This window comes from Helicoverpa zea, chromosome 13 (assembly GCF_022581195.2).
Source record: "Helicoverpa zea isolate HzStark_Cry1AcR chromosome 13, ilHelZeax1.1, whole genome shotgun sequence".
Taxonomy (NCBI): Eukaryota; Metazoa; Arthropoda; class Insecta; order Lepidoptera; family Noctuidae; genus Helicoverpa; species Helicoverpa zea.
The window spans coordinates 4682635-4970992 of record NC_061464.1 but is presented as its reverse complement, the minus strand read 5'-3'; the positions used below and the strand labels follow the sequence as shown (position 1 = coordinate 4970992).

General features: G+C 35.3%; 4 protein-coding genes, 2 non-coding genes and 1 pseudogene across 6 annotated transcripts; 4 read left to right on the top strand and 3 right to left on the bottom strand.

The window, feature by feature from the left end:
• Positions 1-20570: 20570 nt before the first annotated feature.
• On the bottom strand, positions 20571-21530 carry LOC124635852 (succinate dehydrogenase [ubiquinone] iron-sulfur subunit-like). The gene has a single exon (XM_047171799.1). The coding sequence runs from the start codon at positions 21528-21530 to the stop codon at positions 20571-20573; it is 960 nt and encodes a 319-aa protein (XP_047027755.1).
• Positions 21531-118995: 97465 nt separating this feature from the next.
• Trnar-acg lies at positions 118996-119068 on the bottom strand. The gene has a single exon. It is a non-coding gene; the product is annotated as a tRNA-Arg (tRNA).
• A 4826-nt stretch (positions 119069-123894) lies between these two features.
• Positions 123895-123967, top strand: Trnar-acg. Its single transcript has one exon. It is a non-coding gene; the product is annotated as a tRNA-Arg (tRNA).
• Positions 123968-172927: 48960 nt separating this feature from the next.
• Positions 172928-176987, top strand: LOC124636032 (annotated as a pseudogene).
• A 4885-nt stretch (positions 176988-181872) lies between these two features.
• Positions 181873-288009, top strand: LOC124635532 (head-specific guanylate cyclase). The gene is made up of 15 exons (XM_047171436.1): positions 181873-182073; positions 210196-210461; positions 231836-231909; positions 234886-234968; positions 238263-238423; positions 239375-239586; positions 240652-240833; positions 249592-249770; positions 269385-269564; positions 270999-271137; positions 276380-276546; positions 278391-278534; positions 280084-280238; positions 282431-282572; positions 283567-288009. Exons 2-15 carry the CDS (start codon positions 210267-210269, stop codon positions 283669-283671), a joined length of 2118 nt encoding a protein of 705 aa, XP_047027392.1. The 5' UTR covers positions 181873-182073; positions 210196-210266; the 3' UTR covers positions 283672-288009.
• Positions 242014-244591, top strand: LOC124635533 (putative nuclease HARBI1). The gene is made up of 2 exons (XM_047171437.1): positions 242014-242604; positions 243460-244591. The coding sequence occupies exons 1-2, from the start codon at positions 242149-242151 to the stop codon at positions 244234-244236; spliced, it is 1233 nt and encodes a 410-aa protein (XP_047027393.1). The 5' UTR covers positions 242014-242148; the 3' UTR covers positions 244237-244591.
• Positions 242629-245034, bottom strand: LOC124635534. Its single transcript, XM_047171438.1, has 3 exons — positions 244593-245034; positions 244305-244461; positions 242629-243336 (listed from the first exon to the last, which is right to left on the bottom strand). Exons 1-3 carry the CDS (start codon positions 244787-244789, stop codon positions 242713-242715), a joined length of 978 nt encoding a protein of 325 aa, XP_047027394.1. The 5' UTR covers positions 244790-245034; the 3' UTR covers positions 242629-242712.
• Positions 288010-288358: the final 349 nt, after the last annotated feature.

The window sequence follows — 288358 nt, the reverse complement described above, 5'->3', positions numbered from 1 at the left end:
CTGAAATAATTCTGGTTTAACAATTTAACAAAGCATAGCCTGCCTGACACTGAAAAAAATAAAAATACATATTTGTTTTTGACATTGTCCGCTAAAAAACGTTCTGGAAATTGCCCAACAAATTCATGCCAACTTTTTTCAAATAAAAAATTAAATTATAAATCTTAATAACACCTGTTTATTGGACCGTCCTTATTGCCCATGTTTCAATGAATGCGAATTAAAATATTTCGCCCTCTGCATCTTTTCCTTGAACCTGTGATAAAAATAAAACCTTATTAAAACTTGTGTTCAGAATTGACGAAATATTTAAAGCCTTGTTGGTAGTGTATTTTTAGCACAAATATTAAAAGAAAAACTAACAAATATTAAAAATTTTAATCTCTGGAATTTGTTTCTAAGTAGACGCTTTAAAATAGCTCTAATCTGTGTCTAGACTTAAATACTTAGTTCAACAAAAGCAGGAATAATAATTATTATTCCTCAAATAACTTATACAATGTCGTCGAAAGTACTTATGATTATTTTTAAACGGTTTTATTTAGCTCGACCCGCACGCTAGTTGTTTGTTTGGGTCAAAATTAGAAATTGAAATTTAAGTACCTTCCTGTTTTCAGATTGATCTGAAATTTGGTACACACCTTTTTATCACAATATACATACAAGAGATTTGGCTAATGGCTGTTAAACTCATTGCTGTTTTTTTTGTGATACTTAATGCGATTATCTTTATATACCTAAGGGAATATTCTTCTTTCGCCCAGATATAGGTTCCAAGAATCATTTGTAACAGATCATAAGTCAGAAAAACATCATCATCATCATCAGCCTATCGCAGTCCACTGCTGGACATAGGCCATAGGCGATTTTATTTAATTTACAACGGCCTGTTAGCCATTGATATTTATCGTATAGGAATACATTTCATGTTTCATAAATCCGTTACGACGTTAGTAATTTTAATATTGACGTAATATTGATAGGTAATTCACCCGTGCGGCGTGCCCGAATTTTATAACACGTTTTTATTCTCAAAACATAACTATCCTTGAAAAACAAGTTTCTTCCTAAAAGTAGTAAATAATCTGTCAGAAAACAGTCTAATGCGACCAATGCTATCCTAGTTAAGTTTTAAAAGTAGGTACACTAAAAAGAAACCTGATGCAAACTGTCTACTTACCAAAATAACTCATTTCAACGTAGGTCTCTCTATTTTCACAACACAATACACACACGAACTATGTTATTTCCAAATGATACACACACTATTAAATTCAATTAAATAATTCAACGAACAAATTGTCAATGATATTATCTAAAACAAAATAAGAACAATAAGAGTGAATTTGTCTGATTTGTTTGTTTACAATTTTACATATTTGAGAGCTCTAAGCGCTGTCACTCGCGCGTAGACAGATATAGCTACTCTACTCTTGACGCGTTCTTTCTCGTTCACTCGCGAGTTTTGATTGTCTGGAAGCCGCTCCGTGAGCCGGCTTACCGCTCGCCCATATTTTGCGAACATCGCGCGGCGCGGCGTGGATGACGTCACGCAAGCGTAGTTTTGTATGGAGGAGGAAGCCGAGACGCTTACCGGCTTGTTTAGCAGGAGCAAAATGTTCCAAGTAATTTATAGACAATTTTTTTTATGGTGGTAGGCGTTTTGTTATACCTACATATTTAAATTGTGTGGTTTAAATGATTATATTACTTATACCTATACCTATATTAAAACTTATACCTATGCTTCTTTCTTGAAATTCGAAAGGGAAGCCGATGGGAATCGGCTTATTAGGACGCCTCGCCACTGCTATGTCGATGACCTTGGTTCTCTGACGGATTACCTCATTTCTGATGCGATCCCTCAGAAAAATGCCGAGCATAGCCCTTTCCATAGCCCGCTGAGCGACTTTAAACTTGTGAACCAGCCGTACCGACAGTGTCCACGTTTCGGCTCCGTAAGTCATGACAGGTAGGACGCACTGATTGAAGACTTTTGTCTTTAGGCACTGTGGGATCGACGATGTTAGGACTCGACGTAGCTTCCCAAATGCAGCCCAACCCAACTGAATTCTCCTATTCACCTCGTCCTCAAAGTTGTTTCTACCTAACTGCAATGTCTGCCCGAGGTATACATATTTCCGAACAACTTCGAGAACGGCGCCGTGTATCGCAATCGGTTCTGGTAGAACATGTTCATTGAACATGACCTTGGTTTTGTCCAAGTTCATCCGTAGGCCGATGCGTAGAGAAGAAAGAAAAACATGCTAGTAAAAAATCTGTTTATTCTTCATTTTATTGTGAACTTACAAACAGACATACCTAACCACGGACTTTGTTTTACATATAATATCGACTGCAAGCAAGCAATACCTCCTATCTGACATTTTTGTTTCAAAAAACAAAAATGTTGTATCTACCATAAACTACCTTTAGATTCAAAATAAAAACAAACTTTATTAATCAATACTATGCTTAGAAAAAGAAAACTTGGATTTTCAGTATCTCATTATACCTTCCTCGGAATAAGGATTTTATTAAGTTTTATTGTTCCCCTTTAAAATCCACCCGGAGTCAGATAGGAGGTATTGCTTGCTTGCAGTCGATATGTCATTTGTTACCACGTGTCAGCTGCAGTACATACTATGTATAGAGTATAAACTTTGATTTGACGTGCGTCTACCACCCACGTACCAACTTAGTACTAAAGTTTCACAGCCTTAATGAAATAATTGCTTGAATACATTTTAAAAGGCTTCACGCCGGATAATCACTAATTAACCTATGGAATTATCGTGTTATTTTTAACTTGGATCTTGTTACTACATCATTTTCCATCATACCACACCTACACCCAAGAGATTGGAGGTAATTAGGATTAATCGTTTTCTTTTTTGGGGTTGCGCATCTCTAGAGGAATAAAAGAATCCTTATAGGAACACTTCGTTATCCGTTTGTCTGTCAAGACCTTTTTAATGTCTCATTTCCCACAAATTTTCGAAAAGGAACTAAAGCGACAATAACGCAGAGGACTTTACACTGACGTAAAATAATAAAATTGATTAGAAGAAAGATCGAATAGTACAAGTACTTAATATTTTGTATCCATTGTACCTCCCTACGGAACCCTGAAGACAGCAAGTCCACCTCGCACTTTCATTAACTTTCGCCGTAATACCAACATAGTCATGGATATACTTGATTGGATAGCTGAATAATTGATCATGCTACGCAGGTGATCAGGGCCCTGTAATCAATGAAGGACCCACTTGTCTCGAGAACGTGCCTACGTTCTTTTTTGTGGTCACCATAGTTCCGTATGTTGCAAATTATTTTTGATCATGACTGCCTAAGGCGTAAGGTAAGAAAGTCTTGTAAGTAAATCTTGTAAGTTAGCCTTCCTCTGTGTGACAATTCACATAGTTTGCCTCGTTGGTCTAGTGGTCGCAAGCGCGGCTGCTGTGCTCGAGGTCTCGGGTTCGATTCCCAGGTCGGGCCGAAATCGCTTTGTGGGTTTTCTTAAACTTTCACAAAGCAGCCCGTAGTCTGGAAGTTGGTGATTGATTCACCCGTGCATCGGAGAGCACGTAAATGTCGGTCCTGCGCCTGATCTCTTTCCGGTCGTGTCGGATTGCCGTCCCATCGGGTTATGAGAGTGAAGGAATAGGGAGTGCACCTGTGTCTGCGCAAATGCTCGTGCACTATAATATGTCCTGCGCAGCTGGCTGATCTCCTTAAGTGAGAACAGCCACCGTGGCCGAAAACGGCCGTGGACGCCATTATTATTAGTTTGCCTTTACTCTGTTTCACAAATATTCAGTACAATGTTAGTTCATTGCCTCATTTCGTCTGTCACGTATCTCGATGTGTGTACTATCCATAGATTTAGGATTCCGCTACCTTGATAGATTGGCAATGTGTGACAGATAACTTATATATATGTGATTCGTGTTAACACGTTAAGGGCATGTATTGGCCCTGTAGGTATCAAGCGCAAATGTCAACTACAAAACTCGCGATATTTTGAAAACAAATTGTGATGAAAACCAAGAAACACTGATTTCAAAGTTGAGGAAAACAGCATTTTATTACACATGAAAAAGTCATTCAACCCATGTATTTCAGTTTTGGCTATCACTAAAATCACTCGTATGCCAATCTATGTACAGTTCTATATCTATGGTTCTGTCAGAGATTTCTCTAGGGACGGGCCACTGCGTGACTGTCTAGTCATTCATAGTGATGAGCTAGTACTTCTGAGAGTTAAGTTTTCAACAACTATGTTACTTGCGGGTTTCTTTGCTAAACTAACGTGCTAACGTTAATGTCTCATTCTTTTTAAGAAGATTTTGGGAAAAAAATCCCTAAATACAGTAGACTTAAAATATAGGTACACTAAAAATGTATCAATTACACCCGCAAAAAAGCGAAACCTGAATTGCACTTTGTTTTATAAATATATTGTTTCATGAAAGTTTTATTGGTTGAAAATGATACCTGTATTGTTCAGCGGAAGCAACCTATCCTATCAAATATTTAAAATCGGGAATTTGAAAACTACTATAGCGCATATAAAAAGTTGTCCCTATTGCTGTTTTTCTTAAAAATAAGTACTTACATTGTGAAGAGATAGGTATGTGAAAGTATTATGAAACGTATAATGTATTAAGAAACATTTTCACGATGAATTTCAAACAACAATTTCTTTCAAAATAAAATATAAGCAGGTGAATGGCTAAGTTGTTACATTAAAAAATATAAGTATGTTATATTGAAATTTAGTAAACATAACTCTTTTACTTTTAGCAAATAAACGAACATTATGCCTTTTCATTCCTTCCAAAAAAGGCATAGCCTACATGAAAAATAAGTACCATCATTCGATTAGCCCAGAAACTAGGTTAATAAGTTTCCATCGTCACTACATCATTTATATCCATTCCTGTGTAATAAATGGCAAGCTCGGCCTTGATACGTATCTCTAAGAGAAAATTGAAACGGATGTTAATGATAATGATTTTAGGCTCTGTTTTAATATTAATTAGCGACCCAACCCGGTTTTGTATGGGTATTTTATACTTCCTAAGCTTTCCTCTTGAGTCTTTCTATATGTATATTGGTACAACTTGAAATCCATTCAGTAATGTTGCATTTTCACAAACGAACAGACATATGCAGCAATGTTTCATATTATGAAGTGATAAATTAATATTTTAATAGTTTTCGCCGGTGGTTTCACTCTCGTACCAGAACAACTTTACGCACCTGGATAAAGCCTTAGCCTTTCTTATGGCTTCACTAAAGTACCTTGTGTGATTAGCGCGGTCAAACCAACAAATGAACTCTAGCTGTACCTACAATATTACTATAAATACACAGATTTAAACAGCAAAACCTGTAGAAGCCTTATTGACACACCGCATTTTTAACCCTCTGTCGACAACAAAATTAAAAACAGTATCGTGTCACAGCATTTTCAGTATTTTCGGATTGCCGGTATCCATTGGCTTAACATACCCGTCTAACTGGCAGTGTAGGTTTCATCAATTCCAATTTGAGGCGTCGACTTTTTTTAACCGACCGTCGGAGGGTTAAAATGTTTTCATTCAGGTTATTGGAGAGCCGAAAATGGGCCGATGTGTCGTCATATCGTTGGATACAATGTCGGGCAAATAAAATTGACCCGTCCATGTGTTCTGTGAATCAATTTGGGTAAGGATTACCTTTATGATATTTTGTGAGTTTTGGTGTAGATAATGAAGTGTAGTGTTTATCTGTTCAATGCTAATGTTAAAAAGCTGAAGTTTGTATGTTTGGACAGGACATGCTAATTAATTACTGAGAAATATTTCAGTAATTGATCAATAGCGTCTATAGAAGAACTGAAAAAAAAACTTTGTCATTTGTTTTACGTTTGTAAAGCAGTGTCTATGATTAACTGGAAATAAAGGCCTTTTAATTTTATTTTATCTTGAGAAAACCTATAGCACAGATTACTAAATAGCTATTTTTATCTAGGTCCTGGAAATAGTTCTCGCAGGCCGCAGGTGAAACTGCGAGAAACTGCTAGTTAAGTAATATTATAATGATTCAAGTTTAAGCGCTTTGTGCTTGTGTTTGTATGTGGCGGCCATCTTGTCATGACTGTCAAGTTGGAGTAATTAGGGTTACATTAGGATTTAGATGTTTGTGAATTCGTAAAGCAATTAAGTTGTGGTTGGGTAAGCAGGTTTTGGTTAAAATTAAATATTTATTATATAAATTGGGTTTAAAGTCACCTATGACCGCATGCCAAAGGCGAGATATGGTAAGTAACTTATTTTGTTTTTACCACCTTTTGTGTTAACCATATTTCTGTGAATGGGTACAGGTTTTCATTTCATTTCGTTTATTTTGGTGTGTATGTCTAATAAAGTTTTTTTTTTATGTTTTTAGGTGATCGAGTTGTTAATTGTCCGTATGTAGGTATGATTAGGTAGGTATGTATTGTATGATTAAGATCGAACTCTGTCAGGCTTTCACACCAAAACTACAGAAAGAAACATAATATTTTTTGTCCGGTTGCGGGAAGTAGTTCCTTAGAGACGAGGGTGGAACAGCTAGTTCGTAAATTGTCGAAACGGCATAAGTGATTCACATACAGACTGCTTCTTCAATATAAAATTAATGAAAACGTCACGAAATCAAAACAAGACTTATTCCAAAGCTTGACCATAAAGAAGATTACACACTGACCTAATTTACGCAAGTGAAGAAATCATATCGCAGTTTGTGATCTACAAACACGTTGAGTTTATCCGGGCTGACAGGTCGCTATCAATAAATCCGGATCAGGGCGGTGATGCGTGAAACTGCGACCCTTATCAAGTGTAAACTGATCCTTATGTACTTACTTGTGTGTATGTATTTTGCGTTATGTGTTCGGATGGTCAGCTTAAAGGTTTTTGATGGGCTTTAAAGCGTGATCAGAAATATTGGTGTATTTATTTTTCATTATAGGAAAAAATAAACGAAAAAAATGTAAAAAAAAGTCGACAAAATAACCGAAGATGTAGATGTATTTTTTTAAATTCCTATTTCGACATTACAGATGGGTCAATAAAATTGATATCAAATTAAACAAACATAAATAAAATTTAATATGTTCTAAATGTGTAGAAGATTGGCACACAGATAGGAGTCTAAAGCCTGAGAAAGGCTACTTTTTCCGCGTACAGAAAGTAGTTCCCTCAGAATGCGGTTGGAATCGAGGGTAACAGCTATAGTTTGAGTCTCAAAATACAGACAAGAAGTTGGTATGTAAGTTTGCATTGAGATGGATAGTGTAAAGTTTTGGTTTCCTAATCAACTAAAAGCACAATGTTTCTACTCTGTATACACTTTAAGAGGTACGAAATATATCCGAGTTATAGAGGAGGTATTATTGTAGTTCTCCCCAAACGAGTATAGGATACTGAAGTTACTCAATTGATACTTCGCGCACTTGATCGTACAAATGTAGTCTTGTCAAGAAGCTTTGCTTGTCCGAAGTTAGCTACTAAAGACTTCAAGACAGTCAAACAACTTTGGACCAATATACATATATATATATATAATATATATACCCATTGGCTTACATAAGCTGCGCAAAGTTATTCAAGCACTGTCCTAATTCCTATTCAATTTCACCTAAAAATCACAGCACAAACGTTTATGCTCGTAAGTTCAAACGGTTTGTTCTTTTACAACTTAGAAGGCTATTTAAATTTTCATCTCGTCCGTCCAAGAAAGGCATTCAGCTAGTATTTCTGCCGTTGTGTCGGGACGAGTCAAGTCCCAAGAGATGTTTTGGGAAACAGATATGGGATTATGGGATTTGCATGCAACTGCTGAAATGGCATTGGACTGACTAGATCAGCGGTTCCCGAATTCTTTTGGCTTCGGAACCCTTTTCGTTTCACCATTTTTCGGCGGAACCTTAGCTTAAGTAAGAAGTAAACTAAAGACGTAAATACACTTAGGTACGTCTCGTAGCGTGTGGTAGCGCACCAAATGGTTATATGGTTAGAGACATATTCAGTATACTCAGGCGTAGCATGGCTATCTGCCACACGGGCCAGAAAACAATTTAGCCGCTCTTGACTTTGTGCATTATGTGAATAGTTTTCAGTTTAAAAACTGACAAAGTAAACGCAAAAAGAAATAGATTGGGTTTGTACAGGTGCGAGGCGAGCGAGCGCGATTTTTTTAACTAAAAGAAGAAGCTCCAAACACCCGCTAGCATTGAAAGACATACAGTGGTAGCCAACATCGCGAGCGAAGCGAGCGCGAATTTTTTTTAGTTTTAGTATCTACACAAAATAAACAAAACCACTGTAAATTAATAAGGTCTCAAAAAGTATAATATCCACACAAAAAAGCAAATGCAAATGAATAAAAAGCAGAAGAAAGCGCTATTGCTTTTTCTGAACCAGAGGAATAAAAAATAAGCATCAAAAGAAACCTCGACGGAAAAGCGCGAAATTTTTTCGGTGTTGGATACCTGAGCTATTAAACGAACATAAAAGCATCACAGGCAATATGGAGTCGCGAGCGAAGCGAGCGCGAAATTTTCGGATTCGCAGAGGTGCAAAAATTGGAAATAATGACACTTTTTGATTCATGGTAAAAATAGCCACTGGAAATACTCGTATGCCGTGTCATTTCACGTCCTGTCAAATGTATGAAAACGTATAATCCTGGCAATGAGATAAGTCCAAAAAATGCGGTGATTTTTGGCCGACTCGCTACCTATTTTTGCCGATTGCCGAAGACCTGGAGTTATTAAGTTAATCTACAATTTGTAAAAAACGGAATTAAATTATCTGCTGCTGTGGCCTTCCCCCGCCACTTGTCGTGAACTCGTACTTACAGTCCCGAGTGGTACCCACCTACATGGTGCCTAAATGGAATTTTGGAATGCATATTTAAAACAATTTGATTGAAAATGAATAATAATGTAATATTATCAAAAGTGAAACAATTTACCATATGGAAATCTTGAATTTTTCACGGAACCCCTGAGGGCCTGTCACGGAACCCCAGGGTTCCGCGGAACCCCATTTGGGAACCGCTGGACTAGATGACTGCAGATATTGATTTCGAAAATAATGGAGATGAAGGTCAGATTATGGTTGGATTATTTTTATGATAAAAATTTATCGGCAATTATATTTTCGTCAATTTTTGTGACTTTTTTATCATCGTCCTCCTGCCCTTATACCAATTTTATTTGGAGTTTTCTTCTTGCATACTCTTCCATCTGCCGTGATCTTACAGGGAACATTCTCTGTAGTCATATCACTTCCACATAAATGACGAATTTACACCCTTTCTAGAGATGTGGCATCACTGCCTAACGTCTTTTCTACTTATATAAGTTGAACTTCAAGTAAGTGTTTTCAATATGGCATGATGGGAATCCTGTAGCAAGAAAAAAATCGGTCAGAGACCCTTGATTCTAGCCAATACTACCTTTATATCTCCTTGCAGGAGTCTAGTACAAATTGCTACTTTATACTATATATTGACTACGTGAGCCGAAACTCTATGGTTACAGTAAATAGCACACATCACATAAACTTGTAGTTAGTCGGTGTCAGCACACGAGTGAGAAAAGACTCCTCAAATCTGATTGATGATGAGAGGATGAAATATGTAGTACTATTTGCCTAAGGCCATCTAGACTCCGTAATATTAAAATTAAAATATTGTGCAAATAAAGTTATTAAAAATCATTGTGAAATCTTCAATATTGAATCTATATGGTCAATTAATTTTCTCTTCGTGTAGTTTTCCCCTTTAGTAGAACGGCTTTAATAATCAGTAGGTATTCATATTAATTTTCTTTATTTTTCTGTTCTATAATACAGTATGAGGTGGAAATATTAGTAAAAGTATGTAGTTACAATTATGTAGGTACCTTGATGGTTACTGGGTAGTGCTTAGCAAGAAGGTAATCTGGTCTCCATTTCCACAATTACTAGTCGTTTCCTCATTATTGGATGAAACTTTAGGTGGTGAATATTTAAAAAAAAATACTACCTATCATAATTTCGATAATTACATATTTAAATTTTATTTCGGTATTTAATTTCGGTAATGAGCCAAAAAGAGGCGCGAAATTCCTTCCGCAAGAATTCCTAAACAACTATGTTTCGGGTATCTCTTTAAGGTAAACCCTGCCATTGAGAATGTGGAACTACCCTGAAGGGATTAAACCCATTTAAACCCGAAAAAGCTTAACATTTTACAACGTATCCAGTTTAAATTATTAATTTATTTCGGTTGAAATAACAACGTATTTACTCGCGTAATCTTAACAAGTAATGTTCTGCCCACATAGTCAGCTAAATTGAATTTTCTTAATATGTATGTCAGCAATAGTCCGAAGCTAAAAATAGTAAGTGCAATATTTGAGTTACAATTGGTACTTACTAGTATTTTTTTAATATTGATATTTTACACTACATAGGAAATATTTAAGTTTACTTACTCCAAATTAACAAAATAAAATCACCTATTATTTATCACTGAATAGATAAAGTGGACTACGAAGTAAGATGCTGCCAATAAAAAAGAAAAAATACAGTAGCCACTTCAATAAGAGTTCAGCATAAATCAGGATTGAAGTTACCAGAGTTAAGTAATAAATAAGTAATAACGAACAAGTTAGAGATACGCCTCACTATAACACCAACAATAAGTTAAGTACAGAAGGTATGCACTGAAACTGCCCAGGCTTTTACTTACTAGGTATAAGTATTGGTATCGGCTTCCAGTCAATCCGAAAAGTAAGAGTCCTATGTACTAAGATATTCTATTCAATCATGAAATCGTTATATAGCTATACTAAGTGTCGCATGTAGTACACATTGGACACAAAAATGGAAAAACATATGGATCAAGCTTTACCATACGTTTATTTAAGCTCTTTTGTGACCATGGAAAGTTTTAGCATCCCTTACGGTAGACTTCAATATCCTATCTATTTGTTGAATTGCCTACTGGAGATAGGAACTTGTGATTAGCCTCGTGCAAGTAAAGAAGGATACATACTTATGTGTCGTGGCATGTCGTGGCGCACCAGAAGCATATCGGTTCCATATATTTAATATGGTTGGAGACATATCTGCATGCCGTGTCATGTTGCATCACGCAATATTAAATGTATGAAATCCATATGCTTCTGCTGCGTCACGACACGCGACGACACACAAGTATGTTTTCGCCTTAATGCCAAAATCAACAAATAAATAGATACCTAGGATATTGAAACAGAATTTACCTTCTAACGTTACTTATTTTGCAGCAATACTTTCAAAGATGTCTATTGAAACAAAAGTTACGGGTGAGAGACGGTTCAGTGGTTTTTATTAGTTTCCGAGTCGTGAGCACCTGTTCGCTTTGAGTAGCTATTTCAACTGTTAATATTGGATCTAAATTGTAATTGGCTGTACACAAATTATAGATGAATCCTTTAACAATTCTGTATTTTTAGGAGAAGGCGTTCGTGACATCGAATGTAGTGCTTATTTTATAAATGCGCTTTCAAGCTAAAACTGCTTTAGTAGGTGCACAGATAGTCTAAAACCTGAGAGATCTGACATAATCTACTTTTAACCTAAACCAGAGGCGGCGACTATAGGCAGAACGTGGAGCGAAATAAAGCGCGAAGCTCAAGACCGAACGCGATGGCGGAGCACTGTGGATGCCCTCTGCCCCATCTAGGGGACATAGGACTCTAAGTCAAGTCAACCTAAACCTGCGGTATTGCAGCATCTGGGTGAAAACATGGGGAACCGTTATCAAAATAATTAATTGCAGTTGTCACACTAGATTTTTTACTAAACGATTAAAGTTTTCATGAACCAGAATTGGCCGCGGCAACCAATGCTAAGCTGCTTTATTAAGTTAACCCAAACCATAAAGATACCTCCCGACGCGTTCCCTTCAAGTAAAAGTCCAAAATTGAAACATGAATTCTCAGAACCCCCATAAGCTGACCATCAAAGGAAAACTCCATAATTATGTACTTCCTTACTCTATATTAAAGAAAAATAGGCAGTAAACTCGCGTCTATGAATAAAATAAACATCTATCCTGTCTCATATTATTACCACAGAGTAAAGTAAAATGAGTGGAGATCCCATAATGCAGGTAGGTCAGGCGTCTTCTTCTGGGTCAAATTCGTACGGTGGGCATGACCAAAACGATCAGTTACGAGTGAAATGACGAGGCGTTCGGGTTCTTTGAGGCACCTGTTGACGATTTTTGGTATTACAAAAAATGATCAGGTCCAAAGAATGCGTATAAGGACGAAAACAGTAACGTTCCTCGTCCCCCGCTAACTAACGTGCTAGTTTCTCAGGCGATGTTACGATTTTAAGTTATGACGCTAGTCATTTTGTTCTCCATGCATATTACTTATTCTTTGCATGCAGAACAAAAATGCATTATACAGAGCGGAGATATTTTCTAAGGGAGATCTTGACCTATTTGCCTTTGTCCACTGGCTTTTATTCTGAGCATTTCTTTATGTATTATCATATTGTGTATGTAATGTAGTATGTAAATCGTATGTATTATGTTTCTATGAGGCTGTTTTTAGATGATTATGACGATGATACGTAAATAATAAATAGAATTGTTGTGTGTGTTAGAAAGCGGAAATCTCAGCAACTATTGGATCGATTTGAAATGTTCTTTCAGTGAAAGATAGCTCATTTATCGAGGAAGGATATAAGAAGAAAAGTAGGTATATCTGGGTTCGCAGAGTTTTTACGAGACGCGGGTAAATCGCTGGAAGCTGTAATAGCAACGTTTGAGCATATTCAAATGTTGTTCTTGCTTCCCCAATTAGATAAATTTATATAGTTTTACTTAGTTCCATTCCGTGGTTACAATAATGTCCACAGAATCACGTAGTAATGTTCGTTTAACAAGTAATTCAAAGTTGTCAACAGATGGCGCCACCATTAGGCGGTAAAATGACGCCATTTTGAAACATTGTGCCAGATGATACTAATTTGATAATTGAAACAGATATCGAAGCAGTAATTAATGTAGGGTTATTGAACTTAGGTCTTAGTGTTATTTATTAGTCGATCGCTCTTTTGCTTATTTTGATAATGATGAATGTTTGTTTTTAAATTGTAACAAGTTTTATAAAAAACGTAGGATCGCCAGCTTTATGAGGCCTGTTTATAAAATTTCATGCATGGGCACGCGTTGCAATATCTACTAGATAAAATATAGCTTGTCACCAGGAAATAATGTAGGCATTAAAATATTTTTTCAAAACAGTTCAGTAGTTTAGGAGCTTTTAGGGAACAAACAAAAAAATGTGTTCAGAAATTAGTTCAAGAGAATCAAGATCGATCACCTATTGAAATCGTCATTATGTCATTATGTATATCGAATTTCTTGGTCGCCAACGAACGATTACCTATAGTATAGTAATTTGCAAATGACAGCAAACTTTTTTAGGTCAGGTGTTTATAAACGCGCGAAGACTTCAGTAAATTACAGTAACTTGGCTACACAGTAACTGCTGTTTTTCCCCCATTATATTATGCAAAAAAAAACATTTACTTTTAAACAGTTTTTTTACTGTATAAAGGGAGGTCGCGAAACTTGCACTTGCAATGTTTTGCTTTTAGAGCAAAAAAGCAGATAAGAAAAAAGAGAAAAAACACCACAAAAAGCAAAAAGGTTAAGATATTATTTTTTAAGGAAGGAAATTTTATTTTTTCGCAGATAAAATGAAATTCACAATCTGTGTCGTTTGAAGTCCACGAATTTTAATTTAGAAAAGCGTATTTCAGTTCACGCGAAAGCTTTTCAAATTAAAGTTATTAATGTTTTAAGTACATACCTATTCCCAAAAGAAATAAGTGTGACACTTTTAATGGAAAATTTCTAAGCCAGATTTTTTATAATGGTTTTAAGATACGACCGTTAAATATTACAGAAATATATGTGGCTTTGTATATACTATCTATTTTTTTTGCGATTATTTAACTGTCTTTTCTGTATCGCGGGCAACGAAGAAGTAATTCAGAAGACGTAATTCTGATGTTTTATGTTTACGATTACTAATTACAAATTATTACTATGATTACATAATTTATTTTATTTGGCAAAGCTTTTCGGTGTTCCCAAACACAAACATTACAAGCACCGTTACATAAGCAAAACTCCTATCTAAGTCAAACCAACGAAACCTAAATCCAGACATGACTAATAGTTCGGTCTGAATCCCGCGCCATCTTAAGTCGTCCGCCATTTTATTGCTTAAGAAAATAATTTTAAACCATCGTTAGATTGATAATTAACCTTGCAGGGTGAAATCACCCACGGAACCCACCTTTCGTTTCAGGTTAACGGTAGATTAATTAGGGTCGAGTCAAAATTTCATAAATCATTCGGCCGACTGGTGTTCGATTTATGAAGGGAGCTTTGCAGCCGTCCCTTTATTCTATCTATCCGTGGATTTGATTACTAAAGATAGAGTTTTGACATTAGCCCCATCCAAGTTATGTTGAATTCCTATCTCTGGTAAACAAAAACAAAAGATAGAATATTGGGAACAGAGGTTAGTCTTAATACATTAGCTTCTACTACTAGTTTTTATTTGTTTAATGAAATATAGTTGATATGATTGATTGTATAGAGGAGCGCAATTTCTGGGTGCAACTAAGTTTCGATTCCTGGATGATTCAATATTAGTGCCATATTTTATTTTTAGGAATCGATTCACAAAATTGGTAAGAGCTGAGATTCTTACCTCCGTCATCTTCCTGTCGAAGTACCAGTCCATCCGAATGTAGATGTGTATGTACTGATTTACACGGAGTTTATCTAATCTAATCAATACGGATACCTGAGCAGCCCGAATATTTTGGTAAGACTGGTTGTCAGAACATACGTAGGTAAAAAATATTTTTATCCAACCATTCATTACTTCCCAAGACAAGAAAAAAAAACAATAACAATTATCCCAATTAATTTCCAAAAACAAAATATTTCCAACAGGTTTCCATACATATAAATCTCATTACGAACAACTGGGGTCCAATGTCATTTATTAGGGCGGTAATCCAATAGCAGCTATTAATATATCGCTAGCAATAATTGGAGATACGACACAGGCCGCAATGAAGACTGATGTGAAAGGCGACATCGATCACCCGAGAGCTTTCTTTGTCGTTTCAGGGACGTTAAGACAGGTGAATTGTAGAAGGTTCAGTTAACAATATACCTATTTAGATCGGTGAAACTACTAATTAATTAACGCACACTGCACTCACCAACACGCATGCTCAACGCTTTGAGTATGGGCTAATACTTGGGCTTCACCAGCTTGGGGGAGGCAGCAGTCCTTCAGTGGATGTTTTTAGGCTGTAAGCAGTAAAGGTTGGTTTACCAACACTGGTTTTAGCTACATTTCCTCAAAATCGTCTCAGCCATTTTTTAAAAGACCAGTCCATTTGGAACTTCTGTATTTACCCTGTACTACCACAGTATGCCTCAAGGATGTCTTGCACGTCTTGCGAGAGAATTCTCGGGGGCAAACAATTTCGTTTAGTGTACGTATACTCACCTAATCTGTTACGTGCCTTATCCAGGAGATAACTGGTTGTCGGCGTGTTACTTGCTAATAAAGACGAGTTAGTATAACTGGTAACTGTGGTTATGTCGTGAAATGTGGGTAGAATAAGCTGGTTGGTTAAGTCTGTGTGATTTGTTTTTGTGGATTTATTTATTTGTTGTATTATTAGGGGCTAAAACTTTTAATACTTTTTTAGTTGTATTTTTTGAAGTAGCTTAATTTATAGTGTGTAAACAGTGTGACATATTACTCTTACTACTGTCTCTGACTGTCCGCATGTCTGCCATTAAAACTTAAGGAAAATATATAAAAGTACTCTAAGAGAGGTCTGCCTAAAGGTAGAATTCCGTGGATCGCGGCTGCGACAGCCGCGCGCGGCCTACGACAGTCGTCGGCTGCGCGCGACAATAGTCAACATATGAAAATGTATGTCTTGATTTAGTCGATTTTGATCGTCCGTTCCCTCTAGTCGAAGTGCTAATTGATATCCTTGAAGAAGAGGAGGATGACGTGCTGCTGTGGCTGTATAATGTAAATAGATTACCAATCGACACTATCTTTAAAAAGTAGAAATGAAGAAGGATACTACCAAATACTGATTCAAAAGCATTTGTATTGTAATGAAAACAAAAGGAAGTTTTGCCGACATTCTGGTTTTACTAAGATTGTTGTTTTACTAAGATGTTATTAAGGGCAAGACCATGTTGAGATGCGAACGGCCGCGAGCGGCTCACGAAATTCGTCGGCCGCCCGCGACTGTCGCGGACCTAGGCAGCGGTGCCATACATTTTCATATGTTGACTATTGCCGCGCGCGGCCGACGACTGTCGTAGGCCGCGCGCGGCTGTCGCAGCCGCGATCCACGGAATTCTACCTTAATTTTTATGCTTGGGTGTTTAGCTTTTCTCAAACATCTTCTTGTCATCCAAAAGTCGTGGTGGCCTAGTGGGTAAAGAACCAACTTCTCGAGTATGAGGGTGTGGGTTCGATTCCAGGTCAGGCAAGTACCAATGCAACTTTTCTAAGTTTGTATGTATTTTCTAAGTAATCTTAGACACCAATGGCTTATAAAAAAAGGTGAAGGAAAATATCTTGAGTAAACCTGGACTATATAGTCTGAAATCACCAACCCGCATTGAGCAAGCATGGTGATTAATGCTCAATCCTCCTCCGTGGGAGAGGAGGCCTGTGCCCAACAGTAGGACGATAAAAAGGCTGTAACAGTAACAACAGTATCCAAAAGTATCTACCAGGTTTCGACTAAGTGTCTATTGCATGTTTATCACTCAAATAAAACCTAGTATTTAGTGCATACCTGGATAAAAACATGACTTATTTGTTTCAAATCCTGAATCCAAAAATTTTTTTGAGCTCAAACAAAAAAATACAAACTGCAAAATATACGGTTTTCTAAAATTTTCAGTGCACCAGTCCGAATTAAGAGGTAACTTAATAACTTCAAATTGGATTTTAAAATATACAGTCCCAGTTTTGGACCCTGAAAGCTGAAATTAACACGGGTATGAAAGTTTTCGTCACACAATGTAAACCATAAACCGCATTAGTCGAAATTGTAAATAAAATTTTGTGAAATTCGTGCAGAATATTAAGTGGCCCAGTTAAAATTTATTTTCGTAGTATTTTAGTGGAGTAGCTTGCTGGATTATTTATTTAAGGAACTTGCTGTTATTCTTTGTTGTTTTCAAAATGAGGTTTGTGAAACATATATTTAGTTTTAATTGTAATTTCTGTATCAAATTATGTAAATGTCGTAGTTCATCGTCGTCGTTTCCCTATTTATTATTAACATAGGCTATATTTTATCCCGGTACGTGAATATGATCTCAAAGCGCGAGTGCGATCGCGAGGAGCAGCAAGTTTGCTTCAAAAAAATACTAGTATGTAGGTACAATAATTTTTAATTGTTACTAAATAACAGTAACAAACGAGATGTATAAATTGTGATCAATACGTAGATTTACCAAAACATCCAGGATTTAGGATTACCTCAGATCGACACGTAAGACTGGTACAAAAACAACTTCATTTCTAAAGTCTAAAGGTCGTAACTACGAGAATTATTGAGCTTAGAAACTCATCTCTAATGTTATGGGAATAGAGTTGAAATTCGTTTGTAAGTATGATTTTCAGTTGAAGTTTGTGGCGTCATGTAGCATCAATACATCAGTTTGTATGATTTATCGTGCTGATCTTGATTGATGGGTTCCTCGATATGAGATGTTCGACTCGTCCTCCCAAGGTCAAGGTTGCTAACCAGGAAAAATGGCTGGAAAATAGTGGTGTTGGAGCAGTCTTTGTAAGTAAATTAGAGGTCATGGCACATATGAACGGTACGGTACGGCACACACGGTATGCCTTTCTATATTGACGTTATGTTTTATATTCCTTCCATGATATTATGAAGGTCGAAGCCCGAAGCCAAAGTAGGGCCTGGGCGCAGCAACGCAAATTCAGTGCAGACGTGTTGTCTGTCGATTTGCTTACTATACAGAGATATTTTTTGTAGGCAAATTAAAATAGGTTATTGAAATCAGCCGAGTCTGCGTTTCCACAAGAGATGTGCGAGGTTGCGTAGCGTGTTTGTAAAGATCCAATAGAATTGCTTCATTTACTTTGCCTCGGACAGCACAGCTCTGGTCGAAACGCAGCCTGAGGCTATTTAACTGATACATCTGATCTGTCCGCCTCATTGGTCTAGTGGTCGTAAGCGCGGCTGCTGTACTCGAGGTCTCGGGTTCGATTCCCGGGTCGGGCCGAAATCGCTTTGTGGGTTTTCTTAAACTAACTGCCTCGTTGGTCTAGCTGTCACAAGTGCGGCTGCTGAGCACGAGGTCTCGGGTTCGATTTCCGAGTCGGGCCGAAATCGCTTTGTGGGTTTTAGAAGACTTTCACAAAGCAGCCCGGAGCCTGGAAGCTGGTGATTGATACACCCGTGCATCGGAGAGCACGTAAATGTCGGTCCTGCGCCTGATCTCTCTCCGGTCGTGTCGGATTACCGTCCCATCGGGCTATGAGAGTTAAGGAACAGTGAGTGCACCTGTGTCTGCGCAAATGCTCGTGCACTATAATATGTCCTGCGCAGCTGGCTGATCTCCTTAAATGAGAACAGCCGCCGTGGCAGAAATCGGCCGTGGACGCCATTATTATTATTAAACTTTCACAAAGTAGCCCGTAGCACATAAATGTCGGTCCTGCGCCTGATCTCTTTCCGTTCGTGTCGGATTGCCGTCCCATCGGGCTATGAGAGTGAAGGAATAGGGAGTGCACCTGTGTCTGCGCAAATGTTCGTGCACTATAATATGTCCTGCGCAGCGATTATTCCCCATGTCCACCACTTGTCTGGCCACCACTGGGGGACAGCGAGACAACTTTAAAACATTATTCTCGCTGTCCACCACTGGGGGACAGCGTCACAACTTTGTAAATTATTTCCATTCGCCACCACTGGTGGACAGCGACACGAATTTTTTAACATTCCCTATGGCCGCCGTAGGGGATAAAGGCACCATTCTTTTGATCCAATTCCCACTGGCCATCAATGTAAATTATTTTATCTAGAGACCATTTGGTTTTTATGCTGAAATTAGTTCCACTGAACTAATGGGACATTTTGTTCTACTATACAGAAGAAGTACAGTCAACGGCCTGGGTGACATCTCGCCGGGTCCGTGGTTATTTGTAGTTGTGATTTTTTTCAGAGCTCAAAATCGATAGCAGTCAGAATAACTTAGATTTTTTTTCATAACTTTCATCAAGAATCAACTGATTTTCTTTACAAAAGTACTAGGAGAGCAGAAATGAAAAGGATAAAAATTTTACACTCAAGTGTATGCCTGATAGCACTATTCAACGATGAAGGTTTGTAGCTGACCTGATGACGGAGACCAGAGAAGGTCGAGGGAACTCGACAACTGAATACGTAAACTACCTCGTGTTTGGGCTTATACTATTCGTATTGACGAGACCTTTGCACTAATGCGGATAGTGACAACAACGCTTATCACTGAAAAGTCGTGGCGAAATAAACTTAGGTACATCCATTAGACACCGACTTCTAGGCCGATGCACCTAAAAATTGTTATTTTTTTTTCTTTTTTGTGTTTTTGGAAGTCGGTTCTTTTTTTTGTAAAAAGTTTTTTTTAATACTTAAGTGAAACATTTAATAAAAGTTAATTGAAAAATATGACTATTATTTACCTACCATATAATTTAGAAATATTTAATAGTTTAGCTTTTTGGTTAGTTTAACTCACTAGTTCCTTTTCATTTCTGCTCTCCTAGTACTTTTGTAAAGAAAATCAGTTGATTCTTGATGAAAGTTATGAAAAAAAATCTAAGTTATTCTGACTGCTATCGATTTTGAGCTCTGAAAAAAATCACAACTACAAATAACCACGGACCCGGCGAGATGTCACCCAGGCCGTCGACTGTACTTCTTCTGTATAGTAGAACAAAATGTACCATTAGTTCAGTGGAACTAATTTCAGCATAAAAACCAAATGGTCTCTAGATAAAATAATTTACATTGATGGCCAGTGGGAATTGGATCAAAAGAATGGTGCCTTTATCCCCTACGGCGGCCATAGGGAATGTTAAAAAATCCGTGTCGCTGTCCACCAGTGGTGGCGAATGGAAATAATTTACAAAGTTGTGACGCTGTCCCCCAGTGGTGGACAGCGAGAATAATGTTTTAAAGTTGTCTCGCTGTCCCCCAGTGGTGGCCAGACAAGTGGTGGACATTGGGAATAATCGCCTGCGCAGCTGGCTGATCTCCTTAAATGAGAACAGCCGCCGTGGCCGAAATCAGCCGTGGACGCCATTATTATTATTGTAACTGATCTGGGATGAAAAAATACATACAAACACAATCATTATCAAAGTATATTAGCAAACAAAAAATATATAAATAAAACATGTTCTATGCTTTGCCTCTCGATCTGAGACAAGCCTCCAATCCCCCACCGCCGCCGCCGCTGCTTAACTTCAGTGGGTCCATTTCTGGCGGTGGCTTCTTGTCCAGGCCACTTATGAGTCTCTTCAGCCTCGCTATGGCCAGTCCTGGGTTCAGGCCCTTGGGACATGCAAGTGCACAGTTCAAGATGGTATGACAGCGGAAAGCTTTAAAGTCGTCGCGCAGATCGAATAGTCTTTGCGCTGAGTCCTCGTCTCTTGAGTCTATCACCCATCTATACGCGTGCAGCAACGATGCCGGGCCCAGGAACCGCCTCCCGTTCCACCAGTAGCTAGGACACGATGTAGCACAACAGGCGCACAGCACACACTCGTACAGCCCGACGAATTTGTTCCAGTCGTTCTCGCTCTGAGCAAACTGAATAGACCCTAGTGCTTTCGGCCCAGTCTTCCTGATGAGGTACGGTCTGATGGAGTTGTATTGCGCGAGGAAGTGAGTCATATCTACGACGAGATCCCTGAGCACGTACATGTGTGGCAACGGATGCACGGTGACGGTCTTAGCTTGCGGGATGGCGGTGATGCATGCCAGGCAGTTGTGGCCTTGCAGGCAGATCGCGCAGGACCCGCAGATACCTTCCCGGCAGGATCGTCTGAACGAGAGCGTTGGGTCCATGTCCTTTATCTTTATCAAGGCGTCAAGAACCATCGGACCGCACTTAGTTACGTCCAGCTCGAAACTCTGCATCTTCGGTACCTCCTTAGTTTGTATTCCTCCATAGCGATAAATTTTGAATACTCTTCGGGGTCCCACTGACTTCTTAGCAGCTGCATAGTTTCTGCGTGGTACCTGATAATTTGGTACGGCAGCTGCTGGGGATAAAAGATTTGTCGTACTTGATCTTATGATGTGTTGAAAACATAGTTTATAATAGAAAATCTCATTGAAAATAGCAGAATTAGCCATAAAAATTTATTTTTGTGAAATTCCGGATAAATTATAGAACAAACAAACGTCAAAACGGTGAAAATATTTGTTTCGTAGCTATTCAAAGGTGGAAAACTCGTTTTTAAATTGTTTTCGGACAGAACTATATTTTGAAATGTGCGTAACCTTTTTGGTATAAAATATAATAGCTAAGGTGAAACCTTTTTAGTCATTTAAGAAAATACTTCAGAAGACAACTCCTTACAAGAATAACATAAAAATACATATCCCAAAGAGAACAGCGTACCTAAAAAAGGGTTAACAAAAATAAAGCCATGACCATGCGAGGCACAGAAATAGAAACAAAGTAAAGAGTTTAGGCCGCGTGACGTCACATCCCATTGTCCGGCAGCGCTCGGCAATACCTGCGCTAACAATATTCGCGTATCAACAGCCTTGTCTGCAGTAGGGAGGCCAAGCGTTGGACATTTTAGGACACTACTGTAACTTTATTTATCGACTACTTTCATTTTTATTGTTTTTTTATTACTTTGGTTTGGAAAAAGGTAGGTAAGAATATAATATAAAAAATAATAAAATAAAATAATTACAGTCTTTCAATATGTATCTGTATACATTACAGTGCGTGAAAGATAAAATGTTCAAATGATTAGGTAACAAGGTACATATTTCGTGCTAAGAAAAGTTTTTCCCACTTTTCGTCGTCATTATCCGGATATCCGGGAAAAAAAAATCCAAAAAGTATCACCTTCAAAGATCAGTCAGTTTCTGAATTATTAATGTTAAAAGAAAATTCCTAGTAATAAAACATACTTATTTATACAACCATTAAATTCAATACCATTACAAATCCGTTTGAAACGATTTCTTCTTTTTTAATTAAAAAAGTTAATTAACTTTCATAAAAGCATTCTGGAGACATTCAATTTAGGCCACGGTCAACGGGGCTTTAGGCAGATTGGGCTATTTCAGTTTTTTTTGGTAAAAAATTGGTAATTTCGTACCCTTTGACGTCGTTCAATTTTGTCGAGGAAATCGGGTTACTATGTTATGTAAACAGCCGTAATGAATTTTCTGTTCGATTTTTTAAAGCGATTCAGGTATTAATAATGAGGTTGAAAAATATAGACTCAAATGGTTTGATTCGTTTGTGAACAGAGACAAACATTCATGCAATTTTGTTTTTTGTTGTTGGATAACCTAAGCAATCATGTTTATTATTTTATCATCAGTTTGGACTATAAGCTATAATCTTTTGGTCTCAATGATAAGTCGTTTTTAAAGATGTTATTGTTACGTATTTGAAAATAAATATAGGTTTATCAATTAACCATAAATTGTGATTTAACAACTAGTCAAAAGAAAAACTGGGAATATTTTTTACAAAATGACAGATTAAAATGTTTTATCCTAAAATACTTTCAAATTTATAGTCACCCTACATTTCACAATACGAAGCTCACCGTCTTTGGAGACATTTTTACAATGCATCTTCTGTATGTTACGTACGTGCAATTCAAAGAAAGTTTTACTACACTAGACGCTTTTCCATATAAAGTTATGGATTTTATACCAAGCGTAAGAGTATGTTAAGAGAATAAATATTTTTGAAATAACAACTTTTATTGATAGATTACTGCTAGATTTTTTTTTAGGTCATTACTTGCTGCCCCCAGGTAAACAGTTTGAGTGAAACTAAAATAAGATTCCATAAAAATATTACCTACCCATTTAAGTTAAACGTCCTCCTTTTTAGGAAGTCAGTCAAAAATGAAAAAAATATGGTGTCCATATTTTGCCTAAACTTCTCAGTCTATATTACTTATTCCCTAATTTAATGAAGGCTTCAAAACTACTGCATCGAGTGGAAAAATTCTTTCACTGTTTCTTTATCACGTACATTACATCCCCGAGTAGCTTAGGCTTTGCATATTTTGTCCGGGTTAATAAACAAGTTGCCCCTTAACGCGAATGAAACAGCTAGTACTATTTAAAGCTTTACCTAGCATTTCAGTCTAATTTGCAAGAGCACTAACAAGCTTTGAAACCTATATGACGTAAGCAAGATTTGCGAGCGAACGGAGCGGTAATACAGAGAGCAGACGTGAACCGTGAATGTGCTCACTTCGCTCTTCATACGGAAAATGATCGGCGTTAAATTGTACGTGTTAATATCAAGGTGCAGAGTAAATATAGGTTCCTACGTATTTGTATTATGAGAATGTTTGGAGCTGTATTTCGTTTGTACGTCATGCACATGCAAGACCAGAGGTTTCGCTTGCAGCCCAAGATGACAATGAAGCGCATCCGGATAAAAAGAAGCCTCTTTGATAAAAAGACTATTTAGCACTGAAAGAAAGGACTCTCACTTGGACATTGTCCTTTTCAAACCAATAATAATAATTTAATTTTTCGGACTTGGCACAAATGTTATATATGTTACAAACTGAATCTTACCTACATACAACTGCGCCTGTCGCCCGCTGATCACGCCCCGGGACGGGAAGTACATAAGGGGAGTACATAATAAAGTATATAAGGAAGTACATAACGAAGTAGATAAGGAAGTACATAAGGAAGTACATAAGGAAGTGCATAAGGAGGTACATAAGGGGAGTATATAAGGAAGTTTATTAGCAAGTAGTTAATACATAGGGAAATAAATCCCCTTATGAACTTCCATATGTACTCCCCTTATGTTCTCCTTTTATACATATACTCCCCTTATAAACTCACCGTGTTTCCTTATATACTTTACTAGCTTCCGCCAGCGGCTTCGCCCGCGTGGTGTGTTGATAAAAAGTAGCCTAAGTGTCAATCCAGGGTATCACCTATCTACATACCAAATTTCAACCAAATCGGTCTAGCCATTTTTGCGTGATTGATTAACAAACATACATCCATACATTCTCACAAACTTTTACATTTATAATATAAGTAGGATTATGTACTTCCTTATATTATCCCCTTATTAATTTCCATATGTACTACCCTTATGTACTTCCATAAAGAACCTGGATTATAAATACCAATCCGATATTAGAAAATATAATAATAAATTAGTTAATTACAAACACTACTAATAAACGTCTGTAACAAAAGCCCAATCACAAATTAACTCTGTTAAGTTCTCAATTATTTGGTCCTTAGTTCCGAACGCTTCACTCACTTTCACCGACATTGATTAGACATAAAACAATAGAAATTTAATAGCTCTGGATATTTCTCATTATTAGTCAAATAGCATTTCATTATTGACTGGCTTAGGTATTTGCTCTGAGTATAAAACATAGCTTATAAGCACTATAGTATATTTATAAATGCGCTATTGGTCCTAGTGATCGCAGGGTCGACTGCCGAGCTCAATGTCCCGGGTTCAATTCTTGGGTAAGGCCGAAATCGCTCGGGGCTGTGGAATTGTTCGAAGCTGCGGGGTTGTTCGAAAGAGTTACCGCGGCCCTGGTACGTAAAATACGACGAAGAACGAAGGTTTTTAGTCAGTATGAGTCTGACACTCCCTCACCGCCGGTAACCCACAGCGGGAGGGGTCATTTGATGATTTTGAAGTCGTTAAAAAAAGGCCCAGGAGCACATAAGAACCTAACGACCCGAATGCTACTCAGTAGCAGTCGTTGACACAATTCCACCTAAGAGTCCGTCAGGATTTGAGAAAACTCTGACACTGGGGGTTGTGGGTGATTAGACCTGTAGATTGTAGACTCACTTAAGAAGATAAGAAAGTCCTGTAAGAAACAATAACAATATGTGCTATTCCTGACTGTAATTATTAATTAAAGGATTAAAGGCATACTTGAGGACAAAGCTTTTTAATTGCTGGAAGTTAAAGTATCAAATAGGTAATTATTTCAATTTCCGTTTCACGTTCCTGTGGATTGTGATGTTAAATGCTTTATGGCCGTATTATGAGGAAACATTTAATATAGATAGCCGCCATTTTAGATTATAAAGATAAAGAGATTTTTAGTTTCAGTGTTAGGTAGCCCGTTCATTGAAGAAGACTATAGCCTACTTTTATCCCTATAGTATAGTTTTGGGTGAAACCACTGGCAGAAGGTACTTATATGAAAAACTTGCTGTTTTCCCACGGTTTCACATGCGTTCCGGGGTAACTTCTTATTAGGGGAAAGTCTAGCTTCTTAAAAATGAAAACACTTTCCATTCGGTTTAGTACCTGTTTTCGGAGCCTGGGTACAAACATAAATCCTCTTATTGTATTGGTAGAGACAAAATTGAAATTATTTAGGTACTGAACATTATCCAGAATAAGACTCCCTAACTCATTATGTCTCTCAAACATTTAATAATATGAGTTTAATTTATAATTGCGAACAGAATGAAGTTTTCTCTTTGATTCTTGTTGGAAAGCTATTTGCATTCGCTTGCTTGTTTACTTTACAATTCTGAAGAATATAAGGCGATGACGTCACTTGTATGTAGATTCTAAGGACCAAAAATTGGAAGGTACGATAAATTGGTAGGTCTCAGCTGTCTCTTGATGTTTGGCAGTCGTTTCGGGTAGTCAAAAGCCAGAGCCTGGCAGCCAGTATTACCAGGTCACCCATTTAAAACACCGTTATTCAGCTGCATCTGGTGTGACTGGAAACCGACCATAAGGTGGAAAAAATCCAGGTACAGAACCAGAAATAAAAATGTTGATATCTACTAAAATAGCCGTTGGTTGTAAGGTCATATTGTCTTAAGGTAGTAGGTATATTTTCCCAGTGTAGTTCCATGAACCGATGTAGTTGAAATTTATCGCTATAGGTTCAAGATTGACCACAAAAGTAGCAGCTGGTCAAATAAAGAGCCCGAAGTTATTGTGCTTTTGACTTTAGCTTAAAATCACATCAAAGTGGAAGCAATTTGCCCAGTTAAGGCATAATATAAGATTGGTAATCTCAGACACTAGGTCCTGCTTATTATATTTCCAGCTCTAAACAGACATCAAGAAACGACAAACATTGACTCCAACTTAATGAAACTTAGTAAACAGGGCGAAGAAAAGCAAGAAGTAAAAATATCTTCGAGATCAGTAGACAGTATTAATTTCAAGCTAAAGTTTCTGAAGCAGTTAGCAAACGGTAAACAAGTTAAATCGTTTAAAGTTCACTTCGGTATAGCGTCTTGTTGCCGTTCCAATTAATATTTAGATGCAGGGTTGCTGCGACTGCATTTCTGTGTTTTAGGTTGTTAGAAACTAGGGCTTTGCTCTGGTTTTGCTTGGGTAAATTAAGTATAAAAATTCTCCTCATTAATTCCTCTGCCTATTGGTGTAAATTGAGTGAAAATAAGCTGAGTCATTTTTGTGTTAATCGACGTGGTGGGAGACTTTGTTTTATAAGAAGTTTAAGTTCCTAGAGATAATATTTTTAAGTAAGAGTTAGTCACGGCTAGCCTTATGTGTGTAAAAACATTTATTTTCGGTACTTAATATACTCTTTATTTCCCTTCTTGCTTAGCTTCTTTGCATGCACATCTTTCAATGCACCCTACTCTGCTTTATCTAGTGTCTATTTTTATTTATGCAAGCTTCAGGTTCTGTAGTTATTTACCCGATAGTCTTAAACGCATCAAAATCAGCGAACCATACCCATATTGGCTTGCTCGTTCATTAACATATGCCCATGTTCAAACCATCAAACCAACAGTTAGTAAACAATACAGCTACATGAGTATATTATTCTAGCGTGTGCCCAAGCTTATGAATGCTTGATACTTGCCACGCCAAGCGTAATGTACTGTCGTGCACATATTGGCAATTCTACGACCACACAATTGCTGTGCTGGTTTCCAACGTCACATACTGTATGCTTGTTGTATGGCAGTGTACTTCGTTAAAGTAAATTAATTTTGAATTTTATTTATTTATAGGTAGTGTAAATCATGCTATGTATTATAAGATTTTTAATTTTCAAAATGATGATTTTTTCTTTTATTTTTTAGGGCTTCGAAACTTTTGAACCGATTTGATAAAGTATTTTTCTGTTATGGAGTTGGCACATAGAGTGACATAGGCAATAATTTTATGCAGGTGTGCGAAAAAGTTTCTTCGAATCTCGAGAGAAACTGCAAGAAAAAGCTAGTGCATAATATACTGGTACCTATGTTTACCTAACCCTTGAGAAAACAAACCTGTATAATGTTATGATATTACTATATTAATGTTTGCTTAGGTTTGTGATCATAGCTGCTTATGCCAAGTAGCCAAGATATTATACCTGAAAGTACTATAGAGTTTGTATACCAATGGTTTGTTATGCCCATTGACATATATTCTAGCGATAGACAAGAACATCCATACAAATAATTTACCCGCTATGTCGTCTGTTGACATTTCGTTGACGTATTGTGACATGTAGTCATCCTCATTGATGTTAATTGCAGAAGTGTCGCTCGTATTTTGCCTACATTTTTCATTACTCAAAAAGTTTATATCTAAGTGAATTCAAAATCATGTAATATATCAGAAAGTTTATTTATATCTAATTGAATGCAAAATCATGTAATATATTAAAACCAGGAACTTATTTTTAGGGTTTTTAATATTAATTACGATGTTTTTTTTCTTAAGAGGGCTATCACAAATTTTCGCGAATTTAATTATTTTTTCTTGAAAGTAAGAACATACCATGACAAAGTGAAGTCTGTTTTCATTGACATTTTACCTACTGCTAGTTTTATGGCACATCTGTTTCTGCACGATTTTCTTAATCCATAATTCAAGATGGCGGGCGGGAACAAATTAATGCATATTTGTAAAATTGAATTGTAAATGAAAAGTATGATATACAAGCGTTGTAATAGCATGAACAGCGTGTAATTTTATTAACTTGACTCTCGAATAGTTTATATGTGTAAGTTTATACCTTGATATGTATTTTCTATTTTATAATTGTAGTTTCATAGACATCCATCTGACGCAGGTGTCAAAATCGCTCTGATTTGCCATTTTGGGCACTGCATAGTCTGCAGTGCAGTTCAGTGTGGTAAGCTTTTTGTTCGGAACGTTCTATCTAGTACGTAGTACATATATATCGATGGTTATGCCAACCTGTGCCAACCTTCTTGCAAATTACTGGCCGTACAATATTTTTTGAATAAAGAATGACAGAGCTTGTGTGGCTGACAGCAAACAAGATTGCGCACGCTAGAAATATATATTTACGAAATTGAACTCTATTCCAACGCAATAATGTACTAAATTTGTTGCATAATACACAGAGGCAAATCCGAGCCGAGAGGGATAGTTAGAACGGAGGCCGTTTGTCTCTTTCTAACACCTTGCCAGCATAAAAAAATGTTGTGATCAACAGTTTTGTCTTCCCAAAAAAACAATTGAATCACATATATTTTTATCTTATTTTAACAATTGTAAGTCAACAAATTAATAAAAATCGCATTAATTTATTATACGAATAAATTATTTATATAAATTATTATTCTTAAAACATAAACAACATATTTTTTTTTCTAGCGGTAACCCTGAACATTCTTGGCGCGTAATCAGCATTTAAAATTTTGTTTATATTTTTTGTATTAAATCAATTTAAACTATTTAAATGGTGAAAAAGTGTTGCGTTTATACTTGCAAAAGTGAATCCTATGGTGGTTGCAATATATCGTTCCACAGGTTAGCTAATAATAACATTTTCGTAAACCAAACAACTAGGGTGCCCATGAATTCTTGTAATGAGTGAAAATATGGGTGATGAATTTTAAAACTGTTGTACTATTGTTATAGCTTCCCAAAAAATGTAGAAAGGCGACATAAATGGCTCAGCAGTCTATATATGAAGTAGAAATACAAAAAAAAACAGTCTTCACTTCGAATCTTCCTGCTTTTATACTGCTAATTCCCGCTAATTATTAAAAGCCTTTATAAGTATCTTAAGGTCACAAACTGCGTAAGTTAAAACTTCAATACCAATCTGCGTTTAATAATCTTAGCAAATTCGGATTTGTCTCACATAGCTTAATCTCATAGTCACCCTATTAGAAAGGGACAGACAGCCTCCGTACTAACTGTTTCACTCGGCTCGTTTTTTGGGTTTATATGCGCAGTCCTGTTTACTAATATTATGTCTATGCTGACAGCTGAACTAACGAAGACTACCATTTTGAAATGTCATTATAAATGTTACCAATTTAGTGTAGCTTCCTAAATTTCAAGGAAAATAGAACTAAACATGAATAAAATGAGTGACTAGCTGTTTCCGCGGATTTACCCGCGTCCCTCGAAAACTACTTACCGTTCCGCATAAAATAGGATGAAAAAAAATATGCCTATGTCATCCGGGGATAGCGTAGTTTCCCCGCACAATACAGTAAAATATTTTTGAAAATCATTCTAGTAGCCATTTAAGTCATTCACATTCGTATTCATAATATTAGCAAAACTTTTGCAGCTACAAAACATTCTAACCCAACTCTGCGCAGCCCTACTAACGAGAGAGCCCCAAGCCACCATTACATCAGTAATGACCAATTGAAAGTCGAAATTTCAAAGTACCCCCAGACCCTCAGTCACTAAATGCAGCTGCAAGAAATCGTTTAAGAAGTCCAATCACGAAATATTCGAAAACTTCACTTGGAACCTTCGGAGTTATTTAGTTAGTAAGACTATTTCGTTTGCGAGTGCTTACAACTTTGTCGGAAAATTTGCAGATTTTAAGACAGTTTATGCTTCTATAGTTCTATCAGTAATGAAACTGCTATGTAGACGAGCCATTATTAACTCTTTTTATATATACGAATATATAAAGAGGAAAGATTGGATCGTTTGTTTGAATCAAATAGGCTCCGAAACTGCTGAACTGCTTGCTGAACATGAGCTATTTTTTATTCGACACGAGAAGAAGTTTCCCCAGGACGCTGGTGACACCGCGTGGAACAGCTAGTAATACATAAGTATATGGACTATTTGCTTCTGAAATAACCATAATCACGGCACTAATGATTACTGAGACAAAAGAGTCACTATCACATCATTTGTATTAATAAAGCTAAATGTGACTCATATGTTAAGATCATTTGTATCAGCTGGGTACCTATTCTTGATGAGAGAAAGATTGTGGGATAATTATCATACGGCATAACGTAAATAATACGCAATTATTAATTACTATTTAATCATTAGTCTCCTGGCTTTATCCCAATGTTATTTAGTGTAGGCGCAACATGTTTTCTCTTTCTTTATTCTTCTATTCTAAGCAAAAAAAGACCTATTCTATTCTATTCTTCTGTCTGCCGGCATCTCACAGGTAACATTATTTCTATCCATATCCACTTTCCCACAATCCATCCATCGTTTCTTCACTCGTGTACTATAATAACTTTTTTCAAAACAATACAAAACCGACTCGCAATAATATATTTCAAACTTTTTCCAAAGTCTGACAAATACTACGCTGAAAACCGCATCAAAATCGGTTCAGCCAAATGAGAGATAATTGCGCACAAAATTACATAGCAACTTTTATTGAAGTCGATAAAAATAAGGTCTTCTACCGTCAACAATTATCATTTAGTTCCCACATCAACAAGTTTTTTTGCTAAGACCACATTTCCTTCAGCTTTCAAACTGAACTTTGTACCTATCAAGGGACATATTAATCGTGGTACATTTACCGTGACCCTTCAACAGTTGTGTCGAAACCAGGTTACCAATAGAATAGAAGGTACTGCAAAAAGTCTTCAGAGAGAGATACGAACAGTCTCATGGGTGTCCTTCGGTCCTTAATTTCCATAATATGGCGTTAATGACGTCATCAACATGGCCGTTTTGGTGGAGCGTGATAATGTCTTTACAAAGGAAGATAATAATCCCAACTAGCACACTGGTGGAAATAGCAGCCTATTTTGCAACTGTTAGCTGTACAGTAGTGCTTTAGGGGTTCCGAAAGTAACTTTAAGTTCTACTATTGCTTCCGTAGCTGCTCATAGCTGTAAATATCACTCAGCAGAAACTGAACCAAATGTCACTCTAGGTTTTACAAGTGATCATTCTACAACCCATTTGCAGCCTACATCTTTAAAAGAGAGTTCAAATAATTATGTTAAAGGTTAAAGCTGCTAAAAAGTTTCTATTGCCGCTGATGTACGCGTTAGAACTGCATAAAGACTCTAATTGTAGACTTTTTAACGGAACTGTATAAAAGATATATTTATCACTTTTCTGCCACTAAAGGTTCCATTGCAGAAGTGATTTGTTCTTTTGTGCAGGCTTAAGTAGGAATTTGAACCTCTGTTCTACTTATAGCCACATTAAGGCTCCACAATAGAAGCAGGAGGTTAATAGACATTGCCTGCTCATTTGGATACATTGTTATTTTATTCACAAACACAAGCAAGGGTCCCGTAGATTTTGTTTTCTCAATTACTGATAACGAATCAGTTACAGAGGAAAAATAATGTTTGTTTTGAAGTAAAAAAACTTATAACAGAAAATATGTATTTATTCAAGAATATAAAAAAAATCAGTAGCTCCATTTATTTACTCTCAAGTATAGTGAAACACTCCGTTTTTCCCATTAAGATGGACAGATGCAAAGTTCTTGTTTATTTTGTTGTGCATTATAAGTTTGAATTATTTTGAACGGTACTCTGAAAACAAGGTAACACATAGTAATTAAGTGTTAAACAATTAACAATAATATATCATCGTATTATAGAGTTTCCAACAACTTCTACGGATCTCTAAACAAGTAGCCATTAATAGTGTGGTTTGATATCTGCAGTATCACAGTGCAGACTTGAACTGCAATACTAGTACAGATATTACTTGGACCTTCAGAAGAGTGAAACTTAGCGCTATGACGCGCAGAGAGGAGTTTTTAAGGTTGAAGTTGCAACTTAAAGCTGCTTTCAATGGACGCCATGTTTACAAGATAATTATTTATTAGTAATCGAGAAATTAATAGGTTTTTATCGCATTTGTAGTAAAATGTATCTAAATATCGAACAAGCAACTTACTAAAAACGAATGTAGTCCAGTATGTAATTTCAATATCGTGTAGGTATGTGATACAAAAATATTTATATAATAATAATTTATATATTTTACGATATTCTGAGGTAATTATTGAGGTGCGTTAAAAATACTTCAACAATATCAACTATATTCACGATAAACTGATCTGCGTTTGTAGCTACTTACCATATAATACAAAATATAGCTCAAAAACACTTACCTTCACTTAATATTTATTTGTATTCAGTAATGTCTGACTCACGAACAACAAATCCAAACTAATATTATAAATGCGAAAGTAACTCTGTCTGTCTTTCTGTCTGTCTGTCTGTCTTTTCTTCACGCCTAAACTACTGAACCGATTTGTGTGAAATTTGGTACAGACATAGTTTGAAACTTGAGAAAGGACATAGGATAGTTTTTATTACAAAAAATAAAAATAAAAAATAAAATTTACTACGGACATACAGTGCCATCTATTAGTCAAATGTCGAGCTGGTCCTATGCTCCGTAGATAGATGGCGTTAATCGCGCAATGGTGTCATTGGACGTGTTCGGTTCATGTTATTGTTTTAATTCATCCTGCGGGAGCGGGAACTTCTCAAAAATCCCGCGAAATCGGGAACTATGTGGGTAAAACCAAAAATCTGCCGGAAGTCACTATTCCACGCGAACGAAGTCGCGGGCAAAAGCTAGTATATTTTATAAATGAGAGACAAGATGAACGATCAGTGAAGTTTTCGTCATTCAGCTAAATTTGTCATTCATTCAATCATCGCCATAAGAGCTTTAGTATGGTGTTAATTATTAGTTGCCGCTCCTGTATCGCTTTTATGCCTCTAATATGAAGTTCTAATGGAACTATAGACTGCAAAAAGTTGTGCCCCTTTGGCTGCAAAGCTGCTGCATAAGGTCTGTAGAAAAGCTCTGGCGCTTAAGCTTGGCACCTTTATAATAGTAATAATCGGATTGGCTCTAAAGCTCTTAAGCAACAGTTTTGTGCTACTTGGGAATGCTTTAGAACCAGAAGTAGTTTTAAGAAAAGTGATAATCTGCCTAGCCTTTTCCTATCTACAACAACGTTAACTTTCAGTTTATCCGGATGCGGTCGAGCATTGGTGTATTATATGGTGTGACTGCCTATCTGATCTCCTGACCTCCTAACAAAGGGAGCAAAAGTTACTCTTAAATAAGTCTGGTTATCAGACTTTATGGTTTGTGACTACCCGTTACTACAGTCACAGACAGCTGCCTGGGCCCACAGTTTAACGAACTTTCCAAAACGTATAGGAACTCTCAATGACGTGGATAGCCACCCATCCAAGAACCTACCACGTTGAGCATTAAGCATTAAGCTTCGAACTTTTCGTATTAACTTGTCTTGTATGTAAATCCGATACCAATCCGATAATCGTGCATTACTTACTTAGGTATACTTAGGTAATACTATTCAGACCACGTATGCAATATAATGCAGGCGTTTGAAATTTTATGGAAATGCTCTAGTGTTATCGTAATTGTTATTGTAACTGCTTCCAACGAGGGCTTGGTGTGTGGCGGCTTATATTAGTAGTAGACATGGAGAACAAAATAACGAGCGGAGGTGCCATAACGGAAAATGTCCTAATGGACACACCCAGAGACATTTAATGGTTACTTAAGCCATTCCTTTCTGCAGAATTTCTATGAGAATCTGTCACTAAGGAGTGACTTGAGTACTTAATTAATAATGGTCTCTGCACACAGCGGGCGCGGCGCGGCGGGACGGGACGGCGACGCGACACAATGTACTAGATCGTCGCGTCGCGTCGCGCCGAGCGGGACGGCTCTGTGTGGCGGCCTCCGTAATATCTAGTACATTACAACTGCTCAGCGTCACGTCGCCGTCCCGTCCCGCCGCGCCGCGCCCGCTGTGTGCAGAGACCTTAAATGTCTCTGAGTGCGTGGGTAAGAGAGTTCGGGAAACGAGGAACGTTATGTCTCTGCTCTTATATGCCTTCTTTGGAACCCGTCCCCTTTTTGTAATACCAAAAATCGTTGACAGATCACAGATCCCTGATATGTCACTCGTAACCGATCACTTTTTTTACACCCGTCGTACGTATTTTACTTGAAAGAAGGTACTTGACCTACCTGCCTTATGGCATCTCCACACATCCCTTACTCCGTGGTAGTAAAGTAGGTTATTACAGAAAGCATTACATAATACCTGTAGTTGATCAGATACAAGCATGAATATTTTTGATAGCACAATATGTATTTGTGTATTGGTACTTATAAGTTAAGAAATAAGACTCCATTCCTGGACCTAAAATATTTAATTTTCTTTCGGTAGAAAAAGTTTATGAAATTATTCTGAAATTGCGTTGCTATGTAAAATAGTCTAGGCGCCCAGTCAAACAAAACTTTATACATTGAAATTAACTATATAACTTATGTGACATAATGTGTCTCGTATCTTTTGTCAATATTTTAGTACGAGTATATTAGGAAAGTATCAAAGTTCTTATATCGTAGTGGAACTTATATTGCTGTTAACCCTATTCTAGATTTAATCGTAATCACTTTTATTTTCACGATTTCACTCATATCTACTCTATTCGATTATACGGTAGAATGTGAATAACTTTGTAACAGAAATATGAATATATTTTGCATACCTATATTTATTGTAGGTGCTATTGGGAAAAGGGCAACGCTCGCGAAGTGTTGTACATATTTCTTCACATTTATACATTTCTTGGTATTCAGTACCTGAATGTAAAATAAGTACTCAATTCTGTTTTTCGTTTATTTAATGTCAGAGATTTTTTCTAGTGTTATTTGTCATTTAAAATACATCTCCCTTAACTCATGTTTTATGCAAAGAAAGATAATTTCGACGAAATAACAATTTATCTACCAAAACTTTATCAATTCAAAATATCTTTTGTTTTCAATGCAAATGCAGATGAATGGGACGGGTGAATATAATCGCGTTTCTCACAGAGTTTAAGTATATAGAATACGAGGAAATCCACTTACATGCACCGCTGTTCTTCCATACCTAATCCCGCTTTTAAAATGGCATGTCATACGTATAGACTGGCGCCGTGCCTACATTCTATGTAGAGGAATTTTCTAGATGTTTTTGTTGTGTTTTCTTTGAAAAACCGAAACACGTTTTTTTATGTCATGGTTAGTATTTATATGTATTTGTACACATTATCTCCGTAATTAATAAATACGGATTATGTAAAGTTATTTCAAGTTTAAATCTATGGAATTGTATGATTATTCCTGACTTTAGTCCGTGACAAAAGGCCCTATTGGTTTACTTTGCAAGGTTATCATAGAGTGATTCTATAATATTATATGGAACAAATACGTACTACTACCGTACTGCTCGTTTAACTCCTATATATACTCAAAAAGCGATAGACTCAAAAACTACTAGATCACGAATTTATGAGGAAGGTGTAATTGATTAAAAGTCTAATCTAATGAGAGCATGGAGTCAAACTCAAACTCAAACTCAAACTCAAATTTTTTTATTTCAAATAGGCCTATTAAAGCTCTTTCGAAACGTCAAAGTTAGGTGCACGGTTCCAAAGAGTTGGTCTCATGGAGAAGAACCGGCAAGAAACTCCATGGACACTCTTTTTAAAAGAAATAAAAATAATTACAAACATACAGTTTTCTATCTAGTCCTGAGAATGTTATACAATACAAATTGAGCTAAAAATGTACTAATAAATTATACAAAATAAATTTAGTGCAATTTTTACTAGAAAAATAATTTATACAATTCCAAGAAAAGATATGTATACTAGGTAAACAAGTTTTCAAACAGATACTTCAATTAGTGGTCCTTTTGGCTGGTCAGGGCGGCGGCAGTCCCGTGCCCGTGGTCGCCGGGGAAGCCACATGTGCAGAGAAAAAGAAAAAACAATATTAATTTAACGCCAGGCATCACTGTCATTAATGTAATCCTGGATTTTATAATACGCCTTTTTAATCAAAATGTTTTTAACTACATTCTTAAACTTTTTATCAGTGAGATCAAGGATACATTTAGGTAGCTTGTTATAAAAACGTACACAATTCCCTAAGAACGACTTATTTGTTTTTGTTAGCCTAAACTTGGGAACCACTAATTTATGTTTGTTACGTGTATTTATCTGGTGAATGTCGCTTTTAACTGTGAAATTATGGAGGTTTTTACGAACAAACATAATATTTTCAAAAATATACAAGGAAGGTAATGTGAGAATATTAATTTCCTTAAAGAATTCTCTTAGAGATTCGCGAGAGCCCATGCCGTAGATCGCTCGGATCGCCCTTTTTTGCAGAACAAAAATTGATTGGACATCAGCCGCTGCCCCCCATAGCAATATGCCATATGACATCACGCAATGGAAATAGGCGAAGTATACAAGCCTGGCCGTAGCTATATCGGTCAGTTGTCTTATTTTTCTGACTGCAAAAGCAGCAGAACCAAGTCGCCCTGATAGGGAGGATATATGGGGACCCCATTGCAATTTACTGTCAATGGTAATGCCCAGAAATACTGTACTGTTAATTAAGTCTAATTTGCTCTTTTCGAGCATTATATTAGTTTCAACCGCGGTGACGTTAGGCAAACAGAACTTAAGACATTTAGTCTTGGAAGCGTTTAATAATAAATTGTTGGCTGCGAACCATTTGGAGAGAATTTCTAGGCTTTCATTAATGTGACTAACATTGGGGTTCTTACGCTTAACTTTAAAAACAAGGGAAGTGTCATCCGCAAACAAAATAACATCCGAAATATCAGACAACACAAATGGAAGGTCATTTATATAAGCTAGGAACAGAAATGGACCCAGTATAGAGCCTTGAGGCACGCCCATTTTTACAACTGTCCCCGAAGATGTTGAGCCGCAGACATCCACTTTTTGCTGTCTGTTGGATAAATAAGACCGGACAAGTTCAAGAGATTTTCCACGAATACCGTAGTGTCTCAGCTTAGAAATGAGTGTATCGTGGTGCACACAATCAAACGCCTTGGAGAGATCACAGAATATACCGACGGCATCCTGCGAACTCTCCCAGGCTTCCAAAATTTGAGTAACTAACCGCGCACTTGCGTCCGTAGTGGACCTACCCTTTGTAAAGCCGAATTGACGGTCGTGCAGTATATCATTTAAGTTGAAATGGTTTAACATCTGATCAAGCATGATCCTTTCGAATATTTTACTTAGAGCCGGGAGAATAGAAATGGGTCTGTAGTTTGACGGATTTTTCTTACAACCTGACTTAAATATTGGAATGACCTTACTGTGTTTCATCAAATCAGGAAAGGTGCCTTCATCTATACATGAGTTAAAGATTTGACTGAGTATTGGTGCAATATTGTCAATCACGGAGCTCAGGGCTTTAACAGAGATGCCCCATAAGTCTTCCGTTTTTTTCTATTACGAGTCTTTTGATATTACGAGGTCCAACTCGACATTTGTAGACAAAAACTGACATATAATCCCATTGATAGTATTAGAACAAATACTGAATGGAATGGAAGAGATCCGTATGATTAACCGTGACATCATGACGTCATATCACGCTGTCCTACGTGAAAATGAAAGAGAGAATATCTGAAGAGCCAAAACGAATGAATTGATTGCAATGTGGAGATAAATAGTCTAGAGCCTGACTGAGGACACAGGCTACCTTCTGTCCGGGTGCGGGAATAAGATCTCTCGGGACGCGATTGAAACTGTGAGAAACAGCGAATGCTGTCCAATTGACCATCATAGACTGTCTGATAAGTAAGTTTTAACTGTAAAAGTGTCACAAAGAGCAACACAAAATCACTTATGTTTCGCGTTTATAAGTAAATCGTTTTACTGGTTTTTCATTTACCTATATTAACATAGAACGAGGAAACTTTTACCTAATTTGTTGGTTATCTTATATTATAAACTAGCTTCTGCCAGCGACTTCGTCCGAGTAAGAGTCGGACTTTGTGCAAAGAGAGGAAGAATAAACACCAGCCCCTCCAATTATCTAAATCTATGCGTACTGATGCGTACCTACTACTACTTTAAGAAATAAAATGTAAACTATTAATATTTTGTATTTGAACACTGCCAAAATAACTAATAGGTAGATATTTTTTACATAATTTTATGAAGAACATTTCCGTCATACATGGTTTCTGTGTAGCTGTAACCATTAGGGCAGCACACGCGACGGAAGCTTAAAAAATGGAGTAACTTCTCCAGTTTTCCCAACATTTACCTTCACTGCTCTGCTTCTTTTGATCGTAGCGTGATGAAAAGTATCCTATAACCTGCCCAGGAGTATGAAGAATCATTGTACTAAGTTTCGTTGAAATCCGTCAAGTAGTTTTTGTTTCCATAACGAACATACAGACAGACAGACAGACAGACAAAAATTTTACTGATTGCATTTTTGGCATCAGTATCGATCACTAATCACCCCCTGATAGTTATTTTGGAAATATATTCAATGTACAGAATTGACCTCTCTACAGATTTATTATAAGTATCTAACCTAACTCGTAGTAACTGCCTCGTTGGTCTAGTTGTCGCAAGTGTGGCTGCTGAGCACGAGGTCTCGGGTTCGATTCCCGAGTCGGGCCGAAATCGCTTTGTGGGTTTTAGTAGACTTTCACAAAGCAGCCCGAAGCCTGGAAGTTGGTGATTGATTCACCCGTGCATCGGAGAGCACGTCAATGTCGGTCCTGCGCCTGATCTCTTTCCGGTCGTGTCGGATTGCCGTCCCATCGGGCTATGAGAGTGAAGGAATAGTGAGTGCTCCTGTGTCTGCGTAAATGCTTGTGCACTATAATATGTCCTGCGCAGTTAGCTAATCTCCTTACATGAGAACAGCCGCCGTAGCCGATAATCGGCTAGGAGGACATCATCATCATCATTATAAGTATAGATGTGAAAGTTTGTGAGAATGTATGGATGTATGTTTGTTATTCAATCACGCAAAAACGGCTGGACCGAATTGATTGAAATTTGGTATGTAGATAGGTGATACCCTGGATTAATATATAGGCTACTTTTTATCAACACACCACGCGGGCGAAGCCGCTGGCGAAAGCTAGTATTTAATATTTCATAATTATTTCCCTGTAACCAGAACATGCAAATGTCTTACGCATCGAACCACATTTTCACATCATTACTTTGTCACGTAGGACAGCGAAGTAGGACGTCGCTATATTTTCGCGTCACCTAAGTGAGACATTACAAATTACGTTCGGCGCCATTTATTTGGCTTGGGAAAGCCAAAATGGCCGTTTTATGTATTTTATTTATAAACGGTAAGAGTTATTTATTGCGTCTGTGATGCTGAGGAAGATAGGACACGACTTTTACTGCCTAGCAGCTTTATTTTGTGCTTAACTACAGCGGTTTTGGTAATTGAACTCGACAGTCAATTTTAGGTTATTTTTTTGGTAGGTATCGTATCACCGAATTGTTTACTTACTACTTTCTTGACAATAAATTGATATGACAATAAATTGTGTGTTCTTTCAACTACCAAAACGCCATTTTTTGTATTTAGCTATAGGGCTTAATATATTGGCTTATGTGAATGTTTTGGTATTTTGAAATTTTGAATAATAAGAAACTCAATTACAGTTCTGCTATTCGAGAATATTTAAACATACTCGTAATTTCTGCCGTCCAACAATAAATCTAATTTTAATATGCCAAGAGTTGAATAAGAAATGGAAAGTCTGTATCCCTGAACAATTAAATTTTCGGGAAAAATGTATTTCGAATTTTTATACTAAGTCTATGCGAGTATGAAAAAAGTGACTATGGGTGTTATTGATAATATTTACAATGCGAGTATAAAAAGATAAAAATGGGTGTTATTGATACCTATTTCTAGAAAATACTGTTCTGTACCTCTCTCTACATTGGTCAAATTGTTGTGGAATTTTAAACAGAGATTATCCACCATAAAAAAGTATGTATAAAAATATATAAATGTTCCGTGGATTACTTTATAAAAGTAACGTTCTACAATCTTACAATTAAGCCGCACAATTAGCATTTAATATTCTTTTTGATGTAAGTCTGATCCTTCGTCAACAGTGGGTTGAACTCTCCCCCACGCGGCTACGGAGTTTAGAAATAATCCATACGGCTATATAAAAATGGCCAAGTGCGAGTTGGATTATCGCAATGAAGGTATCTCATACAATCATATAAGATATCATTGATTTATCTATTGTATCTACTCGTTGTATTATAATTTAAAAAAATTAAATTGGACTAGATATTTTAGAAAAACAAAAGAATACCTACCTACCCTACAAACAACAAAACAACAACTAGTATGAAGTAATAGAATACCTACAGAGGAAACATGTTTTTTGGTTTCTGAAAAATTATTTATCTTTTGGGCACCTGGACTGTCCCCGAGTAACGTAGGCCATAGTTTGTCCGGGTGAGTGAAGAAGTCGCCCTGAGATTCAGTTGGAATCGCGGGGAGACAGCTGCTAAAAAATAAATACGGTCGCTACCGGAACTCTAAAAAATACATCAAATCCAACAAATCTGGTTCTATTTTTAGGTTGTTAATAGGCTTACTCCATTTCAGTGGCTACTCAATGGGCTCAGACTCTCAATGGCGCAGAGAGTAAGATTGACAAATAGTATTACAATCTATCATGAAGTGAAGTCAGAGGTACAAAGAAGCTTTTAAACTTTGAACTGTGACCAGGCGTTTGACCGAAAGTGCTTGCTAGTTTGGTCAGCGGAATATATTTTAAATTGTGGTTTGGAGGTAAACCGATATTTACGACTATAGTGCTATACCTATAGGGATAAAACAATCATCTGACCTAGATGCTCTGTGGCCAATGATGATGATGGTTATTTAACTGGCCCATATTGAAGGTATGTATTTAAAGTAATTTGTAGGAACACATTTAACATTGTGTACTTTTACAGCTCCTACGTTCATAGTTTTTCTATGCGCCTCCATACTTTAAAAAAACCTTCCCGAGGTTCAGGTATCATAATTAAGTAGGCAGTAGTCAATTATTTCTCCCCGACACTGTCTGCAATCTGTATTCATACGCTCGGTGCGTTGTGTGAAATCGCTTTAATCCTAAACTTTATGGGAAATGGGCCCTATAACAATAGGCATGATGACAAATTTTTAAATTCCTTTGTATGATGTAGGTATACGTCTATTTTATATGAAAAATTATTAATTTTAAGGAAATGCGGAGTTTTTTTATCAAATAATTGCATTTTTCTCTGTCCACTTTGAATCCGGCGCGAAAACGCTTGTCAGTGTCATGTCGTCACTTGTGACGTCACGACTGAAATTACAAGACGCAAGTAAACAACGCTCGTGCAATAATTAAGTTTTTTGTGTTTTTAAATATGAATTCGAAAGGGCATAGGTGTTGTGGGGTCCCCCAGTGTAAGAACACATCCAAAACAACTCCTGATAAGTTATTTGTGTACGTTCCTCACAATAAAAAAATACGAAACAAGTGGCTTAAACTTGCAAGGCGAGATTCAAAAGCAATATTGCCCAGGGTACAACTTTATTTTTGTGAAGATCACTTTGATGTAAGTTATTACATAGTTCTCTAGATTCTAGCATAGTTTATAATGTAAATAACTATTTCGAGGTTAGGTTTCATCTCATTGTTTTTTAATTAAACTAGTATACTTACATGGAATTTTTAACATTTCTAAATTCAGCTGAACAAAAATCTTTATTTGATGCCAAAAACTTTCCCAGCATTATGATATCAATTCTAGGCAAATTAGCGCTGTTTGCCTTGATAAATCCGAGCTCCATAACTCGTGTTATAAACAATTAATTAATTAAAAACAAAGATCGCAGTGGAAGTTCACAATAACGAAATGTGACGTTCGCGCGAGTTGTTTTGAGAGATGACGTCACGAGCTCTGATTGGTGTTCAAGATATCATGGCGGATTGCCTTATTTCGTAATTTTATTTTATAAAAATACATATTAATCACATTATTAATAAAGAAAACAATGCGCGTTTTATATTCCAAGCTTCAAGTTTAATTTAATAAATATATTATTTTAATGATTTTTGATTACTGTCATCATGCCTATTTTCTAAGAAGAGAGATAAGCAATAAATCCGAATTTTATCAGAACTCAAGCCATATTTTGGTATGAAGTCCCAAGTTAGTCGTTGCAATGGTCACATCGGTTGTTCAAATCCAAAGTTCTGACATCGGAACTTATTTATTAGTTATCTCAACGCCTTTTTCGTTCTCAATCCAGGAAAACCAATATACGAAGTATTCTTATAAATACTTAGAGAAAGAGATCAGAAGGAGGAATTATGTATGAGATAGTTGGCAACTTTCTGTTTCTGTTTATTCGGTATATTTTATCTGTATAAGAAATAAACTGTAGGAAAGTCAATGAAAGGAAAATATAAGGATCGACGGAGTTAAACGAATTGACCTCTAAGGAAGCTATGAATTCCAGGGAATTTAAATATTATTCATCTATCTATAATATGATATAGATTCCAGCTAGGGTATACTTTTATCCGTGTGCGCGAAGTACTTCCCTCAGAATGCAGGGAACAGTGGGGAACAGCTACTTAATAATATAAGTTATGGAAGGGTAAACTTGAATAAAGCAAAACAAATATATTGTTCTAAAATTTAACTGACTAAAAATAGCCCTGCAGAGCTTCCAATTTAAAAATTAAAACAAAGGAAATTAGGTCCATATTCCAGCTTTTTCTCTGAAATATTTATTTGCGCGTTTGCTACCTCCTTTGTTATTGCAGTAGGTAATATCAAGCTTGAGCTCAAAAACTGATTGATTTATTGTTATTTTTCTTGCTCATATGACGGTAGAATAGAAATAAATATCTTCTAGTATCAAGTTTTGTAATTTGATTTTATGTCGCAAATTATAAAGCAATGGAAAAATCAATTGTCTCGCACAAATCTGCGCTCCGACATACGACGGGTTAAGCACCTTTGTGTCACTGACAATTCTTGTCTTGCACTTTCATTTAAACCAGACAACATGATATGATAATATAGGCATTCGTGGAGACCATTCTTATATCACCAAAGACATTGACAAACTAACACACGAATACAAAAAAAAAAACAAAAAAAAAAAACACAGGTACAAAACAAATAACTCAGTCTACAGAATTCATTGCGTTTCACGAGACAATTTCTATTCGAAGGTTCTAGCAAAACCTTCAGTGGCCACAGATACACACTTTGTTAGAGTACCTACACCGTAGATATACGGGCCCATGAATTTTATGTAGTGTTAAGAATTGAAGGTACTTGAATAGGATACTTGTCAACCCACGCTAGTTCTTCGTACTCGATACGGGTGAAACAAGGTTGTAGGAGTCACTGGATATGAAATAAATGGAAATTGTTTCGACCGTGTTACGGTTATGAATATTTGATATTTTAATTAATATCAGTTATTACATGACAACTGGTGAAACCAACAGAAATCTCATTAAATAGTTACATGTCTGTCAATTTCTCTTTTATCAAAAGCGCATATTCAAAAGTGATTGTTTTTGCGTTAACATTGAAAAAGAGGAAAAATATAAATATTTTCTTAAGTTTCACTTTTCAAGCGATCTGGTTTCTTATCCGGTGTTAATAAATCTAAGAGGACCGACACTTTCATTCATGAAAGTAAATTGCTATCACCTTTATTTCATTTATTTCATTCTGTTGAGATAGTTCATGTCTACACAGTAACTTGAAGCTCAATGGATCTTGGACAAAAAGTGATTCTTTTAGTTTGACGAGCAGCTACCCCTATTTTCTTATTGGAAAATAATTGATGAAAAACAAGACTTTAAAACATTATCATCATCATTATCATCAGCCCTTTTTTATCGTCATCTTCAAGGCACAGGCCTCTTCTTACAAGGAAAAGAAATGAGTGTTAATCACCATGTTTAAACTGTCAATTACAGATTTTAAAGTTTAGGTTTCTTCAAGATGTTTTATTTCACCTATCAGTTACTGATGTCCAAGATACATTTAGAAAGTACATAAGGAAAATTAACTCTTAAGCCATATTATGCACACTTACTATATGAAGCTTTGTTTAACTGATTAAAATTTACTAGACTATCTTGATCAAAACTAAGTCTACAGGAGATTATACGAAATCGAAAGGCAATAAATAAGTTTATCTTCCCAGTCTATCTTGGTAACACAGAATTCGCGATCACTCTAAATGCATTTCCCCGGCCTCGCTAGTTGCTAGAACATTAATAAAACATCGACACTACTTCTTCAAGTAGGAATAAACTTGTGAAATATCTCGAATATGCAAAACTAGCACGCTTCATTGGCGACTACAAACTTTAAAGTTCAAGTTTCTTCAAGATGTTTTCTTTCACCTTCATTCAGTCCACTCATTGATAAAATTAGTCATTAATATCCAAGAAACAATTTGAAAGATTGTATAGATAGTAAAGGCCCTAAGCTATACTGCATGCTCACCTACTATGTGAAGCTTAGCTTAGCTGACCTCCATGTTAATCACAACCTACGGCAGTTCCCAATATCTGTGGTTTTGATTACTAGAGATACGATTTTAGTAAGCAAATTAACAGATAGATAAAATATTAAAAGGCAATAAATAAGTATATCTACCCAGTCTATCTTCGTAACACAGAAGTCGCGATCACTCTAAATGCATTTCCCGTTCGCTAGTTGCTAGAACATTAATAAAACATCGACACTACTTCTTTAAGTTCGAATAAACTTGTGAAATATTTCGAACATGCAAAACTCGAAGCACAATTTATATATTCTCTTTGGACTTAAAAGTGCTCGTAAAACGATTTTCGGTCTACTTTTCTACTTTTCGTTTTTTTCTGGTTATTAAGTTTTTAAAAGGAAATATTTACACACAGTATGTACATTATTCCGTGGAATACCTATATTTAGGTATATTGCAGGCTGGGTTTAGTTGTGATACTACTTTACTGCAATAGCAATTGTTACCAAATAAAAATTCACATAGGTTACCATATCCTTATAGAAAAACTGTGCTGTATCTTAATGTAAACAACATATCAGAGAAGTCTTGACAATATTCCTAGGCATTTTAATCCATAGATTACTATGGCAAATAAAAATTACTTTTCACAGCTTTCCATCAATTTCATCTCAAGTGTAACATGTCTTCGCGACGATAAATAATCTGTGTGAATAGCAGGAACACACATCACACACATGGAAGCTTTTGTGAGTGTGTGGGTGTGCGTAGGACGTGTGTAGGCGTTGAAAGACGTAAGTCAAATGGTGAACAAACGTATACGTTTTTACTTTTACAATGTGCTGACGTAAAGTGAATTGAACTGAAAACCCTTTTCGTTTTGTTTTAATGTAATTTTGGTTTTCAAATAATTTTATCCCTACTTTGTTATTCAATTCTAAATATCATGGATTTTCATTTTCCTCATGGTGGGTATAAAACGCTAACATCTACACTTACTTTCAGTAATCTGTATTTATACTACCTCTATAAAGCTGAAGAGTTTGTTAGTTCGATAGCTTGAACGCACCAATTTCAGGATCTTCTGGTCTGATTTCAAAAATTCTTTCAATGTGAGTAGTCCTCAAGGCACATGGGTGAAACCGTTAGCGGGTGATAGTTTTACATTTTGTGATATGAAGACTAATCTGAATCATTTTCAACCTTTTTTCCTAGTAGAGTATTCCTCCAATGAATTTAAAGAAAAATTATAAATCCTTAATTAAAATTATTAATCGCCTTATTTAAAAATATACCTCAAGAATATAGGCGTAATATCAGAAATGATTAAAAGTAAATATTATCGAGTTAAACAGAGTGGTTGAGTTCGAAAATGTTAATTAAATTAATGGCGAACTTTCAATTTAATAGAAAACTAAGAAACAAAGTTTGCGAAGTAAAATATAATTTTAGAAGAGGTTACTTATTTAGGTTTTAATCATATTTCCTTTCATTTAGTTTAGTTTTTCAAATTCGTTTAGTTTTAGTTGAAAATTATTGAATTATCGGGGAAAATAAATAATAAATGTGTATAGATGTCTACATAAGAAAGGGGTAAATCCTCTTATTGTTTTTTTGAACACTGTAGAAATATCTAAAATAATTTACTGTCAGTTTTGCTAGTCAACTATCCAAAACTACTCAACTGATTTGAATGAATATTGGTACACCTGCTGGTGACTTCAAAAAGAACAAAGGCTTCTTTTATCCCATTGCGGGAAGGAGTTCCTTCGGAGCGCATGGAAAGCTAATATTGAAATTATAGCTTATTTTAAACATAATGGTAGATACATTTTTATTTTTCAGTAATTTTAGCTCTGTATTTAAACACAATTGGCCTTACTACAAAAACTTAACGCCTGTTTTACACCTGTCTAAAAAAATTGTGGCTCCAATTGTGACGTTTAAAAGTTTTTGTGGTAAGATGGAATGAGTGCTACAAAAGGACAAAAACGGAACTTAAGCAAAAACCCCGTTTATCTGAAAAATAATCGCTTATTTCATTGCCAGACATCGTGGCCTTTCTATAAAAATATCTAGCCATTTCTCAACGGCCTGCATTCCTTTATGCAACCGACGTCCAAGGAAGACAGAGGGTCTTCCACTGACCTACTGACACCCATTTGTTAATATTAACGCTCTATATTAAAATGAATGAACTTGGGTTAAATTGTGAGGAAAAGTTTTTAATATAGAGACTGGTTTATGGAGTGAGGGTTGTTTTAGTATTTTTGTCGTAAATGTAATATATGGAAATAGTTTTTTTTTGGGGACCGAAGTAATATTGACGAAATAAAAAAAAGTTTTCACAGATTTACAGACACACAATTCAGAAGAAAGATAATCTGCGTAAAATTTACGCAGATTATCTTTCTAGGGTTAAGTTCGAATAAACTTGTGAAATATTTCGAACATGCAAAACTCGAAGCACAATTTATATATTCTCTTTGGACTTAAAAGTGCTCGTAAAACGATTTTCGGTCTACTTTTCTACTTTTCGTTTTTTTCTGGTTATTAAGTTTTTAAAAGGAAATATTTACACACAGTATGTACATTATTCCGTAGAATACCTATATTTAGGTATATTGCAGGCTGGGTTTAGTTGTGATACTACTTTACTGCAATAGCAATTGTTACCAAATAAAAATTCACATAGGTTACCATATCCTTATAGAAAAACTGTGCTGTATCTTAATGTAAACAACATATCAGAGAAGTCTTGACAATATTCCTAGGCATTTTAATCCATAGATTACCATGACAAATAAAAATTACTTTTCACAGCTTTCCATCAATTTCATCTCAAGTGTAACATGTCTTCGCGACGATAAATAATCTGTGTGAATAGCAGGAACACACATCACACACATGGAAGCTTTTGTGAGTGTGTGGGTGTGCGTAGGATGTGTGTAGGCGTTAAAAGACGTAAGTCAAATGGTAAACAAACGTATACGTTTTTACTTTTACAATGTGCTGACGTAAAGTGAATTGAACTGAAAACCCTTTTCGTTTTGTTTTAATGTAATTTTGGTTTTCAAATAATTTTATCCCTACTTTGTTATTCAATTCTAAATATCATGGATTTTCATTTTCCTCATGGTGGGTATAAAACGCTAACATCTACACTTACTTTCAGTAATCTGTATTTATACTACCTCTATAAAGCTGAAGAGTTTGTTAGTTCGATAGCTTGAACGCACCAATTTCAGGATCTTCTGGTCTGATTTCAAAAATTCTTTCAATGTGAGTAGTCCTCAAGGCACATGGGTGAAACCGTTAGCGGGTGATAGTTTTACATTTTGTGATATGAAGACTAATCTGAATCATTTTCAACCTTTTTTCCTAGTAGAGTATTCCTCCAATGAATTTAAAGAAAAATTATAAATCCTTCATTAAAATTATTAAACGCCTTATTTAAAAATAAACCTCAAGAATATAGGCGTAATATCAGAAATGATTAAAAGTAAATATTATCAAGTTAAACAGAGTGGTTGAGTTCGAAAATGTTAATTAAATTAATGGCGAACTTTCAATTTAATAGAAAACTAAGAAACAAAGTTTGCGAAGTAAAATATAATTTTAGAAGAGGTTACTTATTTAGGTTTTAATCATATTTCCTTTCATTTAGTTTAGTTTTTCAAATTCGTTTAGTTTTAGTTGAAAATTATTGAATTATCGGGGAAAATAAATAATAAATGTGTATAGATGTCTATATAAGAAAGGGGTAAATCCTCTTATTGTTTTTTTGAACACTGTAGAAATATCTAAAATAATTTACTGTCAGTTTTGTTAGTCAACTATCCAAAACTACTCAACTGATTTGAATGAATATTGGTACACCTGCTGGTGACTTCAAAAAGAACAAAGGCTTCTTTTATCCCATTGCGGGAAGGAGTTCCTTCGGAGCGCATGGAAAGCTAATATTGAAATTATAGCTTATTTTAAACATAATGGTAGATACATTTTTATTTTTCAGTAATTTTAGCTCTGTATTTAAACACAATTGGCCTTACTACAAAAACTTAAACACCTGTTTTACACCTGTCTAAAAAAATTGAGGCTCCAAAATGAACCATATGTCAACGTCATAATTTGTCATTTTTTTAGACAAGGCTTAAACTGACGTTTAAAAGTTTTTGTGGTAAGATGGAATGAGTGCTACAAAAGGACAAAAACGGAACTTAAGCAAAAACCCCGTTTATCTGAAAAATAATCGCTTATTTCATTGCCAGACATCGTGGCCTTTCTATAAAAATATCTAGCCATTTCTCAACGGCCTGCATTCCTTTATGCAACCGACGTCCAAGGAAGACAGAGGGTCTTCCACTGACCTACTGACACCCATTTGTTAATATTAACGCTCTATATTAAAATGAATGAACTTGGGTTAAATTGTGAGGAAAAGTTTTTAATATAGAGACTGGTTTATGGAGTGAGGGTTGTTTTAGTATTTTTGTCGTAAATGTAATATATGGAAATAGTTTTTTTTTGGGGACCGAAGTAATATTGGCGAAATAAAAAAAAGTTTTCACAGATTTACAGACACACAATTCAGCACAATAATAAATGAAAAATCTCAATTTCTTTTGGATTTTAAATAAAATATTCAAGCTTAGATTCTCAAAACAAACTCAGGTTTAACAACAGTCAGCCATTAAAATCGTGTTAACAAAGAGATTACCACATCAACTTGATAAAACCTCTTTAGAAGAATAAAAAGCAACCGACGAAAATCACAGATTGTAAATCTAAGGCCGGCTACAAATGTTGGTGACAAACATGCTCAATAAAGTTTGGAATAATCGCAAACATTGTTGGAGTAACCTGCTCAAGTTGGTCATGGTGGCCAACATCCAATGTTGGAACCAACACGCCTTAACAGATTTCACGAAACAGAAAGGAAACGTTAATAGGATGGGAAAACGCGAATTAGTCAAAGAGAATTTAATCTATTATATTGCCACCCTCAAAACTCGAGACAGTGCGGGTACTTTTAATTTCATCATCTTGTGAAACGGTCCAAATGAATTATTCAGTGAAGTCACGATTTGGATGTAACGCGTAAGGAATTCTTAGGAAACGTTGTCTCTGAATATTTTGGTTTTGTATTCTCGAAATTGTAGAAAAAACGCTGCTTTGATCTTTGTGATAATCCTTGTTATTGCGAAAGTAGCTCTGCTTGTTTATCTGTATGTATACAAATAGTCCAGTCCAGAGCCTGTGAACGGTCACAGGCTACTTTTTAGACTTCCCAAAAAGGATAAAGGTTCTCAATTTGACGGAATTTTTTTATCAATCAATTAATTGCGTTGACTTTGCAACTCGACCTTCTAATAGGAAAAGCCACTCCAAAGTCTCCACCCCAAATTGCGCCTTAACCTTTGTAAAAGAAAAGATTTTTATCTCATCAATTACCCCTAATCAGCATTCCATTGGCGACGTATTTAGCTTCCGAAATCCATTCTTGCATACCATTAGGCATTACACCCCATTTCTTACCATTTCCTCTCCGTCCCATTTTAAGGCCGTCCTATTTCGAAGCCGTCCTATTTGAAGTCCAATATCGTGCACATCTTTGAAGTCGTTTTATCAAAAGCTATTGTCTTGGCCTCGCCGCGGCACTAATTGGAGTTTTCAGGCCCATTCTGTGAAGCGTCGCTGGCTTTAGTTATGGATTTTGTATTGTGTCATAATTTTCTAGCGGATTACTTGTTCCGCGCGGAAAAATTACGGTCAATTGTCTTATATTTGTTTGAATTAATAATATGATTTATTTGTGGATAATAAGTTTGTATATTAATCTTATCCTTCCGCTAATGAAATATTGTCTTATCGTAAGTCCCATCAAGATTTATCAAAGGCCTTTGGCACTATTGCAACTATTGCTCGACTGCAAAAAAGAATGGAACAGTTAAATTAATGGGGCCATACCTAATTCATACTTACACCAGACCGCATATTAGACTAACGGCCAACTGTCGGTCTGTAAACATCTATGGCCTTACTACAAAAACTTAAACGGCTGTTTTACACCTGTCTAAAAAAATTGTGGCTCCAAAATGAACCTTATGTCAACGTCATAATTTGACATTTTTTTAGACAAGGCTTAAACTGACGTTAAAAAGTTTTTGTGGTAAGACGGCCAAAGTTTTACTTTGCAGGCAATTGAGAGTCCTATATTTTTCATTAATCGGCTGATACCTGATCGTTGTACACCATCATGATCAAAAGCCCAATCCAACTATTGACCGACCCAAAGCGTGCTCTGCAGTCAGCAGACAGCAGAACAATGTTGGCACCCGTTCCATCACTGCCAAAAAATAACAATCCTTCTATCACCCGAATGAAAAAAACCCTCGAACAATAGTTCACAATGCCATTCAGGTTTACGTAGTGGTTTCAGTAGAAATAGCGTGAAATTAGTCAGTGTCGTAACGTCGCGCACAAAATGCAATATAATCACGGAGTCAGGAAAGATGAGCGGAGATACCATAGTGCAGATAGGTCAGGCGCCTTCTTCTAGGTCAAATAAGTACGCTGGGTATGACCAAAAATGAGTCATTGGTGTCCAAGATATACTTAAAAAGTACAGTAAACTTAGAAAAGTTTCATTGCCTGACCTGGAATCGAACCCACGCTCTCATACTTGAGAGGTTAGCTCTTTACCCACTAGACCACCACGACTTTTTTGAGACATTTGTCTATACATATTTGGTATTGCAAAAATGGTGGGGGTCCAAAAAGGCGTAAAAGGGCGGAAACAGTAACGTTCCTCGTCCTTCGAACACCCGCATTTCGGCTAGCTACTTTCTTAGGTTATTCGTTATGGCACCTCCGCTATTCATTTTGTTCTCCATGCAATATAACGTTAAAAGCTTGGAGGTGCAGCCGCGTATATCATTGTCTGTGGGGACGCGGGACTTAATGAGGACGCCGAATGGAGGACACTCCTCAAATGTTGTGGAGTGCTGCATTTTTATAGAGGTTTTTTGATGGTGTTAATTTTTGCAGTTTGCTCTGGCCTTTTGGTACAAAATTAGCCTAGAATCCTACTAGATAAATGAGTTATACAACACTGAAATAGTTTTAAAAACAGCCCATTTGCTGCTAAAATTGAACTGTTGAACGAACTCTTTAACTTTTTTTATATATTTGCCTCAAATTGGACGATTTCTATGCTATTTCAGAGTAACAAGGCATAGCCTGAAGTAGAATACGGTCTATACATACTCAACAAATACAGTACTTTGAATAGCCTGACATTTCTCAGTTCCTCAAATTCCTAGCTTCCTTAAAACTCCTTTGACAGTCATCTCAAAGATGGCCGCAAGGGTTGAATACGGAATGCACTCAGTCGTAAGATTTGCATGCCAAAGTCTTGCAGGTGTGGAGGTATGAGAGCAGAGAGTAAAGCTCATCATACCTCGCACTAAAGGGAGGATCTTCCGACCGGACAGGTGATATTGTCCGGCGGGCTACTGCCCGACAGTTGTTGTCGGGGTGATCTACGCGTATTAATGTGCGTGCGAACACTGCATGTGCGATGCAGGATTCTTGTCTGAGAGTTGCGTCGGCGACTGTGTAGATGGCGGTGTTAACAGTTGTAGTGCCGCTACATCACTCCCCTCCGGAGACCGGAGGTCGATGGTACAAGTTCTTGAAGTGCTAGCTAGTCTTGTTGCCAATGCGTTGCCGCGGGGTTCTCGGTGAGTCGGAACTGGCTGCTACGGCGGTGCTGCGAATCCCAGTGAGTCGGGACCGGCGCTGCGAGAGTTGCACAGCGCCGCGCTAGTGGCTAGCGACTGCTTCGAGAAGGGAGATACTCGGCCGGCCGAAGTGCAGTGAGCTGGAGCCTAGGTCGCTGGATGTGGCTGAGGGTGCTGACCAGGTATGTGCGTCCGCAACATGCTGGTGGCCAGGGATACCCATTTGAAGCTGGCTGGCTGAAGGACTCGTCGCTCGAGAGCTTGAGGAAGGTTTTGCTGATGACGTCACGTAGCTCGAAAGTTGCGTGTTCATATCACGTCGGGGTCACCACTGTGGAGGTATGAGAGCAGAGAGTAAAGCTCATCATACCTCGCACTAAAGGGAGGATCCTCCGCCCGGACAGGTGATATTGTCCGGCGGGCTACTGCCCGACAGTTGTTGTCGGGGTGATCTACGCGTATTAATGTGCGCGCGAACACTGCATGTGCGATGCAGGATTCTTGTCTGAGAGTTGCGTCGGCGACTGTGTAGATGGCGGTGTTAACAGTTGTAGTGCCGCTACACAGGTATCAGTGGTTCTGTAGCAAGCTTTATCTTACAAAGTTGTGGCTGAGGAGGTATTGATTCAATTGATGTTTGTATTTGTAAGAAAATGTCTTGTTGAAACGACATCCTCAAATATCTTAACAATTTCCGTTTCAATAATTGCAACATAGAAAAATACTATTGAATGACCAGGAAGCACCTTATCAGTGACATAATGCTCAGAACCTTTTCTTCCTCAAAACCAACGTTTCCACTCCACTAATTATTGACATTATCTCAAAAATAACAATAGTGACAAGAAATACCCAAAGTCTCTTATTACCGTAAACTAACAATAGTGACAAATAACTACCTAAAATATCGAACCCTATTACGGGACCTTTAAAATCTTAAACGAACTTCCAACAAAGGGAGGGTCAGCTAATGACCAATTTCCTGGCAGTATGTATGTCACCAAGTTGTCCAATATCCGTAGGTGCATTCAACGTTGCTCGCCTTTTTAAAGTGTCAATTGTATGAGAAGGTCGCCCTATTCACGTGAGGATCGAAGCAGAAAGTTTCTACGTGACTTAAGACGGATTTATTGGCATCGGGCATTTTAATAGTGTTTTGGATCAATATATCTGTGATATCTTCCCAACTAAATTGGGATCGGCTGCCATTCTGACTGGATGCAGCTGAGTACTTTTGTTTTTCATAGAGCGACTGCATATCTGACCTCATCAACTCAGTTTCCTCATCAACCCAATACTCTTTGATAAGACTGATTGTCCGACTTTCTTGCTTTTGAATGCCCGTAACTACTGTCAAAATAGAAGCCGGGGCTCACTAATATTACGAGCCTTTCGAAACACGTGATTAATTGTGTTTTGGATACAGTTATTTGAAAACCTGTTATATGAGTTGTGGGCTATTCTGTGTTGGTGTTATGGACCGTATCAGTTATATTAGGCTCTGTTTATATTCATTTCTTTTGGAAGTTGTATTGAATTAACAATTACGTTGAATAAATAAACTTTCGCATTCCAGGTTCAAAAGGCAAATATCTAGCTTTTCAATAGAGAATTAGTATCGAATGTATTCAAGACTGAAATCATTTACATTCTTTTGTATCATTAGCTTGTGCTAGGCTGTGACAAACACGAATTCAATAAGAAACATATCTTAGCTAATATAAAATTTACTCTTTTTGACTCACAAAATTTCAAAATTATTTTCTGTTTGATAAACCCGAGACAATGAAATTTTATGACTCTGAACCTTATTATAATAAACTTTGAAATGATAAAATCACCATCAAACTCGGTCCAGTGGTTTCTAAGATTATTCTTAGTAGATAGGGAGGGAAGTTTGACCGTCAATTTCACACTTAATCTGTGTTAGATAGTATAAAAAAATTAAGCATAATAAAGCATGAATAATATGAACTTCAACATTAAAAAAGGCGATTTCATTTTAGGACATCCGGGATAACCCTGCTTTTAAGGTTAAGCTACACGTTTCAAAAATATAATTCGAGTTTTCTATTGTTTTTCTACGGTCTGAGTGCTGATTCTGAGTTTTGTAAGTTTACGCGCTCGATACGTAATTATAACTTGGCTGAAGTAAAGAGTCGTATGCTACATCACATGATTAGAATATAGCGCGTTCATTCATTTTTCCGGATAATGACGTTTACAATTTCGCAAGTGAGCGCTTTTATAATACCACCAAGTGTTGATGTCAGCTTTTATTAAATAAATAGTTCTAAAATTAATGCTACGTCATTAAGTTGTATGATAATTTACGCATCGAGAAAGTTAACTTGCAAAACTCGCACTAGGCACTCAGGTCAACCGTTAGTCATTTGTTATGGGAGCACCAATTCACGGATTCAAAACAGTACTATCTTGAAGCATTACTACCGTAATACAGTCACGCACACAACTCACACAGCTATCGAAGTTCCGATTTCTATTATTTGGTTTATAAGATCGTTAATGAACGAAGTTTCTATGTTCACTAAAGCAAGGATTACGGGGAACTTTCATAACTCGCTTTGTTATTGTTATTAATCTATTGTTCAATGTTCAAGGTTTGATCCAAGTATTTGTTCGATTAATCTTAAGTTTATGTGTGTAAGAATATTATGTTAGGACTTTATATTTTGATTAAATTATAATGTTGCTTAATGTAAGGTTATGAAATAACTGTGTTCATAACTTGCCAAATATACCTGGTTGTCTAATGACGAGATTGCTTCAATATTCCCACACATATCATATATGTTCGCGAATAAAAATGTGTATCATGTCAATTTTATATTACTTAAGAGTGCTGTTAAAAAGCCACATTTCTCTGAAAATAAACATATTGATAAACGACAAAGACACGAAGCAAAACCTACAAGAAAATACTTCTAAGTCTTCTTTTACATACTATCTGCTATGCAGCCGTATCGTTGCCAAGTCAGTCTCTCAGGTGCATAGCAATCACAGTTCATGTGCAAGAAATAAATTGGATGCTTACGCTAGTGTTCTGCAGTGATCGCGAAGAATCTTTTTAAATTATCGATAAGTCTGTTGTAAGGCGGTTTTATTGCTAGTGGTAGATGTTTATTAGTTTTAGGTCAAGACTGTATTAAAGCGAAGCGGAGAAGTTTTTAAATAACCAATGGGATTTTTCCGCTTTTAGGTGGGTGGAGCCAACATATTTGAACAACAAAATTATTTTGGTTGGTTTTGAGCTTTCTCCGCTCCGCTCTGCTTTGGTGGAGTCTGGACCATAAATGGTATTTTAAGAGCCCTGTTGTTTCAAACCATAAAATAATTACTCGTTCAGTATTCGTAATTGTTCACTGTAAAGCAGCGATTTGATCTTGCCGCTAAAATCTGAAAGTGTCTTGTTTGAGAAACAGGTAAAAAAGGTAATTTTATATTCATTTCAACGCTACAAACCATAGCATAATTCCACCTAAACATCAAACTACATGAATCAAGTTCCCACATTACACCCCTAATCCAATTCCAATTATAACAAACAGTCTCAACATTGCACACTCTCATAAAACTACAACGTATAAATAAAATTTACAGGAAACTCAATCCGATACGCATTTCACGGTTCGCCAAGCACTCGGTTATATTTTAACAGGATAATCCGGGCCCGTTGGACCAGAAGTTACTGCAAGAATATTTCTTATCCGGCACGGTAGGATCCGTCCCGATGGGATTAAGCGGGATTAGAAACATATTGGTGCAGAAAGGCCTATAAAATCAAAACATGTGTGATGTGGTTGCTTGAAATGAGGAAACAATAACCCTTGTTTTGAATTTATGACGGTAACATTTTAACAGCATTTTATTTTTTCCAGATTTTTTAAATTTACAATGATCCTTCCAATCCTTTGTTTAGCAATAGAATTATACTGACTTTCAAAGCCCAATGTCAAAATAGTCAAATGTATCTAACTCCGATTATTAAATAGTTACTACGTAACTTTATGTTCTACTTAAAAATATTTATATCCTATAATGTAGGTAAGTGTGACCCAGATAGATTTATGTTTGAACACACTCTAAAATTTGATGGCATTTCAGTATGCGGCAGTAACAATTTAACATAAGATAATCGTCTGCATCTGTGTCAACCGTGCCCAGAAGACGATTTGGTTAAAACTTATTCCGTATGTTCAAGTTTAAAACCATACGCGAGTTATGTTGCCTCTTCATTGTAACTTTGTAATGAAATAAGTTCTGCAGAAAGCATAAGATATTGTGTTCCTGGTGATGTTGCAATAAAAGGTTTTTTATTCGATGATACTTTTGCCTAACTAGCCTTCGTCCACGGTTTTATCAGTTTTCCATGGGAAATACTTCGTGGACACTAATAAATAGCCTTTCACGCTAGACGGGAAATCAAAAATATTTTTTTTAATCTGACTAGTTGTTCCAGAGATTAGCCCGGTGAAACAAACAAACAAACTCAGGCTCTTTAATATTAATGTAGACTATACAAGCTCTTAAAAATATAATGAAAAATACAAACCTGGGTACATTCACTTGTGACGAAATAAGTTTTCCGAGCGTAGGATAACATAATGTTGAAATGTACCTTTTTGCGGATTTAATATTAGCGAAACCCTTATTTTCGTTATCTTGTACAAAAGTTTTGATAGGATAAATGTATTATGTCTGTCTATTGTCTAATAGGCTTTGTCTGCGGTTTTATTTATTTTTAGGTACATTTTCTGAAACTGGGTTCTGTTTTGTTAATAATTGAACGGTTTTATATACATGTATAATTTTTATACGATTACAGAAGCACTCTGAATTTTTATAATGTACAAAAAAACTATGGGAGAAAGCCTTGATAAGATTCATCGTTTATTTTAAAGAAACACTTTTAACTAATTACTTTTTTGGTAAATTCTATGTTTTTTAGGCTAGCAACACAAAATTTTTCCGTATCTGAAACTGGAAAGTCATTTGTTTTGCTTATGGCAGAGTTATTTACGAAATCTTAGAGCTCTGAATTTTGACGTGGTGTTAAAAATTGCAATCTCATTTAATTTCGTTCGATAGCGATTGCTGTGTAACTTAATAGGTAATCCACCTTATTATAAAAGTGGTCTTATAACGGGACTTCTTCTCTGTCGATTCGCTCTTGGCAGAGCGGTCGTGGTCACGTTGAGCCGTCCACATTAGAGGCGGACACAGATTTTTTCACGATCTCCCGCCATCTCTCTCTGTTAGCAGACTCTCTGGCGCAGTCTGACACGCAGCTACCCACTGCGGATTTCACCTGATCGGTCCAGCGCATAGGTGATCGGCCGCGCGATCTGGTGCCCTCCACTTTTCCCTGTACAGTTCTAGTCGCTCTATAGAGTTGTTATCGCGTCTAGAGACATGGCCAAAGTATTGTAGTATGCGCGTCTGTACGATGTCTGTACTTATAACGGTACTCGGTTTAAATTAAACATCAAATGAACAAAGTTAATGGACTATAACTAGTACTTTTAAACCACGTTTTATAATGAGATTTTGTAATGGTGTAATACCCAACAAACAAAAAATCCTCTCATAGTGGCTAAAAATGCCAAAAATAAATTTCTTATAAGAGCCGTATTAACGCTAATAAGGGTGCGTTTGGGCACAAATTACAAGAACAATAACCTCAAACCCCCCTTATATTTGCTTTATTGTCAGCTTATTTTTCTTATATATACTTTATTATAGCAAGCGATAAGGGAGTCAAACTAATAAAAGCTAAAGGATTTGCTCTTAAAAAGCCAACCAACCTTATACATGTTTTATAATGGCGAGCAACAAGGGGGTAAAACTTATAGCAGCAAGACAAATTCTATTTTAAAGCTATTCGCCTTAAAATCAGTGTTTGGATTCTGCAACAAGTGTTTTGTTGAGTGATTTTTCACAGTTTGGCAGCGTCAACGAATATTTTAAAGAAAACAAGAACCATGATTAATTTCATTTATTTTTCTTAGTGTACCTGAATCCGAGAGTATATTGTGCTTGTTTATTGAGAAAACTTTGTGGGAATTCAAACGTATGATAAAATGTGGTACAAAAAGTGTAATTATATCAACGCGCCCTTGAATTTGAGTAGTTTTGACGTAAAAATGGGAATAATTATTACGGCATGTTTTTTATAACGCTTTTACAAGGGTAATATCATTCTCACAACGTCTATTAGAAGTCTATAAGGTTATAAGCTCTGTAATGGCAACATTTATTCCATCTGCTATCGCCATTTTATCTACCGTTAGGGTTCCTTTCATCATTCCGTAGCTGTATTAATATTAGCTATATTACATTTTAGGTATTATCACAAATTGTTCACAATGGTCGTATTTACGGAGATTTCACTGTTCAAAACAAGAGATGGCCATGGAATTTGACACATTTTATCGTACGAAGAAAATGTTTTCATTGCAAATATCAGACTTTGTCAAACATACCTTCACACTAAACTTTGTGATTGGTCGTGAAAAAATAGAAGTTTTGCTACTATTCACCTTCTTGTTTTGTCAAAATTGTAAAGAGTATTTGATTTATGATCTTTATTGAAGATGAATGTGAAAATTGTAATCCATAATTTTATTACACATTTCTCAGTAGTAATAAAAAATTTCAATACCAAGCAATGGAAAATAATTATTACTAGGTAAATGTAAATAAATAGATATTTTAATAAATAGATTAATAAATAGATTGTAATATTTTTAATAGATCACTCAAAGCCATTGTGAAATATTATTTTTTACTGCCCAGTTTTTGACATCACCACCGATATCCATCGTATTCAACTCAAATTTAGTTGAAAATGTATGTCTTCTTCACTACCACTACCGTTATATTCTTCTTGATTGGTTTCCTGTACTTCATTGTCATCTTCCATATAATCATTGACGGAACCCTCAAGTGATTTGTTGGCATCGGGTTGTCATTTTGTAGTATTATTCTCGAAGCAGTAGAAGTGGTATAAGAATATTTTAATATGACCATCTAGAGAATAAGACCTTTTTAATGACTATGTAAGAGATTATGGATTGCGTTCATTCTTGTAAAGACCATATAAAATGCAGAATATTGTTTGTTGGGTAGACATCTTATGAAATTCTCCTATGAGTTTAAAAGTATCATAGTTAGCTTATGCATTACTATTATAAGAACAGTTAGCCAAATGAAAAGCTTTTATAAGGTTTTGAATATTATAAGGCTTAAAAGCATTGTAAATGCGCTTATGAGAATAACACATTTTCAATCCTTATTATAATCATGTAATTTGGACTTGTTATGGTTAACCCAACCAAATTATAAGAGTAAAGGTAATATTAGCCAAATCTTCTTATATTGTGCCATAATAAGGAACATTGACATAATGAAAGCGATTTTAAAGCAACTATAAGAAATTAGACCTTAAACATATAATTTTATAAGAGTAGTTTGTTTGTTGGGTAGTGTATATTTATATTTATTTTCTCACAGATGTATGATGATAGATTTAAAATTTTGTTAGATTTTAAATCTAAACATAACAAAATCTGTGTTAACAATCCTTTCGATTGCTTTAGAGTTAAAAAATTGAAAACTGCGCAATTTCTGCCAACCATCGCGTTTCGATTGACACTCCAATTGTCATTGAATGGGACTTGTTCAGTTCGTGTCAGCTTTTATAATAGCTTTATTGAATAGTCGGTTAAATCCATTCATTGTAAAATAGATAGCGCACTCCTAAAACCATTTTATCGAGAGATTATTGAAATTGTCAACGGTTTGAGTGGCATCCTTGTACCAAATACTGTGAAAGAGATGGATTTAAAATAATATTGAGTAACATACAGTTGTAAAAATTGGAAATCAGCAGTTCAGATTCAGAAATTCTTGTTCACAGTTAAAAACTACAAGGCTATTTACAAGCAAAGCAAAATATCATCAACATCATGAGCCTTTTTATCGTCCCACTGCTGGGCACAGGCCTCATCTCACTTGGAGAATGTTTGAGCGTTAGTCACCACGCCTTCTCAATAGGCTTTAGCGATTTTACTTAATCTTAAACTTATTAATTAAGCTATGTTCATTAAATTACCCTTGACATTTTGTCACTCTTGCGACAACTGAACTAGAAAAGAAAACAAGCAAACAAAGTACCACTTTATCTGAAGTGTACCTCATAACGAAACTAACCGCACTGCGTAAGCCATTTACTCTTATTTATCTGTTCAATTAACCCCATGAATATGGCTTTAAGTAAATAGAATAGGCCATGGCAAACAAAAGACGAGCGGACATATCATTGTGGAAAATCGTTTAAAGAAAGCAACGTCGCCAAAATACGTGTGTTCGGGGGACAAGGGACGTTTTGGCTCCGTCCTATGCCTTCTGTAAAACTAGAAATCTTCAGTATATACATATGTGTCAAGGAATAAGAACGCCTCGTTAGTCCACTAGTTACTGATAGTATTGGTCATCCCCATCGTAAGTATTTGACCTAGAAGGTACTAGACCTACCTGCCTTATGACATCTCCGCTCGTCTTTCCTTCCTCCGTAGAATAGGCTAAGCCACTGTGTTACTTGACTTGTATTTGTAGTGGTAGGAACTTAAATTAGAAGATTCTTGCGCTCTAACAAATAAGGGTCATTCATTTTTCGTTGTTTACCAGTTACCTACATACAGCGCTTTTACACTGGCGGGTTTTCCGTGCGTGGCAAAACTGATCTTATTCGCACTCAAAACTTTTTCGCGTGTTTTAAATGTGTTTTATATTTGTAATGGTACTTGTCAATTTATTTGATACGGTCTTACACTTTCGGCAAGCCCATAGAAACTGAACGGAAAATCATCTAGTGCGAAAGTACTTACATTCTTTTGTTTTTCTTATATTGAGGGAGCAAAACCCTTCGTACGGTATGTTTTTTTTGTTATGTTTAAAAATCTTCAGTTCCTTATAATTTATGATTTAGTCCAAAACGCTGATGGTATCATTTAACGAGTTTTTAAGAAGCTTCTCGTAATGAACAAGTAATTAAGTGTGACATTTATAAATGAGTGCATGCAAATTCATAATTTTGTTAGTAGATTTGAATAATGACTCTAATGTCTAGTAAACATTTTCGTTGTTATTTTTAGTACGAGAAAATTCAGATCAATTTAATATTGCAAAAACGTGTTGTAATAATATACAAGTCAATAAAATGATTATGCACGCTTCTAAATTTACTTGAAAAATATATGGGGCCATTATTCTATTTAATTCGATTTTGGTACTGTTCAGAATGAATATAGTTACTTACGTATAGAACCCTTAGTGGTGGGATTGACTCGCATTTGTCCGGGTTTTTAATAGAAGTGAAAATCGAGTGAAACCGTAGCAAATCCTTAGTATATACCAAATCTTCATCCATCGTTTAATGGCCCCTTTAGGCACCTGAAACGTTTGCCTCAAGTGCCCTAGGATAGCTAATTAGAGCTTACGTGCCTGAGATTGGCAGGCAGCCCGAATATTATGATAACGTGGTTACTAAATCACCTGTCTCTCGTGGGAACTACTTCGTGCATCTGGATAAATCATAACGGGCCAGTAATACCTGATAAGAGTGAATGCAAGAAAATAAAGAAACGAACTCTTCAGCTTTATAATATTAGTCGATGTCGTTATTTAATAAAATATTTTGAATCGAACGGTGAAACTTAAATATTGTAAAAGTAAAGATGGAATTTTCAATTTGTTTGTAGTGTCAAGTTAAGCAGCGGTGTACCTATATAGAAAATCCTCACTAACATTGTAAATGCAAAAGGCCGTTTGTTTCTTTGCAATATTTTCAAACAGATGAAATAATGCATCATGAAGATAGGGAAAGGAGCTAGGCTACATTTTCAGAAAGAGTTTTTTCGAAAGCGTTACCGCGGTCCTGGTACATAAAAGGCTTACGACGACAGTATGAGTCTGACACTTCCTCGCCGCTGCTAATCCACAGCGGAAGGGGTCATTTCATGATTTTTGACGTCGCGGCGTCGTTAAAAAAGAAAGGACGTATTTACATGATTAGATATGCATAGATACAAAGATATGGACAAATTCTAGTATCCAAATCATAAATGTATGTCAATCAGAATATTTCATACAGGCGTCAAACAATCTCAGACATTTGTTTTCTGTTAACAATACACAGAAATAGAGGCAACCCAACACGTGCCGATGTAAAGTTCATTGACCCCAATCTCAAACGTCAAATATAATGGTTTATATGTCAGTTTGTTATTTGTGGTGACGCCTTTATAATGATGTAGGCTTTGAAATTCACACCTGAGAACATAATTAAAAGTTATCGATTGAGTCGAACGGTTGTATGTTATCGACTTTATGAAGTGTATTGGGGAGGTGGTATTATTTTATTTATATATTGTTCGAAAAGAGAAATGAATATTTGCTTGTTCGATCAATCAGTGTAACATGTGATGTGACGCCACCTTATTGTTGAACTTGGTTATAAAATATAGCTTTAAACGCTAGGTTAAGCTAGGTTAACATTTTTCAAGATGATGGTTTCAAACCATCATCGTTAGCATTATAAACCTAGCACTAAAGCAGGTACTTTTTGAAATCACTTTTTTAATAAGGACTATCTGGAAACAGCTTTTGCAGAACAATTTTATGCATAACAGAAATCAGAAAATATCCAAAATTCCAAGCACGTGTTTCCCGCAATACAGAGATGATTAATGAAACAATCGTCTTTATTATCTCGAAATTAATTCAAGGACAAAGATAAAATATCTTAAACAAAAGCTTAATAAGTACCGTAAATGCATTAGCGTGTTGAGCGGGACCATGGAGAACAAAATGACGAGCAGAGATGTCATAATGGAAAATCACGTTGGGGTTTCGGGGGACGAGGGACTTCGCGAGGGGCTATGCTCTCAGACGCCTTTTTTGGAACCCGAATCAAGAACAATCTTTGACAGAATGATGTCTCAAGGGACCCAAAAGCCCCATTTGTTTATTAGTAACTGATCGTGTTGGTCATTCCCACCGTACGTACTTGACTTACAAGAAGGCCTGACCTGCGTGTCTTATGGCATCTCCGCTCATATTTCCTTCCTTCGTCATCAAGAGCAATCTTTGACAGATGTTTTAAATAACCTGAACACCTCGATAGATGACAGATCGCTTTGGTAACGCCTACCGCACGTTTATTTCACTCGCTAATTCATTGTTTTATTCGTTCCCACTGTACGTAACTGACCTGAAGGCCTGACCTACCTGCCTTGTGGCATCTCTGCTCTTTCCTTCATCCGTGACCGGGACTAATCATAGACCTATTGTCATGAGTTGAACGAGGCTTGTTATGCATGCTATCTTGAAGCTAATTTGCATGTACAAAGCTTTGTCTTATGAGATAGGATATTCAATTGAAATTAGGTAAATGCGGTTTTATTCATGTTTTCGTTGATAGGGAATTATGTTATTTATTTTATTTTGTGGGAATTTGTTTTTCAACAATGTGCGTATAGTTTATGCTATTATTTTTTGGGTAGTAATTAAACGAGTGACTGTAAATTACACTTTTAAGTGTCAAAATTAATTAATTTGGGTTATATAATTACTAAGTGAGCGACTGACTGCAAGTGACGAAAAATCAACAGAATAGTATCTTACAAACATTAATTTGAGTTACTTAAAATACAAAATGAGCAGCTCCATAATATTTGAGCGACTTAATATTTGTTTGAGTGTCAACGTTACGTCCTGCATTTTTTTCAATATTTGGCAAATGTATTTTTTATACTGAGCGGCATTTTATCTTAAATGAAGTGTTTCGAATACAAAATGTGTGAAATAAATTACATTAGACACATTTCCTAGGAAATCTATACATTTCCTAAATAGTAATCGGAAATGTATAATTAAGATATCAAGGGGTAAGCGGGGGATAGCGGAGCGAGGGAAGGGGATTGAAGCGAAGCATGCAAGCAGGCATGCAGCATGGAAGCACAATGCAACATGCAGCAAGCATGGCTACTGTCACGGCTCTGGCGCTGCGGGGCTCCGGCGGTCCCATGCGAGCTTATCGTCGCAGATGCCTAGCCGGCCGGCCAGCAAGCCGAAGCTGCAGGAAGCCTCGCCCTTCCGCGCCTACGCGGTTTTGAATTGCACTCTAGGGTTAGGGCAAACAAGACTACGTGGAGTCGGTTTTGCAGCGATTCGTTTTCAAAATTCTGCCATCTTAAAATAGAATATCAGGAACCAATAATCATTAATGAAGCAGCTCACAAAACTTTGCTCAAAGTGAACTTTTTAGTAGTACGTTATGTATAACCTCACTTATAAAAATCGATTCTACCTTAATATTGAAGTGGAAGTCGCTCGGATAAAATTTTCATATATGAAATGGATTTATCACAATTCACTTTTTGTAAGCTCGTTCTGGATTTTAATATTAATCAATGTTCGTTGTTAGTTAGTTTAGTTAATTTTTACGCTTACTCAAATTCATACCGCTCAAGTTATTAATACAGTATGTCATCATCAGTCGCAAAGCGTTTTTTTAATCGCTCGTTTTATTATTCCCCTTATTTTTTGTTGAAACGGAATTTAACGTGAATGATTTAATGCATAAATAGACAACCGTAATTAATTATTCTTTTGTTTTCACGATAAAGTAAGAATTGTAAGTAATAAATTGGGTAATTGACAAAAAGATTTTTGGTCCTATCAAATGACCCCTCCCGCTGTGGGTTAGCAGCGGTGAGGGAGTGTCAGACTCTTACTGACTAAAAACCGTCGTGTTCCGTCATAGGCCTTTTATGTACCAGGGCCGCGGTATCTCTTTCGAACAACCCGCAGCCCCGGCAGGCCTTGGCCCTGCTGGGTCCCGCTGGGGTTGCTGACATCTCTTTGAGGAGCGCGTGGAACAACGCGCGCCGTCGACACGGGTCTGTCGTCTAAGTAGACAGAGGGACGATGAGCCACCCGAACTCACCGCCCACAGGCCCACGCCTACGGTGGCCAGGAGTCATCTCGCGACACCCGGCGCCCATGGTGTCTACCTGGTCCAGCGCGGCGGCCGGGATGAGAGGTGCGAACTCTCTGGCGTTCCGCCTCCTCCTTCTCGAGCATGACCGCTTAGCAGAAGGAGGCGACGGCATCACATTCCCTCTCGCCCCGGACCATGGCCTGAACCAGGGCCGGACGCGAGAGGTCGCCGCCGCCCAAAGCCTCGACGAGGACCCGGCGGTGCCCTTCCCATGCGGGGCACACCTGGACTGTGTGGTCCACCGTGTCCTCGGGGCTGTCCGCACAATGGTGACACCCGGGCGCCTCCTCACGACCGATGCGGTGCAGGTACCTCCCGAAACAACCGTGTCCGGTGAGGACCTGCGTCATGCGGTACGTGAGGGCGCCGTGACTCCTCCCGAGCCACTCCTCAAAGAGGGGACTTATCGCCACGATGGTGGCGTGCCCTGCACTGGGTTGCGACAGTCGCTCCCTCCAGGCCACCATGAGATTGCGCCGGAGCTCCGCCCGCTGCGCGACAACTTGCCGCGGCAACGGGGTTTCCCCCCGGCGCTGAGCCTCCTCGCGCCAGTCGTACAGGCGCAAGAAGACCCTAGCCTCCAGATCCCACGGTGGCAGTCCAGCAAGTAGGCCATCTGCTTCGCGGGAGATCGTGCGGTACCCCCGGATTAGCCTAATGGCTATCACCCTTTGGGGCACGTTCAGGTAGTGTACAGCCCGCGGCCGTACCGAACGTGCCCATACCGGGGCCCCGTAAAGGGCCATGGACCGCATGACCCCCGCGTAGAGTTTACGGCAGGGGGCGTTTGGGCCTCCCAGGTTGGGCAGGAGCCGCTTGAATGCAGTACCTGCCTTCTCCAGTTTGGGGCCCAAACGTTGGAAATGCTCGACGAAGTTCCACCGGCCGTCGAGGACGAGTCCCAGGTATTTCATCGCCCTCTCGACGCCGATGGTAACCCCCCCCCCCCACCGTGACTTGGGAGCCTGAAGGTGGCGCGTTCCGAAGCCCATGAAAGCACATGGCCTCGGATTTGTGCAAGGCCACCTCCAGGCCCAGCAGCTGGATCCTCTCGATGACTGTCGCAACCCCGCGCGTCATTATGTCGGCCGCCTCCTGGTGCGACCTCCCTTTTGGTCCTAACATACCTACTGCGATAAATATATGAAAGAAAACAACGATTCTTCCTCTACTTTCAATTGTATAATATTACAAAACGAAAGGAATCCAAGTTCGGTGTAACGAGGTTTATGAAAATTTTTTATTAGTGGTTTTCTTTCATAGACACACTGGCTTAAACACAATACGAAATATGTAACTGTGTTTCCATGCAGTATTCATGTTTGTCTAGTAAAACTTCCTGTACTTCCAAGTTGAGAGGTTTCCTACAGTTACATGATTAAATTTGTTACTTATAATTAAATTTGTTCGCTATCATAAGTTTTCTTACACTTGGTTTGTTGCCAAGTAAACGGTACTGAGTGAAGTTCTTGTTATTATATTACTGAAATATTTTAATAACATCTGTTATTCTGATGGTTTGATGAAGACCTGCCTTTTGCGGTGTTTTAATAGTTTTGGTATTCGTTTTATTCTAGTTTGTAGATTTTTAGTAATAGAAAGTAATTTTAAGTTTGTAAATATAGGTTGTCATTGCTATATTTTTGTACTGTCTATATTTTTCTATGGCTATGGTTTGTATGGATATTTCATATTAAATTATTTTAATGTTTTTACTGTAATTCGTGCTCTAAATAGCTGTAATTCATCAATAATGTTGTTGTTGGCATTTGTTTTGTTTTGGATGTTCATAATGTTATACTTATTTCAATTATTTAACTTAAGCCGAATAACATAAATCTGTACATACTTATCAATTAATTGCGTTGACATTGATATAGATGATGACAAAAAAACTTCGATCAACAAAAATGTCAAACTTGATAAACAATTTCAAACAAAAAAATAATAAAGCCATCAAACCCGAAGCCATCACTCCGAACATTGTCAAGTATTTATGATCAACAGACAAGTTATCATTTTTTCAGATCAAAACTTTGCCATCTACGTGTATTGGCAAAATATCAAGGGCGGAGTTTCGACAACTTATAACGCACCTCAACCGAAATATGTATTCCTTCAATCAAGACACCACCATTCTAAAATCCACTCTCTCTTTTAAGAAATGAGGTTGAAAGTCGTTTGGCTGAAAATACTGAATGGCAATGAACGTTTGTTCTACAATAGCCTAGTTTGGAATATTGCCAAGGAGAACATGAAAAATTCAGTCTACAATATTGTAGTTCCAGCCGGTCTAGATAGAGGAAATATTTTGTTGTTATCAGACGACTGTGCTGGTATTGGTCATGAATAAAATCACACTTTCTTTTCGTATTGATTGGATGCGTTTCTAAATTCAATATGGCTGATAGCTAGTGAATTTAATTAAGTTTCATGCGATGTTTATATGAATAAATGTTTCTAGTTATATCTTGAACGATGTTTTAAAGGTTCAGCTTTTATGAATTGAAGGATCGATAATAATGATACCTCTATTAAATGAATGAGTGAATGTCACTCCTATTTCAAATTACGATCACTGTTTTTTTTTATATCTACAATCATAACTTAGGTATCAGTATCATCTCAGCCATAGGACGTCCACTGCTGAACAAAGGCCTCCCCCTTTGATCTCCACAGATACCTGTTGGAGGCGACCTGCATCCAGCGTCTTCCGGCGACCTTTATAAGGTCGTCTGTCCACCTCGTTGGTGGACGTCCTCCAACTTAGGTATGGGGTATAATAATGCTCAAAGAAATTCATAAATCATAAAAAAAATATAGCATAATTTCGCTATATCATGCGAGATTATTTGTGTTTTAATGTATCTGATAAAATATTTATCATATTTATAAAAAAAAAAATTGAATCACCATCAATTTACAAAACAAAATGACGCCAAAAAATACAATACCTACGGCTCATAAAAACCATTTGGTCAACAATACTACCAATAAATATCCCTGTAAAATTACATTTATTGTTTGTAAATGCTTATTTTACTAAGAAGAAACCTTATTGATACACATATCTACTACATCTTACAAAATAACGAAAGCGTCGACGAAGCGCAAAATTGCCCGACGTTCACAGCCTAGAAAATTTATAGCTTTGAACTAAGCGGCTCTAGTATTCTAGACAATTTTATAGCGTGACCTAGTAAGTCTTTTTGTATATCTAGATTACTTTTTAGCGGAGGAAAATCTTGGTACAGGGCGATTAAAGATACCTGAAGAAGGTTTTTTATAATATCGGTTGGAGGAAGTTTCTTCGTTTTTCTTTTTTTAGTTTTATTTACTAGAAAATTAGACTTGATAAGCGTGACAATTTCTACCCTAAACATTATAAAATGAACTCATCTGCTGCCAGTCTGTCTGTTTGTCTAAGATACATCCAAAATTATTGCATAAATTTTCATGCGTTTTCTAAATTTTTCGTAATTTGAACTTTTATTAGTGACTATCTATGTATTTAGCACGGAGGAACAAAGAAAGTTGTTTAAATATCTGTGCTGTTACACGATAGTTTTATAAGATCTGAGGTTCTAAAACTTTTATTTTTAAAAATATTCTGTTAACTTTATAGCAAAACGTTACTCTAAAATCGAAGATAACAGGTGTGAACCTCTCTAAGTATTTACGAAACACTATCCTTAATTACACCCATAAATAACGAAAAAACCTGCAAAAATACAACTATAACTTACAAAACACAATCTAGGAAGATTACATTTTAAAATTACCTAATATACTTTGTAGAAAAAGGCGTTTTTTCTTTCATAAATGGTATAACCGGGTAATAAGTGGAAGCAGGGCATTATAACGAAGTTATGCGCAGACCCGGGTACTTTTACCCTTATTTGTTTACGCGGGCCATTTTGAGAGAATATTTTGTTTTTTTTGGTCATGTTTGACTTTAGTTTTGCTAAGAGCACAATACAAACTTTTGCTGGCCGATAGTTTGTTCGGGCTTGTAAATCAGTGTGAAGACGAATGGTGGTACGTATATTAGCAAGATCAGGTACATCAAATGACTGTCGTAGGCCTTTTATGTACCAGGGCCGTGGTAACTCTTTCGAACAAGCTCGCAGCCCCGGCACGAAAAGAAGCCTACACATTTCTCTGATATACAAACCCTAAGCAACCGTGAAACATGGTAAATTAGTAAACAAACATTGGTACCTTAAATCCTTTATTTATTAATTAATTCATAACCGAGCATGATTAATGACTGAGTTATACAACTGACAAGACAATTACAGTGAGCTCGTGATTACTGCCGAGGGATTTGTGTACAGATTAAGATAATTAGCCAATTGCTAATTGTTTTATAAATAATGCTGCCTGTTTAATTTAGGTTGGCTTTGTTTGGGACTTAGAAAGGTTTGTTTCATTTTATTATCGTTAAGGAAACATTGACTTATGTATGTATACAACCTGTTTTCTGTGGTTTCTGTGTGTCACAGTGAAACACTTTCCAGCCTATAGTCAGCTCTAAGGTAAGGTGTTTTTCATCTCGTCTCAATCCATCCTAAGGTTGTCTGGCAGCGGTCGCTCTTAGCGATAAGACCGCCCATTCTGTCATCTATTTTTATTAGTTTGAAGATAACAAATGTAAAAATTGGTGTATCTGATAAAGTATATCTATTTATCTAAAGTATCCATATCCATCTATCCATCCCAGTCCAGTCGTTATACAGCGAAAGCGTTTTACACTTGCAAATACTAACAGTCTTAAAATGAAATGCATAAACTCGATATATACCCTCTCGAAAATGCTGTATCAACGTATATAAACTTTATACATCAAGTATGGAGACGGGATCTCATTCTCAAATGCTCTCACGTATCATTCCTTATGTTGGTTCATTCGGAACGGGTACCTATGGGTTCTACGTGATGAAACCCTTTTATTTCGTAAGATGGTTAAATCGAGTAACAATCGATCTTGAAATAGACGTAGGTAATATAAAATTAATCATTAATCTGAAAAAACCTAGCCTTTTCAACTATGTTGGGGTAGGCTTCCAGTCGAACCAGATGCAGCCGAGTACCTGTGTTTTACAAGGAGCTACTGCCTATCTGGCCTCCACAACCAAGTTACCAGGACAACCCGATACCCCTTGGTAAGACTGGTTGTCAGATTTTCTGGTTGCTGACTTCTCAATCAATGATATCAATAGCTAAAAATATTCTTTCAGCCGCGAAAAATCGTCTGATGTTATAATGATATGTTTTTTCCAATTAGGTTTAGATGAAAGTCTAAGTTATTAACTGCAATAAGTACATACTTATTTTCTTATAACTCTAAAGTAAGATTATCTAAGGATAAAGTTAGTATACATGGAAGGTTCTTTTATAAAACTTAGAACGCCCATTTCCTTTGTATCTGTATCAAATTATTCCACTTCAGTGAATTTCCATTTTTCTCTTTATACTTTTATTTGAATATTATTTTCAAACACCTTCCGTACCTTTTTAGAATATAACGAAATAATGCAAAGTGTGTTTGTTTGGAGTATTGTTTTACCAGTTTGAAGAAATAAAAATATAATAAGAAGAAATAATAACTTTTGTACAGACGTTCGTACCTACTTATAACAGATATTTTTACATAGAATGTAGATATGTGTTTCTGTCGTCCTTCGTTATTGGTAAGCCCTCCAAAACGTATTGTAACATCTATAATTAAGAACGTTGATTTACAAAGTGTATATCAATGATAGAGATGTTAATTCAATGTTTTTTTTTATAGAAAATACATTTTAATAACAAAAAAGCAAACACCTTTTACCACCTTTTCATGAAACAATTTTGAACAAGTTGCTCCCAACAATTAACCTAATAGGTACTTCTCTAAAACTAAAACTACTTTTTCTTCTCTAAAACATTTACAGGCAAATCCACGTATCTAACCTAGTACAATCTAACAATCTTCGTTCACCAGACGAGACACAAAGGCAAAGCTGCAGAAGCTCACAATTGCCCCGTGCCCACTGTCCATTGCCATTAGCATATGAACAGCGCTCCACACAAATCCTGTCGCATTACACACGAATGCTATGAAAAATGTGAGCGAAACTTTTGTGGATGGGTGTTGCGAATTGATGTGGGAATAAAAATATGTACTTGGGTGTTTATTATTTTCGTTAAAATATAATTTAAAATTCAGTTTAAAAATTGCTAACTAAGGAGGTGTTTTATGAACGACTAGCCTTCGTCAGCAGATTCATCCACGTTTCACAGAACTACCTACTTTGTAAACCCAGATCAGAAGTAGTCTATAGCCTTCCTCCATAGATAGAGCTATCAGATACTGAAAGATGTTTTTAAAATTGGACGACCTCGATGGCGCAATGGCCACCATGCCGGACTGCCGAACCTGTTCGATTCTCGGTTCGGTCGACATTTGTGTGATGAGCATGCTTGTTGACCGTGGTCTGGGTGTTAATGGTTAAACTGAACAGAACCCATAAACAGAACACATTAAGATTTTCCCATACATTCAAAATTAGGTAAGTACTTTACGCTGATAAGCACATACATCTACATAAATGTATAAAGTTGCCATATACCAAAACCGCACGGCACCATGTTGTTAATAATGAGTATCATAAATTCCTAATTTTCGAACATCGTAGCAACAACAATTCATAAATATTTTGACCACAGCCCACCGCGGTTACCCCTGGCCATCAAAACATTATTTAAAGATACAAAAAGGTTGCCAGTGTAATTAATAATCCCTTGATTCAAGCGTGATACTGGTAAAAAATGTTTTCGCTTTCCCCTTTTTTATTTACATTGTAATAAATATTATTTATGGCTGTAAGGTTTTTGTTTTATAAATTCTGAGAATCGTACAGCGTGAAATTTTGTTAATTAATAAATGGATGCTTAAGTTTTACGCCTCTGAAAATAAACAAGGGTGATTAATTAAATGTTTCTTGTAATTTAAAAGAAAACAGTGGTTTTTTCTTTAGGTTCTGCAATTTCACCGAATCTTCGAAGATGACTCATAATCTTAATAGGAATGACAGCTTATCAACCACTCCTATTTAATTGTACAAAGCAGCTTTGTTGTATACAGAAATACAAAAACAATTTTACAAGTAACTGACAAGATAAACAATATAACAGTTGCCAAAGTAAGCTGGCCATTGCTATCCACGATCATTTACAACGCAAAAGATATCAATCCCCAGTCTCATTTCCCGAAATAAAACCTCACCCAAATATCGGAAATCATTTAGCATATCCCTATTCTGTAGTCTTACGATTCGTCAAAACAGACAATTTGTGCTCAATCGTATGACGATCCCTCCTGACTGACAAACATCAATCAAGCGAGAGACATAATCCAGAAGATTTCCGGACATTGCCGAAGATATCCGGAGATTGACGAAGATATCCGGAGATTCCCGAATGGTTCCGTGCAATAAACGAGAACTTTCTGGAATAAAACCTGGATAAACAGCGACTACGTCATGCACAAAATTCATTTCGTCGTTTTGAGGATGAAACGAGATGGCATAAGGATTTGTACACAGTTTCAATGCGAAACACGTTTTATTTTGATGTTTGAAACGGAGCTTATTTGAGTTTTGTGTATGTTGTTTACCTACGTTATATGCTGTACGAAAATATTATACTATATTTGTCTATCTATAAAGACGAATAAGTAACGTTATATACGGAGAAAAAAAAGCTTTTGTTTGTTTGTAATAGATGAACTCAAAAACTAGATACTGGACCGATTCAAAAAATTCTTTAGGCTATATTTTATCCTGGTATGGGCAGTAGATTCCGGCACGCAGGAGAAACCGCGGAAAAACGTCTAGTTTACCTATATAAAAACAAACGACAACAGGAACGAAAATTAAAATGTCCAACCATATTAAATTGTCGTTTATTTAAAACACCGTTTCCCGTACAAAACACTTGCAGTTGTCTTCGGTCTACCCACTTTCCTTGTAACAAAGAGCGTGAAACCTGAAACTTTACCTTTTATTTCAGTAAATACGGGCATTCAGTTACAGGGGTACTCATTCGTTGGTTGTGTAAACAGTGCCTAAGGCTAGAGACCTTTATCTGTCTGACCCGATTACACGGATCCTTCGTGAACGAAATACTGAAATGGGGGAAATAATCATGTATAGATAGAAGCAAAATAATTTTTAAATAGATTTAAATAAATATGGAGTAGTAAAATCAGCGCAATTATCGCTTTCAAAAAGAAATTTTGCAGTTAATTATTTACATAGAAATTGAATAGTTGAGGGCAATAAATTTTGGCAAGCATTGCCGCATTAAAATACTTTTTACTTGTGTTATTTTACCCCTTTTGAAGTGTAACTAAAAATTGATATCCTGGTACTATTCATTTAGGAAAATTCTGAATAAAATGAAAAAGATTTTCTTGCAGCAGACAAAATTATTTTGTTCCTCTTACTTCTTCATGCTGATATGTTGTTCCTTGATAATGAACCGTTATACTGCCTCGTAAATTAATAAGTGGCCAGTATATCTTTATTAGTTGTGCAGTTTAAGATAAACATTTCTATATACATACGTACTTAAATAACAGTAAAATAGTGCGTGTGAATTGACGGTTCATCATGAATGAGATTTTTATCCCCGACGCAAAAATAGAGGTGTGTGTGTGTTTGTTTGTGGTACTGTAGTTCCTAAATGTATGATCTGATTTGGCTGTCGTTGCCTTGTTTGAACGCTGGTTTTTTAGCGGTTGTTTTTAGATATAATTTAAAGAAATCCACACAGCCGTTTTAAAGCTATCAGCTATTTTGTCAACAGTGGTATAATAATTAATTCAGTCACTAAATTAGGCACATAATTATTTTGGATATCATCTGTATAATGAATTATTTTTCTTCATAATAACAATACTTATATAAACATTAGTATATAAACTACCTCTAATAATAACGTACACACAGGTTTTCATCCCGGTACAACTTCAGGTGGATCTCCATCCATTTACAGAGATTGCCTGCAACAAATACGTGAGTAAATAAACAATCTACTGATTGGGAACAATTTATTACGCAGATCACTGATCCAAGAAGATTGATAAATGATATAAATGTCATTCACGTTGATTGCATTTTATTATTCTCTATGTTTTTGCAGGAAGCCATCGGAATATTGTAGCTTTTCCTTTTTGGTCAAATACTTCGTCGATTACTTCTAAACTAGCAAGTAGCTACTCATAAGTCATCATCATCACGGTGATTCAATAAGCCACTCGTTTCGAGCGTGCACAATATACTTTCATTCATGCACTAGCTTCTGCAAGCGGTTTCACCCGCGTGGGAACCTCTGCACGAATCCGGATGAAAAGTAGTTTGTAGCCTTCTTCGGGATATGGGTTATCTAACACTGAAAGATTTTTTCTAATCGGTCTAGTAGTTCCGGAGATTAGCGCGCTCAAGCAAACAAAATTCTTTAGCTTCATAATATTAGTATAGATTTTGATTATTGCGCAGTCACTAACAGCTAAATTCAGAGCGGCAAAGTTATTTAACGAGTGCTGTAAGTGTGCATCAGCAGATATTTATTTTACAGGGACAAAGCTTGCATCACTTAAGACTAACCTAAAATAGACTGAATCAATGTTATTGCACGGAAATCAAGCTATCAATCACAAAAGAATTTTCGTAGCCCGTAATTTCTGTCCACGCAACCAATCCGAAGTGGCCATGTCAAAAAAATTCAATGGCGGGACAGTTATTTTTTGACATGGGTTACGGCTGCCAGTTATGGGCGTCCAGGCAAGGGTTGACGTCCGAAAGTAGATTAGATTGACTGGCATTTTGGAAGCTACTGCCAGATTCCTTGCATTCCCAGCCTGTGTTACTTTCGAGCCTTTTTATGTCTTTTGTTTTGTGTGTAATGACAGAATTCCACTTTGATTGTTGCAATTTCACGAACACTGAACAGACTTGTTTGAGGTAACTAGGTCCCATAGATCACATACATACATACAACACACATGCGCGCTATAAACTAATAGATACTTTAAAAAATAATACTTTAAAAAACTAAAAAACACGCTAAAGAAAGCGTGGAGAGTTTTGTCCAAATAGAGTAAAGATTACATAATATCTGGACACCTCTTTCACACACGGTCGGTTAGCCCCATGGTAAGTTATTAATTTACTTGTGTTATGGGTGCTAACACAACTGATAAACTACATATAGCTACATATATACACATATTTATAAATACATATTGTAACACCCAGACCACGGCCAACAAGCATGCTCACCACACAAATGTCGACCGAACCGGGAATCGAACCCGGGACCTCAGGTACGGCAGTCCGGCATGGTGACCATTGCGCCATCGAGGTCGTCAATAATGTGTTTTAAAAATAGAAAAAAGAACAAAAATACAAAAAAAAAAAATTTGATGTATTTGATTTTTTGTACAATGAACTTCTAACAAGTAATAAGAGTACGTGGCTAAGTTATAGCCCCAGAGGTCGATCGATCATAAGGTTTGTTACGTGAACATCGTTAGTTAGTCATCACGGGTAGACAGAAGCCAGAAAGTTTTAAGACCAGTCTTGCCAAGTAGTATTGGTGTCCCCGGGAAACGGGATTGAGGAGATCAGATAGGCTAGGCAGTCACTACATGTAAAGCACTGGTACCCAGATGCATTCGGTTAGACTGGATATCAACCCCAAGATATTAATTAATTGGGTTAAGCAGATGATGATTTTTTTGTTACAGATACAATATCCCGTAGCTTCCTCTCAAAAAACACTGCAGCGTTCTACATCAGCCATGCTACAAAAATGTTCTAATTCAAGCCACGTATGTATAACTGGATTCCGTACTGGCGCTATACACGACCCGGGATTGAATCCCGATTGTATCGACAGCGGATAAGCCTCTACTCGATACTTTTATGATGTCGCGGTATGAGAGATTGGAGATCAATGTTGTGGTAGACTTTTTATTTATAGGTTATTTTTATACCTAGTTTTGTAGTCTTCATTTATGCAATAAATTGGTAAAGTTAGTTTGTGGCGTTGCTGCGGATGATGTGTATATCTGAATCTGATAAAGTGGTTTTGAAAATTCCTTTGCCAATACATGCCAGCCACCTTCTTTTGTAGTTCCATTAGCAAAATTATGTCCGGCTAGTGAGAAGAATAGTTTTATAATTACCTATTTAGGTGATTCAAATATTAGGCACGACTGCCATAAAGGGAAGTTTGTATCAATGTCTTTGCTATAAAAATGTAATAAAAAAACAATGCTAGTCTGCTTCGCGAGGTTTACTCAGATATTCTACTCTAGTAATAACCGTGAAATTAGAAACTAAAAACTTCGTGAAAGATAAAATAAATAGCATGCGACCACCTGGAGTAGTTTCCCAAGTTACATGTTGTTTTAAATATGTATTGTAGATATTATTTTTTATTTAGAAACAAACTTTTGTCGTTATTTTTTTGCACTTAGGTTGTATAAATGAACCGTACGAGAATGGTACTTGTAGAGCATATAATTAGGTATTATTAATTCTGGGTGTTCCTATATTATTTTATCAATTTATTCTATCCTACAGTGACCATAGACGTATGAGTTGCGTACGTCAGTCTTTCTGTTCGGAGGTGAACCTTTAAGGCCCACGTTCCAATAAAGCGGAGAGGAAATAATAACTTTTAAATAACCAATAGAATTTCTTTATTCAGATATCTCACCTCCACTTACTCACTGGTATCCACTGACGGAAGAAATTCTAGGTACTAGTGGTTATCTAAAATTTTCTTCACTCCGATCTATTTTAACATCGTTTGGGCCAAAACACAACTTTACCGATACAAATCTTCTATCACCGCTGTCACCGCTGTCGCCGCTGCCTTGCACCGCTCCCAAAACTGTGAACATCTGCTTTTATCGCGTCTTGTCCCGCCTAAACCTTTCTCCAAAAGCTCTTGACCCACCCAATGTCCCATAAATTGAGTAAACTTTTATCTTAACTTTGGTACTGTGGTTGTGGTTTTTATACATTTTCGTGCCGCCACGAGATCTACAATAATTTTAATGAAAAAGTTTGTCTTGGACTGGCTGGAAGGAATGCTCACTTGAATTTGGAATTGTTTTAAGCTGTGACTTAGTTTTTGAGTTTCAGTTGTTTTGTTATATTTAAGATTAGTTTTAAAATAAGAATTAAGTGGAACAGAGTAATAAGGTGTCGATCCATGTATCGATCATTGTAACCTGTTGCAATATTTTTTGTATTCGGTGGATTTCCGTAACCAATTTATACGTCAATTTGATTTTTGATACTACCTCCACATAAATTGTGTTCTATTTCAAAGAGTTATCGCCAAATAACAGATGGATCGGTTACAGAAATCCACAGACTTTCAACTGATTACAAAGTACAAAGATAACAAATAAAGTAATAGGTTCATCTCGAAAAACATTAATTTCTAGACTGCAATAAAAAGCTAGGTACAGAAACAAAAGAATAAACCACACAACAATAAAATCTAGTTTTTCATAAAGCCTGCTACATAAAGCGTCAATAAAAATAAAACTCAGCAAAAATAAAATCATAGACGAGACATAATTTTTTCTATTTTGTAACATTCGGGATTTTCGCATCCCTCAGCCGTTTTGACAAAGGAGGTTAGCAATATATTTTGACGTTACATTTCAGATTTCACGCGAATTGCCCACTGTCCCGGTTATTCTGCTCGATCGAACCAGCTGTCCTTTTAGTCATAAGTCTGTATTATTTTGTTTTGTCTTTGTCTTAGTTAGGAATAGAATGGATGGATTTAGAATGTGAATTAGTCCCTTTTCTATGGTTCTTTCTGATAGTTATTTAAACCTAAATACTTTTATATATAAATAGATAAAGAAAGTTTGAATATCAAGTTTCTGGTCATCTGAGGCAGGACGAAATATTATTTGTATCTTAGTATTTATTTTAGGTATTTTTAGGACTTTATGTATCATTACTAATCTTAGTTTCAATATACCAAATAATACATTTACCACTTAGTTCTCAAAGATTCTTATGACGAATCTTGCTGAACTTCATGCTTTCAACTTTCTGCATCGAGTGTGGTTAGATTGTCACAGTATTAAAAAAGGTTTACTTTTAGCAAAGGTTTTTAAAGTTCTCACCCATTACTAATAAGTGGACACATACAATGTTAAGTTTTGCATAAAAAAATGTCGTGACACTCCACACGATCCCTTTACCTCCCACGAGCGTACATACCTCAAAGACAGAAATGGCCTCCATACCTACAGTACACGTCAGTAAGATATATTTCCCCAATTTCAATTCCATACCCATTCAGGACACGGAAAATAAAACCCCAATAAGTAGCAATGTCGGAACCTACTTTTATGTTTCTCCTTGTTTACGTTCAGTCATATGGAAGACGTAAAAGGTCTTAAAATGTCGAATGTGTTTCGGCAGGATGCCAGGACATGCGATTTATGAGTTTCAGTTTAGTTTTGTTGCTACCTTGTTGCTACCGAGTAAAATGATTGTGGAGTTTGTCAGTTGGAGGCATTTTCTATTTAGGTGTGTTATTACATGTTTTATTGGTGTAAGTTGATCTGGAGAGAGAAAAAAAGTATATTTGAGATTTTTGTGAACTTGTGTTATGTACCGCATCTTAAGTGAAACTTTCCGTTAAATAGAACTAGAAGACGTTTATTTGCAAAGAATGTAGAATGTATTTTGAAAAAGAAGGTCGTTCTTTCCCAGGTTCTATTCTACCTCTTTTGAAAATTCTACAAAAGCTTTGCAGCGGTTTTAGTGTAAAACCTATTGAATTTGCATGAGGTTTTCACCAACAGATATTTTGGGAATATTATTTATATCCACCCACACCCGTGGCTGGTCACTAGTCGATATTGAAATATGGTGTCCTTTGGGATTAAATTTTATTACCTCGTAAATATTTCAGACAGATCCATGAAGCTCGGAGTAGTACCGGATAAAAACTTATGTCTGGATCCATAAAAATATTTGTACCAGGTACAGTAAACTGCACATTAGTGGTAACTGTCATGCACCTTAACTCTATAGTAATAAGAACGATTTTCCTAGAAAACTGTTACCACTGACCTGAATGGACTATATTTTTTTATGTATTAACTTGTACCCTGAAATAGTTTTTGACAAAGAATGTTCCCTTTGACAAAAACTGAAAAGCGTAAAACACCACATTGTTTCAAGTACCCTGGGAAATGCAACATTTATTTTAAAAACGTACATTTTACTAGAAGTGCTTATTACAACAATACATTATTTCCTCTGCGAGTTAAAGCTCTTTCTTCTTTGCTCGTCTCTGGAGGTTATACTGACAGCTGTGTAACGACTTGCTTCATGTATGTAGGTTATAAGTTATTTGTAAAGTTTTCACTTGTTATTTCAACACTCGCTTTCTCAAATGTGTGACCGTGATCCACTTAATTTATATTTTTACTTAATATTATAGCAAATGAATTTATTTGCTTGAATAGATTGCGATAATCTCTGGAACCACGGGTCCGGCTGGAACAAATATTTCAGTGTTAAGGCTCTTTGCCCATATTATGGATCAACTATTGCAGCTAGCTGCGGCAACTAGCTGTTTACATATACCTAATTTCAATTCCATACAAATCCGATACAAAGTCGCTCAACGAGCTATGGAGAGGGCTATGCTCGGTGTTTCTCTACGTGATCGAATCCGAAACGAGGAGATCCGTAGACGAACCAAAGTCACCGATATAGCCCACAGGATTAGCAAGTTGAAGTGGCAATGGGCTGGCCATATTGCTCGCAGAGCAAATGGCCGATGGGGCCGAAAAGTGCTGGAGTGGAGACCACGGACTAGCAAGCGCAGCGTAGGACGTCCATTAACAAGGTGGACAGACGACCTTATAAAGGTCGCCGGAAGGCGCTGGATGCAGGTCGCCTCCAACAGGTACCTGTGGAGATCTAAGGGGGAGGCCTATGTTCAGCAGTGGACGTCCTATGGCTGAGATGATGATGATGATGATGATGATGATGACAAATTCGAGTTTCAAGTATTTCTTTAGAATAATTAATAATACATTATAATTCTAACAATATTCAAGTTCGATTTATAAACAAAATGATCTTAATATAGGGAAATATTAAAACTAAGTATCAAAATATTCATCCGCATCGCTGTCAGCTGGGATCGTGCCCAAAAGGCTGGCTGCATTGCCACGCTGGATGGCAATGCATATCCTTTGACCGAAGTATAGGCCAGCCCTTTGGTCACGAGTGGACTCCACTAATCGCTTACTAATTTCTCGAAAGAGTCTGTGGGCACTTGGGCCCCATGGTCCCAGGGTTTCAACCCCAAACGGCTCAAAAATGCAATTGCCGGTGAGGTTTACATATTTGTGCCGCTTGAGGTTTTCCGCGGCTGCAGCAGCTGCACCGACACAGCTCGCCGTACTGGGAAGGTGGGAAGGTGCAAGGGTGTCGACGCAGGTTGCGTCCCACACCAAAGACCTTCCCATCTTCCAAGGCATTATAGACATCCCGTCTGGTCTCTTGTCATCGTCGCGTGCCAAGCCTCTGGGTTCTAAAATGGCTGGCACTCCGGCGGTGACAAGAGCACGACGGATAATGTCATTTATTCTGGCATGTCGTGCCAGTTTCAAGTTGATGTTCAACAGTTTTTGGTTGCTGTAATCGATGACTAAGCTTGTTTTTAATTGCCGCAACTATCAACTGTTTAATATTTCTCAATTTTATTGTTGGTTTCCTCACTTTTTATTAATCTAGAATTCAAGATATTTCGATGGTGAAACATACAGACAATTTTATGAAGGCCTGATCCAGTTCCTTTAATTCCGCAAATTCTATAATGAAATTGGCACATTGTTCAGGTATAAGCGCTTGAACAGCCAATAAATAGTTCCCAAGTGTACTTAATATTCGCCACGCGAGAACACCAATGTGCTTCACATAATTTCATTCATTCGATAGGTATTCCAATAAATATGATTGGCAGGATAAAGACGTTGATACATTGGAGAATTCAGTGGAAGTTAGTATTATTTTAACGTTAGGAATGTATCAGATATGTATATATTACCTGCTTATAATCTTAATACCTAGTTTCCATCAGCAGTTTCAGGACGCCGTTCGTGGGAATTGTTTCAGAATACAATAATATGGAATAGAGTAGAGTGGAATAGAGAGATAGACAGAGTACATAATAAAGTAATATTTTTTTTTGGACGAGTATCAGGATTGGCTAACTTAATGTAGTCACAAAAAATTTAAGCCAATTTTCAAAGGATATGTTCATAAAATGTAGGTATGAAAACCCACTTCAATAACGTACTTAAAGGTATATGTTTACATTCAACTACACAATAGCCATAAGTACGCTAATAAAAAATTCCATCCATGCACGTATGTCCCGGTAAACTCTAAGACCTCACGTGCCAATTGTCCCATTGTCAAGTCAGGCACGTTTGGGCAAGATTCGGGGCCGGCCGGGCAAGATTGGGGTCGGCCGGGCAAGAGTCGCGTTTCAGTCCTCATTACTGAAACTTGACCCCATAATTGTAAACTAACCTTAATAGTAAATATTAGATTTCCGTGATATAGACGTGACGCCCAATTGGGTTACGGGCGATGATTAAATATTGAATGAAGACGTGCTTGTAAATGGTAATTAGTTCGATAAATACCGGGAACAGGGTTAAATATCGGTTCTTGCAACTATGAGAAAACTTTGGTCGGTTAAGAAAACTTTCTTTAAAATTCGTCGGAATCTTGTATACTTTGTCCTTTTTTTGGATTTGTATTATAATTAAAAATACATTTCAGAGCAATACATCGACAAGCTTTTAATAGTAGGTATGTAGTATCGTAGCCTATACGGCTTCTTCGACGAATAAGATTTTTCTTGAGATTAGCCCACAAATAAACAACAAAACAAAAACAACCGCTCTATAATATCATTAGCTATAAACAAGAAAATTAAATCAAACTATTTCAAGAACACTTCCGAAAAAATATTGCAAACGTTTACAACTTAGGTACTTTACAACTTACTTGCGTACTTAACAAAACACACAAACTTACAACAAAACTGAATATCAGATGTTCACTACAGAAACAGGTTATTACGTCAGTTTGAACCAAGTTTATAAACTTCGCGAGGTTCAGTCTAACTTGTCTGAACTAACCGTAATAGGTGTATAATTGAACCTAACTAAGATTTAACGAGGTAATACCGAGAGTACATCTGAAACTTTAACAATAGGAGAATGAAAGGGAGTAGTTAAATGCCTATATTTATTATTTTTCTGTAGTAGACAGAAGATAGAAAGTCATAAACATTCTTACCAAAGGATATCAGTTTACACGGATTCAAGAGGTCAGATTCGTATGCTCAACCTTTGCCCAACTATTTTGAGGCCCTCTTTAAGACTATAACCGGATGCATCTGATTACCAGCGTTTTACATGGAGCGATTGCCTGTATGACCTCCTCAACTCAGTTACCCGAGCAATCTGATAACACTTGACAGACGGGCCGTCAGATTTTCTGACTTCTAACTCTCGACTGCTAAGTTGTGGAAATTACAGCTGGACTCAAGAATATATCGTGTCTTCCAAAAAACAGAAGAATCTGTCATTTCAAGGTAGTCATCCATCCATCCACAGGCCGACCACGCTACGCTTTGCTTTCCCCTTATGATCGATCGATTAGTGTGTCTGTTACTACGAGCTCCACTTTCTATGTAGAAACACCCTAACTATAAATTAACACCTTCAGCCTAACTATCAGTACAAATTAATTGAATTGTCAGTGTAGTCTACATGTGATTAATTACACGAGATTGTACGTACACTGGCTGGCATTAATAATGGATCATTATTGCGAACTAGAACGTTATGCGTATCGTGTTACACTTGGTTGCAGTAAATATGGGGCAAATGGAGATGGAGAACTACTTTGTTCATATAATATGAATGCATTCATCGATCCTGTGATAGATTGTGTTGGATATTTTTTTTTTATAAAATTTTCAATTTCTAAATCATGATTATGAGTTTGATATGTTCATAGTTCAGATTTCAAAAAAATAGGTTTGTAAAAATACACTCATAAAGCGGGAACAAAATAATGTTCATCATTTAAAAATAGTTAATAGAATTGACAACTTTTTCATTCTTCTTTCGGTTAAGATACGTGATTTTACATGGAAATGTTCAATAATCAAAACCTTATTTTACTTTGTTTCCCCACAATCCGCTTTTCGCTTATAATCCTTTCTCTTTAATAAGCGTTTTGCGTGGACATATCGATATAGAAACATGATTGCCCTCATTCATTAAGAAGTGTCATTTAAAACTAATGTAAAGTAAGCCAGGACAACATCTTTATTTATTATGCGACTGGTTTTCTGAGGTTTAACTGTTAGCCGGAGGATTCTATTAAAAGTAGCGTATAATCATTTCTAAGCCAGCGTGGCCGGCTGGCACTACTTTCCACATCCGATTAAAAAGTAAATCAGTTCAGTACTTTTAGCATGAAAACCGACCAGATAGAAAGAAAGGCTGAGCTTTCGCGTTTGCAAATATTAGTACTTGGATTTATTTTAAGTTTTTTTCTAAAAGCAATTTCTTCCCCTATCTTCATATCAGATGAAGTCATCAAAACTTTTACGTGAGATCACATTCCCTATCAAACGAAATTGATATTCGGTACGTACCATATTGCTGCGAAAATGCAGTCTCAACGAATTCTTAGAAATCTTTTGAAAGATTACCACTTAGCTCAATGTTCTGTATTTTATCGACACCTGAAATATCTTGCAGGTTTACATAATATATGAACGTGACTCTCAAATGAAAGGTTGGAAGGTTGACTTGACTCAATTCTTGGGCTTTTTTCAGCAGCAAAATAAATCGTAATAATGGCGTCCAGACTGATTGTCGGCCTTTTTCGTAAGGAGTCTGGCTTATGGGTGAATTTCAACAGGTCCAATAAAATCTTCATTTCCGTGGATTTTTTATTCTTCAACTTTAGAACAAGAAAAAATAGTGTTTACTCAAGTTTTTGATAAGATTATTATTCTTACTTAATATCTAGTAGATAGCTTAAAAAATTAACGAGATATACAAGATTAAAATTTTCATGCCACGGCGATGAAACATGCATGCACGGCAATGAAACATGCGTCCATGGCAATGAAAGAACTTTTCACGTCGTTTTTTTTCAGACAATCTTTTTCTTTCCTTTCTCTCCTCTTCCGATAGTTTCGGTTTAGGTATCTTGGCTTTCTAGAAAGAATCAATCCATTATGTTTATAATTAGACTGTAGTATATGTGAGTGAGTGAGTGTGTGTGCGTGTGTATGTGGAGGTGCGTACGTGTGTGTGTTTGTGTCAGTCCGTGCGCATGTGTGAGATGGTGTGTGTGCGTGTTTGAATGTCTATCGTGTGATGGAGTGTCAAATGACAGAGAGAGTGAAGTGTTGTGCGTGTAAGTTTATCATTTTGTGACGTGAACGTGGAAATATCTTTTTGTAGTTGACTGTAAAGTACAAATTGTTTTTTTTCTTAATCATGCCGTGGCGATGAAAACATAAGTCACGGCAATGAAACGAAATTGTTTTACAAGGCATGGCAATGAAAATTTTTTCATTGCCGTGTATTTTTTTTTCATTGACATAGCAAATTTTGACCACGGAAACCACGGCGATGAGAGCAGGGCGATGAATATCAAGGCAAAAACATCAAAAAACCAAAAATCTGTTAATAATTCACTGTAATTAACACTTCACAAATAAACATAAGATAAATGGCATTGTACTGAATGATCAATTAAGAGGACAAACTTATTCAAACAGAAGTTAGACCTATCCACGGCGATGAAAGAAAAAATGTCCAGTAGTAAAAAAATGGAATACTTACATTTATAGCTCGAAAACGCAGACACGTGCACACGTCATTCCACGTGGAACACTTGACATCCACTAATATGCAACATTTAGCGCACAGCGGGAGTTTAAATATTTGAACAAATGTATTCCGTAACAATACTTTAACTATTCACGAATCAAATAAAAGTAGGTTTTAATATAAATAACTAATACATTTTCATCAATAAGGTCTAGTACACATGAAGGTGACGTGTGGACAAACACGGCAATGAAAGATTTTGAGGTTTAACTTTTTTTTTTGGAGAACCAATTAATCCTATTAACAAAATATTTAGTGCTACACATAGATTACTATTTCGCCTACTTGGAAAAAAATATAAGAATATTATAGCAATGATTTTTAGTACCGATTTCATCGATGCCACGCAATTTTTGGTCCCGGGAAATTCACCCTTATCGTTTTCGTTCTGACAAGGAAATTGAATCTGGGACCCCACGCACAGTATTCGCACTATGCGACTACTTAACCAACGAGGCAGCTGTTTTCAATTGTGTAATAAATAGGTTTGTAAGTATGAAACTGAAACAGAATAAAAAAAATACACATTCTACAATATTAATGTGACCTTTTATTATACTGAGATTAAAGTTACATATTTTATTTCAATACTCTTTGATCTAAAGAAATATTAAATCATAAAATCAAAATTGCTTTTCTGCGGCTTTGGGACTTTTATGCTTTACTTTTTTTTATGATTTTCAACCTCTTTTTGAAAATTGTAGCGTAGGCTTTTTTGTGATTTTAAGATATTTTTACAGTAAAGAGGAAATTCATGGGGAGGGGAAGAATGGGGATATAAGTCACGCTTGAGAAGGAAAACGCGGGATAAAAAAGAAATTGCCTTATAAGAAAATTTCAGGATACATTGTTACCTTTTTATACTTTATCCTTTTCACACATACAATATTGGCATGTATCAAAATGGGGTTCTTTATCTTTTTTCGTTTAAAAATATTGCTAAGTTGTGTTTGAGTTTCAAAGCTCTTGCTTAAATACCTATGGAACCTATTTATCTTGACCAATTTTGCACGGGCAAATAGAGACAACTTAATGATAGCAACTAATTACAAAACTAATAATATTTTTAGTATAATTTTACCTTGTTATGGAATGAAGAATATTAATATTGCAACAACCTGGGAGTTTTAAGTCAAGATTAAATAGATTCCTTAAAGACAAGCGTGCTAGACTTTTGAACAAATCATTGCTTTACTTTTTATCACAAATATATCACAGTTGTCAAACGCGTGCTTATCATAAATTAAAAACATTAATTCACCTACTTCGGAATAAAAAAGTATTCTTATCAAATATTTTTTCAAGATAAATACGCTTTTCATCCTTTATCCTAATAACTCCGACCCATTTAACGCGTTTTCATTAATTGAACAAAAGATCAAATATTTCACAAACTACAAAGATATCTTTTGATTTTATGTTCCTTTGAAGTTTTTCCTTTACTCAGCGGTTCTATTTTATTTACTGGTATTATCCTAACATGAATTAAGGCGATCATATTGACTGTTTGTTTGTCATATCAAAACTAAAATATACCTAGTGCAGTAATCACTTTGGGAACTACCCCGTACTAAAACATTGAAATACGTAAATATTCGTCCAAACAAAATTGGTCCTTAATCCTGTAACATTATAGTCTAAATTAGAATAAAAATATTTACAGTAAGGAGCAGACAGCATGTTTTGAAAACACATGATTGATGAATATGGGTGCAAGTTTGATGGGAAACCTTATGTTATGATAAAATATTAATAATGGACTTTGTGAAAACAAAAATTTGTGGAACGAAGAGAGTAACTTTCCATTATGTTGATTAAATAAAATGGTGATGTAACTTACGATTATTGTTCATATATTTTGTCGTACATTAAATAAGGCTAATCCGTCAATAAACATTTATTTATTTTAAGAACAAAATAATACTGATAAATATTGATTTACACCATGAGCTTTCCCACACATTTACAAGAAATCGGCAGTTATATTAGCTGGCACAATTATGGTTTTAAACTAATAAAACATTAAATATTTTTTTAATGTAGGTACACTAATAATTTACACTTCGTCACAGTACAAAATTCACACTCATAACATCCCTATATCCAAATTCCAATACAGTCCAAAATACCGCATTAAATCGATTAGTTACAATATGCGAATAGCTCGATACAAAATCGATTAGCTGCAATTTTATAACCCTGTTTCAGCGAGATAACAGATTTTACAATGTATTTTGTTAAACTTATTTTAATTAATAGCTAATTGGGACACATGTTGGGACAGAAAGTTAACTACAATAACTGATCTAACTATAACGTTTTAAACTCCCAGATATTTTTTATGGAATCCATAGTAATGAAGATAATTACTGTATGGATGACAGATACCAGTTTTATTTATTTACGTACGTTTTATAGACCTATGCCTGACAAATAAGAAAAAGTATTTTTGATACCCTTTTGAATACTGTTTCAAAGTAATCAATATATCATTAATATTTATTTGCATTGTAGGCAATTAACAAGCATGTCAATAATTAAATGGGGCAATAAATTTTGCTTTCTCAATTTTATCCAGTTCTATAATTCACGAATGATCACAATTTTTATACCCGGTCTAGTGAAGGTCGAGTCTCTAATTTAATAACTGAGAGCTCCGATTAATCGGGACAACACTTGCCTATCTTTGTTTTAAGTTTGTTAATGTCCAGAGTCTCCAAAAAAAATGGCTCCTAACAATACGTAGACACGATTTCGAAGGAGTATTAATCCGATGTGTCAGATACACCGGTGTTTGCAAGTTCAGCAACCAATGCAAACAATATGCAAATGTGAATCTGTGTGCACAGTCACGCATTGCAATGTCCATGACAATGTTACTCTAGTTGCGAGAGGTGAGGCATGCTACGTCGAGGCACGCTGTCGTTGAGGCACGCTTGCGTCGAGGCAAACTAGACTCAGGCACGTGTGATGAGACGCATAGTCTATGAATATCTCTGCACGTAGACAATGATGGCCTTACTACAAAAACTTTAACCACTGTTTAACACTTGTCTAAAAAAATGTGGCTCCAAAATGAACCATATGTCAACGTCATAATTTGACATTTTTTTAGACAGGTCTTAAAGTGACGTTAAAAAGTTTTTGTGGTAAGACGGTGAGCGTCTATCCGCCATGAGTGAGTGGAGTTCAAATTAGGTTAGATAAGGAGATTCAAAGGTTTTGAAAATGATTTGTTTTGAAAGTATTTTGTGTGTTAATTTTAGTCTTAGTTAAGAGCTTTAGTGTTATGTTTATTTTTTCATAGTGTATCTTTAAATATTAATTTGTGAAAATATATTATTTTCGAACGAGAATTCAGAAACAGTTTAAAAATTGATGAGTGCAATGTAATGCCTGAGGGATACCGCGGTTACTTACACCTATTCTTGATGCTGTTTAACTATTTCTTTAACTTTTAAAAGTATTCTTTAAAAAAAGAAGTGACTGATAAGCTGTGCTTGAAATTAAGTAATTAATTAAAAATACTTCACGGCTCGGTTAAAGTTAATGAGTAATAAGAATAAACCGTTTTAATTCGCTTTCTTCTAAAAATAAAAAAAGGCCTTAGGGGTAGGTAATAATTTACGGCAAATATTTCAACGTGTACCCGCTTTATTTCATATCTCGATCAAACGTCAGACTCGTAGAAACCTATCTAAATGAATCCTTTGTATTAAGCTTAGTTGAATGTAAAGCCTTTATTCACATTTGCATAAGGTTCAATTTAGCGTAAAAAATAAATGCCTATGTTTTATATAGTAGGTAATGATATAAGAAATATTTTCTCTTTGTTATTCCTTTTTATTTTTCTTTTGAAATAATGAGATGAAATACGCAGATGAACGAAACTATGGAGATTATCGTTTTGGCCACCCCAAGATTTTTATACCAGTTTTTTCCTCTTCAAAAGTTTATAAATATAAGGTTTAAAAAAAAACATGATTGTATATGATAAAATAATACTCGATTAAAGATTTCTGTGGCTTTAAAGTGAATAATAGTGTTCGAGTGATCCCAGACTCCGTTATATCGAGTCGTAAAAGTTTCTATCGAATTTTATATTTTCTTTAGAAAACATTTCAATTTCTGAAACCTTTGAATCTTTATTGATCAAAAATAAGTGATTGCAATTTTATGAGTTTTGCAATCACACAGTACTGTATCTATCTGAAATAGTGAAACAAAAGATGGCGAATTCCACAACTTTAACCGAACGTTTAAAAGTCAATGCGCTCACTTTTTAAAATAGCCAAGCTCAAAATAGAACCACTTGACTTAAATAAAATAAAATAAAAATAGCCTCTATTCAACCACAAAAACATGCTCACAACATTACAATTGTATTCTAATCAGTATTTATTTCCTGCCAACTTCATTAGTTTAATTTCGTATATTTATCTATATATATATATATATTTCATTTGTTTATTTATTCATTTTAGATATTATCCCTAACTAATCTTTTGTGGAAGTCGCCTCTTTGGCGTAGGCCTCCCCCAGCTTCCTCCATTCGTCTCTATGTCGTGCTTCGACTTACCACTTGACTTAGCTAGAATTAATTATTTTCAAAAGTTAGAGCTATCTTCCACTTTCTAATAGCACCTATGTCAGGAATGACTATTCTATTCAACTCTCATATAATAACCGACAGCCACTAATTTATTCAGGTCCCATACCACATTAAACACCTATAGATCCCTGAAATAAATGACGACCAATAAAAGAGGAAGGGTTTTACCAAAAGATCGGCACTCAAGGGTCAACCTTCGACTTTCAAAGCCGTTGGAAGCCGCTCAGAATACAAATAGGCTTCTCAAAAACATTTTTGTGGGAAAATATGGTCTTGAGATAGTGTAATGTTTCATTGACAAGAGTATTCTTTATGATTTTTTCTTGAAGTGCGTTGGCTTTGTTATTTACGAGGTACTTACTCCTTTTAATTTATTTTTCGTACTTAAATAGAGTTGTGTTGAAGGCTTTATGAATTACATTATACAGGTATAAAATACTAACTGATAATGGATTAGGAAAAAAAGTATGTAACTTATCTGATTAAAAAAGACGACGAGCATTTTTTTAAATACAGAGAAAAACAGGCAACAACCTCTGTGCAGCCTTCTAAGAAATCGATAAAACTTCGTTAAATCTTTATATTACAAATGCGAAAGTAACAGAAATACATCAAATATAGCTGTTACGTTCATATATGTCTGTTTGATTTTTACACCAAGACCACTGAACCTATTAAACTCAAACTCAAAAATATTTATTCAAATTATTCTGATAAATCAGCACTTTTCCAACGTCAAACAAAAGACGGCCACCAAAACGCCTCCCCCCCCAACTCTCAGCTTCCTATGTGTTTAAAATTATAATAAAAAAGTCTAAAGGAGAAAGACCATACTGCACGTTTTGATATTCCTTGGGAACGCGGATGAACAGGGAACAGCTAGTAATATAATATGAAATGTCGATAAAAACAAGAAGGCGGTTGAAAACTAATAAAACTGCATTACAAAACAACCGCAGTCTCTTTGAAGAGAGTCTTCCCTTTGACTGTTGACTTGCATATAATGCAATTTGTGCAGCCCGCCATGAGATGCGCCGAGGCTTTTAATTATTTATCGTAAGCAATATAGACTGAGGACTCGGAAGATATTGTAGGGTTATTATTATTGTTTTGTTGGTTGACTAGTGATATGTCCTGGCTCTGATGTACCGAAATTATATTTACATATGCATATTTCATCGCCTTTTCCCAACTATGTAGGGGTCGACTTCCAGTCTAACAGGATTCGGCTGAGTAGGTAGGTGTTTTACAAGGAGCGACTGCCTATCTGACCTCCTCAATCCAGTAACCCGGGCAACCCAATACTGTTTGTTTAGACTGGTGTCAGAGTTACTGGCTTCTGACTATCCGTAACGACTGCCAAGGATGTTCAATGACAGCCGGGAGCTACAGTTTCACGTGCCATCCGGAACATAACCATTGATGTCCAAGATATTTATACTTAGAAGGTACATACAAACTTAGAAAAGTTAACAAACATACACACATATATTTTAACAAATTCTTACCAATAATATAATAAGTAGATAAATAAGGAAGAACTTACATACGTATTATAAGATTATGAGATAAATAATAACATCGACCATGGTCGTAGTCAATATGTTATTCAATAGTCGGATATTGCTTGTTCAGATAATAATGAGCTTTTGTCTATTGGCCATGTCTTTATTGGATAGTTTTATTATATCTTTACCTGATTACTGGATCAAAATTGGTCATGATTTTGTTTTATTATTATTTCTTTTGTTTTTACGAAACGTTGTGAAAGACTTACAGCCAGTTTCTTCATCAAAAGTAAAAGTTAAAGTAATGTCTAAAGTAAAAGTAATGGTCAAATTCGTTTTTTCAAGGCTAGAGTAACAGCAAAACTAATAGAAAAATTGAATTTGACCGTTACTTTTACTTTAGAAGAAACTGGCCGTTAAAGTCAGATTTTGTATGTCTGACACGAAACTAATTTAAATGATATCTGATATGTAGCTGAACTAGAGACTTTTTTTTTCGACCCCTCCCGCTGTGGGTTAGCAGCGGTGAGGGAGTGTCAGACTCTTACTGACTAAAAACCGTCGTGTTCCGTCGTAGGCCTTTTATGTACCAGGGCCTAGAGAAAAAGAAAGTACATAATTATGCTATTTTTTAACCGTTTGCGGGAAGCATTTCTATCCAGATGCCGATGGAGCCGCCAAAAACAGCTAGTAATTAAAATCTTGGTAACTATTCTACTATTCATTGTATTACCAAGAACAATGAAAATGAATGAAGCCAACCCCGTGTTGCGTGCGAGTGCTAATATTCAAAACAGGGTAAATGACAAAGAATTCAATTTTGGGCGCGTGTAGAACTAAATTGGACATTTAGAGGGCTTGTCCTGCGCTGCAGTTAGTTACCGCGTTGTTGCTGTGAACAGTGGCGGAATATGAAGTTATTCTAGTAATATTGGAAATATGGAAGTTTGTGGGTTTGGTTGTTTGTTCCTTAATTCGCTGTAAAGGGTGTACGGATGTTTAATCTTGGAAGCAATATACTTTATAGACATCAGAATAAAAGGAAGCCAGTGAAAACGTGAGATAGTTTAGGTAGTAATAAGCTGAGTAATAAAAAAAACCCTCAGTAAAGAACCTAAGTGAACATATAATAGAAAACTGATAATTGAATAAGCTGGTTGATTAATATTTTTCTTTAAGCTCGGACGTCATCAAAATGTATTGAGCGTAGAAGTTTTTAAAGAAACAATATAAGTTGATATAACTTTCATAGCGTCAGTGCATTAAAATATCACATTCACATTGTGTTTATTGCGTATAAATAAATATCCTTCGATAAAAAAAAACACACACACAAAAGGTAAAAATAAACCTTATAAAAAATTTACGTTTTATTTTGGGTTACCTTATCCTCATTTTCATAGTACGTTCCCAAATTCATTATGCAGTAGGTTTGAACCTGCATCCAAATGGTTCAATGTCATTTCATTTCATTTATGAAACAACATTTGGTCTGTTTTGTATTTCAATTAGAATTTTGTTTTCATATTCAATTTTGTTCAGGCCACTTTGCAAATTAGCAGCGTTTTACCTGAAATAAAACGCATATTAAATACTTACCTTATTTGAAGCTTACTAGTTTGAGATAGGCACCTACGTGTTTTCCGCTTTTATCTCTGTCCTTTTCTACCCCATATCTTGCATCTCTCTCGCACACCGACCAGTTTCACTCCCCACCAGGCAGGAGGCGACGAGTGTTCTCGGCGGCCACAGTTCGTCATTGAGTCGAAAACACCAGGCAGAAATTAAAATGTAAGCTTCAAATAAGGTAAGTATTTAATATGCGTTTTATTTCAGGTAAAACGCTGCTATTAAATTCTTGACCGTTATTTGAAGCTTACTAGTTTGAGACGTGTTTGTTATCGCCTGGTGGAAGTGGACGCCAATGTGAGCAAAAGCACAATGAAATTGTGTATGTAAATAGGTACTTAGGTACACGAGTAATCACATGTAAGTATGTGTATTGCGTCCTGGAATACTAATGTAATCAAAGTTAACTGGTACTGGTACTCAGCTACATCCTGTTAGACGGGAAGCCGACCCCAACATAGTTGGGAAAGGGGCTCGAAGGATGAGTAATAAAAATTAAAAGAGAGATGCAAGAACAAAAGCAAAAATTGATTTCATTTTCTAATAGTAATTAACAAAAACATTGCGATACTTCTTAATAACAATAGTAACAAAAATATAGACATTAATCAGCTGGATTAATTAAATAATCGAGATAACTTGCTACTTCTATTTAGTGGGTATCTTTCCCTTCTGTAAAAATGGGCAAATGTATTGCCTGATCGCCAATTACCCTTTGCTAATATATCGTCCAAAGGTATATTGTCAACACAGATTTTGACGCTACCGCCGAGTGGAAGCTTCCTGGGGTTGTAGTTATTCCTGCCTCTTTTAACAATGTCTTAATCCACCCGCATCATCGTTCGGGTGCCTGCCTTTGGTTGGCCTCTAACGGATATAAATAAATTTAAGGAATTAGCCGATGTCCGTCTATCTTCTAACAAGGCTTTAGTCTTTCTGACCCAATACACTGGACTTAGATTTATATTTTCCTGATTATCCATCAAACAACAACCCGACTGCCTATGACTAGAACTGTCGGTCTTAGAGCCAAAGACTGGCCATAAGATTAAATTATCTTTGTTGTTTTTGAAATGTTCTGGGTCTATTGCAAGCAAGGAAAGATCATGGACTCGCCTTTCCGAAACAAGCTAGCAAAAGAAAGAGCAGCAGTGTGCCTGGAAGTTGCAAATGGATTGGATGGAGTGGTTTACTGCACTTAAGTAGGTTACCAATTGGTCAATATTCCAGATGGACGGCTTCCCGGGGAACAGGTTTGCTCAGCGCTATTGATTTTAAAATGTGTCCGACTAGAACGTGTGAACCTAGCTCTAGAGTGGTTTCTGCATTGCATAGTGTAGCTATAACTGACTTGTGTAATAAAATAGTATTGTATGCTAGTTTATTTACTATGTGTAAGTCCGCTAAAAGTTGGGTAAGTATAGGTCCAAATAGGGATTCAAGGATTCATAGGATCCAATTTCATACTTTTCGCCCCAATTTAACCATCGACTCCAAGCTGATTGATAAGTGTTGCGTGTGGATTGAAGAAGACTTCAGTCGGAGAGACTCCTTGTCCCTCCCCCCCCCCCCATTTCCCTGACCTTGGCAGGGGGTATCCCCGTTGCTGTGTCTATCGGTTTCTGCTCGAGGTTCATCAGTGTGTAGGGTACTGCTAATGATCGGAACTTCAAATCTGCTCGCCAAAATACCTGGTGCCACCGAAGGAACTACTATGAGATTAACTCCCGTTCCTGAATTGAGATGACTGAGGACCTACGGTATAAGGTAAGGTGGCGGTAATACCCATGCTAGCGGGTAAGTCAAAACTTGAGAAAAATGCATCGTGGAACCCCGCTTTCGGGTCCTTCAGATCTAGGGGCACGTAGTACACAACTATGTGTCCCTGGGCTCGCTTCGAGGCAAATAGGTCCACTGCTGATACAAGATGCCACTCCGGTGGAGGTTTGTGTCGGGAGAGATGGTCTGCCTGACTGTTGAATGGGGCTGGTATATGATTCACGACGTGATAGATTTGATACAGCTCAAGATAACTGAATACTCTGTACGTCAAGTTCGGTAGGCTCCTTGATCGGGTGCCACCTTGATTTCTTAGATATGACACCACAGTCCCATTTCTGCATTGAAAAATGGCTGTTGATCTCTTTAGCAACTTGCCGTGATTTTTCAGTTAATACTGCAAGCATCTCTTTCAGATCGCAGTGAAAGCCTTTTTCTCTCTCGTTCCATGAACCCATTACGGGAGTTCCGTTCAGTTGTGCCCCCATCCTACATCGGAGGCGTCCGTGGTTATAAGGTGACAGGGAAGTGGCGAATGAATATCCAAGGTTTGGTGGCAGCTGACCAGCCACCACTTTAGATCTGCTAAGGTATCTGCTGGTAGGTTCAACATTGCTATACTCCATTCACCGAGCCGTGAGCCCACAATGTAACCAAAGAATGACACTTTTTCAAAATGGTGGGTATAACCCGACCGATGACAAAAACGTCACATTTTTATGTAAAATGTTCTTAGTATCTGTGGTCTTCAATTAAGTAGGGTTCTATGTATGACAGTCAAAACTTCTAGGTTCATTTTACATGTAAACGATTTACTACATATTTCATTAAAATTAAGAAAATAATTTACGGCATTTATTATACATATTTGATTTCAATTAAGTTTGAAAAGATTGCATAAGTTCCACAGACATCGTTCTAAAATATCATTTCTAATGTTGTCAGTATATTACTTTCGTAGCTATTTTTATAAAATATGATCATTACTTCAATCGTGACTTATAAGAACCCTTTTTATGGTTTGTTCACCGTTTGGCTCACGGTTCCATGAATAGGGTAGGTATAGATTGCTGTTCAACACTGCATTGAGGAAAGTGAGGAGAGCCCGGTAATGCAGTCTGCCGTATGGAACAACGAAAACTTGCGAAGTTTAAAAGTCCTATCAAGCTATGCAGGTCTTCTAAGTTTGTCGTGCTGTTTGTCACGTAGTGCGTTTTGTCATTATCTTGTTGATAATGCTTGCGATTTATTCACTTGCCATCCAAAACATGGTGCAAATGATCCCAAAGTAGGCAAATATATCTTGGTGAGCCACCAAAAAATCGAGATACACAATTATAAGTAACCCTTGAGTTTTCAAAGTTTGAGCCACCCAAATTGGTCACTGTGGCGAAGGTCTTGGGTGCCGTGCTTAAGCCAAATGGTAGGCACGTAATCTGAAGCAGTCTTCTTCTGTATACTAGTCGAAGAACATATCTGTGACCTTCGGCTACCGGAAGGTAGAAGTAAGCCTGGGCGAGATCCACTTGCACAGCCATTCGTCTTTCTGAAGAAACTCTAGCACCCGAAAAACATTTATTAAACTGAAGGGTTCCGTAATTATGAACTTGTTGAGAACCTTGAGATTGAGTATTGGACGGTTCTTTCCGTCGCCTTCTGGGCACAAGAAACATATTGGAAAGAAAGCTGGCAGAATTTGCAGCTATCAATAGAACTTTTTGTTTTATCATTTGGGATATGACGACATCCATCTCTTTGGACTCTCTGGTCAAATCTGGCATTATCTATCAAAGGTGGCTTTTGGCCAATGGTATGCGATACCCAGTTATTATTTTTAACAAGAAAGGCGGAGCTCCCATTTCTTTCCATTGGTCTTGATATAATGTTAGGCAACCCGCCTGGAAAGTCATAACTTACGTGCCTTGTTGGACGCATCAAAGTCCGCCTGCGGTCCTGGACGCTTTCTGTTTCCTCTGTTGGACATGGTTCCTATTGTAATTTACTCGTGATATCCCAAGGGAGCTTTTAGAGTTTTGCGTCACACGCCATTCAGCGTGAGTGTGATTACCATTTCCCTTCGAGGGAAGGTTATAATGGCGACTCTTCGAAAGTCGATCCAAAAAGCCACCCTGCGAGGGTAGATTGCAATGATGGTACGACCCGCAACATGCATGATTGGTACCCTGCGAGGGTCCGTGATAATGAGCCGACCCCTGCGGGGGATGGCTAGTATACTTACTGGTCCCTGCTTTGTAATGATGCTGCTACTCGCAACATGCAAGATTGGTACCCTGCGCGGGTCCGTGATAATGAACCGACCCCTGCGGGGGGTGGCTAGTATACTTACTGGTCCCTGCTTTGTAATGATGCTGCGACTCGCAAAATGCAAGATTGGTACCCTGCGCGGGTCCGTGATAATGAACCGACCCCTGCGGGGGGTGGCTAGTATACTTACTGGCAGTCCTAGGCGGAGCGTACCAAGTCTTTCAAGGCCGAAAACCATCACACGCCGTGATAATGAGCCGACCCCTACGGGGGGTGGCTAACAGACTTACTGGCAGTCCGAGGGGAGCGTACCAAGTCTTTCAAGGCCGAAAACCATCACACGCCGTGATAATGAGCTGACCCCCATGGGGGGTGGCTAACAGACTTACTGGCAGTCCGAGGGGAGCGTACCAAGTCTTTCAAGGCCGAAAAGCTTTCTTGACACCACCAGCCCTCTTCAAGTGCGGTAGTGACCAGTCCGAACTAAGGAGATGCTGGTTGGACCGCACCTCACACCATTCTTTTTTGTCAAAAAGTTGAACGCCTTGCAGGATTGAACTAGGGCCACAGGTGCCTTAGGAACTTCGGGCTTGCTTTCTTTTCCATAGTCACGTGCACGGGCTGTGGTAGCTTTATTATTTACCGCATCCGTATTTGCTTTATAAGTCACTCATTCTGAAAACAAATTACTGAAAAAAAAGTACACGGAAGAAACTCGTGACAAAAAAGGGGTAGATGTACAAAATATTAACACTTGATTTCGCAAAATCGAATATCGAACGGTAAAACCGTTAACAAGTTGTATAAAATATTATAAACTCACCTGTGTTCTGCGAGAGCACTGAGTTTATTTTTCAACGAAATACTACAGCGGTTGGTTAGACCAACCTTCTCGGGCGGAAAACAAGACGCCAATGACGAACTGTGGCCGCCGAGAACACTCGTCGCCTCCTGCCTGGTGGGGAGTGAAACTGGTCGGTGTGCGAGAGAGATGCAAGATATGGGGTAGAAAAGGACAGAGATAAAAGCGGAAAACACGTAGGTGCCTATCTCAAACTAGTAAGCTTCAAATAACGGTCAAGAATTTAATAAATAATTTTATTGGTAAATGAATACTGAATGAATTGGACTTTTTAAAATTGTTTTTGTGTTGTTTTTTTTAGGTTTAAAAGAGTATATATTTAGAATCGAAGAGGAAAATTATGGAAAAAATATTTATGTATATGCTTTTATGTGTGAACAATATTTTAGAGGCAATATGTGCAGAGGACATTGTAAATTGCCAAACCGTCGATAGTTTGGTCGGGCTCATAAATCAGTATGGAGATTTATAGCAGTGCATTACAAAGATCAAGTATCCGTTCGGTATCAGAGTGAAAAATAAAAGAAAATTAGATCGTAAGATACGATGTTATAGAATGTATTTAATTTAATTATTCTTTACTAATTTATATTTTTTTGGTTTCTACTTTTGTAGCCCAAAGGCTCCGAAACGACTGAAACGATTTGAAAAATCGTTCACTGTTAGAAAGTCACACTGTTCCCTCCTTAGTAACATGGTCTATATTTTATCAGCGTGATGGCACTAGCCCCCACGGAACGCGAGTAAAACCGCGAGAAAACAGCTAGCAGTAGATAAACATTCTTATTAAGTACTGCTACAAAACATTTGCCTTTTTTCAATGCCTTGTATCTATATATATACATATATATAGTATATTTGTAGGTACATATATAAGACGTAACCTTGAATGGTCCGAACAAATATGAGAAGATTTACAAATAAAGATTTATGGGCCTCACATCCCATTATGGACAGTCGTCCTTATAAAGATAGATTACCCTCTGTATGGAACTTCGAACAAAAACTACCATTAGTGAGCAAATAGAGGAGATTTAAGCCAAAAGCTATATTATTTATTTTGTTTAGAATTCGTCAATTGAAAAATGTATGTTGGTGCTTAGTAGTTACTGAATAATAACGTACCCAAGAAAATAACAAATGTTGTCTTTTTTCCTTAAGTAGTAGTTTCAGAAAACATAATTATTATTTTTGATGTAAAATAGCTTTAGGCATTATATCGGGTGTGTCGTTCACAATCACATTAAATGAAATGCGTTAATATACTGGTTAATATATGTCGATTAATACAAACAAAAAAGAAAAATACGTAAAAATAAAAAAATGATGTTTTTCAAACAAAGTAAATGTGTGAAAATTAGAACACCATATAAAAGCCAGTCATTACAAACAACTGAAATTCTCCCTTGAAAACTGACATCTGTCAACAGGTCAAAACATTCGATTCTCCTAACTTTATCTCTGCTTTACACATGATGTTGTAAATTATAAAAACGAAAAATGACTCCTGTGGTTAAACCACTGAATGGATTAGGTTATTTTTTTTTACAATTCGTCATAGAATATCATAAAGTATATGCGATAGGATTTAATGTGATTGTGAACGACACACCCGATATAGTGCCAACAACTTGGGGTCGGCTTCCAGTCTAACCGAACGTAGCTGAGTACCAGTGGTTTACAAGGAGCGACTGCCCTATCTGACCACCACAACCAACCCAATACCCTTGGTTAGACTGGTGTCAGACTTACTGCCAAGGATGTTCAATAACAGCCGGGACCTACAAGTTTAACGTGCCATCTGAGTCATTGGTGCCTAAGATTTACTTAGAAAGTACATACTTACAAACTTAGAAAAGTTGCATTGGTACTTGCCTGACCTGGAATCGAACCCGCGCCCTCATACTCGAGAGGCTTTTTGCTCACTAGGCCACCACGACTTCATAGTGCCAACGAGTTTGCTATGAGTAAAACTTAAGTCGGATTTTGTTTTGAAGATACAACGAGAATATAAAAGATTCAACGCGTATTGTTTCTAAGAAATTAATTTGAAACCTTTCAATTTAATTGAATAATTTAAAAGGTTCTTATATAAATATTTAGAGCCAGAGCATTATGCAGAGCTTTGCTTGAATCTGATCAAATAAATATTAATAATATGATAATTATTTATTTATTTAAATCAACAATATCTCTGGGCTTTGCTTTTGGAATTTCATATTACTGTATAAAGGCAGGATATAAAGTTTATTCAGAGATTTATTGGTAAAATAATGCGACTTATTCCGGTATACAACGAACCTGAGATTTAAAAGCTAAACAGGTACCTTTCTGTTTTTCTTTTACTAATACGTTATATTGGAAATACCTACTGATCAAACTATTTTATACAGTTTTTTCGCATTTAACATTACACGTTGTAAATTGATATATTTTATGTATTTATTTAATCTCCAAGCATTATATTAGCTTCCCCATACGATCTTTTACATAATAAGTTTGAACATGCTTACAATACAATACCAATACTACGGTTAGACGCCGCCTGAATACCAAATAAACGATATTATACTTTATGTGAACAACCCTCTCTGCGATATGGTTAACCTATTTATGGCTTAAACCTAAAAACAAAGTTCTTACGACTACATGGAAAACGCAATATCAAAACAAATGGTAGCTATATTTTGTTTTATCTGTGTATTTGGAATAAACTTTTTGTGAAAACAAATGAGGATAGGCGATACGATTAAATAATGGTCGTGGCGGCCTAGTGGGTAAAGAACCAATCTTTCTAGTATGAGTGTCTGGGTTTGATTCCATTGATGAGGCGTTTTTAGTTTGTATGTACTTTTTAAGTATATATATCTTGGACACCAATTACTGAGAAAAAAGTAGAAGTAAAACTGAAATCTCCAACTCGAATTGAGCAAGTGGAGAGGACACCTGCGTGCAATAATGCGACGATAAAAAAATGCTGACGATGATGATAAATGGTCATTAATAGTATTTACTAACCTAAGTAATTTTATAAATAAGGCCGTAAATACATACGAAGATAGAGTCGAAACAGGAGAGTCCATCTCCTGTTTCGACTCTACACTATGGTCGACTGTGCTGAGTTAAACCAAAGAGCGCACGACAGGCAGTACAATTTTTAATCGACTGAGTTTCACTCAAGAGGTAAAATCCGCCAGTCTGTCTGTCCCTCCCTTTATGACAAATGGCTATCAATCTCAAGTTGATTGTGACTTCACTCGGATTAATCCGTCTAAGAATACTCGCACACTGCAAACTTTAAGTCCGCCGATATTTTGGTCAGGCTCATAAATCAGTATGAAGATGACTGGTAGTGACGAGTAGACGGTAGTAGTAGGGATAAGGTATTTAGCCGGTATTAGAAAGACTACTTTACAGATAACACGATTTTCTAATAATTTTTTTTTTTTACGAAAATCGATTTTTTATTCATAGTAGGCTGACAAACAACACTTCGAACGTCAGGATTACATGAGACAGCCACTAAAACGCCCACCCTTCACCACTTCCTATGTGTTATTACTGAGAAGACGTGGCGCAACAAACTCCCCAGCATCCATTGGGCCAACGATCGGCCGGACGAAATGGCGCAACAAACTCCCCAGCAACGGTCGGCCGACTTTTTAGTCTGCAGTATGCAGATACTCTAACTGAATAATTGGACGACTCGAAGATAACTTTAGTCGTTTTGTATCCCCTGGTTCGTGAGAATAACTTCAAAGTACTAACAGATGAATAATTCAACTATTTGATTTGTTTGACAAGAAATCATTTTTGTTATTACGATTGAGTGATATGATTTTGCGATTTTCGTTTAGTTCGCTCATTGATATTATAAGGATAATTGGCCTATTTTGAAAGTTAGGCAGTATTTCATCACGGGAATCATTGATTAAATCGAAAACACGTTAAAGTTTTACATAATTTTGGGGTTCATATTAATATCGAATAGTCCTGTCATAATCTCCGAATACTATTTTGGCCAATCTTTTTTCATTTATAGTATTTCAAACGATATATTTTCAGTTATAAAACAAATTGCACTTTCATACCCAAACAATACGCTGCAACAAAACCGCTCCAAAATTCTATTTCCTATATAAAAACTAATAAACATGATACATCGTAAACAGAATTCGAGCCATATTGTCAGCGAAACGTGAATTATTTAGCTCCCTGGCCGGTACAAAATTGACATCGCTGTGGCAGGTAAAATATTCAGGCTTGGCCATCTATGGAACCCGCCAATATAAAGGCGTGCCCACTATAAGTTGAATAATGTAGCAGTACTGAAAATCTTCTCTGTAATGGTAGGAAAAAACGGTAAAAAAATAGAGGAAAAGGTATAATTTTTAGGCTGTTTTGTTTTGAAAGTGCGGAGTCGTGTTACTTTTTATAAGTGAGGAATGTTGCAGTAAGTGATTTGATAAATAAGTGTGCTGTTTTAGGGTGAATAAATTGATACAATCTATGAATGTAATTGCGTACCTACATAGGTACCAAAATCCATAAAGTTCTTTGTAAATGCTAAGCAGTAATTTGAGCAAGCTCATTATACAAACTTATCTACAAAAACTTATCAAAACAATTTTTTTTCCAAGGTCGTTAAACTAAATATTTTGTCTCTGATATTTTTTGCGAACGTTACCTAGAGATGCCTATAAGAATTTAGTCCAGCGTTGTTTGTCCCCAAAATTATTTGCACTGCCATTTATTTGGGCCGAGTGCCGAATAGGGAATTTTCGGCTTTCCCGTAATGGTCTCGGCCGAACCTATGAAGGAATGAAAATAAATGCCCTCCGCTAGGAATTTTGTAAACCGAGATGTTTATGTTGTTCAATATTTATGTTATGGTTTTTACTTCTTTGCGGAATCATATTTTTTTGTTGTTGGCACAGTTATTTTTATTGGGAAACGAAACGTTAATTTTTAGGGCTTTTTATGAACAATTGGTCTGTAATATTTACAGCTTTTCGAATGCTACGTGGTAGTGTAAAAATGTGATTAAAAGTTATCTCTAGGCATGGAATAGTTTTTGGGTTAGAATACGAAATTTTTTTTAAAATTAGGTCTTCATATAGTAAATAAAGAATGTATCTAAGATAACAATATATTTCAACAACATTTTCAACTATACAAATTCAAAAGAACGTAGCAACTTTTTACTCTTGATATAACATTTTTCATTTGGGACCGACTTGCCAAAAAGGCCAAATATTATTTCGCAGGACATCATGTTAGCATCTAAAATTCTATATTTCAGCACTTCTTCTCGGGTTTCTGTTGGTAAATTCCCAAAACATAACTACCTAGTGTTTAATTTACCGCTTGACGAGGTGAAAATTCAAAATTTTGCGGGTTCCTGAAGTGAAAATGTGGCATTAAATATTTACCACCTAATGTTATACATTTGCTAAAAATAAATGTTGAGAAGTTAATTCTTTTGACAATTTTGATGTTTTGTGAAAATTTTCATTATGCTGTTGGGGTAACAGATATAAGCAGCTAGGATCGTTTATATTTGGGGCCTTTCATTTTTTAGAGAAAATGGGATAAAATATTTTGGGCCAACACTTTTTCTGAATTAGATATTTTATGCTGAAAAAGGTGTCGCTCAATTTCTGTTATTTCTCACTGTCTAGAATACCTACATGGTTTTTGAAGCATATACTGAGAGTACTACTTTCTGAAATTAAATACCTACGTAAGAACAAACCCATTAAATATGAAGTGCCAGATTTACGTACATAAAAAAAAAACAAATTGAACAGCAAAACTGAATCCTAATACAATTTCGCAAATAAAAAAAATAATAGCTCTCCACAGATCAAACAATACAAAACTCAAGACTTTCCTATTACATATACTTGAGTAGAAATCGTTCGACAAAGCCTCAAAGAAATTGTTTTCTGAACAATCTAAGGGCTCGAGAGAAAACTTGTATTTTCCTCAATAAACTCGAAGGCGTTACGAAAACTGTCAAAATTCTAATAACGCGACGGGTGTTTCCTTCATGAAGGTTGAACGCTTTCACGACTGAGTGACTGAAAAACGAAGTTAGTTTTTTCAGTAATACAATCGACCCTCTATTTACGAAGGAATGGACCGCGGATTCCGAACGTTTTTGATGTATATTGTAGACTGATTTGATTTCAAATTTATTTATGAAAGATGCTTTCTTGATGGAAGAATTGTAGAACATTGTAGAACTTGGCGGTCACTGGTAATATTGAATTACAATAAAATAGAGTAAGAATACTATAAGGTTCATGAAACTGCTTCAAGTAGATGGTAACTAAATTGGAAATGCTTTCAATAATCTGGTTTTTTAAAAGGTAAATACAGGCTATGGAAAAGACAAAGTAGTGTATTTTAAGGACTATTTAGATCTTTATTCATATTTGATTAATTACAACGGCATAAAATTAATGCATAATTTGATGCCGTTGATTAGTATATTTATAAGATAAGTATTAGTTTTATAACCGACTATAATTATGCGTTTTTGTACAAGTGTGTAGGTTTTCAGTAAACGTGGTTAAGAATGAATCGATATTAAACGTACATACAAAATATACACATTGAAAATCTACTGACTGATACGAGCTTTCATATTAGATCCAATGAAGTGTACGTGTAATCAAGTGTATGTTTGTGATTAAAAATATTTTCGCCAAACAATCGCCACCGGAGTCATTGAACCGGTTTCGTTCAAAATGATTCAATCGGATTTCAACGAAAAATCGATTTTTGAAAAAAGTAACTTTTAGAGCAAACGGTTGCGGTTAATTATTTCGAGATTAGTTCCGTTTCGTTAAACAGAATGTTGTATTTTCGGAAAGTTTGTAATTGATTTCACTGAAACTGTTTAAAAGTTGGCGATTTTTTGTATGTCGATTTGTTACTGTGGAGTTACTCGTTAAGAGTTCCATTTTAAGTTTGTTTTCATAGTTTTAGCGAATTTTTCCGTTGGCCAGTTTATAAAAAGTATTGAATCAGAAGATTTGAAACTAAATTGTATTTATTTTGCAAATAGGTTGAAATCAACTGTTTTACTCGTCAAACTTTAAAAGCGAGATGAAGTCAGTTTTTCCTAACTAACATAGACATTTACGTACAATCAATTCATAAATAGAATTGATTTATACTCATCATTAGTTTAGTAAATCTTAAAAGAAATAAGTACTTCCTGCCCATTAATTTTCATACCAAACGATCTGAAGGCTGAATTTCAGCTGAAAGACTACACGCTTGACTGAGTCTAACTACATTACGTGACCTACTTAGATAACTCTGAGGTAATTAGCTAGACAAAGACATCTTTCCACTATTCTGGTAGTCATTAGATCTTTTGATATACCTACTTAATATTACGAGAGACTTCAACAATATGCTCTTTTATGATTTCAGCGGTTTTACCCAGGTCCTGTGGGAGCTACTACGTGCATTCCGATAAAAAGTAGTCTTCGTCGATTTATGGGCTATCTAATGCTGAAAGGTCTTTTCAAATTGGGCCAGTAAAAATAAACTTATTTATACATACATTGTATATTGGTCAAAAATTAAGCAGTGCCATCCAACGTGGCAATGCTGCCAGCCTCTTGGGTACACTCCCAGTGGGCAGCGATGAGGAGTTTTTTGATGCCATTTTATAATTGTTTTTAATTGGGCCTTGAGATAGTGAATTCGTACAAATAGGCTCTTCAGCTTTATATTATTATAGTATGGATATAGATTACAGAAAAATGTTTTACTATAGACTGTCATTGAAGGCTGTCTTCTAGGCTTATAGGCTGTCATTGAACATCCTTGGCAGTCGTTACGGGTAGTCAGAAGCCAGTAAGTCTGACACCAGTCTAACCAAGGGGTATCGGGTTGCCCGGGTAACTGGGTTGAGGAGGTCAGATAGGCAGTCGCTTCTTGTAAAGCACTGGTACTCAGCTGAATCCGGTTAGACTGGAAGCCGACTCCAACATGATTGGGAAAAGGCTCGGAGGATGATGAGGATGATGATGTTTTACTATAGACACGTTAATAATTAATTTGTTCAGGGGTAAGTTCGATACATAGAAAGAGCTCTAGTATATGGTTTGCCATTGAAAAGAAAATACAATTACATACATTTGTTACTGAATACTTACACTTTTAAAGGGTCAATAGTTACAAAATCATTTCTGCCTATGTATTTTGGAAATATAGTCGTGTTATTATGCTATGTTACTAAGATTGAACCGCTCTATAAGCCTTGTCGGTTTTTCTTTAAGTTTGTAGAGACAAAACGTGATAGTGCATAATATTAGCGGATATATCTCCGGTATGTAGGGCGAGATAAAGTGGGGACCAAAACAAAATGGTGGATAGTGTTTATCTAGTGTTTTTTAACCAGTGGAATTTTAAGAAATAGTTCTTTTTTGTTTTCTTAACGTATACCTAGTACTTTCAAAAACAAGATTTAACTTGAGCATAAAGTAAGATAAAAATAAATGACCTATAGGTTCTCGTTAGTCTGATGACATGCATATTTTGACACGTACTCAGAAAATCAGACTTTTTCAAATAGTCAAATTCGGCACAAAAAAAAAAAACAAACAGCAGAACTCAACAAAACTGCGCATGTTGGCACCCAATCTTTGGTTAGACCATATATTTTAATACAAGCGGTCATGTGTCTCTCAAGAAACTTACAACTTTGTATCCCAGTCCCTGGGGGCTAGAATAGGGCTGTCCAAACTATTCATTCATCCTTTGAACTGTTAGACATACGTAGCTTTAATAGGTATGTATATGGAAGAACTCGTTCTTGATAATCAACCAAACTTTTCGTGAACAGGTTATAATTTTATGACGGGATTTGATTTTCTTGATAAAACTTCTCTAATTTTAAGCGATTAGACGTTTGTTACCATTATTTGGTATCTCAAGAAAAATACAAAAGTACTTTTATACTCGAATCAAATTTTAGAAATTTTGGATGAGCATTCGGCATTCACCTATAGAACTTACCACCAGAAGATATGACAAATTGCTTAACAATAATAAAGCTGCATTCTTATTTCAATAAAATTCCATTTTGGTATTTATGAAAACGTCGTTCACTTCAACAAATGCTCGTTCCATTGATTTGTGTCGTGATAACCCTACTCGCGTGAGTCGGACTATAAGACTTGATACGCCTGGATGACGGAAAGGCAGAGCCAATGAGTGATAAGGGTAGGATAAAAAATAGTTACAAGTTGGAATAAGTTCAGCGCTGGAATAAGTTTAAATTATTTTTTTAATGTGTATTTTTTGTTTTCTTGTTTTTTTTGGCTATCTTTGGGATTTTTCTGACGCAAAAACTTACCCAAAAAAACCTGATGATTGTTTATGTTATCACATTATTTTTGCAATTCAATCCCTAGTGATTTTGTATTCTAATCTAACTGTAACTGAGATTGATTAAATTTAGAACACAAAAACAAAAATATAATGAAAATAAGTTATCACTGGTGGGAATAATAAGGATTTTTACGAATTTAGATTTCTCGAAATTGACAATAGCCAGTTCCATATATTTCATGCTATTATTGAGCAACGAATGAATGAAAAAACATAATACCTAATACATTGTATTCCTTCATTCATACGTTATATCAGAATTCGTTCCTATTGTACTCGTATCATTCTTCAGTCTCTATCCATTCATCTTATTTTTGGTACCTACGATCTTCAAGTCGACAACAAGCCCTTAAGGAATATTTTCTAATATTATTGTTAGTAAGATAGTGTTTTATTTGATTACACCAACACGGTAGAATGGTTAACCGATTAAGATGCCTTAATTAGGGAGATAATTTATGCTAGATTTCTTTCGTGTAGGATTTTTTTACAATAAAATAAAACTGACTTCAATACTAACCTAAAACTTTCCAATACTGTACTAAGACTGCATCAAAATCGGTTTCTAAAAATGTGAGATAATCGTGCAACAACAAACACACATACAGGGCAAACCGAGAACCTAGTTTTTTTAGGTCAAATAAGTTTCTCACACTGCAGGTGTAATAACCACACTTTAATAAAACGTTATATAATTATGAGTTTGTTGTTATTACCAAAATAATTCTTATAGTAATTGATTTGATACTTACAATAAAAGCAAAGCTTAGGAATAATAAAATATGCCAATATTGTCGTTCAATATTTTTTACACGAATTTGTATCAACATAACAATAGGACGAATCGCGAAAATTAATATTGACATAATTCTATCAAACGAAAATTGATAAATGTAATCAAAGTCACATTGTAGAGAAATTGAATATTTTCATTTATTATTCAGAGCTTTCAATCAAAATATTTATTTGTCGATTTGAGTTCTATGATAAATAGGTGCTTAGGGGAAATATTTAAAATTGGCCGGTGTTCAATACTTAGTAATAAAATAAAATAATAAATAAAATGTTTTTTATTCATCTCCACAAATTACATATTATGCATGAGGACAATCTTAAGTGAAATATACAAGTTGACAGTTGTGAGATCTATGTAATTTGTGGGAGATCTGGAGTCTAAACTAAGCCAAGGCCTGTACTATAGGGCACGCCACCATCGTGGCGGTAAGTCCCCTCTTTGAGGAGTGGCTTGGGAGGAGTCACGGCGCCCTCACGTACCGCATGACGCAGGTCCTCACCGGACACGGTTGTTTCGGGAGGTACCTGCACCGCATCGGTCGTGAGGAGGCGCCCGGGTGTCACCATTGTGCGGACAGCCCCGAGGACACGGTGGACCACACAGTCCAGGTGTGCCCCGCATGGGAAGGGCACCGTCGGGTCCTCGTCGAGGCTTTGGGCGGCGGCGACCTCTCGCGTCCGGCCCTGGTTCAGGCCATGGTCCGGGGCGAGAGGGAATGGGATGCCGTCGCCTCCTTCTGCGAAGCGGTCATGCTCGAGAAGGAGGAGGCGGAACGCCAGAGAGTTCGCACCTCTCATCCCGGCCACCGCGCTGGACCAGGTAGACACCATGGGCGCCGGGTGTCGCGAGATGACTCCCGGCCACCGTAGGCTTGGGTCTGTGGGCGGTGAGTTCGGGTGGCTCATCGTCCCTCTGTCTTTCTAGACGACAGACCCGTGTCGACGGCGCGCGTTGTTCCACGCGCTCCTCAAAGAGATGTCAGCAACCCCAGCGGGGCCCAGCAGGGCCAAGGCCTGCCGGGGCTGCGGGTTGAGCGAAAGAGATACCGCGGCCCTGGTACATAAAAGGTCTATGACGGAACACGACGATTTTAGTCAGTAAGAGTCTGACACTCCCTCACCGCTGCTAACCCACAGCGGGAGGGGTCATTTGATGATTTTACGTCGCTAAAAAAAAAAAAAAAGGCCTGTACTATAGAACTCCAGGCCCCCATGACATAATAGTTTATGCTAATTATAAGTCAACGGGTAGGTACATGTTAAATGTGTATGTGTGTGTGTATATGAGGATGTGTGTGTGTATGTGAGGGTGTGTATGTGTATGTGTGTGTTTGAGGGTGTGTGTGTGTATGTGTGTTTGTGAATGGGTCAATATACGTGCTATGCATGCTATTATTACTGCTACTATTTAATATGAATAAGAGTTCTATAAGGATAATGTTTCTCGTTTCTAGTTTCATACCTATACTTTTACATGAAAAAGCTGACGAGTTTGTACGTTGGTTTGTTTGAATGCGCAATTCTTAGAAACGCCTATTCCGATTTGAAAAACTCGGTGAGTGTTACATAGCCCGTTTAACAATATGTGTAATAACCACCGGCTTCTTTTTATACGTGTGCGTGAACTCGTTATAAGGGTGAAACCGCTGGCAGAAGCTAGTCAGAAATAAATCTTTGTTTGGCTCTGTCATAGATATCTAAAGCCTATTTTTTCGCATGCCAGCGCCTTTTGTCGTTTTGAGTCAATAGGCAAAGAATTTCTGTTTGTTATAGTTTTTGCCTCAAGCTATAAATATTAGAAGAATTTTCTAGTTGTATGAGTACCTGGGATTTTACTTTAGGGAAAATCTACAATACTGTAAAGGTGAAGAATTTGAGCGCATCAATCTTAGGTACTGGTCGCTATCTAAAATTAAGTTTACTTACAGGTTGTTCCCTGAAGTATATTATGTTTCAAATGGAATATAGCCATAGATGTTCTATTGTATTTGCTAACTTTAGAACTTAAAAATCTTAGCTATTCTTTTTACTAATCCATTATATTAATATCATGAACCGTGATAGTTACAGACAGACAGCTAAGTCTTATAAGGTCCCGTTTTTCTCTTTGGTTTCGAACTCAAGAAAATAACAGTCACTTCCTAAAAATTGATATAAGTATTTAACGTGATTTAACCTTACACAAAATGTAATCATGGATGTTTAGCAGATAATCGGACAGATATAGACGCTGAATACTCAAGTCCTCTGCAGTCTAATCAACGGAAACGTAACCAAAATGTAATAATTCAAAGCGAACCCAAATCAAAAAGCGGGCGCAGATATCAAAGGAAAATTCGTTTGAGAAACAAAACAGCTAAATCTCGTAAAGGCGAGATGAAACCGGGATGCAAATACGAACATAAATAGCTATGAATTTATACCAGGATCGGATGTGGCACACTGATGGGTAATCGCCTTAAGACTTGCAGACTGTAGACTAAACCGTCGACCGGCAGTTGGCACGATGATTAAAATAAATATTTTTTTAGAAAATCATGTACTCAATCAAAGGTTTTAGTCGGTGTGCTACTGGCTATATACATTACCTGATCGTTGGTAAATACGTTAGGCCCGCCGCTGATTGCAATTTTTCCTCACTGTGACTTATTGTCACTGTCACCCACGATGCGCTTATTGAATCTGTTCTTGGGTAACAAATCGCGTTCATTTTTGTAATGTCTGCTTGGAACGCACGGTGCCGGCTGAGTGACGAAAACTCACCAGTGAGCGGACTCCCATTGTAATGTACAGGGCGAGTGACAGTCACGTCACTCCGGTATCGCCTGCTGCTGCAACTATTTGTCACCGTATTATCACGTCACCTTAATGAGCGCACTCAGTATAGTTTTCATTGCACTTGACTAAGTGACGAAAAGTCACGTTGACAAATGATTGCAATCAGCGGCGGGCCTAATATCGTTCATCTTCATACTGATTTATGCGCCCAAACAAACTATCGGCCGACTAAAAGTTTGCAGTGTGTGGATACTCTTGAACAACATTGACGGAGATAGCCGAACGTTGTCGATGGTTTCCGAGTCTTGATTAAACTTTGTTCCGTAATTTGAGGACAGATGTTTTGGTTAATGGAGGTTTCTGAATTATGGAAGTGATGAGTTTAATGCAAGTGTAGTGTTATCAATTAATACATGTATGAATTTATGTTTGTTGCTATTTAGTTACAGTTCAAAATTAAAGTTAACTAGCCGTTTTCCCGCGGTTTTACCCGCGCCCCGTGGTAACTACTGCCCGTACCGGGATAAAATATAGCCTATGTTACTCGTGGATAATGTAGCTTTCGAATGGTGAAAGAATTTTTAGAAACGGTCCAGTAGTTTTTGAGCCTATTCATTACAACCAAACAAACAAACAAAGTTTTCCTCTTAATAATATTAGTATAGATTGATTACAGCACGCTAAATTGGCCTTATCAAAATCAATCTAAAAACAATCGGGGCTCATTTTATAATAGGTTTTGTTTAACTTTGATAAACATTAAAAACATTTCCAACACTATCAATATCTTACTCTCTGTCCATTAATAAATTAAGCCACTCACTGCACTGAAAGTTTTAAAAACAGAAACTTTTCACTTATTTAAATTATCAAACTTATTAGACTACTGCCAGCCGACTCCTACCCTCCGCTGGCCTAAATAACTGTATAATTACGCCATCTTGATTAAGCACCGACTTAAGGCTCGCACTCCTCTGCCCAGCAAGGATATATACGGTGTGCTGTGCAAGAAGCTATGTTGTTTTAGCTTGGGGGACAAAGATGAAAAGTCATTTAATCAACACTACGGCGGTGTTCTCATATGTGAAGATCAACCAGCTGCGCAGGACATATTATAGTGCACGAGCAATTGCACTCACTATTCCTTCTCTCTCATAGCCCGATGGGACGGCAATTCGACACCACTGGAGAGAGATCAGGTGCAGGACTGACATTAACGTGCTCTCCGATGCACAGAAGTGCCAATGCCAATGATGTGACATTAATATAATTGTATTGGTAGTTTAAAAAACATCTCTTTTTCGCTCATCCGTGGAGTCCCGGCCTTAGGAACCCTTGCCTTCTTATCTTAGATCTAGGCTCTTGGAATCTATTCTAAGATCTAAAGCCTAAGTTAATGTTAAAGGCCAAACTATCAGTGAAGACTGTACGGCTACCAAGGCATTGATTAAAATGTCTAATTAGTATAAAAGTTTTTACATGCGATACCACGCTTTTAGGGTAACTTGTCTAAGGTATAAGTATATATTATATGAAGTCGTTTCTTGTAGTCAGAGAGTCTGACAGCCAGTTTTGCTTGAGAAATGGGTAGTTGAGATCAGATAGGCAGTCGTTTCATGGAAAACACTGGTACTTAGCTGCATTCTGTTAGACTGGAAGCCAACCCCAACGTAGTTGGGAAAAGTCTAGTCATATGATAATGTCTCAGGTCGGCATTAGAAAATCCTATTAGTTTCTTCAAACTATAAATTACCCGCTATCCTCTTCTTTCCTTATATTTATGTAGTAGACCTGCCTCCAAAAATATTTACGAACCCATAAAAAAACTTGCAATAAACTGTACAAAAAACCCTTTTTTGTACAAACCAGCTTAGAGCCATGCCTTAGCATCGGCGGCTCCCATTATTTGGGATTAGGGCCGAACCTCTGAAATCTCTTTCGAATGGTACACAAGATAAGCGGCAATTTATTAGCTTTTGAGCCGGAGGCGAATTTTACTCCTTCGGTGAAAACTTTGATGAATCATCCTGTTCGCTGTCAAGAGATTATGGTTTAAGTGGTAAACATATTTCCACAAAAACCTCATCTGCTTGACTTTTTCCTAGCTATGTCGTCTTTCAGTCTTACCGAATGCAGCTGAGCACCAGTGTATTATAGAGGTAAGGAGCGACTACCTATCTGACCTCATTAATCTATTTACCTTTAGTAAGACTGTTTGTCGGACTTTTTCGCTTCTGACTATCTGTAACAACTGTCAAGGATGTTTAAATGACAGTCGAGACCCACCAATTTAACGTGTCTTTTGAAACAAATAACATAAAATAGTAGCATAAAAATTTCATTTCCTTAAATAAAACAAGTTATATAATAATATGAATATTGTATGACATTGTAATGTCAAAAAACGTATTCTTACAAAGAAAAGAAAATCAAGAATACATTATTGGCTATATTATAATGCTAACGTTTCTGTCAATGTTATTATATTCGCGTGATCGATTCTACCCATTTGCGTATTCCTTTAATAATTCATTGATGTACTTATTTCGTATCTTGGGAAACGAACAAAGGTATTGAACCCGTATATTTTTATGTTGAATTGCAAAAAATATTATATTTATGTGCCTAGTAAATAATATAACATGATCTTTGTTTTTCCGCAATGGATCTACTATCTATTTAATGATGATGTCAGCAAATCTTAAAATATTTATTATAAAGAAGCTTTGAGACTTCTCAAAACAATGTCTATGCGACACAACTTTCCATACATCTCTCAATCAACTGGACATGTCATTGCCGTGCCTTCCCTCGATGACCAAAGGCTCGAGCGCGGAGATACTCGTAAATAAATGTGTCCGTCAGTTTCATTCTAGTGGGTGTTTTGTGTGCTAGTGCAATAATAGCATCGAAAATGCATGACTTTCGCTTTTTTTTTCGCCTCACCCCGTAAATTGGCTTTTTCGCATGGCGGTTCCAGCACGTTGTATGCTCTAAGCAGCAACCACAACAGCACGAAAACTAAGTTACAATATGAAATAACGTTAAACCGTTATACGTTATCCGGGTTTATTGAATAACGTGTGTTGTTTTTGACCGTTACCGAGCATTTTGCTAGCTAACCACATTATGGGACATGACTGGCCCGCTTTCTGAGTTGTGCTGCGTTTACTTCGCTCTTGAGGAGAGTGAGAATAGTCAGTATGACATGCTTTGAATTAAATAGTTTATTGAAAGATTAGCTGTTTTTTCGCGGTTTTACTTCACGTTTCTTGGTAGCTACTACACTTATCTACCTGGATAAGATATAGGTATCTAATATTAGTTGAGGATAATATAGCTTCCCAAGAGCGAAATATTTTTTTGAATCATTTCACCAATTTCGGAGCTTTCAGGTTACAAACAAAAAACTAAAAAATGTTTCTTCTTTATTGTATTTTAGAATAATAATAACAATTAACTTCATTTATTCAAGTAACAAGACTCACTAAGATAAAGCACTTTGTAAGTCAATATTAACAGAAAATAACTAAGTAATTATTTAATCTGAATGAATGATATTATTTATTAATACTTAATTAAGATTTTACTGTGGACTAAGTGAGCACAATTTTGTATTTCAGACAAAATTGAAGTTTGCATAAATTAACCCTCCTTTTTGTATTTGATGTAATAATCTTAAGATAATACTTCCATTACGTTTTTACAGAAATTGAACTTCGAATTTTTTAAAGAGAGTGTTCACTTACACAATTAAACTTAAGTAGAGTAAAAGCCTTACAAAAATAAATTCCTCATTTAAATAAAATATGTACTTGTTATATAAATAATTATTCTATTTACATTTGTGACAAAATGATTAATAGATTGCTGGCATGACATTCATTATTGTGCTCGAAATAAATAATGTTGCTAGCACAAAAAAAATGGTTGACGAGTAACTGGAACAAAAGCCAAGGATTCATACGAAGAGGCCGTATATTTACTATGACTGTAATTATGACTTGCGAATTTATAACGATACTGAAACGATATTAAAACGATTATTTTTTCGGCTTTTATTTTTTAAATATTGGTAAGTTTTACTTGTTTATCTACGAAAAGGTACTAATAATATAAGCTGAATAATAGATTTACTTGTTTTAATGCGACCACTGGACCGATTTAAAAATTCTATCAGTATTAAATAGTTCGATAATTCCTAGCTTTTTATTCGGGTACGCAGAACACCTCAAAGAATGCGACTGAAACAGCGTGAAAATCAAGTTTACAACATACAGAAAAATGCATCAATATATTTAATTCTGGTTATAATTACTGATCTTTATTTGTCTGTCGTTTGTATTTTGATATTGAATTATAAATATGTAATTCAAAAGCGAATTGGACAACTAATAATGGAATGAGCGTTACTTAAATATTATTCTGCGGTTTAAATGCTAATATATGCGGTTTGCATTAGCCGTTAATTAGTTTTATTTCGTAATGAGCTATCAATTATATGGAATAACGTTCATTTGTGAAAACTGTTTGGTTTATTAAGTTGAAAATGTAAATATCAAAATGTTACGATTTTCTACAAATTAGGTATTGCATTTACACAGGGCTATAAAAATGTATTGCTTTCCTATAGATTTTTTTTCGATTGTGTATAAAATGTTATTTCTTAACCCGCAAGCAGCTGACCAGATTTTGGTGAAAATTGTACTTGTATAGATTTTGTTTATAATTGTCGCTTCTACATCAGAATTACAACATAAATGGGCCATGCATTATATTCGGTTGCAGGAAGAAGTTACCTCGAGAAGCGTTGGCGAAAGCTAACGATATTTATTTTATGCAATGTATCGTTTGTCCGCATTTCCCGTATTATCGTCATTAACAGTGATGACTCCTCAACATTGTCTCAAGCGGCCGGAGCAGGCTGCTATGATTAATGGCTTCTTGGAGACACGTGTTCCCTAACACTCGATCTTATGTATAAATATAATTATACCGAGTATATTATTTATAGTTTCCATAGAATAATAAATAGATTTATTATGTTTCATAACAAAACATGTTTTGCCTAGAAACCTACTTCAGCTTCACAACTTTTTGTATTGGAAATGACTACAAACAAACTGACTAAAACATCGATCCTTATAAACTTCCTTATGAGAATGGACGAAAAAAAATCTCAGAAACCGTGCTCGTTTCTAATGAAGTAAAATTTTATTTATATAACTCATTTTCAACAAACAACGACAAATATTACTTATGTAATGGAATATGTCACACCTATAAGGGTTTAATCACTCGAGAAAATATTACCTCTTCTTACATAAGAACGAAAATAGCCAAATGGTAATAGTTCCATTTATAACCCTTATGGGCACCTGACGACAATACAAGCCTGTAATTTCAGACACTGAAATAATATGAAAGAAAAATAAACATTTGTCTTACATGTATTTATTTATGTGATTTAATAGAAGCAGGTGTGTTGTATGCTTCTAATATTGAATGGATTATTATCGGTTTTATGTATGTCTTCTGAAAATGAGAAGGGTTTAGCCCTATTTTCGGTTCATTAGTTCGTGAAGTTTAAGACATTGAAGCGATTTGTTAACTGTAAAATAGTACTTTACATAGGCGCAATATTACGCTTGCATTTATTTTTGACGTGCATCTTTTTGTTACTAAATGATGACTTTATACGTTGTAGTTTCAAATAAAAAAAATCAATATACTCAAAATATGACTGAAATACTAAAATCTAAATCGTATAGGCATTTGCAGGTTTCATCTAATATCCGTTTTAAAAAAGATCCGTTTTGAAAAACACCGATTTTCTACGGTCGATTACATTAAATCGATTTGGGTCAAATGATGAGCAGTAATTCGATGAGAGAAATTGTGTTCCAGATAACATTTTGACATTGAGAGAATTTGACATAATTTTTGTGTACATTGGAGACAAAAATATAAACGTTGATTTTAGGGAACTTCAAGCCCTCCAAACTCCAAGTCTTGTGAAAGTTTCTTAACGAAAATCAAAAGTGATTTCAGCCTAATCCGGGAATCGAAATCGAAACACCTGTACATTGTGCATGGCACGATGGTTTTCACGACCACTCTGTCAACGGGATAGACTAGACAATATAATATGCAAATATAGAGTAGTCAATTTTATACGAGTAATACTAACTCTGTATCTAATAGATAGTCTATGGTTCCAACATAAACATGCCTACATAGCAACGTCCCCATATCTTCCCACAAAAATATCCTTACCCAATCTCCCTATAACATTAACGTCAGCACACGCTTGCAAATCTATGCTGTGAGATAAAAACAAAGATCGTAGTTACATTTCTTTGGACTACGCAACTTGATTTATGGTCGTACGCCCAGCCTCTTTCTTATAACGTGTCCTGGTTTTTGTGGCTACCAGTGTAGCGCTTGGTAGGACGCCTTGACAGTAATTTGGAACACCCTTATCAGTTTATTACCTTCACAAGTTGGAAATAAAGCTTTTTTTGTGTTTTGATTTTGGCATTGATTAGAACTTACCCTAATTAATGGTGTCTTAAAATTAGCTGCTGCAGCGTTGCAATCGGTAGATTCGTCAGTATATTATATTTCACGATAGACTCTGAGGACAAAGTAACGCTGTTAATGTTCACTGTCATTTTTTTTTTGAAAAATCATAAAAAGAGAATCTAAGAAATCATTGCCGTTTTTATTAAGTTCTAACTCAAAGTTTTTTGAAGAAAGTGATAACTCTTACTGTAATTTGTTAGAAATCGCCTTTATGATAAATGTTTTTGATGTTTTATATCAAAATAATAAAAAAAATGCCTCTTCAATCAAATCTCTATTTTGACGGATATCGAATTATAGGTACTTAAATTATTTTTCACATAAGGTAAAAATACTCAGCCAACTTAAATTTTCAGCCCTTCAAAACCTACTAAGGAATGTTGACATTTCTTTAATATGTACAAGTACCATATAAATAATCATTTATTACATTATATGGTACATGTAGAACGTCGTAATGGTTTTATTGTCGATTCTAACCCTTGGATTGATGCTAAGTTGGTACATAAAAAGTTATGACAGTAAAATGGGGGTTTATGGTACAAAAATGAATGTTTTATTTTTTATGGCTATGTTTTTTGAGAGATTCCACTTGACATAGGAAGGGATATTCTAAAATAAGAGAAAATCAATAATACACACAAAGTATTTTTTTACTTTACTACACTATTTTTAAATTAAACTCTTTAAACTATACTTTTTTTAAATTATACCTAAACACTTATAAATAATTCTATGTATTGCACAATAAATATTGATTTAGTTTTGACCTCCAAGAAACACTATTCATATTACTCAATGACATTTCAAGAAAAAATAGTAAATAAATATAGAAGAAATAGTAGAAAATAAAAATATGATGCGACCCTGCCAGGATTCGAACCTGGAATCTTCTGATCCGTAGTCAGACGCGTTATCCATTGCGCCACAGGGCCCTGTGAGTTCCACTCCAAAACGTTGGATTTATCCCTTGAAAAATATTTTTTTCTTAAAACAGTTGAACATAGTAAATACTTATAAAATAATTATTTTGGATAAACTAGGCTTGATGTTAAATAAAAAGCCTATTTATTTGAGCAGTAAAAATTAATGATTTGTCTTAATCTGTCCCACTTTTGACAATGTCTTGACCTAGTAATCTTACCTAACAATATCGATGGATAAATGAGATAAAATAAGGAACGTTATTAAAAAAGTTTTATTGGAGCAAGCCCCTTAAGGTACAACGTACAAAATTTGTACGTACTTACATTAAATTTCCTTTAGTCCCAAAATATGGACAAGGTTTTTCATCAAAGTTCGAGAAAGTTCGCTCCGAGTTCCTGTATGTTTACAAGTTGTTGTGTTTTTTTTAGGGGAAAGATAATTCTTGTGATGATTTTTAAAAGATTTTGTTTGTTATCATTTTTGGATTACTTATTTGAAAATTGTCCTTAAGCAATCTGTTATTAGTATTTATACGGATTCCATCATAATTATAACATTTCTCAATATTATTGTTTTTTTCATAAAACTCGACATGAATTCTGTGCTTAGGATCTAAAAACAAAATATGTTATATGTAATAACAATTAGCAACAAAACAAAATATGTTATGTTATAAAAAATATTTTTACTTCATCCACAAATGGCCACTTATGCTCATGACATCGCGCAGTTTTAAGAATTACTATCCCTAAGCTAAACAAATCGTTTCTTGTAATCAGGCATTAGCAGTTCTGCTCATTGCCATTTCATTAACTGAGGCTTAAGTTTGTCCGATATTTTAAAAGAAATGTATACTCTGACGTGTAAATTCACAGTAAACAGTTGTTTTAAGATAAACGCACCTTTCATTTTTTCAGTAAACTTGTACTAATATAGCTTAACGCCCGAGTTAACCGACAGCATAAAAGTCGGTTTTCTTTAACCACCTGCTCAAAAGGAGTTTTCACATCCAATTTTCAAAGTGAACAGTTGTTTTAAGATAAACGCACGTTTATTTTGTCAGTGAAGTTTCGCCCTATAAGCAAAACGAAAAAAAATACCTTAATAAATTATACCTCTCTTACATTCCCCTAAATCCTAAAACAATAATCACCAGAACCACACATGACATTTGTATACCCGGGTGTTATCTACAGGCATTGTTTTAAATCGGGTATAATATCCGGGGCTGACCTGCTAGAGCTGTGATAGCTTACAAATCTAATTCCGGGTATCGCGGGGTCACCGCTGCACACGGTGACTGTCGAGCTAGGGATGGGACATGTACGACGGGATGGAGTATTATTTTACGGGGTTTATAACTTTTGTTTTTTTTTTGGTGGAATCACATTCGAAAAATCAACGTTAGGTAAGTGTTTTGTTTTTAATGATATGGTATGGTATGGTAAGTGTTTTGTTTGGTTTTATGTTATCTGAAGGTATTATTTTAAACCGGGTATAATATCCGAGGCTGACCTGGTAGAGCTGTGATAGCTTACAAATCTAAGGCCCGGTATCCACCAAAGCGGAGAGGAGACGAGAGGAGATGTGTTTGAATAAACCAATCCGATTTCGTTATTTCCACATCTCTTCTCCGCTTAGCTTTGGTGGAAATAGGTCAAGCGGAGAGGAGAGGAGATGTCTCATTTTTATAAAGAATTTTGTGCTGCGAGCGAGCAAGCGGCGTGGCAAAGCGGAGAAGTGTCTAGTCGGGCGGCCGGGCTGCGCTGACCCCGCTGCCTTCTCCGCGCGCCTCGCCCGTCCCGAAACGTCATTCAATTGACTGGCTGCTTTCTTAGACAGAGCTACACACAGCTCACATCTCTGCTACACACAGCTCACATCTCCTTTCTGCAACGCATCTCTTCTCCGCTTTGGTGGAAATAACCTGCCAGCTTCGCGGCACATGTCCTCTCGTCTCCCCTCCTCTCCGCTTTGGTGGATACCGGGCCTAATTCCGGGTATCGCGGGGTCACCGCTGCACACGGTGACTGTCGAGATAGAGATGGGACATGTACGACGGGATGAGGTATTATTTTGCGGGATTTATGACTTTTGCATTTTTGGTGGAATCACATTCTAAAATAAGTCGTAAGGTATGTAAGCGTTATAGTGACATTTTCTTTTTGATGAATGTTTGGATTTATGATATTGTTTTAACCGGCATTTTTATAAGTAGGTATATTGTTATGGAATTTTTGATAGTACTTTTGTTAAAATCGAGATGCAGGTACTTAATCTAAAGTTGGACGGTATCCATGCATGGTGTTGTGCTAACAAAATAATGCTTAACGCTACTAAATGTCAACATATTCGATTCACAAGGAAGAGAAAGGTGCTGGAGTCTGGTTACTACATCAATACCGAAAGGATTGCTGTAGTTAGCCAACTTCGTGACCTGGGAGTGATTCTCGACTCTACGTTAAGTTTTGTTCCACATTGCGATAACATTACTCAAAAAGCTGCTAAAATGTTAGGTTTTATCAGGCGCAACACGAAGGACTTTAAACACATGACCTCCAAAATTGTGCTTTATAACGCTTTTGTACGTAGTGTACTCGAGTTTGGAAGTGTCATATGGAATCCTTATTACATGGTTCATTCCGATCGCATCGAGTCTATACAAAGATCTTTTACGCGTCAACTTGCTTTTTTTGCTACTGGCATCAGCTCAAGGTGCTCGTATGACGAAAGACTCCGTTTTTTCCGTATATCAAGCTTGCGCCTACGCCGACGCATGATAGACTTGATGTGCTTGCAGAGCATTGTCAGCGGTGCCTTCAAAGCTGATGGATTACTTGAGCGCATTGAAATAAACGTACCTAAACTTAATGCTCGGAGGAAAAACTTGACATTTTTCAAAGTCCCTCGATGTAGAACAAATTTGGGCATGAATTCTCCCATAGCAAGATTAACGTCAACATACAATAAATGGTGCAAACTTTATGACTTGGATATCTTTCACGACCATCCTTCACGTTTTAGATCAAAGATCATAAACGAAGGAAAAACAGAAGCGGTAGTACAAACCAATGTAGGGGTCAATGTGTAGGTCACTATAGTTAATATAATTAAGGAAATTAAGTGCCATAAATATTGTGTAAATTGTAGTTGTTTTTGTGTTTCTTTATATTTTTGTAACGTGAAAACTGTATTTTTCTTCTAGTTTGTTTTGAATGTTGTGCACGTCTGTAATTGTCGTAAACACTTGCTATATGTCTCTGTTTCGTGTCTTTTATAAATGTTTGTGTTTATGATGTTGATGTGCCTTAATACTAAATAAAATAAATAAATAAATAAAGGTTTTAAGTCTTTTCTGTCATAAAAAAAATCCCTTGGACAGTTGTATGCATGGTTTTCCTAAAACTATGAATGTGTTTTTAGAGATCTAAACCAAGTTTTATTTTGGTCGATATCCAAAAATACGGACCTTATTTTTTCATCCTACAATATAAAAGCCAAATACACCAATGAAAGAAGTATCACAAAATCAAATCAATTTATTGTCATTGTAACTTCGCAACAGTACTAACAAAGCCCTTTGAATTCTGCTGACTCCTTAACAAAAAGGAGGATGATCAATAGAACTGATGAAAAAGACGATCGAGTACCTCGCTATTTGATCAGGGAAAACCTTCTTCTATAAAAAAGCTATAAAGTTCGTTGATTAGGAAATTCACAGGTTTTAAGTGCTGAAAATTTTGTGAGAAAATCTGATTTATTGCGATATGTGTAAAGTCTTAATCATATAGAAATTTCGCTTTCAGATTCGGGCTTGTACTGTGAAAACCACATATTTATGATACACACACATAGGTATATAGGTACGATAGTTGTCATAACCAAAACAGCTACTTTGAAGACGACTTTGTAAATTAAAAAAATACTTTCTATCCTTGCCTAACTGCAGCTTAAGTGGCCCAAAACGTCAGTTTTCTTAAAACCACTGTTTGCTTCGAATTTTTCTTTCACTGTTAGGCAGCTTCACTATCAACGTTCAATTATCAAAGTTCAAAAACAGTTATTTTTAAGAAAACAATTTCTTTGAGAAAACGGCCGTTTATGCAATCGGTGAGTTTGGGCCTAACTCTATGAAACATTCCTTAGAAAAACGGGGCTATATCATACAAATTCGCAGTAAATACACCATAGACCCGCGTTAACCACAGGGACTCGAACCTTCTCGAGCATCATACCGCTGCGGTCGGAAACCACAGCAGCACGATGCAGTCTTGTCAATTATGTGTCCGCTCGTCACTGTCACATGGCTATAAATAGATGATTGTCAGACTGTGTTGTAGAGTGATAGATATGCAAATCAGTGAAATGCTTACTTTAAAGTAGGACTAGGTACTGATGTGAGCTTGTTTGGTATTTTATCCGATAGTAGCCGAATAAGGCGTAGGAAATTTGGTACGGGTATAGCAAAAGAAAGGAGATTTGTTCGGGAGTTGAATTAGGAAATATCAGAACTTGAATATAACCGCGGATTGGCTACCTACCTTATCACGAAATTTAATTCTTGATTTTGTGTAGCACAATCAGAATTTAAAAGAAAAATTATGAGTAGGTAGAATGTAGAATCAGAATTAATAAAAGAGAGAACTGTTATTTATGAATGTTTTTCATTAAAGTAATTGCTTGTTTCCTAGCTAATGAATGCACTGGCAAGATGCTAGCTGTTCTAAAGCAGAGTGGTTATTTGGAAACGAGCCAGAAACAGCTTTCGGAAAACAAAAAGAAAAAAAATATGGATACTGTGATTCTAGTGTGGTTTTAGGTTTGATAAAGAATAGGCCCTGTGGCGCAATGGATAACGCGTCTGACTACGGATCAGAAGATTCCAGGTTCGAATCCTGGCAGGGTCGCACGGATATGATGTTTTTGTAGAAGTTTGACTTTTTAGGTTAGGCATCGATTTACTTGGTGGCTAAATTATGAAGGTGACACAGTAGTTGGTTTAAATCTAGAATTAAGCTCTGACAAGACTAGGTTACCAGGCGGTACAAGACATGTTTGACCGTTATTTTACTTCAAAACACCTTCAATAAATATCGATGTATTTAGCAAAATGTAATAAAATGTCACATCCCTATTATGTCACGTCTCGGGGCTGCAGTCTGAAATGCGCCTCCCTGAAGCCTCCACCGGGATTTGGTAGTTTTATTTATTTTGCTATCATATCCCAACGGCAAAGTGTGCCTTTGTTTTGATACAACTTACATATTTGGATTACCGTATGCTCGTTTTACTTTGTATTTAGGAAAATACGATGCATTTTTCTGTGGTAAAATAGGATAAAATTGTTGGTTTCAGCGAAATACATATGTTACAAGCTGAACCAGTCTAATGGGATGAATGGATGAAAAGAATATCCGGAGTTTAAGAAAGATAACAAAAATACTTTGAGGTAAATTATAAGAATCATAAAATCACCCCTCATGGTAGCTTAGGTAAAAAAAATCATTTTGTATTTATAATTTTCCGCTCCACTCGAAGTTCACCCTGAAGAGTACCAGATATTTAATGACCCTACTGTGTATATTTAATACTTATTATCTGAAGAAATTAATGTTAGTTGAATTGTGATTATTCAAACTTAGCAAACACTACACCCAACATTTGGTAATCAAAAAACAAATATTCAAGTTGAGAGTCTTCTTCTTTTTGGGAAGTCGGTTGAAAAAAAAATGAACTACTATATAATGAGCAATTTTTTTACATGTGAAATCATCAAATGACTCCTCCCGCTGTGGGTCAGCAGCGTAAGTGTCAGACTCTTACTGACTAAAACCCATCATGTTCCTTCTTAAGCCCTTTATGTACTAGGGCCGCGGTAACTTTTTCCAACAATCCCGCAGCCCTAACAATGGGGCCTAACATACACATTAATTCACCCCACAAGCTGGTTCCGTATATAATATGTTTGTAACGAGCGTTTGCTCGTATCTTTAATCCATCACAGTCGGGAACAGTGACGGAGTATACCCACTTAAGTAGAGGTCTTTAAGCTAGCGATTTTTGCTAACAAGGGTTGAAACGGGTTGTTAGGAATAAAAACAATGATTTGAAAAAAACTTTTATAGAGTAATGAATACCTAACGAGCTTCACGGGCAACCGGTTTTCTTTCTCAGGTTTCACTCCGAACATTCTGTTTACCTATTTTAATCGGTCCAGTAGTTTTGGCGTGAATGCCAGACAGACAGATAAATTTCACTGAAAATCGTCGCAAAATCGGATTTAGGTAAAAAAGTAAGGTGGATTCATAAATAACCCTAAAGTACCTATAAAATAATACATGATCCACGTTTATCATTTAATATGCTTTTTGCTAAGTTAACTAATTAATACATATAGATACAATGAAATCAAATGTTAACTAGGTTGCTGTAACTAGGTTATTTAAGAGTTAAAGAGATAACATTTCGATTCCGCTGACTTTATAACCCAACAGGAATCTCGGGCTTTTACATTCACAGTTGAAATCACACTACACGATATGTCTACAAATCTAGTCTAGTTGTCAATCAACGTGCGTGACTGTAGTGTTAGTAATTGACATTATAGATTGTTTTTAATAAATCCTTAAAATTACCAACAGTGCCAACCAGCGAATTTTCCGTTTAGTTTTTTCCACATCGCTCATTGGTGTAGGTGGCAAATAATTGATAACTACCGTTGCAAAAAATCGAGAAAATGAGTCGCTCATATACGGTCCATTTCGTGTCAAAAATCTGCTAGTGTGAAAGTGCTGTAGTTAATATAATATAAATGATGATCATCTTATAGCCCTTTTCAATAAATAGGCGTGTCTAGTAATGTCCAGTATTTCCTGTAATTGGCGTGGTCAAACAAACTCTTCAGCTTTATAATGTTACTATAGAAGATATATTACACTCATAACTCTTAGCATCCATTAATAATATTTTCCTTGTCAAGGGGCGGGGTCAGATCACGTTAATCTCGAATCGCAGTAAGTATATAAAATTGTTTTATTCTATAAACCAGCTTTAGCTCGAAGCTATGAAAGTCGATGTGTTCTGGGAAAAACTTATTGGTACCGTAAACTTGTGGAAGTAGTCTTTAGAAATAGTGCCTCGTCCTTTTCTGGGTTTATTGTAATTTTTACCTAGAAATGTGGCAAGTTTTAATTAGTTTACTTACATAATTCTAACCACTTCACTGTTCACGATAAAGATACGATAGTTACAGTTACAATTAATTTGAAAGTTAATAACGCCTATGTATCATCTATGGCTCATCGAATGTAGATGTTACCTATATTATCACAAAGATAAATAGTTATTCGACTTAAAGCGCTTATATAAGCAAGTTATGAAAAAAAACAGCCTTTGTGAACGTAACAGTGTGAATATTTTTTGCAGAATTTAGCCCTAGCAACTAACATACCAACATGCTTCTACTTGAGTTAACATAACCTTTACAAAATTCCCTAACGATGCAGCATAGCTTTGTGAGTCCAAGATTGCATGTGCCTTTGATCTGCATGCAATGCGATGCACCTTGCAACCACGAGATTGGACTTGTCCAGTCACTCGGAAGATGGGCTGAAGTAATCATGCTTGTGGTGGATTCCTCTTATAGTTGAATGTTATTTCAGTTGGCCGTATGGTAGTAGTACCTAAGATTTGGGGCTACAGAAATCTTAATGCACGGAGCTGATATTGTTAGCAGGTAGATAGGCATGCTAAATGGGAAGACAGTAAGTTTTTTCCATAGCTAACAGATATAAAGAGTTTCTCTGAAGCATAGATGATCTGAAGGAAATAGTGAAGTTACTTGAAAACCATTTGTACACACGAGAACGTCTGAAATAAACAAACTATACATAAGTTTTGAATGATTCTTGATAGAGGACAAGAGATCAATAATTATTATGATGGAGTCGTACACTATTCATTAGTTGGAACTCTATAAATGTTTAGTATCGTATTTTAGTCATACAACTGCAGTAAAACTTCATACAAAAACAATAAAGTGCTAACATCCAGTTTCATAGTGAAATCAACCATGTTCCCACATTACAACTTACTTCCAAACAGTTGTATTTACAACTGTACACCACTGCATTATTACTCTAACCCTCTTCAGACAACGGCCTGAGTTCACAAACAAGATAACAAACTGGTTAACTGAAAACTGCCGTTTATCATGAGCGCAAATTCAGCATCGAATCATTTACATTCGTCTCCTAACAGCGCTTTCATACTTTTTGTCGCGCCTAGCAAAATTGAGCGTATAAATGGTAAAACACATCACGAGCAGCAAACATCTGTCGTTTAATATAATATTTAACGTCATCTTTCATACTGATAGTTGCAAATTATTGTTTTCTCGTACACAGTGCCAGTACAAACAGGAGAAAGAACAGAAAAACGCTCGGAAAAACCCCTTGTGCGAAAGCGCTGCCGAAGATTACCAAATTGGGTTTTAACAAGGAGTGGGTGGTATTTATAAATATCGCATGTTAATTGTTTAATAAGGGACCTACGCAAAACATAATTGGATCATACGGTCCCTTTTCATATGAGGATTTTTTTTTTCGTTTAACGTTTGGTTACCTAACCATCTGTTGGTGAACTCGTACTTACTATTACGACAACTTGCAACAATTTGAAGCAATTCTGCGCCGCACAAAGCACTTTACAACGGGAACTGTATAACTAAAGTTGGTCATGTTAGTTTGCCGAGTAAACTGGATCGGTGTAAGTCAAGTGGCAAACTGTAGACGACATATGGACAATATATGTACTTGAAAGTACCTACTATCGCTATGAAATACTTTTGTTATGAGAAGTCTGAAATCGAGACTATAATCGTATGTTATGTTACAGGTAGGATTTTCTAGAGATTTTTTAGTATTATTTTTTGGAGATAGTAGGCACCTAAACATTTTTTGCCGTAATTTGATTAAAGAATGGCCTCCCAGACTATCTTACTAAAACAGGATGCCAGGTCCCAAGTGTAATAAAAAGGTTTCAATCATAATTTTTTAAGGTCTAACAAGGCTAATTTCGGCATTAATCATTGTTCTCAGTGATCAATTTGAATAATGACACTTTTCACAAAAAGTTCAATGATAAATGTTTTAATGTCAGCGGTCCAGCTTACAGAAAGGTTATTTAATGCCCTCAGGACATATTTAGTCTTAGTTCTAAAGTAATTCCCAGACGACAACGAAAAAATGCTTTTTCACAAAACTTTTTAAGATAACTTATTTACCTAATGGATTCCTAATGTCTACAGTTTAGGGGTCAAATTTAACTTGCAAAGTACTTCTTATACATAAATTAGATTTTTACGACTACGTTTGAGCCTATCTCGCATATCTTGATGTAAACTGTTATAGTTGTAGCATCTAATTTTAACGAATATTTTGTTTGTTCGTTTTTATTTTTGCTGATTTCTGTAGAGTCGTTTTTACTCCAATAAGCTGCAGTGCTTAATTCTTAAGGGGTTGTGCATGAATTTAATTTTATACTCTAGTTTCGTGCACGTTATTTTAGATGCATTGGTTAAGTAACGTCAAAGTAGGTATTAATTAAAATCTTGGCTGATTATTAGAAAATACCTTCAACGTTACAGGTAAGTACTGGCTATTTTTTGTGTTGGTTTAAGGTAAAGATGTTACTAGAAAGCTACATCTCCAAGCCGCGCGTCTGACGTATGTGGTTGCAACCAGTCGTATGCAGCTCAGGCAGAATAAGGAAATGTATTGCACTATTTCCAAGACATGGAACAAACATAGGCCCGATTTAAGTCGTCACGTCATACACTCCTCACATTTCTTTAACTGCGTGCAACCGCAGTTTTTCCAGGTGCCTTGAAAATGCACCTTTAATTATAATGAAGACGGCTTGTGTTCTCGAGGTAGTGTAAGATAAAGTTATGCTATGGAAATATTTTGCTAGTTAGAAGTTGCTTGGTTTGCAGGTGAACAGTGTAATTTATGCTTAAATAACCAACAAGGCCCGTTAGGCGAACGGATACTTAGTTAATGATGCAATTTATGCGCTAAGGGCGCTTGGAAATTGGCGGTAATGAGGCATGCTTACCGCAATAATAAACCTTTGTAGCATGACTATAAGGGTGCTTTTAAATTGGCCGCAAAGTGCCGCGTGGGTGCAGGCAGGCTGCAGCGATGAAACCGCGCTGCGGGCGATCGGTATTTTGCGGAAAACTTTGAGGTTGGAGATAATAGCCGATCGGTATTTTGCGGAAAACTTTGAGGTTGGAGATAATAAGTCCTGATGCTCAAATCTGTAGGATATGTATTGACTCTTATATGCAAAACTAGAAAAAGCATTTCTATGAGTACCTAATAAGTTTTCATATATGTAGAATATATTTGAGGTATTAAAACATTGGATATGTATTAATTTGAAGACACAGACAAGGCGTACACAAATCCAATTAAGGATGTAAAATATCTACAATGTCACGGTTACTGAAGTAAAGACACTGGTCCTGGTGGTGGAGTCCTAGTGCTTATAGAACCTGTTTCTCACGAACAATGTTGGATGATACTGACTGTCGGTCATTTAGTGAGTAATATATAGTAATTGAATAAACTAAAAGTATTTAATTTTGTGATACTAAACTTCATGTTTGACTTTCACCTCTCCAAGATATGCTGTATTATATTTGCAGTTTATTGTGCTCATGGCCAAGTCAATATTATTGTAAAGTGAACGAAACTATTGATATAGTCACAAAATATTGATTTATTATTACAAATAAAGTAGAACAGGACTTGGCTTCTATGCGATCTCAAAACTTTTTATGGTGGAGGAATTGCGTAGAGGATTGGCTTTTTTTTACATTTAATGTTTTTGGTGGGATAGAACCTGTTTCTCACGAACAATGCAGGTTCTATTCAAGTTTGGAGAAATTCAGATGTAGTACTTTCTGAGTTATAAGTACTTTCATAATCTACATTGGCTAAGTAAATATGAATCCAGAAGCTCCTACTGCCCAAGATATGAACATCAATTATTACTAGCAATCTACCAAACTGTAATAGTCATGGCACTGACAGGGGATTATATGGCGCAGTACTGCGTTATTAATTCATGGGACTGCCCATTGTCCGGCCTTGTGTCTTGTCTTGCATTGTGAGAAGTAATAAGCAACTGTCTTGCAAGTTTCTCTAGGGTTTGGATGGACAATGGTGGGTAAAGGTATGTCTAATTGTGGTGATTAAAAATTCATTGAGTCCGTGGTTATGCACATACATATTTTTTTATTTGCATTTCTAATCTCAATAACAATACACTACTTATGTAATTGGATGTAAAACTAGTAACTATTATTGTAATCTGTGGTATTACTTTAAATAATGAATTAAATACCTACCTTTTTTAGTTACGCAAATACATCGAAATGAAATCTGAAAGGTATCTGGTAGGTATAATCATTAGGTACAGAGACTTTCCATTTTTCTTAAACTACGCGACCTTTTAACATGTGACATATTAATATGTTCTTCTTTTCCTGCTACATATCCCACACGGCAGTGGGGTCAGTTCTTCTTATTTTTTCCCCACTTCCCTCTATCCAGGACATCCGTATCGGATATTTAGCATTCCATAATCTTCTCACCTATCATAATAAAGAAGAGCATTTTCAACTTACACATGAAAAATAAACACACAATAAGAAACGGAACAAAGGTATGGGTGGTTTGTAAGTCAAGACGGAAGACCCCACTTCGTTTTGTATGCATAATATTTTCGTGTGCGACGAAAACAAAGGAATAATTTAGCGATTAATATCTTCAAGAAATGCGTCATTTGTTTTGTTAGAGTAGGAGTGGTGTTATGAAGATCAATATTTTGTAATATCAAATGAATAAAAGGCAATTGCAGCTGTCAAGACGACGACGAGTGCTCCATATTAAAGGGCTTATTACTCTTTACTAAAAGTAGCCTAATTAAGTTTGTCTAATTAGGTTTCTAAATGATGTAGTTGACTGAATTTAGTAAGTGCATCATTTAGTTAGACGACTGAATTTAGTCAAGTGTAATCCCACCAAAAACATTAAATGTAAAAAAAGCCAATCCTCTACGCAATTCCTCCACCGTAAAAAGTTTTGAGATCGCATAGAAGCCAAGTCCTGTTCAACTTTATTTGTAATAATAAATCAATATTTTGTGACTCTATCAATAGTTTCGTTCACTTTACAATAATATTGACTTGGCCATGAGCACAATAAACTACAAATATAATACAGCATATCTTGGAGAGGTGAAAGTCAAACATGAAGTTTAATATCACAGAATTAAATACTTTTAATTTATTCAATTGTTACTAAATGACCGACAGTCAGTAATCATCCAACATCAATGAACTGCACATGTACTATGGCGCATGTTTAGTCCATGGTGATCTCAAATTCCAATCAGTCCATAATCAGTCCAATCGTAAAATCATGTCCATATAGAATTTATCAATCCAATGGTATTTACACATTATTACGAGGAGCGACTTTTAACTTGTGCTCATGGCCAAGACAATATTATTGTAATGTGAACAAAACTACTGATATAGTCACAAAATATTGATTTATTATTACAAATAAAGTTGAACAGGACTTGGCTTCTATGCGATCTCAAAACTTTTTACGGTGGAGGAATTGCGTAGAGGATTGGCTTTTTTTACATTTAATGTTTTTGGTGGGATCTAATTTATTTTTTGTAGGTATCTTTCTTCTCTAAGTATATAACAAATTAAATTAACTTACATGCAACTAACTAAATATATAACAAACTAAATATGTACACCTCTAAAGTAGCACGTAAACAACATTTTTTTTTTAAATAAAGTAAAACATTTCGAAATTGACGAATTTTTGAATCGAATATCTTTAAGAATAAAAGAGATTTATTTCAGAGGTAGATGGCGCAATCACATGAAATTATTAGTTTTTTTTAAGTACTACTTATACTAAGCTATGTAACGAAACCATAGCGCGATTTAGACCAGGACAACGCCATCTATCGAGCGAGCATGGAGTGTTTATCGCACTGCATTATAAAAAAAAAAAAAAAAAAAAAAAAAAAAAAAAAAAAAAAAATATAATATGAAAGATTTTATCATTATTCATTTCATTTTAACCTAGCTTTTTTATTCATATGTATGTATATTTAATACATAATAACAATATACCACACTACGTAACAATAAAACAAATAGTAACATTTTGTACATAAATAAATAACAAAGTTATCAATGCAGTCAAAATTCATACACAATGTTCTTGAAAAACCGCAAATATAAATTTGTTTCCTATTTTTTTATTAAGTTTTAAGGTTTTTATAATTTTCCCTTTATATGTAGCTAATAACCTATCTTGGTGCCAAATTTGAAGGTTCTAAGTTTGCTAGAAGTACCTTAGACTTTTGATGATCGGTCAGTGAGTCAGTGACAAAATGGTGTAACTTTGATCGCTCATAACTCGTAAACTATTTATTCAAATGTCTTGTAATTTTGAGACTGAGCTTGTTCTAATACTTACTCTTGGTCATCGAAAACCTAAACTCCTAGCTTTGTTCACATGGAAGATACAGGGGGCTGAAATAGCCGCGAAACGCTCCGAGAAAAGATGGTACGGCCGTGCCCGCTTTGCTCGAGTCTTGGCTGGGGCACTGCCGTGCCCTCAGATAAGCCCTTAATTTAATAAGGAAGCACTTTTTTTGTTTCAATGTTTGTACACTAAAAGCTCCGAAACTACTCAACCGATTTAATACATTCTTTCACTGTTGGGTAGACTATTCCAAGTAACAGCCCTTTCACACGGCAGTCCAGTTTTGCGGGACCGGCAGTTTACTGTATCCTGCAAAACTGAACTACGTGTGAACACAGCGTCCGTTTTTGCAGGATTCCCGCTTTTGACTGGACAAACGATCCAGTTTAAAGTGACAAAACCGAATCGCACAAATCGACGGGAACAGCATTTTGCAGGATCCTGCATGCGGTTTGCTCGTGTGAACGCTAACATATAATATCTTTTGCGATCAAACGGGATCCTGCAAAAAACGGTATCCTGCAAAAAACTGGACTGCCGTATGAAAGGGCCGTAACAGTAGTAGTAGACAAGAAATTTTCCCGAAGACGCTGGTGGTACCGTGGATAAGTAGCTAGTCTGTAAAAAAATAGTCGAGTATCTTTGAGTTTAGTCTGAATTAATAAGAAATACGGCGTATATTTTTTTAAAGATTTTAGGTGGTAACTAAAGTGCATCAAGCCTTCTCTTACAAAAGTTACCCAATACCATCAAACGCCTATAGAAAATTACCCCATACTAAATCTCTCTAAGCGATTTATTACCCATGAAGTGCGTATATAATGGGGGCTTGCGTTTTGGATCCCACAGGAATCTACCACGATTTATGTAGCTTACCTTACTTTGAAGTACTTTGCAATTGGTTTAAATTGTACCCCTTGAAGTAGGTATGTGGACATAGTTTTGTTAAAGAGTGAAGGGTATCAATGCTAGTCCAGTAGCCTGTTGAGAATTACATAATGTCAATTTTTTGATGATGGTATTCGATGACCCCTCCCGCTGTAGGTGCAGAGCGAGAGTGTCTGACTAAAAGCCGCCATGTTTCTTCTGGAACCCTCTGTGAACCAGTGTCGCATGAATTTCGATGAAACCTTGATTATCAGAATAACAAATTATAGGCTATTTTTCATTAATGTGGGGGAAGTAGCCCCCAACCCGTAAAAAACCGCAAGGCGGATTTGAGGATGCTTTGACAGTAAGGCTTGTTAGGTAAATAAGCCTGCAGCTCGAAGTTTCCTCAGCACGCGGGTAAATCTACGGGCAGGAGTGTAATTCCATAAGCCACACATTATAGAAAAGTACTCTAAAACTAAGATAGTGAAGTTGAAATTAATATAACCAGTAACTCCCATGTTTCACTGTAAGAAACTTCATAATTTTAATTAAACTTTATATTACGCTCGTGTAATTTAAATTTTAATATTCAATTTAAAATGTAATATTTCCTACTATGTAGGAAAATATTAATCGCTTCTTTTAATTACTATTCTAGTTATCTCCTGTGGTTTTGTCTGCATGCTAAACAAGATCTTATACTACGTCTATTACCTAAGTCTATCCAGACTATATAGGTATTTTGTTATAAAGCGGATGCTATATTTATAATAATCTTTATTTATATTTTAAATGCGAAAGTAAATCTATCTCTATCCAGCTTTTACACCAAAACTGCTAAACCGATTAAAATGTTTGGGTTTTAGATAGCTTACGTAGAGCTTGTGAAACGACATAGACAGACAGCGAGTATTCACCTCGGGACGATAGTTGCAAATATTAACTAGTCACACCATTGAAAAATATATAAAGATCACTATATTTTTAACGTAAATGCCTTCATCAAAACTTTATTGAAAGGTTATAAAAAATAAAGATACAAAATGCAACTAAAAGCGCTCATAAACACCAAGGTTTTACTAACAACAACTTTGTTTAATGCAAGCATAAAATAAAATATTCAACCGCAGACGCAGCAAAGCTCGCTTCGTACTTAGTAAAACAAGAATAAACTCTAAGTGAAGAAATAAAACAGCAATGACTTTAATCTTGAGAACAAAGCCACTCTCTCATTTGACACTTCCAGTGTTTTTAAAACTATAGCCTGGACTTACAAGCTTGTTCTTGAATTTATGGAACGGAAAATGGGTAAGGAAAAAAATGTAGGGTTGTCATTTGTTTGGGTCGTATTTCTTTTAAATCTGTATAAAACGATAAATTACAGAACTCTTCTGAATGCCATTTATTATTCTGAAATAGCAAAGTATTGATGAACATATGTGTGGTGCAGTTGCGTGCAGAAATATAATCCCACTTATTCACATGATACTGAATCAAATCAAAATACCATCAATTTCCTTATTTAAATAATTTTATATTCTTACAAGCGATATTTACTTGCAAAAGACTAGGCAGAAGATATTTTACTTGCATAATAATTTCTGAATCTTATTAATAAGTTTAAAACTGCTATGTAATGCTTAAAAACATTTATTTTATTGCATAAAACCGTAAAACAAATGCAATAAAAACTAGCAACTACAAAGTACTGCAACAAAGACGCACTGATGAGCATGGCATGCATTATTTACTCCATCTGCATGACAAGCGCTAGTTTCAGGAACATGCAGAACAAATGACTAGCGGAGATGTCATAACGCAAAATCTTTTAAGAAAGTAGCGCGCCAAAATGCGAGAGTTCGAAGGACGAGGAACGTTACTAGCTATCTATAGAACCCGTCCGTTATTTTCAAAATAAACTTCAATGAATACCAATTTTTGATAGTTTTTTTTTTATTATTTATAAGTTACGTTACCGAACTTTGTTTGACTTAAAAAAATAAAATAAAAAAACATTTATTCAAACTTGGCTGCAAAACAGCACTTTTAAAAGTAAAATAAAAGACGCCCCCAAAACTCCCTCCCTTCACCACTTCCTATGTATTTTTGCTAAGAAGAAGAAAGTGGAGCAACAAACTCCCCAGCAATCAGCACCAGAAGACGCCTGACCTACCTTCCTTGTGGCATCTCCGCTATCTTTCCCTCCTCCGTGGGAACACCTCACAAACTTGAGACCAAATAAAGATTTTATGCCACGAAGTGCACTTGCCTTAACTCCGACTAAGTTTTCGTGAACTAGAGTTTGTGGCTTTGAGTGTACGAGGAGGCACTTAGACTTATGGTCTCATTACCTTTGAACTGTTTTTTTTTTGTTTAGAGATTTAAGAATGATAACACATCATCTGCCAAGTTTACCAACTATGTTGGTGTCAGCTTCTAATCTAAAGGTATGCAACTGAGTATCAGTACATGAAGTGATTGCCCTTCTGACCTCCTCAACCCAGGTATCCGGGCAACCCGATACTCTTTGGTAAGACTGATCGTCGGAGTATCTGGCTTGTTACTAACGGCTACCGAAAGGATTGCCAAAGATGCTCAAATGACTGCTGGGACCCACTAACATGACATCTGAATCACAGAGGAAATTGTCATGACGTAGATTTGGCCCATCCACGGACCATCCGCGCCAAGCGTTGCTGAACTTTGTATTCTATCATGTGTGTTAGTTACTTTGTCACTAGCTCCTCCTACATATCCTCAAAAATAACTTCTTACATTACATAGCTTTCAAATAAATAATTTCAAAAGACACTTATTAAAGTTCTGAATGTTTAACAAGACGGAATTTTAATTAAATGATAAAGTCGTCTAGACTCAAACTTGAGACGCTATGTTATACTCTAGAGTAATACTTAATATTCCGTTGTCATGTTATTGCATGCATATTTTTGTTCCCCTTTGAAACAGAGCACAAAACAATCAATAAAAGAACGGAACTTTTTTCAACACCCACAAATAAAAAATACGGCATAAATAAAAAACCGTCCTGTCAAATATTCTATTCTCGTTTTGGCTCTAACTAAATTTTGCATGTGCCCTTTGCATATGCAAAATTTTAAAGTGCCTCAATGTTAGTCCGAATATACGGACTGTTCAAAATCTAACTTTGCTCTGTTTTATCAAAGTTTAAAAGGTGTCGTGTATCTGATAAATGAGAGGTAATTGAGACATACTAACTTATCACTATGTCAAAATGCCTTCTAGGTTTAAGCGGCGTAAAAACATAGTAGATCAAAAGTCATATCTTTGTAAAACAAAAGAATTTAATATATTGGGTATACCTACCTACCTGAGCAAGTGTGGTGATTAATGCTCAATCCTTCTCCTTGTGAGAGGAGGCCTGTGCCCAGCAGTGGGACGATAAAAAGGCTGTAACAGGTAACAGGTAACAGGGTATACCTAAAGCACTCCACCGAGTTTGCATCTCTGTCTATTCGTATACGTAGATATATCTCGAAAAGTAATAAACGAATTGACATGCAGTTTTCACTATTCATGAGATTGTTTTAATATACATTAAACCCATCTGAAGCTTTGGCTGGCTGTCTGTAGCACTCTTTAAATGTAAATGTGATACATTGTGTCATCTATCCTTAGATTTATTTTGGCAAACAAAGGTTTGCCGCAGCTGTGCTCTCATAAGATTGACGACTGTATGATAATGCAATAGCAATTGAAGATAAATTAAGAACATTCAATTATATGTTATATGGTTGGGTAAATGGCTTATTGCCTCCCAAAAACCAGAAGATTCCTTTTTAGCTATCAAAGAAACGAACTCCGGAACAATGTAAGGATAACAACATTAGTACTCAATGGGAACATTAGGAGACTATTATTACATTATTGTCAAGTTAATATGTTATTGTTTAGAACTAATAACAATACAATAGTTGGAACAATCGAACGGAACACGTAATCAAAACTTGGGAGTACCGGTTATCGAATCGGCGAAGTTACAACTAGGTCGATTCGAATCAGGCCACGTGACTATCGCAATGATTGAATTTCGGTATTAATAAACTTCGATGCAACTATTAAGATGCCGGTATCGATACGTGAAATGGAAATCGATTTAAATCGAAAAGCCTTATCGATAGAATTTTAAATGTAGGTGGAAATTTTCACCGTAGTGAATTTCGAAGTCAATTTTAAAATGTTGAAATATTAATTGCAAGTGCTGTATAGCAATGGGCTTGTGTTTTTTTTACAAGCAATTTTTATTTTTTTAATATTTATAGGGTTTTATTTTTCATAATATTTTTTATGACGTAGTTATTGCTGCCATTACATTTTTTATTATTGCTAGCATCACTCAAAAATACTTTTCAGTTTTATTTTTATTGTAATAGAATGAACGATATGGTGATAGGTACCCACCCAAAACAAAAATGTGAAAGGCTGCCAAGTTCGTTAATATGGAAATCCTTCGCCTATAAAAGAAGTGAGATCTGAATAAGTACCAAGTTCCATACACATACCTCAGTTAAAAATAGTTACTTTTTAATGATGTTACTTGGCAAGTTTTCACACACCTTCTTATAAACCTACTAAACGCAATGAATCAAGTATTTAATTTTCTATTAAAACTTGCCAAGTAACAAAAAAAAGTAACTATTTTTAACTGAGGTATGTGTTTTTCACATTTTTGTTTTGGGTGGGATTTCATTTATTTTTGTAAGGTTGTTTATTTTTATTTTTTTTATGATGAAGTTATTTAAAGAAATGTCTCATTTATACTATCTTTCAGATTTTTGAATATGCACTATGCTTCTTACAAAGAAATGAACTAGATTAACTAAATGGACTAGATTTACCAACTGACTGACATGACATGTTATCATATATTATGTTCGTGGATCAAAGTTACACATTCGTTATTTTCGAAAGTGACTCACACTTGGCCGTTTTCAGATTTTTACTTTGACTAAATACAAACCTTTGTAACGAATTTCAGATCGGTACGACCATTCGAAGATATATTATATAAATATAGATAAATTTAGTTCGTTTTAGTTCCTTAGGGGTATAAATTTACACTGGGTATTTTACACCTTCATTATTTTGAAACCGACTCACACTTGGCCATTTTCAGATTTTTCCCTTTACCTTGACATAAAGACAACCTACCTCCATGCCAAATTTCAAGTCAATACGACCATTGGAAGTGGTCTAGGTTTTTGATGAGTGAGTCAGTGAATCAGTGAATCAGTGAGTCAGTCAGTGAGTGTATAGTAAAAATAGCGATTTTCTGACGTCAATATCTCAAGACCTACAATAGGTATATTAATGAAATTTTGTATTTTAGATAAGTGAGGGGGTCTCAACAGATGCTAGAAATTTGAAATGTGTAAATAAAATAGATTTTGAGTTATAGGGGGGTCGAATTTGGCCCGAAATGGTTCGTGTAATATAACCCACGGCCGGTGTGTCGCTTTTTTTGCTCGAACTTGGCGGACACACTGCCGTGTGTCTAGATCATATCCCTATTAATGATACCTGATACGCTTTGGGGTAAAAAAGTATATAAGTTACGTATAATGCGCGTGCTAATTTATATAGATCATCCAAAAAGGTCTCAGAAAATACCCTAAGTAAGTAAAGTCGTTTAACTTTTTACCCTTGATCAGACTTTAGGTCATAAAATTAGTAGTGAGCTCGATTTTATGTAGCAAACCTCGATTTTGTTTGTTCACTAACTCTCAAACTTTGAGGGACGAGACATCAAAAGTCGGAGTCACTTTCACGTTTAGATTAAGGTCTGATTAGCAAAGATTTATTTCACGTCTGTACGTCACCACTGAATGTTTCAATAGATAAATACATTTTACAAGCATGGTTTGAATAGCAATAACTCAAAATCTCCAATGTGACTTAAGACAATGCTAACGAAATAATTTATTTTATATTAATATCTCAATTAAGCAGACAACTCTAAATTCTGTTAAAAGTAATTAAATTATTAATTGAATAAATTGAAATGTGCTGTTTTAATATACAAAATATTTACCTTCTTACCACAAAAACTTTTTAACGTCAGTTTAAGACTTGTCTAAAAAAATGTCAAATTATGACGTTGACATATGGTTCATTTTGGAGCCACATTTTTTTGAGACAAGTGTAAAACAGTGGTTAAAGTTTTTGTAGTAAGGCCATTAATGTTTCAAAAGAAAATTAATATTATCAATTTGATTGTATTCAGTGATGTGCCACATAATGCGACAGAAATGGAATAATCGGATTTATTTTATTGCTCACTTTGGTAATTAAGGTGGGCCACATTGATTTATTTTGATTTATCCAAAATTCCGGGATTGATCCCGGGATATTATGCGGGATTAAGGGATTAAAATCATGTGACCGTGTGAAATAGTACCTAACATTGTTGAAGTTCGCTATTTATATTTTATAGATAGAGTTGTTAATATTATAGTGGAATGTATTTTAAGCCTGTGGTTTTCAATAAATACAAATGTTAATATAGATGAGACTTGTACTTCAAAAAACAGGAATATTTTTTTCAGGTACAGGGAAGTCGTGGTGGCCTAGTGGGCAAAGAACCAACCTCTCGAGTATGAGGGCGTGGGTTCGATTCCAGGTCAGGCAAGTACCAATGCAACTTTTCTAAGTTTGTATGTACTTTCTAAGTATATCTTAGACACCAATGACTGTGTTTCGGATGGCACGTTAAACTGTAGGTCCCGGCTGTCATTGAACATCCTTGGCAGTCGTTACGGGTAGTCAGAAGCCAGTAAGTCTGACACCAGTCTAACCAAGGGGTATCGGGTTGCCCGGGTAACTGGGTTGAGGAGGTCAGATAGGCAGTCGCTTCTTGTAAAGCATTGGTACTCAGCTGAATCCGGTTAGACTGGAAGCCGACCCCAACATAGTTGGGAAAAGGCTCGGAGGATGATGATTTTTTTCAGGTATTAAACCATCGACGTTGAATGGATTATATTTCAATATTGATGTGTTAAATAATATAAAAGGAAATTCTTGACCTATGCTCTGTTTGCAATTGAAATATATATAAATAAAATGGTAAAATATACTACATGGTGTATGGTTTTGTAAAGGCACGCTGTAAACAAAATTTGACATTTAACAAAAATAACTTGGTTGATGCCTATGTTTAAAAAATCTGAGCATGGAAATTGATTTTTCAAGTATATCCAGACAAGATCTAATAATCTAATTTCTGACAGATAACTTGTCATTGAATAAAATTAAAGTAATTCTAGACATAATTATTGTCTCAGGTGATTCTCAGAAATAATAAAAGACACTGTTATACTTCAAAGCACACTATTTTTTTCCGAGAATTTAATTATCTGGCTAGGTAGTTTCAGTGTTTGTTTATTTTAACAAGTTATGGTTCGGAGCGAAATTTGTGCTTAGTTTTTAAAATACTTATAATGTCATGATATACTACAAAGATTAATTTTGGAACTGTATTTAGTCTTGTTTTATTAACCGTCTCCATTTGTTGGGGTCCGATCAATCACTCTGCTAACAAATGGAAAAAAAATGAAACGCTTACTTTACTCTCCATATTTAACTACTTAACCAGTTCAAATTAACTTTGTTACGCGGATAGTTGACATTCTGAAAAACCAGAAAGGTTATCATTTATCCGGCTGCGGGAGGTAGTTCCCTCTGGACATGACTGGAGATAGCTTCCTATGGATACGTCTGAAATAGCTAGTTTCCATATAATATCCATCAACTGGAAGTGATTCATCTGCATATCTAGCACAAGATGTTAATATGGCCACCTCATAAGTTTACATCTGACGGCGCGTTCCGACAGCTCGCTTGCGTAATTGCTTTGAGTTAACGTCTGCAAGCTGGCTTATTCAATCCCGGCCCCGGGATTACGGCGGGATTTAAAAACGTGTCCCCACACATTTATTTTATTAGGTTTTCGTTTTTGTTGACCCTTTTTTTGAGAATAGACTGTTTAAATAAGTGCTATTAAATATTGTTAGTTGATATTATTTTTTAATTATTCAAAAGAGCACTACTACTTCTTGCACTCGGATAGAAACAGTCTAAAAATAAGGGTTTATATTTATCGGTCTAAAAAACCGATGTTGAGGAGATCAGATAGGCAGTCGCTTCTTGTAAAGCACTGGTACTCAGCTGAATCCGGTTAGACTGGAAGCCGGCTCCAACATGGTTGCGAAAAAGGCTCAGAGGATGATGATGAATCTAATACTTTACATTAATAATATACAATATAGATGCACGTACTTAAAAGCCATCCCGTAGCAGCTAAACTTGATAAATTCGTTATTATCGAATTTCCTACAGCCACTCTTGTTTACCAGATTCATTAAACGATGTGCATTATATTAAATTATCTTCGTACTTAACGTAATTATTCTACTCAGTTCGGAGAAAATTTCTTGAAAAGTGAGTTAGAACTTTCGTAGGAGAAAATATTTGATTGGCCCCTATTTTTTGGAAAAGATGCTTGCATGATAGTGGAAAATATGAGTCAAGTTTTCAATTCTTTGAATGTTTGAGTCATCATAAGTTATTAATGAAATTAAAATTGTGCACATGGACTATGTACCTTATCGAAAAAATTGCTGACATTATAAATTGAATTTTAATAATTACAAGTTTATTATTAAAAATAATAATGAAATCCATAAATGAAATTTATACTTCAATTAACTAATACATGCAGAATTAAAAAAAAATGTTTTTTTTTCATAAATACCATAGGTATGTAGATACACTGTACATGTAATTCCATAGTCACCTATTTATATTCAGATTTAATATACCTCGTTTGTGTAATAAAAATCTTACATATTTTTCCTTTTACCGCGTTACGAGTGCGATAGTGAAGGGTGTTTCAATAAATCATCGTTGTGGTACGCAGTTTCAAGCTGGATTATACAGTATGTTGCTTTTAAAGCAACTTCATAAAGCATGTATATATTTATTCGGATCGGACTTTAATAACACACATAATGACTTTATATTAAATCAATATTAAAGAAAATATGCTTTCGCTTAAATAAAATGTGGCACAATGGCATTAATTACACTTTAACTTTAAAGTCTAGTTCCAGATGTTTGAAAAACAGCCTGTTTGTACTAGTTTTGTAATTTATAGCTTAGCATACCATCTAAAGCCTTTATTGATTCTATGCATATTGCACATAGGTACAATGGTCCATATTATATCAGGTTGTTTGATACTGACACATACTCAGAGACATTCATTTATCATCAGCCTTATTACAGTTCCACTGTAGGGCACAGGCGTCTTCTGACTTAAGGTGCGTCTACACGGTGCAAGTAGCTTGCGTTTGTTGAGATACATGTGCAGGTTACATGCATTCTAAAAACGTGTGGGTTCAGTGACTCGCGCATGTACCAAAGCAAAATACACACCCGCGTACTTCTGTCACTTGTCACTTGCGCATGTTAACTTGCTCCATAATAATGAAGACGCACCCTTAAACACGACGCTTGGTTAACGTGGCTTGGTGATTTCCAACTTCAGAGTCCAGGTTTATTCAAGATATTTTAGATACCCTAACCTAGTCATTAGCTTCCAAGATACTTAGAAAGTAGATATGCTTTAGAAATGTTACTTAGGTATTTGCGTGTCTTAGAATCGGACTCACACAATTATGTTTGAGATTAAACATTAGGCAAAAAAAAAAATTCAATAAGTGTTAGAAAATATACCGAATAAAACTTCAGGTTTAACAGTTTCGAATCTAAAACAAGTCTGACACAGGAAAATATTTGCAAGAATAACTATTTTGGGATTCCGTGCAAGTATTTTGCGAATCATCGTACTTAATTGATTCCATTATTCACTAGCTGTTTTTGGGGTTTCACCCACACTTTAGGAACCGAGACAAAAACATCTTTTGTACCTACGTACTTAAAATATTATGGGCATAATTCAGAGTTAGTTTTACCTGATCAAATAGATCTACTGAATAAAAAGAAATGAATGAGTCATTATAAAGGTACGTTTTTAATACTAGCAACCTTACCTTACCGACTGCAACTACTGCGAAACCAGTAGTGCAGCTGTGGCCGACTTCATGCAGTCGCGGCATGTGCGGTCGGCCGTTGCAGTCAGCAGCTAGTACTCAAAACGTACCTTAAGTGAATGAGTAAAATACAAAACTTGAATTTAAAATTTTTGAATTCCTATTATGTTTATAACAAGCAATGTTTAATTAAAATGCCCTAACTACGGAATTCCGCATAAAAATGGTGGGACCAACTTTTGAATATAGGACTTTTGTTCAGGCATTTAGTTTGCAGAACTATTAATAATTTCAAACAATTTTGTTAGTTTACAAAAGTTTTATAGAATTTAGCTGCCTTTTTGTTTATTGCTTATTGACAACGTACTTTTTGTCAGTAATGTGTAGGTATAAAATACCTTATACAATTAAATTATCAGATTGCAGTTAGATACAAAAAAAAACAGACTTATTTTATTCAAAGTTTCACAATTTATAGCATGAAACCTTGTCATTATTATTGTCATTTGTATCTAGGAAAACCTTTTCCAAAAACTAATTCATGAGACTTACAGCCAGTTTCTTCATCAAAAGTTAAAGCCAAAGTCAAAGTAATGTCTAAAGTAAAAGTAACGGTCAAATTCAATTTTTCTATTAGTTTTGCTGTCACTTTAGCCTTGAAAAAACGTGTTTGACCGTTACTTTTACTTTAGATATTACTTTAACTTTAACTTTTGATGAAGAAACTGGCCGTTAATCCTGAAAAGATAACCAAACCAACTTGTAGAGCTTAGAACGATCAGGTAAATAAACTAACACGTGTATCTCCAGCATCCGTGTATCATTTCCATCATAATCCGTTGCAGCTACAGCTCACACTCACTGCTATCACAGCGACGGATAATCCGCCTAGTACAAGAGCTTGGTTTGTAAAATATTCCTTATTGAGTCGCATGTGAAAACGTCGCCCGTTTTAGGAGGGCACGATAAGCAGTCGTGACGGGAAGTCAGAAGCCAGTAATTCTGACAACCATGTCTTAGGGTATTGGGTTGCCCGGGTAACTGGATTGAAGGGCGAGATAGGCAGTCGCTCTTTGTAAAACATTGGTACTCAGCTGCATCCGGTTATACTGGAACCCAACATAGTTAGGTATAGGGGAGGCAGATGATGTAACATTTTGCATCTTTTTCTTTATCTATATATATAAAAAAGAAACCGGCTTTCCGTTGTCACTACATAACATGAAAACGGCCTGACCGATTTGGCTGAAAATTAGAGGGGAGGTAACTTAGACCCGGGAGAAGGTTTTGGGATAGTTTTTGTCACCATCCGCTACGGGACGCGGGTGAAACCGCGGGCGAAAAAAAATACTGTTATATGAAAATTAAAAATCATTGCAGTCAATCGGGTTCATGCAGAAAAATGAACCATAGAAAGAAATAAAGATTGTAAAACACCGGCTCCCAAACTACAACTGCACCATTCCACCAACAATTCACAGACAGCTCGACCAAGTTTAGAAGTCCTTGATACTGAAAGTGCGTCGTTGCATTAGATAACGTTTTATTGGGTTGGGTTATAATATCTTGTGGAATACTGATGAAGGTAATATGGATTAATCTTTCAGTTGTGTTTAGTGCAGGAAGGATATAAAAGAAAGGTAGAATTATTGCGTTGATTGCAGTAATGATATCTTGTTAACTGCCCGTAGTTTCCTCCACATATGTAACTAATGAAAGCATCAAGAATTTCAGTTCAATAGGAAATATTGTTATATTTTATGTATGCAAGTAAACGAACAGAACGTTGTGAGTGACCAGACATGTATAAAAATTCGTAGAAAACAAAATAGACATCATCATAAGTATTGTTTTGAACACATTCCTCTTCTCATACAGAGAAGGAATAAGCGTCAATCACCACGTTTACGAAAGACAGATAGACAATTTTAGACTTTAAAAATCAGATTTCCTCAAGATTTTTTCTTAAAGGTAAGAAAAAATCTTGAGGAAATCTGGTTTTTGGACTCTTACTCTTAAATAAACTTCAAAAAATCTCCCCTGAAATACACTATAGGACCTTACCTTAAATTACTCCTATCACGACAACCAACTAGAAAGCTATCGATCGCCACTAAAGTCCCTACACATGGCCCGTCTCCCGTGATTGGAAAGATCCGGTGTATACCAGTAAAACTAGCTATAAAATGGGTCCCTAATGAAATTACGTAGGACATATCTCACTTGGGCAATTTGTGTCGATATTGGTCGTGTTGCCTCTCTAATACGACTTTCGGTTTTAGAGGTGAGGATCTTTTTGTGTTGTTTTGGTTTGTTTGGGTCGATGAGCGTGAGGCTGTGTATTAAAAAATACATTTTGGGAATCGTTACTTAAAAATATGATGAATTTCAAATTAACTGTCTGTTTCATGCAAAACGGCTGAATCAGTTTGGATGTTTAGCAAAAAGGAGGTAAAACTTGCGACGGAGATAAGCTACTTTTTATGCAGGTTTTTGTCAGTTTTAGTCCATAGGGCATGCTTTATATGAAACGAACATTTGATTTATAAAATTCTTGGTATCGGAAACTAATGACTACGGATGGCCTACGACGTAGTAGCCTACGTTTGAAGCTACGCCGTAGTAGGTGCAAGTATAAATATAGCCTCATATTAACTTAGGGACGTATACCTCGTTTATTTTCAACTTTAACGAAACGGCAATAAAGTTCACATTAGCTTGAGGCATCTTTATCAACGTATGCCACACTCAAGAAAAAATCTTTTTAAGTAGCTTTCCAAACCTTAAATGGAAATATTAAAACCGTCGTTAAAATACTCCAAGTGAATAAGGTGTAATATAAAGGGAACTCGTATTCACCGGTTTCGTGAAAAGTGGATGAAAGAAATGCGTAGGCCTGCCGTCAACGAAGCCTTGAAAAGCTTCATGCTTATCGTAAAGGCCTTGCGAGTAAAATGGTGGACTATTTCGAATTTGGATTTTCGAAAGGGTGTAGGTATATTTCTTGGAAAATCGAAAAGTTAGATTAAAAAAAAAATGCAAACCCATCCTTCAATGTGCAAAAAAGAGAAAAAAATATATAAATAAATAAACTTTTTTAACAATAATAATTAATCTGAAAGAATCGGTGATGTTTGAATTTTCATACATTATCTTTTTTTAACATATCTTTTGACTAGTTGGTAACTGCCGTATTTCATGATCTCTAATTGTGATTAAATTAATGAATAGGCCAATGTCCTGAGAAATGAGAAAAACTTATCTATGCTAATATTATAAAGCTGAAGAGTTTGTTTGTTTGTTTAAACGCGCTAATCTCAAGAACTACTGGACCGATTTGAAAAATTCTTTCAGTGTTAGATAGCCCATTTATCGAGGAAGGCTATAGACTTTTTATCTGGGTTCGTGCCGTGGTTCCTATGGGATGCGGGTGAAACCGCTGACAGAAGCTAGTATAGGTATATACTACATACCAACTAAAAATCATTTACCAAACAACCTTCAGAGTGACAAAAAGGTCTTGTAAATAGGTATAAAAAACTCATTATCGTCTCGAAGAAACTTACAGAGTTGTAATAAATCAATGATAGCGGTGACAGGTCTCCGAGAAATTTAAAACACATTGGGCAGAATATTGCTCGAATATTTTTTGCAAATTACTTTTAGAAGACATCTTGTTCGATTTGTATGAAATTAGTTTTTTTTTTGTTATTTTTTTTATAGACTTCATATTGGTATTGTATGGTGTTCTTCATATTGGTAATAAAAGTCTGATAACTAGTTTTAACAAGGGGTCTCGGGTTGCCCGGGTAACTGGGTGAAGGAGTTCAGGTAGGCAGTCGCTCCTTGTAAAACCCTGGTAGCCACTTGCATCCAGTTGGGCTTAAAGCCGACTCCATCCACAAACAAGCCGACAAATTAGGATTGCAGCAAATTCGGACACATACTATTCTAACCCAACTAAAATATCGATTAAGAACCAAAAATAGTCGCTTCATTAGTTTATGCCAGCTACTGAAATCCAACTCTAGGATACATTTCACTAAGACTAATGAGTGTACAGTTGATACCAGGCGGAGCTTAGAGAAATCTGTGTACTTTAAGAGATAGTACGTACTCAGTGGTAACAGGGGTGTTTCTTAATACATCAGGACTTGACGTTGTTTATAACACAAGCTTATGTATTTACAGACACCACGTCGTCTTAGAATGAAAACCTCGGAAATGCATTTTTTCTCAATATTTTTTTATTGCATTTCTTGGAAGATAATCGTAAAAAAAATGGAATACTAATCCTTATCCTGAAAAATGCATTTTTTCTCAATATTTTTTTATTGCATTTCTTGGAAGTTTATCGTAAAAAATATCGAATACCAATCCTTATCCTGAAAAGTTATCTCTTGCACTTACGAGGTTTTCACTCTAAGGCGTCGCACTGTATATTAAATAATTAATATATTTTATTTATTATACTTTTTTACTTACCACCTCAGACGTTTCTGTTTCTGTTCGTTTTGATTTATATCTTTTGTCCTTTGTCAACCTACCATTTTCCACCAATACGATTTTCGGTTTCAAGGAATGTTGGTAACACATTTGTAACTTGATGTCCTATTGGTAAAATTCTGTGAAATCGAACGTTGGATGATGTTTTATAATAATTATGATAAGATCAAAAGACACATTTGGTCAATTTTTTTTTGTGTCACCTCTAAGAAAAATATTTATGTTCCTTTAAAAATAACATCATATAACAACCAAATTATACACCGTGACTTTTTAGTCGTCTTACAAAGGTGGTCCACTCAATCTACCCGACATAAAATACCACTAGACACGATTATTAATTTTATAGCCTTACTTAACTAAGATAATAGGTGCAAAGAAAAATACTGAAAAAAAATGTTTACGTATCAAACGGTAGAAAGTAGGTACCTTCCCAACACGCCGCGCTCCATTGATACAAGATTCGGGCAGCGCTCACAACAGGGTGTTCTTATAATCTACGTCATGCATCATAATAATGAATTAATTTTTATTTTTAAATTATTCAAATCTCATAAATATTTTTTTTTTTTATATGAACGTTTACTAGTCATTGGATACATGAAGTGGGCTGCCGTTGTAAGACGACTAAAAAGTCACGGTGTATAATTACTTATTACCAATGTAAGATAATCTCACGTTAATATAGTCGCCTATCGATTCGTCACTCCATCAAAGTGCAATTTAGTAGGTTAGTCAGCGATTAGCATTGTTATCCAATTTGGCAACGCCGCCAACTAGGAATTGGGCCATCTGATGAAGCTAAGGTACTGAATATCTCAACTGGAAGAAAGGTTTATATAATACTGTTGTATCAAGTATATACATAATCTATATCTATAGAGTGAAGGATAATGTACCTTTCTAATAAGATGAAGTATAAATTCACTGGTTAAATAAAACAATGCCTTACGTACTGTTTTTACTGTGATAGCCCAACATTTATTGTGTGTTTTCTCAAATGCTTTAAAATTTTACCAGTATAGTTGGGAAAAGACTAGGCAAATGATGATGACTTTAGCATTCTGAAAAAAAAAAACACAAAAATGAACTGAGTACAGGACCATTACCGAAATTATAAAAATACATTGTACCTATTCTAGTTTCCGTTTTTCATTAGAAAAAGAAGATATGGCTAACGGCTTATCAAAATAAACATGTAGGTAACTCCATAACACATGATTCAGTAAAACCCTCGTCGCATCATTAAAAATATACAAAAAACCCCATAAATCGAACAAGTCATTTTCACACGGAACTTTCTAGGTATTTTTAATTATTTTTCAACGATAACTCACTGGTTTTCCGACACCTAAGGTGCATTTCGTTCATAAATTAAAAAGTTAAGTGGTCTATAAAGACGAGGGAAAGGAAATGGGCGTTAAATCATTTTACTGCCAAAGTTACCCCATTACTGTGAAGGAGGTGAGACCAAAAAATGTTTACATAGCCATGGAAAATTACTAGAGCCAATAATCTTTGGAACGCCGCTGATTTTTTAATCAGTTTTTGTCCCTCGACGCGAAAAGAGGGGTACCTATTACTTTTACCGCTATTTTGTATGCCTGTCTGAGTGTCTTTCTGAGGCACTATAGCTCTGAAACGGATGAACTAATTTGGATGTAGTTTTTTTAGAAGAAAGCTAGTCTGCCAGCGGTGGTTCTAGGTGCGTGGCAAGAAAATCAGCTTGGCTGTTATAAAGTTATTCGCGGTTTTTTAACTCAATATTTTGTGACGATACAAAGTGACAATGGACTACTAGTCACACATTGTAAGGTTGTTGACATTACTTTTATGACGGTATTCAGAAATTTTATGACTAACTGGTAGGCAGGCAGTAAATGGAAGTCAACACTGAAACTAATTTACCTTAACAAGTTAGTCTAGCCATTCTTTATTTACATATAGTTATTATATCTTTTTACAATCAGGTCACCCATCCATGTGCCAACTGATCTGCGTTGCTTAACCTTAATTATGACCCGTGTGGCTGATTCCTAAAAACTCAATAGAATGGCATATCTAATAATGGCGTCCACGGCCGATTTCGGCGGCTGTTCTCATTTAAGGAGATCAGCCAACTGCACAGGACATATTATAGTTCACAAGCATTTGCGCAGACACAGGTGCACTCACTATTCCTTAACTCTCATAACCCGATGGGACGGCAATCCGACACGACCGGAAAGAGATCAGGCGCAGGACCGACATTTACGTGCTCTCCGATGCACGATGCATATCTAATACACATATCTAATCACTTGAAATCATCACAAAATCAATGTAAAATTGAAATCGTTTTAATAAATTCCTACTTAACAATAAACACGAACATTACGTATTTAAGTTTAAAATATAAATGACAATCCAGTTATTGTCAGCGGGATACAAATTACATCAAACCAAGTTAATAACGATATGGAAATGATTTATGGAAATCATTATAATGACGAGTGAGCGAGCGAATTTAACGATATTTACCGACCAATCAAAGTAGGATTCAATCGTACAGATTATATGATAATTATACAGTCATTAATATTAAATTTAAACAGTTTTAATAAAGTATTTTAAAATTAGTGGGGATTATTGTTAAAGAGCTGTTCATGCTCTATTAACTTCGAAATAAAAATAATAATCATTTATATCATTATTTAATCCACATTAAAATTAAATTCTGCTGATGCTTTTGTCATATTGAGAGGAATAAATTCAACCATTACAATTAAACGTTTTTAATAACTTCATATTAGAAAGTCGCCCCATGACAAAATACTCAGCTGCATCAGATTAGACTGGAAGCCGTCATCAACATCCTGCCGGGACTGCGGGATTGTTCGAAAGAGTTACCGCGGCCCTGGTACATAAAAGGCCTACGACGGAACACGACGGTTTTTAGTCAGTAAGAGTCTGACACTCCCTCACCGCTGCTAACCCACAGCGGGAGGGGTCATTTGATGATTTTGGACGTCGTTAAAAAAAAACCGACCACAACATAGTTAGGAAAACGTTAGGCAGATGATAAAGTACCTACAATCCAAATGCTTTTGATTGCATCTTCATCAAGTTCTATCGCTCAAATAGCGCTAACTTTCTTTGAAACTTAACTACAATTGCACAGGTTCAAAGTGAGTAATTACAGACTATGCACATTTAGAGGAATGCAGTCTCGTCCGTTAATTTGCACGACAGTATTAGGACCGTTGCACATTTGAGTTGTGCAGCTTTTTCTATTGTTTTTGTTAAATGTTGATGATGTAAAGGCTTGTTAAGAATGTAAAGGCTTTACTTACACGACCACGCTCCGACCCGGAGTAAATAATATAACAGCCTTTTCGCACTGACGGATTTTCCGCTCAGTTTTTCCGCACGAAACCGCACGGTTCATACGGGCGATGTCAATTAGTTTTTAGTATAATTTTTTATTTGTACTTTCGGGTAATATCACTCGGCAAAATCGGCCACTGTGGAAAAGCTTAGTACAGATATAAGCTTTAAATATGGGCCTCTAGATATACTGTACAGACGATAATCTCGCTACATTTCACATAACTTTACATAACACATTTATGATAAACACCATCACAAACGGAGTTTTTTGTACAAAACGCAAATGATAGCAGAACCGATGCCAGGTGTCATTTTGGTATGTTACCATCGCGATGGTAACATACCAAAATGACACTTGATGAGAAATGAATCCAGATTCGTCAATGACACCTAAAACACAAACTTATATCCAAACCAGTTTAAGGCATTTTGGAACGTATGCCTAAAGAAATAGGGGTGATGATGATGGCAATGGTAAATTGGAAAGCGCTTAATGATATCTTGTGAGACGATTGCGGTGTCGTCATTTATGCCGCGGTCAGGTTTAAAGGCTGTTGTCTGTTTTGTAAAGGGTGTAGGTACTTTACTTATTTACTAGCTATTTTCTCGCGATTTTAGCGTTCTATGGGCACTACTGCCCGTACCGGGATAAAATATAACCTAGGAGGGTACTCGAGAAGAGCTAGCATAGCTTTACAACAGTGAAAGAATTAGTTTCGGAGCCTTCACGGTACAAACAAGCAAACAAAAAAAAATGGTATAGGCTGGCCTACCCCGTAATAATAGTGATTAGGTTGCCCTACCCCAGCTTTGTAAGTAAGCTCAGAAATTAAAAAAAAATGCTATATTCACTTTATCCATACAGTCTAGAATTCAACACAGCTGCATTAAACCACTTAAACACACCACTAAGCTACTCACAAACTTAAAATACCAACAAAAACCAGCTTTTGTTCTAAAAGGTAAGTGACACTTAAAACGTCTATGCTAATAGCGAGAGAGGATAAATTCTAAGAGCTTTCTTCCAGTAATGCTGGTGATTTTTCAGCTACATTACTCTGGTTACCTTAAGAGTACAGCATACTGCAAACTTTTAGTCGGCCGATAGTTTGTTTAGGCTCATAAATCTGTATGAAGATGAATGGTAGTGCGCACATTACTAAGATTATATAGGTAGTCAGACCGACTGGAAACTTTTATTGTGATCACGATGTTTTTGAAAAAAAAACAAACTTCCTTTTTAAGTCCCCTAACTGTTTGCAGTATGCAGATACTCTAAAGGTACGTTTTCGAGCTAGTTGCGATCGGCTCTATAGGATTTACTGTACGGCATAATATATCGACCGCATGCTACTAAAGAAGAATATATGGTTATATGTATCTAAGCACTCGCATACTTCTATTGCATATTTGTTCTGTGACTACTGATGTGTTTCGTAGGCGTCAATCACATGCGGCCGATCGCAAGCCACCAGAGCGTCTGAAGTGTGGCATGGAAATACAGCTTCAGACATCTACATTTTGATGATTTTGAACGGACAATACGGAAATTTTGAGGATCAACTGAGTTTGAGGTAGTATATTTTTGTATTCAACAGTTTGCATTAACATAACGTCATTTGCGTAGCTTTGAGTAACTATTTCGACCGGCTTTATGTCTCGGATGAAGCTAAATTGTTTGCATAAGTTAATTTTGTTAAATATTCATAAAATATACACATTGTGCAATAGGCTTATGTTAAGGCGTTTCGCTAGAGCTTGGCGGTTTGATAATAAAGTTTTTACAATATCTATTGATGGCTGTTTGTTCCTCTTTCACGCAAAAACTACAGGATGGATTTTGATGAAACTTGTTATCCTTGTGAGGGAAGTAGTTCTCTCGCGGGTGAAACAGCGGGTGAAAGCCAGTAGATAAATATTACCGGTGTTTACCTTAATAATTTGTTGTTCACGACAGCAACTACTAGTATATATCTTCACAAGTCGTGAGTTACTGTTGTAATACAAGCCACAAATGATCGGTACTGTTTCAATGTGAAGTAACTTGTAACCATACCTGACGTAATAGTCCAGTTTAATAGTTCTGCCTTGAAAACGGTCCGGTATAAAACTACTCAATTTTAACCAAATAATCCCTACTATCCCTACTAATATTATAAATGCGAAAGTAACTCTGTCTGTCTGTCTGTTATGCTTTCACGTCTAAACCACTGACTAATTTTAATAAAATTTGGTACAGAGATAGAGTTGACCTTGAGAAAGAACATAGGATAGTTTTTATCCCGGACTTTTGAAGAATTCTCTTGGAAACGCGATATAACCGAACTCTACACGGACGAAACCGCGGGCGGAAGCTAGTAACAAATAATTCCTAAAAACGTAACGTTTCAAACAAAAGTCCCAAAAAAACAAATCGAAACACGAACTAGAACCACATTTGCCTACCCGAAATTTTATTCCACTCAATATGCAATAGAATAACAAAATAGACGAAAAACTACCTCGTACCGTCAGCCCAGGAGTCAGTGTCTATGTAAATTGGTCATACCGTATGCACATATGTAAACAAAAGCTGGCTTAAACCTGCCGTTTCGATCGCGTATCTGCATTGGTAATTCATTCTCGTATTGCCCTCTCTTTGAAATGGTACTGCCTATTTGTTATTTTTACGTATTTTTCTAATCCTTTTGGTCACTTCAACTTGATAGGGGTAAACTTAAAAATAAATATTAAGTATCAAACAAACAACCGTGTGCAAAACAATATATACTGATAAATTGTATATTTGTGGATTTCGCACGGAAGTCGTGGTGGCCTAGTGGGCAAAGAACCAACCTCTCGAGTATGAGGGCGCGGGTTCGATTCCAGGTCAGGCAAGTACCAATGCAACTTTTCTAAGTTTGTATGTACTTTCTAAGTATATCTTAGACACCAATGACTGTGTTTCGGATGGCACGTTAAACTGTAGGTCCCGGCTGTCATAGAACATCCTTGGCAGTCGTTACGGGTAGTCAGAAGCCAGTAAGTCTGACACCAGTCTAACCAAGGGGTATTGGGTTGCCCGGGTAACTGGGTTGAGGAGGTCAGGCAGGGCAGTCGCTCCTTGTAAAGCACTAGTACTCAGCTACATCCGGTTAGACTGGAAGCCGACCCCAACATAGTTTGGGAAAAAGGCTCCGAGGATGATGTATATTTGCGGATTTAAATAATCTATCTCTGGATTTTGACCTAAAAAGTCCCGGAGCTGGGTCAAATTCTTACCTCAAATAAGCAAATCGACAGATATATGTATGTATATGTACGATACATATATGTTGGTTATTGAAATCTACCTTAATCTGTAATGACGCAATCCTAAAAATAATCTTCCTCAATAAATGGATATTATTTTAACATAGATTATTTTTTCAAATCAGTTTAACAGTTAATGAGATGACTGTATTACAATAAAACAAACGCTTTATAATACAAGAATACTTCGATTACGTACCATTATAAAAATAAATGTTTATTAAATTATATTAGAACTATCACAACAGCCTACAAAGTTTCAATTTCTTAGATTGGATGACTCTGCAGTCAGTTTAATGGAATAGCGTTCAATAAAGGTTGTGCCATACGATAGGAACTACTAACAATAACCATAGCTATTTCACAGCGAGCGCGTTCGTGTAGGACAATCTTTATAATGAGTTAGTCATGCCCACCCTTTATAGGGTTGCCTTTTTTTCTGGAAATTGAGCCTTTTGCGTTATTTTTCATGATCGTCTTCGGTAATACAAGGTGTTGATTTGCATTTGTGCCATAGTTCAGGAGGAGGACATACAATATGTAAATAATCGATTGGAATTACAGTAGATGGGAAATAACTGATATGCACTGCTTTTTTTTGTCATTGTAATGTCGTGGTATTTCCGAAGTAATCCAATTTTATGAATGAAATTTATGAGTGATCGTTGCGTATGTTTTGTGTTTACGTTTATGTGAGGGTGCAGCACGGTTTTAACGCCAGTAACACACGCGCCAAGTTTAAATAAGGCTAGATGACATTTACGGAATTCCGAAAAAAAATACGTACCAATTTTTTTATTGATTTGGGTCGAGAATCATTAGCATAATTACCTCCTTGAATATGGCACGGGTACAATAAAATTTTAAGATTTTATCAAGAAATTAATGAATTTACTCCATTACATTTAAGTACTGTATTTATTTTAGCTTTCAAAACAGAGTCTTTTTTTCTAGGTGTGGGAAGTAGTTACCTCGTAAAGCAGGTTAAACAATCTCTGTATATTATAAATATGACTCATAGTTAGAAAAAAATAATATAATATTACAATAAAAGCTGGAACATATTTGGTGAGTAACAATTGTTATAAAAACATGGTTACGCTATTTTTCTATTATAAATAAAGGTGAAAGGTAAAGTTTTGTTGGTGGCTGACGTCAGAAGGCTTTGATCACAATTTCCTAAAACTTGTGAAACTACAATAGAAAAAAAAAACCTATTCAATCATGTAGCGGATATTCAAGGAGTGCTTTGATTTCATTGTTGTTGTATAAAAATTAAATTAAAAAAAAGGTACCTATGCTGTCATCTATCATCATCATTATCATCATCATCATCTCAGCTATAGGACGTCCACTGCTGAACATATGTAGGCGCCCTTAGATCTCCACAGATACCTGTTGGAGGCGACCTGCATCCAGCGTCTTCCGGCGACCTTAGCTGTCATCTATGCTTATGCTTAATTTATTATTTAGAGCTGGCGTAGCTTATTTTGTTCTTCCACACTTTCCTATCTGAAGCAATATCTCAAGTAAAATTCGTTGCAGCCATAGTCTTTTACACAATATATAGATTTTTTGGTATTTTTCTTGCTTTATAGTCGTCCATATTGATTTTCAACATCATACTGTATTTTTGTTACTTACGAACACAATATGGGTGCTTAAAGCAACACTGTAAAGCAAGACATATGTCAGACTTGGTGAAATGGTAAGAACGTTTAATTTGAAGACATAAGGAACTGCAGTAGGACCACATAGTAGCTTCGTGTGAACTTTTTGTGTCCTCTGCATTGAAAATGAGCAAAAACAATTTCATAAGATGTTTTGCATTACCTACCTGTCATGAAGGAAAATGTAGGGATGGCACACGATAGTTTGACACCAACTAAAAGTTTATGCTACATAAAACTTTTTTTTTTCATAAAACGGTTTTATGTTTAACGTAAATATACAGAATAGACAATAGTATATATAGGAAATAGCAAGTCTTATTATTGTCATTCCATGGCTGTCTTGTTGTAATACGAGGGCTGCCTTTTAAGTTTTGTCGTTTGAAATAAGTATAGATAATCCAATAGGTTATTATCGTTTATTATTTTTTTTAAGAATACTCAGCGATATTTAGTGCACTTTTGCATGCGTTCAAACCAGATTTTAAATATTTATTCCATTCCAAAGTGGGGGTAGTCAAAACGGCCGATTTGTATACGTCAACAGCTTCTTCAGGTGTGCTGAAAAGTAGACCACAAAGAATTTTCTTAATTTAAGGGATTGTAATAAAATCATTAGTGCTTAAGTTAGAGCTGTAAGGTGGATGATCCAATATTTCAACATTTTGGGAACTCAAAAACATCTGTGTTTGGCGGGCGGTGTGCGAACTTGCATTGTCATGGTGCAGTATCATTCGACGTCTTGGATTATTTTTTCTAAATTCGGTGACGACTTTTGACGAACAAACAGTGGTATACGAGTCAGCGGTAACCGTCTCGCGATATTTTAGTACAACAATGGCGACATGATCACAATTTGCCAAAAACGAGACAAGCATTTTTTTTTAGTGCTTTGCGAGCGTACGACTTTGGTCGGTTTTGGCTCGTCTTGGAAGACCTAGATAGCAGACTGCTGCTTAGAATCCGTATCGTAAGCGTCCAGGACTCGTCACCACTAACTATATCATAGACCTGCTTTGACTCTCCTCGGTCGAATCGCTGCAGAGTTTGAAGTCACCAACTTACTCGGGCTGTATTTTGGTCGTCCCTAAGAAAATGTGGTATCCAAGGAGAGATCATCTATCTTACGCGAAGTTCTTCATGTAGGATATTTTTGACTGTGGTCCTTAAAATGCCCACGGATGCCTCTATTTCACTGTATGTTACATGTCCGTCTGCGAGGATTAGCTGCCGCACAGTCTCGATATAAACTTGCGTCATGGCGGTTTTTGGACGACCCTCACGTGGCCTGTCACCGAAGCTAGAGTGCTTACGTTGAAATTCTAAATATCAGCGTTCTACAATCTTAAAGCATGGTGCTACATCACTAAACACAGAACTAATCTCCTCAAAGCGCTGAAGTGGCGAGAATCCCCTTTTAAAGTTATAGAAAATTATCACACGTAAATTTTTCTTAGACATTTCCATTTTGACAACTGATTAATTTTTTTTTTGTTTTCGAATTGTAAATTCAAAAAGATGAAAATGGCATATATATATATTAGTTTTAAGTTGTATATATATATAAGTTTATTTTATTTTATTTACAATTAATGTAAATATATTGTGAATAAAGAATAATTCTCAGTGCCTTGTCTATATATATTTAATAATCGCGATAGGTTAGCAAACGACAGAACTTAAAAGGCAGCCTTACGTAGTACCTGTGTGTACCTAGTATCGACTGTTTTCAGACGTTTTAATATTTCTTTCTGTATTTGTTACGACAGTACTTAAACTTATAAATTACATATACTTATTTTTTGCGTTTACAGTCCTACTTCTGAGTACACGTCCATTCTCTCAGAGGAAAATCTATCCTCCACAACTATTCTTAGCGAAGTCTTAGCTTTAGTTTCTGCTTAGTTTTCTTGACATGGTGACAACCCTAAGTTCTCTGGCGCAGTTCCAATCTTGTTCGTGTAATACATACCTAATATGTATTGGGATTACATTATGTAACATGCAGATTTTTTGGCAAACCCCTTGCAGTTTGAATTGCCTTTTTAGGCGTTACCTGCTGTGTATCAGCCTTTTGCATATGTTGGTTTTAAAACTCTTAAAATAGTACACTCAGAAACTCAGAACCGTTAATAGCGACATCCTTTACATCAACACACCGGTTAAATTGATCAAAATCAAAGGTCCTGGCTGAATGCTATATGCTATACCTGTCACTGGTTATTACAACCATCGCTTTTTACGACTAAATGTAAGAAATCCCTTCGATGTCATTATAACAGATTTTGACTGTAATATTTTCAATAATTTAAACCTTTAGAAATTAGTATATGAAGTTAAATAACGAGTTTGAGATTAAACTTGAAATGACATTCTACCTGTAAATAAAATCGGGAAAATAAAATTATATATAAAAAACCTTTTATATACAAAAATGCATCGTTGAATAAAATATCGTCGATGATGTACACGTGAGTAAATTTTAAAATTTTACATTTATAATGAACAATGAATTCGGAATAATTGGTGCAGAAGAGAAAATTATTGTTATGTGGGTCGTTGCACAATGTTAAATTCGAACGTTTCGATAAATCGTTTATGCTTTTAAATTTACTCCAATATACCTATGTCTCACCTTGTACTTTCACAGTTTGTCAAACTCGTAAAAAACAAACAAAAAATTGGTCCATCCATTCCCGGACAAGTAATAAACGCGCATACACTATTAGAAACTTTATCTATAAGTACTTAAAGTAATATAAAGAGGAAACGTGTTTTTGCTTGTTTGTACCCTAAAGCTCTCGAAACTACTGAATCGATTTGCAAATTCTGTCTGGAAAGCTACACTTTTCCCGAGTAGAATAAGCTATATTTTATCCTGGTACGGGCAGTAGTTCCTATAGGACGCGGGAAAATGGCTAGTTACGTGAAAATGTGGCACCAGTACCTTTTTTAAATATATCTAATATCTATTTATTTTCAACTTAACATACTAGGCAAAAAGTGGTTAAACTAAAAATAAAAGAACTTGAGACACCAACCTTACATATTTTAGTAAGCAAATAATGCTCAATAAATAACAGCGATTTTCCCACTTCAGCAAAATATTTGCTTGTCGTAATAACTATTCTTACGAGGCGTTACATTCTCAGAAATGCTGTGTAAGCCTCTTCGCATTATTTGGCCTTATACAAGAAAAATAATTGCAGCTTCGACCCAATTGTCGCCACTTCCCATGAAGTATGAATGTGATAAGGCATTCTATGAACTTGGCACAAAAGCCTTAAACATTCAAACAATAGTAACAGTTACAAATATGATCATTATCTGATTAGTCTTTTCCCAATCATGTTTGACGCAGCTGAGAACCTATTCTACATGGAGCGACTGCCTATCTGATACCTCAATCCAGTTATTTGGGCAGCCTGATACAGACATCTCTGGCAGCCAAATGCGAACTCGACCAAAAAAACTCAGCCCAAAATAAGAATCGGACAAGTGGCCTGTAAACTAACATAATATCCCAATAGAAAACCAAAATTAAATCATGATGGTAATAATAATATGGCGATTAAAGTTAAAGCGCTCTATATAACTTCCATACTGCATCAGCCTAACACATTGTTTTTCTTACAAAGGGACAAAGAACTTTGTCGAGTCAAAGGCGCGCAAACAGCCGTGTAATGACAGCCACGTTAGGCCGGGTATACATGGAGCAGCTTCATATAATACCGCTATTATTATAGTTCGCGATATCATCGTGATGGTTCATTAGTTGTTTTGTTTATTTAGGGAGAAAATATGTAGGTTAGCAGCGCTTTCACACTTGTGGATTTTCCGAGCGGATTATCAGCAGTAAACAATTGATAACTTAAGATTAAAACGACCTTTTTTTATATTGCTTAAGCAATACTAGCGAAAAATCCACTATTATCACTTTAAAAGAGTAGTAGTACTTATTGGTTCCAAGATTGTTCGTAAGAGTTACCACACCGTGGAAATCTGAAAACATAAGTGCAATCATAACAATATTAAATTAGCACTATTAAAAAGAGAAAAGTACCTACTAGAAAATTGCTGATGATTTAATATACAAATTTTTTCATTGTTATTAGAAATATATTTTTTCCAACGGTGAGTTCTCCGCTTTATGAGAAAAGATGTTCCTAATTAGGGTTGTCATAAAAAGCTCTGGAGTCAACTTAGGGCGCTATAAAAATCTGATAATTACTAACAGCCCTAGATTTTTCTGTATTTAGTAGATAGGTGGCTTGCTTCCTAGAGAACTTTTGGCCCACGAGATACCTAGTATGTACCTGGTCTTCTTTTTTTTACAGGTATAGAATTTCTTGATTCCCAAACGAGGAAAAACAGGTAGATTTCAAAACCAAGCTGAGTTTAGAACAAAAATACCAAAATTGATTTTCAGCCTTTTAAAAAATAAAGCCATAAAAGTTTCTCAATTTTAGAGCACGCCACCAAAAAATCTGAAAGTATTGAATAAAAAGGCGTCAAAATAGACTGGAAGCCGTTAGCGGCCTGACGAAACGCTCTTTTTTAATTCTACTACGTTACACTTTTACAGTCTAACCAAGGGGTATTGGGTTACCTGGGTAACTGGGTTGAGGGGTCAGATAGGCAGTCGCTCCTTGTAAAGCATTGGTACTCAGCTACATCCCGTTATACTGGAAGCTGACCCCAACATAGTTGGGAAAAGGGCTCGGAGGATGGAAGTGATACATTCTTAGTTGCAGATACATCACAATGAAAGATAGTTGCATTCATATACATATGTATTTACATATATATACCTTCCCGTTTGTAATCTAAAAATATAAAATATAAAAAAAGCCGCGATCTATCATCAGTTGATTCGAATAAAGTAAAGTAGAGCATGAGGTCATTTAAATAATCTAAAATAAGGTCATAATTAACATTGTGATCCACGTTCAAAGAGAAGGTAGTAATTTGAAACTTTAAAATAGCATCATAACATTGACTCAAATATTATTTGTGACCAATAAATAGTAGTATCTCTTCACTATACTGTGAGTAACGTCTACGAAAGGTTTTCGAATTTGGAAAACATTAAGTTTGAAAAGTGAACAATGTTTGTAGGCCAGACAGTATTGGATTTAAAATATTTTGCCTACTTGTATTTTATCTTTGGTTTTAATCAAAAGTCATTACATTCAATCGGTTCTCGTATATCCACATTATACACGGTCATTCTAACTACTTCTATAATGTATTGTGTCATTTTCCGATTCGCAAAAATATCAGTAATCAGCAGATATTTAACGGGTATCGAATATTTTGTAAATGTCTTAGTGTCTTTGTTAACGGGAGACGAATATATAATTAAATATTGGATCAACGCCTATACAATAGATAGTTCATCCGTAGCGAAAAAACAACTCAAAAAATTGTCAGTCTTTGCAATAGTCGGTCTTATTTATATAGTAATTTATAGAATTTACTCATGTTATGTGTTTTGTCAAACTACTTCACCCACATGTGAATCTTTTGAGTTACTGATTGTTATATTTATGAATATCGCTAATGATTTGAGAAGAATATCGATTCTACTTAATATTGTGTTACTTTATTTTCGATCAAAAGTGATGAGAATGGCATTAAACAGTCTCGATATTAAAGATACAAACAGAAATACTTTTGCTGTGAATAGACTAATTCAAATGTATGAGACCCTGGTCGACTCTTTAAAATATATCGGATTTCCATTCAAAGTAACGGTATGTATAATTATTTATCTCTAAATAAAATTAAATAAAAAACTCACCAAAGAATAATAGAAGAATTTTTTTATTTTTCAGGTTGCAAGTTGTCTGTTTTGTGCGGCATTTAAAACGATTTTCTCAATTGTTACTCAATTATTGCTTTGTAAACAATATGTAAGTCCCGATTTGGCCATATTCCTTGTCTAAGAATAATTATGCTCCTTTGGTGTAGTTTTATGTCGCGGGAAGTCGTCAAATGGACCCTCCTGGTATGGGTGCAGTTTGAGGTAGTGTCAGACTCGTACGGACTAGAACCTACCATGTTCCTTTTATGTACCAGGGCTGCGGGAACTTTTTTTGAACAATATCGTAGCACCAAAGGAGCTTCTTAGGACAATAAATAAAAATGTCAGATTTCATTAGATTTGGTTGATAAAATGTGCAATATTTTTTTCTAGGACGATTTTAAAATAGATATTTCGTGGTTGTTCTTATCAGGACATCCGTTGTTTTTTTTCTTGACCTTAGCATTGGTCATGGATCTAACCGCTGATAATTTCACTAATATGCAAATCAATTGTGCTGAGAAAATTATGCTATGCACTAGTAAGTATTTAATGAGTATTTGGATTTATAGATTTTGGAGAAAGAAACATTTTGAGTCTAGAGTGGGTCTTCAATATTAGCTTAAAATGTTTGTTAGTTAAATCAAATATTACATATCACTACCTTAAATTAAACAAAACAATGGATACCGAATTCATCAAACACCGAAAGTAACAAAATAAAGCTTGACAGTCTTTTATGCTACTATTTTTTGTAAAAAGTTATCTGTAACTTATTGCCAATAAGTATATCAAACTTTATTAGGACCCTAAAATAATTAAGACCTTACCTAACACAATTAATTTCTTTCCACAGATGAACGTGATCGCTTTGGATTGGAGAGACTCCTACTCCTATTCGAGCATCGTCCACTTCGTTACACCATGATGAGAATAAGCCCGATCAGTGTTCGCACGTTACTGAGTTGCCTGTCTTTTGTCATTGTTAATATAATTGCTGTATTGCAGATTAAGAAGTTTTACGCTTAGGTAAAAAATATTGTATTTTATTGAATTTGGCACTATTTTTTGTAATATGAATAAGTTTTGTGTGAATAAAGTATACTTAGAAGTTGTTATATTCTTTGAAATAATGTGTAAGGCTCTTCGATTCACTTGGCCCTACAAAGGCACAAAAAATGTAGCTTCGACTCAATTTTTGACAAATGCGTTTCTTGTCAACGTTTAAATTATTTTTACCTTCTACTGAACTTCACAATCTCATCTATTCCAAGGCATACCTACTTTCAGCATAAAAAAAAAACATAAGCTTCAAATTCTACTAGGAACCAAACTAGATTTTCTATCAAAAACTTTCACCCACAAAACAATTTTAAACAAAAACAGAGGTAAGTAAAAGTTTTTCATTTTAAAACACGGCAGCAACCATTTTTGACAGCATCGAATAAAAAGGCGTCAGAAAGACCAGACACTGTCAGTCGCGGCCTGACCTGTCAGACCATTAGGCGCTGTGCATACATAGACACTAAAACTTACTGACACAACAATTTCTGACTCCTAGATGTGTAGTGCAAAAATGCAAAGAAACAAAAATCACATCGAACTGTCGATTCCAGTTTTTATAATCTGAAACACGAATGATAGCAAGATCCATGACTTAAAAAGTCATAAGTATTATATTATTACTTACATAGTTTATTCGTTTTTGAACCCACAATCTACATGAAATGAGGTGTTATAACTTGTAGGTCACCGCGAATTTGTTGAATTTATACAAAATTCATACGCCATGTTAGTGTCCGAGTTTGCGCTAAGCCTTAGACAACAAGAGCAGTAGAATGACAAGAGCTGCCAGATGTTTTAAAATTTCGAGAGCTTAGCAATATTTATTTTGAAGTGCAAATATGTAAGCTTCTGTTTATTTCGAGTATTTTTGTCAACACTTAAGTATATAAAAAGAGACAACACATACATACAATTGTGTTATGTAATAATAGTGATAAATATCGTGAGATCCTGGCAAGATAACAGGTCAATAGGTCAATGGGTGACCACTGACCACGGATGTCATAACGAGTTAATCCGTGCTTCGAATGTCATTTAAAATGACCCGGCTATCAAATGCACATGTTTGGCAGTCGTTGAACTATCTGGATTCAAATTAAACTAAGTACTAAGAGGAATCGTGTTACTCGGATAACTGAGTTGAGCTTCATTTGATCACACTGTAAGCCAGTCCCAAAGTTCGAAAAAGTTAGGCAGATAACGTTCGATAGTACAACCTTTACACTATTCTGACTTCAGTTAACCTGGTTCACAATGCATAGAAGCCTACATTTCATTCCACGACATCTGGCACAGATAGCAGCCACCCAGTGTAACCTCTTGCCAAGACGACATGCCAAAAACATGGGACACGGCCGCTGGGGTGTCAAAAACTATTACTGCTATGAATAAATTTGAAGGTACCGTTTATATGGAGTTGGCAAGGCCGCCAAGTATAAGTGGTGACGATTTTGGGAGAACTGAAAATGTCTGCTTAGAATATTTTATTTTCTATGAGTCATATTGTGGTAAAGTAAGAATAAAAGACTAGGACAAGCATTTAAATTGTTATTATTTATCATGAAAAATAGACTGCAAATACGAATATTTTGGAACATAAATAGGTCTGAAATGGCATTTACCTTTGAAAATACAATAAAAATCTTGAATCCAATAATTAATAAACTGCAGGATACTTCGAAATCCTAAAAATACAACCCCGAAATGCTCAAAATAATTTACACACGACCTTATAAAGCAACCTAAGGGAAGAAATAACGACGAGGGACCGGTCAATCACAGTTCATTGGGACCCCAAAACAATAGGCCCGATTGACACTTGGCTCCTAAACGTATTATGATTGTTACGGACCGTTGAACCGATAGTAATCTTATTGACGTGAATATTTAATCAACATATCATGTACCCAGTATCGTGTGAAGGGACCGGTCAAAGATTTGATGGGGACAAGGGTTTTTGAAGTGAGGACAATCAAAATTCTTGTGTGGTCCATTTCAAGTGTGTTTGATGTTCAAAGGTGGTATGTGTTATGTAATTTCTCATTTGTTTGTATGTAGGAATATTTTGTACCAGTCACGTGTGTCAAAACGGCGAAAACAAACTCGTTATTCTTGCACTCCGTTGATATGGTTAAGCATGTTAAGTCGTTAGACAATTCTGTCATTTGTTCATTCTTTAAAAGCAGTTATCAGAAGGCATAAGGTGTGAGAACCAGTTACGAGAAAGGATTAAAATGTGCAGATTATGGCAGCTCATTTAAAGCACAATTGTAACTCTGTTCCCATATAATATTTTTTACTCTTTATAATGACAATAATGCATTTCGCCGTCGACGAAACATATAGAGGGGCATCATCATCGTCAACAATATATAACGGTATTGAATACAACAAAGCACCATTCACCATAAACTCACCATCCTATTATAATCTACCACCAGTTATCTCAACATACTGAACAGGGAACATATGCGGGTACTACACAAATACATACATAGAGCCAAGTTTACCCGTCTAACTGTTCAAGACTATATACTAAACTATCGAAGTTGCAATCACGACCAACTTCGGCAAGAACATGGAGAACAAAATGACTAGCGGAGATGTCATAACGCAATATCTCCTAAGAAAGTACCGCGCCAAAGTGAGGGTGTTCAGGAGACGAGGAACGTTACTAGACTTTAGAACCGACCCACATTTTCAGAATAAAATCAGCAATCAATCAAGACCCATCTTTGACAGATTGTTCCTTATTTGACAAGGAACCCGAACGCCTCTATACTCTGTCTAGTAACTTGTCGTTTTGATGACGGTTGCCGAAAGTTACTGTGATCTACATGAAGGAGCCTGGCCTACCTTCCTTATGCCATCTCCGCTATCTTTCCTTCCTCCTTGGGCAAGATAGTCTATTGAATGTATTACTCGTTCTATTACATTGTGATTGCATTGCTATCAACTGCGATGCACTGAGTTCGATTAACAATATGTGTTTTTAGTTTGTCCTTAAAGTGTGTTATTTTTTCTGTATCGTTTTAAAAGATAATTAGGTATGTCTACGTTTAAGTTTGTTTCAAAAACTGAAGTATTTAGTTACCAGTTCGGGTTCGTAGAATAAAACCGACATCGATATCCGACACAACATGATTTACAATTTCATAGAACATTAATTTTACATCGCAACTTAAAACTTGATCAGTTTTACTTAGTTGTTACCGCAACGTCAAAATGACTGTCAACGGCATTTGAATAGTTTATTGAATGAAACAAAATTAATAATTTTATCGAATGAAAAAAAGCTTAATAATATTGTTAGGATGAATTAATTACTAACTAATAATGATATTTGTCAAATCAGTCAAATATATATTATAATTGCATTGGAAAGCTATTTACACAAATCTGATGAATTGGATTGGTATCATAAAGGGTTCCTTCGAATCAAAAGTGATGATAATATCTTGAAGAGATTTCATTTCAAATTCAACAGTAAAAAAAAACACTTTGACAGGTGTTTGCAATTTTAATAGTACATATTCTTAATTTGATCTGATTATCCTTTACTTTATTTGTTAAACATTATTGGTACATATGTAGATGTATATTTATAACAGATTATATGTATATCCCTTTATCCCGTCACTTACCATTCACGAACCGAGCGCTGATCTAGTTATCTGACGCTAACATGACGTTGTCCATTAAAAAATAAACGAGTAACCCCGTCTCGTTTGGCGCCAATATTGGAACCAATGTTTGAAACAATCGCAAGGGTGGATATCTTTGTAAACTGATATGACAGTCAACTGCCGAGGTTGGCACCAGAATTGGTGCGGGGGATTTACTTGTGGGTATACACATCATGGCCTGCTTTTTCCGAACTTATTAGGTCATCTGTCTAAGTGAGTGAAGCTGAGTATCAGTGCCATTAAATAAGCGAATAAAATATTATTATCTGAACTCAGCCTACTGCCTAGTTGGTATTGGCGAGTTTATTTTCTTGCTAGTTCTTCTCTATGATAGCCGCTCTTTGGAAATATGCATATATTGAGGTTCCATAAAAACTTGTCTTTGTAAACCTTGACTTGACTTGACTTGACAAACCTTTAACCTTGTCTGTCAGACTTCCTGGCTTTTAAGTACCTGTAACGGCTCTTAAAGATTACCAAAATACACGGCCTGACATGCCATCTGAGGCTCATTGAATACCATTTTGGATAATGTTGGGACCAATATTTGAGCCAACCTTTCCCCAGCGTGACTACAGATTGACAACCCTAGCATGCCAGTCGATGCGTGAAATTGTAATAGTAGTGCATTTGCAGTGTATGATACCGTTCGATAGCGTATTATATTGCTCTGAGGGATCGTTTGGGTTGCAGTGTTACGTATGAATAATTATGGAACAGTGTTATGCATATTGGAGGACATTAATAAGTAGCAAAGGAAAACATTGTGAAGTAATCTATTTATATTATTTACTGTCAAACCGACCTCCAAAAATGACCCGTAGTCTCTCCCCTCTATGAGAATGTTTTGAAAATGTTTTCAATTAATTGATGACATTGATTGAAAATCAATATCCATGAGATTCGAGAATCGTAATTTTATTGGAACCTATCACTAAAGTCTCATCGAAATAATAATTTTAAAATAATGGTGGATGAAGTTATTTCACGTGTCAGCCACATTCATACTATCCACGTTAGACTTACTATTATGACAACTGACAAGGTATGCAATTGCTGCTCAAACCTATCAGAACTGTTCCTCAATCCATCCAGCCATGCAAGACGACACTTAATCACAAACGCATAAAGTCCAATCTTGCGTGCCGACTGCAAAAGATCTCCGTTCGATGTGACAATACAAATTGTAATAGCAAAAAGGTTTCCAATTTTAAAATGGCGTAACTGCATAACAGTGGCAGTGAAAACTGAACTCTATAGTTGTAACATGAGGTTGAATATGATGTGTTGAGGACAATGCTTTCATTTTGATATGGAATGGGGATACTGGCACTTGATGCTAGAAATATGAGAGAATGTTCTTGAATGCACTAGTTTGTTCCTTGGAGAGCTCCATGGTGATATTGGGTGGCTTATTTTAAATGAATTGTAAATACTACTTGATGATATCGTATTGGAAATTCTGTATTTATTTCCAGATAGATTGATATAGAGAAACGAAGTTTACTGAGTAAAACTTATCAAGGGTTTTTTTGTATCAATTTAGTTCTATAACAAATACTGAATGATATGGCAATGATCAGAGTTAAAAAGATGATAAATCATCATGTTAAAACTGATATGGAATCAAAAATTGCAAAAAAAAAAAAACACAAAAACATCTTTACCCTGCACTCCAGAGAAGATTTATTTCGAACATCAATAGCACAAAGAGTAGATTATTGCCGAAAACACGCAACCTTATCTCATTTTCTACCTATCAACGATGATGATGTACTTACCGATAAAACCATTGTGTTATTATGTTACCATAAGACCCCACATGCTGCAAACTCTTAGTCAGTATGGAGAATTGTGTGCGCGCATTACAAAGATCGAGAGTAATCAGAATTTTTAGTTTTCAAAGTAAACTAGCTGTCACTCTACCTATAAAAGTTCGGCCATTCAGAGAATGCGTTCCTGACACGTCGCGATTGAACTGACGACGTAATAACATTCATTGATTATTGATATAATAATGTTGTTTTAATGCTCCTCAATTGTTAAAACGGTAAACAACCAGCAAAAATATTTTTATCGTAACTGCAACGCCATTGCAAAGTTACGTCGTCAGTTCAATCGCGACGTGTCAGGAACGCATTCTCTGAATGGCCGAACTATAGTCTATATGTCAGGTATCTTAAAATAATCTGTCAGCCACAATTCGGCTTATAGTTGGCTGGTAGTTTACTGCGGATTTTAATAACCGATCTATTCGTTATTTTGTGATTATACATTGAATTTTGACATAATTTATATGGACCTAATATCACGTAAAAAAGATATGTCGTCAGCCAATAAATAGATGGAGACCGATAGTCTGCAAGCTGCCGACTCCAAAAGCATTTCCACACTACGGTCTTTGTCACGCGTATATGCTTAGTTTTTCCCGTACGACCCGAGCGATGGCGCGTGGAAAACCGAGCTGAAAATGCGCTACTATGGTACCGTTCTAAAAATAACCGAGTAAAGTGAATACACGGTGTCGTAACACTTCGGTTATGTTGACTCAGCAAATTGTTTAACCTTGATTGATTGACTGTCGTTCCAAAACTGTTCACTGATAAAGTTTCGAAGCAGACTTGATTGATAATACAATGTGTTTGGTGTACTATATTTATATTGTTTGCTTTTAGGCTTCGAGTTATTTTGAGAGTTAGATAATAATTCTTGGCACGCTGACCTGACCTGATCTTAGGTAAATAATTTAACCGTCTGCCAAGAATTGTAGCTGCATGAAAATTGGCAGGTGCAGGTATATAGTTCTGATGACTATACAATAGTATGGCACTGTCAAACTGTTCTGATGATGGAGCCGGAAGATATAGACTGGAACTTCATGATGGAACATTATACCTATCATAGCTATGTTTGGGTTTGTAACAGAAGCCTATTTTAGTTTTAACGTGCACTAAAAACAGTTTTATTAGTATTTTAAAACTAAGTATTTAATGTTTGAGACTATAGGTAATATGTTAAAATTTGTTTGTTTGTAAGAATTTGGATGTATGTATCTGTCTATGAATGTAAGAATGCGTATTGCTGTATGTTTGTTTTATAAAAAGATAATTTCTATGATTTATTACGAAAAATTCTTTATAAACACGTCAAAGTGATAAGTTATTCTCTCAGGAATCTACGTATTTTTGTTTTGACACCGAAAGTTTTATACCAAACAGTTTTTATATTTGTGCGATAAAAGTTTATTGTTTTGTTTTTATTGTGATCCTATTCTTTTATTATTATTTTTGTGACCTATTATTGTGTGATAACTATTTGATGAGCACTATAATTAACAGTATGACGGTAATTTATGTTAGTATCTAGTAATGTTTTTTGCTTTTATTACAATCATAGCGTTGATTCCTACTTTTTATTTGCGAAAATAAAATAAAGAAAAAAAGTATAAAATATATGTGTTGCTGCTTCCAGTGGCTTCTTTCAAGTCCCATTATATTTACTGTCTTTATCTGGGTTTAATATAGCCTATGAAATTCATAAAAAAGACACATTTTTTATGAATTTCATAGGCACACAAATACACATTCATTACCTCTTTATATTATTTAAGAAAAATACAAACATAACGTTTCAAACAGTACAAAAAACTCGTACTCGTAAATCATTTATTATTTTAGCTATTCGAGACGCCCTAGAGATGTGAAATATAAATATTGCTTTAGGCTACAATTCACAACCCTACTGAGGCGCTTTCACCTCTCTAATGCCTTGGGGGATTTAATTTATATAATTTTCCTCGCTAGAATTGATAGTTTTGGAAGTACGAATGGTAAACGTTAAGGGATTTATGACAGGTATTACGGTATACGGTATTAAAGGTGGGCTCGTGGCTAAGTACTTAATAATCGCACGGGTCGAGGTTCAGCAAGGTTAAGCAACGCGTAGCGCGGCCGGTCCGTGGATAGGTTAGGTACTATCTTACCATGACGAGTTCCTCCGCGAATGGAAAGCATGTGTATTTTGGGTCACGGCTGTCACTTAAACATCTTTGGTACTTAGAAAACTGACAACCTGACAACCAGTCTTACCAAGAAGTATCGGCTTTCCCAGGTAAGAGAATTAAGGAGGTCAAATAGGCAGTCGCTCGATGTAGAACATTTGTGCACTGCATCATTTGGTTAGACTGGAAGCAGACCATAAGTTAGTTTGGTAAAAGACTGTGCAGATTATAATACTGTATCTAACGTGTCTAAATATGGAAAAATGCGGCTGTCTCTAATTAATTAGTAAAAGTATTTTAGTACACATTGCTATAATTATCTAGGTATGACTTACGTATGTTGCGAACGGCAAATGTTATGGAAAATAACACGAACAGTGAAGGCATAATTTGATTAATAAATGCGAAGCATACGGATCATCGCGTACAAAATTGTTTCGGAATATTTCGGTTGGTTTAGTAAGTTTTTTTAGGGAGAAAATAGTTGTTTTGTTTTTATAAAAGGTTATAACGCCACCATTAAATTTTTTGAAAATAAAAACAAAGGTAGACTTAATCTTATTTAATAAAGAAACCATCGCTTCATTCTAGTTGAAAAAACTATTCAGTACCTACTTAAACTTTAATACGATTTCGGTAGATGAAAAGTTATTCATTTCTATAGATATTTGTTATTTTAAAATTAAGTACACATTTATAAAGGTCATTTTCAAAGGTCTCATTTATAAATTTTATAAAGGTTATTTATAAAAGTCTCATTGAAAATATCCTTTCAAAATAATTACATCAAAGCAATATAGCAATAAAACTATTTTTCCAAAAAATCACCTTCAATAATATAATACCTTACTTAAAACCGCAACAAAATTAGTTGGGAATCACACAGGTAAAACTGCGAACCTCTATTATCGAAATCGGTTAACAAAGACTATCAATTTTGTGCCCAAGTGTACTCGGCCATTACTAAATTAACCAGAGACTTTTACAAATATTATTCTTATGTCGCAGTGCGTGCCATTTGTAGTGTGATGTCATTTGACATTGGCTGAAATATAGCCGTTGTATGTAGTTTATAACCAGGCGAATTTACTTACCTTAAAAACGAAAATGACGTTGCCATGCTGAAACTTAGAAATACAAATAATGTTTGGTAGTTCATTTTAAATACCTACCTTTTATAATTTATTTGCAAAAACATGAATTAAGTATTAGGTATTCTTTTGTAAAACAAAGTCATTCAACGCATTTGTTTGTCTGCTTCCGATAAATTCAAATGATTGTTGGACCCTTTAACCCGAAGGTTGACTGGTAGAGAATACTTGAATTGTGGCATTAAGTCCGCCAATGCCATTTTTGTACATAAGGAATAAATAAATTAGAGTGGAAGGACATATTTTGTAGGTTCTTGGGAAAGGATAAATTACTTACTTTCTGATTGATAATATAAGGATTGCATATTTTTTGATAAATCTTTTGCCGGATCATATTACGCTAAATGGCAACAATGAAAGGGCGAAAGTTAAATAACCCCGTGTTTCCTTTCGAAGGTACAAGTAAATCAAAAAACAAAAATCATATTTTCAAAGACAGAGCCAAGATATCACACTTCTATTAAACCAGAACTTATATGTTTTCAAACTGGAACATTGCTTTGTGCCACACAGAAACAGTGGCAGTGCTTCAGGCAATTTTATATTGTCTTTTACAGTTTTATAAGTGTAGAAATTGTTGTATTTCACCGTAAGGAAAGAGTGATTTTGGACATGTGGTGAACCTATAATTTTGTAACTTTATCGTATGGGCATTTTTTATGCTGAAAAAAAATTGTACCTAATTAGTTTTTGTTAATGATTTCATATCCCTTAGGGCACTACTTTCCGCAAATGGATATAAAGTAGCCTATATGTTATCATGATGTATAAGTTATATGAGGTAATGCTAAGTTTCAACAAAATCGGTTCAGACGTTTTGCACGTAAAAAAGTAACACATAGGTACAAGTCACTTTTATAACACCTATTCGTGTGATTTCTGTTTGGTTGATACCTATAGCATTTTTTTTTTATAGTAACTTGTATCTAGTCTGACAAGTAACAGATAAAATAGTTTATTTAAAACCTGATCAATGATTTTGTCTAAGTGGCACAGACAAAAAGTCCTAATACTTATACATATGATAGTGAAAAAAATACCTCCAACATAGGTATTATTGGCTATATAGGTAGAAGTTTGGGCAAGTGACAACAATCGCTTATAAGTCAGTTTTCCTTGTCGTATTTTTTTGGTTTTACCATTCTCTGCTGACGTAATCTATCTTCATTCGTCACAGGGGGACTTTAGGGACATCCTGTATGTACAAGTATAAGTTTTTTTTTTGGAAAATTTTCTTTATGTAAATAGAAATTTTATTGCATGAGAATAATTTTAAGTAAATGGAAAGCTATTTTTGTTAAATAAATGAAAACCAAAATAATATGCCACTAGCCGTTTTCTATATTTTATCACTACGGGATGTAATATATGTGTTCTACGTTATTTGGAAAGACTGTAGCTTTCTATTAGTGAAAGACCTTTTCAAATCGATTCAGTAATTTCGAAGTCTCTAAGATACAAACAAAGAAACCAAAAACGTTTTGTCTTTATTGTATTGATGTAGACGATAAAAAACTGATCGATTTTTTTACATCAAACCTACATATAGGAGAGTTGCCTATATTGTACCAGTTAACAAACTTCATAAGCTATCACAAAAACTACTTAATTTTAAAGGAATATATTACTATAAATAAAAAGGTTGTTCTATTAGCAATAATTTTGTATTGAAAGAAAATGAGGAATTTAAAAAATAAATATGAAAATTCACGTTTTTAAAAAAGTCTCAAAAAGTACAATTTAGGAATCCGGTTTCCTTAATTGTACCATATAGGCAAGGCGAACTCGAGGAAATCGTCGGTGGTTATACATTCTTCTGGAAAGGAAGACCCCAAAGTGAACGAAGGTTAGCTGGCGTAGGGTTTGCCATCAAATCCACCATCGTAAAAAAACTGCCAGAATGTCCACAATACATCTCGGACCGCATTATCACATTACGCCTTCACCTACCAAACGACAACTACCTGAATGTGATAAGCGTATACGCACCAACAATGAGTAACGAGGACAGTGTCAAAGATCAGTTTTATGAAGAACTTTGCCAATGCCTTACCAGCATACGTTCAAACGAACAAATACTGCTGCTAGGCGATTTCAACGCGAGGGTTGGCAGAGATTCTGAGTCGTGGCCGGGCGTGATTGGAAATAATGGTGTGGGCAATATGAATAGTAACGGACAATTAGTACTCACACTCTGTGCCCAATTCGACCTCACCATCACAAACACTCTGTTTAGGCTTCGCGACAAATTCGCGAAGGGACATCTCCCAGGTGCATATCACACGCGTTATGCGCGGCGCGCACTGCTGGACAGACCACAGGCTTTTGGTAACTAAGTTGAGACTCCGCCTTCGTGAACCACGAAGACCCTGCAGGGCTAAACCAATATCTCTCAACTTAGATCGACTGGATTGTAAAGATCTTCAAGAAAAATACCAGAAAGGCCTAACAGATGCGCTAGATGTGTTTGATGCCCAGCAAGGTGACTTAATATCAAAATGGAAACAGATCTCATCCACCGTACTCACTGTGGCTACGGAAACCATAGGATACAAAAAACGAAACAACGAGGACTGGTTTGACCAGAATGATAGGGTCCTAACTGAAGCATTCAAACAGCATCGTGTACTCATAAAGCGTAATGAAGGAAATCATAAATCCAGTCAAGAAGTCCGAAGTAGTGGTGATTCCTTAAGGAAATTAACGAGGAAGATGAAAGATGGACGGTGGCTTGAAAAGGCAAAAAAGATACAGTGGCTTGCAGATACCCATCAACTAGGCGCTTTCTATGAAGAAATGCGTAAGTTGATTGGCGTTTCCATAAAAAACTGCACTCCGTTAAGATCCCTAGATGGTTCCCAAAAGCTCACTGCTAAGCAGGATATACTTGATCGTTGGGCAGAGCACTTTAACCACCTGCTCAATGTAGATCGATCAGCAGATCTTGAGCATATAAGGCGTATCCATCCTCTGCCGCCGAATGAGTCGCTTGCTGAACCACTAACTTTTGCTGAAGTTGTGCAAGCCATCAAAGAGCAGAAAAATAAAAAAGCAGTTGGCGTTGATAACATCGCCGGAGAACTGCTGAAATACGGAGGGGAGCAACTTCATACTTACATCTGGCAAATTTTTGATCGCATTTGGAACGAGGAAACAATACCACCTGAATTTAAAATATCCCGTATACAGACACTGTATAAAAACAAAGGAGACCGTTCCGACTGCAACTCCTACCGGGGTATATCGCTCCTCTCTGTCCCTGGGAAGATATTTGCCAGAGTTCTTCTCAACCGGCTTTTACCAGTCTCCGAAGCCATATTGCCAGAAACTCAGTTTGGGTTTCGACCTAACAGGGGCACCGGCGAAGCCATCTTTTCCATCAGGCAACTCCAGGAAAATATATTTATATTAATGTATATACTTAGTTAAGGTTACACACCGATTGACGTCACATGTTAGTGTTGGCCATCGCTGAAAACCAGCGCCGCAACTCTGTCTCGCATAGGGTCGCTGCATATGCTGAGCGAGGGCCATTTCGCGTGATCGTGACGCATATTTTCCTTTTCCCATTCTCTTTTTTTTTTCGTTTTCATTCCTGTTTTGTTTTATTTTTGTGAGCTTTTATATGTATTCGTTTTTGTGTGTGCGTCACGAACGCGAATAAACGTTTTGATTTGATTTGATTTGATTTGATTTGAAAAAAGCCGAGAACAAGGCCAACCTTTGTGTATGTGCTTCGTGGACTTAGAAAAAGCTTTTGACTGCGTGCCGAGGGAAGCCCTCTGGACTTTACTGGCAAAATTAGGTTGTCCTGAGATGTTTGGGAGAATGATTCGCCTTCTGCACGACGAGATGACCTGCTGTGTTACCTATAATGGTGACCAGTCAGAGTTCTTTCCTGTCACCTGTGGGGTCAAACAAGGTTGTGTGCTTGCGCCAACACTGTTTGCTCTCTACTTTTCTGTCGTTGTCAGTGAAGCACTCAAACAAACTTCTGCTGGAATCAAAATACGTTTCAGGACTGATGGGGGACTTTTCAACTTGGCCAGATTAAAAGCATATACTAAAGTATCTCATGCTCTTATAACGGAGATCATGTACGCTGATGATCTGTGTTTTGTTACCAACTCTGCACAAGAGCTCCAGAACCTGATGACTAACCTTCAGGAAGTCTGTTGTCGTTTCGGTCTAAAAATCAGTGTTAAGAAAACTGAGGTAATGGCAAGCGACTCTCAAGGAGCTACAGAACCTATCAAGGTAAACATTGGCGATACTGAGCTGAAGCAAGTGAATACCTTCAAATATCTGGGCAGCACAATAACATCCAAGTGTGACCTTGATACCGAAATAAACCATCGCATTGGCACTGCATCAGCTGCTTTCGGTAAATTACGAGCCAAGGTCTTACACACACATGATTTGAAGCTTTCGACAAAAATCTCCGTTTACAAGGCCATAGTCCTCCCAAATCTTTTATACTCGGCTGAAACATGGGTCCTCTATCGGAAACATATACGGGCGCTGGACCGATTTCATCTAAAGTGCATAAGAGACATTCTGAAAATCAAATGTTCGGATCGGATTAGAAATACCGAAGTGCTACGACGCGCGAATGTCTGCGGCATAGAAGCGTACCTGATGCGGCGACAGCTCAGATGGTGCGGTCATGTTCTACGCATGGATGATGATAGGGTGGCCAAACGCATCTTCTTTTCTGAACTCCAGAACGGCAGACGGAAACAAGGTGGCCAGTTCTTACGCTTCAAGGATGTTCAGAAAAGACACATGAAAAGGTGCAACATTGATCCTCTAAATTGTACTTCATATTATAAATGAGATTAAAGTGATTCTTATTAATTAAAAGCACAAACATGTTTATGAAAAATATTATTCAAATAGATTTGAATGTTTATTATGTAGTTAATAAAATAAAACATGGAAAAGTATTTGGAATGAATTTTTTATTTTTCGGTTTATTTTATAAACAATCTAAGGCCTTTTAAAGTCATCTTGTGTTTTTTTATAATACTTTTTATCTTCTCCAGATATCTGAAAACATTTCAATCTAGTACACGTAAATACTTCATACACGTAAATTTTACCGGTACATTTTATTGGTAGGTGCTGGGTGTGGCAACACCTGGTACAAATTAGGCAACCCTAACTTTTATTTTTACGTGAGCCAGCATGAAATGTTAAACATAAAACAATAGTCTCAAAAAAGGTCATTAATATGTCTACTTTCCAAAAACATACATAACAGTTGCAGTGTATATCGTTGCTACAAGAAATCCTTAGGTAAACACCCATAAAATAATACTAGAACACCGTAAAACATATTAATTTCTGTTTACTACAATTTACTCTGTTGTGTTATCGAATCCAAAATGGCAGCGTTTGCATCATTTCGGTAGTACTGCTTTTTAGTGTTACCAATTTAAAACTGAACATTACAGTTTAGTAGATTTTGAGGTGGTACAATTTACGAGCCGGTCCAATTTATGCAACTCGACCCTATATAGTTTCTGAGATTTTGCACTCAACCAGAAAAACATACAAACAGTACCTAAATACATATTACAGAAAAGGAAGAGATCAACGATTATCCAGTTAAAATATTTACAGTTTCAAGCGAGTTCGTTTGTACTAAGTTATTATTCATTCATAATCCTATTCGACCTAGTTTACCTGTGCGGAACCAAAACATACATGATGTTTATGCTTTCTTTAGTTAGTGATGTACTATATATTGAGCTATGCGGATATTTCATTAGTTAGTCTGATATTCAGCGATGCTATTTCAGTTACAATAATATTTACTAACGTATTGTGCCTATAATAAGAGGGTACCTATCAAAAAATGATAAAAGGGCCATGTTTTTATCTACATGAAAAATTCCAAAAGTAGTATAGTATGGCCGCTATTGAAAATTATAATAATTCTTGAATTACTAAAAAAATGTTTTAATTTCTAAGGCAATATTTATCATAATGATGAGCTATCATTATAATCTGATAAATATTGAATACCAAATATAACTGGTATATACTGGAATTTCTTTGCGGATATCGGCGGATACTTCTAAACCCATTTTCCCATCACTACTTGTATCTAAAACTTTCAAAGCTAAGTCTGTTGGAACTTCGTGGCTTTATATTTTTAATCTAAAAGTATATATTTACATAAAAGCATTACAGTTTAAAATAACTACCGAGAAAGTGGCTTTAAAAATTCGCTTAGCAGAAAATTCTTTACTTACTAGGTTTATTTTTACTTGTTGTACAAGTTTTAAACTTTTAGATATTTTAGACTTTGTCATTATAAAGTTATGTTCACTGTAGTAGGTTCAAAGTATACTTATTAAATGTATACGTTGATAACAGGTATTTAGATTAAGGGACCAACTTTGCATTCAATAAGTCAAGTGAGTTATAAACTACTGAAAATAAATTGTTACATAAAAAATATATACAAGAAAGTGATCTTATTATAGGGAAATATTAAAACTAAGTATCAAAATATTCATCCGCATCGCTGTCAGCTGGGATCGTGCCCAAAAGGCTGGCTGCATTGCCACGCTGGATGGCAATGCATATCCTTTGACCGAAGTATAGGCCAGCCCTTTGGTCACAAGAAAGTCGTGTAAATCTCAATAACGTATGTTAAACTCAAAAATGGATGACTCGATTTGGCAGATTTTTTTCCCTTTATATTCCGACGCGGTTACGGAAAGTAGTTTCTTCATAACCCGGGTGAAGCTGTAGGCAGGTTGAGGCTTGTAAGATACTATGTAGGTACCTTAATAAGGACAATTTACTTAAACTATAAGTCATATTTCAATAAGTAGCTTAACTGCTTGTACGTAAATATTTCGCTAATTATAAAACAATAGAAAATCAATTGTGTCTCGCACATATCTGCGCTCCGAACCGGTTAATACATTATTTCACACGTTGCGGACACAAATATTTTAACTTTAAAGGGTTTATCGGCGTATATAAAATATTTCAATAGGAATTTCTGAACGTGAACGTTAAATGGCACATAAATACTGACAAACAATTACTGTAAATATTTTATGTGACACAATTAAGGCGGTTGGCAGATACCAGAAATATGTTTTTAATAATAAACAATTATAATTGTATGTGGCACGTTTAAATTATGTTGGCCGTGAAAGGTTCTTTTATTATTAATTTGAAAAAAAAAAAATACAACAGTAAATAATTGTTGACAATACCGACTTACACAACATATGAAAAAAAATATACCTAATATAAAAACTAGAGTTTACTGTCTAATGAAAAGAATAATATGTTAAGTCATAGTCATTAAAACTATTAAATAAAATTAAATTGACTTAAATAACACTACAAAAATAAATAAGAGGGTCAGTAAGAGGAAAATCCTAGGCATACATAGGTTTAACATCACATACGTACGCAATTAAAACAAAAAAATCTCAACTAAATCATGAATAGAAAAACCTGCCACACATACCCATTTCAATACTGACTACTGGCATACTCCAATGCCATTTCTATAAAAAGCAGGCATTCCCATTCAAAACTGTATCGGCCTTTGGTTAAAAATAAATTCTTAACGCCAAACACGGAGAACAAAATTACTAGCGGAGATGTCATAATGCAAAATCTCCTAAGAAAGTAGCGCGCCAAAATGCGGGTGTTCGGGGCACGAGGAATGTTACTAGCTCCGCACTTACACACCTTCTATGGGACCCACCCAATATTTTCTAATAAAACCACCAATCAATGAAGACCAATTTTTGACAGATTGCTTTTAATTTGACAAGGAACCCGAGCGTCTTGTTTGTACTAGTATCACGACTACCATACGTTGCTTGACCTACAAGAAGTCACCTGACCTACCTTACTTACGGCATCTCTGGTATATTTCCTTCTCCGTGGCACCAAAGTACTCGTTCATCATTCTCAGTATACAGCTGAGTTTGTAGAATGAACGTAATCCCCTCTTTTTATGCTTTATACCCACGCTTTTGGTATATCGCTAGAAGCAGTCTCATATGGGTTTGAATGGGAAGTTTTTTTTATAATATCGGTGGAGTCTAAAAGTGTGATGTATTCCTTTTATCATATAGTGTAGAATGTGCACCTACTGATACATATTCACTACAATTATTCACACAATTACTGTAAAAATCAACTACTTCCTCATCATCCTCCGAGCCTTTTTCCTATCTATGTTGGGGTCGGCTTCCAGCATAAACGGATGTAGCTGAGTACCAGTACTTTACAAGGAGCGGCTGCCCTATCTGACCCCCTCAATCAACTAGTTCCTAACCATAAAAATTTCAGAGAATTGATAGAATAATATGAAACTCATAACTTACTTGTATAATCCTTAGCCTAAATCTGTAAACTTCATACTGTAAGGCCATATTTCAAAAAGAGCGAAAATAAGAGTCATTACAGTTTCAAAGAAACAGATGTTATCTATTTAATGAATAATGTAAGTAATTGACTGAAAACCCGTTAACTTGTCACTCGGATGCTTATCAGGTGGTTAAGCCTATTCCATTTTAGGCAAATCTTGATAATCACTAACGACTAGTTATTTGTAAAGAACGTTGTAAAGATGAAGTTATTTAATGCGTTCTGTCACGCGACGAATACTGCGACTAAAAATCTTGATAGTTAGCTTATACCTTTGTTTGTCTATCACGCGGTAGTATGGCTGAATTGACAAAGATGAAACGTATGTTTCTGTGGGAACTTTGGAATAGATTACAGAAGAACATAAATGACTCACAGCAAGAAAATTATTACATTAATTATAATAATTTCTATGTAATGTCTAGCGAGACAAGACTAAATAACATCTTCATGTCCGAAAAACAGTATTTTAAGATAGCTAGGTATTAAACTCAGGTTTTTCTGAAAACCTAACTGATGAAATGGCCGAGAATTCACAATATATAATATTATATAAGGCTTTGAACACAGTATTGAACCAAAAACAAGATAATAGTTTAGAAAGATTTTTCTTCTTCAAGCAAATAATTTTGCTGTTAAGCTCAAACTTTACGAAAATGTTCGTAGTTATAAAAACAGGAACCGCTGTAAAAAAAGAAGACTGGAAAAGAGCAAATTATTTTTAAAATATGAAAAGAAATGCTTATTTTGAAAGGACGAACCTTTATAATTATAGGTACCTACACATTATGCCAGCCTCTAAAACATAACACAGTGACGATAAATTCAAAGCAACTGTAGAAAACATAAAATATGACTTTAAAATTCCTTACACATAATATGCCGAAGTGTTACATTGGCATAATTAAAATGTTTTCCAGAGTGTAGCACGCATAACGATACCAGTGGTTCACAAACTCTGGTATAGTCATACACTGTACCAACACTGGAACGAACATGCTCAAATTAAAGGGACACCCATCTTAATAAAATTGCCAGGCATAGCTTAACCTGTATCAATAAAAAACATTCTCCTGCCCAAATGGCATCAACAAATAAATAAAAAAATGTGACCCAAAACAATTAAAAGTCATCCCTTTACCAAACAAAAGCCGAATAAAGACATCAACAAATAAATCATGAAATAATAAAGCATTTTGTTGAAAATAATCGCGCGATTCAAACGCAATCGCACCATCTGTGGCAAGCCTAAGCGTGCGCACATCGGTCTACGTATACCAACTTTGCCTGCTACGGCAGTTTCGCGTAGACTCACCAACGGACGCTACGTCGTATCAACTACGAATCCCGTATCGTATACCAAATATTATACCAAATAATACCAGTGTAAAATAATATGTTCGTGTTGTGTAAAAATAATTAAGTATTTTAGAATAATCAGTGTAGTGTTTTAGGTGACTGTTGTAAATTATTTTTCTTGTTGTGTGGCTTCGGAAAGTCTTGACAGGTTCGTACCTAGTTTTAAATTGGATTAATTATTTACTTTCGTTCGATTTTCTGAAAGTTACTTTGACTTTCGTTGGTTTGTTCTGTTACTGGGTTTTGGTAATACCTACTTGATTTTTCAATTAAGTGTTCGTTAATTTATAAAACGAATTAATGAATTGTTTCACTTTAAATGTGAGTCGTATCTTATAGAACTGTTTATTTGCCCTTTTACACCATTTTTATGTTACGAATTCTATGTTATCAAATAAAATGTTTAGTGTAAAAAAACGATATATAAATAAATTCTATTTGCGTATGTATTTAGGTATTTTTTTTAATGTACTTCTAATTGACTGTTGTTTTTTTATTTACCTACTTGTAAATAAGATAAACAGGTACCATCACAATATTTCAGTTTTTATATATACATAAATATACATTTTGAAAGATGTACTTAATATTTTTATCGTTACTTACATATATTCGATATAAATGCCATTTTATATATTTTTTTTTAATTTTTCTTTATTATTATTTTTTTTTTTTTTATTTATTTATTCCTTTATTTCAGGCAACTAGGGCCCATAAAAATACAAATACACATATATCGTACATTACAATACTTATAAACTAATACATAAAAAAAAAAAACACCATATCAATATATAAATACAATACTATATCTAGAAAAACTTAAACATACTATAAATACATAACAAATATTCTTAAAACTAATGCACACGATGTGTCGGCGTCGTGTTACGCTGACTGGTGTCACGTAGCCGGCCACGAAACCGGCGGTAAACAACACCCTTCGGCCAAAAATCTTCCTTGAGGACCTTCTCGAGACCTTGTGTCGGAATACGCGCCACGAACGAGTTAAAATTCGTGTTGTGACGCGGCACCAACCTCTCGACCCTCAAGGTCCAGTTAGTTTTGACGCGCAGATACTCTACGACCTCCTCAACCTTCGTAGAATGGTGCAGCCTGGACACGTACAGCAGCGTCGTTGGAATAGCTGGACGCAGCAGCATATTGGGCCCCGCCAGCGCAGTACCGCACTGATTCCGACAAGGAGGTTTCTTCTTCTTCTTCCTCTCGACCTTGACGAACCCATCCTTGTCGCACGTGTCGACCTTGGGACCTTGCCTTCTCAAAACCTGGTTTGGTTTCGATCGGCTCTTCTTACCCTTATATTTGATTTCAAATTTGAAGTATTTACATTAATTTTAAAAATACTATGGAAAGGGATAATCATGACATAATACATTAGGTATCGGTATGTACATATATTTAGGTGTGTCTATTGCAAATGGGTGTATATTGTATTAAAAACCTTTATTTTAAAATGTAATTTAAGTAAAATAAATAACAGTCGATAGAAGAAACCACGCCTATCAGAATTTTATATAACCAAGTAAGTATAAAAATAGAAAAAAAATCTCAGCCTCCTAAAAATAAAGCCTTCGTCAATAAATTATATTAATGTTACCTTTCAAAATGCAAATTTCTCCATCAACTCAGGTAAGGTGTTAAAGGGTACGGTGTGATTCACTAATCGCAATATCATGGTAATCCGACCTTTTTAATTTATTCATTGAATTCTTTACTAAGTGTATCCGAGAAAATTGTTGAAGTTTTTAGATATAATTTAAGGAAAAAAATATTTAGCTTGTGAAATACTGAAATTTAAGATGCTACATTTACATTGTCTCAGATTGATTTCTCTTAAAAATTGACTATTTAGTAATAACTTTCTTGAGAGTAGATATGAAAAACAATATGGGTTGATAGAACCACGTATCCTCCGTAAGGCGGACTACGGAATAGTAATGATTCTTCAGGTTTCAGTTTGTGGTACCATATCCATACCTAAGACAAGAGCCTCTTTCTAAGTTATTTCTAAGGTTGGTTAAATCATCTGTATTTCAAATACGTGAATGATAATTTTGTATAATTTTCTTCAACGTAAAATAGCGTGTGCGAATAATTTGATTGGGTTCAAAAGGCTCCTTACTAGCCACCCAGTTCCAAAAACATGCTTTACAAATAGACGTTTTGGCACAAGTAGCTGTCCTTAAAAAACATGTATAATCTATCTGGCTTGAATATCCATTTCTTCCTTATAAATCTTACAGGAATCTACTTTGGGACAACACTTTAAGGCTGTGAAGAATTCTTCAGAACTATCCAGAATAGTTCATGTGATAAATTCAATTTGTACATTTTCCTCAACGGTTTCTTACAAGCAGTTAGAATCGCGTTTCATGGGCTTCAATCACATTTTATTAAAGTCTTACAAATACTGCTATATCATAACTCAACTCGGAATTCTTCTATTTATAGAATTAAACTTATCTATATTATATTTTATATGCTACCTTTCACATAAGTAAAATTGGGCAATTGCTTTTCTATGTAAACCTGACACTAAGTGAAATAGGGTTTTTATGAAATGAATCCCAAAATGGCCAAGTGACAATAAAGTCAAATAAAACGAATTCCTTTTTATTTGTACTTTATCTTTAGGTTTATTCTTGAAGACGACAAAAGAGACAAGTTTGGCAATCTATACCTGATACAGATACCCAACCTTTGCAAAAGCAGGAAAGTCATCCGTATTGCCTACAATCGTAAACAAAAATAAGCCTTCGCATAAGTAAGGCAACAAAAGCTATTAAGAAAGTTTATCGCTTCTCAAGTATGCCAAGTTAGTTTGAGTCAGGTCAAGGCAAATCTTGGATCCATGTCTCTCAATCTTGGCTTCTCTTCAAGCAATAGATAAGCACCGTTATATCTGTTTATATAAGATGCAAAATAGAATGGTCCATTGCAATGGCTCGTGGCTCAATAGCAGCCACATACCTACACAAATGCTTAACTATTTTGGCCGTGGTCGGAATGGATGGTTCTTTTTTAAATTAAGATCTCATCTTTTCTCTTAGTGCGAGGTAGGTTGTTGGTCATTGCTGTCATTAAAGATCTTTGCTTTTTTCATTGTTAGTCAAAAGCCAGAATGTATGATGATCATTCCTGTCTAAGGAAGGCAAGTTAAGTTTCTCTTTCTCTAAGAAGGTAGATAAGTCCGTTACTGTGGAAGTCAAATAGGTATTGACTTCATTTAGCCAGGTTTATTAACTGAAGATGCATATACTTAGCTGGCCTACTAGGCTTGCTTAGGCATTTACTGTCGCTACTTTCTTTGCAAAAACAAGAAACAAACATAAGTTCAATAACATATCCAGATCAATCCCGAACTTAGGAAAAGTTTACACGACAAATCATTTCATCATCATCATCATCATCATCAGCCTATCGCAGTCCACTGCTGGACATAGGCCTCTCCAAGTGCACGCCACTGAGATCTATTTTCGGCTTCTCGCATCCAGCTCCTGCCAGCCGTCTTGCGCAAGTCATCACTCCACCGTGCCTGAGGACAAATCATTTACGACGGAATAATTCTGAAGTCAAATAGAACCCGTGAACATAAAATATAGCCAATTCCAAGCATGTGGGTGGCTATGTGATAATAAAAAATACATTTTCGTTTTCCGAACGCTAAAATTTGTTTATGGTAATTTATATTTCCTGAAGTCTCTGGTTTTGTTTATGGTCTGCAATAAATATAACGTGTTTGATTTCTGTTATCGTTATGACTGATTAACCTTCATAAGTCATTTATTTATAGCATTCTATAAATATGGTGTCTAGTCTGGTTTTTTGGACGAGGTTTGGAAGTTGGTGAATTAATCATAGAGTGGGAGTGCCTATTGCTAGATTTCTTAGAACCTCGTATTAGTAGACTTTCTCCTTCTTTATAATGAATTTATACTATGCTTATTCCTTTATAAATCCATATAATGAGAGAAGTTGGCATCTCCCGTTGGGTCCAATGAACACTTATATAATTTACAAGTTTTTTTTTTTTTTTTTTTACTAGACAAACGGTCAGTTAAAAGTTATGCAAATATTATTATCAAACAGTTACCGTTTCAGTACTGAGGAAGCCGTTCGTGTAGGAAAAACAAACCCATTAAATTCCGAGTAAGAGAATTTTACATATTTTTGATGGAATTGCAAATTCATCATTATTTATAGGTAGGTACGCTGGTGAGGATTTAGTATGATTTTAAAACATTTATTTTTGAGTCAATTACTTTAAAGACTTTTACTTTTTAAAGTAGCTACTAAAGATATATTTACTGAAAACAAGTTTTTCAGTATAATGACTGGTTTTGGGCTCTGCGATTTGGGTAGGCAGGTTTATTTGTATAAATACTTAGTGTCTATAATGTTTTGTACTGATGTGGGTGTGTCATAGACATTAGTCTACTCCACATTTTTTAACTTTATTTCATTCTTATGTATTCTCAACAAAAACAGAAATTAGTTTCTCTCCGATATTAAAAGGGACTTATTATTTTTTTGGGACGGCAAAATGATTCAGGATCTCATCAAAATTCTTGAAATGTTACGAGTAAATTGTTCATTTTCTTGTGAGAATTGCGTCCTACTTGTCAGTAATAAGTTACTGTGTTTTTTTTTGTTTAGTTAATTTGAGAAATAAGTAGCTTTAGGAAGCTCCGAACGATCTTATATATGTGCTGTATTCGTTTGTATTTAAAGGACATGTTATTTGTCTTTAAGTGGCACTTCATCTAAATATACAGAAAAGCTATTAATGTTAATATCTACAATTATATTTAATGCTTATATTTTAAAGCTAAAGAGATTTTAGTTTAGTTATCTCTGAAACTATTGTTCAGGTTTGAAGAATTATTTCAGTATTTTTAGGGTTCCGTACCTCAAAAGGAAAAAACGGAACCCTTATAGGATCACTTTGTTGTCCGTCTGTCTGTCTGTCTGTCTGTCTGTCTGTCTGTCTGTCTGTCTGTCTGTCTGTCTGTCAAGACCCTTTATCTCAAGAACGCGTGGACGTATCAAGATGAAATTCACATGAAATGCTCAGGTCTGTTGTCCCTTTAAGCTGTGAAAATATCAAGCTTCTAAGCCAAGCCAATCAAAAGATACAACCGATTATGTCGATATTTTCAACAAATTCTCGACACTCGCAAAGGAATCAAAACCTACAGGGTACTTCCCGTAAACTCAGAGTCTTGAAATTTGGCATGAAGTATTGTCATATAATGCAAATATAGGAAAAATTACGAAAATCTCATTTTTTTAGTTATATAATATAAAAAAATATATTTTAATAAAATGAAACTTACTACCTTATTTCTCACGAACGAATAAAGGTATCAAATTGAAATTTATACCAAATACCTAAGTCTATTGTCCCTTTAGGCAGTGAAAAAAACAAACTTCTAAGTTAACGCGATCAAAAGATACAGCAGTTATACCGACACCTTAGACGAATTTCTGTCACACGCTAGGGAATCAAAACCTACAAGGTACTTCCCGTGAACTCAGAATCTTGAAATTCGCCACGAAGCAGCGTTATATAGTACAGATAAAGGAAAAATTGCGAAAATGATTAATTTGAAGTTACATAAAATATTAAAATATTATTTTTGCTTACACGACATAATATTTTTTAATAATTATAAACTTACTAACTACCCTTTTTTACATGAACGCGTAGAGATATTAAAGTTGAAATTCATATCAAACACTTCTTAAATATAATTGCCACTAAACTATGAAAAATTTTAAATCATTCAAAGGTCATTGGGCACCTTAGTATGAAAACCATACCCACGGCGGATACGAACGAAATATAGCACAGTATAATGATAAAGGCTCTGATTTACTATGGCATTAGTCGCATCTATGTGAACCGTGAGAATCTAGAGAAAATCAGGTGTAAACATCAAATATTTTCCTCATTTCAATGGGGAATTTAAACGACCAAATTTGACGGATTTGAGAAATCATTTCTTTGTAGTGAAAGAGTATACTCGCCGTTTATTTCCATTGTCATCAGGTCAGGATCTGATGATGGAAATCCTGAGAAATCGAGGGCAACTATAAAAAATTGTAGGCATGCATAGGATTAAAACTTGATTCTCAGATGTATGTCTGGTGATACTATCAAACAGTGAAAGTTTAGAGCTTACCTGATGATGGAGACGTGAGAAAGTCGAGAGAACTCTATGCATGTTTAAAAAAATAATAGATCCCATTAGTAGTGAATTCTCATCACCTAAAATAAAATAAGCTCCAACACAAGGTTACGTTATAAATTGTAAAGGAGTTCCCATAACTATATCTGATCTTTGCTATCGATCCCACAATGGCAGTTAAACCTATCTATGTGGAAAGTCTTCGCCAATACGAATAAAATAAGCCCAAACACGTGGTAGTTGCAACATACCGTTCAGGAGTTCCCTCGACTCTCTGTAGTCTCCATAATCAAATCAGCTCCAAACCTTCACTGTTTACAAGTACCCTCAAAAATACACTCACATGTCTGGTTTTGACTCGATGCGTGACTACAATATTCAAGAGTTGCCCTCGATTACTCAGGGTTTCCAGATCCTTTCTTTATGAAAAGTCTTTAACAATAAAAACTAGCATTGCAACCTGTAAAATCCTCTGAAACTGCTTGTCTATTATATTTTTCAAACGATCCTGGACATTCAAAGAAACGTCATACCATTCTCCACGATTTAAAACTACTTTGATTCATGTCCGCCACTTTTTACAAAGCGGGTCAGATATGCCCAATGACCTTTAAGACATAATTAGTTATTTTCAATCAGATTTCTGAATGATGACTATAAAATGTTGTATATAAATAACTTTAATAAAATAACTTTTACAAGGTACTGGCCTACTATTTTAGTTATATTATAAAATAAAAAATATTAGCTATTTTGACTCTCACGAAATTACCATAACTATGATTGTTCTAAACTGAACGGTTGGCGCGAGACTCACTTTTTATCTAACCAGGATTTGTACGAAACCCTCGGTGCGCGAGTCCGACTCGCACTTGGCCGGTTTATTTTATTCAGGTGCGCAGAATATGTGGAATGCAAATGACACCGCTAGTAGAAACTAGTATAATTGTTTTTTTTTTTTTTTAAACAAAATAATAATATGTAAAAGTGTTTCCTCCCTAATAAATGTAATTACTGTCATTTTTCGAAACCGATACACAAACGATATCCATTCCCCACTTAAGAACCCCACAAAATCAAAACGGTCACTTTATTACATACGAGTATTGCACTCGCATTTCCCCTACAAACGTTATTAGACTCGGAGCCACTCAAATCAAGGAGTGTCGGTAACAAAACGGGTCAAGCAGTAACGTACTGCAATACCTCGGCATTGACAGGGTTGATTACTTTTATTCTATTTTGAGTTAGTTATTATTTTTTACTACATAACTTAATATTTTTTGTATTATATAGTTCAACAGAGATATTCGTGAAACCACTGGCTAAATACATATGTACAAGCTTTTCCTCACCACTTGATGTAATTTCTGACCTCTCTCAATACCGATACACAAACGATCGCTTAAGGACCCCACAAAACCAAAAAGGTCACTTTATTACATACGAGTATTGCACTCGCATTTCCCCTACAAACGTTATTAGACTCGGAGCCACTCAAATCAAGGAGTGTCGGTAACAAAACAGGTCAAGCAGTAACGTACTGCAATACCTCGGCATTGACAGGGTTGATTACTTCTTTTGTTGCTACGTATATTGCTCTGCATTTACGGGTTAATTGGTCGTTTAGAAGCTAAAAACGTTTATAATTAACTACAGGTAAATTTATGTTATTTTTGGAATCAATTTGAGTCATAGATGTGTTTATTTTAGCAATTGTTCTGTTTTGACAGAGATGGTTTCATAATATGGATGCCATTAAGACTGGGATCATTTTATATGTATTGGGAGGATTAGTCCAGGAGTGGAACATAACAGGTTAGAAAAAAAAACAATACACACAAACAATTACTACCAAACAATTACAATTACAAATAATTTTTAGCGTAAACATACGCTAAAAATTATAATTACGCTACAAATTAAATTATTACACGCTAAAAATAAAAAAAAATATCGCTAAAAAAAAATAAAAATATACAAATTATTATACGCTAAAAATTATACAAATAATAATATATAAAAGAATTATATAAAAACCAATGTGTCATTGTCGGTGCAGCATATTTTTTCCTCCCATTTTCTTCTATAAACTGAGTCAAACACTGAATAATCAAATAATTTTTAGCGTATGTTTACGCTAAAAATTATTTGATTATTCAGTTACACTGCGTAAACATACGCTAAAAATTATTTGATTATTCAGTGTTTGACTCAGTTTATAGAAGAAAATGGGAGGAAAAAATATGCTGCACCAACAATGACACATTGGTTTTTATTGGCAATGCCTGATAAGAATCCGTACATAATGTTTATATCATGACCAATATTAATGCAAAATTGCATAACGGAACGTAAAATACTAACCGTTATTCCTGTTTAACATCATGAAATGAAACAGTTACGACTAAATTAAGAATGGTCCAAACTCGATTTCTGTAAATAGACATTTCAGTGAGGAGAGATTTTGTAAACAAAGTATAAAGAGTTCAATATGCTTTCCATCAATCATTTTTTAGATATATTATAAACTCTTTAGTTATATACTTTATTTGTCTGTTATGCTGTTTGATACAAGGGTTAGAGTTTAGTTTCGTCATCATCATTTCAGCCATAGCACATCCATTGCTAAACATACGTAGATACAAGATATTTTATTTTTATAAACATGGGTCTACATAGAATTATGCAGGTAATATATACGTAGCGTAGGTTCCCATTGTTTTCCAAATTGACTAGAAAGTTACCTAGTACCTATAGTTTACCTTGATTAAATATCGTGGCGTCCAGAATACGATTGGTTGATTTTCGGCCACCTTGTCTGTTCTCCTTGTTGAGATCAGCCAGTTAGGCAGAACATTATAATTTTGCAGAAGCATTTGCGCAGGCCCAGGTGCACTCTCTACTCCCTCATTCTCATAGCCCAAGTTACAGAATTCTTTATTTGCATGTGCACGAAGTACTTTCCTAAGCGCATGTTTCTAATATAAAAAATAAATAATAAAATAAGCATAAGTTTGTCATTTTTGTTCCGATTCAACTCAAAGTCATTCTTTTGTTTGCCTCTAATCAAATCATTTTGTATTTGCCCATTTCATGCACACAAATGATACGTAATATAATATCAAGTGTCAAGGCGAAATTTTTAATTATAATTAAAAAATATTTCAATGGCCTTTTCGTATAATGTGTTCAGTTAAAAAGATTATGTGGCGTGACAAGTTCGCGTGTAGCACCACCGTTTATTAATGTTATAGTTAAAACTAAGGCTAGTTATTATATTTTGAGTTTGTTATTATTTTGTAGTACTTTACTAACTTAATATTTTTAAACAATATTTTTTAACAAATGCAAATTTATATAGCGTAACATATCTCAGTTTGAAGTACACTTTAAAAGCAGTCTTTAAAATGTAAAGATAGTGTAATTCATGTAATTTCTAATCCTACTAATAATGCGAAAGTCCGTTTGTTTGCTACGCTTTCACGCAAAAAACTACTTAAGCGATCATCATGAAACACACATTCGTACCTACACATATTCTTGGTGGTACTAGAATGAACATAGGATATATTTTATCAACACACCACGCAGGTGACGCTAGCTACTTAGTTAGCTCTATAAAAACGCTAGCAATTTCAATTTCTCAAAGATATTTTTTCCTACGACATCTACAGCTTTTTCATTTTCCACTGAGTTTTTCAGACAGACAGAAATCTACAGAAATGTTTTTGCAACTCATAATTGCAAATTTGTGGCATTTACTTTATTTAAACTCCACAGGGATTCCCTCCAAATGAAACGTCTAGCCATGCATGAAAGTTAATATGAATTATAAGTTTTTATATTTATCTTGTAATTAATCATACTGCGACTGGTTCACAATTTATGTTACCGTAAATAATGAAAAGCTTTTGGCTTGATTATTATTTTTCTATTTGATAATAGTTTTGGTATTTTGTGCTCTAGCTATGTTGTCTTCACTGTTGCGCGTCTGAAATTCTGAACTTGTTGTTCTGAACTGAAATATTTTCAATATTTTAAGTGTCCTGGTATTGACATTTGTATTCATTACCATGACTTGCACTACTAAAATTGTGACGAGGGATCCAGAAAAAAAGTGGCCTTCCTTATATGAACTGTTTGACAATTTTTTTTTTAATTGGACCAGTAATTCCTGGCGCCGTAGTTATACTAGACAAACTTTTTCATCAGTTTTACATTAAATATTAATATAAGAAGTATACATAGTTATGTACCTAATACGACTAGACAAATAACCTAGATCGCTTACGAATTTATCTTACAAACGCTCCAGCATTCATCTGGGTATGTCATTGAACAAATTCCTCTCTTATCGAGTTTTTCGACGAGGCCTTGGGCCGCTCGTTAAGACGCGACGGGCGGCCTCGACAAAACTGCATCTTCGTAGTTTAACCGTAACGTGACTTGAATTCAACGAGGTAATCGGTATTTGTGTGATGTGGTATTGTGTTCTCGTGTATTTATGTGGATAATAAAATAGCGTAGGAATAGAAGTAGAAAGTGTATTTGAAGACTTTTGGAATCTTTTAATTATCCAGTGAGCTCTTCCATTGTTCACAGGAGTGTCAGTCAATCACTCACAAAATACTCAGCTATGTTCTTTTGCTGCGTTGTTCTAATGCTGCTAATAACTTTTTCAAAAAATCCCAAAACGAGCTTATTTTGAGGTTAAAAACATGACGAACAAAGTTTACCTTGGTCATAGATATTTGTAAAATATAATAGTAATAATGGCTGTATGTAGGTAAAAGTAATGATATTTATGTACCTATACTGAAAATATCTATACATATAATAGGTAAATCTGTAGAAAAGTAATTTTTGTACATTGAAGAAATTGACAAAAAAAATAGCCAGCATGTTAAAGGATAACTAACAGAACCCATTTCCATCATTTTTGTCTGTTTGTCTGTTTGTCTGATTATCTGTTTGTTTGTTCGGGATTCACGTAAAATCTACGAATTAAATACAGACAATGCTTATATACAAATATTCTACGTAACTTGGGGTATTACTTAGTTTTTGTTTCATCGAAATCGATTCACTCTATCAAAAGATATGATTAATTTTGTGAATTCAAGATGTAAAATATTACGACACGCAATCTATTTGTCAAAACTGTACATTTGAATGTTGTACTTATATTAGTTGATCGGCCTATTATTAATCTTTACACAGAAAATCACACCTTTATAAGTAACTTCGGAAGAAAAAAAAATATGAAAATTTTGTTTAGCCAAGGTTAAAGTAGCTCCATCTGTGGTAAATAAAATACATCAAATTTGTCAAAGGAGCGAGGTGGTAAATGACAATATTACCATACATTCTTTATAGAGGATTATTATTTCAACAGATGGAGTAGTGTATTTTCCGTAATTCACCATATTTTAACACGTAGTGAAAAACTTCACTTGTGGAATTTAATTCCCAATGTTCGTAAATACACAAATCTTTTGCATTAATTTTAAAAATTAAAAATAAACTTATATATACAACTTAAAACTAATACATTGCATCAAAAAATTGCTCCTTATCGCTGTCACTGGGTAATGTACCCAGAAGGCTGGCAGCATTGCCACGTTGGATGGCAATGCTGCCGGCAATACGTAGTGTAATTTTTCGATAGACATTTCAATAGTGTTTGTCAGTTTGCCGTGCCACATCAAAATCCAACTATAATTATTACCTTGATGAAAAGAAAATTAATAGTTCTCAGCCAAATTTAAAACGGTGCCATCTAAATTATTTTTTGAACATTATGTCAAAAATGATGACTTTAGTGGAACAATTAATTATCATTTAATGTTACAGATGGAGTTCATATCAGGAATTTTCATAAACATAGTTTAGCTTATCTTCCACTAATGTGGTGGCCTTAGAACAAATTACTTTGAGTGAGTAGTATTAAGTAGACCTTAATTATTTTTTCTGATGCAAAATATATAAACTTAATCCTAGAAGAAATGAGGATCTATCTCTCGCAAGCGCTGCTAAGCGTGAGGAAGGTAATGTAGGATTCTGTAACTTTAAAAGCAAGCCCAGATACAAAGTGCAGATAAGAAATGGGAGCTCTCTCTATTTAATACCATACACTATACCATACACTATACCATACACTATACCATCTATTTAATACCATAGACATGCTTACTTTCAACTTCTGATCGCAAATACACTGTTCACGATTACGAACAGTCTCAGTAAGACCCGAGCCAAGTCTAAAAACCCTAAAAAACACCTTTTATATAAAACTACGTTTGATGTCATTTAATCACAAAGACAGAATTGTTCTCTGTTGCAAATCCTATCCACCTATATCCTATCCTAATCCAGAATGCATTGCAGGTGTGCATTGCACAAAAACCAATGGTATCCTATTCGAGAAGTCAAAAGAGTTGACCTGCCAACGTCAGCTTCTGCGCTAAGCAAGTGTTCTTAATAGTACCATCAGAATTACATTGATCGTTGAATGAGGTGAATAAATTTTCAGAAACCACAATAACAGTAGGAGCCAAAGCGTATTATCGCTTCATAGAGCTCTGATTGGCCCCAGGTGACCAAGTCAGGTCTGAGTTGTTCGTTCATCAGATCTTTGAAAGTGTTTCGGTGGATACTTACTGTCGTCCTGTTTACGTGTGACACAAAATATGGTATATAAACGTCCTCCGCAAGAGCGAAATTTTCCCGGTGTGCGGTAGTGACGCACAGTATACAACACTTATGTTTCTTTTGATTTGCTGGCTCCACCAAGAAATGACAAATTGCGAGCGTACATTCTGAAAATCTTGGCAAAACTACAGGTTTCAAGTACGAACACATGAAGTGGACTCTCACAGATACGTACATTTTGCCTATTCGTGAACTAATGCAAACATTTCGGTGGAGTCCCGGCTTAGGCCTCCCCCACATTAGGCGTGCGCGATCCTCGGGCGTGTGAGTAGCGCGGGCGCCGCGCGTGCGTCGCGAGCGCGCTGCGTGAGCGTCGCGTTTTGCTGCCCTGCGGCATTTGCAGCGCGCTCGCGGCGCGCACGCGCCGCTCTCCTTGACGTTTAACTGCTAAGGCGTTTAGCGGGCGGCGGGGATAGCGGGCGAAGGGGTAAGAACGCAACTCGAGCGCCGCGTGCTCGCCGCGAGCGCGTCGCTTGCACTCTTCACACATGCCGCAGGGCAGCAAAACGCGACGTTCACGCAGCGCGCTCGCGACGCCCGCGCTACTCACACGCCCGAGGATCGCGCACGCCTAATGTGGGGTCAGCCTTACCATGAGTAAGTGAAACTATCCTACCCTATGCGCCTGCTGATGATGATGACTCATTTTATCATCCATCCAGCTATTCCCCAACTATGTTGGTGTTGGCTTCCAGTCACCGAATCTGTTTGAGTACCAATATTTTGCTTGGAGCGACTAGCTATCTACCTATCTTCAATCCAGTCAACTACACAGGACGATATCCATGGTAAGACTGACAGACTTTCTGGCTTCTGATTAGTCGCAGCAGCTGCAGAAAATGTACAAATGACAGCTTTGTCAGACTCAAAGCATATAGACATAGATTATACCTGTTTCCTGTGAAAATCACTTACGCACCATACGTAATAATTTTCCAAATTGGCTGAACAACGTCACAAACTTTACTTCTTTTGTTTAGATAAATGGTCACATCCACAACACAACCTTGATCAATGAATCTATGCGACTGCTAAATGCTAATCCTAATTATACTGTCACGTGAAAGAATGCACCTACGGGATAAGTAGTATTTTGACGATTCTATATTGCCCACGCAGACGAAGTTGCGGGCAACAGCTAGTTATCATTATAAAAATTGACCCTCCACTTATATATATATCTCATACATTTCTGAATAGATATCAATTTTCAGCTCCGGAAAAAGCAACTGCAGCGAATATTAAAAAGTTAGCAACTGCAATACGTTTCATTATTCAATGAAAACCTCTCATAACTAGCGGCACTTGATCATACAAAAAATTGAGCTCGTAAACTCGGAGCGCGTGTAGCATCGTAAATCATCGAATGTTTTCGCCAACCCGAATAATGTTCGGCTTATGAAAGAGGATAAAAAACACGGAGTAATGAAAGTTGAGTGGACATGCCGTAATGCAGGTAGATCAGGCGCCTTCTGCTAGATCAAATTCGTACGGTGGGCGTGACCAAAACGATCACTGACGAGGCGTTCGGGTTCTTTGAGACATCTGTCAACTATTTTCGACGACCTCGATGGCGCAATGGTCACCATGCCGGACTGCCGGACCTGAGGTCCCGGGTTCGATTCCCGGTTCGGTCAACATTTGTGTGATGAGCATGCTTGTTGGCCGTGGTATGGGTGTTACAATATGTATTTATAAATATGTATATATGTAGCTATATGTAGTTTATCAGTTGTGTTAGCACCCATAACACAAGTTAATTAATAACTTACCATGGGGCTAACCGACCGTGTGTGAAAAGGTGTCCCACCATTATTTTTGGTATGATAAAAGATTGTCGGATCCAAGGTAGGCTTATAAGTGAGAAGACAGTAAACGTTCCTCGTCCCCCTCACACCCGCATTGTGGCGCGCTATTTTCTTAGGGGTTTTCCGTTATGGCACCTCCGCTCTCTTTTGTTCTCCACGATAAAAAATGATTTGTTGGCTGCTTCAAACAATGATGCACCATCTTTGAAGTAGAAGAAATATTGTTTGTTTCTATACTTGAGTTTATTTTAGTCGGTTATGATGATGAAGAGCAGGTTGCTGTTTTGTACGTGTTATGAGGCAATATGGATGAGTTAATTTTGAAAGCAATGGTCTTATTTCTTCATAACATTCATGGTTAGCCCTGATGAGCACCACATGGATAGATCAAACAGCACAAATAGGGAACCGCATGGATAGATCAAACATTTGCTAGCATTCAGACAACTATGTGAGGGTCAGATTTCAGTTTAACTGGATGCAGCTGAGTACCAGTGTTTTACATAGAGCCACTGCCCATCTGTCATCATAGAGCTCTCAGTTTCCTAGGCAACCCGATACTCCATGTTAAGACTGATTGACAGACTTTCTGGCGTTTGACTGTCGACTGCAATATCAATGTAATATCGATTTTCGAATGACAGCCTTCTAATTCACCCATCCACGTACACACCGCGCCAAGCATTGCTCAACCTTATGATCAATCCACCCGTATTCTTACTTAGACACGCGCTATTTCCAACCAGCATTTTTGCAACATTCAGTAGGTACTGAAAAATCCTTTAAAGTTTCTCTCGAAAGAACAAATACGAGGTAAAATGAGCTTCGTAAATAGAACTACCTCTCATGGCAGTTGCAGTTCTTTGAGTAACGGGATGCTGTAAGTAAATAAGTTTGTTTACCAGCCAAACAGATAAAAGTATGAAGCCGTTGTTCCGAAGTATTGGAACTATTGTGTACTTAATGTGGTATTTTTCAGTTTGCTAACAAATAGTTTGCTTTAAATCTTTGCATGTGGGTTTGGATTTCGCTTTTAGGATATTGGTTGATTTCGTTTCGGTTTTATTATGTATTTGTATGACTGCAGAGTTCTCTTAAATGAAATAATACGATTGAAAAGAACTCTTAAATAAAATAACTGTATTTATGTGTCCCATTAGGGTTGCTTTTATAAATTAGAAATGTGTGTTAGGTCACAGTTATATATAATAAAATAAATAATATATTAGGAAACATTTCAAATAGAAGATGGTATATAAAATCAACTATATAAATATGGAGAAAATGGAGATGAATAGTAGTGCGCACATTAGGACCACGTATCTGGCCGATATCAGACAGACTAAAAACTTTGATTGGATTTACCTTCAAAATAAACTGCTACCCAACCATCGGCCAACATTTTATTCTTTGTATGTACGCTTCTTCAAAATTAATTAAAACTAAGCACAGCATAATATCGATTTAGGCAGACGGCACAAGTGCGACCCACATTGCAGTCTAAGTTTCAGCCTGTGGGTAGGCAGTTATTTTTGGAAATAGGTCGTACGGGAGACAATGTGGAGTCGGTTAGGCACTATAGTATACTATACTATGCGGGCACGTTTATCTCGCTTGCTGTTTTAGTAAATGGAAGCTGTAACGAGGTGAAGGGGTAGATGTATTTCTAGCTCTAGGTGGTCTAAAGGGGAGGTTCTACCGGTGTGTGGTAGTGTGTGGCTTAGATAAGCACAAAAGCTTCTGGTCTACTTGCTCTAGAAAACAGTTAACAATTGCATGTGAATATAATTTATGAAATTTCAGCGAAATTGCCACCTTTCAAACAATCTAATGCTAGCAGTGGACTCGCAAACATTTTCGAAAGTACGTTTGGGTATTTGGGTTTAACTGAACCAAAACCAATCATATTACAAGTTATCTTGAAGTAGACTTCTAGAAGAGTGACTTCAGTTTTCATTTATGGAATCTAATACCCCTGAATATAAGTCAGTTTATAGAATAACTAACTTGTACTTAACAAGTCTAATTTGATATTAAGTTACTTACACATAAGATTAAATCATAACACGATTAACGTTTAACTAAACAAATGAGACTCAGATTACACTGTCAACATCAATTTGCTTTAGCACCTCTTCAATTTATACACTGTATAACATAATTCTACAAGGCAAAACCACCCTTATGTTAAAAGCGTAAGATACAAAATTGCTTGCGAAATGTCGTGAAAAATTGTTCTCAATGGCCCATGAAGGTTAGAAGGTGATTTTGAGTCGTCTTTTGTTTGGCATTGTCAATTTTGTTTAGGGTTTTCTGTCTGGGTTTATTCATAAATGTTCTAATATATTTTTTTCGTATTAAGGTTTTTTTTGTACGGTTTCACCCACGTCGCTAGACTACATTCTTAGAGGTTCTGGATATACCTAAAGGAATCCTTAATTCTAACCTCAATCTAGACACACGGCAGTGTGTCCGCCAAGTTCGAGCAAAAAAAGTGACACACCGGCCGTGGGTTATATTACACGAACCATTTCGGGCCAAATTCGACCCCCTATAACTCAAAATCTATTTTATTTACGCATATTAAATTTCTAGTATCTGTTGAGACCCCCTCACTTATCTAAAATACAAAATTTCATTAATATACCTATTGTAGGTCTTGAGATATTGACGTCAGAAAATCGCTATTTTTACTATACACTCACTGATTGACTGACTGACTGACTGACTGACTGTCTAGGTGACTGTGGTCTAGGTTTTTGATGAGTGAGTCAAATTTCAAGTCAATACGACCATTGGAAGTCCAATGGTCGTATTGACTTGAAATTTGGCATGGAGGTAGTTCTTTGTGCAAAGGTAAAGGGAAAAATCTGAAAATGGCCATGTGTGAGTCGGTTTCAAAATAATGAAGGTGTAAATTTATACCCGGTGTTATACCCCTAAGGAACTAAAACGAACTAAATTTATCTATATTTATATAATATATCTTCGAATGGTCGTACCGATCTAAAATTCGTTACAAAGGTTTGTATTTAGTCAAAGTAAAGTAAAAATCTGAAAACGGCCAAGTGTGAGTCACTTTCGAAAATAACGAATGTGTAACTTTGATCCACGAACATAATATATGATAAAATGTCGCGTCAGTCAGTTGGTAAATCTAGTCTATTTAGTTAATCTAGTTCATTTCTTTGTAAGAAGCATAGTGCATATTCAAAAATCTGAAAGATAGTATAAATGAGACATTTCCTTAACTAACTTAATAATATGAAAAGAAAAAAATAAAATAAACAACCTTACAAAAATAAATGAAATCCCACCCAAAACAAAAATGTGAAAGACTGCCAAGTTCGATAATATGGGAATGCTTCGCCTATAAAAGAAGTGAGATCTGAATAAGTACCAAGTTCCATACACATACCTCAGTTAAAAATAGTTATTTTTAATGATGTTACTTGGCAAGTTTTAATATAAAATTAAATACTTGATTCATTGCGTTTAGTAGGTTTATAACAAGGTGTGTGAAAACTTGCCAAGTAACATCACTAAAAAGTAACTATTTTTAACTGAGGTATGTGTATGGAACTTGGTACTTATTCAGATCTCACTTCTTTTATAGGCGAAGCATTCCCATATTATCGAACTTGGCAGTCTTTCACATTTTTGTTTTGGGTGGTTGATTTAACAGCCTAGTTTAAAACACAATAATCTTATTTTTGCATTCACAATATTTTATGGAAGAATAAAAAAAGTATGACGAAAACTTTTACCTACACAGAACAAAGTTTAACCATCAAAAGCGTTTGTTGGAGTTTCGAACATCAAATAACGGAAACCACGAAAAGTAAATATTCTTTCTGAAAGAAAACTCTAAAACACCGACCGCCATTCCAAATTACTCAGCTGTCTTTTCCCCAAACAAAAAACCAATCCAAATCTCTCTTATCGAATTAGTTCTACAAAAACTTTCGTAATAAAACTCGACAAAAACAAGAAAATGTGCCCGTATCAATCCCGAACGTATCTCGAAAAAGCCTGTTTTATAGCCCACAAAAACGCCACATTCGAAATATACCAATAGGACTCGTTTAATCAGCGGGCTTGTATTTAATCAACCAATCAGAGCGCCAATCGTTGACAGTAAATATTATCGCGTAGCCAATAAAATTATATTAGTGCGAATTGAATGGGCGGCATAACGGATAGGCTCTCAAAATGATGGCGGTATGATTCTTTTTATGGGAAATCTATTGACCGATTCGTCGATGAAGGAAATGGTTGAATGTTGTTTTGGTCTTCAAATGCCAAGTAAGGTTTTTTTTATTTCCCATGAAATAAAATTGTAAATACACGAAACATTTTTCACGGATTTTCTTATCGTTTTTTCCGCACGACGCGACGATGCGTGTTGCGCGCAGAAAAATTGAGCGTAAGTATGTGTTTGGGTTAGAAAAACCTTATCAATATAAAAGCATATTTTAGGTACCTACACTCAATCAGTTTAACATAATATCAATATAAAAATTTATTTAATCTTTATATATTTTTTTGGATACGCGGAATAATTTCTACCAACCACGCTTTGACCTATTCCTAACTACATGTATGTAATTTCTACAGTACGTGATCCCATGCAACTCAATGCTTGCAATTTACTGAACAATAGTCGAAGAAACGGTCTCAGGGTCACAATATGACGTCACAATTCCCACTCACGAAGGAGTTTCGATATTAAACTCGACAGTGACGTCACAACTTGTTAATTAAGTTTAGGGGTAAAATTACTTTGTTTTTCGTGATCGCTTGTAATTAGAAATCAGCATATTAAGTTGACCTCAATAGAGTTTTATAAGGCTACGTAAATATTAAGGCGAAAATTACTGACTCATAATAAACAAGTAATAGGGAGCCCCTTTTGCCTTCAGATTTTTTAAAAAATTCAAAGATTTTTGAAAAGGGGTGGCAATGTTCGTATAGTAGATGACGAATCAACGGCCTAATTGTCTTGAAATGCATAGACATACCTCAACGAAATTTTCAAAAATAAAGGATGAAATGAATAACTTTTTTACATACTTTTTTACATCATAATCATTAATCATACGTAGGTATCTCAAATGATGTACATATTACCTGAATCATTTATTTTCTACGCTAGGCCTTAATATCCATTCAATACGTAACATTTTTTCTTACCAATTTGGTACTTTCTCCCGGGAATTGATGAAGGAAAAATTATGTATTATTCTATATACATTTATGTAATGTACGTTCATATATTCATTAGGAATTAATGAGTCCTTATTAGAAGCGTACGTCGGAGTAATGACTTATTGAATCGAATGTTATATCTTATTAATTATGATTGAATATGATATATCAATTTCTTTTGCTAATGTATTATTAGTCGACTGGCTGTTTCACGCGGTTTTACCCGTATCCTGAGGGATTTACTTCATTTATTTAATGCTAACCTGGTACATGGTGAGCAGTAGTTATTTTACTCAGATGATTTATGCTGTCCTAGTTTTTTCTATTTTGGTTTGACGTAATTTTGTAAATTGGTATTTGACAAAACACCTGCGTCCTGGGGAAACTTCTTACCACACCTGGTTAAAAATAGCCCATCTACAGCTTAGGCAGCAAAGCTTTCTAATTGTTGAAGATTTTTTAAGAAAAATCGGTCCTGTAAATTCGGAGCCTAATTCGATACTTACAAACAAACAATCAAATCTTTTCTCTTTATATAGACTATGTTTGATAAGTGAGTCTATACAGATTCTTGTATTTCATCAAAGTAATTACTGAATCCATGTTCAGGTTTTGTGTTCATTAATTAATACGCAATTTAGTGGATTCCTTGTATTAATTGTGTTATATTGGAATAACTTAGGAGATTAATGTAGTAAACCTTTACATGAATACGTATAGGTAGGTAGATTAATATTCTTAACCATACTACATACAGGTAATTATAATTGATTACTCGGTTTCAGGAGTTACAACACTAGCATTGTATTGATAAAGTAAAATGTTATTAAAGGTTGTAGCATCAACAGTTAATATTTCGAGGAAAATCAATCATTAATACTCTCATTGAGTGATATTATTATGTTAATCATCGTACATAACTAAAAAGCTGCCAGAAGTATAAACAGCAATTTGTATTAAGAGGACGAATTGGAATTTTTGGCGCCAAGGATCTCAATTTTTCTCAGTAAATACAAAACGGATCAAAATACAACTTGGTTACCTGAAAGTTCATGATATAAACCTTATTTTGTTAGACGTAGAAACATGATTAGGTAACTTTTATAACAGAGAAAAATATATCAAACATACCTCTTTTTAAAAAGAGATTCACATATTATGGGCAAACGGGACCGATTTAAGCCTCTTAACTTTTTTAGTAGTTGAGTATATACATACTCTTTAAAATTGTAGAAGGAATTTTTATCAAATGATCATTTCTAAATAATAAAATTACAAAACCATTTTGTCGCTTACGACTTTTAGTTATAAGCTAGCGCGCGTATTGTTATCCTCGCCCCGCTCAGACGCTCCGACCCCTTTTGGCGCCTTAGATGCGCGTGCCGGTTATGGAATTATTGTTGACCAATTCGTCGCCTTAATCCCTACTTAAAATGTTTACATAAAAAAAAAACATATCTCATCATCATTGCTTTCAATAATCTATTACAGACAGATTTAAAGAAATCCTATTCAAAACACTTAAAACATAAAATAGCCGACGAAAAGCAGAAATCCTCACAATATAACGAATTCTCTTTCATGACGATCGTTTCGTACACAATATGGCGTCTTTTTGCAATTTATTCGATACTTTTCATTCCCTTTTTACTACGAGGAAGTTGCCTCAGGGTATTCGAATGATAAATATACCATAAACTCGAAAAAACTCATCCAGAATATTGACAAACAATTTTTCATGATACATTAGTCTATACTCTACATTAAATTTGCAACTGTATGCAGTCAGCATAAGGCTGATTTGAGAGTGTAAGGCTGTTGGATCATAATCATGCTGTACGTAATAAATAACTATAGTTGTGTAATATTTAATACCAAATGCGCTAAGTTGGATCGTATAAGCGCAGTTTGGCGAAATGTCTGGGTGAGATAACATTCTATTTTATTATGCAATTCCTCCTAAATGTTGATTTAATGTATGGCACTAGAAGATGTATCTTCGTAAGATCCTTACGGACTATTTTTCGCATGGCTGCAAGGCTATATTTCGTCTCTAGGAAAATATGTTAAACCATATAGATTATTTTCACCCGCATCCCATGGGAACTGCTCAGCACAGCTTTTCTAGATAAATGGTTTATCTATTCCCTTTCTCACAGTGAAAGAATTTTTCAAATCTGTCTTGAAGTTCCTGAGATTAGGTTTAAAGTATCTGTATCAGTGACGGGCATTCGGACATTTTTAACGTCTGCATAATATTAGAATAAGATTATTCGAAGAATTTATTGGGCTGTTGCAAAACTAAATTATCCATTATTCAATATTTTTCACTCTAAGTACTTAACTATTAAAAATACCTCTAGAAGCTTTGCACCTACCACTACTATTTCCCTATAACCCAAATGTAGATTGGTAGAAAACGCCTTAGGCGTTAAGTACGCCGTTGTACAATGTGCAAAAAGTATTTAATATATGAATCATTCTTTACGGGCACAGCAATTCGAAGACTTTTTCTTTTTCTTTGACTTTAATTTAATAACAAAGTCTGTAATGAGCAGTAGGTATGAAGCAGCCATCTTGTCTTTACATTAGTAGTCAACGAGCATCGATACACTAGATTGAAGCATAAAAGTCAAGTGCTAGTACCGAATTAGGAGTAGGTATATACTGTTAATGACCTGAACTCATTGCCCAAATAGCTTGGTTAATGGACCACTATTTTTATAGGGTCTTTTATAACATAAAACCCTTGATATAGTTAGAAATGATGTTGAATATATATGTGCTAACATTGAAATTCTCATTTTAAGTTTGGTTTTAATTAAAATTCACAGAATGAGAAAGTGATAGAATGATGTTTTAGTATCATTTAAAATTGGGTAACATTTGGTCTTCAACTGCAAGATTCATAGTCTAGTTATGATGTGGTAATTCCTATATAGACCATAAATTCAACCACCCGAATGAGTCAACAATTTGTGTGCATGAATATGGCCATGTGAAATCTCTGTAAGATTTAGTATCTTTGGCTGCTTACACCTATGTTACTTACATATTCAAAATTTTAAAGCTGTGTTACCATTACTTCTCATAAATTATTGGTACTATGTTACTACAAAAGTGTCAACTACAGCAAAACCGGGGCAGCTTTATCCTGTACAAAACGTCAGGCCTTTTCGGCTTCGCACAAAGACGTCGATATTATCCAAATTTATCCGGGACTCAGTATAATAAATTCTTCGCGGAACCCTAGAATTTTGATGAACCCGGGTAAATTTTCGCCCGTTTGTCTTGGAACAAATTGCGGATAAAGAATTTGTCGGGGCTAGGACGCATCGTTTGAGGTAGCTTAAGGAACTCATTTAGACGGCAGGACAAACAATATTTGAAGTAGGTATTTACTTCGTTTTATTGTGATGGTTGTGTTATGAAAAACGGACGACTTAAGATTAAATTGTCGCTCAAATTAAAGTTCAAGCAATTTTTGATGATGAAGCAATTTTTAATAAGGTCAGTCTATGCCTAATTGCCCACTGCCCTGGGCTGGGCACGACAGCCGAATGCATCCTGACAGATGGGCCAACATCGTCACCCAGTGGTTGCCACAGGATTGTCATCGCAGGCGGGGTAGGCCCAGAAAGAGATGGCGGGATGACCTGGATGCCTACAACCCTGATTGGTGGGAGGTCTCAAAAGATCGAGAGGTGTGGAGGCAAAGTGGGGAGGCCTTTGCCCAGCAGTGGGACAGTACGGGCTAAGAAAAAAATAAAATAAAAATGCCTAATTGCGATACGAGATTGAATGCGTAATCTATGCATAATACATAATTGTACTCAGATGTTTTAGACAAGTCAATTAATACACTACATACAAAATAATCCAACTTTAATGATTTATTAACTTTTCCGTCGTCAGAATACTTATTTATTTTCCAGATGTTGAAATTTTAAATAAATTAAAAAAAGACAGGATCTATTTTAAAAAAGCCAGAGTTGCAGACACAATTATTTTGCATAGTTATCGTAATTATTTTAGCATTGCAGTTCAGCACACTGCAGTTGTCTCGTCGTCTAGTTGCGAACTGTTTTAAGGCTTCTAAGAAAATTGGATGCTCTATTTAAAGTTATGTCTGTTTTCTCATTTGCATTTTTTGTTTCGGTTCATAAAATTTAGTTTTCTCTAGTTGTTTAAATTTTTTGTGTACCTAGATATGTTTATGTTTGGCAAAAATAAAAATGTATTTTTTAATTAAAAATGGATTTAGTTTTTCGACATCAAGCTTGTTAGACAGAAAATTCTTAGTATTATTATAATTGTGAAACTGTCTGTCGTACTTACTGCCAAAACCCCTGAACTAATTCAAATGGAAATTGCTACTTACATAGTTTAGATTTAGGCCCTTCGAAAGGCCGCAGGCTACTTTTTATCAGATTGCGTACGCCACGAGTAAGCAAGCATATAATAAAATTACTTTAGAATAAGATACAAAATAAAATAAGCACAGCTTTATGTTCACAATACGACTTTTCCTATTTAATACATAATATTTATGAGGAAATTGAATGTATCATTGTGTTCAGCTTGGCCAATACCCAACACAATCCCATATATAAAACATATACCTACTAGAGTTATGTACGGTAGTTTATTCTTCCGCTTTCAAAGTTATTTGTTTATTCCACTATGTAGCGTCGACCATTTCAAATCTATTGTTTTTCACCCTTCGGCAAAACGTTATGGTATGCCTTTTTTGTTTTTGGCTATTGCAAATATTTTGAATGTGATTTTGCTTTTTAATTTATTTTGTGCTCAATATCCAGAATAGAATCAGCCCAACGTATACATTATTTATCAAACTATTTCATATATTGTTTTTCTACATCAAATATTTATTGAATATCTGGACAAAAAACTAAATAATTTACTCATAAAAAATATATATTTTTTAATAGAACGAAACCTATATTGGCATAAATTCTATCTCATAGTTGCGTAACGTTAATGTAAAAACAAAATATCTTATGATACACGAGGATTATCTAAAAACCTCAAACAAAAGGCTTGCCTTATAAATAATTCCAATACCTACCTTTCCTTAACTTAATAAATTCAACCTGACTCAAAATGTCCGACTACCTGCCTAAAATACAGAACATAAGGTCAAGATTGAATGGGGTTCCTAGAGGTCACGTGTGGATGAAAATCGGCAACTTAGAGACCCTTAAGGTCTTGGCACATATGAACGTCTCGGCAAGGCAGCTGTTGTTAGGCAGCTTCAAGCTCGCTCTCACCACGCCGTTGTCTTTGTATATTAACTGCCTCGTTGGTCTAGATATTGCAAGCGTGACTGCTTGGAGCCTGCGAGTTGGTGATTGATACACCCGTAAATCGGAGAGCACGCAAATGTCAGCCCTTCCTATGATGTCTCTCCGGTCGTGTCAGACTGCCGTCCCTTAGGGCTATGAGAGTAAAGGAATAGTGCGTGCACCTGTACCTGCACCTGTTGCAGTACTTATGAAGGTAAATGTCCTGTACAACTGGCCCATCTCCTTATATGAGAACAATCACCTACACGAGATCATCATCATCATATTGACGTTATAAAATATTTTATATGAGATACGATGTTAGGGTTAAATTAAAATGACAAGTCAATCTGATTGGAGCTGTCCATGCCTTATCGTTCATGTATGCCATGACCTTTATACGGAACTAGCAGAACGTGTAAGGGCTGACAATAACAGCAAACGAAAGTGGTTCTAAATGACAGGAAATTGACTATCTATGCAAGATATTGCTGTGAGGAAATAAGTTGATTCAAACTATGCTGGTATTGTAAAATAAGAAGATTTTTCTATTTGTTATTCAAGAACAACTGCTTTCCTTTGAGCCTTTGAAGATTTCTGTTGACTCATAAGCGAATAAGGATTCCTGGAACTATTTTGTGACTGGTTTGAGTTAGGTTAGTAACAAAACACGTAGATTATAAGTGGAAAAGTAAGACGTAGTAATATTTTAGAGGATCAATGTTAAAATCATGTAATTGAAGAAAAATTAAATTAATCCTTTTCACAAAACTTACCTAGTACAGACTACAGGCAGGTAAAAAGGTTCCAACTTAGTTGAGATAAGTATCAAACCCGAGGTCAAATATGTAATTTTCAGCTTACTTTCTTTGTAAAACTTATATAAAAATCGAACTTATCTCAAAGTTCTTGAACCTCAGAAACAAACGCGGCCACTATAATTTACTTGGTCAGTCAAGTAGACAACCTCGTTAAAACTTTACCTATAATAATAATAATTGGCTTAGTTTCATTATTATTAAATAGAAGTCTTACAATAGTAGTGCTAAACTTCTACACAGTTTCATATAATGCCCAATCTCCGAGGAATTTAAATGGTATCTCGAACTTTGTATTTCCCTAGTTAATTCGCTATTGTGAGTTCCTAAATGGTATTCTAATAGACAGTTTGATAATAGTGTTACTTACTGTATTTAATAAAGTTATCCTATTACAGTTTTCTGATAAAATAATATCTGTTCTGGTTATCAAAATGTAGTGTAATAAAGTAAATTTTGATAATATTTTTTTGCGTTCTATTCTTTTTTGACTATGGAAAAACTTTCCATAGTCAAAAAAAAGAGTGATATGAGAAGTAAGTAGGTATAGCAATTTGAAATGTCAGGAAGAGATAAACTGTTTTTTTTTTTAAACAGTACACAACACTAAACAATTAGAAAAAAATCCTCTTTGTTTAACCAATGCCACATTTTAGGCGAAGGGTTACACGAAAACATTTAACAATACTGCTGAAATAACCAAAACCTCAATTTCCCGCTCATAATTTTCAGCTGCTGTTCAAATTCAAAATATTGCATGAATCATAATATTTACTGTTATTGTATTGAATAAACTGCAAGCCGGAGAGACAGCGAAGCACAATATTGTAGTATTTTGCTCCCAAATTGGATGTTTGCACAACGATAACCCAGAAATGAAATGCTGTTTTATTTGACAAATTTTATGTAGGACTATAAAACTTAATTGTTCGGAAGATTTGCGGTTTTTATGCCAAACAGTGCAAAGTATTTTGTAAAACGTACCACAGAGTAATTGTAAAATAGGAAGAATTAAATTGTTATTTTTAACACATTAGGAAAAGAAAAAATTAAACTATAGGTACTGGTGGGTGTAAAGACTTAGTTATGCAAACATCAAAGTTCTTGTTATTGTTTAGATGAAAAAATAGATTAAATAACTTAAGAATTTTTTAACTATGTTCAGTCACCACATAAAAATATCACACACAATACAAGACTATTTTTCACCTAGATAAATCCGATATCCAGACTTAGATCTTGAACTCAAAAGTAACATTTTTGTTAGTTGATACTTCCAAAACGTACAAATAGAAATAAGTAAACGTGACAAACAAACAAACATTCTTCACACGTGCCATTACATGTACAAATATATAGGACGCGAACAAATATTCGCGATCCATGAAAATATTTCAACTATGTACGCTGAAATGTAGATATTATAATATTTTTAGTCTGTGAACGTTATGTTAGGGATATATTTACAGCTTCTGGTCTTTTGCATGGATAGTTTTTCATACTTTCGGTTGGAAATTCTAGGTATTTATAAAGAACTGAAAATTACGGAGTAATGTGTAGTTAAGTGCCATCTGAACTGTCCGATAACTCTATGGGTTGACAGTTAAGGCTTAGATCAGTAAAGACCTTACGAACTGAAGTATTTTGTTGAATCAACATATTCTTTAATTGTCAGTGGCGTTTAATTATCGTACCTACTTAATGAGTACAATACATTTTCTGTCTAAAAAAAATAAACATTTTCTTACTGCTCTTAAAACCCTTTAAAAACAAACATGTCATAAAACAAGATTTCTTAATTCAGTCTATAAAGCAATTAGCACGGAATAGGTTTATGTTTACTGGTCTGCCTCAAATATTTGGACTTGTCCACGACTATTAACGTATTTGTTCAGTAAAGGCCAGCTGTTTACTGTGAGTGTTCAGCTATTTGCAAGTATACATGTACTTGTATTTAAACTGTACTATACTAGACTGGAGGCAAGGATTTTGTTTTCTAATTCTTGTGTGAAGTAGCGAGTGTATGTCTAATTCTTGTATGAACTCTTAAGATTTAGCCGGTACTTTAAAGAAGAAAGGCAGGGTTTTCTAAAATACATTTTTCAGTACATTGGCAAAACTTTTTGATATTGATATTTAAACTTTCCCAAAACCACACTTCTTTCATTTTCAAAAATACTCATAAAACATTTTCTTTTCAGATATCAACGTGCCAGTGCTACCCCAGTGTTCCAACCTCCTTCCCAAACAAATGTCTTGAAACCAGTCCATCATGACGTGCCCATTTCGCAGAGCCTCCTCCCAACACCAGTTCGCAAATGGCAGCGGATCCAGTGCCAAGAAGCCCGAGTTCCGATCTCGACAGTCCTCCATCCACCTTCCTGGCCCTGAAGAGGAAGATGGCGAAAGAAACACGTTAACACTCAAAAACTTAAGCGAAGCCCTTCAACTTCTCACAGCACCTTCGGTAAGTTACAAAGTAAATTAGACTTTAACACACACCAGTAAGAACGATTCTCAATCGCATTACTATCTGGAGCGTGTCGAATTTATCTATTTTGTCTCGCAAAGGAAGATGAAACGCGAAAAGTAAGCTTTAGCGCCTCTCAGGATCGCTGAACCGAGTAACTGCGACGCCCGCCTCAGCTGTGCAAATTTCAACTTTATTATAAATGCGAATAGTTACATTTTCAAGTACCAGTCCCGAGTCATTGGTGCATATCTCAGAGGAAGGCAAGTTGTGGCTGCTGACGGTGAATATAGTCCATCTTGCCATAACATTATGAACTTTATCACTCCATCATAAGGTTCTTTGTGGAACTTTAGTCTTAAAGTTATCGGTGAGGAACGCTGAAACATATTGACGCTTAAGCGCTTAAGCGAAGCATTGCAGCTGCTGTCTGCGGCTTATTCGGTTCGTGACGCTGTAATTTAAGCCTTATTACGAGGGCATAAGACTTCCTTTAATAAAAGCGAGTGGCTAAGACGATTAAGCAAACTTATGCCATTAATATTGTAACGTACGTAAGTCGTGAATTTCTGAAGAGTGCTCTAATATTTTATAGATGTTAAATCAACTGAAAAGTTTGGCGTGTTGGCATTGTAAAGGCTTTAACTTTGTGCAAGTTACAGTCGACTGTAACTTTTACAACTACTTAAATATTATTGGAACGGCAAAACAGGATACCTACTATATACGTTAGCATGGATAATACGCTAGTAGAAATTCACATTTTGAAATAAAACAGCTAAGCCTGAGCATTAAGATATCTTGTTAAGCTTCAGTACATTTAATAACACAATAAATCTCTAACTTAACCAATTTTAAGAAAAACGTCTCTGACCTATCAATAAACCTTTCATAAAAAACCTTTCTTATCAAAAAAATTTTACGACCAAAGCAAAAAAAACCTTCACATAAAACTATTAATATCAGCCTTGATTACTCAAAGATCAAGAAAGACGTAAGTGCAATTCAACAGCGCTTATAAAAACAACTATATCCGATTGTATCGCGTGTTATAACATCGACTAATTGATTTCTAAGTATACAGATGTCTGTCTTACATTGCTTTTATCACTGAGACAAGACAAATGATTTGTTATTGTGTTATTATTTCTGTATTTGTTGAGTAAACACTTTAATTGGCTTACAACCTTTTTAAAGGAGAGTTTAATGCGTTTATTCTTAAGGAACTATTTTTATGATATCAGATGTAATCAGTTGATCAAATTAATTGAGAGTGCAGTAGGAAAGACTCTCAGACTCTTACTGACTAAAACCTATCATGTTCCTTCCAGATACTTTATGTTCCAGGGCCGCGGTAACTTTAAAAAAAAACCCGCAGATTTTTAAGGGATTTTTACACTTTGAAACGGTTATGAAGCTTAATAAGACAATGTTATAATTAACAAAAAAAACTTTTCGTCATTGATACCTCAAAAAAAAAGATTATGCCTTAAATAAAGTTTATGTCTCCATTTCTAATATAACTATACCATACTTAATAATATAAGAATATTTTTTGATTAATTAATTAATAATATTTTTTGAACATTTTTTGATTAATTAATATAAGAATATTTTTTGAGAATATTTTTAAGTATGTAGTATATAGTATCTTTCCTAATATTTATTTCGTTCTGTAATTTGGCTCATCCAACTCATTCATGAATGAATACCATTTCTATGATCATTAATTCATCAAAATCTGACTCATATATCCGTGAATTAATAACTATTACGTACGTAATATAACAGGAAAAGCAGACAGTCTGTCTGTTTGTCTACAATATCAGTATAGTTAAATGGCGAACGTTATTCGGAAGCCCATACAATGAATGTTTTGATGACAACATTCAATTTTATAGCGCGATTCAAATTCAATGTGCGTTCGTAACGATCGTGCATGCCAACATAATTATTATCTATACAGAGTAGTCCTTATATCATTATGTTTGTTTGTTATAATTTTAATTCATAAAGTTCTTGTGATTCAAGGAGCATTTGATATGCCTGCTATTATGAAAAGCATCTTATAATGACTTATTTGTGTTAAACCCTATTTAAAGACCTGTCTAGGCGGCTGGTTGACGCTTCTCGTGACCAAAAGGCTGGCTATTACCTCGGACAAAGGATCAGCATGGCCATCCAACGAGGTAATGCTGCCAGCCTCTTGGGTACGCTCCCAGTTGACAGCGATGGGGATGAATTTTTTGACGCCTTTTAGATATAGTGTATATATATATATATATATATATTTTGTGTTGTAAATATCTTATTTGTAATTTTGATATTGTTTAAGGAGGAAACTTTTTTTATTAACTTTTTTTATTTTTTTTTTACCCTAAAATCTAAAAAACTCCAAAACTACTGAAGAGGTTTTAAAAATTCTTTCACTTTTGGAAAGTTAGACTATATCCCCGAGTAGATTATAGAGGGTACCTCTTATCCAGGTACGGACAGTTAAGGTTCTTCGGGACGCGAGTGAAACTGCGGTGAGCAGCTAGCATTATTTAAAAGGATAAAATAACAGTCTCAAAATCTAAATTCAGATGACACATACCAACTTATGCAAATTAGATCGTAATCAAATAAAATAAATTAGCATACTATAATGTAGTTACTGTAGAACAATAGATCTATATCACCATTATTATTAGCTACTAGTCGTTTTCCCGCGGTTTTACCCGCGTCCCGTGGGAACTACTGCCCGTACCGGGATAAAATATAGCCTATGTTACTCAGGAAGAGTGTAGCTTTCGAACTGTGAAAGAATTTTTCAAATTGGGTCAGTAGTTTCGGAGTCTTAACGGTACAAACACGCCAACCAACAAAAAAACTGTTTTTTCTTCTGTACATTGATAGTTATTACTTCAGTCTATGTAATAATGCGTATAAAGTGTAACTGTAGTAATTTTCTCGTAAATGTTACAAGGTTTTATGTCCATTGTAGTGCAAGTTTTTTTTTTCATTTTTCCCACGAGGTTAAATAATTTTCCAGTAGTACTATGAACGTACACGTGCTAATAAAAGAATGGATCGTTTTTTTCGAAATGCATTTTTTTTGTAAGATTAAATGGAAAGGTAGTATTTTTGAGTTCTGGCAGTTTAATATTTTAGGTGCTCGGATGATTTGAATAAATTCTTTGATTGAGAGTTTGCTTGTCACTAATAAAAACTATAAAATAAAGACTAAGATGATTAACGTATGAAAGGTAATAACAATAAGAACAGCAAAAAACATCTTAAGCATATTTTCTACTGAAAGAAAAAAAATAATTAAATAAATACTAGTCAATAGATGGCGCTAGCGTTCACGAATGAATTAATGTGTCCTAGATAGTTGCTTATTTGATTATTACGATTGTCTTACCACAAATACTTTGAGATTGCCTACACCTTTATGTAATGAAAACTTTTTTATAAAATTTTTAACAATTCATCAAAAGATAAAACAATGTAATTGAAGGCCCAGGCAGATCAACAGTTTAAAATAACTATCGCAATATAAAACCAGTTTCACAACACACAACCAATAAAAATTAACCTACCTCATAACTCATGTGTACAACCCCTTTAAATATGTTCCATCTAGTGTAATTTTAGGTCCAATTAGTGCTCTAACGATGTTCAGGTAGGACCGCTCCATTAATAATTGAGATTTGCTGGCCATACGTTAAATTGGCACACCTTGTATAATATATTGTGCCACAGGGTGTTTTAATAATAATTTGTTTGTTTTACTTCATGTTTATTGTGTTTTTCAATTGTTTTTTTAATTGATGTTCTTCAACTCGTTTTTTTTTAGAGTTAGACCGGTTTTGGTTAGACTTAGGTTAAGTTACAGCCTTTTTATCGTCCCACTGCTGGGCACAGGCCTCCTCTCACACGAAGAAGGATCGAGCGTTAATCAATTGATTGAGACTGAGGTATAGGTACATCAAGATAATATATTGTCATTCGTTTTTCAACGAAAAAGTGTTTTCAGAGAACCGGTTTTCAAGTATTATCGATGGTAAATAATATTTTCCTATAAAGAGTTTATTACTTAAAATCTTACTTTTAATTAATTCAGAAAATTGAGGTCTGTATGCATTTCGCGTAATTACTTTTAAAATTAAAGCTGAGAGAAGTTTTATTATGAGAGGCGAAAAATATCGTGCAATTTAATGTTACCGAGAAATAAAATGCATACAATACATTCGTGAATGATTATTGTAGTGTGAAATTACATTCAGTATTTTAAACTTAATATACTTTTAACGTCATTGGTTCGTAGTTGATGGATCATTATTAAATCGTATGAGGATCAGTCACCTCAAAAACTGAAATAATTTTAAATAGCTCACTAAAACACAACGTAAAATCAAAATATTTATATGAAACTAAGTAGGTATAAAAAGATCTTACAACGACATAGGTACGTTCTTAAAACTTAGTTGCCGGTTAAGGCATTGTAATCTATATATTTTTTATAACGCTTTTTTATACACTTGTCAGTCATTTCTCTAAGGTTGACCATGCACTTCCTCTCACCACAAAATATGTTTCCAATAGTTGAATAGTGTTGCCACACCATCAAAATATTCCAAAGTTGTGGTTAACCCAACATTTATTTACAAAACGACTCATGGCAACATTCATGGAGTTTCTAACTTCCTCGTGAGTTTTCCAAAGATTCCCAAAGAAAATTGTTTTACAAACACATAACGGGTTTAAACTTTTCCCCTTTGGTCTTATGTCGGTTAAATGGAGCGAGTTGCACGGTCGATTTGTTTTGAAAACTGATTTTTCTTCCTATCCTCACTTTTTGAGACTTAAATGTGTTTATATTTTTGACTTTAAGAATAAATCGTATGAAATTAAGTGAAAGAAGTATGAATGTGGTCCCAGCCAGACCACAATATTGCCTGAAAAGCACATTCTCCAAGCATTTATTCTTTTGTGCTCATAAATTCACATTGCGATTCAAAAGACCATATTCTTTGTATGACGCGTGATCCAACCCCTTCGCGGAGACGTGGGGTACATGTCACCCTTATGAATTTTCCAAAAGCGCCCTTTGTGACAAGGATTGAGTTGAATTTACACGAAAAGCACCGAATTTGTATTAAGTTCCTTTTCGTAGAATCTTTTTGTATTTGTCAAAAGAGATTTCTCGCTCGCTTTCATCTTTTTCGTCGAGATATGCTGTTTGTTAAATAAGTAATTTGTAAAAAAGCAGTTTCGAGAATAGGCCCAAATATTGTTTTAAGAATTGTCGAATTATTTTTTACTTATGACACTCAGCAGTTATGTAAAAGAGTAGCATACAGGCACGTTGACTCTTCATGAAAATACAGTTAATAAAGTAAAATAATAAATCATCTTCTTTGTCACTTTAAAGCTGAGATAAGATGCTGAAATATGCTTAATGCATTTCGTATTATGAATATTTTAACAAACACAAAACTAACTTAATTTCAACAAAACATGAAAACACATCCACCAAACTTCGTAAATCCACTTATTACATTGTGAAGTAAATTAATTTACGAAATTAATTCGAAAAGTTTCAGAAGGATTGTTAATTAAGCAAGTTTGTCGACAGACCACTGTAATAAATCTCTTTAATATACTTCTTGTTCCTCTGAACACGTATTTGTAAATCTCAAAAAATATATCTTGTATCAACAAAAACAATCGTTTTACTGCGGATTTCAATAAATAAACCATCCATCGATTACCGATTAGAGATGGATTTTGGCATTAGCTACGTAAGTCAAATTTCAATCTGACCGCAAAATAATGGATCGGTTATTGAAATCCGCAGTTAGAAACCTATTCTTTATATTCACACCTCATTGCGTCTCTTCCTCAAGATAATACAATTTCTGAATTGAAATCTATTTTCGGATATTAATTAAAACTGGTCCTAAGATCCGCGGTTTAATTTCGTTAAATCTGTGTCACTCGGCAGCGGGCGGGTTAGTTCTGACTCTCAGTTATCTATCTCTGTCTGTCAGTTCTATACTAATGAAACGTCCTGGTTTCTCGTCGCACTTCGGTGGTGATATACTGAGTAGTGTTATTGTTCTGCAGCGAAAGAGTATCTAGAAATGAGATTATTGTATTTGCATTAGAGTCTTTCATTTGTTTCTATTCAGACTTAATAAATATCGTGTGAAGATGTATGATAACTTGTGCGATTTTGTGAATAAAGACAATGGGAAATGCTTAAGTATATTCTGTGCAAAGTTTATGTAATCAGATTATTTGAAAAGTTAGCTTTTGGTGACAGTATCAACGATTCACACCTTAAATTATTTTATCAAAGAAAACATTGATGGCAACAATTCATTCATATATTCTTTTATTACAACCCGTCAAACAATGTCCGTTATATTAAAATACAGAGCACAATACAAAAATAAACAAAGAACTATTAGAGCCTTAACAGACGGACATTAAACGCCGCGGCGTCCACGGAAATCGTGTCGGATGACTAATGTACCGATCGCATCGATTGAAAGCGAACTGGAAATGGGCTAAAGCCGTGATTGGGGCTTCACTTAATGGGGACTTTGGGTGATTTAACTTCGCTATTTCGGATTCCGTGTAGTTTTGTGAAGCGTTGACAGTTTAATTTTGTAAGTCCGTATTGTGGATTGATATTGGTTAATGTATAAGTGAAAAATTTGGATAGAAGAGTTTTATAATGGTAAACAATGTATCATATTAGACCGATGTTAGGTAGTGAAAAAACAATTTGCGAGCTGTATATTTACTAGCTGTTTCGCTGTACACGCGTCCCGAAGGCTGTTATTCCCAAATCCGGATAAAATATTGTCTTATTCATCCAGGGATAGCATAGCTGCTCAAGAAGTTTTTCAAGTCTGTTCAGCAATTTTTGAGTCTCTCTTTCGGAGCAATATCTTTATATTATTAGTTTAGATAAACTTGCATAACAGTAAAAAAACTACGTGCTTCTTTCTAGTAGAGAGCTAGTCATGCAATCACTGCATTTTTGCTTAGCTGCAATAAATCCCGAAAGCACACATAGCAGCTTTAGCAGTAATTAAAAAATAAAGGAGTTTAGTACAAACAAGTTGGCGTACAAACCGATACACTGCATCGTTGTTATTGGCTTTATTGCCGAGCTTCAGATTAATTGAGTGAGTTTACTCGATCGGCGATTACTGTGCTGTGTGGAGGTGCCTTTATGTTGAGTCCGACTTGTCTTTGAATCGATATATCGGTTGAAATTGAAGATGTGTAAGGACTGTTTATTGGATTGGATATATAATTTGATTTTAACCTTTATTATTTGCTGTAATTTCATCTAGTTAGAACGGCTGAGAAGCTAGTTAAGATATCATCAGACTTACTATAGGTATTTCATACAAAACATGATCAAAAATTAATAAGTTATTTTAAAAGATTCGAACTTGAAACTTGAATGAAAGTCTTGAAGTCATAGACACGGTGTTTGCCTATCATTGAAATACCTGAAGTAGGCATTTAAAACAAAAGACGGTGAATCTTAGTGAACTGTATATTACGTCAATACATTATCTAAGTAGTAAGCACTTTTTTACAGAATGTTACATAGTTCCCTTAATCTTTCCTGAGTCATTTCTATTTTAACCACCAAAAATCTTTGATAAGAAATATCTTTAGACAGGAATGGCTGTCTACTAAAATATCTTTGAACAAAAAGTTCACGTGTCACCGATTTGGGTTACATAGGCCTTCGGGAACATGGGGCATGGCAGGCCGCCAAAATGGTATAACAATTACTAAATAGAGCACTCTGTATGTGGTTATGGGACTTGACGTATAAAATAAATCTAATACTAATATGTTATATAGTTGAAGAGTTTGTTTGAACGCACTCAGGAAGTTAAGGACTTATAAGGAAAAATATGTAAATGCCCATTATAGTTATTTTTTCATTTCATTTATAGAAAAATAGATATCTATAAACCATTTTATATGTGGTTGAGCAAAGTTGTTCCGGATGCTGAATGCGGGTGAAACTGATAACAAAAACTGGCAGGGAAATAAATAAAAATCCTAACTTTTGAAATGAAAATACTGACTTTTGAAAAAGGTTGTTATTCTTCCTTTAAATGGACTAAGTTACAAATGCATAATAAAACATACACGGTCTTACTACAACAACTTAAACATCTGTTGAACACTTGTCTAAAAGAGTGTGGATGCAAAACGGACCTTAAAGTCGTAATATCAGTTATTGACCTGTCTATCAATAAACACAACTTTAACATGACTTGTTCATCAAACAAGAAATAATTGCATCGAACAAGAACAAACAAAAACTGACACATAAATAGAACATGTCATCAGATCAATATAATGTCTTTAATTATAGAAACGAGATGCATCTAGCATGTTATTTCCGTAATTAGACATGCCGACAATTCTTAGAAAAAATGGCGACTCAGTTGCTTGTACTAACAACTTGTAATGACAGTTAACAATGTTATGATAGCTACTTGTCGGTACTTACCTACTTACATACATTTAGGTTATTAACCTAGACATATGTATTTCTATTCGTCTGTCTGTCTGTCTGGGGCCCTTTGATGCTAAAACTACCGATCCGGGTGCTAGAAGTAATTCTCTCAGGACAAAAATAGAACCTTGGAGATGGGCTGATATTATTTTAATGTAAAATACAGTCCAATAAGCCGTTTCCCCGGTGTTTGAGATTATGCCGCGTTTTAAGCGAATTGTTTTGTGCATCTTATGTACGTTTGAATGCCACCGACTGCAACTGCAGATCTGACACGACATTGATATCTGACGGCTACTGCACCTACTGCTGCTAGTTCGATCCAAAACATCATCATCATCATCCTCCGAGCCTTTTTCCCAACTATGTTGGGGTCGGCTTCCAGTCTAACCGGATTCAGCTGAGTACCAGTGCTTTACAAGAAGCGACTGCCTATCTGACCTCCTCAACCCAGTTACCCGGGCAACCCGATACCCCTTGGTTAGACTGGTGTCAGACTTACTGGCTTCCGACTACCCGTAACGACTGCCAAGGATGTTCAATGACAGCCGGGACCTACAGTTTAACGTGCCATCCGAAACACAGTCATTGGTGTCTAAGATATACTTAGAAAGTACATACAAACTTAGAAAAGTTGCATTGGTACCTGCCTGACCTGGGATCGAACCTGCGCCCTCATACTTGAGGTTGGCCCTTTACCCACTAGGCCACCACGACGTTCGATCCAAAACGGTTTCATATAAATAAATACAAACCAGTAGTGCAGCTGCGGTCAACTTCATGCAGTCGCGGTATGTGCGGTCGTCAGTTTCAGTCGGCTGCAGGAATTTAAAATGTGCCTCTACACTTTACGTTGTTTCAATGCATAGATGTAGAAAGTTTTCGATTTCTTTCCTCAATTTTCATTTATCATTTTATACTTGTATAAAAATACAAGTCTATACCCAAATTTAATTATTATTTATCTACGTCTGTTATTATCCTAATTAAACAAAGAGACAAGCCTGGAGCTCCGAAAGGCTTGATTAATAGTTACCTTCCGAAATAAACCCGATTGTTATGTAAACATGTGCATGAAAAAGAAATGAAGCAATATCAATCACTCATGGAAGCTACAATTAGTAGTATCCGTATTTAGCCTGTCCGACTGTTGATAAATGGGTAATGATATGAATCGGACTTGGTAATAACTATAGTACATTTCCACTTATTTATAAGCACATATCGTACAATAATAAAGTACATTTTCCGCTTTTATATAGGTATAGTTATCGGCACGAATCTTGAGCTCTGACCTACATCTGCGCAGAAGTAATTTATTAGCAAAGAACCAATCCCGAGTGACGGCTATGACGCGATGCAATGCGGGCCAATCACCGCTTTAGCCCGCTCCCGCGCCTCACTTCATACCACAAAAGGGACCCAATAAATTACTTCTGCGCAGGTGAAGGTCAGAGCTCAAGATTCGTGCCGATAATTATATCGTACAAATATAATATAAATGACCACTATGACTGATAGTGGCTGTCACATCGATTGTTTGACGACACCACGTAGGTACTATTACAATTTGTTATTTTGATAGTGTTAATGGATTTTATTAGGTTACTGTACCTACATACATACAGGATAAAGATAATATGCATAATATAATTGCAATAAATACAATCAAAATAAAATAGTAATTTTAAAATCACCTGATAATCATGTTAAAAATAAATTATGAAAGTATTATTTTCCCACCATACATAATTCCTCTTACGACCCGATCATAAGCAAAACCCATTATCAGGCGAAGAAATGAGAATGGTGTCGCTAGCTTATATTAAAATACCTCTTGTTATAAAAGTTATAAGTAGTTTTGAATAAATCTCATTTCTCAAACGGAGATGTTCAAAAAGTCAGGAAGTACAAAACAGAATATGATCGTTGAGCCACTAAACCACTGAGTATTTTTAAGAGCGATAAATATTTATTGAAAATAACAGTGGTAGAAGTAAATGAGGTTGTAATTTCAATTTAAAATGAAAACGTAGCTCCACGAGATAATTTTGATAGCTATAATTTCAGGTATTTTTTCTTTGAAACCACTGCATTATTTAGTGAAAATAAAAAATTTACTTTCTTGCTAATTTTCAAAACTTTTTTAGTCCATTTATTTGATCAGCAAAATTATTATAGTTCATTTCTTAATAAAAACTATTTATATTATTTTTTACTGTTTATTCCACCCATTTTTGTTGTTATTTTTCCATTAAAAATGCGTTTTTGATCGTGAATTTTGTTGTCAGGTATTCCGCTGGTTTAATGGCCAAAACAAAAGCGTTTCATCTCAGCGCTTGTATATTAAGAGCGTACTTTTATTTTTCAATTTAAGTCTGTTTTCTTTGTGCTTTTTAATTTACAGCAACGTAGATAGTTTGTTTTTCAATATCTTCGCTCTGTCGCTTTGTAAGAGCAAAGATGAAATAGCATATTTATTCTTTGGAATAACTTATGAAAGTCAAGGTTTTAACTTTGTATTGTTTTTCTTAAACTTCCTGAAGGATTTTTATCCGTATTGTTTTTGCTTTTGGAATTTTCTTTAAAATATGATGATATGACACTAGACTAAGGGGTTGCTTTATACGTTTATTAGGTTATTTTTTGATGGACTGGGTGCATCAATATTTCAAAAACTACTGGTCTTTTCAGAACGATAGTCCCTGTTTTGACTAGCTCAACTGTCGAAAAATACTACAAGCTATTTCTCCAGGCATTTCAAACCACTAGTTTACCAAAATTCTGTGTAAAACTAACAGAATTCAAATTGATACTGAAGGGTAACCTAAATGGTATTTATGAGCAACAGGTCCGTTCAACTATAGTTTCAATTAGGTTTTAATAGCAGTTGTTTGGGAAACTTAGCCTGTTATTGGAAAACGAGGTTTGAGTTAAACTTCAGGCGATATTCCACCGGTTCCACAATGTTTCTTCTAGTGTATTTACTAAGACTTATTATTATTATTATAGGACTAGAAATTATTGCAAATATTACTCAAATATTACACACAATCGGGACTTAGACTTATTATGGAACGACTCCTTTTCACATTTTGGATTTGCACTGTCATTTACCCTAGACACAACATGGACGATATCTTTTTACCGGATTCAAGTATATCTTTGTATATGCAAATATGTGTGCATATTATAAGGTTTAAGAGGATTTTCATTTCATGTTTTTTCCTTTATATTAATTAGGTAGTAATTTGAAATAAGTAGTGTACTTCAGTAGACTCCATTACTGATTATGACTAACCAAAATTATTACTCCCTATTAATAACTAATATTTCCCAATTCTATCAGGCGATAGTCCAAATATTCTTCTATGATTAATGGCCGCCTTTGATTTCATTGAAGGCTCTGCCTTATCATTCATAGCAAAGTCTTGTCTATGCCAAGTATTGATCGAAATCACTATTATAAAGCGATGGAAATAATACTCCGTGGACGTGAAAGGGCTTTGTATAAAATCTTTGATGGAAGCGAACAAATAATCTTATTATATCATTTTATGAATATGGGAGTAGTCTTTCCTTCTTTGGGATTTGTAGAATAAAAGCTTTAGGCTTTTGATTTAGCTAGTCTGGCTGTCAGAATGAAGTGTGGAACCACTCCTACGCTACGGGATTATTTGAAAGAGTTACAGCGGCCCTTGCACATAAAGAGCTTAAGAAAGATTTTGCTGATTAAAACCCATCATGGTTTTAGTGAGTAAGATCCTAACGCTCCCTCACGCTGCATCCACAGCAGGGGGTGTTGCTGATCTCCTAAAAAAAGATGTGGAACAACTAATCAGGAGTTACAGCTAGACAAAAATAAAGTGGTGGCTTAGAACGCTTTCTCCTAAGAACCTCTTCTGACGGTACTACTTAAAAATAGACAGCAGTCTATTCTTAAAATGAGGAAGAAAGAAACATTTGTATATACGAATATGAGCGTTTTAAAGGAGTCCAGTTCTAGCCACACTGTTCCATAATCAGGCTTATACTTCAATGATCAATGTACTACCTAATACCTTCTTATTTAATCAGGAACCTACCGTAAATCAGGATAATAAATTACACAGAATCCAGGTGCACTAATTATTGCCTTGATAAATGATACCAATTCTATTCTCGTATGTTTGAGCAAAACTTTATCTATTGCCAAAGGAATGTTCGATTGAAATAGTTGGGGCTTTGGATCCCGAACGATATTGATGTAACTTAAATGTGGGTAGTATGTACGGCATATTTTTGATTAAGGCTTTTTTGGTTCAGCAGTTTTCATTTTCCGATTTTTAACAATTGAAAGGAAGATATGATGATTAAGTGGATTAGTTGTAATACATATGATTGTCTTTAAAATGTTGGATTAGTAGTCAATCAGTAAGAATTAAAGTGGCTCGAAAGTGTCAATCGAGGCCTTTATAAATGATATTTTTGAGTAGGTATGTATACAACTTGCATAAATCGACGGCTCCTAAGGATACTGAGTCAACTAACAAATGTTGCGAATCGCACTTTTTTGTGTATTTACAATATTGTTATTGTTATTATTTCTGTTAATACATAAAAAAGTGCAATTCGCAAAATTTGTTTGTTGACTCAGTATACTTAGGAGCCGTCGAAATGTAAAATTACAATAATTTTATAAATTAGGCGAAACGACCCCTTACCTGAACTAACTCAAATTTTGGCCATAATTTATAAGTACATAGATACTGTATGTAAAATCATCCTATCAAAACAACAATACACACTAACTCCAAAAATATCCCAATACCCATACAAACAAATCTTAGTTCCCAAAACATTAATAACATCAACATAAAACGAAGTTTAAATATTCCATAGCTGTGCGAGCAACCGCGATAGGACCGTATTTCGGAAATTAGGAGTCGCTCGAACACCGAAGCACGTACTTTGAGTACACATTAAGCAAATATTTACATCTTTACTTCTCTCCTTCGTTAAGGGTGGTATCGTGGACTGAATATTAGCAAAACATAATTTTATTGTCATGGATACGGCTGGTAATTTATAATTTCACGAGAGGCCGTCAGGCGGGTTTGAGGAAATTCGGAGGCCTTGTTAGTTAATAAACCTGCAGCTCATTCGATAAGAAGAAGAATAAGTAAATATCTACAACAAATTATGATATATGAATATCTAGTACCTACCAGTATATTTTCTATATACTTGCTAAACCAATATTCTAAATTTATTCCATTTAAGCAAAGATATTTACACATTCATAGCAGTATATTATATCTAGTGTGATATAGGTACCTATTGCATACACGCACACATACCTTTAGGATGTAAGGGGGCAGACCATCATCGTCCTGCCCCAATTGGCAACCATCAGCCCTTGATGCCTTGATGATTGACAAACGGTCGAGGCTGTAGCGATCGACTGGTGGCAAACTTCATAGCACAAAGTCCCACTTTGTGCTATGAGGTTTGCTCCCAAGTAGCATTTTGTTCCATTTAAGAGTACACATTTAGTTCACAGGTGAACTTAAAGCATTACTACAGTTCACTCGTGATGTATTAGCTGCATTATTGTAATTATTTACACCTATGCCTGTCTAAGGGACTTACAGGAGTGTAGAGTAATACTTTTATACGGTTATGGGTGTTATATTACTCTAAAAACTATCCTTTAGTCAGCTTTCTGACTAAGAGCATTATAGTAGGGTAGAGATACGGCAACCGCTGTTTAACGGCCTACTTGTTCGATGTTATAGAGCTAGCATTTTAACAGAACACTTCTGGTCATTTATAAAGCCAAAGGCTGTTATGTCTACTTGTCTTAGACTGTTATACAGCCAGTAGCTGTATTAGGACTTGTTTGTGATACTTAAAATAACCTTTTTTTTACTATCTGTACAGAGGTGTTTAAATCATTCACATGTGGACTGTAGGCTGTTAGAAGGGCTATATAACAGTTCACATAGCCGTATTTCATTTCCACCATTTTGTTCTACGTAACCTAAAATATTTACCAAATAAATCTACAAGATTAATGCAGATTTATCACAAAATACGCAGATAGAGCGAATGAGTTTTGGTTTCATGTTAAAATTAATTACCGTAGTATAATTATAATGCCAATAAAATATCAAAAACTGAAGATGTAAATTTTCCTCTCAGCCAGTTTTAAATATTTCAAAATGAATAAAGCGTTTTTACAGAGGCGCGTGAAAATTTTAATTGTCAATATGTATACATTTCACGATAAAGTTGCATTCCCATGGCATTAACATGATATAGTATATAAAACAGGTACTACCGCATGTTATTTTATAATAATAATCCGCCGGAGTTAGTTTGCCCCGAATCCATGCACTCCTTACAATTGTCAAACTAATATATGAAAATGTGGAAATAATTTAGGACACAAGTGAATTTAAGGTAGCTTACTGGAGTACTTTTGTCCGATTTTAACTGTGAAGGCTGTGTATTTAGCCACTTATTACTCTTTATTACACTCATGCACGTTGAATGGTTCACACTGCGTTCCATATAGTGCCGTAAGTCAGCCTTAAGTCCGATGTTACTACTTAAACTGCTATTATAATGCTATTATACTTCTAATGTACAGCCATAGTGAACTTAAGGCTGTCTAATTTGTGCCCAAACTGGTTCAATAAAACCATTATATCAAGCTATACAGCTCATGTACAGCTGACATACACAGCTTGTAGAGTACATGTGAACGACTAGACATCTTATATAGAACCCCGAATGCTACTTGGGCTATTAACCACCAAATCCCTTGACAAAAGTCGTTGTCTGTTTTTTATGTCCTTTGAATCTTCAAATAATCAAGTTTCCTATCCACGCGGACAAACGAATGGTACTCAGAATATCAACATATATTCGTTCTAAAGTTCATGACATGTTTTGCCTTGCCAACAATGAAAGCACTTGTTAGATTCATCTGAAACTTACGTATATTATGTAATTAAACAGATGGAGGCAATTCCCGGTACTACAAAACTATGTCTACGGCGTTACCTCTAAACGAAGTGTAGATGGTGGTTCAAGTGAAAAGATTTAATCTTTTCTAACCCAAAACTCTATAAATATAGTGTTTATTTCAGTTGTTCTCAAACATGCTGCTTAAAAACAGTGACGCCATATTGATAGATCTCAGGGCCATCCTGAATAATTTTATTAGTATCTTTTTCTTGGAGTCTACGCACAAAGAAAAACAAAAGAGGTGAGGAGGGTATAACGTGTCACCCGAAACAAAGTTTTTATGTATCTTTTACTTCTAATTCCTCAACTCGCTTAGGATTTTTCACTAGAATAACTACGCTCGTGATTCAAAGAGGATTAATTAATCTGCATTCTCAACAAACAACTACATGGTTTACTTGTACTTTACAAATAACTGTTGATACTCTGGCCCATCATAATTCTCTCAACTCCACTCCTGAACATGTAAAACTAGTTATCTTCTCCATGTAAAATACCGGTACTCAGCGGCCTCAAGATAGACTGGAAGCCAACCTCAGACGTTGTTGTAAAGAGGCCCTTAGTTTGTTCTAGCCTGAAAATAAACATCCGCTATTCATTCCTAACTTGTACCAAACTCATTCCTCGTGACTCCATGTCCTTTAAATTCCACAAAGTAATTGCTACTCAAGATAAACACATCTTCATACACGTGAACGTCAACAAATTCTTCTATGTCTTTGAGTGTGTCATTTCTATACTTAATTTGTTTTTTACATAAAACAATACTTGGTCTAAATGTTTTCTTCTGAAGAACTTAAATGTAATGAAAAGTAATTTTCAAGTTTTGGTGTTTCTTGGAAGGCATATTTTCTTCGTTTTCATCTGTCACTGTTATACTCACAATGTCACTTTATTTAGATTACGTATTTGGGACTTTTTTTTCTCAAGAAAAAAATTTCAAGGTACAAGAGAGCCTTTTCGTAAAATACAACTTACTGTATAGTTAGTTCATAAATAAAACACATCTTGAACATCAATTAATAAAATTTCCTTTGAAGTGCCTCGCCGAAACAGTTTGCCTATTTATTAAATTAAAATCGTTTCTCCTCTTATTACTACGTACCTTTCTCTTTCTCTCTCATCAGATTTTCAATTTGACTATCTCTTTCAATCACTCCATTGTCAGTGTCTTAATATAAAATATCGCATCGCTTTATTAAATTTGAAATCAGCCTCATCTGGGACACTTGTCATTTTAAGCCATCAATTAGAAAGGTTCCTTAAATGACTGTCGTATTATTTGATTTATTTGTCATGAAGAATATTTCATAAGTTTAATTTATTTTGTAAAATTATTTATTTGTGTCATCCATTCACGTCTGTTTTTGACAAAGGATCAGGAAAATCTACCTAATAATATTGTCATTGCTATATTGGCTGTTTCCTGCAGTCCCTAATACGGTTACAAAATAACTTTGCATTTCTGAAGTTAATCATTTGACTTTTTCCGTATTTGTTTCTGCGGATCTTAAGAGAGGTCATGAATCTAGCGTAAACTATCCTATTTAGAAATGCAAGGTTATTTAGTGCAACACTGATCATCATTAAAATCTGAGTTTCTATTCAATTTAAGTAAATTAATTTCAATTTAATTTAAGTTTGTATATATGTATAGTGTGTACATTGTAGAAATAGATTATAAAAATAAATACCCAGTATACTAATATGATAAAGCTAAAAAAAAAAAAAAAAAAACCATTAAGTATAATTCTAATAGTAATGATTTAAGTCACATATGCTACACACATAAGTCATTTTTGAAATTCTTGATTGATCAGTTGTTGCTCCTTTTGCATTACAAACCAAGTTTTTTTTATCTAACTTCAGAAAATCCCACACCATGACTCACAGTACAAATTATCCAGCAATTAAACACGTTTCGCAACCAAATGGGTTAGCTAAGAGAAATAAAAACAAACTTATCACGCTACCCATTAGGCACCCGATACGGCGGCCATGTTGATCAATTTCCCGCCATTCATCTAGCTGTGACGTCACCGACTCTTGGCGTTCACTTGAGGTGTAGCTTATTTATAAATGCAAAGTTATTCGGTGTAAACTTTACATCTAGCTAAACCTGACTATCAAACTCCTCCGATTATCAATCTGAGCATGTATTAATTCGCGCCATCTCTTGTGAAAAACTGTCATTCTTGATTGATTATTTATTGCTCCTTCTTATTTCAAACCAAGACTTTATTCCCTACTTTTTAAAAAATCTACAGAAAGACTGAATCACACTACAAATTTTCCATTAATTAAACTCGTTTCTTACCTAAATTGGTTAGCTAAGAGAAATAAAAACAAACTTATCACGCCACCCATTAGGCACCCGATACGGCGGCCATGTTGATCAATTTCCCGCCATTCATCTAGCCGTGACGTCACCGACTCTTGGCGTTCACTTAAGGTGTAGTATTACATACTGTGATTTTAGTTAAGTAAGCCCCTTTATAATCATAGTCTATTCTTAGTGGGGTAGATAACTTTGAATATTTATTGTTTTACTTTTTTGTGCTACGGTCAAATTAAGGTCACATTTCAGTCATTTCGGGTAGTCAGAAGCTAGAAAGTCTAACAACTGTCTGATGATGGCATAAGATAGGTCAATTGAAAAACAATTTAATAATATATTAATACTATAAACTGAAATAAATTGAAATACTAACAAATGCTAAAAAAAACAATGGCTAGTATCCAGAGATTTTACTAGGAAAAGTCCCGGAGTTAATAAAATGCGTTCTTGTATTTACATACAAAATTACACCATGTAAATAACTACAAACCTATAAGTATTAATAAATATTTAGGTCTCCATAGCTAACGTTAGGCTTTACGGTTGGATTTAGTATGTCACTGGATTGACTTAATTCCCCTGAGCTGCTGCCAGCAATTTCTCTGTAGGCCGATATCCATTTGCAACGACCAGCGCAGACGTATGAATATCAAATACGAAGCGAATTGTCAACCGAGTGTAAGCATGTTTGGATATTTAGATATAAGATCATCAAATTCCTGATGGAACTAGGTACCTATTTATTTTTGAAAAGAATAAGTATTAACATAAAAATAAAAGGCCTTCAAATATTTGACCATCTCTATCTATTGAGAGCGCATCCAAAAAGCTGGCAGTATTACGGACTTCTTGCATTTGAGATGAAGTTTGAACCAAACTGCCGAAACCAGATTTGATATTTTTCGCATTCGCATAGAACACGGATGATTCATACACGACACCGCGCACCGCGACGTTAAGCGTATGCTGTAGCGGTCTACGCGCGGTCGGGCGTTGTCGATGTCATGATTTGAGCCAATTTCATAGAAGTTCGTATTCATAATGATATTAACTTCCTTCTTTAAGTTTTAGGTGAATTATCTCGACCAACAGCATAATATTTTTCAAGAACTAGGTAGGTTCCTATAATTACAACAATCAGATATAGCTAAAATAAAAGCCCTTTTCTATTTAATTTCAATAAAACAAAATAAAAGCAAATAAAATACCTTTTATTGTTTATGAATGGGATCGCCGACAGCGAAAATCTACCAATTAATTTAGCTCGGTAACTTATCTTGATTGATTCGCTTTATTACACTGATTTGACTGTCTGAAAGTTTTTAATTTATTTGATAAAAGCCTACCATTGAATGGCCGTTCAAGTAATTTGTTTCTGCTTTGATCGTTTTATTTTTGGATACCAGGAATTAGAGTTTGAAGTTTGAATTTAGTTCGTTGTTGTTTTTTTTTCATGATTTAAATACTAATCTATACTTATTTTATTAAGAGGAAACATCATTTTGTTTGAAAAATTATTTCGCTGTTGGAAAGATACACTCTTTCCGAGTGACATAGGCTATATTTTATCCTGGCAGTAGTTACCGTGGGAAGTGGGTGAAACCGCAGTTATACAGCTAGTATTTTACTATATTACTTCGTTTTTTCTGAGCAGAAAAAAACCTATCATGAGGTTTCAGATGCCATCATTTGTACCGAAAGAAATTATGTTCTAACATTTTTTGTCCAAGTAAAGTGTAATAAATAGCTTAGATATGAGAGATGCTTTTAAGAGTATCTGAAAACTGATATTAAGACAGACACCTTGTTCAAGAAAGAAGTGGTAAAATAGGCCATATTTCCGTATCTTTACGGAAATTTAAAGCTTCAGACTGTTGAGCATACGTATCTGTGTTGAGTGGCCAGTTGTACTGGCATTATATCTGGTTTTTTATTTCTAAAAGTGTTTAGTAAAGGTCCGATGTTTTTCTTGGAATTAGTCTTGCCCCCCTAAAATGATAGATTCAACACATGCTCTTATATTTTTATGAATAAAACAGTAATGTTGTAATTATATCAATTACTTAGTATTTTTTAGGAACGTAAATACAATTTTACAATATAAACTTCTTATATCCAAAGACTAATTATCTCTCTATCTATGTAGTAAAAAATACATATCATCGTGTTTATCTTGATTTTACCACATGCAAATTCAAGCAAAAAAAAATATATTTTGCCTGATTTCTCAAACCTCCTCTACTTTTAGGATAATTAAAACTTGTAGGCTAAATACACATAATACACGTCAAAATATCCGTTCTCATAGAATTAGATCAGGTGTTAACCGGATCAGCAGAGACGGTAAGCCGACTAGTAAGGCCGAGAAGCCTTATATGCAGGGTTGCAAGCCTCTGAAAATATCAATAGCGTATCCACCGGTATATGAATGAGGTATTTTCAAAGAAGGTTGAAGTATGGTTTTATGGGGTTAAGCGGTGTGTTTCTTAGTGAATGATATATCGGTATTTGCTTTCAGTTGGTTAAGTTATATTTTAATTCAAAGTAAAAGTTTTTTTTTTGTGAAGTAAGGTGATTTTTAGAAAAATGAAAATAAGCTATGACTTTTTTTGTTACCTTTGTGTCAACTCATAAATGACGCGAAAATTATTATTTTTATTTATTCAGATTTGTTATTTTTGTGCTATTATATGATAGCAGGCTTAAATATTTCAAATTCAGAAGATTGTTTATCTCATGCCTTTAACTTCACATTAAAATACTCTTCAATGTTTTGACACGCTCAACTGAAAATTAATCTTAAACTAAAATACCAACAGCATGAAAACTTAAATAAATCACACTGTAAAACTAAGTGGAATTATGGCGTCCATTGTCTTACCACAGACAATTCATCAAGAAACCGCATTTAAGCTGCGAGTATATAGGCACCACGCCTCGTAAGAATATGTAGGGAAATTGGCCCTTTTACGCATCGGAGCGTAGAACTAAAGGGATGGCTTCGAATTATATGAAAGGCCTTGTCTATTAATAATGTTGGAGATTTGATAGACAATAGACATGTGTAGAGCCCAGACAAAGGGTTATTCTGATTTTGGAACGAATTAAATTAAAACATTATGTTTTCGGGCAATGGATATATAATAAAATAAGTATAGCACGTTTAGTCGATCAGTATAATGATAGTCACCAGTAGGTACAAAAAGGAGTTTGAATCTGAATTCGCGAGTGTTTATTAGCATCACACTTTCTTATATCCTATGTAATTTTTTGCCGGTTCTTGTCCACGAGACCTATTCTTTGAAACCGGGCAAATAATTTGACTTTTCGAAAGAGCTTTAATAGGTCAATTTATAAAAAAACAAAAATGTCTTTATGTTTGACTAGAATCTGTAAACGAATAAAGAGACTCTATTGTAGCTATTTACTTGATGAAAACTCTAAATATTTTATTTGTCTTTGTTCCAGAACGAGTGTCTCCACGCAGCGGTTACAGCACTAACCAAAAATCAAGCGGAACATTATGACAAATACAATTGTTTGTAAGTTTACTATTTTATTTTACTCTTATACTCACATTTGTCCGCGTCCCGAACGTACTGCGTTCGACACCTGTAAAAAAGAAGCCTATATCAAATAAAAAAAAAACATTGATTTAATATGCACATTACACAAAATTTATTGAGTTAGAAGAAACAGAAAAACTGGCAGGTTTACTTTTATATTGTCTACATGCATTTCCAAAGTTACATCTATGTATATGCCAAGCAGATAAAAATATTATCTCAATCGGTTTTGGCATAAAAATTTTACAAACAAACACTTTTTCGCACTTTTAGTATTAGGTATTAGTAGGTAGGTAGGTAGGAATAAGGATTAAAAAGCTGAATAGTTTGAAAGCATAAATTATACGAATGAGTACTTGATTTAAAAAAAAACACTGTCAGATAGCTCATTTAACGAGACAGGCTATAATATAGGTAGGCTTTATCCATATTCTCGAAGTAGTTCCCTCGAGGCGTGAGCAAAACCTCAAGAAATAGCTAATATTAACTTGAAACACACCACAATAATGCCTTATATAGGAAGCCTTATAATCAACAAAACTAGCTCTGAATTTACATCCATCTAAATCAAAACTTACTAGTTATGCTATAATTATTATTTTGCTTTGTACCTGAGTATAGCTAGTGACTGGAATTGCGTGTGATCTTAATAATGTTTTACACTTAAGTGCCAGGTTTTTGGGTCAGGGTTCATTACCTACTATTTATATTAAAATAGCTTTTAACATTAAGTGAAAATGACGTTTCAGATTAAAAAAAAATATATATAGTTACCTACTGAAATATACAGATAGGTAGATTTTTTATTTCTTTTTTATATTTGTGACATTAAATTTTTATTAAGAGTGCTTTTCAAGAAATGAGTGCGTTATTATCGAGTTTTATTCCTAACCATTTTATACCTATACCAGGGTCGACCGCCAGTCTAAACAAATCTGGGTAAATATAGCCAGGTTCTTTATGAGGATCTACAAAAGTAAAACAGCGCCCAAATTTGTGTGAGTAATATTGTGATTCTGTTTTCATGCAATTAACTGTAAATACTGTTTGTCGGCTTTGAATCACGATATTTGTCACCAACAGTGATATTGGCACTGCTTTGGCACAAATTGTTGGCGATTAGGTTAAAGGTCCTTTGATGTAGCCAGAATTAATGGCGGTGGTTTTTGGTATTACACTGCGAGGCAAGAATTTTGGGCCAGTTTAATAACTTTATTATTGTTGGTCGTGTTATGTTTTTGTTCGTTTTTAAATGTGTGAGCTAAAATTTATAATGGCAATGGAAGTATATTTTGGCCTAAATGTATTTTGATTGTATGTGTTATAAGAAATTTCACTTTTCAAATCTATTTTTATTTGTGGTTATTTATTGTACGTATAAAATCTTACACAAATAAAATATTTCCCCACAATACAGAATGAAATTCCTATCGCCAGTGAGCACAGTTTGAAAAAAAATTTAATGTCCCAATATTGGTATTCTTTAACATTTTCCTGTGTTAGTGAGAGGGTTGTTATTTAGTCACGTACCCTATGTATAACGGTCTATGTTAACCCACTATTTCTGCACTACACTGTAACCAAATTATTGCAGTGTGGCGTCACAATGCGCAGGGAAATGCACTGTTACGTATTATTGCTGATAACTAAATGTGTTGAAATTGTTTAATCTAGTAAATTGGGTTTCTATGTATTTATAAACGACTGGCAATCGAAGTTCTGTATGAAAGCAAACACGCATCGAATTCTTACAACTAAATCTAAAAGGTCGGTCTAGGGATGTCTCGGTATACCTATATTATATTATGTCCACCCAACTTCGCGGGCCTCAACCAGTCATTATTTCTACCTGTATACATATTCACTACATATATACTACAACTATTATTATATATATATAATTTTTCTTATCATTATGTATATAAATCTAACTTAAAATATATACAACTAAAAACAATTATAAAATGGCATCAAAAAACTCCTTATCGCTGCCCACCGGGAATGTACCCAAGAGGCTGGCAGCATTGCCACGTTGGATGGCAATGCTTAATTTTTGACCAAAATAAAAACCAGCCTTTGGGTCACTTGAAGTGTCAGCAAGTCGCTTTGACAGATCCTTAAAAAGCAGATGAGCACTTGGACCCCACGGTCCGAGGGTTTCAACCCCAAACGGCTCAAAGGTATGGTTACCAACCAGGGTGCTATATTATAAGTTTATTTTTACGTCATGTAAATATGTTCTAATAAATTTTTCGTTAACTTAAAATATTAATTACAATTCTTTTTGCCACTTACTTTTCGAAGTTAGTACACGCATTTCCATCTATTTACCATTGTATTACAAAAACATAAACAAGAGACGATTTCAGTCGAAAAACATCAAATTAAAGTCAACGTGTAAGATTTATTTAATTGCAGAGACAACTTAAATTGAACGTGTACAGCTTAAGAGATATTCCAAGAATTATTGTTTTGTTTGTTTACCAAAACGACTGGTATATTGTTCTAAATGGTTCGGTATTAACTAGGCGTTTGTTTTTAACTGGTTTTGGTAATTGCGGCATTTATTTCTGATAGATACTTTATGTAATTGTTGGACTAAAGAAGTAAAGACTAAGTGACTGCTAAGCATGAATTTCTTAATTTTTTAGTTTGTGTATCAACTTGGAGTACAGATATGTGCCCAGTAAACGACAATAAGGTTGACTAGTGAAAAGTACTCAATTTATTCCTCTCTTTAATTTTCATGGAAGAGCTAGGCATTATTTCCGTAACTGAATAATTAAAATCGCTTAATTTCCTATACATACATCAATTTATATCAACACAAACAAACGAAACATAAAACAGAATTGAAACATACCCTTTTTATTGTTATTTTATTACAACCCATTCCTGTTTAACTGGCATAAAAATACATACATAATATAAAAATATTCACTTTGTTCACAGAAGACGACTGCCGGACGATGTGAAAACGTGTAGGAATTACGCATATTTACAGGAAATTTACGATGCGGTGCGGGCAACGGACAGTAAGTATCCATCCATCAGTGTTCTAGTATAATGGAGACATTAATATTGTATACAAAGTTCTTTGAAGACGTTTATATGGCTGGAAATAACGTCGTGATCAAAATAAAATGTAGGTAAATAAACATACTTATTCTAAGAAGTTTATTTTCTAGTTTATTCTTTGTAGGTTGTAAAGTGAGAATGGTGCATAAATTGTATGAACAATCTAGAAGTCGGTCACTAATGCAGTCACTCGACACTTAGTATTTCTTTTATATTTTTGCGTGACTCAAAGACTTCTTCAAGTCGATGGATAATATCGTAAAGAATCTTTCAAACAGCAGTAAATATTAACTATTTAATTGTTAAGTTAGAAATTAACTTTGTTACACGAAATCATTCTGACATCATATATTTCCAAAACTGTTGACAGCTATTTCTCCGCCCCTGTTCGTAACTTTTCTGTCTGTCACGACTTTCCTAACTTTTAGGAAACTTTGTCATTATTTCCTATTCTGTGACGAAATTAAATTAAGTAGAGGGTTAATAAATATAATTTTGGGGTAGTGACAAGTTTTAATGCTGTAGGTAATATTATTATATGGCTTCTAGTCATGTCATGGGATGTGCGTGTTAGGGGCATATAAAATATGTGTAACCTATAATAATATGCCGTCCTTGCATACTATAGTTCTTGAACGAGTTTCTGGAACCTAACTTATCCATGTATGACTAATAAGTTCCGCCTTTATGACATTGGTCTATTTTTACAATCATCAGGGCACAATCACTCTTAAAATATTGCACAAATGAAAGATGTGCAATTAAAACAGCAATATTATTATGAATATTGAAAAATTGCTTAACTCTATGAACTATCACACCCTTTCACAAAAATTGTACCAAAAAACAATAGATCCTTTTTACATACATTCATCGAAAAAAAAAACAATAAAAAATTCAAACGTCAGAACAATGGAACACAGAGCTTCGATTTTCAAACACCATGACGTCACGGGACCGACCTGTGACGTCATTCAATGCTAGTAAAAGTTTGCTTTGAAACAAAACTAACTGTTTGCGCCTCTTTGGAGTAGCTCTATGTCAACGTGAAACCGAGATTCACAGCTCGACGTAAATGACTGACAGCCTGACAGTTCTAATGCTATTTTTCTTTTTTACGAAAAGATTTTTGGGTAGAAAAATCTGACAGGTCTAAGAAAGAAAACAGATGGATTTGAATAGTCCTTTTCAACTTAGATAAGTTGAAGATATAATATAAATAAATAGTCGTTCCAATTTAGACAAGTCGAAGATTTTATACGAAACTAGCTTCTGTCAGCGGTTTCAGCGGTAGGAACCACGTCACGAACCCGGATAAAAAGTAGCAAATAGCCTTCCTCGATAAATGGGCTATCTAACACTGAAAGAACTTTTCAAATCGGTCCAGTAGTTCTTGAGATTAGCGCGTTCAAACAAACAAACTCTTCAGCTTTATAATATTAGTAAGTATAGATAAAAGATATTTTTTTGCACACTTTTGTTTACGATGTTAAAAAAGAATAAAACAATGTTAAAACTGGATTAACAAAGTTAATTTTCAATATAATGATAATAATTTTAGCAGCTGGGTGACATGAATAATGTCATTACTCCCACTCCTCCATAGACAAGATAGATTAAAGTGATTTAACGTAAATTGATCAATTACAGTTTCACATAACCGTTGTGTGCGTAATGGCTAACTAGGCGATGAAATACGTCAGTTACAGCTCATTATAGGGTTTATTTTTTATTTAATACTGGTATCAATTTTAATGGTTAGCTTTTTTATTAAATTTGAGATGTAACGCTTTGATTCATCAAGAGATTAAATAGAGCTTGATAAATAGTAATGTTTGAATATGGAAAATATTAAAGAAATAATGATAATGATTTGAATGAGAATGACTTAATAATGATGGCATTATTAAATTAAATATTTCGGCTAATAGTGAAGGGAGTGCATAGTAATTTTGATACGTAAAACTTTGTTAGGTATTAAATTTTCTTGTAGAATACTAACTAGACTGAATCATGAAAAATGGGTTTCAATATTATAAAAATATATCTTAGTCTGTTCCTGACTATTAAGAAATATCATCATCATCATCATTCATCACTATGTTATCTCTGTATCACCCTAAGGTTGACTGGAGAGAATGCCTATGGCATTAAGTCCGCCTTTGTAATTCATTTTGTGATTGCATAAAGTTAAATAAATAAATAAATAATTCTCCTGCCCTTATCTCAATCTTATTTAGAGTTGGCGCAGCATGTCTTCAATCTCCTTCCATTCTATTCTGTCTGCTACAACTCACAAGTAACATTCTTTCTAACCATATCGACTTTCAAACAATCCATTCCTCGTTTCTTCGGTCGTCCACTTCCACTATATCCGTCCTCGTTATCAAGAAATACACCAATATTAAAAAACCGCAACCAAAAAGCATAAAATCACCATAATTTAATTAAACACCAATAATAAACAAAACGATGAAAGATAATTAAAATGTGTCAGCATTACATCGAATACAGGCCAACCCCATTTTGTCGAAACAGTTGATAAGGAAACCAATATTGTTGGCTCATTGTTGATTGAACAATAGCAATTTCCGTAGTACTGTCGAAACGCTATATTTGTCAAGTTGAAATTCGAGTTCATTTCGATTATTTACGATTCAGTTGTTAGAATTCTAATCCTCTACAAAGGTACTTGTATCATGTTCTTATATCTATGTCCAGGTGTCATTTGTTCGTCTCTTTCCATATTGTGTTTACTTGCGTTAGCTTAGGCACCAATACGTCCTGAAAATTTACGAGATTATAGGTACTTAAAAACGATTCTCTTTCGTAATGTTGTTTATTAATGTTCAATTAAAATACACCAGAAAAATAGAACATTATAAAATTATAATACAGCACTAAGACTTAATATAAATGAGTACTGCTGTCAATTTAGATGTTGTCCTTAGTTCGAAATTCCATAGATCCAAACTTTTAATTCATGTCTATTCAATTCTCTGTCATTTTTATACAAACGATATTATTTTATCTACAAAACTTTATAATCGAACTATCAAACCTCACTTTATGACCTTGAAAACATTTATTAATTCATTTTTCATAGCTTTAACGGGACTATTGCTCTCAAACCACTTTAGACGAGCTATGAAATTCTAAATTACATTTCATGAAACCGGCCATACGTTAAGCATAAAATAAGTTTTATTATAAGTCGTATATTGTACTTAATTGTCTATAACTTGTTACAGGTGTAAGCACTAAGGACTTTATGGCAAAATTAGGGGAATATTTAATATTAACGGCGTTCTCCCACAACTGTCGATTGGAGAGAGCTTTTAAATGTTTAGGCACAAATTTGACTGAATTTCTCACTACTTTAGACAGCGTGCATGATGTGTTACATGATCAGGTGAGTGCAGTTTAATGTTTTGTATCTATTTCAACTATTTCCTAGTAGTATGTTGCATCCCATATACAGATCTTCTATAATACGCATTGCAACTAAAATTCAGATAAAATCACTGCCTCGAGTTTGAAATAGCAGAATGATTTTAAATATAGTACAGAAGCAACTTTCAGAAATTTTAGGGTCATGGCACATTATACCGGCACCGCAACAGCACCGCTCCACACCAGCATTTAACTTGTCATTCAATTTAGAGCATTAAATCGTGTATAGTAATCGTGTAATATATTTCATAATGTCAATATGAAAAAGCCAACGGCGGGCAGTCAGCACGCTTGCCGCTACCACACAACGCGACTCGCAGCCCGCGTGCTGCAAGCGAGCGGACCTTATGCGTACAGCGCGCCGACGGCATGCTCATTACGCGCCGACTCCGAGTCGGCAGCGAAGCAAGTCCTAGGCGTGTTCATTAAAACAATATTGAGTTTGCGGTGACAGCAAGCTTACACCTCTCGTAGTTAGCACGCTGGCAGCTAGCCGTAGTCTAAATTCGAGGCGACGCAGTGCTGCAGCCGTGCTGTTGCGGTGCCGGTATAATGTGCCATGACCCTTAAACTGCAAATAACTTCACGCCATATAATTTGCAATTGCAGTACTGAACTTTGCCATTTGACTCCTTTCGCAATAGTTCGAAAAGATATTTTCGAGAAGCTTTGCTTATCCGAAGTTGGCTACTACTGACTTCACAATAGTCAAAGAATATAAGCGCAACACGTGTGAGGCTTGAAACGGCTAACTTGAGAATTGCTAAGTTATGTGGCCAGAACTGTACCTACTTCATATTTTATTCCACTTAAACCCACTATACTTTTTTATCATCTTCCAAAAGTCATATTTTAAAATCCTCTTCCAAAAAATATGAACAATAATTATAATCCTCTTCAATTTCCACAGGATGACGTACTTAAAGACGAAACAATGGAGTACGAAGCGAATTTCGTCTGTACTACTTCACAAGAGGGAAAGATTCAACTCCATCTGACCACAGAAAGCGAACCCGTGGCATACATACTAGTCGGCAGCTTGAAGTCAATAGCTAGACTGCTGTATGACACACAGACAGATATAAGACTGACCAGCTATACTAATGATCCTAGGAGATTTAAGTAAGTACTTTAAACCTTAAAGCCTGGTTTCACTACTGATAAAGTGTCATTTAGTTATATATACGATAGGTAATGCTATCCTCCAGATAGTGCTATCCATGACTTGTGAAATTTAACAATCATCCAAGTTTCTGCCTAATTATTAATTTTCAATTACATACAAACAATTGGGATCAGTTTTAAAGAATAAATAACTATCTTGTCGAAATATGAACATACCCTGAAAATGTAAATACTACGATATTATGACTTGTAAATATTTCTAAATAAAAAGCACTGGTACTCAGCTGAATCCGGTTAGACTGGAAGCCGACCCCAACATGATTGGGAAAAGGCTCGGAGGAGGAAATAATTCTAAAATCATTAATGACGTCTATATGTTATTGATAACCACCTCGTTATTTACCAATATGCTACATAGCAAGTCAATAAGGTCCTTCTATAAAATACTACAGCAAAAAATATCAGTTGCAAGCGAATAATGAGTCATCTTTACAAACTTGAAAATTAATTAATATTTGACTTTCTTACTTCAATCAACTTCCATTAGAAAACCGATACCCTTTTAATTGCTTCGGAAACTTTGTGTGGAAAGTGCTACTGACTTTTATTTTATGGGAGAAATATTGCATAGTACCTACTAGAAAAGTCAATTAAAACATTATTTTTTTAATTGTATCAATGGGAAATGTTGATTACCTTAGATTAGTTATCTAATTTTGTTTCTTTATATAGTATATTTACGCGAAAAACTCCGTTACCAAAAATAAGAGTAAATAAATTCAATATTTCTGGTATATAATAAGATATCATAACCTATATTCTTACATCTAATTACATCTCGTAAACTCGTTTTTTTTGAGATACTTATTATTAAATTTTCAATCAAATATGTATCCTTTATATTTTACAACATACTTGTACGCCTACAAACTTAAACTACTTAAACTACTCACATCCTCAAAAAAAAAACTACTTAGACTTTGTCTCTGAAATAACATTCAAAACTTATTTTTTGAAACGAAATATTTATAACTAATTTCTAACCGTTCTTTTCTATCCTAGGTACGAAATAAACGCAGTGCCCCTACATCAGAAGTCAAAAGACAGTGACTGTGAGCAGTCGGAGGCATCATGCATTGCCACTTCCACGAAAGTCACGGACTTAAGAATCGGGGTTGCCAGCTTCTGCAAAGCGTTTCCCTGGCATTTTGTCACTGATAAACGGTTGGAGCTGGTGCAATTGGGTAAGTGGTTAAAGAACTATTTTTGTTTTTTTTTCTAAGGTAATTTATTTTAAGGATGTAGAAGAGATTGTGCAAAGTTGCAGAAAGTATTAGAGTGTGTTAGAGCATGGACAAAATATAGCAAAAATGTTTTGACTTAAAAATGTTGTAATTTTTTCAAGCATTGTGCGAAGTTATATACCAACAGTATCCCGACTTTTGGAAAACAATAGGTTTGCAAACGCCAATGCTGAAAAAAAAAAACATTTGATCCATACTTGAAAGGTATAGATCATATGCATTTTATATAATAAGTGTTTTCTGAATACATAAGCCACATTATAATCGTTTATGATTTGATATTTTATGCCACGAGACACATATTTTATTGTTATACTCAGTTCAAGCTATTACTGTCTCAAATTGAAAATTCTTCGTAAATCTCAAGGATCTTACTTGTCTGGTTTACTTTAACTTAATGAAACGAAATGACAAAAGTCGTAAAACTAATATAACATACACCTACAGAAAAAAAAATCTCTCTTTCGTATAAAAGAGATATCTAAGGGAAAGGGAAAAGATGTGTAACATTACAGTACAATACTTCTTTATAAAACCCTCATATAGAGGCTTCATTCACGATAGTAAGTACGCAATAAAGTAGCTTTAGAAGAATATTTTATTACTCAGTAAATCAGTGAAGACCATCCAAGGAAAAGTAAAATATTATGTACTTCTTAGAGCAGTAGTTCTTACTTATCAAAAAAAACTGTAAACCAACCATCAGACACATTGGTGGATTGACAGTTAATATTGAAAGTGATCGAGAATCGAATTAAACTTTTCAGGCCCAAGTTTACCGACAACATTAATGTATGTTTTTCTTGAAATTCATAATAAACAGCAGTTTTAAGAAAGCTGATGTTCATGTTGCCAGTTAATTTGGGCCTTAGTCTAGATCCGACATCAGTTGAATACTTGATCGTTGTAATATGCGTACTACCATTTATTTATTTATTTATTTAAAAATTTTTGTACACACACATAATAAACAATACATACTGACTTATAAGTCGGATCAAACTATCGACCGACTAACAGTTTGCCTATGCCCCTCGCAGAAGACTCTTAGAAACTAAAATCTGCGTCTTACGAACAAAGGTTAACAAAAAATATCGAAATGCTAAATCAAACAAGTGCTGAGTAAGGCTAGTTCGCATTAGGCTAGTAGTTTAGTCGAGTGCCGAGTAATTTAGTAGCTAAACTACTCGCTACTGCACAGAAATCGTTCGCATTATGGTCCAGTACAGTACACAAGTGTGTGGTGTTTTGCAAGATGAACGCGCTGCAACGTAATGAAGTTAATAAAGTAATTAAGCTAATCGCAATGGCTATTGTAGAAGAGGTGGAAGAGGAAATTTTAGAGACAAAGAAAAAAAAAATATGGGTGCGAAAATGGATTGATAGAAGAGACAAACTAGGTGCTACTAATTGTCTTCTGAAGGAATTAGCATTGGAAGATCCCAAAGAATACTTCAATACTTTGAGAATGTCCGAAAGTTGTGTAAATTTTCTGTTAACGAAAATACACTCTCAAATTCAGCGTAAAGATACTCTTTTGAGGAGTGCAATTCCTGCAATTACAAAATTACAAGCAGTTCTTTACTTTCTTGCTACTGGATGTAGTCTAAGGACACTCACACATATATTCAGACTCGGAAAATCAACTATTTCTGAATTCATTATCGAAGTTTGTGAAGCAATCTATGAATCATTAAAGGAATTTATCAAGGTAAGACTAAATAACCGTAACAGATTTATTATGAAACATTTATTTATTAGAGAATAATTTTTAACATCTTAAGTATAACTTTTAATGAAACTATTTTGTTTGCTCCCATCACTCTTCATTATCAACATTTGCGTTCCGAATTGCTGTGAAAACTAAGTCATTTGATACAATTGTAACATCACTCTGCGTTTCATTGTTGTTTAAATGGTTAGATGGAAGCATATTTGAGGAAAGCTGATAATCGGCAACGTGTCCAGTATGATTAAGTAAAATAGACGAAGAATTATTTTGAGTTGCTTGCTCCCCCAGATTATAGTTACTGATGTCACTATAATATATCGAAGAATCGCTATTACCTCTATATTGTGATCCAGTAGCATACGAAGATTGTGGCGTTTGAGGGATTCTGTTTTGATCAGACGCGTTTAAAATATGCCGACGTCGAATTCTATTTAAGTGAAGTTGAATGTGCTCCTGTGCTTCTAATGCCGATAGTAAGGGCAAAGATTTCAGTTGAAGGCCTACGTGTTTACCGAAGACCTCAAACTCATTTTCTTCGACTGTAGAATTAGTAGTATCAGCTATTTCTTTTAATTGGCCGACCATGCTCGAGAGCTGGGCAATTCTTCTCTTTTTTGTCGGAGGTGGAGGAGGTGTAGGTAAACGAAAAGTATCCACTAAAGTACTATTTTGCTCAGAATCTGTATCATCAGTGTGTGAACTATTGGAAGTCTGAAACAACCAAAATTTTATTAGTATCAAAGAGCATTATTTATTCATTTATTTATAATTCATTGTACACAAAAAATACATAAAAATTAAAATATATTTATGACCATTAATTTTTCTTTTTAGATTCCTACTACAACAGAATGGAAAATAATTGAAAATGGTTTTCGAGAACAGTGGAATTTTCCAGGGTGCTGTGGAGCTATCGACGGCAAACATTTCGTCATTAAGGCACCCCCTGAATCAGGAAGTTTATATTATAATTACAAAGAGACAAACAGCATTGTCTTAATGGCTGTTGTAGATCATAAATATTGCTTTTCTTATATAGATGTTGGGTGTAATGGAAGGGTTTCTGATGGAGGCGTATTTCGTAACTGTAGTTTGTACCAAGAATTAGAAAACGGTGGTCTACCAGAGGGTCATGTCCTAGTCGGTGACAACGCATTTCCCTTGAAAGAATATTTATTAAAACCTTTTCCAGGAAATCGATTAACGCTACAGCAAAAAATTTTTAATTATCGTTTATCTCGGGCTAGAAGAATAGTAGAAAATGCCTTCGGTATATTAGCTGCCAGATTCAGAGTGTTTGAAAAACCGATGCCCTATAGTCCTGAGAAAGTTGTTAAGATAGTAAAGACTTGTTGCGCTCTACACAATTGGCTTCGACAAACAAAATTACAGAACAAACAGTATGAATACACAGTAGACTCAGAACACTTTGAAACAGGAACTATCGTTCCTGGTAATTGGAGAAGTGAGCCACAATCTCAGGGAATTCAACCGCTACCTATTTCTTTAAGTAACCGGTCATCCCAAAGATCTACAGATGTTCGGGAGAGATATGCAAATTATTTTGTCGGAAGTGGATCTGTCCCTTGGCAGACAAGAATGATACATTAAATAGCAACACTACAGTATAATCACATAATTATTGTATTGTAATAATGTGTAGATAGGTAGGTACTTACCAAATTACTTTCACTTTCTGTGAGTATTGAGGTTATGTTTCTTAGATATGAATCTAATAAATTGAACCATTTCACTGAAGGGATATAAATCGTGTCGGTCCCAGAGCCTGAACTTTTGGAGTCCTTTATTTTTTTTAATTCCTGCGAGTAGGTAGATCTAAAAAGAAATGGATGTCATTAGGTTAGATGACTTCTAAAAACATAGGTATTAATAATAATAAGAGCTTATTGTATATAGTAATAAATATGCTTCTGAAATACTTAAAATAAACAAAAAAAAGCACTAACCTGATGTTTTTAATTTTCAACTTAATTTCCTTCTCACCGAATCCGGGTATGTTCATTGTTTTTTCTAAATCTAAGTATGCAGATTGTTTCATTTGTTTGTTTTTATAATTCGGGGATTTGATATTCCACAAACATTCGTGTTCAACATATTCGGAAACAAATTTAAAAGTGGTTTCTTCGCTCCAGCGAAATGTCATTTTCGCGCCCACTCACTAATGAACTCGACTAAACCAACAGGTTCAGATTTGTTTAGCCGATAAGCCAGTGAGCACGGAGGAGTAGTGGGGGACGCTACTCGCCCGATAGAAATAGAACAAAATGGATTGGCTCGACTAAATGACTTACCATCCTACTTGACTAAATTTTTGGTGTTCAGACACATTTAGCTACTAAATTATTCGGCACTCGACTAAACTACTAGCCTAATGCGAACTAGCCTTAAAAGATAATTCAAGAATACTACATTTTCTTTTTAAATAGTTTCGTAACTTTATGAATTTATGAATAATAACTAGGAATTTTAGTAGCCTTTTCTATAGACGAACTAGAATTCAAATAATTTCCATTACTACAACATTACTTTCGCTAATTAAATTAGTGTTTGAATTAAGTAATTAGTCATGGTTTCTCATATTATATTAAAATTGAGCTAGCAGTTTTAATTAAATGTTCTGACTTTAATTATATATTCTCTTTCATGTTTAATATTATATTGACGAGCAAAACTGGAAGGAATAATACAGCCCTTTGATTTATATAACAAAAGTGAGAAAAATACGGGTATAATGAACAATAATAAGAACCATTATATAAAATATAAAAGCCAATTAATATGATATTCGAATAAGTAGTTCTAATTTAGAACAAAAGAGTTTTTATTTAAGTAGGTATAAATAAACTATTTCAGCGACTTATATTAAGCGCCTAAAATACATCTAGTTGCATGGCATATGGCATTGTGTAAACGTTCTAACAATTGAATAGACTCAGAAACTAACAGTTTGTGAAACATTAATTTAATACTCATATCCTGTTACATAATTCAATTTCAAATGAACTCCCAAAGTTAGTACGAATAACATACGATATAATTTCTAACTTCTAAAGTTACTACAAAATTGAAAACTCGACACAATTTTTCATTTCAAACGATTGTCCGTGAACAGAGATCTATAAGTGAACATCTGAAAATATCTGACTGACTGATCTGATTTACATTTTATTGATTTATTCTATACGGATGTAGCATTTATTACGAGGCTAGATTACACTACGTTCAGAAATCACGATATCAAAATGTTTACTTAAGCCAAAAATACTACATCGTGGTGTGTAAAATTAGATGGATTGTACAAACCTACAAACCCATGTTCATCATCATAGTCTTTTGCTTATCTCATGCAGGGTACAGGCCTCTTGACATACAGATATGAAAATGATCATTAATTTACATATACATGATTATTTCGTACTTTTATGTGACTTCTTGTATGTTGCTAATTATAAAACAATAGAATATCTGTGCTCCGATATACAACGTGTTAAAGTTCAGGTTTTCTCAAGAAATTTCCTTTGCCTTTTGACTCAGTCATTGTTGTCCACTAAAAGTACATGGTTTCATATGGTACACAGCATAAAACTGCCTGACTAAGAATTGAACCCGCACACTAATACTTGAGAAGAAGATGCTTTAACCATTATGATATTTTTATTTAAAATCAACAAACCTTCAACCAAGTTTTCTGAGAATTCCCTTTCAGAAAGTGGGTTTCAAACTGCCATTTGTAAAATGCTCGTGTTGTGTAGTGTTCATTTTATGTTGTGGATTTATTCCTGAAATAGTCTTCTCTGAAAGGTCATTTATCATCAATCATAGAGACGGTAATAGCAATGCTTAATGGACTTTACTCTCTAGCGTACACAACATTGGACATTACTTGAGTTTGAGCAAAATGTAAAAGTGTAGCGGAAGATTTATTATATTCTGCATCTACTTATAAATAGCAATAAGGCTGCCTGTATACTTGTTAGGTAAAGTTCATATCTGACAGAAAGTGCGTCGCGTGTTATCGGTCGCGTAACGCCAGAACATACAAATATACGATAAAACATTCATTCATTCACACCTAACCGATGATGCATTAGTGCGTCGATCATACTTTTATGATACGTTCGATGCATTTTCCGACATACATCCGACACACCTCCCCTAAGTTTTGCTCACGTAAGTAACTTACAATAAACTTACAAATGTATAAGCGCTTTGTAAGTCGCTTATACCAATTACTTCTTTTGCGACTTACGTAAGTTTTACGGAAGCGTCTTACAAATATAAAGTCGGGGTTAGATTAATTGATTTCTTTTCTGTAATGGCGTTGTCAAAGTCTTGGTAATTAGTCCCACGTGGATCAAGATTTACTTTGATAAAGACATTAATTACTCTTTATTTTTATTCCGGACTTCTGCTTGGGCAGTTAAAGAAAAAGGTTTTTAAAATACCCACTGGGAATAAGAATGAATAATGTTGAGGTGACTTTAATTTTTTTTTGGCAAGAATTCCACAGAGGATCAGTAAGTAATTAATTTAGAAATGGAATTTTCGCAGGAACTTTGATCTGCAAAATTTCTTATTTTAGAATCTGAATTTAAAGTGCGAGCCTCAAACAAGAGTTACTAAATTACTTATTTCAACTACAGATAGGTATAGTTTTTTAGACATACCACGAAAAATTCTGTCATCAGTGTTCAAGGGCAAAAAAAAGAATCAACCTTAACTGCAAAGTCTCAGTATTGCCAATAAACACTTAAAGAAAATAAATGGTCCCTCACCCATTTCCAGTGAATTACTGTGTAGTGACCCAACACTTGATAGGGTCCTCAAAATAGACTCGTTAAATTTACGGCAACGAGAGGTGATTATCGACGAAAGGTCTTTTACTATGTACCTTCATTTCCGTGCCTTTGTTGCCGTCTATAACCGTTAACAAGGATAGGAAAGCTGTTAGAATGGTTAATTTCTTACTAGTTACGTTGGGGTTCGTTGGTCATTTATTGTTATGCGAGGTGAGGGTTCCTTGGTTTTTCATTTTCATTTTAAAGGAAATTCTTAATATTTTTAGTGACGTGGTCAAACTCGCAAGATTAAACCATTTTTCTCAGTAACTGTAATGGTAATCCGATAGATAGATAGTTATTCCATGCATCACTAACCACAGATTTTAAAATCGATTTTGTAACATGATTTTAGACAAAATTTAAGGCATGTACTACGTACTTACTGTGTAGAGAAAGTTAACGAAAAAAACGTCAAAGTTTAAAATGATCTGAAATGGAGAATTTGTAATGAAACTCTAATTAGACAGAATGTTAGCTAAGGTATTGTTTTCAAACAGATTATTTTCAATATTCAACGGCCAATAACTCTTATTAAGGAAACCAAAACTTGATGGAATAAATTGAAATGAGAGATTCATTGAATTATTTATAGGAATGGCTTAGAGGCAGAAGCAATTTATCTATGGCGAAATTATTTAGATTAAGATAAACACAAATATATATTTAGATACGCAGGAGTTTTATTCATATTTATCTTAGATACCTACATGGAAAATATTTCAGTTCTGAAACGTATCTACGTAACAAAAATACAGAATTAATTAAAAATAACACCATATAGTATGTACTATTATCTGCTGCTAAGGTATTTTAATTTACGTAAGATCTTTCTCAACTATAAAGACAACTTTTACAATTTTTTCATGACCATTTTCATTTTTTTTTTTTTGTAAACAAAGCCAGCAAAACAGCGAACTAATTTACTCAGACAGAACTTTTGCGTTCCAGCTCAGTTTTTAGGTGTTCATGGTTAATTTTAGCTTGACAAACAGTATTATTTATTTTCCCTTTGGGTATAGCAAAAACTAATTTATTCGAGGTCAAAATATTGAAGGTTATATACATAAATATATTATGTCTAACAAGGTCATGTGTTAATGAAATTGTGAAATAATATTAATAAAAGCATTGAAATGACATTTAAATTTGATGGCTTAATACACTTCGTACTTGCCTAAGCCCTTTGTTTTGATGTATTTTTAATTCTTTGAGAGTTTATTTGAGTGAAGCCTAGTTTTGGTTTATGTGTAATAAATATTTATAAGTCGTTATGTACAGCTTTTTTTGCCCAAGTTTTTTTCCAATATATGTACGTTTGCAAATGAGATTTTACTAGTTATGTACACACGGGTATAAGGCGATTATCACACTGCCCCGCATGATGCAGCGTAGTGCGTGGATGCGTTTTTTTCCGTTGTATGAAAATATCTCCGTTTGTATGGAAAACACGCATAGTCCAACACACTGAAAATGCATCCACGCGCGTTCATGCGGATCACGCACATACATGCGGAGAAACACGCACCCCCGCGCGTAGGTGCGGGGCGAGACGCAAGGTATGGCACACTGCATCCCGCATTGCCGCGCGTGATTTTGAATGGGCGTGACGTGTATATTTGAAAATGGAAGCCGCCGTGCGTGAATCTACTAAACGCACCTAAGCGCGTGAGTGCGCGAAAAACCCGCACGATGATGCAGATCTGCACTCCCGCAGGAACGCGCGTAGGTGCGTCGACACGCAAGATGCAGCGTGATGCGGGGCAGTGTGAAGATCACCTTAATCAGATAAATTACTTAGACTCAAATCCGTTCAGGATTTTTTAAAGTTTATCGTTAACAGACAAAATGTCGTGGAAGATTTGTATTAAACCCAAGTGCCGATATTACATTTCTTCCTCATCGTTTCTTTTATAAACCATGGAGTTTTTCCCGTTCTTCTGCATAGGAAACTAAGTACTTTTGGAAATGGGCGACTAGAATCCAACTTATTTATATTTTCGACTTTCACAAGTGCTCTTACCTAAACGAAATAAAACAATTTGACTTTGATGTCCTGTATTAAAATTAAATGATTTGACTTATTAAAATACTATTTTTTCATCAGGTGCTGGATTCATGCGACTCTTCGGAACATACTTGGCGTCTCACGGCTCGTCTCTGGGCACGTACTTCAGATTGCTGACACCGAGGGGTGTACCACTGGACTTTCGCGAAATCCTGAAGAGAGTCAATACTCTCTTTATGTTCTGCTTGAAGGTGCCAGGATCTTCTTCTCCTGCCGAGGTGAGTAAGGCTTTTTTAGCTTTTTAAATAGAACAATTGATTTACCAAGGAAAGTTACTCTCATTTTTTCTACTTTCGGGCTTCCTCTAACATAGGTACTCATTCCTCACTTTGCCCATCCTGAGTGCCTAGTGCGAGTTTTGCAAGTTAACTTTCTCGATGCGTAAATTATCATACAACTTAATTACGTAGTATTCATTTTTGACATGTTTATTTCATAAAGGCTGTCATCGGCACTTGGTCGTACTATAAACGCGCTCACTTGCGAAATAGTAAACGTCATTATCCGGAAAAATGAATGAACGCGCTATATTCTAATCATGTCATGTAGCATACGACTCTTTACTTCAGCCAGGTTATAATTACGTATCGAGCGCGTAAACTTACATAACTCGTAATCAGCACTCTGGTTACCCCACACATCCGTCTCGACATTCTCATCTCTGCTTCATGCACTCTTTTCTCATCCTTATTTTTCAATGTCCAACACTCTGATCTATACAAGACGACCTATTTTATTGCGAGTTAACCTAAAATGAAGTGTGAAAAAAAAGAGATTTTAAAAAGTGCTTTAAAGTTAAAAATACAATTTTAAATTGCTTCCATTTATTACTCTACTTCGACTTAATGAACTGCATTTCATTAACAAAAAAAAAATGAAAAAAGTGAAAAAATATTCTGACAGTGTACCGTCAAAATGAACCCAGTCGAGTCTTCATTTGTTTTGAAATAAATAACTTGCTTATCCACCTTTTCCAAGATTAGCATAAACGAAATGTTCATTAACTTCCTAATATTTCCTCCTCCCCGAGACAAGCAGGGTTTAATTAAAAAATCTTCAAAATTAAAATGGAAAATTTCCGTCTACTTTCTCGCAAAATGTTGATTATAACTATCTCGATTTATGTCTAATTTTGGACTGGGTTGCTTAATCTGATTTGTGACAAGTTCCATCTTGCCTGGACATTTTTGGATTAAGTAATATACAGCCTTACTTATAAACGTGAATTAATTATAAGTAATACTTAAGGGCTGTTTAAGAAAATTCTTACTTATAAACGTTGCTTAAGCATGTCTTAACAAACATTTAATCACTACTTAAGACTTTAAGTAGTGATTAGTTAAAATGTTGCTTAGAAGGTGATTAGAGATTTTATAAGTAAGGGGGCTAGTCTGGAATTATGTAGGTGGACTACATTTTTTAAATAATTAAAATGACTAATTAATTAAAGAATGTCTAGGTATTTTTAATTAACAGATTAAAATGGATAAGAAAATTTAGCTTTAATCCTTTTGTTTTTTTGTTATCGCGATAAAAATTAATTAATATTAAATCAACTATAAAAAAAATTAAGGTCCTGAAAGGAATTTGCTGTAACAAAGAAAATAGTTACCCTGTCTTTTCAAAAACAACAGAATGTTCTTCAAAACAACAAAATCTTATGCAAATACCTAGTGTTATCGTTCTATTTTTTATCAAAAATTTGATAGCGAAAGTACTGCAGTTTTAATTCCTTATTCACCATGTGCAAACGTTTTACAATTTTAAAACAGATCTGTAAAATTTGAAATACATAAGCGTATAATTTCTAATGGCGAGGGAAGAGATTGTAAAAAACATATGCAAATCTACCTCTATAAATCCAAACTAATATTATAAATGCGAAAGTAACTCTGTCTGTCTGTCTGTCTGTCTTTTCTTCACGCCTAAACTACTGAACCGATTTGTGTGAAATTTGGTACAGACATAGTTTGAAACTTGAGAAAGGACATAGGATAGTTTTTATTACAAAAAATAAAAATAAAAAATAAAATTTATTACGGACATACAGTGCCATCTATTGGTCAAATGTCGAGCTGTTCCTATGCTCCGTAGATAGATGGCGCGCAATGGTGTCATTACACGTGTTCGGTTCATGTTATTGTTTTAATTCATCCTGCGGGAGCGGGAACTTCTCAAAAATCCCGCGAGATCGGGAACTATGTGGGTAAAACCAAAAATCTGCCGGAAGTCACTATTCCACGCGAACGAAGTCGCGGGCAAAAGCTAGTATGTATATATATCTCAAAGATAATTATAATATTAAAGAGTCTCTTTAAATAAATGAGTAAAGACTTACAAGTTAGGACTATAAAAAATACGAGAAAATAAAAAAGTATTTACTTAAAAAACACACATTACTTACCACACTTACTTTAGACTCGATAAAACACGAACCAAAGATTATACAAACCAGAATTACACCAATCCCACTAGCACAATGGATTCCAAAACATATGTAAGTATCGAAACCCCAACACTACTATGTTTATCCCTTTTCTTTGTCCGCTGTCCTTCAAAACACTCCTATTTCAAGTACTCCTTTGTTGGTGAGCACTTATAAAGTTTCCCCACGGAGTAAGAAAAGATGAGCAGAGATGGCATAGTGCAGGTAGGTCAGGCGCCTTCTTTTAGGTCAAATTCGTACGGTGCGCGTGACCAAAATGATCAGTTACGAATGCGGCGTTAGGGTTCTGTGAGACTAATTGAACGATTTTTGGTATTACAGAAAATGGTCGGCTCTAAAGAAGGCGTCTAAAGGCGAAACCAATAGCGTTCGTCGTCCCTCGGTCACCCGCATTTTGGCGCGCTACTTTCTTACAATTTTCCGTTATGGCACCTCCGCTAGTCATTCTGTTCTCCATGATTTGCACACAATATTACGTTCCGAATGGACACCGTTGAATTATTTACTCTCTAACCAAATTTGTTTAGGTGTTTCGTAGATAAGATCAATGTAAACACACGTAGGCCGTGATTAAACCTTGAGCTATTCATGGGTGAACCCGATAAGATTATTTTAAGGTTCGGATAGAATGGATTAAGGAAATAATTGGGTGTTGTTTATTTTGTAAATTGTTTTATGGAGTAGGTGTCTTAGAAGTTTCGATTTTGTTTGTGCTTTTAAGGGAAATTTTATAGGATAAGGTCGTGTACACATACCTATTGCCTGTATGGGTATGCAAGCTTAGCAGGGTGAATAAAGGGGTAAACGAATTGGTTTTGACAGGATTCATCTAAGCTTTGATCAAGATCAATTTCAAACTAATATTATGGGGAAAATGTACGTAATATGCGAAGAGTAATAAGTTTTTTCTGTAAATCCAAGATGATTTGATATAAATTATTTATAAGATAAATTATTATAGATTTAGTAAATTATTTTGACTATCATAGTAGACAAAATTATGTTTAAAAATAAAGACATGTTTAAAAAAGATAACATTAACGCTGTTCAGTACATAAACATAAAAAGTATATACTATTTTTTTGTAGTCTTAATTTGATATTCGTTTTTGGGATTATTTTGCCCAAAAATAAGAGCACTGTTTACTTTCCTCCGTTCATTAATTAAGCCTCTCTGAAACTTTCTTCTCACTAACTCTGATTCCATATCAACAAAGAAAAGTGCTGACTAGACAAAAGATTGTGCCATCAGTTTTTCTGCTGACCTACCTTGAAAGTGTGTCACATAAGAATCTGTGTCCGACACAACGTAGTCACAATACACACACAGACACACATTTTAATGTCGTGGGTATTGTAGCGTGTCAATTGTTTCTTTGTGATTCAGTTCAATTTTTTCTTAAGTAATAATAAAATATATATTTTTGTTGTTATAGTTTTGGTTTCAGTTTTCAAGTTTATTATTCCTTTGTTCTATTTAAGTAAATCATCATCATCGACCTTATCTTAATTTTATTTGCAGTCGGCGCAGCATGTTTTCTCCTTCTATATTCTTCTATCTGTCGTTACCTCACAAGTTCAAATTCTTTCTAACCATATCGACTTTCACACAATCGACACATTGTATTGTAATTTAGCGCTGAAGCGCCGTTATGCAATACAAAATAATAATTTAATGCCTAGAAATCAACTACAATAATTATTCCGTAAATTAATTGTTCAAACAGTAACAAACCAAACGATGTTATTAAACTAATCCCACCCAAAACAAAAATGTGAAAGACTGCCAAGTTCGATAATATGGGAATGCTTTGCCTATAAAAGAAGTGAGATCTGAATAAGTACCAAGTTCCATACACATACCTCAGTTAAAAATAGTTACTTTTTATGATGTTACTTGGCAAGTTTTCATACACCTTGTTATAAACCTACTAAACGCAATGAATCAAGTATTTAATTTTCTATTAAAACTTGCCAAGTAATCATCATTAAAAAGTAACTATTTTTAACTGAGGTATGTGTATGGAACTTGGTACTTATTCAGATCTCACTTCTTTTATAGGCAAAGCATTCCCATATTATCGAACTTGGCAGTCTTTCACATTTTTGTTTTGGGTGGGATTTCATTTATTTTTGTAAGGTTGTTTATTTTATTTTTTTCTTATGATGAAGTTAGTTAAAGAAATGTCTCATTTATACTATCTTTTAGATTTTTTAATATGCACTATGTTTCTTACAAAGAAATGAACTAGATTAACTATGACTAGATTTACCAACTGACTGACATGATGTGTTATCATATATTATGTTCGTGGATCAAAGTTACACATTCGTTATTTTCTAAAGTGATTCACACTTGGCCGTTTTCAGATTTTTACTTTACTTTGACTAAATACAAACCTTTGTACCATTCGAAGATATATTATATAAATATAGATAAATTTAGTTCGTTTTAGTTCCTTAGGGGTATAAATTTACACCGGGTATAAAACACCTTCATTATTTTGAAACCGACTCACACTTGGCCATTTTCAGATTTTTTCCTTTACCTTGACATAAAGACCTACCTCCATGCCAAATTTCAAGTCAATACGACCATTGGAAGTGGTCTAGGTTTTTGATGAGTGAGTCAGTCAGTGAGTGTATAGTAAAAATAGCGATTTTCTGACGTCAATATCTCAAGACCTACAATAGGTATATTAATGAAATTTTGTATTTTAGATAAGTGAGGGGGTCTCAACAGATACTAGAAATTTGATATGCGTAAATAAAATAGATTTTGAGTTACAGGGGGGTCGAATTTGGCCCGAAATGGTTCGTGTAATATAACCCACGGCCGGTGTGTCGCCTTTTTTGCTCGAACTTGGCGGACACACTGCCGTGTGTCTAGAACATGACATTATGAGTAATTTCATTGCCTAAATATTTCTGCACATGTAGAAATAATATCACTGCAGTATAATTATTCAAAACACATTTAGCGAAATGTATTAATAATTGTTAAGTTAGCTTTAATTTTGTTAGTTTAATCATTATATGATCAACGAAACTCACCACAAATTCGAAATAGCCGAACCATTTATTGCGTACACAGAAACAGTTTGTCAAAAAACAAAGTCAAAGTATGTCAAGAACAAAATACCTCCACTAGACCACGGGACTACAGAGTCCCTGATTTTTCGAAGCTGAACGTGGGGCCTAAGCCAACGCGCTGAAGTCCTTTTGAGACAATTTTGGAATGGTGACACAAGGAATTCATTATCCTCCGAGCCTTTTTCCCAACTATGTTGGGGTCGGCTTCCAATCCAACCGGATTCAGCTGAGTACCAGTGCTTTACAAGGAGCGACTGCCTATCTGACCTCCTCAACCCATTTACTCGGGCAACCCGTATGGTGGAAGGAATAAAAGAAAAAAAATACCTTGTTATAGAGCTTATTAGGCACATCTGTACCATTATCGACACACACAAATACACACATATACTCATTTCTTACGTGTAAAGACAGAGTCGCTAGGGAAGGTATAGCAATTTATCAATGTCGGGGAATTGTTTGAGAGTAATCGCGACCTTGAAACACAAAGGGTAAGTTAGGGAACAACCATAGGTTTTAGAATCTTTCTAGAGTATGAATCTTGAGCTAGACGTATATTGTCAAGAATGTTTGCTTAATCAGTCAAGATTGATTTTTCATACCTAAAGAAAGTCCTAAGATTTTTGCATAACCATTATCAGAATACTCTTTTCGCAACAGTGTTGGCGTCGGGTTCTAATCTAATCAGCTCTGAGCACCAGTAGTGTACATAGAGCTGTACCATAAGGTTTTATAGAAACCTAAAACTTTATGATCGATCGACCCGTGTGACTATTACTTTGACACGAGCTTTCCCATAAAAAATCTTCAACAAATGATAATTTCTTCAGCAAGCTACATTAAAAACTCCGTTCCAATAAAACCCGTATCAATACAGTCTTGTTACTTTAGATTTATTAGGCAAAGTAAATAGGATTTAACTGTTTACTCGTTCTTAACTATGTTTGGCTAAGGAATTGAGCTGCCCGCCCTAAAGGTTTGCACAAAGCTTAGAGACGTTCGTCTCAATGTGCCATTCAATCGATTCTAGAAGATTCTATGTTGATAGGTATGTTGAGGCACTTAACACCTTTTTCTTTTGTGGTTTATTTCCTTTTGGTTTGAAGTTTTGTTCGCGTTCTAGTTTTGTATAATGATGTATATTTTTGTTCTGATTATATTACTCTTTAAAACCAATATAATATTTGTGGATATGTTACTTCGTCACTCGGAAACAGACAAATTTTGAAAAATAAAATGATATGAAAAACAGAGACAGCATACCCCAGTGTGGCCCTGTTACTGTTACAGTCTTTTTATCGTCCCACTGCTGGGCACAGGCCTCCTCTCACACCATTAGGCCCATTTAGGCCCCATTAGGGCCAAATCCTGTCGAGGCTGCGGTATTGTTCGAAAGATACCCTGGTACATAAAGGGCTTAAGAAGGAATATGATGGGTTTTAGGCTTGGCATTACATTTTACATAACAAAGATACTATAATGAAATCAATCGACAACCGGGTCCTATTCCGGAGATTAAACTTTTATCTCAAAGGACATAAAACAAAAACAAACAACTAAATATTTTATTTAATTAGGCTACCTATATTATATATTCCGACACCAAACCACTCCGTATCCTTTGTTTGAAGCCGCCTAACTTTTGACGCATTCATTTGCGTTTATTCGTGAAAGTTGAGCCCACGAGTTAGTTCCCAAAGTTGTGGGTAGTCTGAAGTTTGTTCCGTTATTTACCAAATGAAGCATTGTTTGAAATCAAACGGCTGGAAGCTCATAAACGTATTATGAATACTAAGGGCTTGTATTTGTTTTATTTGGGTTTTTGTTAATATTGTATTTCAATTCAAAAATCATTTTCGAAAAATATGATTTTGTTCTACACATAATTTCATCTGCATATTTGGAAATCTGTAAATTAAATCCGAATATGATCAGTAGTTTTTAGCTAAGTAAGTATTCAAGGTTGATAAAGTTCAATTTATTAGCCAGTCTTTGTTAAGCGATAATTTATGTTTCATTATAATATAATTGAGACACACACAATAATAATTTATATTATCTAAAAAACACAAAAAATATTTTGAGAAATTATTATTAAGTAAACATTTTGGTATTTCGGAAAACTCAGTGTTAAACAAAAATAATAAATCATTTCTCGAACAAAGCTTCCATTCTAAAAATATTTAGGCTAGACAATTTTTCGTGGACGTTTTTTTTGCAAAGCAATTTTTCGTAAAACTGTAATGGTAACAATATTTTATAAAAACGATACTAGAAAAACGCTGTTTGGCACTACAAAACTTTTTTATTTATTTTATTAGCGAAAACCTATATCTTTACAAATGTCGCGTAAATGTACTGCTATTTTGTTTACTGTCTACTAAAGGCATTAAAAACGTCAAACAGGTACAAAACGGTCGAATTACTTTAACAAAAAGCTTTGTACTTCCTTTGTTTTAGGTAATTTATGTAGTCCCGAACAAATATTAGACATTTTAACATCCCTAAGGTAAAATTTAAGAGAATCAAATAACCCCATTATAAGAGTTGCTGCACACTGCAGACTTTAAGTCGGCCGATAGTTGGTTCGGGCTCATAAATCAGTATGAAGATGAATGGAAGTACACACGTAACAACGATCAGGTATTTGTCCGGTATCAGATCGACTAAAAAAGTTGTTAGAGTGCAACTATTGTGACGTTTCATTTATTTATTTATTTATTTATTTAAAAAAGTACTGCCACATCACAAACATGTAACATTCGATAACTTAAACTACTATTTTAGTTTATGGCCTGATGCATGTGACAATAATGGCGTACATAACATTCGCAATTCATCGGCTCGAAGATGTAATACAATAATAAATTTTAAAAATAAAATGGAGAATATCTAATGAATACATAATAGGCATGATGACAGTAATCAAAAATCATTAAAATAATATATTTATTAAATTAAACTTGAAGCTTGGAATATAAAACGCGCATTGTTTTCTTTATTAATAATGTGATTAATATGTATTTTTATAAAATAAAATTACGAAATAAGGCAATCCGCCATGATTTCTTGAACACCAATCAGAGCTCGTGACGTCATCTCTCAAAACAACTCGCGCGAAAGTCACATTTCGTTATTGTGAACTTCCACTGCGATCTTTGTTTTTAATTAATTAATTGTTTATAACACAAGTTATGGAGCCCGGATTTATCAAGGCAAACAGCGCTAATTTGCCTAGAATTGATATCATAATGCTGGGAAAGTTTTTGGCATCAAATAAAGATTATTGTTCAGCTGAATTTAGAAATGTTAAAACTTCCATGTAAGTATACTAGTTTAATTAAAAAACAATGAGAGATGAAACCTAACCTCGAAATAGTTATTTACATTATAAACTATGCTAGAATCTAGAGAACTATGTAATAACTTACATCAAAGTGATCTTCACAAAAATAAAGTTGTACCCTGGGCAATATTGCTTTTGAATCTCGCCTTGCAAGTTTAAGCCACTTGTTTCGTATTTTTTTATTGTGAGGAACGTACACAAATAACTTATCAGGAGTTGTTTTGGATGTGTTCTTACACTGGGGGACCCCACAACACCTATGCACTTTCGAATTCATATTTAATAACACAAAAAACTTAATTATTGCACGAGCGTTGTTTACTTGCGTCTTGTAATTTCAGTCGTGACGTCACAAGTGACGACATGACACTGACAAGCGTTTTCGCGCCGGATTCAAAGTGGACAGAGAAAAATGCAATTATTTGATAAAAAAACTTCGCATTTTCTTAAAATTAATAATTTTTCATATAAAATAGACGTATACCTATATCATACAAAGGAATTTAAAAATTTGTCATCATGCCTATTTGGAATTCAAATTTAACAAAGAATACAGTATAATTGTTTAAATATTAACATACATGTTTAATAAATGTCAAGTCGCATCAGAGAAAAAATAAAGAAATACAAGTAAAATCAAGTTAGAATAAAACAACAAATGAATAACTATTAGAATTAGGGTGCGTTTTTAATTTTGTTTTTGAATATACGCAACTTATCGTGGAACACATCAAGATCGGGTATTACTGTGATAAGGGAATGATACTCATCAATTATTCTACGGAGAGGTGCTTGCCGTCCCAGATTAGACTTTACAGTGGGGGTGCAGAAAATATATTTGATTTTCCCGCGAGGATAGGTTCGGGGAGCCTTTAAAGGCATGTTCTCCAGAAAGTAGCTACACTGATATTGACCGCTTACGATTTTGTGAAAAAAGGACATGTCTAATAAAAGTCTCCGTTCACGAAGAGAACGCATTCCGAACCTGATTAGGCGCTCTTTGTAGGGATTTCTGTGGGAAAAACCTCTAGAATTATAAGCTAGGTACCTAGTGAACGCTCTTTGAATGCTCTCAACGCGCTGCGAATGCACCGCATAATACGGATTCCATACAACGCTGGCGAACTCAAGATGACTGCGCACCAAGGTTTGGTAAAGCAAGATTTTGGTGCGTTGATGTTTAAATCCGCCCGAGTTACGTTTTAAAAATCCGAGCATCTGAGCTGCTTTTGTGACGGACTTGTTAATGTGCGAGGTGAATTTAAGTTGACTGTCAACTATCACGCCAAGATCTCGGATTTCGTTGACCTCTGCCAGTGCTGTACCATCAAGCTTATATTCCGTAGCAAATTGCTTTCTTTTTCTAGTAAATTTAATGTGGAAGCATTTACTTGCGTTAAGTATCATACTGTTACAGCGACACCATTCTAGGATCGCATCTAGGTCACTTTGCAACTGGTGAGAGTCAACAACAGAATTTATAGTTTTGTATATCTTGAGGTCATCGGCAAATAGTGACACCTTACAGTGCTTTATTTTATCGACTATGTCGTTAATAAAGATTATGAAAAGAAGGGGACCCAAATGCGATCCCTGAGGCACACCGGTATTTGCATAATAAGTTTTCGAGGTAAATCCATTCACAGACACCGACTGAGGTCTCTGTTGCAAATAAGACCCGAACCATTTCAAAATTGAGCCATCTATACCGAATCCATGTAATTTCCTCAGAAGAATTGAATGGTTAACTCGATCAAAAGCACTGCTAAAGTCGGTGTAGATGGCGTCAACTTGCCCGCCCGAGTCAACTACATTAGATACATCCGAAATGTAAGGGACCAAGTTAGTGACAATTGAGCGACCATGTCTAAAACCGTGCTGCGAATCCGAGATGTTACAGTCCACAAGCCGAAAGATCACCGGATAGACAATCGATTCAAATAGTTTAGAGAAGCAAGACAGAATTGAAATAGGGCGATAGTTTTTAACATCAGAGTTTTCCCCTTTCTTAAAGACTGGTACAATGCGTGCTTTTTTCCACTCTGACGGAAATGTCCCATCCGCTAATGATCGGTTAAATATTAAGGATAGAGGCAGAGCTAACGCAGAACCGCATCTTTTCACGAATACCGGCGGAATTCCATCCGGGCCTGCACCCTTCGCAGCATCGATCTTTTTAATTGCTTTAAGCACCTCATATTCTTCGATAGCCAATGAGCACAATATTTGTTGTTGGAGATTATCACACCTGTAGCACTGAGATGTTGTCGTAGAGGTATCCGGAGGTGTTGAGCTGGGCAAGTAAATTGAGGCAAAATGCTCTGCAAAGAGATTCACAACGTCAGGGCCCGTTTTTGCGACCTGATCTTTCAAGCTCATAGTTGCAGGTATGGACGAGTCACCGCCTCTTTTATGTTTAATAAAGTTCCAGAAGAGCTTAGGGTTTTTCGGGATATTGGCTTCGATTTTTTTCCTATAATCTGAGTAGCATTTATCGTACATTACATGGCATCTAGAGCGGAGCAGATGGTATTCAATTTCGTCTCTAGGATTTCCATATTTTTTGAACCTCTTCCTAATCTTTTCCTTTTCTTGTAATAGTTTGATGAACGATGTGCTGAACCATTGAGGGAACTTAGATTTAATAGGGGTTTGTTTCGGAACAAATTCTTCTAGGAGATCATACACTATTTTGTAAAATTTTTGCAGCATTGAGTCAACATTTTCATAGCCCGATAACTTTGTTTGCCAGTCAGTAGCTTTCAGATTTTTTACTATGGATGGATAATCTGATCTATAAAAATTATATCTAGGCTTGCATTTCGGCTTAAGATAGACAACTTTATTGAATGGTAAATTCAACAATAGATTAGGATGCTGCTTATAGCATTTGGTCAGCTCGCTCGACGGGCCCACAACGTATGCATCCTGGCAACTAGTTATAATTAAATCTAAAAACCTATTGTCACTGTTTGCAATTGCATTGACTTGAAAGAGATTGTTAATAAAAATAAAGTCAGTTATTGAATGTCCAGGAGGCGAGTTATAGTTTGAGGGTACCATATAAGTACCGTTTTTATAAGGGTCCCAATTAATAAAACCCAAATTAAAATCACCTAAAATAACAAGATCATCGGCCCGATCGGCAACATTATCTGCGCTATCTAAAAAAATACTTAAGAGTTTCAGTTTTAACTGGTGGAGGTAGATATACAACGCAAATAGCAAGCTTCCTCGTACTCGAGCCAATGTTAATCTGCAGAGTGACCCACAAGTCCTCCAGATTTGTTTCCCAACCTTTGACACGAGCAGACGGTATGTCCCTAGAAATGGCCAAAAGCACCCCTCCGCACTATGGGAAAATCGCGTATGTTTCGTCTCAAAACTCCGTATCTCAGTTATTTCAAAACTAAATGATCTGTAATTTTGCACACATATACTTGAAAGTACAAGGTTTAATAAAAAAATAATAATTTAAAAAATTATGTTTATTAATTTATTTAAAAAATAAAACTTAAAAAAATACATGCATTTATAAGAAAAAATATATTTTATTTTTGTAATTTACTTACATTAAATAGAATTAAATATCATTGTATAAACAGTGTCTAACGAGAAAACAATAATATACAAAATTCAACAAGCTCCTACAGATTTTTGTTGACAGCAAGAAGGGACTTGGCTTCATCGAAAAGTTCTTTCGATATTGTTTCTGAGGTATTTCTCAAACTTGATATATATGGATCAGAAGTGTACAATAAGGTATGGAAAACGTCTGTATTGGTAGCCGCTCTTGAACACTTTCTAGAATGATGAAGTCTAAACTTTTTGTAATCCTTGTTGCGGGATTCTTGAGCGTCTTCGGACAATTGTCCGATAGGTAAAATAGCATAGTACTCAATGATTTTTTCTCCGTGAATAAGTATTTTATGTACGGAGGAAGGCATATAATACCAATTATAAATATTTACGTACAGTTGGGCGGTACTATATGCGTATTCACCGAACTTTTTTGAATCAATAGCCATTCCAGATGACATAGTTTGTAGTATAATGTACATTCGTTTTATAAGTTCTACGTCTACACCTGTAATGTTTGCAGAGCAAGAGTAATTCTGAAAAAATCTCCGAGCTGTGTTTCCATCATTACTATTTCCAGTGCCTTGTCGAGGTTTATCGATATGCAGTCCCATTTCCTCCCTAAACCGCTTTTGTACCACTTTTTTCTTTTCGTCTTTGTTTTTTTTATTTTCTGGTGTAGTGGCTGACCACTTTTGGAAAGACAAGTTATAGGAAATGTGTAAAATCATCTCCATGCTTCTAATCCAAGCGTGTAGTGTTGACAGTCCATATTGAAATGAACTTTCATTCACATATCGTGTCCTAACTGCCTCTAAGTTATTCATTTGCCGAGGAGTAGCACCACAAATTGTACAAGAAGCGCTCGAAGGAGTTTCAGTTAAAACTTGTGCTACTTTACCATCAATCATGGTTAAAAATAGGTCTTGAGTAATTTCAATTACTTCACCATTCTTATTTATCATGGAAAGGGACAGGTTTTTAATTTGATTTTTGATATCAGCCACAACAGACGCGGTTTTTTCAGGAGTTTCTTTGGCAAATTCTATTAATATAGGTCGGCAATATCTTACGGATGAGCAAGCTTCATTTTTCCAAATAACGATATTAGTTGTCACATCTATGAGTTTAATGGGTACAAGTGAAGCAATAAAAAGGTTCGCATCTGATATGAAATCGCTTTCTTCGGGCAAAACTTGCTTGTATTCACTTTGCCCTGATGACCCGTCACAACCCCATTTGCAGAATAGTTTCAACTGTCTTAAACCGTTTTTGTAAACTGAACCAATTAGTAATATACGTGCTACAGTATGATCCAATAAGTCCTGCAGATTGACTTTTGCACTTATGTTAGTAATGGTTATGCTCGAATCTGGTGGGTAACACATCTTCTTCGCTTCGGCTAAAGTTGGATAAGAAGGAAACACTGAGCAGTTTTTGTCCGCCAAACAAATTCGAAGTTTCCCATACTGTTCTTTGTTAAGGTCTAAGTCAATAAATGTCCGTAGTGCTTCTTCCTTTGTAAAAGGTGTAACGTCTTCAGGGTTCTCAGTTATGAATTTAAGAAACTTTTTCTTATCATTTTTTGGCGCAGTTCGTATAATATTAACAATAGTGGCCTCCTCGGTCTCACCCATAGACCGCAACTCCTGAGTATTATGCATTGAGCACACACTCCAATCCGTACTCTTGTATTAATTGCATGTTTTTTCGTTTCTTTGTTTTTTCTGAAGATGCTTCGTATGGTTTCGATGGTCTGCCACCTGCACTGCTTCCAGATGTATTAGGGTCATTAACTGTGACTCGACACTCCAGTGGAACACGAAATTCACCATTTAACCAGTCGACGTTCTTACTTTCAAAGCGTTCTCTTTTCCGGGATGCATTTCTCCAGCGTTCGTTACATTAAGACACCAAGTTTCTTTGAATGTAGGAGATCACAGTAGCCATATCGTCTGGTGACAAATTGAAATTTTCATGCAAGTAGTCTTCTATATTATTCCCATTTATCAACAAATTGCACAACTCTCGTTTACTACAAACAAATTCACCCATTATTTTCAAATCAGATAACTTCTGTGAATATTTGAAAATAGGTTTGAACTGCTTTTTAAAAGCAACTGAATTTCTGACGAACAACTGTGGATGTTTCAGGGTTCGCCTTTCTTTTATAGGCCAATTAAATAGTGCTATGTGCAAAAAGATAAGAAACTAATATTTGCATTCTTCCCATAACCAACCTGTTTTTAACTTGACCCTAATAGATAAAGTGACCATATTTTATCATACAAGGTGGTCAAAACAATATCAAAACCACAAATAACTATTAATAATACTCATCACTGTAATGACCATTTTATCAATTTGACACAATAGATAACAGATGATTATGTGAGAAGTAAAAACATATTGGAAAAAAATATTTTTTTTATCTCGCGATATGTTTTGGCACCGTGTCAGAAAAGGCGCAAGTATGCGCAACTTTTTTTTTTCTCCTTGTGTAAACTAATGTATAAAGATCGTAATACAACAAATATCTCGACATCGGCAAACAGCGGCAACCGGGTAAGTCTCATTAAAAAAAAAAGTAACCCGAAAATTATACCATCTTAAACTACATTGGTTAATTTTTATTTATTTATTTATTATACATAATATTATTTACGAAACGTTATGAGGAGATTATAAGCATTTCAAAAATGTATAATACTTATACATTAAATCAAAAACTTTCGAGTAATGTGGCGTTGAATTGTAGTAATGTATTGTGCCAAAATCACATCATTGAACATGGGTTAGCTTTGATGCCTTTTTTTTATACATTATGGTTAGCAAAAAATAATTTAAAAAATATAGAAAAGAAAGCTTATTTATAAGACTAAATTAATTAATTAGTTTTACTCCATAACAATGACTTTCAGGTGAAACGGTTTTGAGACGGCCTTGTATGGGGCTTTCCCATAGTGCTCCGCCGTCCTTTTTAGGATTACTACTGCTTGATCGGTCCCTGCGATAAACAACGTATCTATCATCGAACAATTCGTGATTAGAAATATTTGAATTGAGCCAGGTTTCAGTAAATGCAATAATCTTGTAATTCGACATCACAATATTTTTTGAAACCTCGTTAGTCTTAGTTCTTAGGCCCTGCACGTTCTGGTAGTATATGTCAAGCATTGCGATTATAAAATACATCAATTCATTATTAGCAAAATACATTAACAACTTAAACTAAAAGCTTAAGACTATCCACACTTTTAATTGCTATAGCTTGATGTTCCACTGATTTCCGAGCAAAAATTCGTCCATTGCGAACCCATACAAATTTGTAAGACGTTTCCCGGGCTTTTATACGAGTTGCAGCGTGGAGTGATTTAAGTGCCGGAGTCAAATGTTCAGAAACGTAGACAGGGCTTACAGCTCCTCCAATTCCAAGATGCTGCGTGCAGAGCTTCTTCTCGGGATCCTTATGATTAAATTTACTGACCGCGGCTAAGATGCTATCTCGGGAACGAGGACTGCGTAGCTTAACAATCACTGGCCGAGGACGTGGATTGTCATTGCTAATTTTAGCGACTCTGACAGCATGTTGAATGTCTTCGCCAGTAAGCGGATTTTCGATGACTTTGGACAGTTGAATGACGGTAGTAACCAAATTTTCAGATCGACTTTCCGGGATACCATTTATTTCGATGTTACTTTCTCTCATATGTAGTTCAACAACGTTCAGCCTGGCAGTAAGATCTCTAACGGTTGTTTTAAGCTTCTCGTTATCACTTTTTAGTTCTCTGATAAATACAGTTTCACTTTCAAGTTTAGATTTTATCTCTTCATATTTTGTGCTTATAAATTCAAGAGAGTCCCGGAAACCATCTATTTTGTCGAGGACATTCTTAAACTCGGTCTCTACAATTGTTTTAATGGTGTTGTTTAAGGCGGTAGAGATTTCTTGTTGTAGAATCTCACGTAGGTTATTTTCAGTAACATAACTAGGTTCCAGGAGTTGTGGCGATCGCAGTTGCGGCTCAAGAGATGGTTGTGGTTGCAATTTCGGCGGCGATTTCAGAGATGATTGCGTTACTGCTTTCTGCAATGGCTTTGATGGGAATTTCTGCTGCTGTTTCTGCAGTGGCCGCTGCGATGGTTTCGGCGGGGATTTCGTTGGCCTTTTGCGAACAGTCACATTGGATTGTCCCTGTACATCCTCTTCTTGATTTTTTTCGCCTGAGCATAGAGTCGAACGCACAGGAGTGTTAATGTTGCCGGTTTTTGGCTCCTTGCTGCAGCACTCAGGACACTTCCATGACGCTCTTTGGTTAGCGTCCATTAGCTCGTAATCAGAGGTGGCAACATTTGCACAAACGAGGTCATATTTAGCCTTACATCTGAAGCATCCAAGACAGAGGTCGCTGTCAAGAACATTACGACATCCAGAACATTCCCTAGTCGATGCCATTGTGGTTCAGTTGTTTAAGAATAACAATATACAATGTTAAAACGAAAGGAATAAAACGAAGAGAAAAAAGTTATGAAAAAAAAAACCAAAAAGTCAATGTTGAATGTGAGATTCGATCTCGTGCCACTCCGCGCAATATGTTACTACCAAGCCGTGTCTAAGATGAGCTATCGGTACGCTACAGTAGTTGGCGAAATACAGTTCTGGTATTGGCAAATTTACAGATATCAACAATGTAGGATAGGGTAGTTTTAAAAATTTTATAAATTTGCACTATCACTTTGAGTCACTTGTTCTGTCTCACTCCTCTATTGATTTTAGTCAATCATCACTGTTATCTTGCACTCAAATGTTAAGGTTAAACACAATTTATTAAATATCCAACAGTACATACAGTTCAAAGCCCGATATTACACTGTTCTTTCTTCCAATGATTGTTCAGGATGTTTTCCTTTTATTATTTGTTTATTGTTATTAACACTATAGTTTAGGTGGATAACAGTTGTAAGAACAATTCGTGTTTGGTACACCACATTTACGAAACTTTCAATGTAAATAATGCGACAGCTGATTTATTGAGTTTATCTAAACACGGAGCCGATGTTTACGTTCTGACTGACAGATGACGTGACGTTTCATAAGGCTGGAAAGGCATATTTTCTTGTCTTCTTATTTAAATATATGTATAAGAAAGTCGCGTTAGTTCCACATTTTATAACTCAAGAATGGCTCAATCATTCTTGAAGATAGCTTAGGCCCGGGAAAAGGATATAAGATAGTTTTTGTCACCATCCGGCTACGGGAAACAGTCATATCGGGACGCGGATGAAATCAAAGGTTCCACCTGCTAGATTGAAATAAAAACACCTGATTTTGACCGAATAAACTGTTTATAAAAAAACAACCACCGGGACAACTGTCGGCCGACTATTAAGTCTGCAGTATGTTCGTAAGCTAAGTGAATGAAATAACCTCAGTATAGGGGTACCTTCCCGTGTTTTAGAAACAAACCAATTAGTTTCAAGTTTCTAAAACCTTTTTCCTTCCCTAACCTTAAAACCGCGACTAATGGAAATAGTTTAATCCTAGTTTTGTACCGGATTCACTTTAGCTGCCACAAATCCTAGGCAGTGTTTGTTCTGCTATTTAAAGCCTTTAGTCCCTTGGATAATTGCTGAACGTTGCTAAAATGTTACTAGACTTTGTTGCTGTGTTTTATATCTTTTTCCTATTCGTGATTTTTTATTATATGGTTATGCTTGGATATTTTACATTATTTATTCAACTTTTTGAATAAAGAATAATGTATTGAAACATGACATAAATTACGAATATTCGTAAATATGAACGTATGTACTTGTGTTATGTCTAATTAAGCTTATCAAATCAATGATTTCAGAAACGATTCTATCTATTATTTTACGAATTTCTTTTTGGAAAGGCAATCCATTAAAAATGTAATTCTCTAAAGATTAAAAAGGCACAATGAAAGATCAGATATAAAATATTGAATTTAATAAATCGAGATGGCATAATATCATTTATCATTCGAATAATTTTTTTTTCTTATTTTGGTGACTACTATTATTTTTTGCGATTATTTTGAAAGCATACGTTGGTTCTCTTTTAAATGAAATCAGATTTTGTAAAAAAAAAACAGCTACATTTAATGTAAAAGCAGAAATATCTACCAGAATGCTTTTATTCGGGAACTGGCTTTTGTGAAATGGATTGGGCAAAGCTGTATAGAAAATAAAATTGACCTAGTTAAGTACTTTTAATGTAGGCATAAAAAAGACCGAGAAAATTTTACTCGTATTTTGGTACTCTCGTAACACATTACTGAAAATACAGGCATTTCTCGCACCAAGAAAAAATTGCTTATGGTAGTAGACAAACATTTTATATGGGTCCAATTGTTTTAGCAGTTTTAGCACGACAAATAGACAAGTAAGGTTGAACAAATCAAGACCTGCATGATTAATATAATTACTTACCAAATTACAACTATTCTGTTTCTTCAAATTCTATGATCCGGAGCAGTTATAATGTGGTGTGTCAAGTTTAAAATGTAATCAATAATTTCAAAAACAACCATTAAAACATTTTTTTCCTATTTACAGTATTAGTAGGTAACGATAAGTTCATTCAACATTTAAAAAAAAATCTTAGGATGCACACCAAACTGCCAGTAAACTTAAAGTTTAAAGGCATTTTCGGCGTTTATTTCACAAAACAAGCGAGGAACCGGACAGAGGCAATGGTATGACAAATAAAAAACAAAACAGGGTTCACACAAAGTTTAGCCGAAAACCGAAAGCCGAAAATGTGTCAAGTATTCGCCTCTGGTCAAGGCAGTCAAAGCATTTTGGACTAGACAAATATGTCCGCCAAAAACGAACTTTTTGTGCATGCTTTTCAAAAGTCTGAAGAATTTTAACGTTCAAAGAAAACCGGTGTAGGAATGGTCTGTGGAGATTTAGTCGCCGGAGTGTAAATGCGAAAATAGATGTCGTCAATTGGACTTTCGCTTTTCAGAAGGAAGTTACAAAAATGAGATAAACAAGTGCGAATAGGAATCGCGCACGAAGGGTTCCGTACCATTATTTAGAAAATGAGCAAAAAAATCACGTTTGTTGTATGGGTGCCCCCCATGCATACATGAGAATGCATGAAATTTTGACGTAGTGAATTATGACTGAAAATAATATTACTTAACAATATTCTATTTTAATTAAACTATTATCTACTGCTCTAGGCAATCCACGAGTAACAACACAAGAGTTAACAGTACAAAAACTATGATTTTTAGCAGTTGTTTAAAAAAGCAATCGAAATATAATGAACTTTAAAAGGAAAAATACAGCTAAAATCTTTGGAATTAAGCATGTTTTCTTTTTTTATTGTTAACAGGGTCTTGAAATCAAGGGTCAGATGGTGTTCTGTGCTGAATCAGACTCCCTCCTGTTCGTGGGGTCTCCATTCCTTGATGGACTGGAAGGTCTGACCGGCAGGGGTCTGTTCATTTCTGACATTCCTCTGCACGATGCCACGAGAGATGTCATCCTAGTTGGAGAACAGGCGAGAGCACAGGTAAGAATTTTATATTAACTATTATTTTGAAATTAAGTATATTATAAGAAGGAATAAGAAAGAATCTATTAGTTTTCGTAAGTTTTTGTAAAAAAAAAAATATGTATAGGGATTATAATAAGAAAGGACTATTTCATTATTTGACGAATTTAAGTATTTTTTAGTTTTAATATAATAACCTGTTTTATAAATATAGTTTTAACATACAGTATTTATTTTCTAAAAAAAACAGCAAATAATAATATGAGTGTCAATAATCACTACTGGGTGAAAAAAAAATCTGGAATGTTTGAGGTAGTTTTATTACCACATTCATAATCATAAAAAACTTTCGTTATTGAGTTTCAGTCCATTGATTGATTTTTGGAAAATTGAATAGGAATTTTTGAAAACTTTTCAATCATAAATCAAGTTATTGCGCGACAATTTTATTGGCACAATTTATGGATTTTAACGCACATATAAATGAACTCACATTCTGTCCCTGATATTATATGAATATAATCGAATTACGTATTCAGCACTAGCTTTTCTTCGTGGTTTCACCCGCTTCCCGGAAGCACTTTTCCCTGTCACCCTGAGGTATACACTATCTCTGGTCTGACATAGCTTTTTAGCAGTAGTTTCAGGACCTATTCAATGCAATGAAATATTTCTTCTTACAATACTACAAGCATAATGACCTCTATCCACATTTGTTTATACTACAGAATATTTTACCAAGCAATTTCAAACAAAACACAACGCTAAAAGGAAACACTCCAAAACTTACGCGTCCAAAGACATATTTCTTCAAGAATGCATCGAAGAAGTATCAGAAGCTTTCAACAGCATCACTTCAGAAGTAGTTTTAAAACCGTTTGAAGTTCACACTTGTTGATCGTATTCACGTCTGATGGGTACTTCAAACTTGCTTTGTGAAGACAGGGGAAGTTCGAGGAGATGATGAATCTATTAGCTTTAGAATTTTAGCGTTAAAAGTTGACGGGGGTTTGAAAAAACGTGAAGACATTTCAAGACTTGAAATCAAAATTTTAAAATTCTTTGATTTATGTGAATGCGAACGCACTGCTTGATATAGGCTCTGAAGCTAGACCATAACAATGCATCTAAAATAATAATACCTTTCGGCATAAAACACCAAATACGGCTTGCGGCACGCATTTTCATTGACGCTCATACTTTGTCCACATAAAAAGAGATCCATGCACTGCAGTAAAAAGACCGTTGAGCTATAATACGTTACGACGCCACTAGGCACACCATTTAGCAATAATGATAGCCAAATCCTAACCAGCCGTAAAATTGTCGCCCATTGGTTTAGTTGGCGAGTGAGGAAGATTATCTTGGTTATCGTTATAGTTAGGTAAATGGTAACCCATCCTTGGTGTAAAAATCTTCCAGAAGCTTCTAACATTACTTTTCTTCCACCAGGATGGACTCCGAAGACGCATGGACAAGCTAAAGAACTCAATAGAAGAAGCAAGCAAAGCGGTTGACAAGGAAAGACAAAAGAATGTCAGCCTCCTTCATTTAATATTCCCTCCACATATAGCCAAGAGGTTATGGTTAGGTAAGTTTCTAAGTCAATTACCAGTTCGTACCACGGAGGAGAAACAGTAGACCAGAGGTACCATAAGGTTAGATGCGCGCGGTGGGCGTGATCAAAACGAACAGTTACAAGTGAACTGATGAGGCGTACGGGTTTTTTGAGATATCTTTCAACTTTTTTGGTTTTTACAAAAAATGGGAGGGATCCAACGAAAGCGTACAAGGCAGAGACTGTAACGTTCCTCGGCCCCCGCCTATTGGTGACGCTAGTTTCTAAAGAGATTTTCTTATGGCATCTCCGCTAGTAATTTTGTTCTCCATGGTTCGTACACTTTGAAATTGATTTATGTACAGTTTAATTTAAGTACGCACTATGTTTGATTAAAACTTTCCTTTTGGGAATACAAGTTGGGTGTTTGGGGAAATTTTGGGAGTCGATCTTGTTTCCGTGTTTCGATTTGAATTGTTTTGTGATAATGGGAGAATTTTGGTTTAAATGGTAATGGGGAGGGATGCGGAAATTGAGTTCCGGGAATGATGATATGTAGAGGGATTAAGCCTCAATGTACACGAGGCAGTGAATTTTGTAAGCCTCTGAAAAGAGCTGGCTAACGACCACCAGTCATCTGTGGTTATAGTGAATGACACAGAAGTAGACAAAAGGATATATGTAGGTATGAAAAACCCGAATGGAGTTATTTTATTCTTTTCAAGATCATTTTTATTTTTTGGTACATAATTATATTGCTGTTATAGTCACTAAAATGTAACAGTATACTTTAAAATCTACAATAACACTACCTACTGATAATAGGTATTGGATATTTTGAATGCTCTATCATTACAAACACACAGATGCTACATAGGTACTCAATAACAAGCCCCACCATAATACAGCTTATATTTATTCAAATACGCATCGCTACCCCACGTAAACACTTAACTTTAGGTCCAATTGTTCCACAAAACCTTATTACGATCCATAAACCGAGACTGAAGTGGCCCATTCACTGGAAGACATTTTGTATCGTCGCCCGACGGATCGCGTGACGTCACAACTTATCACGCCGTTTTGTCATGTAAACTGCGTGTTTTCATGTCAAGTGCTTAGAAAAGCTTATTTCGACTGAAGAAAATTTTACTCGGAATAATTTCTTAGACTTGTTTACGTGGGTTTCGGTTTAAGTGTCAAATAAAATTTGAATTATTGTGATGCTGAATAAGCTGAAGATTTTGGAATGACTTGTCTTCAAGTCTCTAGACGCAAAAATATTTATATACAATCATATTTTTCGTTGATAAGAGCTTACAAAAATAAGTTAACAACACGTGCTGACATTGTATTTTTATATCAATGTTTTCATGATGACACGATATGAATTTACATACTATCAAGATTTTTTTCTATATCTCACGTCCCTGTTAATTCAGTAAATAAACAAAGCATATAATGAGGCAAGAAAGTGAAAAAAAAAAACAGAATAAATTGTTTGTACGAATATCTGGGAACTTTTGATTTTGTAAAAAAAAAAAATCTTGAGATAACGACAGATGTGAGAGAGAATGAGTATGGAAGAAGAAAAAACATGCAAAATTAATTAGGGTAAGGGCAGGAAGATGTTGAAGTATTATGTGGGAACTATCTAATTCCTTAAAACTATACTTTCTTTATTATTCTGTCTTTAAAAGTTCTTCTTCATAACATCAAAGAAACCACAAAACCACAACAGTTTTCCCTCCGCATAAATGTCTAAGTTTAATCGTGCGTTGAGTGCACACTCACGAGACAGGTGCGCCCAACTTTTATAATTCCATTAAGTTTATAACGACACGAGTGAATAATTAAGGGGGATTGTGTTTTGACGAATCACTTTGTAGTACATCGTGTTATGGCTTGTACTAGGTAATTTATTTAGGTTGTTGTCACTTAGGAATTGTTCTTGTAGTTATATTTTTACTTTTAGTGTGGTACTGGTATTAGGTATAGGACTCCTACAAGATAGATAAACTCAAGAACGAATTATGTACTTTAAGTTCTCTTATTATTTACCGACTACAATGAAAACAAGTTGTAATGTATTTTTATACGCGATTATTTCACGTTTGGCTAAATCAATTTTAATGTGGTTTTCACTGTGGGATTTTTCAGACTTACTATAAGATATTATTACAATCGATTTTACTACTACTACTACTAACACAGATTATATAATATTTACTAGGTAACAGATGAATCACTCCATACAAAAAAGTCCATACCTACTGTTATAAGCACCTACAAGTTCCCCAACTACCTACAAATTCCTAGATGCGTTATAAAATGAACCTTAAAAGCTCGAGCGCTTGATTGTTATTCCAATGCGATAGCGCACAGTTCAGTGACCGCAACCGTGCCGTGGCCGTGCTTAGGGTTGCTTCTTACAATTTATTAATATTTAAGTAGGAAAACAAAGTTACGCTTATTTTAAGATAGCCTTTTTTAAAACTGAGTTTTTAAATAAAAAGTAATATCAAGAATATTTTTATTAAACGGTTTTATTTAGCTTACCCCGTTTGTTTTATTTATTCATTCTTGGGTCAAATTTAGTAATTCAAATTTCACCCTCTTCCTGTCAACCGATTAATCTGAAATTTTGTATACACCTTTAATTCCGATGACAATACAATATAGTAATATCAATAACATTGTAAATCCAATATGGCCGCCGGCACAAAATGGCGGATAACGTAGATTTTATCAATCCCATCAATATGGGTATCAAATGAAAGGGCTCAACAAGCAGAATACAATATACTATAAAAAATTGAAATCCAAGATGGCGGCCGCTACAAAATGGCGGATAACGTAGGTTTTATCAATCCCATCAATATGGTATCAAATGAAAGTTCTCAACCAGTAGAATACAATGTACTATATAAAATTAAAATCCAAGATGGCGGCCTCTACAAAATGGCGGATAACTTAGGTTTTATAAATCCCATCAACATGGGTATCAAATGAAAGGACTCAACAAGTAGAATACAATTTACTATAAAAAATGAAATCCAAGATGGCGGCCGCTACAAAATGGCGGATAACGTAGGTTTTATCAATCCCATCAATATGGGTATCAAATGAAAGTTCTCAACCAGTAGAATACAATGTACTATATAAAATTAAAATCCAAGATGGCGGCCTCTACAAAATGGCGGATAACTTAAGTTTTATAAATCCCATCAACATGGGTATCAAATGAAAGGTCTCAACAAGTAGAATACAATTTACTATGCAAAATTGAAATCTAAGATGGCGGATAACGTAGGTTTTATCAATCCCATCAATATGGGTATCAAATGAAAGGGCTCAACAAACAGAATACAATATACTATAAAAAATTAAATCCAAGATGGCGGCCGCTATAAAATGGCGGATAACGTAGGTTTTATCAATCTCATCAACATGGGTATCAAATGAAAGGTCTCAACTAGTAGAATACAATTTACTATGCAAAATTGAAATCTAAGATGGCCGCCGCTACCAAATGGCTGATAACAATTTTTTATCAATCCCACCAATACGGGTATCAAATGAAAGGGCTTCACAAGTAGAAAACTGTCAGTAACTCCAGCGGGGCCCAACAGGGCCAAGGCCTGCCTGGGCTGCGAGATTGTTCGAAAGAGTTACCGCGGCCCTGGTACATAAAAGGCCTACGACGGAACAAAACGGTTTCTAGTCAAGAGTCTGACACTCCCTCACCGCTGCTGACCCACAGCAGGAGAGGTCATGTGATGATTTTTGGGGTTGTTAAAAAAAAAAGTATCTGGAAGGGCTATGTATTGAGGAATTAGATTGTAATAAATTGTCAGGTAAGAGACCGTGTAATAATGATACACTAAATGAATTAGATAGAATGAGGAATATTCGGTACGCATTTTCATTAAATACTAAAAACTAGAAAATAAAAAATCGGTAAAAAAACTTTTAAGTTAAACGGTTTTATCTTATGTGCACTGAAAACTAGAAAATAAAAAAATAGTTACTTACCTGTCAACCTACGTAGGTGGTCCCGGTCATATTAAACTAAAATAAAAACGTGGGGCCCCTGTGAAATCCTACCTATGGCAAAGCATATCTTTATACTTTGGTAGATCATGAGCTCGGCGTTCGCTGGTGAAGCCGCTACGGCTGATTATTGATTGTCAAAATCTCCAGTTACGATTATAGTAAGTCGATGCAATCCACACCTATTATACCTCTAGAAGAAAGTACTACAGCAATAGTTAATGGGCCCCACGTTTTTATTTTAGTTTAATATGACCGGGACCACCTACGTAGGTTGACAGGTAAGTAACTATTTTTTTATTTTCTAGTTTTCAGTGCACATAAGATAAAACCGTTTAACTTAAAAGTTTTTTTACCGATTTTTTATTCTTTAGTTAACTATTGTATTGCCTACTAAAATGGAGTATGGGTACATATTGCTAAATATTACCTAATACGTAAGCATAGGTAAGTACTTAAGTAAAGCTTTCGACAAAATCAAAGGCGGTTTCCAACTATTTTTCGAGCACAAGTGCCATACCCCATATGGTACAACTCCGTCGAGTGTTGATACATACCTAAAATTGGTTTCTGCGTAGCGACACGCGTAATGTTCCGAGTCGTCATTAAGTTGGACCAGAACTATACCTACTTACACTCGAGATGTGTTTTGAGCTACAAAACTCACAATACAGTTCAAATAACTAAGTAGGTATCTAAAGTAAAATAAGTACCTAATGATCTCTGTTGTTAAAATCATAAAGTACCTAGATAAGTATTAATTTATTTAAAAAAAATAGAAATACTAGATAAGTTCATAAATATAAAATGTTTCTAAATCTTACAATAGTCGCATATAAACCAACACAACTCAAAATAATCCATCAGTTTGTTAGGTAGCTTAAAAAACTTAATAAAAACCAACAGCATAACATGCCACGAAATAAAAATAATAATATTGGAACGCGCGCGGCGCGTGTGACTATTGAAAGCCCTGAGCCGCGTGGGGCTACCGGTAGCCCAGCGAGCGGTAAGCATTTATCGCGCGCAAGTACGTCGAGTGACAGAGGCCTGCTACTACTTTAATATTGTTTATTTTTTTTTCTTAAAACACGGTAGATTTTTTTAATATTACAAAATTATGTAGCTAACTCCTTATGCTCTCAAGTACCCTACATAATAGTACCAGGGTGACTTATTAGGGACAACAACCCAAACATTAACATCCCCATTATGCCCAAAGGTGAGAAGATCGAAGCGAAAAGCCACGATGACGTCACAATGCTGTTCAGTGACATCGTTGGCTTCACGTCAATATGCGCTACAGCTACGCCCATGATGGTCATCGCAATGTTAGAGGACTTGTACAGCGTGTTTGACATATTCTGTGAAGAGCTTGATGTTTATAAGGTGAGAGTTTTGAATCATCTGCCTAGCTCTTTCGCTTCAATGTGACGTCACAATGCTGTTCAGTGACATCGTTGGCTTCACGTCAATATGCACGACAGCTACGCCCACGATGGTCATAGCCATGTTAGATGACATATTCTGCGAAGAGCTTGATATAAGGTGGGTTTTAATTGGATATTTGTCATTTTTGCTGTTTTTGCCAAGTTTTTTCCAAAGTTTGTTTGAGTCAGTTGCTATCGAACAGAATGCAGCTGTCCGCCAGTGTTTTAGCATTGTTTTACAGGTAGCGATTGCCTATCTGACTTTCCCAGTTACGTGGTATGCTCTATTATACTCCTTGGTAAGCCTGATTAAATGTTTAAATATCGACTCTGATATATACCTATCTGAGATGCGACCGCGTTTAGTGTAGCTTACAAATCAAATCCCGCTGCAGAGCACATGCCTTTTCTCATACAGATAAAGAATGAGTTTAAATCACTCAAGGCAGTTTGGTGATTTCAGACTTTTGAAGTCCAGGTTTCCTCAAGACGATTTTCTTCACTTCAGTCATTGGTGCTCAATATAGACTTTCAAAGTATACACAAACTACCATCTTAAATGTTCAGATATACGTCTTTTATCATAGTAAAACAATTTCACATCAAAGTAGAGAAACCTTCAAACTTTACGTAATATGTAGAAGTCCGTTGTATAATTACTCTCTTTTAATTGGTAATTGGTAATTGGTACTGGTAACTTGGTAATTTGAAACAAGGAACATACAATTAGCTTAGTAATTAAATAAAATTTCCCCTTTTGGAAACTAAATACTTTATTGGCGTTTGTGCAATGTTGTTTCAAGGAATAACGGCTTTGATTTTTTTGACTGTATGGTTTGATTTTGAGTTCAGGTATCTGTTGAATGTAACAAAAGGATTATATTCTGTTTCTTGGACAAATACATTCAAGATATTATATCAATCTTGTTCATGGAAAAAACAAGTAATTTAATTAGTAGAAAATAAAATTTCAGATTTTGTAACTTTTTACAGAAATAATAAAACCGACTCCTAAAAACGTTCAAAACTTTAAAAAATTAGATGCATCACTCTAGAAGTAGCTGTGCCGAAATAATAAAAAAAAATACCTCTAAACAACACCTCTAAAAATCAGTTTCAAGTATCTACCCATTAGATACTTATCTCCTTTTAAAATTAAAACATTAAAGAGAAATAATCAAGTGACACCGGAGTCGAGCTTTGTAGATCAAATAATACAAACAAAATCGTTTCTAAGTGATCCCTGCTTTAATTTAATAATGGAGAAAACATTATTATAATTACACTTCACGTAATTAATAGTCGTTTGTTAGGGATCGGTACGTTTATCGAGTAATAATCGTTTTGAAGTATTATAGACTCTGTTGTGAAAGGAAGTGTGTTTACACTGTTGTTATTGTTTTAAATTGAGCATAAGATTGGAATTAGTTAGTTATTGTGTTTCGTATTAAACGTTAAACGTTTTATGAATGTAGAATGTACATTCAGCCTCTTTCTTAACTACGTGTAATCATTTAATGAAGACCATTTGCTATTTAAATCTTACCCTGTAACCAGATTACAAGGCCCACATTGTGAAGAAACCTAGACTGGTAAAAAGTCTGGAATTGGCAAGGGAAGTGTGGTAATCTCTTACATTCTCTGTGTAAGAAGAAGCCTGCGTCCAGCAGTGGTACAATAATCAGACTGACGATGATGAAGAATGCATTTTGGTAGTACTTTGCTATCCATACGAAGACTTGACAGGTTCCTCCCCACTTTATAAGACAGTTAAAAGCCTATAGTATAATGAATTTTGTCCAGGTGGAAACAATAGGCGATGCATACTGCGTGGCGAGCGGTCTTCACCGTAAGATCGACACGCATGCGCCTCAGATCGCGTGGATGGCACTGCGCATGGTCGAGACATGCGCACAACATCTGACACACGAAGGCAATCCTATTAAGGTATGTGGTTGATTTTATTAACTTAATAAATTCTGGTACATAGAGATAGGTAGATAAATAGACAAATCATGTTCAAAAGCATTGAGAATCACAAAGCAATGTTTGCTATTTGGATATTCATGTGACAATGTCTAAATCTACTTCTGGGGCCGTATCTTTGAATGGACGTCAGATATAGTCAAATCTATTTGAAATTAATTGACAGTGAAGAATTATTTTCAGTTTTCGAGCTTCTAAATCTGATGCTTCTTTTTAAGATTCAGTCTGTCTCTTCGTACGACTATCACCACTAGGTACCGTAATTCACAAGGAATGTTTAGTTATGCCAAAAATTTTACGTGCGAAGCCATAGCGTGTTGCTAAGCTTATAGTTAGTCCCAGCCTCATCTTTCCTTCCTCCGTGGTCTCAGCTTAAATGACAAAGCAAAATCCGAAAAGATAAACGTCAATCAGGCGCTGCCAAAGTTGATTATTGACGAGCCTTTTCCGTGTAGCTTTACCGACATTGAACGCAAAAAATCCACTAACTGAAAATGGTGTCACAGATTCGCAATCCTTTTAAATCTGTTTTGTAGTACCAGTTGAAATGGTAGCCATTAAAATTAAAGCGACGTTTTTCTGTCAGTATTTTCGATACAATTTTCGTCGTAGAGTGTAATTTTTTTTCCCAATTCTCTCTGTGACGACGAATTCTACCAAAAACTGTCCCTTTTAGATTAGATATTGTTAGAAATATTTTTTATGAAAATAATGTGGGCGTCTTTAGAGGCCCACGCATAATGTTTGCATTGATAATAGTAATTATTTTGTTAAATAAACAAAAGACTATCGCAAGGTTGCTGGCTTCACGTTCTATTTCAACACTTGATTTAATATTTCCTCACAAATGCGAAGTAATCACACAAGTTGCCCCAAAGTTTGTAGTGAGCAAGCTTTTAATTTTAATTGTAATTAAACTGTGGGGTTAGTTAAAGACGGCTGTGTATCCACGTAACCTACTTCGCTGGAAGAACCAACAGACCGCCTCGGAATGTAAACAACGACGTTTGCCCTCACACATTAACGTTGACGTAGAGCTTAATCAAAGTTTTACGAAGTTTCAATTAAGAAATTAATCTCAGTTTTATGGTCTTCACGTTCTTTTGTAGATTGATTTTGGTTTGGTTGTTAGAACACGTTTTGAGGAAGATAAAATTGGTTTTACGACGGTTTTTGAAGATTTTTTTTTCACTGATTTAGGTTTGGACTGTATAAAGCTGGACCAATTTCGCTTATCCTATTTTTGTTGCTGTCGGGAAGAAGTTCTTATGACAGAAAAAAACAGAAATACAGCTGAAAATATTAAGACATAATTCTCTCATGTTCCAATGTTATCATCATATGTATAGCCTTTCCCAACTATCGTAGAAGCGGTTTCTAATCAAACCAAATGCAGTACCATTGTTTTACATAGAGCAACTACCTATCTGACCACCTCAACCCAGTTACCCGAGCACTCCTTCGTAAGATTGGTGAAACTTTAGGATACTAAAAACTATTTTTTCCACAGATGCGCATAGGATTGCACACAGGGACGGTCCTAGCCGGTGTTGTCGGCAAAACGATGCTGAAGTATTGTCTCTTCGGCCATAACGTCACGCTTGCTAACAAGTTCGAGTCCGGTTCAGAGCCTTTGAAGATCAACGTCAGTCCCACCACTTATGAGTGAGTAATTGTGATTAAAGCGGGTTTATATTGGCCAAAGGGAAGACTTCCTAAAGATTTGTTTGCATTTTTTATGGTTCATGGTATGTTTTAGTGTTTCGATTGAAAGAAATGGTTATAGAAAACTACTCAAAATATCGATAGCACTGAGATCTTGGGTGATTGTAACTGTTCATCTCGCAAAATCTCTGTTTAATGATTTTGTATCAAGATTGAATGTTCTTGTGGCAATAATTGTGGCTTTTTGGGTACACTTCCAGACATGGGGACGAAGAAGAATTTTTGGACCTCGTCTTTTTTCGATTATTGTTTGTTCATGTATACAATTAATTTCTATTGTTTAAAGCTAAATGGTTGATGATTCAAACGCCTTGGAATCCCTTTCAATACTAAATGGTTGTCCACAATCCAACTCAGGTGGAATTCTATTGATAGTTAGAATCAGTCCAATCAATCACAGGAAGACAGATTGGCATCTTAACGTGCTATGCAACGATTGATTTATCTATAGCAGAACTTCAACCTAACTAAGTGACGCATGGAAATTCAATCGACATACCTTTACAGAAAGCAATGTAAATATAAGCAGTGATATGGGTTGAATATATTATTTTATCTGACTTAAAAAGAGAGGGGAATGCTCAATTAACCTAATCTTCTTTAAACTCCTTTATTAATAAGTACACGGTTGAATCTGTAGCTTCTCGAGATGTGATCAAATAGTCAATTAAATTATCAACCCCGTTTGTCTTGAAAACCCAGTAGTCACCGTTTCATAGAACAGCGGGGTAATTGACTAATTTTGACAGACAGTTCTTTCTTTTTTTCTTGCCTTTTTGTCAGGCTAGGGAACTGGGGACTTGGATAAAAAAAATACACCCCACTTTATTATTTATTATTTTGCCGTCAAATTGAAGAGAACGCCAATATTTTTTTTGTTAGTTAATATAATGTACATATACATGAAGATGTAGTGGTGACTGATAAATGCTGTATTTTTTAACTCAGCAATGTAAATAAGTGTAACTTCGACTAGTCTCATATCTTCAAATATCAATTACTCGGTTGATCTGATATCTAAAGCGTAAATCGATATAATGTGTTCGAAATGGAATAGATATCAGTTTAATCGCATTTCGCAATCTGTTATCAAATGATTGACGCGATGTTTCAATGCCAATTTTCAAGTTCAACATTATTTGTCATTATGCTCTCTTAGCTCTAAAACTTTTATAAAAGTTTTTATGACTTCTACTGCATCAGTTTTGTTTTGCGAATGTAAATCGATGAATACATCTGTTAATAAATAGTCATAAAATCCTGAGGGGTTTGATAGAATATCTAAATTCTAAAATATAGCAAACAGCTATTTATTAAAAGTTGGTCTAATAAACACAAAATATCGTAAAAGTCAAAGGTCTCTTAAAAATAGGTCTTTGATTAATTTCGCCAGAATTTTGATGAATAAAATGTCCATTTCTTTTTTCCCTTAATTTTACAGGAAAATTGTACTTCCTAGAATTCAGGCAGCGATTAAGGCCACCTATTTTAAGTGCTGTCAAAAAGGCAGTCACTTCTACTCCGTGAAACTCTAAGCGTCTTTGTATTACGTTCCATTAGTTTTTGGCGTGAAAGGGGTGTATATTTTACGACCCCTAGCATACATTTTTTAGAGGTTTTTTATGAGCGTATGAAAATTTTATGTTATGATGGCATACATTATCTACTTGGGTTTATTTTGAGCGGATATCCCTGTTAGACGATCCTCTTAACCTGCTTGCCTCGTGAGATATTCACGAGGCAAGCAGGTTAGGCATGACATGAACTTAATTGAAATATCGATAAAAGACCGATGCTTTGTGAATCAGCAAATATATATCGATGGTTTGAATATTAAAAGATTAGCTATAAAACCTGTAATATATGAAAGTTTAGATAGAATGTAAAAGGAAATATTCCCGGACTAAATTCAGGGTCGTTATAAATTAATTCCGAACTTGATTTAATAAATTACTTATCCAAAGAAAATCGTTGTCATCCTACGCTTCTACTTTAGCACTTCAAAGGGCCAAACTCCAAAAGACCACAATCACTCTTTAAATTACTTATTAAGTGAATAACAAGAACAAGAATTTGAAATCAGTTTTGTACCAAAAAGGTCAAACCGTTACAGAGCACATTTTTTTTGACAGGTGGTTAATAAAATTCCCGGGTTTCGAGATGGAGCCCCGGGATCGTTCCTGTCTCCCAAGTTCGTTCCCCAAGGACATTCCGGGAACGTGTTATTTTCTTCACAAGTACTTGCATCCCGGCACGGACCCGGCAGCGTCCCAGGTGAGCTTATTACATTAAAGCTATGGAATTCTTTTTGACAGATTTGATGGAGATGATGATTTGCAAGGACAACCTTATATTTTTTGAGGGGGATGATAAAATTAGATTGGGGGCCTTTTCTATTTAGTTGCGGACGTCCCCATGGCTACAGAAGTAAAGGCCAATTACATAAAGTACCTAAACGCTATGGAGAAAAAATAGAAAATCATACTTGTTCATCAACATGGCAATGTATATTCGATTTTTTCTACTCTATTTACATATTAGCAAGCTTATTTCTTAACAAAACTCCCCTAATGCATACCAAGCAAGGTTGTAAAGATAATTAGCCAGTATCACAGTCATTTTGAATACTGTACGCAACGCACTGAATATTCATTAAGTACTCAACACTAATTACTGCTATAGTAACTCAAGTTGTTGTAGACATTCTGAACTTATAAAGTATAACAAAGATGACCTTGAAACTCAAGGTCAGCAGAATACAAAGGGTTTCGACGAAAATAAGGTGAAGGTTGAAAAGAAAGGAAACGCCAAAATGAAAAAGTGACTCAGACATTTTATAATTATGAGGTCTGCAGTATGATAATGACACACCATTATTTTGACGGGATTATTTATAGCTTGGAAAAAACAAAAGTCAACAATGAAGAAGCGAATTTGAAAAATACGGAGTCATTTGTAATCGCATTCAACTTTCTTTTAGCTTCGGAAAATAAGTTACAGAGGGCCGACTTTATTACTTTTTGTATCAACAAACATAACTTTTCAATCCTATCAAACTCAGATATAGACATTTCTATTTCGACAACTTTTTCAGTTTCCACAGATATTGGATAAACTTTATGATTTTCTATGAATGTTTGATAGTGTGAGAATTTATGTGTATATTTTTCTTTTACCCTTAAATCAGTAACAAGATCTATACTACCACCTTCTTCCCGACTTTGTACTCTTAAAAGAAAGGTTATCATAATAAAAAATTCTTTGACAGGTCAAGCATATACAGGACGCGTTAAAAGATTTCAACATTGGTCAAACAAAGCCGGATGACATAGAAAATGACGATTCCAGTAGAACAACTGAAACGCAGAATTAAAATTAGACCGACATCGTTTCAAGTTTCAAATTGAATGGATCTGTTGACATTGTAAATACTTCACTTGTAATTGCTTTGGAAAACTTTGTTCATCAAAAATGTTTTTGTGTAAAATGTCACTTGAAAGCATACTTGTTGTAAATTGTATTGAAGCGTTTTTCTTTGATGTTATTGACGTTCAATGGCTGGATTCTACCAAAATTGATTCGCACATTTGTTCGCGACAAAATGTGTGCACGCGTGGTGCGAGTCCAGTGCTAACGTGAGTTCGCACACAAAGGTTGCAAGTTCGTGGAAAGTTTCATGGCCAGAAGAAAAAATTGTGTGCGTCACAATGTTACACACCGATGGAATCTCATCTTTATAGTTGTCGTGGTTGATACTGAATGCTTTTCTATTAGATATTAATATACATAGTGCAAATGGTGATGCTGATTCTTTACATATTTATAGGTAAAGTGTGTTTCTGCTAAGATTGTAAGTTGTGTGCGAATACTTTTGTGCTGAACTCTGCTCCTTTTCTAACCAAGTGTGTTAGTGTGTTTATGTATTCTTCTTAGTTCAACTATTAATTCAACATTTTGATAAATATTATAAAGCTGACGAGTTTGTTTGCTTGAACGTGCCTATTTCTGAAAATACTTTTCCAAATTCAGCTGTATTTTGCTGTTCTGTGTTGCATTGACTAAAATAGTTATAGAATTGCACTACAAAACATGAGATTTTCCAAAATTACATTACTTCGGATGTTTTAAATCTAGCAAGCTGAACTGGTTGAATTAATAGTTGAACTTAGTGGAATAAACTGATATTATAATAAATACTCATATAACTCTTGCCTGTAAAAACTGCAGAGTTGTAAGTAAGTGAATATTTGTCGTAAGCGAGGCTAATCCGAAGATATAAAAAACGTCGCGAAAGCAGCTTAGATTTTAAACTCATAATATATAAAAATGTCATGGAGAATAAAATGACTAGCGGAGGTGCCATAACGAAAAATCTCCTAAAAAAGTAGCGCGGCAAAGTGCGAGGAACGAGGACCGTTTCTGTCTTCGTCCTAAGAACGACTTTTTTGGATCCGTAATTTTTTTGTAGTACCAAAAATCGTTGACAGATGTCTCACATAACCCGAAAAATTCGTTAATTCTCTCGTAAGTTATCATTTTCGTCACGCCCACCGCACGTATTTGACCTAGAAGAAGGCGCGTGACCTACCCGCATTATGGCATCTCCGCTCATCCTTATTCTGTGAAAAATGTAGTTCATGTTATCCTATCGTGTTTATACCAACACATTTTCATATAGATGTAACAAATAATAGTGATCAGTGTAAAGCTTTACTATATAATCTTAAGGAATATGTACATAAAGTTCAACCTGGGATAATTACGACTTACATAGTTATTAAAGGCGACGCTGTAGATAAAAAATAAATTAAGGCAAACTGCGTTTTTGCTTCTAGAGTTAATTCATCGAGATTTAACTAGAATATAAATATATTAAATATTTATTATTATTAAATATATATTAAATATTAAATATTTATTATTAAATATATTAAATATTTATATTTGAAGTCGTAAATAGTATAGGAACGGATATTGGTAGTTTTTTTTCGGACTCATTACCATAGATTTTTGGAATATTTAAATAAAGATTTTTATTGCTTTTAGTTGATTAGTTTTTGCTTTGTAAAATAATACGGCTTATTTTAGAAACGAAAATATGAAATGATACCAAAAAAAATGAAAAGCAGTATATGGAAAATTTCGCGAAAAATTCTCTAAACAATTCTTAACTATTTTTCTTTCAGTGTCGTAAAATTGAAAAAATATATTATTTCGATATTCCAAAATTGATGTTATATTTATTTTCATTTGAAGAGATTATATAACTTGGCGCTAAAAATCTTAAAAACTATAAACTTTTTACACTAATGTTTAGTTTGTAATATTTATTGATAGTCTTAAGCATTGTACATAATAATAAGTCTTCTGAACAGTATACATACTTACAAAAAAAGCGTTTGTTCTAAAATAGTTAATGTGCTTACTACGATACCTTGAATACTATTAGATATTGTAATTAAAAGAAAATGTTAAAAAATAATATTTTTCCTATCAAAAGCTGCATTTTATAATACTGTATTTTTTAATATTACGGGTAACGTTACCTCATTTTACATTCATTTTACTAACAGTTCTAATGTAAAAAACACAAAATAAATACATCATTTATGTAACTTATTGACATAAAACAAAAAATATATATTCTGTGTTGGCTTTATTTATTTAAGAAATTAACTATTAAAAGGTAAAATGTGGGAAAGTTCACACTTGTTCACTTTCGGAAATATTTATTTAATATCGAGGATTGTTATTTATTATTATAGACAAATTAACTGTCCTAATTTTTATTTGCGAGACGATAAATAAAAGCTATTAAAATGTCGGGTGTAAACTATAATTTATTATCAAAAAGTTTCTTGCTACAACATGTAATATACGTACCTAGTTAATTTTATTGTAAAGGCTTTGCCTAAGAGATTATGAAAGCCAATTTCTATACACCAAAAGAGCAGTTTATTTTTAATTTACACAACCTTTATATGAAACTAGCCTAAAAGACGGACACCCATTCTAGACATATATTTATTTATATTGTAACATTGTATACATATAGGTTTTTAAAAATATAATCATCGATCAAATCTTTTTTACGTAGCATTACACATTCCACTAAACATGTTTAAATTTTGCAGTGTTGTGATTTAGCTTAGATGTAATTATAAACCTTATGGTTAATAGAATAAAGTTCATTGTGCTATGCTTTAAAGCGTTTGCGCCACATATCGCATAGGTTATTTTTAACATTCTCATCTAGTCACTAATAGTAAGTAATTTAGTGTGTATTGGTAGAGCTCTGCAATTTCAATAAAGAATTAATATTTTTAGTTGAACCTGTCAACATTGAATCATCTGCCACTTCAATAATGATGGGGTCGGATTAAAAAAAAACAGCTGAGTACCAGGTATTTACATAGAGAGAATCCCTAGCCGACTCTTCGGTAAGACTGGTTGTCAAACTTTCCGGGAAGGGCAATGCGTAATCGCATTTTTTACCCAGAGACAAAAAAAGGCTACTAACTGCCTACAAAGGCCGCCAGAGATGTTCTGATATCAGCCATGTATTTAACTCTTTTTCCGAAACATGGAGGAACTCATTATGATATAGATTGGTCACCCATCTGCGGACGGACTACGTTAAGCAGTTCAAGTACGACTGTTATTTAGCAATGAGCTCGGACTGGGATAATTAAAGTTTAGACTGGTATCTAGTATAATAATAATAGGTAACTAGTTCTCTAAAAAAAAAAATAGATATTGAAATTGCAGAGTTGTAAAGACAGTTTTTGACTAGTCATCCTCAATATAGGACATGAGATATTAATATTAAAATAATGTATCTTTAACTACTTTTATTTAGACAATAAAATATGCAGCTATTTTAACTCTGAATTAATGACGAACAAGAGTACAATTTCATGACAAACAGAGGAAAAATATAATACTTCAGTAATATTATACTATACAGTATTTGTTTCTAGTACCTACCACACATAAGTAAAAGTATAGGATTCAAAACTCATTTTGTGGTAATTTCTAGAACAATAGAAAATAAATGTTTTTTATCCATTAACTCAAGCCTCATTTGTGTTTTTAAAGAAAACATGTAATCTAGTACGAAATAATGCTTAAGAAAAACGTTAGTATATTGCCATTTCAATCAGCATTTAACAGTTTATATAAAACCACAATAGGTACTCTAGACTTAATATAAACGAGATTTTCGTAATAATATTATCTCGCAAAACTACGACTAACATTTACTAGAAAATACATAATAATCTGTATATACATAGTTTTACCTTCATATATGTATAACTTTATATAAACTTCATATAGGCTTAATATGTATGTATATTAACGTGAACCTTAAATTTTACTCTGTCCTTATAAAATGTATATCTATCTTGTAGGGTACTTCTGTGCATCGTTAAGAAAAAAACATAAACTTCATTTTTTAATATTGTAAATGCCTAAGAACACGGCCTTCTGTAGTAAATAAACATAGTCACGAATCTTTAAGTCTAATAAAATTAGAAAAAATATATATCAATGTAAGCTATTTGTATTTCACGCTGTTTCTAAAAATGTATCCTTTGTTTTTGTATCTTATTAATTTTTAATTAAATAGTTTCTTGCCGTAAGAAACTTTAACTGTGAATGCACTGTTAGTGAAAAACTATAAAAAAAATAAAATGTTTCTTTCATAAAACTATGTTTTATTTTCATTAAAATATTCAATCCTCTATTGTCTAATATTACAAAGACGAAAGCATGTAAATCTGTATTTGTGTGTGTATTTGTAACTTCATCACGTGCAAATGACTTACACACACATAATAAGCAAAATGAAATATAAGCTACATACTTTAAATCCGATCCTAGTATGGGAAGTAGGTAATTCAGTTTACAAGTCAGTCAAAAGCAGGTTAGTCTTATCACATGCATCAAAGTTTTCATCATAATCCAGCCAAGATATGTTGTTAATTGCATTAAAAGTCCACGTCACAAAATTGACAGCCTCAAACTGCTTCTGACGTCAATCGAAAAAAAAACGTGGT

Bases quoted from the DNA above. Each gene is read 5' to 3' on its own strand.
- LOC124635533 (XM_047171437.1), top strand. From the start codon at position 242,149: ATGAACGCGCTGCAACGTAATGAAGTTAATAAAGTAATTAAGCTAATC. The intron at 242,605-243,459 runs GTAAGACTAAAT...TTTTCTTTTTAG, and splicing joins CATTAAAGGAATTTATCAAG to ATTCCTACTACAACAGAATG.
- LOC124635532 (XM_047171436.1), top strand. From the start codon at position 210,267: ATGACGTGCCCATTTCGCAGAGCCTCCTCCCAACACCAGTTCGCAAAT. The intron at 238,424-239,374 runs GTGAGTGCAGTT...CAATTTCCACAG, and splicing joins ATGATGTGTTACATGATCAG to GATGACGTACTTAAAGACGA. The intron at 282,573-283,566 runs GTGAGCTTATTA...ATTCTTTGACAG, and splicing joins CGGACCCGGCAGCGTCCCAG to GTCAAGCATATACAGGACGC.
- LOC124635852 (XM_047171799.1), bottom strand. From the start codon at position 21,530: ATGGCTAATTCTGCTATTTTCAATGAGATTTTCTATTATAAACTATGT.
- LOC124635534 (XM_047171438.1), bottom strand. From the start codon at position 244,789: ATGACATTTCGCTGGAGCGAAGAAACCACTTTTAAATTTGTTTCCGAA. The intron at 244,462-244,592 runs GTTAGTGCTTTT...ATTTCTTTTTAG, and splicing joins TTGAAAATTAAAAACATCAG to ATCTACCTACTCGCAGGAAT. The intron at 243,337-244,304 runs GTAAGTACCTAC...TGGTTGTTTCAG, and splicing joins CAGAAAGTGAAAGTAATTTG to ACTTCCAATAGTTCACACAC.